Source organism: Oryctolagus cuniculus, chromosome 17, assembly GCF_051225735.1.
Source record: "Oryctolagus cuniculus isolate XC-2025 breed Fujian yellow rabbit chromosome 17, ASM5122573v1, whole genome shotgun sequence".
Taxonomy (NCBI): domain Eukaryota; kingdom Metazoa; phylum Chordata; class Mammalia; order Lagomorpha; family Leporidae; genus Oryctolagus; species Oryctolagus cuniculus.
Window position 1 is genome coordinate 51863147 of NC_142883.1, and position 228195 is coordinate 52091341.

At 57.6% G+C, this 228195-nt stretch overlaps 23 protein-coding genes and 4 long non-coding RNA genes across 64 annotated transcripts; 17 read left to right on the forward strand and 10 right to left on the reverse strand.

Annotated features, from left to right (window-relative positions):
- Nucleotides 1-4741: 4741 nt before the first annotated feature.
- On the reverse strand, nucleotides 4742-9956 carry LOC138846199 (uncharacterized). Its single transcript, XR_011383645.2, has 2 exons — nucleotides 9662-9956; nucleotides 4742-4942 (listed from the first exon to the last, which is right to left on the reverse strand). It is a non-coding gene; the product is annotated as an uncharacterized LOC138846199 (long non-coding RNA).
- On the forward strand, nucleotides 8643-13942 carry SLC2A4 (solute carrier family 2 member 4). Its single transcript, NM_001089313.1, is given in 11 exon segments — nucleotides 8643-8675; nucleotides 9972-10088; nucleotides 10200-10372; nucleotides 10462-10586; nucleotides 10693-10808; nucleotides 10885-11047; nucleotides 11145-11332; nucleotides 11446-11550; nucleotides 11660-11761; nucleotides 12260-12463; nucleotides 12931-13942. Coding segments are annotated over 11 exon segments (1530 nt in total). The 3' UTR covers nucleotides 13135-13942.
- A 266-nt stretch (nucleotides 13943-14208) lies between these two features.
- Nucleotides 14209-19645, reverse strand: YBX2 (Y-box binding protein 2). Of its 3 annotated transcripts, XM_051825261.3 has the most exons (9): nucleotides 19321-19645; nucleotides 18652-18715; nucleotides 17434-17467; nucleotides 16557-16646; nucleotides 15748-16032; nucleotides 15500-15603; nucleotides 15086-15263; nucleotides 14678-14758; nucleotides 14209-14576 (listed from the first exon to the last, which is right to left on the reverse strand). In XM_051825261.3, exons 1-8 carry the CDS (start codon nucleotides 19595-19597, stop codon nucleotides 14708-14710), a joined length of 1083 nt encoding a protein of 360 aa, XP_051681221.1. In that variant the 5' UTR covers nucleotides 19598-19645; the 3' UTR covers nucleotides 14209-14576; nucleotides 14678-14707. The 3 variants fall into 3 exon arrangements, with proteins under 3 accessions (XP_051681221.1, XP_089174440.1, XP_089174441.1); XM_089318314.1 differs by lacking the exons at nucleotides 17434-17467; nucleotides 18652-18715; nucleotides 19321-19645 and adding an exon at nucleotides 18978-19215; XM_089318315.1 differs by lacking the exons at nucleotides 17434-17467; nucleotides 18652-18715; nucleotides 19321-19645 and adding an exon at nucleotides 16853-17409.
- A 2986-nt stretch (nucleotides 19646-22631) lies between these two features.
- Nucleotides 22632-25172, reverse strand: LOC149121234 (uncharacterized). Its single transcript, XR_016224274.1, has 3 exons — nucleotides 25079-25172; nucleotides 23794-23859; nucleotides 22632-22890 (listed from the first exon to the last, which is right to left on the reverse strand). It is a non-coding gene; the product is annotated as an uncharacterized LOC149121234 (long non-coding RNA).
- Nucleotides 25173-35582: 10410 nt separating this feature from the next.
- Nucleotides 35583-36463, reverse strand: LOC149121235 (uncharacterized). The gene is made up of 3 exons (XR_016224275.1): nucleotides 36325-36463; nucleotides 35982-36230; nucleotides 35583-35857 (listed from the first exon to the last, which is right to left on the reverse strand). It is a non-coding gene; the product is annotated as an uncharacterized LOC149121235 (long non-coding RNA).
- A 186-nt stretch (nucleotides 36464-36649) lies between these two features.
- On the forward strand, nucleotides 36650-41619 carry EIF5A (eukaryotic translation initiation factor 5A). 5 transcript variants are annotated; one of them, XM_070061327.2, is made up of 6 exons: nucleotides 36650-36790; nucleotides 39033-39218; nucleotides 40316-40420; nucleotides 40612-40743; nucleotides 40834-40907; nucleotides 41003-41619. In XM_070061327.2, the coding sequence occupies exons 2-5, from the start codon at nucleotides 39054-39056 to the stop codon at nucleotides 40894-40896; spliced, it is 465 nt and encodes a 154-aa protein (XP_069917428.1). In that variant the 5' UTR covers nucleotides 36650-36790; nucleotides 39033-39053; the 3' UTR covers nucleotides 40897-40907; nucleotides 41003-41619. The 5 variants fall into 5 exon arrangements, with proteins under 5 accessions (XP_069917428.1, XP_051681219.1, XP_089174449.1 ...); XM_051825259.3 differs by lacking the exon at nucleotides 36650-36790 and adding an exon at nucleotides 37069-37199; XM_089318322.1 differs by lacking the exon at nucleotides 36650-36790 and adding an exon at nucleotides 37250-37335.
- GPS2 (G protein pathway suppressor 2) lies at nucleotides 41000-44495 on the reverse strand. Of its 9 annotated transcripts, none has more exons than XM_008270804.5 (11): nucleotides 44360-44495; nucleotides 43946-44109; nucleotides 43549-43658; nucleotides 43365-43477; nucleotides 43164-43243; nucleotides 43005-43087; nucleotides 42690-42843; nucleotides 42522-42611; nucleotides 42354-42433; nucleotides 42136-42231; nucleotides 41000-41995 (listed from the first exon to the last, which is right to left on the reverse strand). In XM_008270804.5, exons 2-11 carry the CDS (start codon nucleotides 44037-44039, stop codon nucleotides 41654-41656), a joined length of 1242 nt encoding a protein of 413 aa, XP_008269026.1. In that variant the 5' UTR covers nucleotides 44040-44109; nucleotides 44360-44495; the 3' UTR covers nucleotides 41000-41653. The 9 variants fall into 9 exon arrangements, with proteins under 9 accessions (XP_008269026.1, XP_008269025.1, XP_008269024.1 ...); XM_008270803.5 differs by having other exon boundaries at nucleotides 44327-44411; XM_008270802.5 differs by having other exon boundaries at nucleotides 44231-44369.
- Nucleotides 44496-44527: 32 nt separating this feature from the next.
- Nucleotides 44528-56393, reverse strand: NEURL4 (neuralized E3 ubiquitin protein ligase 4). 6 transcript variants are annotated; one of them, XR_007911407.3, is made up of 29 exons: nucleotides 56013-56393; nucleotides 54804-55248; nucleotides 54532-54597; nucleotides 54088-54386; nucleotides 53791-53902; nucleotides 53609-53697; nucleotides 53095-53167; nucleotides 52688-52952; nucleotides 52273-52454; nucleotides 51992-52077; nucleotides 51707-51869; nucleotides 51414-51612; nucleotides 51253-51329; nucleotides 51089-51167; nucleotides 50296-50471; nucleotides 50077-50208; nucleotides 49625-49770; nucleotides 49327-49551; nucleotides 49135-49233; nucleotides 48881-49042; nucleotides 48531-48695; nucleotides 47973-48131; nucleotides 47460-47653; nucleotides 47270-47357; nucleotides 47065-47172; nucleotides 46791-46935; nucleotides 46518-46630; nucleotides 46285-46450; nucleotides 44528-45229 (listed from the first exon to the last, which is right to left on the reverse strand). XR_007911407.3 is itself a non-coding variant. In XM_002718810.6 (29 exons), exons 1-29 carry the CDS (start codon nucleotides 56283-56285, stop codon nucleotides 45025-45027), a joined length of 4671 nt encoding a protein of 1556 aa, XP_002718856.2. In that variant the 5' UTR covers nucleotides 56286-56379; the 3' UTR covers nucleotides 44528-45024. The 6 variants fall into 6 exon arrangements, 5 of the variants coding, with proteins under 5 accessions (XP_002718856.2, XP_008269013.2, XP_008269015.2 ...); XM_002718810.6 differs by having other exon boundaries at nucleotides 47460-47639; nucleotides 50302-50471; nucleotides 56013-56379; XM_008270791.5 differs by having other exon boundaries at nucleotides 47460-47639; nucleotides 56013-56378.
- A 426-nt stretch (nucleotides 56394-56819) lies between these two features.
- Nucleotides 56820-60383, forward strand: LOC103351473 (uncharacterized). 6 transcript variants are annotated; one of them, XM_017348869.4, is made up of 9 exons: nucleotides 56823-57088; nucleotides 58103-58207; nucleotides 58313-58381; nucleotides 58582-58670; nucleotides 58770-58970; nucleotides 59327-59482; nucleotides 59581-59715; nucleotides 59951-60100; nucleotides 60249-60383. In XM_017348869.4, the coding sequence occupies exons 2-9, from the start codon at nucleotides 58125-58127 to the stop codon at nucleotides 60290-60292; spliced, it is 927 nt and encodes a 308-aa protein (XP_017204358.1). In that variant the 5' UTR covers nucleotides 56823-57088; nucleotides 58103-58124; the 3' UTR covers nucleotides 60293-60383. The 6 variants fall into 6 exon arrangements, 5 of the variants coding, with proteins under 5 accessions (XP_089174446.1, XP_017204358.1, XP_008269016.1 ...); XM_008270794.5 differs by lacking the exon at nucleotides 56823-57088 and adding an exon at nucleotides 57201-57791; XR_011383646.2 differs by lacking the exon at nucleotides 56823-57088 and adding an exon at nucleotides 57266-57791 and having other exon boundaries at nucleotides 59581-59789.
- On the reverse strand, nucleotides 58820-61292 carry LOC149121236 (uncharacterized). Its single transcript, XR_016224276.1, has 2 exons — nucleotides 60949-61292; nucleotides 58820-59489 (listed from the first exon to the last, which is right to left on the reverse strand). It is a non-coding gene; the product is annotated as an uncharacterized LOC149121236 (long non-coding RNA).
- On the forward strand, nucleotides 60377-73195 carry ACAP1 (ArfGAP with coiled-coil, ankyrin repeat and PH domains 1). Of its 2 annotated transcripts, XM_002718809.6 has the most exons (22): nucleotides 60377-61036; nucleotides 61554-61611; nucleotides 65251-65370; nucleotides 65558-65611; nucleotides 65722-65780; nucleotides 66057-66240; nucleotides 66362-66406; nucleotides 66501-66596; nucleotides 66709-66783; nucleotides 66866-66975; nucleotides 68295-68346; nucleotides 68437-68537; nucleotides 69516-69639; nucleotides 69738-69949; nucleotides 70460-70529; nucleotides 70654-70748; nucleotides 70835-71004; nucleotides 71527-71699; nucleotides 72021-72130; nucleotides 72209-72319; nucleotides 72645-72694; nucleotides 73011-73195. In XM_002718809.6, the coding sequence occupies exons 1-22, from the start codon at nucleotides 60984-60986 to the stop codon at nucleotides 73109-73111; spliced, it is 2223 nt and encodes a 740-aa protein (XP_002718855.1). In that variant the 5' UTR covers nucleotides 60377-60983; the 3' UTR covers nucleotides 73112-73195. The 2 variants fall into 2 exon arrangements, with proteins under 2 accessions (XP_002718855.1, XP_089174444.1); XM_089318318.1 differs by lacking the exon at nucleotides 61554-61611 and having other exon boundaries at nucleotides 60795-61036.
- A 573-nt stretch (nucleotides 73196-73768) lies between these two features.
- KCTD11 (potassium channel tetramerization domain containing 11) lies at nucleotides 73769-76432 on the forward strand. The gene has a single exon (XM_008270790.5). The coding sequence runs from the start codon at nucleotides 74573-74575 to the stop codon at nucleotides 75269-75271; it is 699 nt and encodes a 232-aa protein (XP_008269012.2). The 5' UTR covers nucleotides 73769-74572; the 3' UTR covers nucleotides 75272-76432.
- A 114-nt stretch (nucleotides 76433-76546) lies between these two features.
- Nucleotides 76547-77981, forward strand: TMEM95 (transmembrane protein 95). The gene is made up of 6 exons (XM_089318324.1): nucleotides 76547-76842; nucleotides 77035-77091; nucleotides 77240-77320; nucleotides 77408-77428; nucleotides 77538-77642; nucleotides 77756-77981. Exons 1-6 carry the CDS (start codon nucleotides 76677-76679, stop codon nucleotides 77845-77847), a joined length of 522 nt encoding a protein of 173 aa, XP_089174450.1. The 5' UTR covers nucleotides 76547-76676; the 3' UTR covers nucleotides 77848-77981.
- A 10686-nt stretch (nucleotides 77982-88667) lies between these two features.
- TNK1 (tyrosine kinase non receptor 1) lies at nucleotides 88668-97130 on the forward strand. 3 transcript variants are annotated; one of them, XM_008270785.5, is made up of 13 exons: nucleotides 88668-89086; nucleotides 91420-91598; nucleotides 91704-91774; nucleotides 91907-92098; nucleotides 92214-92369; nucleotides 92447-92730; nucleotides 92900-93173; nucleotides 94099-94193; nucleotides 94494-94658; nucleotides 94858-94937; nucleotides 95339-95637; nucleotides 95719-95814; nucleotides 95904-97130. In XM_008270785.5, the coding sequence occupies exons 2-13, from the start codon at nucleotides 91436-91438 to the stop codon at nucleotides 96015-96017; spliced, it is 1989 nt and encodes a 662-aa protein (XP_008269007.1). In that variant the 5' UTR covers nucleotides 88668-89086; nucleotides 91420-91435; the 3' UTR covers nucleotides 96018-97130. The 3 variants fall into 3 exon arrangements, with proteins under 3 accessions (XP_008269007.1, XP_069917433.1, XP_051681208.1); XM_070061332.2 differs by lacking the exon at nucleotides 88668-89086 and adding an exon at nucleotides 89133-89213; XM_051825248.3 differs by lacking the exon at nucleotides 88668-89086 and adding an exon at nucleotides 89512-89628.
- On the reverse strand, nucleotides 96618-104998 carry PLSCR3 (phospholipid scramblase 3). Of its 4 annotated transcripts, none has more exons than XM_051825250.3 (8): nucleotides 100722-101074; nucleotides 100333-100509; nucleotides 99847-100082; nucleotides 99730-99772; nucleotides 99408-99628; nucleotides 99043-99204; nucleotides 97488-97649; nucleotides 96618-97307 (listed from the first exon to the last, which is right to left on the reverse strand). In XM_051825250.3, exons 2-8 carry the CDS (start codon nucleotides 100337-100339, stop codon nucleotides 97251-97253), a joined length of 888 nt encoding a protein of 295 aa, XP_051681210.1. In that variant the 5' UTR covers nucleotides 100340-100509; nucleotides 100722-101074; the 3' UTR covers nucleotides 96618-97250. The 4 variants fall into 4 exon arrangements, with proteins under 4 accessions (XP_051681210.1, XP_051681209.1, XP_017204355.3 ...); XM_051825249.3 differs by having other exon boundaries at nucleotides 100333-100513; nucleotides 100722-101073; XM_017348866.4 differs by lacking the exon at nucleotides 100333-100509 and having other exon boundaries at nucleotides 100722-104998.
- Nucleotides 104999-106958: 1960 nt separating this feature from the next.
- On the reverse strand, nucleotides 106959-108044 carry TMEM256 (transmembrane protein 256). Its single transcript, XM_002718806.6, has 4 exons — nucleotides 107901-108044; nucleotides 107606-107637; nucleotides 107297-107377; nucleotides 106959-107199 (listed from the first exon to the last, which is right to left on the reverse strand). Exons 1-4 carry the CDS (start codon nucleotides 107983-107985, stop codon nucleotides 107056-107058), a joined length of 342 nt encoding a protein of 113 aa, XP_002718852.3. The 5' UTR covers nucleotides 107986-108044; the 3' UTR covers nucleotides 106959-107055.
- A 616-nt stretch (nucleotides 108045-108660) lies between these two features.
- Nucleotides 108661-123151, forward strand: NLGN2 (neuroligin 2). 2 transcript variants are annotated; one of them, XM_070061333.2, is made up of 8 exons: nucleotides 108663-109498; nucleotides 111807-112507; nucleotides 115664-115714; nucleotides 117750-117899; nucleotides 118052-118237; nucleotides 118356-118548; nucleotides 118917-119513; nucleotides 120341-123151. In XM_070061333.2, the coding sequence occupies exons 2-8, from the start codon at nucleotides 112051-112053 to the stop codon at nucleotides 121212-121214; spliced, it is 2508 nt and encodes an 835-aa protein (XP_069917434.1). In that variant the 5' UTR covers nucleotides 108663-109498; nucleotides 111807-112050; the 3' UTR covers nucleotides 121215-123151. The 2 variants fall into 2 exon arrangements, with proteins under 2 accessions (XP_069917435.1, XP_069917434.1); XM_070061334.2 differs by lacking the exon at nucleotides 115664-115714 and having other exon boundaries at nucleotides 108661-109498.
- A 120-nt stretch (nucleotides 123152-123271) lies between these two features.
- Nucleotides 123272-126064, forward strand: SPEM1 (spermatid maturation 1). Its single transcript, XM_002718990.6, has 3 exons — nucleotides 123272-123652; nucleotides 123745-123802; nucleotides 123963-126064. The coding sequence occupies exons 1-3, from the start codon at nucleotides 123512-123514 to the stop codon at nucleotides 124700-124702; spliced, it is 939 nt and encodes a 312-aa protein (XP_002719036.1). The 5' UTR covers nucleotides 123272-123511; the 3' UTR covers nucleotides 124703-126064.
- A 341-nt stretch (nucleotides 126065-126405) lies between these two features.
- Nucleotides 126406-128204, forward strand: SPEM2 (SPEM family member 2). 2 transcript variants are annotated; one of them, XM_089318325.1, is made up of 3 exons: nucleotides 126406-126543; nucleotides 126698-126764; nucleotides 126901-128204. In XM_089318325.1, exons 1-3 carry the CDS (start codon nucleotides 126406-126408, stop codon nucleotides 128202-128204), a joined length of 1509 nt encoding a protein of 502 aa, XP_089174451.1. The 2 variants fall into 2 exon arrangements, with proteins under 2 accessions (XP_089174451.1, XP_002718851.1); XM_002718805.6 differs by having other exon boundaries at nucleotides 126698-126755; nucleotides 126895-128204.
- A 792-nt stretch (nucleotides 128205-128996) lies between these two features.
- LOC103351472 (uncharacterized protein SPEM3) lies at nucleotides 128997-131283 on the forward strand. Its single transcript, XM_089317013.1, has 5 exons — nucleotides 128997-129134; nucleotides 129265-129322; nucleotides 129442-129850; nucleotides 130553-130648; nucleotides 131148-131283. Exons 1-5 carry the CDS (start codon nucleotides 128997-128999, stop codon nucleotides 131281-131283), a joined length of 837 nt encoding a protein of 278 aa, XP_089173139.1.
- A 234-nt stretch (nucleotides 131284-131517) lies between these two features.
- Nucleotides 131518-132845, forward strand: LOC149121237 (uncharacterized protein SPEM3-like). Its single transcript, XM_089317014.1, has 2 exons — nucleotides 131518-131604; nucleotides 132204-132845. Exons 1-2 carry the CDS (start codon nucleotides 131518-131520, stop codon nucleotides 132843-132845), a joined length of 729 nt encoding a protein of 242 aa, XP_089173140.1.
- Nucleotides 132846-138316: 5471 nt separating this feature from the next.
- On the forward strand, nucleotides 138317-140517 carry TMEM102 (transmembrane protein 102). 2 transcript variants are annotated; one of them, XM_002718804.6, is made up of 3 exons: nucleotides 138317-138452; nucleotides 138649-139003; nucleotides 139101-140515. In XM_002718804.6, the coding sequence occupies exons 2-3, from the start codon at nucleotides 138790-138792 to the stop codon at nucleotides 140417-140419; spliced, it is 1533 nt and encodes a 510-aa protein (XP_002718850.1). In that variant the 5' UTR covers nucleotides 138317-138452; nucleotides 138649-138789; the 3' UTR covers nucleotides 140420-140515. The 2 variants fall into 2 exon arrangements, with proteins under 2 accessions (XP_002718850.1, XP_017204379.1); XM_017348890.4 differs by having other exon boundaries at nucleotides 138334-138452; nucleotides 138744-139003; nucleotides 139101-140517.
- A 593-nt stretch (nucleotides 140518-141110) lies between these two features.
- On the forward strand, nucleotides 141111-147918 carry FGF11 (fibroblast growth factor 11). The gene is made up of 5 exons (XM_002718803.6): nucleotides 141111-142568; nucleotides 144218-144328; nucleotides 144513-144616; nucleotides 145917-146115; nucleotides 146348-147918. The coding sequence occupies exons 1-5, from the start codon at nucleotides 142376-142378 to the stop codon at nucleotides 146416-146418; spliced, it is 678 nt and encodes a 225-aa protein (XP_002718849.1). The 5' UTR covers nucleotides 141111-142375; the 3' UTR covers nucleotides 146419-147918.
- A 415-nt stretch (nucleotides 147919-148333) lies between these two features.
- Nucleotides 148334-157705, forward strand: CHRNB1 (cholinergic receptor nicotinic beta 1 subunit). 3 transcript variants are annotated; one of them, XM_002718802.6, is made up of 11 exons: nucleotides 148334-148489; nucleotides 148579-148718; nucleotides 149270-149314; nucleotides 151009-151118; nucleotides 151208-151316; nucleotides 151669-151816; nucleotides 152101-152310; nucleotides 155409-155632; nucleotides 155827-155999; nucleotides 156350-156500; nucleotides 156790-157705. In XM_002718802.6, exons 1-11 carry the CDS (start codon nucleotides 148426-148428, stop codon nucleotides 156928-156930), a joined length of 1515 nt encoding a protein of 504 aa, XP_002718848.3. In that variant the 5' UTR covers nucleotides 148334-148425; the 3' UTR covers nucleotides 156931-157705. The 3 variants fall into 3 exon arrangements, with proteins under 3 accessions (XP_002718848.3, XP_051681207.3, XP_089174453.1); XM_051825247.3 differs by lacking the exons at nucleotides 148334-148489; nucleotides 148579-148718 and adding an exon at nucleotides 148896-149072; XM_089318327.1 differs by lacking the exons at nucleotides 148334-148489; nucleotides 148579-148718 and adding an exon at nucleotides 148903-148965.
- Nucleotides 157706-158848: 1143 nt separating this feature from the next.
- On the reverse strand, nucleotides 158849-174027 carry ZBTB4 (zinc finger and BTB domain containing 4). 3 transcript variants are annotated; one of them, XM_089318326.1, is made up of 4 exons: nucleotides 173882-174027; nucleotides 165366-165435; nucleotides 163962-164084; nucleotides 158849-163350 (listed from the first exon to the last, which is right to left on the reverse strand). In XM_089318326.1, the coding sequence occupies exon 4, from the start codon at nucleotides 163182-163184 to the stop codon at nucleotides 161424-161426; it is 1761 nt and encodes a 586-aa protein (XP_089174452.1). In that variant the 5' UTR covers nucleotides 163185-163350; nucleotides 163962-164084; nucleotides 165366-165435; nucleotides 173882-174027; the 3' UTR covers nucleotides 158849-161423. The 3 variants fall into 3 exon arrangements, with proteins under 3 accessions (XP_089174452.1, XP_051681206.3, XP_008269003.4); XM_051825246.3 differs by having other exon boundaries at nucleotides 163962-165016; nucleotides 173882-174021; XM_008270781.5 differs by lacking the exon at nucleotides 173882-174027 and adding an exon at nucleotides 173315-173450 and having other exon boundaries at nucleotides 163962-165016.
- Nucleotides 174028-174106: 79 nt separating this feature from the next.
- Nucleotides 174107-176569, forward strand: SLC35G6 (solute carrier family 35 member G6). The gene is made up of 2 exons (XM_008270780.5): nucleotides 174107-175126; nucleotides 175550-176569. Exons 1-2 carry the CDS (start codon nucleotides 175124-175126, stop codon nucleotides 176567-176569), a joined length of 1023 nt encoding a protein of 340 aa, XP_008269002.1. The 5' UTR covers nucleotides 174107-175123.
- A 1450-nt stretch (nucleotides 176570-178019) lies between these two features.
- On the forward strand, nucleotides 178020-202673 carry POLR2A (RNA polymerase II subunit A). The gene is made up of 29 exons (XM_051825245.3): nucleotides 178020-178522; nucleotides 190197-190329; nucleotides 190472-190608; nucleotides 190701-190874; nucleotides 190991-191272; nucleotides 191899-192060; nucleotides 192161-192381; nucleotides 192556-192688; nucleotides 193149-193273; nucleotides 193379-193589; nucleotides 194042-194251; nucleotides 194341-194509; nucleotides 194664-194758; nucleotides 194901-195104; nucleotides 195250-195472; nucleotides 195849-196032; nucleotides 196361-196532; nucleotides 196627-196732; nucleotides 196813-197018; nucleotides 197668-197892; nucleotides 198030-198276; nucleotides 198557-198657; nucleotides 199474-199578; nucleotides 199658-199840; nucleotides 199970-200173; nucleotides 200297-200483; nucleotides 200590-200703; nucleotides 200867-201016; nucleotides 201125-202673. The coding sequence occupies exons 1-29, from the start codon at nucleotides 178430-178432 to the stop codon at nucleotides 202279-202281; spliced, it is 5913 nt and encodes a 1970-aa protein (XP_051681205.1). The 5' UTR covers nucleotides 178020-178429; the 3' UTR covers nucleotides 202282-202673.
- Nucleotides 202674-228195: the final 25522 nt, after the last annotated feature.

The following is a 228195-nucleotide window of genomic DNA, read 5'->3' on the forward strand; positions in this document are numbered from 1 at the left end:
TTCTGAGAGTTATCTGATAATGGCCTGGGAAAAGAAGTTGAAGATGGCCCATGTGCTTGGGCCTGTGTATCCATGTGGGAGATTCGAATGAAGCTGCTGTCTCCGGGCTTCGGCCTGGCCCAGCCCCAGCCCCAGCCCCAGCCCCAGCCCCAGCTGCTACAGACATCTGGAGAGTGAACCAGCAGATGGAAGACTGCCCTCTCTCTCTGCCTCTCCCTGTCTCTATTAACTCTGCCTTTCAAACACATAAAATAAATATTTTTTAAAATAGGGGAGTAGAGTGTGAAATATCACTATGTTCCTGAATCTGCACATATGAAATATACATGAAATTTGTGTCCTTTAAATAAAAAAAAGCAAGAGGTTGAGTGAGGTGATCTCCTGTGGTTCATTTTGGAGTGAATATTTGAGATATAGATTTGGAAAAGCAGTGGGAAAAGTGACTACTCACTTATTCATTCATTCATTTATTCATTAACAGAAAGAAGGAGAAACAGAGAGAGAGAAATATTCCATCTGCTGCTTCTCTCCCCAAATGGTGACAATGGTCATGGCTGGGCCAGACTGAAGCCAGGACCCAGGAACTCCATCCGGGTCTCTCCTGTGAGTAGCAGAGGCCCATCTTCTGCTGCTTTCCCAGGCACATTAGCAGGGAGCTGGATTGTAAGCAAAACTGCCAGGACTTGGACCAATGCCCCAATATGTGACGCTAGTGTCACAAGCAGTGGCTTAACCCACGGGTCCGCAAAGCCAGCCCCAACCAGCTCATTTTATGAAGCTAGAAGAACCTTACCTCTGAAACTTGTTGAGGAAAATTCAAGAAAAGTATTGTAAGCCCACTTCATCTATAAATAGAGATGCAAAAATCCTTAAAATATTCCTTAACCAAATGTAAAAGTATATTTAAAGAGTAACGCATCACAAACTCGCAGTTTATCCCAGAAATGCAAGTTTTTTAGCATTACAAAATCCACCAGTGTGATTCATCACACCAATAGACTAAAGAAAAAAAATCATATGGCCACCTCAATCATTCATTTTACACAGTGCTTGATAAGGTTTAATACCTGCTTCTGATAAGACCTCTTAGCAAACAAAGATTAGAAATTCTCATACTTAATGAAGAAACATTAGGTTTGTCTCTCTTACCATAGTGAGAAGGACAAAGATATCCCCTGTTACACCTTGTTTGACAAGGTCCTGGAGGACTTTACACGGAAGTAAAATAAATAGAGTGCGTGTTTAGCCTAACAAGTAAGCTGCCAGTTAAAGGACAGGTGTTGTGGCTGAGTGGGTTAAACTGGAGACGCCGACATCTTGCATCAGAGAGCAGGTTCAAGTCCCAGCTACTCCACTTCCAGTTCCCTGCTAGTGCTCCTGGGTTGAGGCAGATGATAGCTCAGCACTTGAGTCCCTGCCACTCATGTGGAAAACCTGGCTGCAGTTCCTGGCTCCTGACTCCTGGTTTCGGCTTCACCCAGCCCCGGCTGTTGCGGCTATTTGGGATTTGGGGAGTGAACCAGCAAAAATCTCTCTCTCTCTCTCCCCCCATCTCAGCCTTTCAAATCAATCGATCATTTTTGTTGTTGTTGTTTTAAGATTTGTTTATTTATTTGAAAGGCAGATACAAAGAGAAAGATATCATCATCTGCTGGTTCTCTTCCCAAATGGCCGCAATGGCCAAGGTTGGGCCAAGCCAAAGCCAGGAGACAAAAGATTCTTCTGAGTCTCCCATGTGGGTGGCAGGGGCCCAAGCACTTGGTCAGACCTCTGCTGCTTTTCCAGGCACATTAGCAGGGACCTGGATCAGAAGTGGAGCAGCCGGGACTTGAACTGGCGCCCATATGGGATGCCGGCGCTGTAGGCAGAGGCTTAACCCACTATGCCACAGCCCTGGGCCCAATGAATTGTTTTTTAAAAGATGTCATTTTGGGGCGACCTACAGTGCCGGCACCCCATATGGGGGCCAGTTCGAGTCCCGGTTGCTCCACTTCCAATCCAGTTCTCTGTTATGGCCTGGGAAAGCAGTAGAAGATGGCCCAAGTCCTTGGGCCCCTGCACCCACATGGGAGACCTGGAAGAAGCTCCTGGCTCCTGGCTTCGGATCAGCACAGCTCCAGCAGTTGCAGCCAACTGGGGAGTGAACCAGTGGATGGAAGACCTCTCTCTCTCTCTCTCTCTCTCTGTCTCTCTGCCTCTCCTTCTCTCTGTGTAACTCTGAATTTGAAATAAATAAATAAATCTTAAAAAAGAAAGATGTCAATTTAGACAGCTGTGTCCTACATTCAGAGCACCTGGATCCAATACCTGACTCCAACTCCTAATGCAGTGGTTATGGCTCAGGTAGTTGGATGTGGTGGAATGAGAAGGCCATGCCAAGATGGCCACTGGCAGCAGAGCCTGCCTGGCAACAGGCTGTGATTGGATGGCTTCGGAAACTGCCTGGCAACAGGGTGTGATTGGTTAGGGCATAGACCGCCCCTTGACCAGATTGGCTGCCTTGGCTATATAAGCTGCTGTAGCAACTGAAATAAATGAGTCTGTAGGCTGCTTGCCTCTGGCCTGCTTTCACCCGACTCCCGGGGTCTATGTGGTAACTCCGCACCTCTTGCCCCCACCATGCTTTTCCTCTCAGAAAGAATCCACTGCAACAGTTGGATTCCTGCCACCCACATGAGAGACCTGAATTGAGTTCCTGACATCGAGGATCAACCCAGCCCAGCTCCAACACTCACGGGCATGTGCGAACTGAACCAGCAAACAGGAGTTCTGTCTCTCTCTTTCTCTGCCTCTTAAATAAAATAAATAAATAATTTTTAAAAAGAAAGAAAGAAACACAGTCATGCACTGTCTCATGACCTTTTGGTCAACCACGGAGTGTACTAAGTGGCAGTGGTCCCATAAAACCATCATAGAGCTCACAAATTCCTATCATGGGTGTGAGCATTGTGGCATAGAAGATGAAGCCATCATCAAAATGCCCACTTCCCATACCAGAGCCAGTTTAAGTCCTGACTTCTTCACTTCCTATCCAGCTCCCTGCTAATGCTCTTGGGAAGCAGCAGCAGACGGCTTCTTCCCCAGCCAGAGCTCCCAGATCACCCCTGGGTGCTTACCGCTGTGACTTCTAGGGCAATCCCACGTGGGGACCAGCCAACCAGTTCCTTCTCCCCTCTGGGCGGGAGGCTTTCTCAGCCTTTCAGTAAATGCAACCAGCTAGGTTAATGTTTCCTGTTCAGGAGACGAATCCCGTGGGAGTGGAGGAGATGCAACTCCCAAACTGGAAACCCAAATGTCCATCAACAGGCAGATGGACAGACCGTGATACATTCATACAGCAGAATATTATTCATCAATACAAAGTGAACTCTTGATACAAGTGACATCGCAAGTGAACCTCAAGATCCTTTAGTTCAGTGAAAAGAGCCAGACAAATGAGCACATTCTGTATGATTCTTGTTCCATAAAATTCTAGAAAATGAAAATTAGCCTATAATGACAGAAAGCAGATCAGTGCTTACCCAGAGGGCAGGAAAGGACCAGAAGGAGAGAAGATGAAGTAGTACAAGGGGACTTGGGGGGAGTGGAAGCTTTCACAGGTACATACCCGTCAAAACTTAAAGATAGTACACTTCCAATCCCTGCTGTTTATTATATGTCAATTATCCCTCAATTGAGCAGTCTCATGCAATCCAATCTATTGTAAGCATTCCATGAGCATTATATTATTCACCTTCATGAAAAACCCTAAGGTGTAGGTACTATTATTATCTCCCTTCTCATGTTACGGATGATGTAAGTAAAGCACAAAGAGCTTAGGGCACAGAGTTGGTAAGACACAGAGCTGGGCTCAGAGTCAGGCCGTGTGGGCCCGGAATCCGCACCCTGCACTCTGCTGCCTCTGGGTGCATGCTGCTGAGGATGAGGGGGTGGGAAGCAGAGACGGGGACAGCCATTCCGAAGAGCAAGCTGGCAGAACCCCGTCACATTAGGTCTTGGAACGCCCTATGACTCAGCAATTCTGCTCCCGCAGATGGCTATAAATATAGCCAGAGACATATCTTCCGAAGATGTTCGCCTAGGAGTCTGTCAGGACCCTTGTGTGGAAAGATTTGTATGTCTGATGTGCGCTGGGTGGGAACTGGAGAGGACCACTGCGCAGCCCTGGGATGGTGCACCGGGAAAGTGCAGCATGACGCACTCTGCGGAGGCCCGTGCAGCTGTGGCTGCCCCAGCCGCTGAGCAAGGGTGGATTTCAAAAACAGTGCTGCAGTGAGCATTGTGGCGTAGCAGGTTAGGCCTCCACCTGGGATGCCTTATCCACATTGGAGTGCCAGCTCAAGTCCTGGCTGCTCTGCTTTGGATTCGGCTTCCTGCAAATGTGCCTGGGAGGCAGCAGCAGATGGGCACTCGAGTACTTGAATCCCTGCCATCCAAGCAGGAGACCCGGATAGAGTTCCTGGCTCCTGGCTTTGGCCTGGCCCAGTCCTGGCTGTTGCAGCCATTTGGGGAGTGAACCAGCAGATGGACGGTGGTCTCCCCTGCCTTCTCTGTCACTTTGCCTTTTAAACAAGTAAATCTTAAAACACACACACACACACACACACACACACCATATTGCTTACTTAACTAAGACCAGAATGGAATATATAACAAGATGCTATTACATAAACCAACAGTATGCACTAAATGACTCACATTTTGCCAGAGCACAAATTTTAAAATGAACATCAACCACATTGGAATAGTCATGCTCTTTAAATTGTTTATTCATTTGACAGGCAGAGAGACAGAGACAGCTAGAGAGCTTCCATCAGCTGGTTCACTCCCCCAGCGCCCGGGATGGTCAGGGCTGGGCCAGGCTGAGGCCGGGAGAACTCAGTCCAGGTCTCCCACGTGGGTGCCTGGAATCCAATCACTTCAGCCAGCACCATAGTAACTTCTGAAGGAAGAAAAATCAGAAATGGGCATGGAAGTAATTTTCAAAGTAAGACATACAGTAAGAAAGACGATGTGTTAAGAACGGTACTATCATCTCAAACTTCTGAATCTAAGACCCAAATCCACAAACAAAATCTGGGAAGGGACAAAGGCAGGGGGTAGGGCTTCTGGAGCTCGGGGTCGAGGCTTCGCCCCCCCAGAAGCTGGACACAGAGCGGACCTGTGGAGCAGGTGCTGGAGGCAGGGGGAGTGTCCCGGCTTCCTCCTGCCTCCACTCATTTCCTTACCAGACACAGGAGCTTAGGAAACAAAAGCCTGGCTGGCACTGCGGCTCACTAGGCTAATCCTCCACCTTGCGGCGCCGGCACACCAGGTTCTAGTCCGGTTGGGGCGCCGGATTCTGTCCCGGTTGCCCCTCTTCCAGGCCAGCTCTCTGCTGTGGCCAGGGAAGTGCAGAGGAGGATGGCCCAAGTGCTTGGGCCCTGCACCCCATGGGAGACCAGGAGAAGTACCTGGCTCCTGCCTTCGGATCGGCGCAGCGCGCCAGCCGTGGCGGCCATTGGAGGGTGAACCAACGGCAAAGGAAGACCTTTCTCTCTGTCTCTCTCTCTCACTGTCCACTCTGCCTGTCAAAAAAAAAAAAAAAAAAAAGAAACAAAAGCCTGCAGAAATCAGCTCCCCAAGATACAGGGAGAGTTTAGGAAAGGCCAAGGATCACTACACAAGATCAACACAAACACAAGGAGAGAGGGGGAGAGAGAAAGCTCCAGCACAAGGCTTCCCCTCTCATGTCTCTGTACTTCCTTTTCAATCCTCTATTAATCAGTCTTTCACCTTGCCTGTTCCTTTGTCTTTCTCTCCCACCTCTCTCCTTACTCCTCCTGTTCACGTGCCCATCACCGTCTTTACACCATTCACCCTGTCTCCCACACCCACTCCTGACCTAGGAGGGTCCCTGAGAAGCATTTAACCTTGAGAACAATAGCAGGAATGCACTTGGCCCCCCAGGTAGGACAGAACCGAGGGATCTGGGTGCCAGCCCTGCACCCCACCTGCTACACTCCCCTTTTTTTCTCTTCTGGCTCATTTCTTTCTTTATTTTTTAATATTGATTTTATTTATTTGAAAGGCAGAGTTAGACAGAGAGAGAGACAGATCTTCCATCTGCTGGTTCACTCCCTAATGGTCACAGTGGTCAGGACTGGGCCAGGCTGAAGCCAGGAGCCAGGAGCCAGGAACTTCATTTGGGTCTTGAACTGGCATCCAAATGGGATATAGATGGCAGCTTAACCCACCACACCACAGCACCGGCCCCAGAGCACCACTTTTTTTTTTTTTTTTTTTTTTTTGACAGGCAGAGTGGACAGTGAGAGAGAGAGAGAGAAAGGTCTTCCTTTGCTGTTGGTTCACCCTCCAATGGCCACCGCGGCCAGTGTGCTGCGGCCGGCGCACCGCGCTGATCCAATGGCAGGAGCCAGGTACTTATCCTGGTCTCCCATGGGGTGCAGGCCCCAAGCACTTGAGCCATCCTCCACTGCACTCCCGGGCCACAGCAGAGAGCTGGCCTGGAAGGGGGGCAACCGGGACAGAATCCGGCGCCCCGACCGGGACTAGAACCTGGTGTGCCGGCGCCGCAAGGCGGAGGATTAGTGTAGTGAGCCACGGCGCCAGCCGAGCACCACTTTAACACTGGCATCCCCTTTGGGTGCCCGGGTTGGAATCCTGGCTGCTCTGCCCCCAGCCCAGCTTCCGACTAAGGCGCCCAGGAAAGCAGCGGAGGACGACCCAAGTACTTGGTCCCTGCCATCCACGTAGTAGGCCTGGATAGAAATTCTGACAGTTCACTTCAGCCTGGTCCTGACCTGGCTGCTATAGCCATCTATCGGAGTGAATCAGTGGATGGAAGATCTCTCTCTCCCTCTCTCTTTGTAACTGCTTTCAAATAAATAAATCTTTTTTAAAAATCACTGATGTTGGAGCCGGCGCTGTGGTGCAGTGGGTTAATGCCCTGGCCTGAAGTGCTGGCATCCCATATGGGGGCCACTGCTCCACATCTGATCCAGCTCTCTGCTATGGCCTGGGAAAGCAGTAGAAGATGGCCCAAGTCCTTGGGCCCCTGCACCCGCATGGGAGACCTGGAAGAAACCCCTGGCTCCTGGCTTCAGATCGGCACAGCTCTGGCCGTTGAGGCCAATTGGGGATTGAACCATCGGATGGGAGACCTCTCTCTCTCTCTCTCTCTCTCTCTCTCTCTCTCTGTAACTCTGAATTTCAAATAAATCTTAAAACACACACACACTGATGTTAACTATCTGGCAGAAGGGGAAGTGGTGCGCCCTAGGAGTGACAGGGTGGCCAATTCACTGTTACAGGGACGTTAGGAAGAGGGGCAGGCTTGGAGATGCTACTCCTGTGCGTGCCCATCCCGGCAGTAGGTGGACACCGGCATCCGGAGCGCCTCGGACAGCGGGGGCCACAGCCCTGCTCCAATCCGCTGTGGCTCCTCGATCTCCCTCCAGGTGGCACTGCAGGCCCGCACTTCGGAGGCGGACTCTCCGAGCCGGGCGCCCTCGGCACTCCGGCCGTCCGGCGGGCTTCTCGCGCTCTCCACTCGGCAACTTAGGTCGTGCCCTCTCCGCTGACGTCCACTGCGGACCCAAACCCGGGGCAGCCTTCGCAGAGCGTGTCGCCCACGCGGTCAGCACGTGGGTGGTGGCTGAGGGACCTCGGGGCTAGCGACGTGGTCGGCGTGACCACTGGCCCGTCGGGTCGCCTGCGGGAACCCACCGCGGGGGACGTGCGAAGGGGGACGACCGGAGATGCGCTGTCCGGAGCCGGCACGTGTGGAAAGACGCGCCACCGGACCGGACCCGCCGGCACAGGCGTCTCCTTGTCCCCAGGGCAACCCTCGCGTGGGAAGCGGACGCTTTAAGGCTCCATCTCCTGCCCTCCCCCGCCCGGGACGTGCTGGGACACCCGGGACCTGACATTTGGCGGCTCCCAACGTGGGAGCTAAAAATAGCCGCTCCGGGTTACTTGGGGGCGTTGCTCTTAACCAACCCCGCGCCGGGGCTCACGCACTTCGTCTTCTGCCTCTGGAGTATCCCCAGGCAGGTACACCTGGCCGTTCCCCGTCTAGACCCCGCCGGCCCGCCCACCGAGCTAGACTCCTAGATAAATTTCCTCGGCCTGGGATTTTTGGCTGGTGGGCGGGTCCTAACACGTGGGTGGGCGGGGTCTTTTGTTCCGAGGGCCGGGTTCTCAAATCTTCCCAGCCAGCGGCTGGCGGGAACCTGAGGGGCGCGTCCTGCCCTCACGCTGAGGGGCGCGGCCTCGCCCGCCAGCCCGACTAATGCCCGACTCTACCTCCCGGGCTTAGCGAGGGGGCGTGGCCTCCCGGGGTGTGTGGGCTGCTGGCCAATGGGCGTCGTGAAGGGCGTGGCCCGTGGGAGGAGGGTGCGGGGGTGAAGTGGCGGGGGCTCCTCGCGTCTTTTCCCGCAGCCGGGCTCTGCCAGATCCCTGGGAGCCCCGCAGGTCTCTGGCTCTTTGGCGTCTGGCTGGGGGGCTCCCCAAGCCTCGCCCTCCACATACCGCTCCGGGACCCCCGTGGTCCCCGAGCCTTGCGCCCGTCAGGCCGGGACCACAGACCGCCAGTCGCCTCTTTCATCACCGCAGCCCCTGTGGCCTCCAGCTCTTCTAAGATGCCGTCGGGTTTCCAACAGATCGGCTCCGAAGTAGGGACCATCATGCTGGGGCGGGGCGGGGGCACCGGTTTCGCTTGTCCTGGGCTGGGGTCGCGACTGGGGTCAGCTAGGGGGCGGTCCCTGCGCAGGCGCAGGGAGTGGAGGTGGGGGGCTGGCTATTTATACCCGGTCTGTGCATCCCGTGACTGTCAGATTCCAGTCCCGCCAAGAGGCGGAGTAGGTCCGGAGGACCTTCTGGGGGCTCTGGCCACAGCTGGATTCCGCGAGTTCAGGGTTCACCCGCTCCCCCCAGCACGGGGCGCGCTGCGCCCGCATCGGGGACGCCCTGCCCTGCATCTGACTGAGCAGAGCAGATCCAGGCGGGTCTTGCCCCCAAGGAGCTGTCCGGCGGTCCCTGCTCGCGGGCGGTGTTTCGAGGACTGAGGCTCTCCGTGGGCCTCCACCCCCATCCTTGGCCGCCGTCCAGCACGTTGAACTTTCCCTTGGCCCTACGGTTGGTGGAGGGGCAGGGGAGTGTCAGCCCCCCTTCCCCCGGCTCAGGTTTCCGCTTGGAGACAGTCTGTGCCGCCAGCGAGCAGCCACCACCACCGCCACCGCCCCTCACACCACCATCCTGCCCTCCTCCCCGGGGAGGGCTCTCCGGGCAAAACCGGGGCATGGCCCCCCGCCCTTGATGGGCGCTCAGAGCTGGAGGGAAGGCCAGGCAGAGACAAGAGGGGGCTGCCCCCAGAGCGACGACCTGGACTTGCCCTTCCTGGGCTGGTCGGTCGGGTCCTCCTGGAGTTGGCCTTGAGAGCCCCCAGAGGGCAGGGAGGGGGACAGTGGCCCCTGACAATAAAGTGCTTATCAATTTATAAAACCAGCGACTCAGGACTACCGATAACACTGGCCTTTGATTTTCACAACACTTTCACCAACAGGTGGGCAAGGCAGGTGACATCCCCCTCCCCCCCCAACAACAGAAGAGGAAGCCTAGGTCCAGAATGGGGAAGTGACTCTCCCAAGGTCACACAAACCTGAGCTCTCAAGGCCAAGCCTGTCCCAAGGTCACGGGGGGAATTCTGAGGCTTAGGTCCTCCGACATTTCTCTGCCTTGTGGACTCAAACCTTCAGCCTCTCCTCCACGCCCCCAGTTGCCTTTGAGTTCTGTGTGCCGCTGTTTATATTGAGATCTTTGTGCAATTCCTAATATGGCCCAGTTTCCCTCACCCAGCTTGCTGGATGGGACCCAGCGTTGTCCGGCTGCAGCTGGGCGCCGGGCGCGGGAGGAAGGGAGGCAAGCGGGTTGCCCTGTGACGGCCGTGCCCTCTGCCTCTGCCTGTGCAGGATGGGGAACCCCCCCAGCAGCGGGTCACCGGAACCCTGGTCCTCGCCGTGTTCTCAGCCGTGCTTGGGTCCCTGCAGTTTGGCTACAACATTGGGGTCATCAATGCCCCGCAGAAGGTGAGTCCCTGTGGATGGCCAGGTGGAGAGGCCCAGGCGGGGGTGGGGACTGACTAAAAGGTGGCAGGAAGGGCCAGGTCTGCAGGAGTCACTCCTGTGCTGTCCCCCTAGGTGATCGAACAGAGCTACAATGAGACGTGGCTCGGGAGGCAGGGGCCCGAGGGACCCGGCTCCATCCCGCCCGGCACCCTCACCACACTCTGGGCCCTCTCTGTGGCCATCTTCTCCGTGGGCGGCATGATTTCCTCCTTCCTCATCGGCATCATCTCCCAGTGGCTGGGAAGGTATGGGGCGGGAGGGCAGGGGCAGGGGAACAGGAACGGGTCTCCTGCACGGGCGACCTGTAGCTCACAGACCCCACTCTGCCTGCCAGGAAGAGGGCGATGCTGGCCAACAACGTCCTGGCCGTGCTGGGGGGCACCCTCATGGGCCTGGCCAACGCCGCTGCCTCCTATGAGATGCTCATCCTTGGACGGTTCCTCATTGGCGCCTACTCAGGTACCCACGGGCACCACAGCCCAGCCAAGCACCTGCTCCCCCTCACCACGCCTGGGCTTCTGCTGGAGCGAGCGGCTGCCCTCAGCCTTCTCTTCCCTCCGTGCAGGGCTGACATCAGGGCTTGTGCCCATGTACGTGGGGGAGATTGCCCCCACTCACCTGCGAGGTGCCTTGGGGACGCTCAACCAGCTGGCCATCGTCATTGGCATTCTGATCGCCCAGGTGAGTGGACGGTGGCATCGGAGGGGGCTTCCTGGGTAAGGTAGGGGAGCTGGCTGACCTGCCTCCCTTCCTGCAGGTGCTGGGCTTGGAATCCATGCTGGGCACCGCCACCCTGTGGCCGCTGCTCCTGGGCATCACGGTGCTCCCTGCCCTCCTGCAGCTGATCCTGCTGCCCTTCTGCCCCGAGAGCCCCCGCTATCTCTACATCATCCGGAACCTGGAGGGGCCGGCCAGAAAGAGTGAGCTCTGGCCCTTGCCTTCGCCCCGCCTTGCTAGCAAGTGCCTGGCCTGTTCTCAGCGCCCCTCAAGCACGGCCCTCCCCCTCCCCCACCCCAGGTCTGAAGCGCCTGACAGGCTGGGCCGACGTGTCTGGAGCCCTGGCAGAGCTGAAAGATGAGAAGCGGAAGCTGGAGCGCGAGCGGCCACTGTCCCTGCCCCAACTCCTGGGCAGCCGCACCCACCGGCAGCCCCTCATCATTGCCGTGGTGCTGCAGCTGAGCCAGCAGCTCTCAGGCATCAATGCTGTATGTAGGGGGCAGCCCCCCAGCAGGCAGGAGTCAGGGCCGGGCCAGCTTGGTGTGGTTAGAGGGGACAGCGGGACGCCCCTGCCATCACTTTGCTTCTCTCTCACCTCTAGGTTTTCTATTATTCGACCAGCATCTTCGAGACAGCAGGGGTAGGGCAGCCCGCCTATGCCACCATAGGAGCTGGAGTGGTCAACACAGTGTTCACCCTGGTCTCGGTAACTGGCCTCACACGCCTGGCTGTCCCCCGAGTCCTACTCTGGGATGTCCTGACCTGCCCACTTCCTGTGTCCAAAGGCCGCCTACTGAGCCTGACTCTCCCCACAGGTGTTCTTGGTGGAGCGGGCTGGGCGCCGGACACTCCACCTCCTGGGTCTGGCGGGCATGTGTGGCTGCGCCATCTTGATGACCGTGGCTCTGCTTCTGCTGGTGAGGCCTGGGGCCTGGGAGGAGGTTGGCAGCCCAACCCCTGGGAACCACCCAAGAGGCGCGAGGCCAGCCGGTGCCATTCCTCCACATTTCCACCTTCGATTCTGGGGCCCGGCTGGGGCAGAACCAAGGGCCAGCCCCATGGGTTCTTGTCCCAAGCCCGCTGGCCTGGGGGATCCTGGCTGTACTGGAGCCTGTCTAGGAAGCGGCTGTAGCACAACTCCATGGCAGCCAGGATTGAGAACCCGTTAAGTCTCAGGAATGATAATTCTGAACACCCAGCTTCAGAGGCTGGGGAATCAAAGGCGATGAGAACCGCAGGACATCAAAGTTCCCTCCAGCTGGGGCCCCTGGGGTAGCCCCAACAGCAGCGCTCAGAGCTAGGGCCGCAGCCACCCAGACCCAAGCAGCTGCGAGGCAGATTTCATTTCTCCTCTGGGTCGAGGGCAAGAGAACACCCAGCCAAGCCTGAACTGGGTTCCCTGCCCGGCCCCCCAGGAGCGGGTTCCAGCCATGAGCTACGTTTCCATCGTGGCCATCTTCGGCTTTGTGGCGTTCTTTGAGATCGGCCCTGGCCCCATCCCCTGGTTCATCGTGGCCGAGCTCTTCAGCCAGGGGCCCCGCCCTGCAGCCATGGCTGTGGCTGGGTTCTCCAACTGGACGTGCAACTTCATCATCGGCATGGGATTCCAGTACGTTGCGGTAGGTGCCCCTCCCGCCCCCGTCTCCCGCGGTGTCGGCTGCAGCAGGCAGCACACAGCCAGCGACTTCCCCGGCCCCAGCCGCTTGTCTTTGGATCGATCTGGTGAACACCTGCTCCACCAGAATCAAAGGAGAGGGGACGGGAGGAGATGGGGCAGAGGGCGGCAGCGCAGGTGTCTAGGAAACAAACAAGGGGGTATAACTCGGACCAGAGGAACATTATAAACTTCCTTTGACTACTGCCAATGCCTGGGGGATCTACTGAGTGCAGTGACCCAGGAGGGCAAGGAGGGGAAAACTGAAGCTGAGCAGGGTTCAGAGAATCCTTTTTCCACGGAAATTCTCCTTTGGGATCCACAGAGGAGCCGCCTGCTTTCTGCAGCGTCCTCAGCTCCCTGGCTTGCCTGAGCCCACCCCTGCCCGCCCCTCCCCTACTCTGTCAACTCCTCTTTCTCCACCTGTCCCAGGATGCAATGGGGCCCTACGTCTTCCTCCTCTTTGCCGTCCTCCTGCTGGGCTTCTTCATCTTCACCTTCTTAAGAGTACCTGAAACCCGAGGCCGGACCTTCGACCAGATCTCAGCCGCCTTCCGCCGGACGCCGTCTCTCTTAGAGCAGGAGGTGAAGCCCAGCACGGAACTTGAGTACTTGGGGCCAGATGAGAATGACTGAGCCAGGCAGGGGTGGGGGAGCCCGCCCTCCCCGCCCACCGGGACCCTCCTTTCCTCCGCAGCACTTTAACCCCCTCCTCCCGGTTCCTGCCAGGGCGGACAGACTTCCCCTGCAGCCTGGTGGACCTGGGAGGCAGGAGGGAAGGGGCAGTCTGAGCGCCCCTCATTCCCCTCGCGTGACTCTTGGGTTATTTATGTGTGTGGTTAGGCTGTGGCCAGCAGCGTGGCCCACTCTCCCCTCCTGTCTTCCTCCCTAGCCCAGCCCCTTCCTGCCCACCCCCTACCCCTCCCCGACCCTGCCTCTGGCTAGAGAAGAGGGATTGGAGGGAGTGGGACAAACTGAGGCGGAGAGCAGCTGGGAGAGCAGAAGTCACGGTCCCCACCGGCCGCCAGCCGGCACTTTCACTGGATTCTTGCCACATGGACTCCGGGTGAAGGGAGCTCTGTCTCAGCCCTCCAGGGCAAAGGATGCACCCTTGCCTCTCACTGCAGGCTCAGCCTCGCGGGGCGAGAGGGAATGCGAAAGCACATGCCCATATGTGGCGAGAGGAAGGGGCCCTACCCCGGCTGCTCGCCAAGGCTGCCAAGTGGGGGCTCCGGCGCTGTCCTCTGCTCCCCTCCTGGAAGGGTGCTGCACCCACAGGCTCTTGACCAACTAGGGAAAGGGGTTGGAAAGGCTGCCCGTGAACACTGGGCTAGGAGGAGCCGTCAGATATTTTTGTATATATTTGAAGAAGGGGTAGGGAGGAGCAGCCAAGGTCTGCTGTACTAAATGTGTCTATAGAGCTGCTTCTATAAAGTGACTGTATGAAGACAAGTGTCCTGTCGTGGAGGCGCTCCCTGCCTCCCCCACCCCCCACCCTGCCTCAGCATCCTCGGGGTGCCGCAGAGCGGGGCCCTGCTCTGTACATGCCCCAGCCTGCCGGACGCTCACTCTGCAGGTGAGGAGACAGGAGGTCCTGTGATGCCGGCACTTGTCCCCAGCAGGGACCCTGACCAGGCCCTGCCCCCCTGCCCCCACCTCCTCCCCGCGCACAGGCCCCAGCCAGGATGCAGAGGCCAGGACACCAGGAGAGCCTGTTTTTGTTTTTACTGGAGGCTCAGGTGGCACATGACAGTTCATAGAATGGCTTCCGAGGTAGGGGGTCGAGGGAAACAAAAAATAAACTGGGGTGGGAAAGAAAAACAACCCGGAGAAGGTAAGAGCTGGCTGGTTCCTTCTCAGCCCGATTTAGGGGAGGGAGTCGACGCCTCTGAAAATAAGGATGGATCCCTTCCTTCAACCCTTGGTAGGGGAGAGGGGAAGAACGCAAAAGGCTGTAGCTTTGGCTCTCCTGAGTCTCAGGGAAAAGGGAAAAGCCGATGTTTTCATGTCATGAATTATGGGAAATGGGGGAGGGGTGCTGGGTAGGGTACAAGTCAGTTGGAAAAACTGGCAGATACCTGAGAGAGAGAGAGAGAGAGAAATCATGAATGGCAGCCACTTATCATCTCGCCCCAGTCCCCCGCCTTGGCCACCTTCCCTGAGTGGAGCAGCCACTCACCAGATGGTGGCTGGGTGTCCTGAGTTGGAATCACTCCAGCATGGTGGGGGGGGGATCCCCACTGTTGATGGGGGCTGAGGTCTAGAGAGAACAGCAGTGGCCAGTTGAGACCGTCTTGTTCTTTAGAGCCCCCAACTCCAACCTTCTCATTCCTCCCCCCAGCCCCTTCCCCTAAATCACATCCACAAGCTGGTGGTGGCCCCAGGGAGGTCTGCAGGGGGTGACAGGAGCCTGAGGAGAGCACCAGGCAGGGTGGGCCCAGCAGGCTCCCTACACAGGGTGAGAGCAGAGTGGGGGAGGGGAGGCACCAAGGGATAGAGAAGGAGGGGAAGGAGAGGAAGAAGGGGACAGGGGTTGGTCCCAGCCTTTTTGCATCCCACCCCCTGGATCAGGTCTCCCAGTCCTCACCTCTGGGGCTGAGGGCTGCCGGGGGCCAGGGGGCTGCTGCCGTCGCCGCTGGAAGTAGGGGCGGTTTCGTGGGCGCTGGGGCTCAGGCCGGGAGCCGTCAGTGGGGCCTTGGCTGGGCTTGGTCTCACCATCCCCACCTTCTGTGGTAGGCTGCTGGGGTGGCCTCGGGCGGAAGGGCCTAGGAGAGAAACAGGGAGCCTGAGATGCCAGGGACCCCAGGGCAGACCACCCCCCTTCTCCCCCCACCAGAACTGCTAGGCTTCCTCTTCCCACGTCCAGCCCCGTGGGCAACTGCCTCTCTGGGGAACACCTCAGCCACAAAGAGATTTAACTCTTCCCTCCCCATCCCCCTGCCCCTTGCCTGTGGGCTGCAGGCTAGGTAGAGAAGACAGAGGCCCAGACAGGAACTCTTACCTGCGATATCTTGGCCGGAATCTGGGTGGGGGCACCCGCTCGTCTCCCTGTTGTTGGTCTCCCTCCAACGGGGCTGTGTCTTTGGGCTCCACCCCATTAGTGCCCTGAGAGCAGAAAGGCATGGGTGGGCTGTGGGAGCCAGAGCCAGGTTCTCTCTCCACTGCCCTCCCAAGCCACCCTCACCAACTCCCACTCCTTTTCCAGAATGTGGCAACTGCCCGCACCCCCGCGCTCCTGCCTCCCCTCACCTCTATCGGCTGCTGCTGGTTGGGGGGCCGCGGGCCTCGCACAAACCGCCGTCGGTAGAAGAAGGGTGGTGGGCGCCGCCGCCTGGGCCGCTGCCCGGAGTCTTCGGCCCGCTCTCCTTCACTGCCGGGCTCTGTCCCGCCGGAGGGCACCTCTGCCACCATGGGTGGCGGGGCAGCTGGGCGAGGCCGGGGGATGAAGCGGCGGAACCTGCGTCGATTGGGGGCGTAGCGGCTGCCCTTCACCGGCACCCCCCCGGGCCCAGTTACATTAGCAGCTTCTGCACCCTGGGAAGGCAGAGAGGGGACAGTCAGGGCTCTGCCAGCAGCAGAGGCACCGCACCCGCGGCTCCAGCTTCCTCAGCCCCCCAGCTTCTGCTTCTCCCTGCTCTCCCTGGGGAGGAGCACCTTGTGCCTCTGAAGCACCTGCCACGTCCCCGGGTGGTCGGCCTGGGGCTAGGGGAGGACAAAGAGCCGGCGGCAAGTGGCCACCTTTTACTCCTCGAGGAACAGGGCCCCTTGCGGAGAGCAGACACAGAAGCGCTCAGTGGTCCAGAGAGAAGCAGCCTGGACGCTGCTGCCTAGTGACAGGGACACGTCCCTCGCAGCAGCCCCAGGGTTAAGGAAGACGACATCTGGGTGCCGGGACGCAGTCCCATTCCCGCAGTCAGAGGCCAGAGGCAGAGCTGGCCCCAGGAGAGCCAGAGCCTGGGCTGACCCCCAGCTCACCCTGCCCCAAGCCTGGCCTGGGCTGACCCCCAGCTCACCCTGCCCCAAGCCTGGCCAACTCTACCCCCCAGCAGCCCCCAAACCTTCTCTCCTTCCACGACATCGAACTCCACAGTCTCCCCATCTCCAACGCTGCGCAGAAACTTCCTGGGGTTGTTTCTTTTAATAGCTGTCTGATGGGGGAAAGGCCACGAGAAAGGTGAGGGTGACGGGACCACGCCTCTCACCCCCGCTGCTCCGCCAGCCCACTTGTTTCTCTTCCGCATTTTACTTGGGGGGCTGCGGCTAGAAGTCTGAGCAAGAAGGTGGTCGTCAAAGTGGGGGGGGGGAGAGTCCTACACTAGGGGCCTCAAAGCCAGAGCAGTGAAGGTGAAGTTACCATGGTCCTGGGACAGGGACCACTCCCGCCCCGCCTCTTCCCCCTCAAGGGACTTCAACAGGGAGGGGAGCAGAGGGAGCGGAGACAGCGTGGATTGCGGAGTGGGTGAAAGGCGCTGTGCTTCTTACCTCAGTCCCACTGAGTGCGCTTGGTTCTCAAACGGCAGCGTGCATCAGAATCACCTGCAGAGCTCCTTAGGACAGGCTGCGGGGCCCAGCCCCGGAGCGGCTGATTCAGGGGGCCTGGGCCGGGCGCCAGGTGATGCTGCTGCCGCTGCCGGCGCAGGGAGCACACTTTGAGAACCACTGCACCCAGGGGTCGCTAGCCTGAGTCCTTCATGTGCTCCCAGGTCCCAGTAGGTGGTGAGTGTGCCAAGCCCAGAGGGCAAGCACAACCCCGCACAAGTGGGGCTAATGACCGTTGATACAGGCACCTGAGGCAGAGGGGAGGGGAGCTAGTTCCTGGTGGCCAGGCTGTGGTGAGCTCAGAGCCAGAGAAACGTGCTAGCGTGTGCTGCCCCGAACCGCAGCCGGGCCTTCAGAGAGAGCAGGTGCCGCTCAGAAAGGCGAGCTAGCTCTTACCTGGTGAACAAAGACATCCTCCTTGGTGTCATTCCTGCAGAACAGGATGGGCGGTTAAGGGGTGGCTTTGGCTCAGCCCCACGGGGGCTCCCTAGCGGCCCGCTCCTCCCAGCATTCCACTGGGTCCCCAGAGCTGGCATAGAGAAGTACCCGGAAAGCCCAGCAATAGCGTGAACTTGAGGAGAGGCAAAGGCACCTTGAAGGAGCCGGGACAGCTCCTTTTCCCTGGGCCACCTTAGAACCTGCTAGTGCTGGGTCTAACTGTCCCTGGCCAACACCCCTGTGTGTGTGTGGGGGGGGGGAATTCCGCTGTCTCCTTCCTTCCACACTCCAGGAGGCAGAGAGTGGGGACAGGACCAGAGGTGCAGGACAAGTCAGAAGGGGACAGAGCGTCAGGAGCTTGCTCTCCGCAGCCACAGAACCTCACTCTTCCCCTCAGCCTGGAGGTGCAGCTCAGGGTCGGGCTCCTCCACACAGAAGAGCCAGTGGGGAAGACACTGGGAAAGTCACCCCTCGCTTATTCATCACCCTGCTTTACCCTAGAGCCGCTGTGGGTGCAGGAGGGGCTCCAGCCCAGGGGCGGCCATTCCACAGTTAGAGACCCCTCCCCAGAACAAATGTCCTCGCCCTAAAGCACTTGGATCTACACAAAGGTCAGCCTGCTATCCCAGGAGGACTGGGCCAGGCAGGGAGCCCGGGCTCCGCTCAGAATCCACCACCACAGCCTCTCCCCGTCCTGGGAGGGGTGGGGCCTCGCCTTCCTACCCCTACCCTCCTCCGGGCCTCAGGCAGTCCCAGCAGGTGGGGGATTCAAATGAGCCACAGCCTTTAAAGGAGAGGAGTGGAGTGTGGCCCTAGACCGGAAGTCAGTGAGGAGGAGTCCTGGATGTGTAGCCGGGAGGCACAGAGAGCCCTGAACATTCTGCCCCGGCACACTACAAGTCATGAGGCAATTCCAGAAGACAGAAAAGCTGGGAGGGCAGAGCCAGGTTTGCCAAGTTCCCGGATCATTAATCATCCGCTGCCCTCCAAGACGTGGAGGCGGCTTCCTCTCGCCACTGAGCGCTAACCGCATCTGTGCTGCGGCTCAACCAGCGGCAGCTGGACACCGCGACCGCGTGCCTTGGCAGGGACAGGGAGGAGGCTGGGAGGGTGTCCTGTCCCACAGGCCACTTCGGAAGGCACCCATGCCACCCCCTCCCTGGGTTCCTTGGATACCTGTTGATGAATCCGTAACCATTCCGGACGTTGAACCATTTGACAGTGCCCAGGACCTGAATTGCTGCCAGGCAGAGATGCAGTGGGGACAGTGAGATGGGGGAAGAGACGGGGCCGGTCTCAACTTTGAGACACTCCAAAGTCTAGCCTTCCTTATTATTATTGCCTGTCAAGCTAACTCGCAAGCCAACCGGGTTTCACGGTGTCTGTCATGCCGGTTCCACCAAATGGACTCACACCAGGGGCCTCAGACCCCTTGCAACTCCGAGGCATGTTCTCTCCACACGCTACAAATCCAGGTCCTTCGTCTGGAACCGGGTACTCACCTGGTCCACCAAGTGTCGGCCTGGGGACATACCCGAGTGTTTCTAGCCCTCCCAGCGTAAGGGTCCCCAGTCACCTGCTTCCCAGGCTCAGAGGTCCACCTAGCACTAACCACAGCCAACTAGGAACCCTGAGGCTTGATTGCCCACCTTAAGGGCTTTGGCTGGACCCGCCGACCCCGCCCTCCCGCCCAGTAGGCGGGGCAGGATTTCCCACCAGGGGAATCCACTTTGGTAGGCAGCTCCCCTCCCAGGGGGTCTTTGGGCCTCCGGGCCCCCCCTCGCCCCCCTCCCCCAGCCCGCCGATTCCTTAGAGCCGCCCTAGCGCGCGCGCCCCCCCCCTCACCCAGCACCGGCTTGTCCGCCTGACTCCGGGCCGGGGGCGCGGGGGTCCCCGAGGCTGCCGTCGCCGGGTTGCCAGGGGTGCGAGGGCCTGGCGCCGAGGGGGTCCCAGCAGCGGGGCCCGAGGCGGCTCCGCCCCCGCCGCCGCCCGCCCCGCCGCCTGCTTTCTGCGGCTCCCCCGCGGGCACCGGTACCACCACCGCTACCACCCCTGCTGCCGTCGCGGGCACTGTCGCCGCGGGGGCCGCTGTCGCCACCGCTGCCGCCTCCGCCTCGCTCATCCCGCCGGGTCCAGTACCGGCCCCCGCCGCCACCACCTCCACCTCCACCTCCGCCGCCGCCACCGCCCCGGCCCCTCCCCCTGGCTCGCGAACCCGCCGCCCCGCTCGGTCCTCGCGCCCCGAGCCTCGCCCGCACGCCGGCAGCGGGCCCCGAACCGAGGCCAATCGCAGCCCGCTGCAGCGGCGCGCGCAGGCCCCGCCTCCTGGCCACCAGCCAATCCTAGCCCAGCAGCCCCCTGGCGCGCACGCCGGCCCCGCCTCCCGGACTTCGCACCGAGGCCGAGGCCTCCGCCCGCCGCCCCGTAAGTACACCTGGGCCCCGCCCCGGCGCCGTCACGTGACAGACCCCGGCCCACCCCATTGGCCGACTGCTCCTTTCCCCTCCCCCCTCCACCCCTTTCCACCGGCCGCGGGAAATCAAACGGGCTGGTGGTGCCCCAACTGCCACCTGGCCTCTGCGCGGAGGGCGGGGCGGGGGGCGCGGCTCCGAGGTTGCCCTGACGACGCGAGGGCAGGCGTCAGTCAGCTGCTTCGGTTCTGTCAGGGAGCCGCGCGGCTCCCCTCCACCCTCAGCACCGACCTTGCCTGCACCCAGGCGGGTGTAGACGCTTTCTCCAGAGAGGATGCACCTGTACACCCCAGGAGCCGCGGAGCCGCGGCCTTTCTCTTTGATTTCGAGACAAAGTTTCCGTGGACGGCACGGCTCTTTGCTGGCTTGTGATACGCGTGTCCATCCGTGCAGCCCAGCGCCCTAACCTGGGTGTTTTCCCCTCCCCGCACACAGTTCCCACGAGCTTCTTCCAGGCAGCCCCAGGTCTGCTGTCCACCGGTTTCAGAGACCTCTGTTGCCCAGTGTCGGCTCCGGGGTCTCGGGCCTTTTCCCTCGTGGCGTGTCCCTTAGGGCGGATCTCTCCAGCTTACACATTACTGCGCATTCTCACATCGTCCCTTGTGTTTCTCGTGGGACTTTTGGGAAAAGGAAATGATCTTGACCGTTTGCGTCGATCTATTCCCTGCACACACACAGTAGGCTGTAAGAACCTCGAAGTGATGCTTGAAGCCCAGGACAATGCCTGGCACAACGCAGGCTCTCACTGGTTAACCCAACTGGGTAGCCCCACTCCACTCGGGCGTGGCCGACGGCTCCCAGGTTTCTGGGCAGCCCAGCAGTCGGCCCGGGAGCCGGGATCTTCCAGAATGACAAGGCTGTGGAAGTCACTCCTCCTGCCGCTGGGACTAGGACAGCCACGGACAGCATGTGTCTCCCCTCCCGACAGCACACGTGCCCCCTCGCGCCGCTCGGATCACCCCACGTGCGTCTCCCCAGGGCCGGAGTCCCCGCCGGGCGCCTGGCGCTCTGCGCAGCCCGCGGCCGTCGCCTCTGCCGGTCCCGGCGCGCCCTCTGCAGGCCGCTCCCGGAGGCCGCGGGTCCCGCTTCGCCTGCAGTCCTGGCGCCGGCTCTTTGGGCCCTTTCAGAGTTGCGGGTTCTGATTTCCAGGGTGCTGGCACAATTCACAGCAAAAGAAAAAAAAATAGGAGAACCAAATGGCAAGGCACGGCGGTAAGGGATGCAGAAACCACACACGTGTGCACTGTGATGGACCCTTTTACCTGGGCCCAACTCTGAGCTCACAGAATTTGGAGAAGTCTGGGGGAAGACGAGGAAAAAACCTCCCAAGTGTGCTGGTGACCGCAACAGGTCACGTGGTAGGTGACCACACACACACACACACACACACACACACACCCGAGCTCAGGGGGGACTGGATAGCTACAGGTTAGAGATGATAAGAAGTTCACAGGAAGGGAGGGGTGAGCCTTTTTGTAATTGGCATTGTGGCTCAGCGTGTTAAACCACTGCTCAGGACAAGGCTTCCCATATGAGCACTGGTTCAAGTCCCGGCTGTACCACTTCTGATCCAGCTCCCTGCTAATGCACCTGGGAAAGCAGCAGATGATGGCCCAAGTGCTTGGGTCCCTGCACCCACGTGGGAGACCCGGATGGAGTTCTAGGCCCCTGGCTTCTGTTGACATTTGGGGAGTGAACCAGCAGATGGGAGATCTGTCTCTCCTCTCTCTTTCTCTGTAACTCTGCCTTTCAAATAAAAAGATAAATCTTTTTTAAAAAAGAAAAAAATTGTTAGGAGCTGACAATTCCTGTATACAACAATTACACACACTCTGATTTTGGGAGAAGAATTCACAGATGCCACCAAGAGATGCAATTGATCACTCTATTCAGTCAAAGGGCTTGTGCATGTAGTTTTCTGCTTGTTCAAATATTTTCAAGTACCATAGATAACAAGGGCTCCAGGGACTCTAGCAAAACATCAGCTTTCTTTCACACTTACTCCCTTTCCATTTAATTCTCTCACCTGTCTGACTTGTTCATTACTGAAAAACTTAAACAGAAGCCCTATTTGCTATTTTTTAAACATATTTATTTATTTATTTATTTGAAAGGCAGAGTGACCAAGAGAGGGAGGGAGAGTCCCTGGTTCACTCCCCAAACGGCTGCAACAGCTGGGGCTGAGCCAGGCCAAAGCCAGGAGCCAGGTATTCTATACGGATCTCCCACGTGGGTGGCAGGGACCCAAGCACTTGAGCCATTGTCCTCTGCTTGCCAGGCACATTAGTTAGCAAGGAGCTGGATTAGAAACACAGCGGCCCAGTCTCAAACTGGCACTCCAATATGAGATGAAGGTATTGCAGGCTGTGGTTTAACCTGCTGCATCCCAACACCTGCTCCATCCATCGGCTGGTTCACTTCCCCAAATGCCTGCAATCGCCAGACTTGGGCCAGGCCAAAGCAGGGAGCCAGCTACTCACTCCAGGTCTCCCACGTGGCTGGAAGGGACTCACCACTTAAGCTATCACTGCCAGCACCTGGAGTCTGGGGGAAGCTGGACTCAGGAGGGGGAGCTGGGCATTGAACCTAGGTACTCAGATGTGGTGTGTGGACCTCCCAGCCACTAAAGCCAGTGCCTCCCCTCCCCCCGCCGTGATTTTAACACAGACTTTCCTGAAAGTAGTCTTTTTTTTAATATTTACTTATTTATTTTAAGATTTATTTTATTTATTTGAAAGAGTTACAGAGAGGGGTAGAGACAGAGAGAGAGGAGAGGCAGAGAGAGATCTTCCATCTGCTGGTTCACTCCCCAGATGGCCATAACGGTCAGAGCTGTGCCGATATAAAGCCAGGAGCCAGGGGCTTTTTCCAGGTCTCCCACACAGATGCAGGGGCCCAAGGACTTGGGCCATCTTCTACTGCTTTCCCAGGCTATAGCAGAGAACTGGATCGGAAGAGGAGCAGCCAGGACTAGAACTGGCACCCATATGGGATGCTGGTGCTTCAGGCCAGGGCATTAACCGGCTGTGCCACAGCACCGGCCCCTGAAAGCACTCTTATGTGATCTTTACCGCCTCACTTTTCTTTCACACCCCACCAGCCCTATCTGGTTCCTGTCTCTGCTGCATTTCCACTACAGACTCTCCCAGTAGTGGCCACGGCCTGTCTCAATGGCTTCAGGCTCTCTCGTGACACTCAGGGAAGTGCTGTGGCCACAGCTTCCATGGCCCGGCCTCCCCTCTCCACTCCTACTGCTCCTTTGGTGGTTTTTCTCTTCCACCACCCCCAGTATTTGCAAGGTCATGTTCTCCTGCCGCTGCTTTCTGTAGTTCAATTTTATCCATTCCCCTGGCTTCAGTGACCACTTTCTATTTTTAATTTTTTATTTATCTAAAAAGCAGAGAGAAAGAGAGAGAGAGAGAGAGAGAGATCTCCCACCTGCTGGCTCACTCCCCAAATGCCTGGTACAGCCAGCCAGGGCTGAGCCAAACAGAAGCCAGAAGCCTGGAACTCAATCCGGATCTCTTACGTGGGTGGCAGGGACCCAAATTCTTGACCCACCACCTGCTGCCTCCCAGGGTGTACATTAGCAGGAAGCTGGAATCAGGAGCAGAGCCAAGGCTAACCTAGGCACTGAGCATGAGATGCGGGTGTCCCAAGGAGTGTCTGAATTGCCTGTCCGGTGACCACTCCCTGATGGCTCCCAATCCTGTATCTCCAGACCTTCGTCCCTCCCATCTTCTTCCAACCAGACTCTAACCAAGCGCCCCACTGGTTTCTGAACCTTCACAAACCCAAGACCTCCCTCCCATGCCTCTCTGCACTGCACGACATCATCGCCGCTCACCCGCCTTCATCCGTGAGTACCCACTCCTCGTTGTGGACCAGCCTCCCCAGATGTCCAGGCCTGGCACTGCAAGACTCAAGATTTGTGGTGTTACCTTGAGGTAATATTTGAAAGACTTAAAAGATGATGTCGCCTCTGGCTGCTGGTATGAGGGCACTTCAAAAAGCTCACGGGAAATGAAATGTAAAGGTAGTTTTTTTTTTTTTTAATGTATTCATTTTGAAAGCCAGAGTTACAGAGAGAGAGGACCAGAGTCTTCCATGCACTGGTTTGTTCCTCAAATGGCCACAGCAGCCACAGCAGGGTCAGGCTGAAGCCAAGAGCCAGGATTTATCTGCGTCTACCATGCTGGTGGCAGAGGCCCAAACACTTGGGTCATCTTTCACTGCTTTTCCCAGGCCTTTAAGCAGGGAGCTGAATGGGAAGTGGAGCAGCCAAGACGTGGACCAGTGCCCATGTGCCATGCTGGCATGGCAGCTCAACCCATGAGCTATGAGCTATGCCTATGAGGGGGTCTTCAAAAGTTCATGGGAAATACTTTTAGGAAAAAAATATGCATAAATTTTTAAGTATTTATCTATTTATTTACTTATAAAAATTTATTTGAAAGAGTTACAGAGAGAGGTAGAGACAGAGAATGACAGAGGTCTTCCATCTGCTGGTTCACTCCCCAAATGGCTGCAATGGCTGGAGCCGAGCCAATCTGATCTGAAGTCAGGAGCCAGGAGCTGGATCAGAAGAGGAGCAGCCGAGACTTGAACCGGCACCCATATGGGATGCCAGCACTTCAGGCCAAGGCTTTAACCCACTGCACCATAGTGCCGGCTCTGTATTTATCTTATAGACAGAGAAATGGGGAGAGACAGAGAGACAAAGACAGAATTTCCAACTGCTGGTTCACTCCCCAAAAGCTTTTGACAGCTAGGACTGGGTCAAGTTGAAGCCAGGATCCAGGAGCTCCAGGCAGGTCTCCCACACGGGTGCAGCTGTGTGGGAGTACCTAAGTACTTGGGTGCTTGGGCCATCCTCCGCTGCTTCCCCAGGCGCCTTAACAGGGAGCTGAGTGGAAGCTGAGCAGCCAGGACTGGAACCAGCACTGCGACACGGGATACTGACTCAGGTTAACCTGCTGTGCCACAACGCCGGGCCGCTCGAAAACACTCGGCACAGAAGTAAACTTACCTTTAAGTACCTCCCACTTCCAGCACCCTTTCCCTCCAGCTTTCTTGTTGCGGCTCAAATCAGTTACCTCTTCTCACTTCTAACAACTGCTCTTAGTTCTCACCTGCCACGACAGCGCCACACCTGCAGCCCCGTCTCCTGCTCTCCGCCCAGTCCTCTGCCGCTCTGACCTCTGTCGGCTCTTGGCAGCCTCGGCCAGCACTCGGCCAAATCCCTGACCTTTCGCCACCCCACCTCCCGGCCCCTCTGCTGTATCTGGTGTCATCACTGGCCGCCTCCTTCTCGTCTCATCCTTCTCCCCGGTAGTCATCGCAAGAACCAACATTTGCTGGGCACTCACTGTGTGCCACATGCCATGCTAAGTCCTCGAGATGCGGCAGGCCCTTTCGTCCCCACAACAACCCCATGAGGTAGATTCTATTAAAATCACCCCCATTTTACAGAGAAGGAAACTGAGGTATAATGGAAGTAACCTACAAGGCCTCAAGTCACACAGTTGGGACCAAGTCAAGCTGGGATTCACAGAGAGAGAGAGAGAGAGAGAGAGAGAGAGAGATCTTTTATCTGTTGGTTCACCCCCGAAATGGCCACAACAGTCAGGGCCGGACTAGGCTGATGCCAGAAGCCAGAAACTCCATCTGAGTTTTCAGTGTGAGAGTCAGGGACCCAGGTACATGAGCCATCACCTGCTGCCTCCCAGGGTGTGCATTAGCAGGAAGCTGAACGCAGAGGCGGGAACCAGAAATCAAACAGAGGTACTGCAATGTGGGTGCTGGCACCTACACTCATCTTACTCTCTGGGCCAATTGCCCACGCTGGCACCTAAGGTTTTAGCTTGAAGCACTGTTGGTGGATGATGGTGATGATGTGATTTATTCCAGTGAGAAAACCCTAGAAGAGGATTGCAGTCAGGAGCTTGGTTTGGGGCTTGCTTGAAATATCCAAGAGAGCTCCAGCCGACATGGAGCTGTGAGCCTGCAGCTCAGGAGAAAAGCTGGGGCAGGAGGCAGAACGCAGACGGTGTTTGGAAGCCCTAGGACGGGCTGAGAGGAGGAGCTGGGTCCCCGAGAGGCTGAGTGACCGCATGGAGGAAGCAGTGGCCCAGGAGGAACAGGACAGCACGTGTATTGGGGGAGCACAGGTGGCCCACAGAACAACTAGGAGAGCTGGGTGGGAGCCAAGCTCCAGCAGGCCTTGAACCAGGTGGAAGCTGCCCTGGGTGGCCCCTACATGGGAGTGTCTCGGTGGAATCGAATCGTCCCAGAGTACTGAAACCACAGGCTGGATCCAGCGGGCAGGGAGGGTGGACAGGCAGCTCTTCGGGGCCTCTCAGATTGAGCTCTGCTCTGCACAGCTCAGTCTGGGCGCCCTGGGATGGACGGCTCAGAGGACCCGTGCAGCTGACTTGGAGGAATGCCTCTTCCTTCGGGCTTGGCAAGAGGATAGATGCCCTCTTCTCTAAGGAACTCTGGGCCGCCCGCAGGAGGAATCCTCCATCTAGTCCGAGTTCTCTCTGAGGCTGTGGGAGTGAGGATTCAGTGAGTCCTGCAGGCGCAGAGCTGTCCGTCCCCATTTCTTTCTTTTTACAGGCAGAGTGGACAGTGAGGGAGAGAGAGACAGAGAGAAAGGTCTTCCTTTACCATTGGTTCACCCTCCAATGGCCGCTGTGGCCAGCGCACCGCACTGATCCGATGGCAGGAGCCAGGTGCTTCTCCTGGTCTCCCACGCGGGTGCAGGGCCCAAGGACCTGGGCCATCCTCCACTGCACTCCCGGGCCACAGCAGAGAGCTGGCCTGGAAGAGGAGCAATCCGGCGCCCTGACCGGGACTAGAACCCGGTGTGCCAGCGCCCCAGGCAGAGGATTAGCCTATTGAGCCGAGGTGCTGGTCTCATCCCCATTTCTCTTTAAAGGCCACATTTAAGGCGACAGTGCCAGGAAGACTGGGAGGCAAGCATGGGGGCGGGTCGCAGGCCTTCCTCCCGGCTGGCCAGTCAGGGCAGGCTGGCATCGGAAGTGTGCCCAGTGGAATGTCAAACTCACACCTTGCTGTTTCACAACCCCCCTCCTCCTTGATTCCTTCCCAGCACCTGGTAGTTCCTTCTCTCTGATTGTTTCTGCCCGCCCCTCCCCCCCCCCGCCTCCATTCTATAGACAGAGCCAATACTTGCCAGACTGGGAGGAAGGTACTAGGATGCAAAACCCGCCGTCCAGGGGCTGCGACCTGGTGGGGGAGGCAGCAGGCGTGTCTAGAGGACAGAGGCTGGGAGGGACGGGCGTGGGGGCCGCGAGGCAGCCTGGGTGTACAAGGGGTGGCATCAGTGGCAGGCAAAGCCAGACCTTGGTTCTGAAAGGCCCCTGAGAGTGAGCCGAAGAGGGAGTAGGCAAGAATGGCACTATGAGCAAGCACGTGACTTGGGCAGGTGCAAGGGCCTGGGGCTCAGGACGCAATACCCAGTGCGTGGATCCTCCGGCTCCCCTGGAGCTGGAGATGAGAGCGGTCAGATCCTGACTCTGGCTCATTCACCCAAAGCCTGTCCTGCCCTTTGGCTCTTTCCTCTCTGAATGTGGACCTTATCTGCCTTTCCATGGATGCAGACCAGCCCACAGGGGTCGAGCAGCTAGTGCTTCAGTAACCCTCATCAGTCCCAGACCCTGCTGTCCCGAGTCCTCCCTCACTGGAGAGCTGCCAGCCTTCAAGCCTGGGTGTGGTCTGCTGGTGCTAACAGCCACTCCTCTGCAGTTGCCTGGCTGCCTCTTAATCTCCCCTGCGGGGCTGCAGGGCTTGGCCGGGTGCAAACCCCAGTCACCAGTGAGGAGCGAATGAGTGAGCAAAGGAGCAGGGGCCCAGCACAGCCCTTTGTCCACTGGCTCATTGTGCTGCTTTCCTCTGTGACCCGGGGCCCCCATCTGTTCCCAGGCCTGTGCCCTACTAACTTGGTCTAGTTTCTAAGGAACCTTCTGAGTTCCCAGGTCCAGCAAGGCCTCTGGGAGTGAAGGAAGAACTTTCTGGAAGCTTTCTCTGCTGATCTCATGTTTCCCCACCTCCACCCTCTTTCCCTTCCTTTCCTGGAAGGGAGGTCAAAATCACAAAAGATCTCTCAGGCATCTGGGCGTGCCTCCTCCTCTGATACCAGCCACCACACATAAGCTTATCACTATCACTCACTAAGGGTAGACCCCTGATAGCAGCATAGGGACCAAAATTATACATTTGTTTCGTGTTTGCCTATCCACACCCCCAGCCTTGCTGAACGCCTCACACAATGAATGAATGAATGAATGAATGCATTCAAGATGTCTGCCATCATCCGAGCCCTGAGACGAGGTCCAGGAGCTGCCTGACTGCCTTTCCTCAAGTCCATTTGCTGTGTTTCATGTTTATGAAAGCCCTTGCACATGGAAGGAACAGTCTCCCTAATGAGAATACATTTGTTTTTAATTTTTAAAAATTTACTTATTTGAATGGCGGAGTTACAGAGAGGCAGAGACAGAGAGAGAGAGAGAGATTGATCCTTCGTCTGCTAATTCACTCCCCAAATGGCCGCAATAGCCAGAGCTGGGCTGATCCGAAGCCAGGAGCTTCTTCCTGGTCTCCCACGTGGGCGTGGGGGCCTAAGGACTTGGGCCATCTTCCACTGCTTTCCCAGGCCACAGCAGAGCTGGATTGGAAGTGGAGCAGCCGGGACTCAAACTGGCACCCATACGGGATGCTGGAGCCGCAGACGGAGGCTTAACTTACACCACAGTGCCAGCCCCCAGAATTCTTTTACTGGTATAAAAATGCTCCTTTTTAATTTTTTAAAGATTTATTTATTTATTTGAAAGTCAGAGTTACACAGAGAGAGGAGAGGCAGAGAGAGAGAGAGAGAGAGAGAGAGAGAGAGAGAGAGGTGTTCCATCCGATGGTTCACTCCCCAGATGGCCGCAACAATCAGGGTTACACCGATCCAAAGTCAGGAGCCAGGAATTTCTTCTGGGTCTCCTACACGGGTGCAGGGGCCCAAGGACTTGGGCCATCTTCTACTGCTTTCTCAGGCCATAGCAGAGAGCTGGATTGGAAGAGGAACAGCCGGAACTAGAACCAGGGCCCATATGGGATGCCGGCACTTCAGACCAGGGTGTTAACCCGCTGTGCCATAGCGCTGGTCCCCCTTTTTAATTTTTTTAAAGATTTATTTATTTATTTGAAAGTCAGAGTTACACAGAGAGAGAAGAGGCAGAGCGAGAGAGAGGTCTTCCATCCTCTGGTTCACTCCCCAGATGGCTGCAACAGCTGGAGCTGTGCCGATCCGAAGCCAGGAGCCAGGAGCTTCCTCCAGGTCTCCCACATGGGTGCAGGAGCCCAAGGACTTGGGCCATCTTCTACTGCTTTCCCAGGCCACAGCAGAGAGCTGGATGGGAAGTGGAGCAGCCAGGACTAGAACCAGCACCCATATGGGATGCCGGTGCTTCAGGCCAGGGCTTTAATCTGCTGCACCACAGTTCCGGCCCCAATGCTCCTGTTTTTAAAAACTGGAGTCCTTCCCTTCCAGGTGAGAGAAGAGGTCCTGGCTGCTCCCCCAGGCCTGCCCCTCCTTCCCAAGCCCAGCTTCGCTGTGGGACTGAAGGTGCGTGCCCACCAACCCTGAGCAGGCGTCCCGAGGATCCAGGAATCCCAGAATCTTAGGAGAATTTCTCCATTCCTGAGTGACTGCATGTGTCTGCAGGGATGGCGGGATTAGGCCACTGTGTGCTCCAGCCACACTGACTGACTGAAGGCACCTTGGACCTGCCCTTTGCATCTTCCTCCTCTGTTAACCACTGAGTTCCATGAAGCAGATCTCCAAAATGCCTCTACTTGTCCCCCTCCCCGCCTCACCCACCACTGCTCTGATCCAGGCCTTCACTCTGGCTCACAGCGGCTGCCACCAGACAGCCCTTGCTGCTCTTCTGCTTCCAGTCTGGTTCTTTATTTATTTATTTTTTTTAGATTTGTATTATTTATTTGAAAGGCAGAGCAAAGAAGAGAGAGAAAAAGGTCTTCCATCTGCTGGTTCACTCCCAAATGGCCACCACAGTCAGGGGTAGGCCAGGCTGAAGCCCAGAGCCCAGAACTCCATCCAGGTCTCCCATGTAGACAGCAGGGGCCCAGGGACTTGGGCTATCTTCAGTGTGTTCCCAGGTGCATTAGCGGGGAGCTAGATCAAGTGGAGCAGCTGAGACTTGAACCGGTGCTCCTGGATGGGATGCCAGCTGTCAGCATCAGATGCAGTGGCTTAACCCTCCTGCGCCACAGCGCTGACCCTTTGGATTCTATTTTTTTTTAAAGATTTATTTTATTTATTTGTAATACAGAGTTACAGAAATAGGTAGAGACAGAGGTTTAATAATATTTATTATTAAATAAATATTTTAAAAATACATACAACTGATTTTTAAGTAAATTTATTAATTCCATTTTCTGCAAATATTTATATTTTTATCTTTTTTAAATATTTATTTTATTTATTTGAAATACAGAATTACAGAAATAGGTAGAGACAGAGAGGTCTTCCATCCAATGGTTCACTCCCCAGATGGCCACAATGGCCGGAGCTGTGCCAATCGAGAGCCAGGAGCCAGGGGCTTCTTCCAGATCTCCCATGTGGGTGCAGGGACCTAAGGATTTGGGCCATCTTCCACTGCATTCCCAGGTCATAGCAGAGAGCTGGATTGGAAGAGGAGCAGCCAGGACTAGAACCAGCACCCACATGGGATGTCAGGCGCTTCAGGCCAGGGCTTTAACCTACTGCACCATGGGGTCGGCCCCACAAATATTTATTTCTTTAACAGGCAGAAAGACAGAGATAGATCTCCCTTGACTGTTTCATGCCTCAGTGTCTACAACATTCAGGGTTGGGCTGGGCTGAACCAGGAGCCAGGAACTCAATCTGTGTCTCCCACATCAGTGGCAGGGACCCAAGTACCTGAGCCATCACCTACTGCCTCCCATGGCACACATTAGCAGGAAGCCGAGTAAGAAATGGAGCCAGGACTCAAACTAGTTGCAAAGTATCCGGTGCATAACAAATCTTCCCAGGCAGACGAATCAATTAATTCACAGGCTTTTATTGGAGTTCCACTCGTGGGCGAGGTTCCCCGGTCCCAACAGAGCAACAGAGCAACAGAGCGGGGGTGGGGTGGGGGGAAGGGGAGTCGCGCGTCAGAGGTTGGGAGGGCTCCTTTTATAGACTCAGGGCATGGGGGTTAAAGGTTGAGGCGGGTCTGATCCTCATTGGTTGACCTTCAGGCACCCGCGGGGACCTGGACAAGGACTTTTCTTCCCTGCAAGTACAGGTAGGAACTTTCCATTCCCGGAAGTGCAGGCCTTCCTTCCGTGCGGATCCCAAAGCTACCACTAGCTGCTTATCTATGGGCTGTAGGTGTCCCAAGGGCATCTTAACTGATCTTGTTAGAGCTTGTCAGGAGCTTGTCAGTCCCTTCCACATCACTGCTTTCCATCCACAACCTTTCACTGGTACCTCCCAAAGAACTGTACTATTATTGCAATTCTTCCATAAATCTAAAATGATTTCAAAATAAAATGTTTCTTAAAATCTACCAAAACAAAACTAGACTCAACTGTCAAACCTCCTTCTCATGTGAATATGGATGTCCGGTGAATGTTACCCTGTCAGAAGAAATGAGGAAGTCATGAATGAAATGAATTAAGCCTGCCAGTACAAATACATCATCGAAAGCCATTGAGAAACTACTGAAGGGCAGCTGACGTTTTTTTCAAGAATGATCCAGCTCTCTGCTACAGCCTGGGAAAGCAGCAGAAGATGGCGCGTGGGAGACCAGGTAGAAGCTCCTGGCTTCGGATTAGCGCAGCTCCAGCTGTTTGCAGCCAATTGGGGAGTGAACCAGAGATGGAAGACCTCTTTCTCTGCCTCTCCTTCTCTGTGTAACTCAAACAAATCTAAAAAAAAAAAAAAAAAAAAAAAAAAGACATCCTAAATATGAAAAAGGAAGGATATATTCCTTAAGAAAAAAAAAAAAAGAAAAAGAAAAGGCGGCCAAAGAATGGGTCTCAGTAGCTTTTTAGTCTTGAACTAATATTCTAGGATTATTAATTCAGGATCTTGATTTATTAATATCTTTGAATTTTTCTTGAAGGGAAGACAGGCTGTTTTCCCACTGAATACAACTGTATCATGCTCTTTTTTGTTGCTGTTAAAGATTTATTTGTTTATTTGAAAGTCAGAGTTACACAGGGAAAAGAAAAGGCAGAGAGAGAGAGAGAGAGAGAGAGAGAGATCTTTCATCCACTGGTTCACTCCAAATTGGCTGCAAACAGCTGGAGCTGTGCCTATCTGAAGCCAGGAGCCAGGAGCCTCTTCCGGGTCTCTCATTTGGGTGCAGGGGCCCTAGGACTTGGGCCACCTTCTACTGCTTTCCCAGGCGCTAGCAGAGAGCTGGATCAGAAGTGGAGCAGCCGGGACATGAACTGACGCCCATATCGATGACAGCGCTACACCACAGCACCGGCCTCTATGGAGCTAGTCATGAAGATGGTGCAGCTAATTCCCATGCCTTACTCCAGACTCCTAGACTGGGTTTGTCTTTCCATTTAGCCAACAATTGCCCTTGGTCATTCCAATTCACTTATAAATGAGCTGACATTACCATTTATTTGTCATTCCTATATCTATTGTGAGTCTGATTATTTAAAAGCAGGCATACATTTTTTCAATATTAAACCAGGGGCCAGCACTGTGTGTGGCATAGCAGGTAAAGCCACTGCCTGCAGTGCAGGCATCCTATACAGGCACTGGTTTGAGTCCCAGCTGCTCCACTTCCGATCCAGCTCTCTCCTATGGCCTGGGAAAGCAGTAAAAGATGATTCAAGTTCATGGGCCCCTGCACCCGCGTGGGAGACCTGGCAGTGGCATTCAGCGCATTCACAACCTCCATCTAGTTCCAAAACGTTTTGACTTGAGTCTAATATAAAACCTCATACCCGGGCTGGCACTGTGGTGGGTTAAGTCTGCTTGCAGTGCTGGCATCCCATGTGGGAGCAGGTTCAAATCCCAGCTGCTCCACTTCCAATCTAGCTTTCTGCTAATGTGCTTGGTAAAAAAAACATTAAGTTGATACTCATGGCATACCAAGCATTTGCTAGTCACAGTTCTAGGAGCTGGGGACAAAGTGATGAACAAAACAGATAGATTCATTCGAATGGAGAAGACCAGACATAAATAAAACAATTACTCAAATAAATATCAACAAGCTGTGGTAAATGCTACAGTGTTTGCTATGTGAGCGAATAACCTGAGAAACTGACTTAATCTGCCGGGTCAGGAGAGGCTCCCCTGGGAGGGGCATCTGGCTCAACTGTTGAGACACTGCTTGTTGGCGCCCACACCCCATACTGGAGTTCTGTCCCAGCTCGGCTTTCAGTTCTAGCTTCCTGCTACCGTGCACCCTGCCAGGCATAGTGACAGCTCCAAGAAAGTGGGTCTAAGCCACCCACACGGGAAACCCAAATTATGTTCCAGGCTGTTGGCTTCAGCTTGGCCCCGCCCTGGCTGTTGCAGGCATTTGGAGAGTGAACCAGCAGATTGAAGATCGATTTCTCTCTCTCCCTCTCTGCCTTTCAAGTAGAATGAAAATAAATGAGGGAAAAAAGGTCAAGCTGCCCTGAACTGAGTTGAGCTGGCAGAATGCAATGTTGGGCTTCCAAGCTAAGGCTCTCTCCTGACTGTGGCCGCCTGGTACATGCAATGCCATTGAGACACTTCCTGCGCACTGACCGTCTCAGCACTCTCCAGGGCTAGGTGATGTTTTGCCTTTGCCTTTCCCTGACAGCACCCGCTTAGTCTTCTGTCGGAATTATCTGTATCTCTTCTAGGTTGAATGGAAGCTTTGGATGGTGTGGTCGCTCAACCTCATTTTGATATCATAGAACTTGTGCCTTCGGCTTGGCTCAGTCAAGACACTTTGCCAGTGCCTCTTAAGCCTCTCATACTATGCATGGTATATACTGTCATACAAAGATGAAAAAAAAAAAAAAACCCATGAAGTAACAGCTTGATCAAGACATAACGCACATGCTGTATAATTCACCTAAAGGGTACAATTCAATGGTTCATAATATCTGAAGAGTTGGGCAACCCTCACTTCAATTTGAAAACAATTTAAAGATCCCATACCCATTACCGTCACTCCCCTTCTCCCCAAATTCCTCAGCATTAGGCAACCCCTAATATACTTTTTGTCTCCATGAATTTGTCTATTCTGGTCATTTCATATGTCTGGACTCATACCCTGTGTGGTCTTTTGTGACTGACTTCCACCTAGCATATTGTTCTCAAAGTTTATATACATTGTAGCATGCACCCAATAAATCACTCTTTGTGTTGCCCTATTGCATACATACTTTATTGTATGGATACACACCACATCTTATTTATCCCTTCAGCAGTTGATGGACATTTCGGTTGTTTTCAACTTCTATTACAAATAATTCTGATTTGAACATCTGTAACAAGGTTTTTTTTCACATAACACAAAATTAACCATTTTAAAGTGGGCGATTCAGGGCTGGCGCTATGGCGCAGTAGGTTAATCCATTTCCGATCCAGCTCTCTGCTATGGCCTGAGAAAGCAGAAGATGGCCCAAGTCCTTGGGCCCCCGCACCCGCTTGGGAGGCCCAGAAGGAGCTCCTGGCTTCAGATCGGCGCAGCTCCGGCCATTGCAGCCATTTGGGGAGTGAACCAGCAGAAGGAAGACCTTTCTCTCTGTCTCCCTCCTCACTGTCTGTAACTCTACCTCTCAAATAAAAATTTAAAAAAAATAAATAAATAAAGTGGGCGATTCAGTGGCATTCAGCGCATTCACAACCTCCATCTAGTTCCAAAACGTTTTGACTTGAGTCTAATACAAAACCTCATACCTGGGCTGGCACTGTGGTGCAGTGGGTTAAGTCTGCTTGCAGTGCTGGCATCCCATGTGGGAGCAGGTTCAAATCCCAGCTGCTCCACTTCCAATCTAGCTTTCTGCTAATGTGCTTGGGAAAGCAATGGAGGATGGCCCAAGTGTTTAGACCCCGGTACCCTCATGAGAGACACAAGAAGCTCCTGGCTCCTGGCTTCAGTCTGGCCCAGCCTGGCTGTTGTAGCCATTTGGGGAGTGAGCCGGCAGATGAAAGACCTGCTCTCTGTCTCTCCCTTTCTCTGTAACTCCTTCAAATAAATAAATGCTTAGAACAACAACAGCAACAAAAAGAAAACCTCTCATATCCATCCAGAAGTTACTTCCTATCGTGTCTTCCCTCTTCCTCAGAACCTGGTAATCACCCACTGGTTTGTTGGTTTTGTTTCTATGGATTTACCTGTTCTGGGCATTTTTGTGAGTCAGTGGAATCAGAATATGTGATCCTTTGGGTCTGGCTTCTTCCACGTTTTTGAGGCTCACACAGCTGGAGTGTGCACTCATGGTTCACTCCTTTTTTGGACTGAATAATATTTCATTGTTATGTCTATGCCACATTTTGTTCATTGACTCATCTGTTGAAGGACATTTGGGTTGTTTACACCTTGGGCTACTGGGAATAACGCTCCTGTGAGCAAACACACGCAGGGCTGGTTGGGTACCTGTTTTTATTGGTATCTGTGAATACCTAGGGGTAGAATTCCTGGGTCATGGGAACATCTTTGAGAACAGGAACTGGACAACGCCAAGAAGTTGTGGGGCTTATTAATTTTTTTGGTGAAAGCTGTGCTGCTGTTAACCAAGGAAAGGGCGAGACACTCAGAAGAGGAAGGGAAGGCGCAGGCTCTGCCAGCGAGACGCACTGCACAAACGCGGACTCCGGCTCTTGTTCGGCAGTGGACCTGCCACAGGAGTCTTTCTTGGTCCTGGTGAGTTGGGAAGCAAAATTATGGGAATGAAGTTAAGGCAAAGCGATGACTACTGACCACTCAGACACACAGCAACCAGGTTCACGGTTCTGGGGTCCGAGCCCCACAGCCGTCCACCCACCTCGCTTCCTGCAAGGTGGTCACGAAGGAGGTGCTGGAGACTTAGGACCTGCAGGCAGAGGACTATGAAGTCTCAGGCGCAGCAGGGGCTTCTTCCCTAAGGCCAGGAACAGGGGAGAGACAGCTTGCTTGTGGCTCCACGGTCACCCACGGTTTGGAGAATGTCGGGGTAATTTAACAAACCACTCTTTATACAGAATTGTCTCCTAAGGAGCTTGCACACAATTATCTTGGCAACTGCCGAGCACAGCTGGGGAAAACACACAAAAATATAAATCTTTCCAGTGAGGATTCAAGAGTAGAAGGGCCCCTATGGAAGCCACAGGACCACTACGGGCCCAGACCTTAAACAAGATGGTGGCCGGCACGGGGCCGCTCTATCTCGCCTGGCGGAACTCTATGGCGGGGCAGAGACGCAGAGTGGAGAGCGGCGAAGCCGAGGTGGGCGGACACCCGACCACACTAGTGCGCTAGGAAGAGCGGAGCGGAAAGGGAGCGCTCGCGCATGTGTGGAACTGGAGGGAAGCATTCCCAGACAAGGGGCCCACCCCACGGTGCGAGTTTTCAGAAACGTGTGAGCCGCCTAGGTCCAGTTAAAGCGAGGTGGGGCGTTTCCCCAGGCGCATGCGTCCTAGGCAAGACCAGCGATACTGTGGCGGCGTGGTCTTTTCAACGCCCGGCGTACAGACGACGTCTGAGGTGGAAGGGGCGTTTAGGATTCACAACACGCATGCGTCCTAAGACCGAGGCGTTTCCTTCAGAGGGTGTGGAGTGCAGAGCTCCTTTCTGCGCAGGCGCAGGGGCTGTCCGGTAGGGCGAGTGGTCTGTTCAGGGGAGGGAAGAGGGGGTTGAAGGGATTAAAAAACCGGGTGCGCCTGCGCGTTGCGGAAGGGTTGGAGGAGCCCAGGGTTTGCGAGGGGCGGGGTCACGTATGCGCGTCATGGGATGGGTAGGTGGGAGAGAGGGTGGAGATCGGGGAGGGCCTATGCGCTTGCGCAGTGCGGGGGTGGAGGGCGGAGGAGATAGATAGCACGCTTGCGCGGCTGTCACAGGGCTGCTTGGTTGGTCAGTGGGGAGTCGGCGCCTGCGTACTAAGACCCGTGTGCTGCAGCGGCGGCGGCGGTAGAGGCGGCGGCGGCGGCGGCAGCGGCAGCGGGCTCGGAGGCAGCGGTTGGGCTCGCGGCGAGCGGACCGGGTCGAGTCAGTGCGTTCGCGCGAGGTGAGAGCGGGCAGGGCGCGCCTGCGCGGAACCTCGGCTTGGGCCTGGGAGGAGAGATGGAACTGCGCGGGGGTCTGGGAGGGGGCAGAGGGGAGCGGCGGTCCGCCGCACGGGTTCCGGCGGAGAGCGGCGCGAGGTGCGGAGGGGCGCGGGCGCGCGCCCCGGTTGGCGCGCAGGGTGACGGTTGGGGCCGGCCCGGTGACGTTGGAGCGACGCAGGGCGGGGGACGGCGAGCCGCGAGGCCGCCACGCGGGAGAGGCCGCCAGGCGGCCACGCCGGGGCGAGGGCCCGGGGCCAGATCGGCCCGCCGGGACGGGCGTACCTGGGCGGTTGAGGACCGGACGCCGCGCGGCCACGTGAGGTGGGGGAGGGGGGCTATCCGGTGAGGGCATGTGGAGGGGCCCGGCGGCCGGCGGGGGGAGGGGAGGCGGCGTGGCTCCGGCCGGGCGCAGCCTTTGGGGAGGGGGGGTGGCCGCGGCACCGGAAGTGCCCCCCACAGAAGGCTGCCCTCGGGGTCGGAGGCCGCATGGCCGAACGTGGACCGGGGCCGCATGGCAGCGCGGGGACCCCTCCCCCCAGGTCCCGGCCACCGGAAGCCCCGGGCGGCCACATGGTGGGAGGGAGTCGGCAACCCGCGGCGCGGGGCGCTTGGTCCGCGCGGGCGTCCGAGCGAGCCTGGAGTTCGGAGGAGCCGGAGGAGCGCGAGGCCCGGGGCCTCATCACCGCTGCGGGCCCGCTGCGGACATATGTTAGCGCTCCCTGGCCTCAGGAGCCCTTCCTTGGAGCCTTTGCCCCAATCCTCCTGGGAGTGAGGCGGCCGGCCAGGTGTAAGAGGCCTGAGGAACGGGGAGAGCGAGGGCGATTGGCCAGCAGCCCAACTCTTGTCGGCCCGCGCCGACGGTGCCTTGAAGTCCCGGCAGAGGAGTTCCCCGGCGTGATACGTGCTCTTCACCTTGTCGCTGTCTTCCCCGCTGTGTCTGGTTTGGGAGCCCCTCCGTTTTAGCGTCCTTAACTCTGTACCAGTCTAGTGTAATTACTACTCACTACTACCAGCCTTTTGCTTTTCTTTTTATTGTCATTCACCACCCCCCACTCTCCTACTTTCTACTGACTGTACAGGCCTGGCCTGAAAAGCCGACAGGACCGAGGCATCCTGGGAAAAGTGGGAGGGCCCTCGAGGCGAGGCTGGTTCCTGGGTTCCCTTTGGGAACCGAGATCGAAGTGTTTGGCAGGGGATCGGTTAGGAGACAACTTTACTTTCTCTCCCTTGACTGCTTCTGCAAGTGCATGTTGGAGAGGTGGGAATCCCCCAAAGAGGCCTTGTGGTTTCCTGTACCAGTGACTGGCTTGTGTGTGGATAGGGGTGGGGGTGTAACAGAGACGGGTGGGGCCTTGTCCGATCTCCACCCCCCCATTAGCCCCGCCCTTAGCTGGCTCATGGCTGCTCACCTAATTATAGCCCTGGCTGCCTGTGAGGGGAAGAGGGGTGGCTGGTTTCAGTGGCAAGTAACACCTGAGTCCTCTGGGTCCCAGGAAGTAGGCCTTTCCTCCTCTGAGATGGGGTATCCCAGTTCCCTAGAGCCTTCCTTGCTCAAGCCTCCACTTTAGCTTTTATTTGTGGGGAGGGTTCAGCTATTCCCTCCTGACGGCACAGCAGTTCTGAAGTATATTTGGTCCCGGTTGGGATTTAATGCAGGAACTGTGACTTTATTTTAGGTGGGTTATGGAATAAAGGGTTGGGGGAAATGAAGCAATGCTTCCAGGCTGATGGGCTAGCTTGGAGGTCCTGTTAATCGCCATCCTTACTGACCCCAGTTCTCTTCTTGGCTCTAGTTGGACTCGAAACTTCTTAAAATGGCAGATGATTTGGACTTCGAGACAGGAGATGCAGGGGCCTCAGCCACCTTCCCAATGCAGTGCTCAGCATTACGTAAGAATGGCTTTGTGGTGCTCAAAGGCCGGCCATGTAAGATCGTCGAGATGTCTACTTCGAAGACTGGCAAGCATGGCCATGCCAAGGTTAGAATTTCACCTCTGCCCATCTTGCCTTCCCCACACACCACCTCCCTGGTTCCATGGGGCTCCTGGCAGCAGGCTGCCATTTCTCCTCGCCCTCTACTTCTAGTTCTTACTGTTTCATTCCTTTCGTGTAGTACTCAGCCCCTATACCAATACACATGCTTCTCCGTCCGCAGCCTCTTCGTGGGTACCCTCCTGTGCCCCGTCGCAGTTCCTCTCTTTCTTCATTTTTGGGCCAGTCTCGTCTCTTACTGTTCTTTATGCTCTGGCTGTTCAGCCTCTCCTTCCTTCCTTCCTGCATTTGTCTGTCTCTGGGCGCCCATAGGTGCTCATGGTTTCTCCCTGTGTACTTCGGAGCCTTGAAATCACCTTGCTACGCGGCGCCTTGGTCCTGCCGTTCCCTTTGGAACTCTGCAGAACTGAACTCCTCTACCTGCCGTGCCCACTCAGTTCCTTCGGCCTGGTTGCTTTCTTGGGTCTCAACATTCTTAACGCCTTACCTCAGACTTGCCCTCCTTTTCCTCTCATAAATTCAACCTGGTCCATCCTTGCTGAATTTCTTGCCGTTTTCTTCACTAGCAGGTTTTTCCATCTTCCTTGACTCTGTTGATCCTGGTTATCCCCTAACGTCTCGATGCTTCTCTATGCTCTTTTGATTTCCTTATGTCCTAACTCAATTCTTTTTGTTGATCCCCAAGTCCTTTTTTTCTTTTCACATTCTCTTCTGTTTTCTCAGCCTTTTTCTTTTTACCTTTTCTTTGCAAATTCTCAGCTCCTCATTTGGGGGTCCGGAAAACTCAAACTTTTCACTGGGTCACTTCCATTTCCCTAGACTGAGCGTCCTGTTTCTGTCAGTGCTTTATGGTAACTCCCGTCTGCCCTCGGGCTGTCTACCCCAACCTCAGGGGTAGGGTGGTCTTTAGCCTCGGGATTGTTTTTAGAGGCTTTGGTGTTTCTTTCCTGGGTGGACTGGTTCAATCCCAACTCCCCTAAACTTTGCCCTAACAATGCAGTCTCAGAAGCCAGGGACAGCTTGAGCTTTTATCTCCTCCATTGTAGAGTTTGGTTGGGTTTCTCTTTGTGATGCATACACACAGGTCCACCTGGTCGGTATTGACATCTTTACTGGGAAGAAATATGAAGATATCTGCCCGTCAACTCATAATATGGATGTCCCCAACATTAAAAGGAATGACTTCCAGGTATGTGGATGGTCAAGGGGAGTATAGGTCATAGGTTAGTGGGGGGTGGGGGTGGGGGTGCGATTGACCAGAGGAGCTTGTGCCAGGAGAGGAAGGAAGAACAGGAGGGTGTTGTCATCCCGGTTTGTCCCAGATCCTTTGATTTCAACCTACCTGGGCCTACCTCAGCTTCCTTTCCTATCTGCCCCCAGCTGATTGGCATCCAGGATGGGTACCTATCCCTGCTCCAGGACAGTGGGGAGGTGCGAGAGGACCTCCGTCTGCCTGAGGGAGACCTCGGCAAGGAGATCGAGCAGAAGTACGACTGTGGAGAAGAGATCCTGGTATGGGCACCCCCGCCCCTTGTGCTCAGCTCGCTCTCAGTGCTTCTCTCTCTGAGCACAGACACCTGACCGACCCCCTTGCTCCTCCAGATCACGGTGCTGTCTGCCATGACAGAGGAGGCAGCTGTTGCAATCAAGGCCATGGCAAAATAACTGGCTCCCAGGTGAGTGACAGACCCAGCTCCGGGTTGCCGCCCAGCCCTGCCCCAGCCCTTCTCCTGTTCTGTCTTATGTGGTTTCTCTCCTGTCTCCCACACAGGGTGGCGGTGGTGGCAGCAGCGATCCTTGAGCCTGCAGAGGCCCCTCCCCCAGCCTGGCCCAACTCTGGCCTGGCCCTCGGCTGGACTCCTACACAATTTATTTGACGTTTTATTTTGGTTTTCCTCCGCCCCTTCAATCTGTCGGGGAGCCCCTGCCCTTCCCCCAGCTCCCTTGGCCAAGAGCTAGTGAGCAGTGGCCTTGGTGAAGCTGCCCTCCTCTTCTCCCCTCGCACTACAGCCCTGGTGGGGGAGAGGGGGTGGGTGCTGCTTGTGGTTTAGTTTTTTTTTTTTTTTTAATTCAATCTGGAATCAGAAAGCTGTGGATTCTGGCAAATGGTCCTTGTGCCCAGCCCCTCCTCATCCCTGGTCTGGTCTCCTGTTCCTCAGCCTTTACCCTAAGCACCTTCCCCACAGACTGGGGACCAGCCCCTCCCCCGCCTGGGTCTCTCCTCAAACCCCTTCAGATGGGGAGGGAAGGGGAGGGGAGGGGACCTGCCCCCTCTTCAGGCATCTGGGAGGCCCTGCCCCCATGGGCTTCACCCTTTTCCTGCGGGCTCTCTTCCCCGACACATTTGTTAAAAATCAAACCTGAATAAAACTACAAGTTTAATATGAAGCACCCAACTCAGCTGCTTACTTGAATTGAATGGCTACTTGCTGACTGGAAAGTGTACCTGGAAGCCAGAAATAAACTGAACTCTGCTTCTGGGTTCATTGTCACCAACTGTCATCACTTGGACTTGCTGTGGACCTGCCAGCCTCCCCCTCCCCCCAGGCAGCCGTGGAATGCCCCACAGCTGGGTGGGGGCAACACAAACAGCAGCAGCAGGGCCATGGCAGGTAGAGTTTATTGGCCTGGGACACACAAGGGGGACCCTCACCCGTGGTGGGGTTGAAGAGACTCTCTGGTGGTCACTTGTGGTAGAAGCGTGGGTTCTGGCTGTGTTGGATGAAGGGGAGCCGAGGGCCGGGCTGGCTGGTAGCTGTAAAGCCTGACTGGTGGAGTGACAGGAGGGGTCTGTCAGTGGCCCCTTCTCCCTCCCACTCAGACCCTGACAAGCATCCCAGGGCAGAGCAGGGCGGGGGTCGTGGCCACTTGTCCTGACCTTTCCCTGCTGATCACCACCCTTACCTTTCCTGCTGGCTGCATCTGGACTGGGAGCTGGGGGGAGGCAAGGAGTCCAGGAGCTGGATGCAGAGCCTGGGGGTGCATGGGGCGCAGGGAAGACTGCAGAGAACAGAGTCAGGACCTGAGGTGTGCAGGGCTAACCTTGCACAGTCCTAACGCCACACCCCCTGCCCCAAGGGCTCCTCACAGTCCTGACCCACACCCCAGGACCCAGTACTCACAGAGTCTGAGAAGCCAGTCTGCTGGTTAGCATGTTCCATCTGCTTTTGCAAGGACAGGGCACCAGCAGGCTGTAGAAACCCTAAGTGGGGGACAGGGGCGTGTGAAATGACGTGAGAGTGAGGACGGGAGGGGCTGGAGCTAGGGCTCCCAGTGGGTGTCCTGGTCACCTGACTGGGTGGGCTGGAAGTGGCCATGCACGGCATAGGGCTGTGGCTGAGGCTGAGAGAGGTACTGCACTGCAGGAAACGCTGACGGTGCTGAGAAAGGCAAGAGGCACCGGCATCAGAACTCCAGCATTCCTTCCCGGTTCCCAGGAGGGGCCCCCTAGCACTCACCTCGGAGCTGCTGGCTGGGACTATAGGCTGGCTGGGTGGGCCCGTAGTGAGGCGGGGGCTGGGCAGTCCCGTAGGCACCGCCAGGACTGCCTTGGAATTGCCCGTGCTCTGGTGTCCCTGCAAAAGCTGCTGCGGAGCCCACGTAGTGCCGGGTCTAGGGAGGGGGGACGAGAGCTCCATGGAAACTGGAACACAAACTCCGGACTCGCGAGCTCTGCAGACGCGAGGTGTGCTTGGGATGCTTCTCACATCAAGTACGCCAGGGTGGGTGTAGCAGGGCAATGGGCCTGGGCCCACTCGCCCTGCTTTTCTCACCGTAAGCACTTGGGGTCCAAACATCTGTTTGGCTCTGTCAGCTGCCATGAGGGTGCCTGGGCGGCTGTGTCCTCCGGGGCTCCCTAGGAAGGAAGAGCAGCTTTGTGACGCTGGAGTGGGGGGCTGCCCTGCCCGGCAGGTGGGCCCCTCAGCCCTCACCCTGCATGCTGAGCAGGTGAGTTCCCGTGTGCACCGTCAGGCTCTGCTGGTAGGCAGCCGAGGTCAGCGTGGTCAGGTCGCTGGAGGGAAAGGAAAGCAGGTCAGAGCCAAGCACAGGAGCCCCTCGCCATCGAGCACCAGTGCCCTGTCCCCGCCCCGGTGCAGCCGGCCCCGTTCCCACTCTCGGCTCCCCGATCCCACCTCTGCTCCTTTCGCCTCCGTTTTTCTTCCTCGTGCAAAACCTTCTTGAGCTGCAGGAAGAGCTGGTGCTTCTCCTCCTGCAAGGCCAGAAGCTTCTCCTGCAGCTTCAGGATCTGGGGGGGAAGGAGAGGATGGAGGCGCGGCTGCCGCGGGAGGAGCCGGGCAGGGAGGTGGCGGTGCGTACTTGCTCCTTGGTCTCCTCCAGGGACATCCTCTCTTCCATTTCCTTCTTCTTCCTCCTCTCCTGCTCCTCCCTCATCTTCTGTTCCATCATCTTGTCCACCTCCTCTTCCTCTGCAGAAGGGGGGGGGGGAGCCCAACGTTAGCCACGCCAGTTACCCCGAGGCTCCTGCACGCTCCCTCCACCGCCACGGGACAGCCAGAGGGCGGCTTGATCAGGTGCTCTCCAAGGTCCTTCCCTGGAGCTTGGGAGCAGGTCTCTAACTCCCCGCACGACGTGGGGGTGTTCCTTCCCTCCTCTAACTCGGCCTCGCGCGCAGGGGTCGGCCCGTGGGCGGGGGCCGACCCTGGGCCAGCGCAGACACCCCGGGCGTGCGTCCTCCCACTGCGGCCCGGCTCACCCTGGCGCTTGCGCTCCCGCTCCATCATGATGTGCCGGTGGAGCGCCCTGGCCATGGCGTTGGAAAGCTTGGGGCGCTCCAGGAGCGCGGGCATGGTGCCGGTGGGGACGCTCGGGCCGTGGGCGCCCGGCTATGTCAGTGACTGCCAGACTTCGGGATGAGGCCTGCGGGGAGGCGGGAGCTCAGTGGGGGCCGTGGCCAGCCGCGGCGGAAGCCCGTCCGCCCGGCCCGCTCGCCGTCCGGGTCACGTGCGGCGGGAGCCCCTCGCTCGGTCTGGCCACAGACCCCGCTCCGCGGCGCGCCCCGGCGGCACCAAGGTCCCGGCTGGACGCTCCGGCCGCTCTCCTCCGCGGCCCGGGCCGCCCGCCCCTCCCTACCCGCCTTCTCGGCGCTCTCTCCGCGGCCCCGGCGCACCTCGGCCCCCGCTACGTCACATCCGGCGGCCGGGCCGAGTGCTTCCGGAGTCACGGCGGAGGCCGGCCTCGCGGGTTGGCCGAGGGAGAGGCGGAAGTGCACTGGGACGGGTGCCCGCGACGCCCAAACCTCGGCGCGGGGCGGCGGGGACAGAGAGGCTGAAGCGGATGCTAGGAGAGGGCGTTTATTGGCTCTTTAGAAATCAGTCAGTAACAACTGTACAGAGGGCCCCGTCGTCCTCGTGCCCGCCCGGCCCACGCCCGCCCGCCGGCCCCCGGAAAAGCAGCTTCATGTGGACACAGGGGGACTCCTGGGATTCACAGTAACCAGAAACAAAAACGGAAATAAATTAAGTGATATGGGGGAGGGGAGTAGTAGGGAGTCGTGTTCCCCAAATCAGTGCATGAAGAGGGGTCCCCTGGGCCCGGAGCTGGGCTCCCCGCAAGCTCCCCGCCATCAGAGGGAGTGTTCTGGGCCCCTGGACACGGAGGTGTGCTCCACTTCCCATCTGAATCTGAGAGCCTGTCTACACTGCAGTTCCTGCGCATCTGCCAACACTGAGCACCTGTGCATGCCATGAGTCACTGGAATGAGGTGGAGGCAGGCGTCACTCGGAGTCCGCGGGCCGAGACCCAGCTGTGCTTGTAGTAGTGGGGTCTCGCCCCTCATTCCACCCGTACCAGCAGGGCATAGAGGAGTATGGCCCCCTTCTCCTTAGTGACCCACTCAAGTTCGGCCGCGCCGAAGTGGGGGTCCGGAGGTTCTCTGTGTGCAGCGGAAGGGGGGCCCGGGGTGTAGGAGCCAGGGCGCACACACACCTGGAACGCCACCTGAGCCCGGTGTGTCCGCTGAGACTTGGGGTCCCGGAATCTGTCGGGCAAGAAGCAGAAACGGGAGTGAGGCCTCCGCCCCAGCCACACTTAGGGTTTGCTCCAAGGAAAAGGCCTTAGCTCCAGCTGTTCTGTCTACCCCAAAGGCTCTGCCTCCCACAGCCTGTCCGGCCACAACCCTCACTTCCCCTTCCTGTGACGCCTACCCTGCCCGCCCGATTTGAGAGGCAGAGACAGCGAGACAGACAGACAGAGCTCCCATGTGCTGGTCAGTCCTCAAATGCCCACAACAGCCAGGGCTGGGCCAGGACTGAAGCCAGGAGCTTAGGTCAATCCAGGTCTGCCCCAGGGGTGGCAGGAGCCCAGTCACTGGAGCCATCACTGCTGCCTCCCACGGTCTGCATCGGCAGGAGGCTGGGGCCAGGAGCGAGCCTGGAACTGACCCCAGGCACCGTGAGCCCCGAGATGACCCCTTGTAATGTGGCTGCTGCATCAGCATTTCCCATCCGCCTCACCCCACTCTCCTTCCTCTGTTTCCACAGTATTGACTCAGCACCTTTAAAAATACCAAAGGCTGGCCAGTGCCGCAGCTCACTAGGCTAATCCTCCGCCTGTGGCACTGGCACCCCAGGTTCTAGTCCCGGCCAGGGCGCCGGATTCTATCCCGGTTGCCCCTTTTCCAGGCCAGCTCTCTGCTGTGGCCCGGGAGTGCAGTGGAGGATGGCCCAGGTGCTTGGGCCCTGCACCCCATGGGAGACCAGGAGAAGCACCTGGCTCCTGGCTTCGGATCGGCATAGCGCGCCGGCCGTAGCAGCCATTGGGTGGGTGAACCAACAGAAAAGGAAGACCTTTCTCTCTGTCTCTCTCTCTCACTGTCTAACTCTGCCTGTCAAAAACCAAACAAACAAAAACTAAAGGCTTATTTTGTCAGCATCCTGCAGAGACGATTTAGGCTCCACAGAGCAAGGTTCCCTTCGTCCATTTATGATCACCAAATGCAGAAAGGACCGAGGTGCAGCCCAAGCAACTGACAAGACGCAGCGAGGGAAGGGGCCCTGGGGCCCTGCAGTCTCCACACCCCGCCCGTGTACTCACTGCACTTTGGAGGCCAGGGTCTCGGCCCCGGCGTACTGAAGGGAAGGGGAAAGCATCACTGGAGGGGGCTGCTCTTCCCGGGGAGGGGCACAATTCTCGCCGGGCTCCTCAAACCCTACCCCGGGCTCTCCCTTCAAGGGCCGGCAGCTCAGGATGGAGGCAGTGCCTGCGAGGAGAGCTGGGTCAGGACAGCCCCTTCTCCCCTCTCCCTGCCTTCCCCCACTCCACAGTACCTGCTCCCAGCTCCCCTCGGTCCAGCACTCTCCGCACCGCTGCCACGTTGCTCCCGTGATACGCCATGTGCCACTTCTTAGTTAGCGTCCCAGCCTCCAGGCGGGGATTCACCCTGGGAGGTGGACAGACATGGCAGACAGGACCAAGGTCATAGCTCTCCAAGGTCATCCCCTGGACAGGAAGCTCTAGCACTATTCCATGTACCCTCCTGGGACTCTCTCAAGGGTGACACAGCACAGTAGGGGAAAGGCACGACCGTGTCCCGTTTGTACCTGAGGTTGAACCTGCACCAGCCAAAGGGCAGGGCGTACTCCCTGGGGGGCTCCCCTCTGCGCCTGTGGGCCTCGTCTCCTCGAAGCTTCCGGCAAGACTCACAGTAGCACAGGCTACGCTTAGGTGGAGGCATGAAGTAGTCCTCTGTGGGGAGTGAGTGGCAGGCTTGGTGCTGTGGCAGCCGACCGTGCTGTAGCCCTGCAGCCGGTCTCCAGGCTCGGCACGGCCCCGGCCCGGCTCTGGGGATGAGAGTTCTGGGGGACTGGGACTCACCAGGAAGCAGCAGCAGTTCTTGGAAGCGGGAGCAAAGGGCGTGGTACTCGCAGCTCTTTAGGGGGTTGGCAGTGGGCGGTGGACCCCAGCATACGCTCTCTTTGATACCTGAGGGGGCAGAGGGGGCACGGGTCACAGGAGCTGGGGCTGGAAGGTGGGGGAAGGGAAGTGAGCGGAGGATCCTGGTCCCTTCAGGCTGGCGCACCGTCCACCATGTCAGCTTTCTCCATGTCCCCTTGGGTTCCGGCACTCTTCCCACTGGTGGCCCCTGGTTCAGGGCTCACGATTGTCACCTGCAGGGAAGAAGGGTGGTCAGCCAAGGCTCCATCAGCCCCCGGGGCCTGGCGATCCCCTCTGTGACCCCCCTCCAGTCTCCCGCCTGCACTGCCACTCACCTGCTCGCACTGCCCGTAGAGGTCCACGAGCGCATGGCAGGGCTGGGGCACGTCTGGCACGGCCACGCCGTGGTCCACCCCATTGACGTGGAGATGCAGCCCCCCAGAGCTGTCCAGCCGCAGTCCCAGTACGGTGCCTTCGGGACATGTGTCCAGGTTTGGCCCAAACTTCTCACAGATCTGGGAGGAGAGACCTGCTGTCTTCCAGAGATCAGACTCCCACCTGCAGCAGCCACCCCGCCCTGCAGCCTGCCACTGGTCGCCCCTCCCTGGGATGGCTCCCAACCCTCCCCGCTCTCTGAGCTCTGCTCCCACGGTGGTTACCTAGAGGCCCCTCCCTGCTCCCCACTGCAGCTGCTCAGTGGCAGGGTACAGGCCTGAAACTGAGCTGACGGCACTCACACCCTTGCCCACCCCCTGCCATCCCACTTCAGACCTGCACTCCTTCCTCCAGGGCCACCCCTCCCTCCTTGGAGACCTGGCCGCCTTCACTCTCCCTGGCTCCCTGCTCACCTTGAGACCGTTGTGGAAGACGCCGCGGCCCCGCAGCAGCCAGGCTGCCCGTTTGAGGGCACAGGCAGAAGCAGGGAAGTTGAGCCTCTCGGGTGGGCAGGTGATGACGCCCAGGACGAGAGAAGACGTCCACTGTCTGTTCAGGAAGTCTATCCGCACCTGGGGGAGACAGGACTACTCGAAACCCCTCCTCCCACCTAGCAGGATGGGGCGGGCATTCTGCACCTGCCAGGGCGTGGCCTGGGAAGCCACCCTTTCTGATGCAGGGGCCAGAAGCTGCTTTCTCCTGGAAGCCATGGTCTGGCTGTGTCTCTCAGGGGCTTCCTCCACTTTCCACTTGCAGCAGAAAGCCCTCCTCCCAGGTATCTCCCTCGGACGCCCAGCCCCGCCCTGCATTTGGTGGGAACTAATTTTCAGCCCCATTACAGACAGGAACAAAAGCCCAGGCAGCTCATCCAGGGGCTTGCCTTTCACTTTTCTCCTGGAAAGGCCTCTCTCCAGGAGGGCTGGCCCTGGGTTGCCCTGGACTGGGAGGAGCTGGCAGGAGGCAGGGCCCACCTGGACCAGCAGCTGGGGAATGAGGGGCTGGCTGATGACCACAATGCCCTGATTATAGCTGGCCACCCGCGTGGCTGTCCGATTCCCGTTGGACAGGAGGATATTCTTCCCATGGTTCTCCAGGAACTCGAGTGCTGTGGGCACAACATCCACTTGATCCTGACCCTGGGGCAGAGGAAGAGACTGAACTGCATGGGTTGCTGAAGTCACGACCAACCCACTGTGGGGGTTTACCCAGAGCTCAAGGACAAGGCCTCTGCCGGACCATCAGAGGAGCCAAGAAAGGCCAGGCATCCAATGGCTGCCCACTGCCCGTCCGCATGCCCAGTAGGCCCCACACAGCCTCTTACTCCCAGGCCATGCTCCTCGCCTTCGTCATCTTCCTCGACCTCACTGCCGGTATCCGAGCTGGGGGAAGGAGGCTGGGTGCCTTCTGACTCCTCCAGCCGGGTAGAACTGACAATGGAGACACAGCGCACTGGCCCATAGAGATCCAACACAGCCCACACGTTCTGCAGGCACACAGGACCCAGAAAACCAGAGATCAGAGGAAGGCCCCAACTCAGGAGCCCATCCTGGAACCCGAGGACGCTCTCCGGTCTACCTTGGCGATGCCAGTCGCTGCAGGCCCCATATCCTCTCCATCTACCAGGATGTGCATTGTGTCGTCGGCCCCCCGGCGAATACCCACACGGCTGCCCACCTAGGACCGATGTGGGACAGGGCAGATGCTCAGCCCACCTCCCTGCCACCCCCACTCCCAAGCCCTCCCAGTCCCCGGAGCCAGCTGCTTCACCCCCAGCCTCTCTAGGTTCCGGCCATAGTTCATCCTCTGCAGCTGCCCGTCACGCCTCACTTCACAGCTGGACACCATCCAGGTGGTCTTCGTCCGGAGCTCTGGCAGGGAGGGAGGCAGCCCGGGGCCACCGCCTGCCCCAGGCCCCATCTCCCCTGGGGCTAGTGTGGTCAGTCCCAGCCGGAGGGACCCCGCCCACTTTTCATCCAGCTCTTCCACTTTGACCTGCGTGAGAGACAGCATCAGCTGGCCCTGCCGTGCTGCCCGCGGCGCCCACTGTCCCACCTGCACAGCCCACCTCAAAGACTTCCTCAGCCTTGAGCTCCTTGGTGCTGAAGACGAGGCCGTGAGCATAGCCAGCCGCCCGCACGGCCCTCGTGCCGTCCTCCTCCAGGGTGACGTTCTTGCCACAGGTACTATGGAATCGGTGAGCCACACCAGCCACTGTGAAAGACGGCACCAGGGAAGGGGTAGGACTGGGGCTGCAGGCTTCACGCGAGACACAGGGCAGAGCCTTCAGATGAAGTGGGAAGTGGACACAAAGGGCCCCCTCTGCCACTACTCCTTAGAGCCCCAACACCTTTACACCACCCGTGCCCACACCTGGCACGCCCAGGCCACGGTGTCAGGCTCTGTGTACCAGGCATAACCTCCCCCACTTGACAGCGTGCCACTGTGGGCTGTGCCTGCGGCACCCCCAGGGCCCACAGCAGGAAAGCAGAGCCTGCAGCCCCCTCCCTGCCACTGCACCTGGGGAATGCAGGGGGAAGGACTTCTCGGTGGCGCTGTTGCTGGTCGCCAGGCTGTTGTCCATGGGGCCGGTGGCGTTAGTGATGGACACTTGCACACACTGGCCATAGAGATCCACGACTGCATACACCTCTGGACGGCAGAGGAAGCCACGGTCAGACGCCCGAGGTCTGGGATGCACGGCCTGAGGGTGCAGGCCCAAAGCCACAGAGTAGTCACCTTTACCCGGAGGCAAGCCTGAGCAGGCGGCGCCTTGATCCTGGCCGTTGATGAAGTAGTGCAGGTCGCCCTTGGCGGTGCGCATCATGCCGATGCGCGCCCCCGTGCCCAGCGCGTCCAGGTCACACCCGTAGTTGTTGCGCATCGTGTTGCCGTCTTGCATGATGGCGGTGCCGCTGCAGGGACGGCAGGAGTGTGTTCAGCCTCCCAGCCTCATCCCCACACTGGCCCCCGCTCAGTCCCTGCTGGTCAGACCCAGACTGGGGTCTTGGTCTGGGCCAGAAGCCCCATCCTGAGGTCCCCCAGGGCAAAGCAGAAACCATCCTACAAGGAAGAAAGATCGAGTTCCTGTAGGGCTAGGCAGGGCTTCTGTGACAGAAGGGACCGCCAGTCCCCTGGCTCTGCCCCTCCCAGCCGGCTCCATTCAGCCTCCCCTCAGCTGCTCTTAAAAGTAGGAAGCCTGGGGTTGGTGCTACAGCATCAAAGGCTAAGCCTCAGCCTGCAGTACTGGCAGGCTGCTCCTCTTCCAATCCAGCTCCCTGCTAAGACCTGGGAAAGCAGCGAAGGATGGCCCAAGTGCTTGGGACCCTGTACCTGCATGGGCGACCCGGAGGAAGCTCCTGGCTTCTGGCTTCAGCCTGGCCCAGCCCCAGCCGTTGCGACCATTTAGGGACTGAACCAGCGGATGGAAGACCTCTCTCACTTTCTCTCCCCCTCTCTCTGTAACTCTGCCTCTCACATAAATAAATATATAAATAAATCTTTAAAAAAAAAAAAAGGCAGGAAGCCCAACCTCAGCATCCACGTATCATAGTCAATGTCGGTCATCGTGTTGGGGAACTCCAGGTCTTCAGGCCGAATAGCAGTCACTCCTGGGGAGGAGGCAGGAACTGGTCAGCACTGACCCCGAGGCCACAGGCCCCAGGACCCCCCAGCACTCACACAGATGTCCCTCACCTGCCTCAATGGAGCCTGACCAGCGGTCCACCATCTTCTGAATGACAATTTCAAAAAGCTCTCCGTCGCGCAGGGCCCTGCCGAGGAGGCGGCAGTGAGAGAGGCCCTGGGGAGGCTGAGGCGGGGCCGCGGGAAGCAGGAGCGCCAGCGCGCAGACTGACCGGTTGGAGATGACGATGGCGTCGTTGAACTCGCTGCGGCAGTTGTGGCGCAGCGCGGTGCGGCCGCCGTTGGTGATGACGGCGTTACTGCCGTGCAGCTGGTGGAAGCGCAGGTCAGAGCCCCCGGCCCCTGACGACGGAGAGCTCGGGGACACCTGGTTGTTCCCCTCAGGGAGGGGCTCAGGAACCGGGGGCACCTCTGCAAGAGTGGACGTCACCCGTCGGGTTGCCAGGTGTCTCTAAGGCCTCCCAAGGCCACCCCAAGCCCCTGCCCAGCGCTGCCCGGCCCTCACCCACGTCATCCACGATGGTGGCCTGGGCTGCCTGGCCGTAGAGATCAACGACGGCATAGACGCCGGGAGGCACGTTCCAGGCGGCGGGGCCCTGAGTCATCCCGTTGACGAAGAAGTGGAGCGTCCCGTCCTCCCGCCGCACCACGCCCACCGTGTCCCCTGCCTTGGAAGAAGGGGGGCTAGAGTGAGGAGTCAGGCGGAGTTCCTGCCTGGGCTGGTCCTGCATCGGCCCCCCTCGCCTGCCTCCCCTGCTGCTGTGCCCAGATAGGACCCTCACTCTCCCACCTTGAGGCGGTCCAGGTTGTGCCCATACTCGTCCAGGATGGTCGTCCCGTTGTGCATCACCCCGTTCCCGGTCATCATCCAGGTCCCTAGGGGGATGAGGAGTGGCAGAGGACACGAGAGGGAAGGCGGGGCCTCTCTCCTCTGCATGGCAGCCCCCGCAGAACAGCTCTGCCCTGCCCACTGGGTGCTCCCCAGCCACTAGATGAGGATGAGGGTCAGGGCTTCGGGGACAGCTTCCTCCCTGGGACCCCACCTTGGCCCTGGCCTTCTCGGGAGCTCACCAGAGCGCAGGTTGGTCATGGTGGAGGGCAACTGGAGATAGGCAGGGTTGTGAGTGGTGACGCCAATCTCAATGGAGCCAGCCCATTTGTCCACCATCTTGTCAATGCGCACCTGGAACACCTCTCCATCCCGCAGGGCTCTGCTGCTGAGTACCACGCCATGATTGAAGTCGTCGGTGGCACTGAGGGCACAGCACATGGGGAGTCAGATCCCAACACTCGGTGTCAAGGCTTCCCCCAGTGACGCCCGCCAGCCCCAGCCAACCAACTGAACCTCCCACTGCGGGAGGCGCCCCACTCTCCTGTCCAAAACGCCCCAGACCCGACTCCCTCTGCCTCTCACTTGTCCAGCCACCCCCTCTCCAGTCCCATTAGAGCCCCTTCTGCAGGCTTCTCCCCACCCCGTGGGCCATACTGGGGCCTCAGGGCAGTGCGTCCCTCGTGGGTGATGGCTGCCTTCTGTCCACAGTTAGGGTGGAAGAGCAGGCGCTCGGGTTCCGCCTGGGCGGCAGGAGCGGTTCGGCGGAGGGCGCCCTCGGGGGACAGTGCCCGCAGGATGGCATTGTTGCGGCGGAGACGGTCGCTGTGGTTATTATTGTGGACAATGGTCACCTTCACTGCCATCCCGTACAAATCCACCACACCGTACACCACTGGGGGCGTCAGCGGGGTGGCCACACCTGTGCAGTGGAGAACGGGGGGAGGGGAGTCAACCACGGGGAAACCGAGCACCCACAAGAGGCAGGAGGCTGAGGTCCTGACCCTATGCTCCCCGTCCGGCTGAAAGCTCTGGCCCAACAGCACCTGCGAGCAGCCCCTCACCCTGGTCGATGCCATTGATGAAGAAGTGCAGGGCAGAGTTGGACTTCCTCGTGAGGCCGATGTGGTCTCCCTCCTATTCAAAGCAGAAAAGCCGTGAGCCTGGAATCTACCCACCGTCAGGCCCCAGAACAGCGCTGGGCCTTGCTGCCACCCCCTCCACAGGACAGCAGCTCCCAGAGATGTCCACGCTAGCCTCAGATCACCCTGGGGCACAGGAGGACAGGTGCCCGGGCCCTGTTCTCCACACATGGCCACGTCTGCAGTTCCTGAACACTCAGTGCAAGTCAGGCGCTGAGTTAAACCGTCTTACGGGCGTCAACTCCCTCAAACCTCAACCTATAAAATACGTGCTGCGCTGTGAACAGCCTCATTTTAGAGGCTGCCGGGCAACCCCACCTCCTCAGAAGGAACCTCAGTTCTGGGTCAGAGACCACTGAATGCATGGCGGCCAGCCAGGGACACAGAATCCCCGCGTCGCCCAGGAGGGCGGCCGGAGGCTCTGGGCCCCGCGCACCTGCAGCTCATCCAGACTGAACTCGCAGTACTCGCGGCGGGTGCCTTTGCCGTTGGTGAGGATCCCACAGCCGCTCATCATGATGGTGCCTGGTGCGGGAGGTGGACGCCCTGGTTAGGACACAGGCTTCTTCCCCTCAGGAAACCCCAGGCCTGCGCCTCCACCCCTGCCAGTGCGGGCACCTGACTGCAGGTTGGTCATGGTGGCTGGGTACTCCAGACTGTTGGGGTTGTGCGTGGTGACACCGATCTCGATGGATCCCGACCACTTATCTACAAGCTTGTCGATGCGGATCTGGGGTCCAGTGACAGCGGAAGGGAAGACCAGGGAATGTAAATACAGAGGAGGGGCCCCAGGCCTTGGTTCTTCCCAGAGCACGCCCTCCTTCCCCACCCCTCTGCCAGCACCTCCCTCCCTATCCAGCCCCATCTTCAGCTCCCAGAGGGTGAGGCGCTGGCCAAACCCCAGGGTTTGCACACCTCAAACATTTCATTGTCCCGCAGCGGGCGGTTCGTCATGACGACCCCGTTGTTGAACTCATCCAGGGGCCGCCGCCGCTCAGCTGTCTTGTTGTTGTTGCTGAGTTTGATGAGGGTCCCACACTTCTCGTGAAAGAGCAGGGCGTCATTGGAAGTGAGGATGGGCGAGGTGGCAGCGCCGCTGGATGCCAGCCCTTCCCCTGCCGGGGGAGAGCTCAGGTTCACGTTCAGGAGCCCCCCGTTGTAGGCAGACAGGATGGTGTTGCTCACCACCTCCGACAGCTCCATGCTGGCAAAGTCTACAGCAGCAGGACGGAGGAAGGACAGCGCGATGAGACCGCGCCCTTGGGCTTGGCGCCCTCTCTCCCTGGCCCTGTCCTGCGGCCCCTCCCCTGTCCACCTCACTGCCCACTTCCCCTCCCAGGGCTTCCCCGAAGCCCTCACCATTATGCGAGTCAAGGCTGTTAGGAAACGTCTCCGGCCGGGCCTGCGCTGGGGACACCATGAAGGCTGGGGACCAGGTGGGAGGGGAGGGGAATAAGGGTTCAGTCCCTGCACCAGGGCCCACAGACAGGAGACCCCCTCCTTGAGCCCCTGCTCTCTGCAGGGATCTGAAGGGCCCTGCCCACACCCGGCCTCACCTGTCACTACAAGTCTCCCACCTGAGCTACTCCCGCAGCCCCACCCCTCCGCCGCGGCCCTGGCTGCGTTCTTACCTTCATCCCCGGAGGTTCCCTGTTCAGCCAAGGCGGGATCTTCAGAGGGGGCTGAGGGCTCGAGGGGAGGGGTGGGGAGGGGAGCAGGGGGACAGAAGCCTGGCTCAGGGGGCAGCACAGTGATCTGGGTGCACTTGCCATAAAGGTCCACGACAGCCCAGACCCGAGCGGGCAGGCCTGTGGCAGCCACGCCACAATCCCGCCCGTTCACCCAGAGCCGCAGCTCCCCCGCAGCCGTGCGTTCCACGCCCACACGGTCCCCTTCGCCAAGCTGGTCCAGGTCCTGGCCGTACTCCTCCAGCACGGAGCGTCCGTCCCTCAGCACCGAGCAGCCTGACACTACCCACGAACCCCCCTTCAGTCCCGTGGCGCTGCTTGGGAAGTCCAGCACGCTGGGGTCCAGCGCCGTCACCCCGATCTCAATGGAGCCGCTCCAGGAGTTGACCTGTGTGTGTGACAAAGGCAGCGGATAGAGGCCCAGGGTGGGCCATCAGTGGGTCCCCAATGGCTGGAAAACCACACCCCACAGGCCTTTGTATCCCCTTCTTCCTATCCTTCGGCTCACTGGCTTTCCCTCTCTGAGATGCTGATCCAGACACGCAAACCCATGAGGCATTTCCCACTCTGCCTCAGTCATCGTTAGGGTCTGCTCTCCTCCAGACCCTGCGTGTCCTAGGGTGCTCGGGGTCTACCCCACTCTTCCCCGCCCCCTCCCGCGTAGGCTCAAGTTCCCAGCCAGCCTCCTAGCTGGCCCAGGTCACCCTCCTCCCTCGGGCCTCCTTCTCTCCAGGCTCCGCCCAGAATCTCCTCCCAGATTTTCTCACACACACCTGCCTCGCCCGGGTCCTCTTCACCCATCTCTCTGGCCCTACCTGTGAGTTCCCCCCTCCGATGCTTAGTCCTTGTCTTGGGATCTCTCTTCTCTTCCCAGCACATCTCTGCATCCCCCACCCCCAAAAAGCTGCTCCAAGGAGGCTGCTCCCTAGTCATTCTACCGGCGAGCCCCCGTGCCCCCCTCCACTTCTGCTCCTGTTTCTTCCTTCGGACTGGACGTCCCTGCTCGCTCCCTGTGCATCGCCCGGTGCTCTACGGCCTGTCGCTTCCCTGTCAGTACCCAGCGACGTGGGCTGCCCTGGCTACCCCGCCCCGTTCTCCCTCTGGTCCCCTCCCACTCCTTCACATCTCGGTTCCGCCGCCCCGGCTCTGCACCTTGCGGTCGATGCGGACGGTGAAGACGCGTCCATCGCGCAAGGGTTCTCGGCTCAACACCAGGCCGTGGTTAAACTCCTGGCCCGGCTGCTGCCGCCGCGCTGTACGCCCACAGGCCGACAGGCTCACCAAGCGCCCAGTGCGCGGGTGCAGCTCCGCGCCGCTGCCGAGACCCCCGCTGGACCCCGGTCCCGGGCCGCTCCCGCCGGGGCCCGCCCCGCCCCCGCCCGGCCCCGGCCCGGGGCCCCCACTCCCACCCGACCCCGCCGCCATCGCCGCTGACACCGGGGCCGCGCGACAGTCGCGCTTGGCGGCACCGTGGCAACCGCGGTAGACGGACACCCTGAGGGAATACGACCCGGGGCTGGGGCCAGAAACGCTTTACGGCACAGCCGGGCAACGAAGCACCTCCGGCTAAGGAACTAAGGACTACAACGGTGGGAACAGAAAGGACGACGGGGTCGGGGCGGGCTGCTTTACGGCAAGGCGCGATGACAGTGTCTCTGAGAGGAGTGAGGACTTGGGGAGGGCGCTTTTGCGACAGTGAAAGGAGGATACGCCTGTCGCAGGCATCTTTACGACGGAGGGCATGCTGGCGCCCAGCTTCAGCTTTGCGACGACCGCATTGTCGGCCCCACCCCCCTGGGAGAGGCAACACCTCCAAGTATTCGCTTTACGGCAGCAGAGGGCCGATTCGCTTCACGTTACTTCCTGCAAGGCGCTATGAGCTGAGTCTAGGGGAGCCAGAAAAGCCGTAGCTTTATAAATGAAAGTGCCTGCCCTCCACGTCACTGAGATCGGAAATGCGTTACGACAGCGTCGCAATCTCCTCACGCAACGCCTCGCTCCTCTCCTGAGGAGCAGAGAGCCGACTATTTAGGGAAGAACAAAAAAATTCCTATATATTTCAGGTCAAGTCTAGCTTGATCTCCAACCAAAGAAGCGCCCAGTTTCAAGCAATGGCACCGATGGTCCCAAAAGATTCCTTCAGAACTATATGCCCCCGGCGCAACTCCTGTCCTCGCGCTGTTGGCGGACTGTGATGTCACAATCGAGGCTTCTCGCCCCCTAGCCAGGTCCTCTGGCTTTGATTGGCTGGTTCGGATGAGGGCGGTGATGGAGGAGGGCGGGAACAAATCGCAGAGACAAAGAAAGTCTCTGGGTTGGACAGAAAGGGAACGGTGACTGGAGGGTGCCCCGGCCGGAGGCCTCAGGATGGTCTAGAAGCCGCCCACCGCCCACCGCGGCGGCAGAGAACGGAGGGGGAGGGGGCCCGGGCCTGAACCCTCGCGTTCCCCGCCCCCCCCGCGCTGGGGGCGGGGCCTGGGCGGGGCTTGCGGAGCAGGGAGGCGGGGCGGGTGGCGGACAGTGGCCCCCTGGTGGGGCCATGGAGAAGCAGGAGCCTTGGGGAGCTGCCAGCCGCTTCGACGGGGGATCTCCTGGCCGGGCAACCAAGGCCGGGCCAGAAGGGGTCAGAGGAGCCGAGGCAGGCCCTCGGCACCCTCAGTTCCCCGGGAGCTCCGCCATTCACAGCCCTGATTCGCGGCGGGCCCCTGCGGGAGTGGGCCTCGGTACCCCTGGCCGCAAGTGCGGCACGTGTGTTGCTGGATACAGCACCCCGTACCCTGGAAGCAGTGTACCCCACTCCGGGGCGCACGGTTCAGAATGCGGTTCGTGCCACGGGGCAACCTGCTTGCAATCCAAAGACTCCGGTGTGGACCAACCCCGGGGCATCCTAAAAACCGGCCCCGAATTGTCGCGATCCCCCAGTGCGGAGAAGTAAGGAGCCCAGCCCTGCCGGCAGGGGGCCAGCGCCGGGCAGGAGTGTTGCCGGGACACCGAAGGGGCGGACCCAGGAGGGGGCGGGGTGGAGTCCTGAGAACCACCCCTAATTGGGAGAGGAACGCTGAGGTTCCCGGCCTCTGGGGAGAGCAGCAAGCGCCCCAGGAATCCGAGCCGCCTAAGTGCCTTGCCCCATCTACCAGGGTATAAGAGGAGTTTTTTGAACCCCCTGGAAGGAAAAGGGAGGCTGTGAGGAAGCAGTCACTAGAAAGTCTCCTCCCCCTTTTCTGTGCCCACCCCCCCCAAAGAAAGGCTCAGCGCTGGGATGAGATGAATATCTTGGCCACCTACCACCCTACCGACAAGGACTACGGCTTTATGAAGGTGGACGAGCCCAGCACTCCCTACCACAGGTGCTGGGGCTCGGCTGCAGCCCTCAGGGCCAACACCCTCCCCCCACGGGGCGGGGGGGGGGGTGGGCTGCCGGTCTCCTGACAGTGCTTCCCCCTCCTCTGCAGAAAGGACAGTGACGAGGAACTGGCTGCAGGGTCCTCCCCCAAGGTATCTCCCGAATTGCTGCAGGAGAGGTGAGAGTCCTGGCAGAGGTCACCCCTCACCTCCACGGGGCTCTGTCTGAGGCAGTCCTTTTGGGTCCACAAAATGGGAGGTCCGACCCGTGCTCTCGGGGCCCAGCCAGGAACCAGCCTGGGGAGGGAAGGATCAGGCAGCGTGGCCCCATCTACCAACTGCCCCTATGGTTGCCCCAACTAGTCTCCCTCCCCTTCAGGTTTGCAACAATGGACAATTTCCTCCCCAAGGTCCTCCAGTATGGTGATAACAGAAGCTCAGAGCCTGCAGACAGCTTTGCCAAGACGTGTAAGATCCGGGGCCAGGGACTGGGTGGGAAGGGCAGGCAGGATGTACCTTCCACCAGAGAGGGCCTGGTGGGACAGCCAAGCTCGCGCCGACCCACAGACTCCAGCGATTTTGGCAAGCAGCGCAAGACACACTATGATGAAGGGAAGTTTTTCAAGTCTCAAAAAACCGTCTTGGAGGACAAGGATGGCCGTGGACGTGGTGCCAATATCAGCAGTGGCGGTCAGCATGTACTGCGGGACCCGGAGCCCAGGCCTGTGGAGAGAGACTGGGAAGGCGGACTGAGCAGCGGAGTCAAAAGTGAGACTGGGCGCAGTGACCGGGAGCCGGGGGCAGCGATGCTGGGGCTCCAAGCTCAGGGGTGCTGTAGTCCAGAACTTGTCCTTCACTTCTCCACCGTGCTCAGCCCAGACCCCACCGCCTGGGAGGTGATGCCAAGGGGAGAAAGGAGGCAGCGGGAGTGGGGTCCCCACTCAGGATGCCCCCCAGAGATGGGTAACTGGTGAGGAACAGAGAGGCCACTGAAGGGGAGGGTAAGAGAGGTACACGGGACGAGAACCTGCGACTCGGGTTTCTGCCCCCTGGCGGGGGCCCGCAATGGACACCTGGGAGGCAGGGACACAGCAGCTGACCCCGAGGCTTCGGCAATTCCTCAGATTACTCTTCCTGTGGCAATCGGTCTGTCCCGGCCTCCGGCCCCGTCACCATGGAGCAGGGCATGGGTCCAAGACGTAAGGAGTATTTCAGCAAAGGAAGATACTTGAGGTCGGACTCCCATCCAGAGCTGGACACAGAGGACACGCGGCAGCACAGTGAGAGCTGGGGGGGGGGGGATCGGTCTTGGGGGCTGGAGGGCTGAGAACCAACACACCCACCCTGGGTGCCCGACCCTCATCCTGTGACGTTCCAGGCTCCACGGGCCTGACCTGGGTGATGGAGAGTCCCATAAGCACTGAGGTCCGTTGCCTGGATCCCAAAAGAGGCTCTTTGAGGGATCACAACAAGCCCAGTGAGGACTCCCTGACAATGACATCATCACAGCCTGGTGAGGGCACCGGGCCACCATCTCCGGGGTGACAAGCTCCTGTCTCCCAGCCCCCAACCCAGCAATAGCAGGTGGTAAGGGAGGCTCTGCAACCCGGAGGCCAGGACCCAAATCGTCCAGGAGGGAGCCAGGGAGGCCTGGGGGGTGGGTCAAGACCCTTTCCAGCTTGGCCCCGTCTGTCAGCTCTGCACCGCCTCCTTGACTCCCCTCTACCGCTTCATCCGCCCCACTGCAGGAACCACCGTGTCCTCCCAGGACAGTGGGTCTCAAGTGTCCAGCTGGTATCAGTGGCCCGTGGCCAAGGAGCTGGACCCTCAAGGCCCAGGGAGTTCAAAGAAAGAACACGGAGGCAAACCAAATGCCCCAGGCCAGAGCGGGCACAAATGTGAGCCTAGGCAGAGGCAAGGGGGCGCTGGCCCGGGAGAGAAGGGGGCACAGTGGGTGGGTTCCAGGGAGCTGGGAGAGGGGGTCAAATGGATGAGATCGTGTGCCTGCTGCGGGAAAGCTACTGAGCCCACCTGTTCCCTCTCCAGATGAAGCCTTACACGTTCACTGGACTCAGGAAGACCAAATCTGACCATGGAAAGTACAGCCATCTGGGGGTGGGGTGAGGACCACCTTCCCCTGCCCTCGCCGCCCCAGGGTGCACAATAAAGAGACGAGCAGGAGTCTGAGTGCTGTGGATTGGGTGCCCAGTCCTCAAGGAGAGGGGAGGAAGGAAGGGGGTCTATGCACAGGACACCATGTACTGGACCCCGGCAGGGTGGCCGTGACCGAGGCAGTCAGCTTGGGCGCCATGCGTTTGCCAGCATCCCCCTCCTCAATTCTTTGAGCAACCCGGAAGGCAGAGGTTATTGCTTCCAGCTTCCAGCTGGGGAGACTAAGGAATCGAAGCGCTAGCCCAGGGCCGCACAACTTCTAAGTCACGGAGCCAGCTGCTGAACCTAGACCGTCCCCAGAGACTCGGGCCCCAGGAGGAAGATGACAGCCCATAGTCTCTGGGGGCGGGGCTGTGGCTTCTCTGATCTCAGGCCCCCTCCCCCCACGCAGGCCCCACCCTACCCCTCCTAGCACAGCCTGGAAGTGTGGGGTGAGAGCTCCTCCTAGGACGCCCCCTTCCCTCGGGCACAGAAGTGCACCCCCAGGCCCTGTCAGCAGAGGACCCTCTCTGCTTCCCCCTCCCACGACGCCCCTGCTGGGGCCGCGAGTGCCTCCCCCTGCATCCTCACCCACCTGCCTCCAAGGACCCTGGGGCAAGTTGGACCAAGATGACGGTCAAGCTGGACTTTGAGGAGTGTCTCAAGGATTCGCCTCGCTTCCGGTAAGTGTGTGCGGGTCTGCGGGGCCCGAGGAGGGGGAAGGTCCAAGGCCCCCCAACGGACACGGCTTTCCCCAGCACAGATCTCCCTCCAGGGAGTAGGCCCCAAAGGGATAAGAGTTGTGGACCCGAATGGTATCTAACCGTGGGCCTCCAAAGTTCCCCACCTACTGCCTGCATCTTCTGGCCTCTCCAGCCTCTCTCATCCCCCAGAGCTGGCATTGCCGCCTCCCTCCCACCAGGACTCCTGCCCCTCCCCCGCACCTGCTCTGGGGCGGTTAGCGACTTCCTGTCCTGGCCACATCCACCTTCCTTCTACCCTTCCTGCTCTGGCCCCCAGCTGCAGTTGCTCCTAGAGTGATCAAGCAAGGGGCTGGGGGTGGGGGGAGGGGGCTCCTGAACCCAGCAGCTTTCTCAGTCTGTACCCAGCACTCTGCGCCCCTCACCCCAACACGGGCGCAGCAGAGAGACCCCTACAGATCCAAGCTCTGTTTCCGTGACCGCGGCCCTCCTCTCCCAGAGCCTCTATCGAGCTGGTGGAAGCCGAAGTGTCAGAATTGGAGACCCGTCTGGAAAAGGTGACCCAGGAGCCCAGTAGCACGAGAGGGCCAGGGAGAAAGCTGGAGAGTGAGACGGGGTTCCAGGGTGACTAAGTGCTGATTGTGTAGGGTGGATATTTGGGGGAGTGCAGAGAAGCACACCGGTGGTCTGAGCCTTCAAGGAGCTCAGGATCTTAGAAGACAAGAGTCGCTGTGAGCCCCCTGCATCGAGCAGTCCCCAGGCGGAGTAGGAGCCTTCCTGGGCGCTTAGAGCCTGCAGACTGGCCCTGGAAGTCACAGCAGTGAAGTGGTTACACACCAGGACAGGGAGGCCTCCACTCTGCTTTGTTGCTATGTTAACTAAAACAAAAGCTTTTGTTGTTGACTATGCAATGCTTGTAGGTTTTTAGGGGATAGAGTACAGTATTTCAACACATGAACTAGTCAGGTAACTGGCATGTCCATTTCCTTGTCTTTCTCTCTGTGTGGAGCCCACCAAGCGCTCCCTCCTCGTCCTCCACGCGATGTGCAGTACGTGACTGCAAACAGCTTGCCCGCTGTGCTGCACAGCCCTAGAACGTATGCCTGCTCTCTGTGTGCAGACCTGTTATCCTCTCTGCCCCCGCAAGCACCCTTTAAAAAAACTTTATTTTAAAGGAAGGCAAGAGACAGAGAGAGAGGCCTTGCATCTGCTGGTTCACTCCCCAAATGCCCGCAACAGCCAGGGCTTAGCCAGGCCAGGCTGAAGTCAGAAGCCTGGAACTCCATCTGGGTCTCCCACCTGGGTGGTAGGAACCCAACTACTTGGGACATCCCCTGCTGCCTCCCATTAGCAGGAGGCTGGATTTGAAGTGGAGGAGGTGGGACTTGAACCAGGCAGTCTGATATGGGAAGGGGTGTCCTGAGTGGCTTAACCACTGTGCCAAATGCCCACTGCACCAGTTTGTTTTTGTACACTTTTCTCCACTAGGATGGAAGTACCAGGAGGGCCTTCTATGTTTTATTTTTGTTCAGTCTCCAGTGCTTGAGAGAGTCTGCGAGCTAATAGCTGACCAATGCATATCTATCTTTAAATACACTTTTTTATAATTTGAGTTAATTATAGACTTTCACGTGCCTGTCACCCAGCTCCCCCAGTGGTGACATCTTTGCATACGTCTAGGGCCTTATCAGAACCAGGAAATTAATATTTGCTCAGTACAGCTCGCCATAAAGTCTGCATACTTAACTCTGATCTTGTGTTTTGGGCATACTGTTTTTTCTTGATAATAATTCTATGGCACTTTAGCACATGTAAGATGCATATAACCATTACTCCTCAGGATCCAAAACTTATCACCACAGAGGAATTCCTTTGTGCTGTCCCTTTGTAGAGAGAGCCTCCCCAACCCCTTCTCTAAGCTGTGGTGAACACTGATTTGTTCTTCATAGTTTTATCACTTCTAGAATATTGCATAAGTGGAATCATATAATATATGACCTTTTTAGAAATTGTATTTATTTATTTTCACTTCATTTGAAAGGCAGAGAGACAGACAGAGATCTTCCATCCACTGGTTCACTTCCCAAATATCCATGGCAACCAGTTCTGTGCCAGGCTGAAGCCAGGAGCCCAGGACTCCATCCAGGTCTCCCACGTGGGTGGCAGGCACCCAAGTACTTGAGTCACCATCTGCTGCCTCCCAGGGTGCACATGAGCAGGAAGCTAGGTCAGAAGTGAACCAGGCAGTGCCGTATTTGGTATGGTCGTCCACAGCCCACAGCATCTTAACTGCTCACCAAACACCTGACCTTTAAGACTGGCCTTTGATCGGCACCGCAGCTCACTAGGCTAATCCTCCGCCTGCGGCACCGGCACCCCGGGTTCTAGTCCCAGTCGGGCGTGCTGGATTCTGTCCCGGTTGCTCCTCTTCCAGGCCAGCTCTCTGCTGTGGCCAGGGAGTGCAGTGGAGGATGGCCCAAGTGCTTGGGCCCTGCACCCGCAGGGGAGACCAGGAGGAAGCACCTGGCTCCTGGCTTTGGATTAGCGCAGCGTGCCGCCCGTAGTGGCCATTTGGGGGGTGAACCAACAGAAGGAAGACCTTTCTCTCTGTCTCTCTCTCACTGTCTAACTCTGCCTGTCAAAAAAAAAAAAAAAAAAAAGATTGGCCTTTTAGCCCGATGTTGTGACACGGTGGGTTAAACCACAACTTGTGATGCCAGGTGGATTCCTGCCACCCGTGTGGGAGACCTGAGTGGCATTCCAAGCTCCTGGCTTTGGCCTGGCCCAGCTCCAGCCATGGAGGCCATTTGGGGAGTGAACCAGCAGATGGAAGTTTCTCTCTCTCTCTCTGTCTTTTCCCCATCCCCTGCCCCATCCCTGTAACCCTACCTTTCAAATAAATAATACATCTTTTCTAAAATGATTGGCTCTTTCCCCCACTCAGAGTGATGCTCTCCAGTTGTGGCATGTGGCAGTAGTTTGTTCCTTTGTCTTGCTGGGGACTATTCTACGTCATGTAGTGTCCGTGCTCAGATACAGCGGGGCCTGGTGTGGGTGAGGGACAGGGTAGACACTTAGTGCCCTGAATCCACACAGTGCATTGTGGGCATCCTTCATCACACACTGCTACGCTTTAGTCCTGCTCAGCTTCCTGACTGCCAACGCTCCTGTCTGCCAGCCGCCTCCAAGCTGTAGTCCCTGAAGCATCCCCAAGTCCCAGAAAGCGCTGTTCAGTTCACAGAAGTGCACTGAACACCTCCGCAGCCCCGGCTTTCTGAACTCCTGCTGCCCTGGATTGCCCCGGAGCTGCCCTGGTGGTCTCTTGCCTCCTGGGCTGAGCTGAAGGGCTCCACAGACAGTGGCCCCATCCCTGACAGGATGATACGGGCCAGAGGGCCCTGTGGTGTGACTTTAGGGGCAATGTGTCATAGCCCTGCAGGCAGTAAGGTCTTGGGGTCAGGGACTGGACTCTGGCTCAGCCACCTGTGCTCCCAGAGGGCCCCTTCACAGGCCAGCCTCTTGCCCCTTGGTTGATCAAGTGTCTCTGTCGGTTGAAGAGGCCACATAGGATGGATTCCAGGAACACCTTAGGCTCCCATCTTGGCCCTGACCCTGGGGCTTAGAGGACCAATGACTGTAAGGGAACCTTGAATGAGCACAGAATGGATGACCCCATTTTAATCTTTTTCAATTTTTCTGCTGGTCAATAATCATTTATTTGACATTTATCATGCCAGTGGCAATTAGACTTGAGACAGATTTTCTGATGTGATGGACTAATTTTAATGTAGTGTTTACTGAGAGAAAATAAATATTTCATATTAAAAACAAAAAAAGAATGACAACCCCCAGCAGTAAAGCTAGGGCACTGAACGCCCACCTGTGAGCCAGACAGTACAGAAAGAGGGTGTTTCTGGGTCTCCCAGGCAGGCCAGGGAGAGACACAGCAGAGTGAGTCAGGAGACGCTTTGGGAGATGGACCTGACAGTGGTCTTGGAAACAGGCTGGGAGGAGCTGACAGCGGGAGCCGAGCAGAGATGAGAACAGACAAGGTTGAGTGAGGAATGGGGAGAGCTGGGCCAGGCTTGCAAGGCAGGTAGGCAAGGTGGGAAGGAGAGTGCGCCCTGGGCAGGGGGGCGGGGGGTGTCACCTGGTGCTGCAGCTCCTGGCACACCCACCGTTGCCCTCTTTCCCAGCTCCTCAAGCTGGGCACCGGTCTCCTGGAAAGTGGGCGCCAGTACCTCGCCTCCAGCCGGGCCTTCATTGCTGGCATCTGTGACTTGGCCCGTCTGGGTCCACCAGAGCCCATGATGGCGGTATGTGGAGGGGCCAAAGCAGGGCGGGCCAGGGGCTGGGATGAGGAAACTGCCATGGAACGGGACGGCTGGCCTGGGGGCTGCAGGCCTGGGGCTACCATCCTGGCAGCCGTAGCAGGAGGGGTCCGAGAATGAAGGGCTCTGCCACCCCGCGCCTGGTACTTTGTCTGTCTGTCTTCTTGCCCAGGAGTGCCTGGAGAAGTTCACCGTGAGCCTGAGCCACAAGCTGGACAGCCACGCAGTGAGTTGGGGGGCGGGGAGGGGGGGCTTGGGACTGGGTTACGTGGTGTGGGGGCGGGGCAGGGTTGTCTGTGATCCTGACCCTCACCTGCCAATTTCTGCTTCCCCCAGGAGTTTCTCGATGCCACCCAACACACACTGCAGCAGCAAATCCAGACCCTGGTCAAGGAGTGAGCAGGGAGGGGCTTATTTCCCAGGAAGCAGCCCTCCCGGCCTCTTGCTGTCACTGCGGGGAGGGGAGGGGAGGGAGGTTGAGAGTTGTGAGCGATAGAGGAGAGGGGAGGTGGGGGGCGAGGGGTCTGGTGTCTTGTTTTCTACCCTTCCTTCCCAAGGGTTGCCACTAGAGAGAGTCCAACTCTAGAATATGGGCCAGCCTCCCCACCCCCGCCCGGGGCATTCCCTGCCGGCACCTCTGTGACTCCGTGTCTTCTCCCCACCCACCCCAGAGGTCTCCGGGGTTTCCGGGAGGCCCGCCGGGACTTCTGGCGAGGGGCCGAGAGCCTGGAGGCCGCTCTGACCCACAACGCAGAGGTCCCCAGGCGCCGGGTTCAGGATGCCGAGGAGGCTGGAGCGGCTCTGAGGACTGCTCGGGCTGGGTACCAGGGACGAGCATTGGATTATGCCCTGCAGGTGCCTGTCCTTCTGGGGTAGCAGCGCCTCAGGGGTCACCTGGAGGCTGGGACTTACCTGTGTGCAGCGGGAGAGGGTGGCATGCATTCAAGACTGACCCGAGGTCTTCTTGGGCCCTCAGATCAATGTGATTGAGGACAAGAGGAAGTTTGACATCATGGAGTTTGTGAGTTGTGGCAGTGGCGAGGGCGAGGTGGAGAGGAGCCTGCTGTCGGAGGGCCTGCGGGAAGCTCTGCCCCCCTGCCCACCTTGTCCTCCAGGTGCTGCGTTTGGTGGAAGCCCAGGCCGCCCATTTCCAGCAGGGCCACGAGGAGCTGAGCCGGCTGGCCCAATATCGCAAGGAGCTGGGCGCCCAGGTGGGACCCCAGGAGCAGGCAGCTGGTAGAGGGGGAGGTGGGGAGCTCAGGTAACTCTTGGGGCCCCGTTGGAGGATATGTGTGGCATCTGAGGTGCCCCTTCTCTACCCAGTTGCACCAGCTGGTGTTGAATTCAGCACGGGAAAGGCGGGACATGGAGCAGAGGCACGTAGTGCTGAAACAGAAGGTGAGCGGGCCGGGAAGGGCCGGGGCCCAGTGGCTGCGTTCTCTGCCCACTCCGGTTGTCCTTTGACCCTCTGTGTCCCCAGGAATTGGGTGGGGACGAGCCAGAGCCAACTCTGAGGCAGGGGCCCAGTGGCCTGGTCATGGAAGGGCACCTCTTCAAACGTGCCAGCAACGCCTTCAAGACCTGGAGCAGGTGAGGAGGGGGCGTCTGCATGGGACAGGAGCACCCAGGCGAACGCTTTTCCAGTAGTGACAGTGTGCTCGGCCAGGCAAAACAGGCAAAGCCTCTGCCTTCACATTTCCTCAGTGCAGACAGACAATAGCCCTGGCGACGAAGCTGGTGACTGTGTGTTGTGTTAGAAGGTAATAGTGCCACAGGACAAAAATAAGCCAGCAAGGGACTGGCAGGCTTGGAGGAGGGTTGCTATCTGAAACTGTGGGTCATGAGAAGCTGACTTTGAGCAAAGGCCTGAAGGATAACTGGGGGAAGAAAGTTCTAGGCAGAGGGAAGGGCCAGCGCCACTTGGACAGAGAGGGAGGAGGAAGTCACTGGAGCTGCAGTTGGAGGTGATGGGACTCCGAATCGTTATAGGACCTTGTTGGCTTTTGTAGGGACCTTGGGTCTACTCAGAGCCCCTAAGGTTTGGAGCCAGACTCCTTCCCCTTCCATGGCCATTACCAGCCCAGAGGGGATCTTTATGCAAATTGCAAAATGGAGCCCCTTCCCCAAGACCCTTCCACTTGTCAAAATCGTGGCAGCAGCTCTGATTCAAAAGCTGATCTCTTCTGCAAACATCCGCCTCTGAGACACGCTCCAAAATCATTCTTCCACTCGCTGGGTATCCCTCGGCCCAGTGGGGCTGATGCAAAACTTCACTTTATAGCCACATAGCACTGTTATTCCCTTAAACACTGGCTACATAAGGGGAAAATTGCAGCAATAGACTCTTTTAAAAAATGTATTTATTTATTTGAAAGGCAGAGTTAGAGAGGGAGGGACACAGTGAGAGATCTTCCATCTGCTGGTTCACTCCCCAGATGGCTGCAATGGCCAGAGCTGAGCCAGGCCAAAGTCACAAGCCAAAAGCTTAATGCAGGTTCCCCACCCGGATGGGAGGGACCCAAACACTGGGGCCATCTTCCACTGCTTGGCCAGGCCAATACAGGGAGCTGGATGGGAAGTGGAGTAACCGGGGACTTGAACCGGGCGCCCAAATGGGATGCTGGCGCTGCAGGTGGTGGCTTGACCCTTTGCACCACATTGGGCCCCAACAGATTGCTGTTGTTAGAGAAGGCATTTTACTGCCATCTGCCGGAGGATTATCTCATAAATGTATCAGAGCTGAGCTGTCCCAGGCTGCACCGCTGCCCCACTGTCTCTGGAATGTCTCTTGGGACAGGCAGCCCAGGTCTCTCCCCTCTCAGGGTGATCCCTGATGGGGCAAAGGCACAGCCTCCCTTCTGCCCCATCCCGATGCTGTCTGTGTCCTTAATTATTTCCACCTCCTCCAGACGCTGGTTCACCATTCAGAGCAACCAGCTGGTTTATCAGAAGAAGTACAAGGTGGGTAGACCGGGTCCTGGATGACTGCCCCCGGGGAGACTCAGCCCTCGCCCGTGGCTGGGCACTTGTGCCCCCATCTCCTCTCCGCAGGACCCTGTGACCGTGGTGGTGGACGACCTTCGGCTCTGCACGGTGAAGCTCTGCCCAGACTCAGAAAGGCGGTTCTGCTTTGAAGTGGTGTCTACCAGCAAGTGAGTGCAGTCCTGGGCTGAGACTCTGTTATATCTACATGTTTGCCAGTCGTCACGGGGCGGCCTGCCTGCAGCTTCAGGCCCTCAACCATTAGCGGCTGGAGATCGCTAGGAGGAGGGAATGGGAGGTGAGGGGTATCACGGAGGATATTACCAATCTGTACAGACCTACAGGAGCGTGTTTGTGATGGGGTTCTACCTCCATAAGCCCACCGTCAGCTGGAAATATCCCAAGTCAAAAATACATTCAGGCCAGCGCCGCGGCTCACTAGGCTAATCCTCCACCTTGCGGCGCTGGCACACCAGGTTCTAGTCCCGGTCGGGGCGCCGGATTCTGTCCCGGTTGCCCCTCTTCCAGGCCAGCTCTCTGCTGTGGCCCGGGAGTGCAGTGGAGGATGGCCCAAGTGCTTGGGCCCTGCACCCCATGGGAGACCAGGAGAAGTACCTGGCTCCTGCCATCGGATCAGCGCGGTGCGCTGGCCGCAGCGCGCCAGCCATGGCGGTCATTGGAGGGTGAACCAACGGCAAAAAGGAAGACCTTTCTCTCTATCTCTCTCTCTCACTATCCACTCTGCCTGTCAAAAAAAAAAAAAAAAAAAAAAAAAAAAAAAAAAATTCAGTACACCGATTGGGAGCATCACAGCTTGGCGAGACCACCTTAACCGTGCTCAGAGCACTTACTTTCACCTCAGCCTACAGCCGGGCAAGATCGTCTGCCTCAAAGCATGCTAAAGCCAAGTGCGGAATGCCTCGTGTAACTTAGTAAATACTGCACTGCAGGTGGATCGGAGAGTGGTTGGATGGGTGTGTATCTGCACCTTCGCAAAGCCAAAAACTCCCGAGCCACGGCCCAGTGAGGCAGGGACCGTCTGCACTGCAGGGCGACCGAGGCCAGCTCAGCACCGGCTGACTGCCCACCTGCCCTTCCTGCCACATCGCTCCACAGGCCCTCCTCATCCTCTTGCCCCTCCTCCCCAGGTCCTGCCTCCTCCAGGCTGACTCCGAGCGCCTCCTGCAGCTGTGGGTCAGCGCTGTGCAGAGCAGCATTGCCTCGGCCTTCAGCCAGGCGCGCCTTGAAGACAGCCCGAGGGGTCCAGGCCAGGTACCTCCATGTGGGGATGCAGGGCCAGGCTGCCCTGGGAGATGGGGCACCCCCAACCCTAGGCCCACTGCGTGTCCTTTCTTCCTGTCTCCCCCCAGGGCTCAGGACACCTGGCCATGGGCTCTGCTGCCACCCTGGGCTGTGGCGGCATGGCCAGGGGGAGGGAGCCTGGGGGAGTCGGACATGTGGCAGCCCAGGTGCAGAGCGTGGACGGCAACGCCCAGTGCTGCGACTGCCGAGAGCCAGCCCCAGAATGGGCCAGCATCAACCTCGGTGTCACCCTGTGCATTCAGTGCTCCGGCATCCACAGGTCACTCCCCAAGACCCCACACATGAGCCCGGCTCCTTCGGGCTGCAGTGTTGCCCCCTGAGGCAGAGCCTGTCACACAGGCTCCTCTCCTGTCCTGTCCATCTTCCTCTCTCATCCGGGTCACTGAGCAATGGGGGCTGGGGCACAAGGTAGACACAGTTGGGCCCAGTCCCTCGGAATCCTGGTCTGGCCCTGGTTGGGGGACACTCAGAGGAGTTTATTGGACACTCAGAAGGAGGCATGGCAAGCGCTGTCCAGGCCAAAGTGTACTGGGGAAAGGGGGGTGGATGAGGGCCTTAAAACGAAACACAAGGAAGACGGAAGAAGGATAGGGACCAGGCAGAATCCTGCCAGAACCAGGTCAAGGCTCCAGGGCCTCCTTGCCCTGCCCTGGCCCGGCACCCCTACATGCAGGCCTCGCCTCGAGTCTCTTCAGCCACAGCCATAGCCGCAGACTCCCCAGGCCGCGGCCCCACAGAAGCTCTGACCCCGTCCCCTCTCGCCCTGCAGGAGCCTTGGGGTTCATTTCTCCAAAGTCCGCTCCCTGACTCTCGACTCATGGGAACCGGAACTAGTGAAGGTAGCTTGGGATGCCGTGAAGACTGGGGGTGAGGACACTTGGGAATGCAGGACCCCGAGGGCTGAGACACTCACCTCCGCCCCTGTCCCCCACCTGCGTGTGCCTCTGCCCCTGCCTCTCGAAGCTCATGTGCGAGCTGGGAAATGTGGTCATCAACCAGATCTATGAGGCCCGCGTGGAGGCCATGGCAGTGAAGAAGCCAGGGCCCAGCTGCTCCCGGTGAGGATGGGCTGGGTGCCGGGGGGGAAGAGGGAGAGGACCTGGGATGGGGAGAAGGGAGCCTGTCCCTTTCTCCCCTCCACCAGGCAGGAGAAGGAGGCCTGGATTCATGCCAAGTATGTGGAGAAGAAATTCCTGACCAAGCTCCCTGAGATTCGAGGGCGAAGAAGTGGCCGGGGGGCCCCTCGGGGACACCCTCCTATACCTCCAAAGCCTTCCATCAGGCCCCAGCAGGGGAGTTTCAGATCCAAGCCAGGTACGGGGTGGGATGGGCCAACATCGAGCACCTGCTGTGTGCTCCACACCACGCCAGGCCCTGCAGGGAGGCACAGGGTACGAGGCCCAGGTCTTCCCATTGAGAACGTTGGGGGGACCAGACTACAGTTTCAGGGGTTACCAGGGAGAGTGTTCTGTTCTTAAAGAAAAAAGTGTGGGGCAGGGAGCAGGCAGGAAGGGCGACAAATAACCAGTGCCAACAGCCTGAGAAAAGGCAGGGACGGAGCCTGGGATCTGCAGGGGAGGAGGAGGGCGTGAGTTTGGCCGCAGAGTACTCTGGCTGGCGCAGTCAGCTCACCTGTGTCATCCAGACCAGTCTGGGTGGTTGGACAGGATGCAGTGAGTCACGACAGGGGCCTGCACACATGCACGCTGCCACTTCCACAGGCCCACACCCAGGCGTGGCATCTGCCTCCACCATCCCGACCACCCCACTGCAGCATCGGGGGCTGTGCGGGGGGAGGGTTTTCTTCCCAGTCTCAGAGCTCGTTCCCCCTAACAGAGCCCCCGTCTGAGGACCTGGGAAACCTGCACCCTGGGGCCCTGCTGTTTCGAGCTGCTGGGCACCCACCATCCCTCCCCACCATGGCCGATGCCCTTGCGCACGGAGCTGACGTCAACTGGGTCAACGGGGGTCAGGAGAATGCGACGCCACTGATCCAGGCCACAGCTGCTGTGAGACCCGTGCAGCCCTCCCTGTCTCCCTCACCCCTCCCCCAGCCTGCTCCCTGAAGCCCCCACGCTGTAGGGAGAGATGAGCAAACTAGATCAGGTGTTAGGAATGTGTGATTGGAGGCAGAGAACCTGAGTTGGAATCCAGGAGAGGCTGAACTAGTTACACTAGTTACTAACCTCTCTCTAGTGCACTCTCTTTGTTATACTTTGGATTTAACAAATGCCTGTGATGAGTTAGACACTCAGCTGTAACCCCCCATTACCATACCCACCTCTAAAGATGCCACACCCCCGACCTGTCCCCTCCCCTTCTTGATGCAGAATTCTCTTCTGGCCTGTGAGTTTCTCCTGCAGAACGGGGCGAACGTGAACCAGGCAGACAGTGCGGGCCGAGGGCCCCTGCACCACGCTACCATTCTTGGCCACACTGGGTAGGGATGACGACCCTGGGGAGGAAGGCTCTGGGGCGGGGGAGGGGAGGGCCTTCTGAACGTGGCCATTGTTTCCAGGCTTGCCTGCCTGTTCCTGAAACGGGGGGCCGACCTGGGGGCCCGGGACTCTGAAGGCAGGGACCCTCTGACCATCGCCATGGAAACAGCCAACGCTGACATCGTCACCTTGTGAGACGGCGCGAGGGGCGGGGCTAGTGCTTGGACTATCCATTCGGGGCGGGGCTAGCGCGGAGACTGGAGCGTGAAAGGTGGGGCCCGGGAAGGGGCGGGGCCAGCGAGAGAGAGGGTGCACTCAGGATTAGGAAGGGGGGTGCTGGCAAGGTCTGGGAATGAGTTCAGCCAGCCAGCCAGCACTCAGGGACCCACACGCAGACGGGCATCTCTGAGACGCTAGACCCGACCCTAGGGAGACGGGAATGAGACACCCAGCTCAAAGGTTGGGGAAGGGGGAACAAGGGGACCGCCATTCATCCCTTAATTCCCTCTCCTCCAGGCTACGCTTGGCAAAGATGAGGGAGGCCGAGGCCGCCCAGGGCCAGGCAGGTAGAGTATCCACTCACCCCACGCCCCATGCCTGAGCCCTGGGCTTCCGCCTGGTCACCTGTCCCTCCCCCCTTATACCCAACAGCATTGGTTAATACGATCAGTTATTCAACAAATATGTATGGGTGCATCTGACGTGCCAGGCCCGCGGCACAAAACACAGGCGCGGGTGCTGGGTGCAGGATGCACGAGGTCCCTCCACCCACGGCCGGCGGAAGCGCGTGCTCGGACCCGACCCGCCCCAGCTGCCCCGCAGCGCCCTTCCGCGCTCGGGCAGGGCTGTGCGGCCTCCCCAGCCTTTCCGCATCCCCTCCAGGAGATGAGACGTATCTCGACATCTTCCGGGACTTCTCCCTAATGGCGTCAGACGACCCGGAGAAGCTGAGCCGGCGGAGTCACGACCTCCACACGCTCTGATCCCCGCCTTCCGGGCCGCGCACCCCTGGCTGCCGCTCCCCACCGCCAGCCCCTTCCCATTAAAGCCTCAGTTCTTTGCTCTGCCTTCGTGGTTCGCTTCCTGGGCTTCACCCTCGGGGCGCCGCAGGGTGCAGGGGTCGGCTGGGAGCTCGTGACCCTCCCCGGGGAGGGAGGGGGCAGCTTCAGCCTCAGCTGGGGGCCCCGGGCTCTCGGTCCCGGCGCGAGGGGCCGCCCGTGCGGGGTGGGGGCCGGCCTTCCCTTAGCGGGAGCTGGCACGGCGCCGGGACGGAGAGAGCAGGCTCCAGCCACCCCGGCCCGGAGGCATCCCCGGAATTCGGCTGCTCAGCACCCGCCCCCTCGGGAGTTCCCCACGGGAGCCACTGGGAGGAAACTGGGCGCTGGCCCGGGGGATGGCCGGGCCTCGCTCGTGTTAGCGAGCAGGAATGGCGAACTCCGGCCCCCGCCAGGTTTCCAGACGTGAGGCCGAGCACACCTGCGGGGCTGTCGCGGCCGCATCCGGGGCGACGCGCCTGAGTCACCCCACCCCCGCCCGAGGCCGCCCGCCCGGCGCGTCCGCCCCGTCCCTCCGGCCACTCTGGGCCCCCGCCTCCACCCCAGCGGCGCGAGCCGGGCGGGGGCGGGGGGCGGGGCGGGGGCGGGGCCGTCTCTTAAAGGGCCCTGGCCGCTGCCCTTAGGCCACTTCCTGGGGGCGGAGAGGACCTCGGCGGCCGCGGCGACAACCGGGAAAGGCAGCGGCGTCCGGGTCCTGAGGCTCGCGCCAGCCTCCATCAGCGCCCTCGGACACTCCCAGCTCAGACGGAGGATTGTCGCTTCCCAGCCGGTATAGGGCGGCTCGGCCATCCGCTCCCATCAGCGCCTCCGCCTCCATCCCCTGGGACCCGTGCCCTGAGCCAAGCCAGGCCTTCGACCGACCGGCCCCGGGGCCCTGCGTCGACTCGTCTACGGCGACATTGATCTGCCCAGGAACTCGGAAGCTGAACCCTCCGAAGAGTTGGCCCTGAGCTCGCCACTGTCACCTGCTGAGTGGGATTCCTGAAACCCATTGTCGGCATATCTCCCAAAACCGGATAAGCCTGCACTGAGAACTCCTTCCCCTCTCTGACTGCTCTCTGCTGTTAGCTGCTCTCCCAGCCTTTCAGGAATCTCTGTGCCTGAAGCCAGCCCTCCCTCAGGCCCCCACCCCATCTCACACAAGGTAGCCGGGGTGAACTCCTTGCCTTGCCTCCCGGGCCTCCAACCTAGCCTGAACCTCACCACCCAATTCTGCACACACCCAGGGAATTCGATCTTTCCTTCTCCTTCGGTGCCTCCTGTACCCCCAAAATTTCCCCTCCTCCTGTGCCCTCCCCGCCCCCCTCCTTTGGGGGCCCTGTGACCCTGAATGTGGGGGGAACGCTATACTCCACCACCCTGGAGACCCTGACCCGCTTCCCAGACTCCATGCTGGGGGCCATGTTTAGGGCGGACACGCCCATGCCCGCCAGCCTCAGCCCCCAAGGAGGGGGCCACTACTTCATCGACAGGGACGGCAAGGCCTTCCGACACATCCTCAACTTCCTGCGCCTGGGCCGCCTGGACCTGCCCCGTGGCTACGGAGAGACAGCTCTTCTCAGGGCAGAAGCCGACTTCTACCAGATCCGGCCCCTCTTGGATGCCCTGCGGGAGCTGGAGGCCTCTCGGGGGACCGCTGCGCCCACAGCCGCCCTGCTCCACGCAGACGTGGACGTCAGCCCGCGCCTGGTGCACTTCTCGGCCCGCAGGGGCCCGCACCACTACGAGCTGAGCTCCGTCCAGGTGGACACCTTCCGAGCCAACCTCTTCTGCACTGACCCCGAGTGTCTGGGGGCCTTGCGGGCCCGATTTGGCGTGGCTGCTGGGGACAGGGCAGAGGGGGGCCCTCATTTCCGTCTGGAGTGGGCCCCCCGCCCTGCGGAGCTCCCCGAAGCGGAGTATGGGAGACTGGGGCTACAGCCGCTGTGGACTGGGGGGCCGGGAGAGCGGCGGGAGGTGGTGGGCACGCCGAGCTTCCTGGAGGAGGTGCTGCGGGTGGCCCTGGAGCACAGCTTCCGCCTCGACTCCGTCTTCCCTGACCCCGAGGACCTGCTGAACTCGCGGTCCCTGCGCTTTGTCCGGCACTGAAGATGCTGCCATCAGCTTGATCGTGGGAAGGGAGGGAACGGGGCGGCCAAGGAGGTAACGGGGCTCCTGCACCTCGGGAGCTGGGAGAGTCGGGGTCCCGCTGCACCTGATGTGGGCGGGAATCGCGCCCACGGAGCATTCGCAGGGAGCACCGAGGCTATGGGCCAATGCTGATCTTGGGAGCACTCTCTTGGCTTCTTCTCGCCTGAGGCCTGGGGACTCCCAGCGTCTCCTGGGTGGAGCTCAGTACTCCTGGATCTGCCAAGGCGAGGCCTAGGGCTCCCTGCAGGAAGCTTAGGGCTGAGGCATAAGGTGGCACTTGGGATGGCCCTAACGTGGTCCCCTGGACCGTGGCTTCTCCTCCTGGGGCCAGGTAGGCCTGATCTGACCAATGAGAGGCCAGAACATTCTGGAATGTGGGAAGGGAGGTTCTTTGCTGTATCCCAGTCTGCCTACTGAGGGCGGCAGGAAGGGCATGCCCCACCCTCACTGGCGGAAGGGAGCTAGGAGAAGCCCCATTAGCGCTGGGGCTGGAGCCCCCTCTGGAATTCTGTTTCCAAGGATCCCACATTGATGGTGGGGCCGGCCGGGGGAAGAGGGCGGTGTCCTAGCCTGCCTCCGTGTGTGTTCGTGTCAGCCAGTGCGTGTCTGGCGTGTGGGTACCTGGCAGCTGATTCTGGTCTGTGTGATGGCCCGACCCACCTGTGGTCTCTGCAGGTCCAGGCCTGCCAGGGTTGCCCAGCCACTGCAGGGGCACAGGTGTGTCTGTGAGTAGACGGCGACTCCGTGGTTTAATCATAGGGTGTGTGTTTGTGTGTGTGTGTTTATGTGCCCACATCCCCACGTAGGCAGGAGGGGCCTGCTGGGGTTTGAGTCACTGGGATCTTCCTGGTGAGAGCTAGGAGAAGTCTCTGGGCTCGCTGGGCCTCTGAGGCCTGTGTGGAACTCCTGGTTGCTGAGGCAACCATGAGCCTGTTGCTAGGAGATAGCTGGGGAAGGCCCAAGGCTGCCCAGGGCAGGGAGGGAGAGTGGGGGAGGATATGGGGCTTGGGGGTCCTTGTGGACGGATGGGATACACATGCACAGCTTTGCTGGAGAAGTCACTCGTGATTTATCACCGGCCTTGATTTCAAAGAACAATAAATAAAATTGCTTTGTGAAGACTGCTGAAGCCAGGCTGAGGCTCTGGCTCCCCACTTCTGTCTCTGGCCATCTCCATGTCTTCTGGATTGCAGTTCCTTGTACCCAGCTTTATGCCAGCCAAGGATGGAGCACTAGCATTGCTCTGGAACATTCTAGAACCAGCAAGTGTGCTGAAACACTCCAGGCGAAGGGCTGGAACCCTGCATTCTGAGGCCTTCCCAGCCCAGGGGTGCCTGCCCCCACCCCCCACCCGGCAGGCGTCATGAGGAGCCTGGCACTAGCTGGGGTATTCCTGGCTGCCACCCAGGCCTGTATCTTCTGCCGCCTCCCGGACAGAGACTTGTCAGGCCGCCTGGCACGGCTCTGCAGCCAGATGGAGGCCCAGTGGAAGGAATGGGCCTCCCCAGATTTCTCCGCCTTTGCCCTGGGTAAGGCCTGACCCCAGAGCCAGCAACAGTCAGCCCCAACCCAAGGCGGGTAGCATGTGGCTTCTCAGCTGTGCCTCTCAGCCCTCTCTGGCTACCCCAGCCTCTCCCTCTGCGATCCCAGGGAAGTAGGAGGGGCTCCAGAACCCCCCCAGTGCCAGTGAGGGAGTCACTGGCCCTTGCCCACCTCCACAGATGAGGTGACCATGAACAAGGTCACAGAGAAGACTCACAGAGTCCTCAGGGTCATCGGTGAGGTCAAGGGGCTTGGGCTGAAACCCAGGAGGGGAAGGGGGGCTGGGGCTGGAGAGGTAGAGGAGGGGGGCTTGGGCAGGGAGGAGGGGCTGGGAGCTGGCAGGGTTGAGGCCCAGGGCAATATCGCTGCTCTCTGCCTCCTCAGAGATCAAAAGGTCTCTCTCTTCACTCCCACCCTATTGGCAATGGCTGCAGAAGACCCTGATCCCCCAGTACACCAGGGAAGGTACGGATGCCCACGGCTGGGCTGGGCGGCAAAGGGGTGCGCGGCTAGGCGGCTCATCCAGGCCACCCCTGCCTTATCTCATTGCAGCTCTCTGTGCTCCGGCCTGCCGTGAGTAGAAAGGGAGAGGGCTCTCCCGGGTAGCAGAGGAGAGACCGGTTGCTGGGGAGGAAGTCGGTAGGCAGCTGGAAGGGGAGAGGCCTGGGCCTCCCCTTCCCAGTGCTGCGCCCGCTGTCTCCTGCAGGGGGCAGCACCATCCTGTACAACTGCTCCACCTGCAGGAGTGCCGAGGTGTCCTGTTGGCCCCGAAAGCGCTGCTCTCCAGGTCTTTACTCCCCAGCCCCGCCCACCCTGCCCAGATCCCTGCGCCCCGGGGCTCCCCCTGCATCAGCGGGCATGGTCCCCAGGATCCGTGACGGGCTCCTGGGTTCTCTTTAGGAAGTCACGATCTTTGGGAAGCCAGGATTCTGCTCCTCTGCGTCTCCGGAGCTGCCCTGCTCCTGGGCGTTCTGAGCCTCCTGGTGGAGTGAGTTGTGGGGACGGGAGACGGCCTCCTGGCCTCCTACACTGCCCACTGCCTCCCATCGCCCATCCTCCTCACTGCCCCTCCCCCATCCTCTGCCCTCAGGTCCCGACACCTCCGAGCCGGCAGGTGACTGGTGAGATGCTGACAGCTGCCTCTAAGAGGGGCATACCCCACACCTCGACCAGCAGCCCTCCCTGGTCCCAGCCTTCCTGACCCCAAAATCTAGATGTCCCCACCATCCCGGCATCAGATGGCCTCCAGGAACCCAGACACCCGCAGCTGGAAAGTTCCATCCCCCCCTGGCCCTCCACCAATCAGACAGGGCAGCCAACCCTGCCAGGAAATTATCTACAGAAGGAAAGAATCCCCTGCACGCCACCACCACCCCTCCCACAGCCCTCGCTCTGTTCCCGGAAAGCGGGGGCTGGCCGCCCCAGAAGCGTCTCTGGGCCCTCTTGTGACTGACTGGGGATCTGGGAACGAGCGTTCTGGAAAACTCCCTCCCCCTGCAGCCAGACCACATCAGTGAGGCCGCTGGCATGCGCTCCCTCCATTGTGTCCCAGCGAGAAGCCTGGGCCTTCCTCCCGCTGGGCCCAACTAAACCTGCTGCTCCACCCCCTCCGTCATCTCCCGTCTGTCTGCGGCCAGCGAGGGCAGGGGGACACAGCGACAGCGACAGCGGCCTCTCGAAGCCCCTGGTTCTCAACAGGGGTGATGTTGCACTGCAGGGGATGGGGACAGTTCTGATGGGTTCAGCTGGGCGCAGGGGCTGTGCCACTGGCACCTAATGGGTAGAGACCAAGCATGCACCTCAGCGCCCCACTGTGCGCCGGCAAAGAGTGATCCTGTGCAAAATGCCGGTAGTGTGTGGTTCCTTCGCATTCAGGGGGTTTTGGTTTAGGGATGGGAGATGGGACGTGAAAAGTGAGATCTGTCGCCTGGGCCAAGTCCCAGCCCAAGCCCCTGGGTCAGAGAGGACCCCCGGTTCTCACCTAGCCCCGTGATTTTCAAACTAGGTCGCCGGCAGCTCCAGGGTGCATTGGAGGCTGCATGAGCCCCACCTGGAGATGTTCTGGAACCAGTGGCGACCTGGGGCCTTGGTTCCTGTAACCTGAAGAGAGGCTTAGAGCCGCTGCTCTGGGCAGGCATTCGGGGGACAGTGATTAAGCTGTTGCTTGGGACGCTTGCATCTCCCGGTCCGGCATCTTGGGAGGCAACAGAAGATGTGCTACCCCCACTGCCCCCCCACCCCGCCACGTGGGAGACCAGGTGGAGCTCCTGGCTCCCGCCTTCAGCCTGGCCCAGCCCTGCATGTTGTAGGCATTTGGGGAGTGAACCAGCGGATGGAAGATGTCTCCCTCTCTCCTTTCTCTCTCTCTCCCCCTCTCCCTTCCTCTTCCTCTCCCTCTCTCTCTGCCTTTCAAATAGATGAAAATAAATAAACATTTATAAAAGGAAGCAGAGTTCTAGGGGTGCTCCTGGGGCCCCAGGGAGGGGAGAGGAATCCCTACCCCTTTCACAAGAGGAAGAGGACCTTCCATCTAGTGTTATACATTCTAGTCCAATCCCTTCGTTTTACATACACACAATGAGACCCAGCGATCACAGGAGACCAGGAACTTGGAGTTGGCTTTGACAGGTGGTGAAGACACTGGTGTGGTGCCCACACTCACATTGCAGTGCCCGAGGTTGAGCCCAGCACCATTCCCCATTCCAGCCTCCTGCTAATGAACACCCTGGGAGGTGGAGGCCGCAGGCAATGGCTTCAATATGTGGGTCCCTGCCCCCAACACAGGAAACCTGGAGTGTGTTCCCAGCTCCCAGCTTTAGCCCAGCCCTGGCCATTACAGGCATTTGAGGAGGGAGCCATGGATAGAAGCTCCATTTGTCTGTATTTATCTCTGCCTCATAAATAATTTTTTTAAGAAAAAGATTTTGTTTGTTTGAAAGGTCGAGTTACAGAGGAAGGGAGAGGGGAATCTTCCATCTGCTGGGTCACTCCCCGAATATCGGCAACCATTGTCACTGGGCCAGGCTGAAGCCAGGACCCAGGAACTTCATCCTGGTCTCCCACGTGGATGGCATTGGCCCAAGCACCTGGGCCATCTTCTGCCGCTTTCCTAGGTGCATTAGCAGGGAATTGGATCAGAAGTGGAGCAGCCAGGACTGGAACCAGCACTCACATCACATGCTGGCTTCACAGGTGGAGGCTGAACCTGCCGTGCCACATGCTGGCCTCATTTTCCTAAAAAAGAAAAAAATGTACAATTTGTCCAAGGTCAAACAACTCCTTCATTCATTCACTTGACAATTACTTAGGGCATAGTTACCAGGTGCTAGGCAGCATGACTGCACAAGACAGGATGAGAGGGGCCGGCGTTGTGGTGCGATGGTTAAGTTACTGCTTGCAACGCCACATCTCACATCAGAGCTCTAGATCCCATCCCAGTTACTCCACTTCCAGTCCAGCTCCCTGCTAATGCACCTGGGAGAGCAGAAGTGGGAGACCCAGAGAGCTCCAGGCTCCTGGCTTTGGCCTGAACCAGCCCCTGCCATTGTGGCCATCTGGGGAATAAACCAGCAGGTGGAAGATTTCTCTGTGTGTGTATGTGTGTGTGTGTCTCATCTCTATAACTCTGCCTTTCAAATAAAATAAATATTTTGTAAAGATTGATTCATTTATCTGAGGTAGAGGGAGAGGGGGGAGGCAGAGAGAAAGAGAGGGAGCTCCTATCCACTAATTCACTCCCCAAATATCTGCTTGTCCAGGCCAAAGCCAGAAGTCTGGAACTCCACCCAGATCTCCCACGTGGGTGGCAGGAACTCAAATATCTTGACCATAATCTGCTGCCTTCCAGGCAGGAACCTGGATCAGAAGCATGGAACAGCAGGGCCTTAACCCAGGCACTCCCAATAGGAGACGTGGGGGTTTGGAGCAACAGCTGCATCCCCTGCACCTAACACCTGCCCACAGTCCCTCCATTCCCGGAGGGCCTCTGTGCTGCCTGTGGCCCTCCCAGGTGGGCCCTCAGGGACCACACTGGCCCTCCTAAAACTCCACACAGCTTGCGTCTTCTGTCCAGCATCACATGATGGTTAAGAATGTATAGGCTGAGGGGCTGGTGCTCTGGAATAGTGGGTAAAGCCGCCACCTGCAGTGCCGGCATCCCATATGGGTGCCAGTTCTAGTCCCGGCTGCTCCACTTCAGATCCAGCTCTCTGCTGTGGCCTGGGAAAGCAGTAGAAGATGGCCCAAGTCCTTGGGCCCCTGCACCTGCGTGGGAGACCTGGAAGAAGCTCCTGGCTCCTGTGCAGCTCCGGCCGTGTGGCCATCTGGGGAGTGAACCAGCAGATGGAAGACCTCTCTCTCTCTCCCTCCCTCTCTCTCTCCCTCCCTCCCCCCTTCTGCCTCTGTATCTCTGTAACTCTGCCTGTCAAATAAATAAATACATATTAAAAAAAAAAAAAAAAAGATGGCCAGCGCCATGGCTCACTTGGCTAATTCTCTGCCTGTGGTGCCAGCACCCCAGGTTCTAGTCCCGGATGGGGTGCTGGGTACTAGTCCTGGTTGCTCCTCTTCCAGTCCAGCTCTCTGCTGTGGCCCAGGAGGGCAGTGGAGGATGGCCCAAGTGCTTGGGTCCTTGTGTGGGCAGCCGCAGGCAGTCTCCCTTTTTCTTTACACTTAAACATATGGATGGGCCAGCACCGCGGCTCAATAGGTAATCCTCCGCCTGTGGCGCCGGCACACCGGGTTCTAGTCCGGGTCGGGGCGACGGATTCTGTCCCGGTTGCCCCTCTTCCAGGCCAGCTCTCTGCTGTGGCCAGGGAGTGCAGTGGAGGATGGCCCAAGTGCTTGGGCCCTGCATCCCATGGGCCCTGCACCCCATGGTCTCCCATGGGAGACCAGGAGAAGCACCTGGCTCCTGCCTTCAGATCAGCACGATGCGCTGGCCGCAGCACGCCAGCCACGGCGGCCATTGGAGGGTGAATCAATGGCAAAGGAAGACCTTTCTCTCTGTCTCTCTCTCACTGTCCACTCTGCCTGTTAAAAAAAAAAAATGAAGAACAGCCTCCTATATCTTATTACAGCACAGACAAAAGGCTAAGGAGGTTCCAGGAAGAGGCAGGACCTTCCTTATCTCACTGTTAGACTTCTCACAAGAGATGATGTAGATAATCAGTCACACCTGAAACCTGCATTTATCACCTAGGTGTTTTATTATACCCTTGTAATCAATGATTGATAACATTTTGCGATCTGTTAAGTGGAAGACCCTTTGTAACCCCAAAAGTCTTTTGGATATGTAAATCTTCTGTATACAACTGGTCATGTTTAAATACTACTGGACTTGTTGAATAAACAGCCTTGATCAGGATTTGTCTTGGCTCCATTCTTTGTGTCCTTGTCCCCGCATTCCCACTTGCTGTTTCAGGAAACCCCGTTCATTGTGCTGCAGGCAGGCACATCCCTGCACCCTCATGGGAGACCAGGAGGAAGCACCTGGCTCCTGGCTTCAGACCAGCACAGCGCCAGCTGTAGCAACCATTAGGTGAGTGAACCAACAGAAGGAAGACCTTTCTCTCTGTCTCTCTCACTGTCTATAACTCTCTGTCTCTCTCTCACACTGTCTAACTCTGCCTGTAAAAAAAAAAAAAAAAAAAAAAAAAAAGTGGGCTGACTGATTTTAGACCCTGTCTTTTTCTCCCCCTGGATCCTGGGCGAGATAATTAACCTCTCTGTACCTGTACCTGTTTCTTCATCTGTTTTTGTTTTGTAAAATTTATTTATTTGAGAGGTAGAGTTACAGAGAGAAGGAGAGACAAAGAGAGGGAGAGAGATCTTCCATCCACTGACTCACTCCACAAATGGCCACAATAGCCAGGGCTGGGCCAGGCCAAAGCCAGTTGCTAGGAGCTTCCTCGAGGTCTTCCACGTGGGTGCAGGGCCCCAAGCACTTGAGCCATCATCCTCTGCCTTCCCAGGTGCACAAGCAGGAAGCTGGATCAGAAGCGGAGCAGCTAGATGGGATGTGGATGTGTCAAGGGGCAGTTTAACCTGCTGCACACCACCCCTCCACCCCTCCTTATCTTTTTTTTTTTTCTTTTTTTTTTTTTTTTTTTTTTTTGACAGGCAGAGTGGACAGTGAGAGAGAGACAGAGAGAGAAAGGTCTTCCTTTGCCGTTGGTTCACCCTCCAATGGCCGCCGCTGCAGCCGGCGCACCGCGCTGATCCTGGCAGGAGCCAGGAGCCAGGTGCTTTTCCTGGTCTCCCATGGGGTGCAGGGCCCAAGCACCTGGGCCATCCTCCACTGCACTCCCTGGCCATAGCAGAGAGCTGGCCTGGAAGAGGGGCGACCGGGACAGAATCCGGCGCCCCAACCGGGACTAGAACCCGGTGTGCCGGCGCCGCAAGGTGGAGGATTAGCCTATTGAGCCACGGCGCCGGCTCCCTCCTTATCTTTTAAAAATTATTGTTTTTAAATATTTATTTATTTGAAAGAGCAATAGGAAGAGAGGGAGAGAGAGAGAGAGAGAGAGAGATGTTCCATCTGCTGGTTCACTCCCCAGGTGGCCATCACAGCCAGGTCTGAGGCAGGGTGGAGCCAGGAGCACCATCCTGGACTCTCCTGTGGGTGGCAGGGGCCCAAGTATTTGGACCATCCTCTGCGGCCTTCCCAGGCACATTAGCCAGAAGCGGAGCAGCCGGGATGCAAACCAGCACTGTGATGTGGGATGCTGGCATCACAAGCAGTGGCTTAACCTGCTAGGCCACAATGCCAGCCCCCCTGTTATTTTATCTGAGAGGCAGAGAGACACAGAAAGACAGACAGAGCTCCCCAGATATCTGCAGTGGCTAAGGTTGGGCCAGGGCTGGGCCAGGATCACAGGCCAGGTCTCCCACATGGGTGGCAACGGACTCAACTACTTAAAGATCAGGCTGTCCCCCAAGATCTGCATCAGCAAGAAGCTGGAGTTAGGCCGGCGCCGTGGCTCACTAGGCTAATCCTCCACCTAGCGGCGCCGGCACACCGGGTTCTAGTCCCGGTCGGGGCACTGGATTCTGTCCCGGTTGCCCCTCTTCCAGGCCAGCTCTCTGCTGTGGCCAGGGAGTGCAGTGGAGGATGGCCCAGGTGCTTGGGTCCTGCACCCCATGGGAGACCAGGAGAAGTACCTGGCTCCTGCCTTCGGATCAGCGCGGTGCGCTGGCTGCAGCGCGCCGGCCGTGGTGGCCATTGGAGGGTGAACCAACAGAAAAGGAAGACCTTTCTCTCTCTCTCTCTCTCTCTCTCACTGTCCACTCTGCCTGTCAAAAAAAAAAAAAAAAAAAAAAAAAAAAAGCTGGAGTTAGGAGCCAGAGCTGGGAACAGAACCCAGGTGCTCTGGTGTGGGTTGCGGGCCTCAGCCCCTGAGATAAACCCCGGTCCTGGACTGCCTTGTCACTCAGGGCGAGCTCAGACGCTAGCTCTTTCATGAATTCTTCCCTCCTCATGGTTCTGTTCAGTCCAGGAACAATATTCCCTCGTTTCTCCGCATCCCCACAGCCCTCTTACTTCTTCCTGTTGTGAGAGCTACTGCTTTTCATTCATTCGCCACGCGTGCGCTGAGAACCTGTGCTTCTGCCGGTGCTGGTATTGCAGGCAACTATGAGCCCATCGCAAGGAGCAGAGGCTACCTGGAGGTTCCTGCACTAACCCGGAAGTCCTGAACGACGCCAAGGCCGGCTCAGGTTGTGACAACCTCTGGCTCCGGGCAGAAACAGCTGACATTTTTGCTCTGGAGCAAAATATCTCAAATGTAGGCCTTTGGGAGCCTTAAAAATTGAGATCAATAAAATACAATCTCACAATCACAGGCCACTAGACACCCAGGGAATAATGCACCGTGAATGATTTAGATTTAGGTCTGTAAGGATACTACAAATTGGAATCTAAAAAGCAAAATAAAACTATGAATGAAATATTTAACAAAAAATGTAGAAAAAAAACCAGAAAGCAACAGGAGACTATAAAAAAAATGACAAGGAAAATTTGAGGAAAGGACCAAAAATATCCTTGGTTGAAAATATGAACTGAAAAATGTAATAGTTAGGGGTGAGCGCTATGCTGCTGGCATCACATATGGGCACGGGTTTGAGTCCCAGCTGCTCCACTTCCAATCCAGCTCTCTGCTGTGGCCTGGGAAAGCAGTGGAAGATGGCCCAAGTCCTTGGTCCCCTGCACCCATGTGGGAGACCTTGAAGAAGCTCCTGGCTTTGGCCCAGCTCCAGCTGTTGTGGTCAATTGGGGAGTGAACCAGCAGATGGAAGACCTCTCTATCTGTGTAACTCTGACTTTCAAATAAATAAATAAGTCTTTTATAACAAAAATTAAAAAAGAAAATCAATCAAGGGGCAAGCGCTGTGATGTAGTGTTCTAGTCCAGTCCAGCTCCCTGGTAGTACACCTGGGAAAGCAGCAGAAGATGGCCTGAGTGCTTGGGCCCTAGCACCCACGTGGGAGACCCAGAAGATGCTCCTGTCTGCTGGTTTCAGATCCGCTCAGTTCCAGCTGAGTGAATTAGCTGATGGAAGACCTCTCTCTCTCTCTCTCTCTCTCTCTCTCTCCCCCCCTCTCTCTGTAACTCTGTCTTTAATAAAATAAATAAATAAAAAGAAAGAAAAGCAGTCAAAAGAATAAAACAGTTCACAAAAAAAAGATGTGGATGGTAAATACGCACATGGAAAGATACTCGATATCATCAATCACTAAGTAATTTAATTAATGTAAGCTAAAAACACAATGAAATGTAACTACATACCTGCTATAAAAAAGTCTTGGGGCTGGCACTGTGGCACAGCAGGCTAAGCTGCCACCTTTGATGCTTACATCCCATATGGGCACCCATTCATGTCCTGGCTGCTCCACTTCTGACCCAGCTCCCTGCTAAAGGCCTAGGGAAAGCAGGAAAAGATGCCCAAGTACATGGGCCCTGCAGCCAGGTCGAGACACAGGAGTAGCTCCTGACTCCTGGCTTCAGCCTGGCCCAGCCCCAACTGTTGTGGCCATTTGGGGAGTGAACTAGTAGAAGGAAGAGCTCGTTCTCTCTCTCTCTCTCTCTCTCTCTCTCTCTCTCTCTCTCCCCCATCACTTTACCTTTCAAAAAAATTCTTAAAGCATTATGTTGAGTGAAAGAAACTGAAAAAGTAATAAGAATTACTTGAATCCATTTACAAGAAGGTCAAGAAAAGAGAAAAATGGTCTGAGGGTTTTAGAACTCAGAATTATAGGGGCTGGCTTCGTGGCACAGTGGGTTCAGCTGCCTGCTGCATGGGCTCCAGTCCCAGCTGCCCCACTTCAATCCAAGTATGTGGGCCCCTGCCACCCACACGGGAGACCCAGCCTCCTGTCTTCATCCTGGCCATGTGGGCATCGAACCAGCAGGTGCAAGACCTCTGTCTCTACCTCTCTACGTCATTCTTTCTTGCAAAGAAATACATCTTTTTTTAAAAACCAGAATTATAGTTGCCTCTGGGAGATACAACCGACTGCAAATGGGGCCGAAGGAACTTTCTGAGATCATGTGAATGTTCCGGATCTACCTGCCTTAAAGGATGTACGCTTTTGTTGCAATTCATTGAGCTGTGCGGCTAAGTGTGTGCCTGTCAGTGAATACAAAAGTTATCAGCCTAGAAATCTCTGTAATGTTCATCCAACAAGAAAACACAAAACAAAAACACTTCAGTGAATGGCTTCACCAGCACACTGGACCACCCAGGGGAGAACTGGGGAGCTGGAAGACAGATCTGCAGGGATGACCTGGACGGTAGCGCCGACACACAGAGAAGGGAAGACATGGAGAGAAGCTGGAAGACATGGAAGACAAAGTGAAAGGGCCTCGCACACTTCTGATCGGAGTCCACAAGGCAAGAACAGAAGAAGGAGAATAGAGAGAAGCTGACTGAACAAATTTAAAGCTGACGGAAGTTGTGAATTTAGATACCAGGAACAGAACACACTGAACCAAAAAAAACGGAAGGAATCTGTATGCAGATAGTTGTAACAAAATCACAAAACACCAATAATCATCTTAAAGCAGGGTATGGGGCCGACGCTGGGCAGGCGCTGTGGCGTAGCGGGTAAAGCCACCGCCTGCAGTGCAGGTATTCCCATATGGGCTCTAGTTCGTGTCCTGGCTGCCCACTTCCAATCCAGCTCCCTGCTGTGGCCTGGGAAAGCAGTGGAAGATGGCCCAAGTCCTTGGGCCCCTGCACCCACGTGGGAGACCTGGAAGAAGCTCCTGGCTCTCAACTGCTGGCTTCAGATCAGCACAGCTCTGGCTGTTGCAGCCATCTTGGGAGTGAACTAGCAGATGGAAGACTTTCTCTCTCTCTCTCTTGTCTCTCTGAAACTCTGCCTTTCAAAAAAATAAATAAATCTTAAAAAAAAAAAAAAAAAAAAAAAGGCCGGCGCCGCGGCTCAATAGGCTAATCCTCCACCTTGTGGCGCCGGCACACCGGGTTCTAGTCCCAGTCGGGGCGCCGGATTCTGTCCCGGTTGCCCCTCTTCCAGGCCAGCTCTCTGCTGTGGCCCGGGAGTGCAGTGGAGGATGGCCCGAGTGCTTGGGCCCTACATCCCATGGGAGACCAGGAGAAGCACCTGGCTCCTGCCATCGGATCAGCGCGGTGCGCCGGCCACAGCACGCCGGCCGAGGCGGCCATTGGAGGGTGAACCAATGTCTCTCTCTCTCACTGTCCACTCTCCCTGTCAAAAAAAGAAAAAAAAAAAAAAAAGCAGAGCTTAAAGGCAGATCATCTACAAAGGAATGACCATTAGACTCAGCAGTCTTTTTTTTTTACTTATTTGACAGGTAGAGTTATAGACAGTGAGAGAGACAGAGAGAAAGGTCTTCCTTCCATTGGTTCACCCCCCAAATGGCCACTAAGCCTGGCGTTGCTCCGATCCGAAGCCAGGTGCTTCGTCCTTGTCTCCCATGCAGGTGCAGGGGCCCAAGCACTTGGGCCATCCTCCACTGCACTCCTGGGCCACAGCAGAGAGCTGGACTGGAAGAGGAGCAACCGGGACTAGAACCTGGCGCCCATATGGGATGCTGGCACTGCAGGCAGAGGGTTAACCAAGTGAGCCACGGCACCGGCCCCCAGCAGTCTTCTTTTAAAAATTATTTATTGTTGTTTATTTGAAAGGCAGAGAGAGAGAGAGAGAGAGAGAGAGATCTTATCTGCTGCTTCACTCTGCAAAAGCCTGCAAAAGCCTGCAACAGCCAGGGCTGGGCCAGGCCTAGGCCAGCGGCCTGCAGCTCTGTCCAGATCGGCCAGGTGAGTGGCAGGGACTCAGGTACTTGAGCCATCCCTGCTGCCTCCCAGGGTGCGCATTAGCAGGAAGCTGGAATCAGAAGCAGAGCAGAGACTAAAACTGAGACATTCGGTATGGGATGTGTGCATCCCAACCAGGTCTTAACCACCATCCCAAAACCTGCCCGAGCAGACGTCCTCACAGCCAGCACCGTGTCTATCCTGAGCCGACCCTGTCCTCAGTGGGTAGAACCCGAGGCAGCAGTCACCACCCTTGGCGCGCACAGTGTCACCCGGGGCAGATGTGGAGCGCGCAATTACAGCGTGTTGAGCCAGTGGCAAGAGAGTTGGCAAGAAAACAATGTAACAGAACTGCATTATGAAGATTTTCCTATCAATGCTGGAACATTCTTGTGTGTGTTTACCAAGAGGGGAGAGCTTTTCCCTCCAAGAGGCCCGGGGGGGGGGGGGGGCAGCAGCTGCTGGGGCCAGGAGGCAGCCAGAAGTCTGAGGGGCAGAGGGGTCCCCTGAGGCATGCAGTGGTAGTAGTTCCATTTGAGGTTCTCTGGGCCCGGGGCTGCCTTCCTGTACAGACATCAGCATCTCTGGGCGCTGGCTCTACTGCAAACCCCCAACCCCACCCCGGGGCCCTACCCTGGCTTTCCTGAGGGTGGGGTCCTGGTGGAGAGAATTAGGGATTTCAGGAGTGGGCCAGGACGCCAGAAGCCACTTCTGGGAAAAGCTGAAAAGCGGGTGTGGGGTGCGGGGTTCGCCCGGCCTGGAGAAGGCAGGGGCCGCCGGGCGCCCGCCCTCGCTTCTTCCAGGGAACTGGGGTGCGGCCCGGCCCGCTGCGGGCCACGGCAGGGGCCCGCCCTCCACGCCTCCGATCCCGCCCTTCATGATTTAACCCTGGCAGCCTGGGCGGTTCCGCAGCCGCTGCTTCCGCCTTCGGCAGGTGAGGGTCAGGGGCCCCCGCAGGTGCGCCCCGGGCTGGGGCCGGCGGGCGGGGCAGCTGCCGCGGGGTGCGGGGTGCGGGCCTTCCCTCCGGGGCCAGGTTTCTTCCGGTCTCCCTGCTCATTCAGGTTCCTGTTCCTATCCTACCTGCCGCGTCGGGGGTCCGGGGTTCTGGCTTTCTCCTTCCCCACATTCCGAGTCCACCTCTGCTTTCTCCTCGCTTACTTGAATTTGGGGGCGGGAGGAGAGGGCCAGGTGTGTGTAGGGGAGAGTGAGTGTGCCGGTCTCCGGGCCCGCGGCCCCTAGAGCCATGTTTAACGCGGGTTGGTGGAGTTGTCTGGAAGCCAAGGTAGACTGAGTGAGTCAGGTGTGCCGGTGGGCTCGGTGCCTGGAGGGGCGCCCAGGTGGGCGTGGAGTTCCCGCAGGCCCCTGGCCGCCTCTGTATGGGCTCTATTAGGCAGTCCCTAGCTTAGCTGGCAGCGCCGGCATTTAACAAATGCCTGAGTGGATTCCTGGGAGGCGGCGACCCTGGGCCTCTCTGGGGTGAGTGTACCTGCGTGGCTCAGACGCGTGTGGATGCTGCCCTTGTGTGCTGTGTGTATTCATGTGGCCAAGGTGGGGCTGTGGATCTAGGTATCTCCAGTGTCTCTGAATATTTCAAATAAGGATATTTCAACAAAGTTCATGGAAAATTTACATTAGGAGAAAATTAGGCATGGTTTTTGAAATTTTTGCACCAAAACAAAGTTGTCTTTTCATTCCGTTTTCCCACAAATTTTATTTATTTATTTATTTATTTATTTTTACAAAAGACCTAGTTTATTTGAAAGAGAAAGAGAAAGATCTTTCAGCTGCTGGTTCACTCTCCAAATGCTACAGTAGCTGGGGCTGGCCTGGGGCTGGCCTGGGGCTGGCCTGGGGCTGGCGGCAGGAGCCTGAAACTCCATCCAGGTCTCCCACATGGGTGCAGAGGCCCAAACACTAGGGCCTTCTTGCACTGACTCTCCAGGTGCATTGGCAGGAAGCTGGATCAGAAATAGAGCTGGGGGGGGGGGGGCGGGGAGGCCAGCACTGTGGCATAGCAGGTACCAGATGGGTGCCTGTTCCAGTCCTGGCTGCTCCACTTCCAGTTCAGCTCTCTGCTATGGCCTGGGATAGCAGTAGAAGATGGCCCAAGTCCTTGGGCCCCTGCACCCACATGGGAGACCCAGAAGAAACTCCTGACTTCAGATTGGCCCAGCTTCAGCTGTTGTGGTCATTTAGGGAGGGAACCAGTGGGTGGAAGACCTCCCTCCCTCCCTCCCTCCCTCCCTCCCTCTTTATAACTCTACCTTTCAAATAAATAAATAGGTCTTAAAGAATAAATAAATAAAAAGAAACAGAGCCATGGGGACTCGAACCTGTGTCCCAAGATGGGATACCAGCATTGCAGGTGGCGGTTTAAGCCTCTGCACCCGCCCAACTCTTTCAAGTACCCTGGTAGGTGAGAGGGTGTGTGGGCACTGTGAGGCCACCACAAAACACACCAAACACTGGACTTAAGGGAAAGGTTTATTGTTGGGTGAGGGAGAGGAGAGACAGACAGACAGACAGACACGTGTGAGGGAAGCAGGTCCTGTTATACTCACGGAGGGTAGGGAAGTGGGAACGGCAAATCCCGTTAGGGTGGGGGTGGAGCTGACGCTTGTGGTTGGGCCATCTGGTTACCTGACTCTTAGCAAGTCAGTCTGGGCTTAGGACCCATGCTTACTATGCAAGATGGTGATGGGGGCCAGAGCCTAAGACGGTGCCTGGGGCTTAAGATGGCACCAGAGATAAGACGTCACCATTTTACTAACCGGAACTTTGAGATAGCATGCCGGAACGTGCCAGATGTGAGAGGATGTGTGTCTGTGTGTGTGTCTATCTACACGTATGCAGGATGGTGTGGTCAGTGTGGCATCAAAGATATGTCACGTGTGGGGAAGGAGGTGTCTTGGGTGTACGTGGGGTACAGTGGTGTAGCTCGGGTCTAAAGGGGCAGTGTGTGTGGCTGTCCAGGGGCAGCGTGCCACAGTGTCTCAGCATTCATGCAGTCTGTCCCGTGAGCAGGCTGTAGACTACAATCTCAGGTGGCAGGTGGGCATGTTTGTCTGAGGTGAGCGCTGTGGGGTACCTAGAGGCCTTGGGGAGGGACAAGTTCTGCCCGGAGACCGTATGTGTGAGTGGCAGGGTGCCTGGCTGTCTGGGGCGCGTCCCTCCCTCTGTACCTGTGTTTCTTACTTGAGGGTGAGCGTGCATTCTGGGTGCCTGCCGTGGGCTTAGACAAGTAAAGGAAGGTGCCTCCATCCCCAGGGCTCCTCCTGCGGACATGCTGCCCGATGCCGGCTCCCCCTGGCTGCTGCGGCTGCTCCGGGACATCCAACTGGCCCAGTTCTACAGGCCCATCCTGGAGGAACTTAATGTCACTCGCCCAGAGCACTTCGACTTCGTAAGGCCCGAGGATCTGGATGGCATTGGCATGGGCCGGCCTGGTAAGGGACCCCTGCACCTAGGCCCTGGGCCCCTCCCGCCCTCTGAGCTGTCAATCTCCCCGTGCCCTGCCCCTTCCGTAGCCCTCTGATGCCGGCCTCTCTCAGCCCAGCGCAGATTGGCTGAAGCTCTCAAGAGGCACCGCTCAGGGCTGAAGTCCAAGAACTGGGTCTACAAGGTGTGTGCTGGTCGTGGTGGGCGTGGGAGGAGGCTTACAGGGCCAATTTATGCCTGGGAATCGGGTGGGCTGAGCAGCAAGGGGAGGTGGGCAGGCTTGAGCACACCCGCTGTCCGATCCTCCTCGTTTCAGATCCTTGGGGGCTTTAACCCTGAGCACAAGGAGACCACCCCAGCGGCTGACAGCCCAGTCCGCCTCCCCGAGGCCGAAGCAGGACTCAAGTGTCTGATCCCAGAGGGGGCTGTGTGCAGAGGGGAGCTGCTGGGCTCCGGCTGCTTCGGCGTGGTGCACCGGGGGGTGTGGACGCTGCCCAGCGGCCAGAGTGTGAGTGTCCAGGGAGCCCACGTCATCTGGGGTACCTGGGGCAGCTGCCGCCTGTGTTCCCCTGGCTCTCTCTGCGGCGGCAGCCTGATGGTGCCTCTCCCTCCTCTCCCCCCAGGTCTCAGTGGCTATCAAGTCCCTCCGGGTGGGTCCTGAAGGTCCCGTGGGCACCGAGCTGGGGGACTTCCTGCGAGAGGTGTCCGTCATGATGAACCTGGAGCACCCACACGTGCTGCGACTGCACGGCCTGGTCCTGGGCCAGCCCCTGCAGATGGTGAGCAGATCCCAGGCTGCTGGGCAGCAGGAGGGTGGGGCGTGGGCCACAGCTCACGCGGCGCCGTGCCCCTGCAGGTGATGGAGCTGGCGCCCCTGGGCTCCCTGCACGCGCGCCTGACGGCCCCGGCCCCGACCCCCTTGCTGCCCGTGGCCCTGCTCTGCCTCTTCCTGCGGCAGCTGGCAGCGGCCATGACGTACTTGGGGGCCTGCGGGCTGGTGCACCGGGACCTCGCCACGCGCAACCTGCTTCTGGCTTCGCCGCGTACCATCAAGGTGGCCGACTTCGGGCTGGTGCGGCCGCTGCGCGGTCCCCGGGGCCGCTACGTCATGGGCGGGCCCCGCCCCATCCCCTATGCCTGGTGAGGACCGCCCCGTGGTGGGCGGGCTGCAGGCGGCGATTCGGAGGGCCCCGGGCTGGGATCCGAAGGGTGGCTGGGTCTGGGAAAGGCCTTCTAGGGACAAGGGGAGTGTTTGGGGTCTGTGAGGGGCCCATACCGGCCCGGCCCCATTCAGCTTCCGCTTTCACAGGTGTGCCCCAGAGAGCCTGCGCCAGGGAGCCTTCTCGTCCGCCTCGGACGTGTGGATGTTTGGGGTGACGCTGTGGGAGATGTTCTCCGGCGGCGAGGAGCCCTGGGCGGGGGTGCCGCCATATCTCATCCTGCAGCGGCTGGAGAAGGAACGCGCCCGGCTGCCCAGGCCTCCGCTCTGCTCCAGGGCGCTCTATGCCCTGGCCTTGCGCTGCTGGGCCCCCCACCCAGCTGACCGGCCCAGCTTTTCCCATCTGGAGGGGCTGCTCCAAGAGGTGGGGCCCTTACCCTCCCCAGCCATGCACAAGGCTGACGCACAGGGACGCCTGTGCTGTGCCCCGGGACCCAGCTCTGAACAGAAAGCCCCCGGGGGAGGCAGCTTTGGCGCTGCACAGGTGCAGGCTGAAAAGCTGGGGTCTGTGTCCCAGAGAAGAGCAGCAGCTGGCTGTGGGTGTTTGACCAGGAAGAAGGAGGTTCAGTGAGGGAGGGAGACATTTGTGATGAAGCTGCCGTAAGGTGGTTAGCCAAGGTTAGCTCCCTCACAGAGCGCGGGCCCGTGTGAGCTGCTGTGGCTAAGTGTTTGATGGACATTCGCTCAGTGGTGGGACCAGCGTGATTATCCCCATTTCACAGAAGGGGCAGTTGAGGCACTAACAGCTTTCGTGACTTAAGTCCCACAGCCGGGATGTGAACAGTGGATCTGACTTCAAAGCGGTTCCCTATTTCCTGTGCTCGGCTGTTTGAGTTCCCTCTTCCTTCCCAGGGCACCTGGAGTGTGGGGAGGGGAGTGACAGGCTGACTTTACGTGTCATTTTGCTTTGGCCTGGTGGTAGAAGGGCATAGACATAGGATCCCAATGAAGGCCGAGAGATGAGGAGGGGGGGGGCGGCTCAGACGGGCCCCCAGTTAGAGTGGTGAACACGGTGGCTCTCCTCTTAGTCCCTATTGGGAGAGATGGGGCCTTTCTCTGTTACTCCCTGAACCCTGGGCCGTGTCCAGCTTGGCGTGGGATGCAGGTGTACCATCCGCCCTGGGTGACAACTAGGGGACAGGGACGATCTGACCCCGGGCCCAGCACAGAGGACACACCTTGTATGGGCTTGACTGGGGGGCACAGGGGGCGTCTCCTTCCCTCCCTATTCCAATCACACCTCTGACCCAGGCCGCTTGCTCAGCCCCCCTTTCTTCCTGTCTCCACAGGCCTGGCCTTCTGAGGGACACTGTATAAGGGATGTCACAGAGCCAGGTGCCCTGCGGATGGAGCCGGGTGACCCCATCACGATCATCGAGGGCAGGTGACAGCCCTGTGTCTCCTGAGCATCCCCAGAGGGCAGCTCACTTCCTGCCAGTCTCCCTGACTCCTGGTCCTCTCTTGACTTCTTCCAAATCCTGACCTTGTCTTTTCCTCTCTCTCCACTGGTCCCCACGAGCGCCACTGGCGGCCCATAGAGCCCTTTTGTGCTAGAGAAAAAAGGCCTCCCTTCCTCCAGGCAGACACGGCTCCAAGGCCCACGGCTGGGGGAGCTGAGCGGGGCTGGACCCAGGCGGCACTTTCTCCCTGGGTCCCATCTGTTCACCAGGTCCTCTTCCCACAGCCCGGACTCTGCCACCTGGAAGGGCCAGAACGGCCGCACCTTCAAAGTGGGCAGCTTCCCAGCCTCGGCAGTGGCGCTGGCAGATGTGGGGGGCCAGCCAGCCCCCTACCCAGTCCACAGAGGCCCCCCTGCCCGGGGAGAGCGCCGCCGGGGAGTCACAGACGGGTGAGGAGCTGAAAGGGTGGGCAGCGGAGCTGGGCTGGGGGCACCGAGTTCATCAGCTGCTCTGGAGTGGAAGCTGGAGGTGAGGCGGCACTTGCCTCCCAGCCGCAGCGCCAACCCCGTGCCTGGGAGCCTGAGTTTCTTCGGGAGGGGACATTACCACGTGGGGGTGGGGATGAACTGGTGGATCCCTCTCCAACAGGGACAGAGAGAAAGCAAAGCTCCGGGATGTGCCCCCAGCCCGGGGCCAGAGAAAGAACGTGCCCCTGCAGAGGATGAAAGGTGGGTGTGGAGGGGCTCCGGGTCTCGGGGCAGGAACACCCCTCTGTTCTGTCCTCCTGCCCTGCAGCCATGCCTCGGCTGGGACTTCCTTCCCCTGGTTCTGCCTGTTACCACTGTACTTTACAATCTTGAGGAATATGGAGCGCCCCCTGTCTTCCCTGCTGACCAGCATCCCCCTACTCTGGCTCGAGATTTTGTCCTTTGGGCCCTCAGCAGCCTGGGTCTTGAAGTTCATTTGCAGTCCTGTCTTATTGCCTCACCTAATACATGCAGCACCCCACGGGCAGGGTGGACTAGCTCAGCCGCCAGCGCTGGCTAACCCCCCCAGCCAGCCAGAGCAGGCAGAGGCAGGGCCTAGCACCTGGGCCGCCTCTCAAGTTGTTTCTTTCTTAATTGTGCAGGCATCTCCAAGAGTCTGGAGTCGGTTCTGTCCCTGGGTCCTTGCCCTACAGGGGGTGGTTCAAGCCCCCCTGAACTTCGACATGCCAGAGCTGTGCCCCAGGGACTCCCAGTCCTGCCTCCACGCCCACTCATCCCCTCCGGCTCTTCTCAGCCTAGCCAACCCCCCAGGGAACGGCCTCCCTGGCCCAAAAGAGACCCTCCTCACAATCATCGCACAGGGGGGCCTGGAGCCGGCAAAGCTGCTGTCCCCCCTGGAGGCCTCTTGCCCGACCAGGAGTTTCAGAGGAAGATTTCAGAGGTGAGGACTCACTGAACTGACCTGCTGTCCAGAAGGGGCCGCAGGCTGGGGCGGGGCTGAGTGAGCCTTTGTCCCCCGCAGGTGGAGCTGGGCGTTCATGGGGTCACCTACCAGGAGTGCCAGGCGGCTCTAAGAGCCACCGGCGGAGATGTGGCTTCTGCCATCCAGAACCTCAAGGTAAAGCCAGACCCCTCTCTATAGAAGTTCCTTTCTCTCCTGCCGCTGCTCCCTGGCACTCAGCTGCTCTCCCTCTGGTCCTCCCGCAGGTGGACCAGCTGTTCCACATGAGCAGCCGGTCGAGAGCTGACTGCCGGCGCATCCTGGAGCACTACCAGTGGGACCTGTCAGCTGCCAGCCGCTACGTCCTGGCCCGGTCCTGAGCTCTGCTTCCTGGGGCAGGCATGGGAGACCTGGGCCCTCGGGGTTGGCCGTGCAGGAGGAGCCAGCAGAACCGAACGAGGTCCTCACAGGGGCAGAGTTCCCCACCTGCGGAAAGCAGGTGCAGGAGGTGCCCAAGGGAGCCCAGGGTTGGGCACGGAGGGGGCGTCTCTTCCCTACCCTGCCCATGGCCTCTGAAGGCTCAGGGTCCCTTGGCGGGGCCAAGGAAGTGTGCTCTGCTCGCCACATTCCCAGAGAGGAGGAGGACCTGAAGGAAAAGAACTGCACATCAGACCCAGGGGAGACCGTTCCCCTTCAGAGAACAACCAAGTGGCTGTCCGGAGCCACCCTGAGCTACCTCACTGACTCTGGGGGCGGCCACCTGGGAGGTGGAAGCAGCCGTCGGGACTTGGGGCCCCAGTTGCCCAGGTTTGGTCCAGCGCCATTGTGGGTGATGGGAACTGCTCTCTTGGACGCAAGGGCATTCGATCCTGGCAGCAGGGACCACGAGAGGGGCCAGCCCCTGCCCCAGCCCAGTAGTTCCCTTTGCTCTACCTCCCATCAACTCTTCGCCCCTCCCCCATCACATACATCTTCCAATGTCCAAAAAGTTACAAAGTGTTTATGAATATAACATACAAAGATGCAGCCTCCTTCCTAGGGCAAGGCAAGGAAGGGGTGGTTAAATAAGGCACAGGAAGCTGCAGGAAGCACCGCTCTGGGCAGGGCCCAAGGGGGAAAGGAAGTTGGCGCTGGGGCCCAGCCCTGACACCTGCCGGCGGGGGAGGTGGAGATCCCCTCCAAGTGCCAGGGTCCGAGGCTGAGCTAATTGGCAAAGCTGACGAAGGAGAGGGGTGGCCGCGTCGGCTGTCTGCTGCTGCTTGCCCTTACTCGGCCATGCCCTGTCGTAAAACCCCAGAGTCTCAGGTGCCAAAGGCCTTCGGAGGGCTTGGAGTGGGTGGGAAGTTTGAAAGCCAGTAAGCTTGTGTGCTGAGGGGCTGCTGGGAGACCGGGGCGGGGGTGGCAGGGACGGGTTCTCATACACACCCTGCTGTGGGGGCCCCAGGCGGAGGAGGCCAGGGAGCAGGGGCGGGGTGGGGCACCGTGACCCCAGCCTCTCCGTCCCCTGCAGTATACTTGGAAGAAAGGGGGCTGCTGCTCGGGAGGGCGGGGCCGGGCCCGCAACCGGCTTCAGTTCTGGTAGAGGTGGTACTTCCCTCACCCTAGGGTAGCCTCTAGCTGGTGATGGCAGAGGGCCCCGCGCCTCCTCGCTTCTCGAAGAACATGTAGTCCTGCAGGGAAGCCGCCATGAACGGGGGGCTGGGCCAGGTCTGGAACCACCCCCTCCCCTATACATGACATCCGTCCCTAACCCACCCCTAGTGAGAAGCCAGCGGGTGCACAGAGATTCAATAAGGGATGGCAAAGGACTGGCAGGAGGAGAGGGGCAGGGGCAGGGGCAGCCAACTCACGATGAGAAACGTGGCTCCCAGCAGCACAGCCTTTAGCTTCACGTCCAGATCCAGTGGGAACTGCAGACCGAAGTCGTCTGCGTCCGTGAGCGCCTCTCGGAGCAGCCCCCCCCACTGCTTGCTGATGCGGCCCACGCTGCGGGACTCGTCCTTGGTCTTCACCTGTTGGGGGAGAGGGGAGGACCCTACTGGGAGCATGCACCCCATCCCAGTGGCCTGCGGACACCCATCCTGGCCAACACGGATGAATCATGGGAGCTCTACACTCAGTGAATCCCCTCAACCGTCTGTGGGACAGCTGGGGAGACCGGGCACCCTGGGTCTCACTGTGAGTCTGGATTCAGACCCAGTCCCTTCCTTCTAAGGACCCTGCATGACAACATGTGCGGTGCGAGAAATGGGAGGTGACACAGTCTCATCCCCTTAGCGTGAGGCTGGTTGCTGTCTGCTTTGGTTGTCAGTGTCTCTGCTGCCTCCCTCCAGGTGGTGCAGTTGGCGCCCCACACGCAGTAGCCTGGCGGGGAAGACAGAGGAGGCTGCCGAAATGCTGCCTCGTTTACCAGCCACGTGGGCCCTGGAAGCCTGCATCTGCCTGGACGGCTACTTTTTCCCTAAGGTGGGCCCTGCCCAGCACTGACCGCAAGCCTCATGTAGAGGGGAGCCAGGCCCTGCTACAATAGGTGGTGACTCACAGCGACTTCCTGGTCCTTTTCCTGTGCCCATTATCCAGTAACTAGAACCAGAGCGACTTCCCTGTGTGTCTGCTACCCCCCGGCCCCACTTTCCTACAGCTCTGGGACCCTTCCTGCAGCCCCGTCCCAGCCGGCGCTGCAGTCCCGAGCAGGCAGCCCATTCATAATTATGTAAAAGAGACACTAGGCTTGTGAGAACCCCACGATCTGCCCATTCCCATCCAGAGAACACCCAGTGCTCGCTCTCCCAGCTGGTTCCCATCATGGAGCCTCCCTCTGGCTATTAACATGACTCATTTTAAAGAGCAACCCTAGGTGAAGCGCCTCACCAGACGCGCTGGCAAGTCTGCTGGATCACGCCCGTTGTCTGCTTTATCTGCACAGGGACTTAGGCCTGGGGAGTCTCTGCAGTGCCTCTGCCTTCCAGAAACCAAGGCGCTTCCCATGCCTGACTCTGAGACCCTCACCACGTAGGCTCTCAAAACTGGGGCTAAGGGCATCGCGTGGGCTCCAGGCTGCAGGGAGCGTTTGGACCTCCCGATCGGCAGGGCAAGTCAGGATGTTAAATGCAGGCATGCTTCAGGTGTTAGGCTCACAAACTCAAGCCCAGCCCATGGCCAACGCCCCCGCCCCCGCCCCACCCCACCCCCCAACGGGTCTGGCTTTAGAGTTCCACTCCCACCCCTAATGCAGGGCTGTCAGTAGCCATCAGCACCCACACTATGCTCTCCTAACACCACAGGACATCCCATTTCTAAATGGAAGTGTGGCAGGTCAGGGTCTTGAGCTTACTAAACCCATCCTGCCTCCTGGAAGCTGCCACCTTGGTCTGTGCAGGTCCCAGCTCCCCTTACGGCTGATACCTCAAAGTTGGTGTCTGTGCCACAGCCACAGGTCCAGCAGGGTCCCACTACTCGCAAGACTGTCTGGCGATCCGCATCCTGGATGGAGAACTTGGGGAGGAAGGGATGCCAGGTCTGTAGCACGTGGCCGATGGTTGTGCCTGGTGGAGCCTGTACCTCCATCTGGAGTGGGAGGCAGACAGCGTCACCGCCAAACCGGGGCGCCCTATCCCAAGCTCCCACGGGTCCCAGCTCTGTCTACTTATCTGCCTCCCAAACCGTCCAGCTCCCGCGGGAGCCAGGCCTCCCCATCCCCTACTGCCCACCGGCCCCTACTGCCCACCGCCCTTCAGAACCTATCCCCAGGCCTGTTCCTCCCCGCCCACCTCCTGGAGGCCGCAGGGGCAGCAGCTGCAGCCACAGTGGAGCGGACGGATCAGGCGCAGCACCTCCCTGTCCCCAGGGTCTGCCAAGCGGACACGCAGCGGCCGGCGGGCGCCACAGCACAGACGGGCGCAACAGTTGCTCTCCTCAGCTGCCTGACCCAGAGGCTGCCCAGCCCCTGAGCGCAGCTCGTACCGGTTACAGGTCTCCCAGCCTAGGAACGCTGTCAGGGGTGACACACTAAGGCCTGGGCACCTCGGCCACCCAGGAGCCCGCCAGCCCTGCCAGGGTGGGGAGGACCAACCTACTCCTCCTCCCACTTACTTTCCACTCGTTCAGCCTTCTGGTGAATCAAGATCTGATCGATCTGGAAAGAGCAGGGGCAGCGCTGACATCAGCTGGCCGGCCTCCATCCCGGTCCCCTCCCTCCTTCCCCCTTACCTGTACCAGGAATTCGAGGCCAGCAGGCACCCCGGGCAATGGCAAGAAGGGGGCAGCAGGCCCCGGGGCCACCGGGCCCGGCGAAGGGAACACAGCGAAGCCGGGTGCAGGGGCGGGCACCTGTGCGGGCACTGGTGCCGGCCCGGGCCCAGGGTGCAGCGCCGGCTCCGGGTATCCAGCCGTCACAGGGTAGGGAGGTGGGGGCGAAGGCGCATAGCCCGTGGGGGGCAGGTAGCCTGTGGGGGGCAAGGGTAGATGAGGAAAGTATCCGCGGCACCGTCCCCCTTATCCCTCAGCCCCCTGCGCGGCGCGGCAGAGCAGAGACGGGGTGGGCAGGGGCAGGGGCAGGGGAGCAGGGCGGCGGCTCCCCAGGAGGAAGGGAGAGGCCCACGCGGCCAGTCCGGGCACATTCCTGGTGGATGCGCTCCACACCCGACACCCAAGTCCGGGGGGGATAACGGAGACCCCAGCCTCGCGCCCCCTTACCTGCCATGGAAAGGGACGGGAGCTCGCGGGGTAAAGGTGTCCCGGCGGATTAGTTCTGGAAGCGGAGGCAAGCTCGGAGACAGCCAGACAGACACAGAGACAGACACAGAGACGGACAGGCAAACGCGAGGACGCAGCTGTGCCTGACGCCGGCCCAGGGTCTCTAGGGCGGCGCCTCTGACTCGGGGAGAAACCGAAAGTGTCAGCGGGCGGGGCAGGGTACCTGGGACCCTGGATTCCCTCAGGGGCCCCAGAACCGCCCCCTCCCTTTGTTCTCCCATTCTCCGCGGGGGCGGCTGTTGGCGGACGGCAGCACGGACGGAGCCGCGGTCGGGCCGACGGCGCGATCTCGGCCGAGGTCTCCCTGACCCCTCTGTGCCCCCGCTCACCTGGAGCCCCCAGAATCGTCGGGGTGCCGCGCGCTCCGCGGCTCCCAGGAGCTGATGGAGGCGGGCCCAGGACCCGACCCCGCCCCTCGACCCGGCCGGGCCCCGCCCCCCGGCCCGCGCGGCGCGGCTGCGCGGAGAAGGCCCCTTGCCTGCCCCGGGCCGCGGACCTTGCACCCAGAGCTCTGCCCCGCGGCCCCGGCGTCCCCGCCCCTTCCGTCCCGGTTACAGATGCCGGGGAACAGCGGCCAGGGACCGCGACCAGCCGGAACGCGGCCCCGCCGTGCCCTGGAGGCCCGCGGGCGCGCGGTGCTCGGCGCCCCTGGCCGGGAGCGAGGCCGCGTGCGCTCCCGCCGTCCCGCCGCGCTGGAGCCTGGGCTCCTCCTCCCAAGGGCGGCTCGGGCCTCGCTGACGCAGCGGAACGAACACCCTTCGCTCTCATTCCTTGGCTTCCAGCGCTGGTGCCTGGCTCCCTTTTCTCCCTCCCCGGGGCGACTTGTCTCCCTGACACAGCGGAGACCCCCACGGGCGCCCCCGGCCACAGTGTCAGTAGGAGTGAGGGGAGCTCGGGGTTCCGAGAAGGCCTCCCCCGCGGAGAGCAGTTCTTTGTTTGGGTCCTGCGGCTATGGGGTCTGCGTAGACCGAGAGGAGCCAGAGAGGAGTTTGGAGAGGGAGGGCCAAACACACGCGCAAGGGCAGCAAGGAGGCAGCCGAGAGATTTTAAACTGCAGCAAGAGAATCGGATTTGTTCTGTAGAAAGAGGATTCTCTGGATACTGTGGGGCAGCGCTTGGTGTAGGGCTTAAGACACCTGGGTTCGAGTCCCGGCCGCTACTTCTGGTTCCAGCTTCCTGCTAATGCAGACCCTGGGAGGCCGCGGTGATGGCTCAATTAATTAGTTGGGTTCCTGACACCCACGTGAGAGATCTGGGTTGAATTCCCAGCTCCTGGCTTCTGCCTCCGTGGCCATTGCAGATATTTGGAGAGTGAGTCAGAGAATGGGAGCTCGATGGAAAAAATAAACAATTGACCCCCCCACACACACACTGTGGAGAGAAATGGGGGTGCCCAGGGTGGGCTCTTGGCAGTAAACTGGGGAAAGAATGGCTGTGCTAGTGGTGTGCAGAGGCTCCTGGCAAACTTTAGAGATATTTAGATCCTAACATAGAGCTTGGTTGGAGATGAGCAGTTGAGGACCCCAAGTGGCTGCCTAGTGACCAGGCAGTAGAAGTGTCACCCCCAAGATGAGCAGATCTGGGGGCCTCCACCTGCCCCTATGTCCATGTCCATGTCCATGTCCATCTGGATTGGCCCTGGCTTCCCTGTCCCCAGGCTGTCCAGCTCCTCCCACAACTTCAGTCATCAGCGACTCCAGACCCAAATGCCTGTCCTTTCCGCCAGCATGCACTGAGACTCTGCATGGCCCAAACCATGAGTCAGCCTCCAACAAAATACACACACACATGCACACATACGTGTGCACATGCGCGCACACACACACACACACACGAACACGCACGCAGAAATCGAGTCACCCGGGGAAAGATTTAGTGAACGACTACTAGATGGCAGATATTTGAAGCAGCAGGCGTGCAGAACAACCAAATTCCTGACCTCCTGGGGCTTCCATTCTATTGGAGAAGGGACAGAAAAATAAGGAAAAAATAGGTGGGAAATCAGTTGAGTGCCATGAAGACAGAGCAGGACAAGGGAATTAAGGAGTGGTGGGCACGGGGTGCACACTAGGAAGGTGTCTCCGAGGTGACAAACGAAAATCTAAAGGGCATGTGTGGGCGTCCAGTCTGCATGGCTGAAAGCATTTATCGCTAGAATCAGCTGCCCCTGTGCCACATCAGAGTGCTGGGTTCCGTGCCTGCCTCGGACTACGCACTCCAGCTTCCTGCTAATGCACACCCTGGGAAACCACAGCGTGGCTCAAGTGACTAGGTTCCTGCCACCCACAGCAACACCTGGACTAGTTCCCAGGTCTTGCTTTGGCCCTGGCCTAGGCTTGGCTATGGGGGCATTTTGGGGAATCAACCAATGGATGGGAGCCTCTCAAATAAACACATGAATAACTTTTTATAAGATTTGTTTATTTGAAAAGCAGAGTGATGGGAAGAAAAGGAAGAGAGATCATACATCCGCTGACTCACTCCCCAAATGGCTGAAATGGCCGGGGCTGGGCCAGGCTGAAAGCAGGAGCCTGAAGTACCATCTGGGTCTCCCACATGGATGGCAGGGGCCCGGGCACATTAGTGGGGAGCTGGATCAGAAATGAAGCCGCCAGGACTCACACTGGCACTGATATGGGATGCTGGTGTTGCAGGAAGCAGCTCAGCTCAGCTGCCACTATGCTGCGGTCAAAATAATGTTTTTAATTTAAAAAATAAAAGGGTCGGCTGTGGCATGGTAGGCTAAGCACCTACTTGTGGCACTAGAAGAGGCTGATCCTCCTCCAATCTGCTGTGGCCTGGGAAAGCAGAGCAGGATGGCCCAAGTGTTTGGGCCCCTGAACCCACATGGGAGACCCAGAAGAAGCTCTAGGCTCCTGGCTTCGGCCTGGCGCCATCCCCAGTCACTGTGGCCATCTGGGGAGTGAACTAGCAGATAGAAGCTCTCTCTCTCCCCCCAACTCGTAAATGCCTGGATCCTACTTCACATCAACCAAATCTGAATGATCTTGGGTGAGGTGCAGACTTAGGAACTTTTTGCAAATACCTTGAGTCCTGGGTCCACTCCTGATTTCAAACCCTCCTGCTAATTTGCACCGCGGGAGGCAGTGAATGGCAGCTCCAGTAGCAGGGCCCCTGCCCCCAACCTGGGAGACCCGGATTGAGTGCCTGGCTCCTGGTTTTCAGTTTGACCCGGTCTCAGACATTGTAGGCATTTGAGAAGTCAGCCAGAAGATGAGAGATTGTTTTGTGTCTCTCTGCCTTTGAAAAAATAATAACTAAAAATTTAAAAATAAAAGACAAATCCTCTTTCAGGCTGCCTCGTCAAGAGTAGGCTATAGGGGCCAGTGCTGTGGCATGGAAGGTTTAGCCTCTGCCTGCAGCACCGGCATCCTATATGGGCACTGGTTCAGGTCCTGGCTGCTCCAGTTAAGATCCAGCTCCCTGCTAATGCACTTGGGAAAGCAGCGGAAGATGTTTCAAGTGCTTGGACCCCTGCACCTGCGTGGGAGACCCGGAAGAGGCTCCTGGCTCCTGGCTTCAGCCTGGCCCAGGCCTGGCAAGTGTGGCCATTTAGGGAGTGAACAAATGGCTGGAAGATTTCTCTTTCTCTCCCTCTTTCTCTGTATTTCTGCCTTTCAAATAAATAAACATTTTTTAAAAAAAAAGATTTATTTGGGACTGGTGCTATGGCATAGCTGGTAAAGCCACCACCTGCAGTGCCGGCATCCCATATAGGTGCCGATTCAAGTCCCAGCTGCTCCACTTCCAATCCAGCTCTCTGGTATGGCCTGGGAAAGCAGTGGAAGATGGCCCAAGAGCATCTCCTTCTCTCTCTGTGTAACTCTGCCTTTCAAATAAATAAATCTTTTTAAGAAAGATATATTTATTTATTTGAAAGGCAGAGTTACAGAGCCACTGGCACAGAAATAGAAATCTTCTATCCGCTGGTTCACTCCCCAAATGGCCCCAGTGGCCAGAGCTGGGCCAATCGGAAGCCAGGAGCCCGGAGCTTCTTCCGAGTCTCCCACATGGGTGCAGGGGCCCAAGAATTTGGGCCATCTTCCATTGCTTCCCCAGGCCACAGCAGAAAACTGGATTGGAAGTGGAACAGGCAGGACTCAAACCAGCACCCTGGATCAGAAGTGGAGCATCTGGGACTTGAACCAGCACCCATATGGATGATGGAATTGCAGGCAGCAGCTTTACCCACTACAGCACAGTGCCGGCCCCTAAATAAATCATTTTTAAAAAATTGGCCGGCGCCACGGCTCACTAGGCTAATCCTCTGCCTTGCGGCGCCGGCACCCCGGGTTCTAGTCCCGGTTGGGGTGCCGGATTCTGTCCCAGTTGCCTCTCTTCCAGGCCAGCTCTCTGCTGTGGCCAGGGAGTGCAGTGGAGGATGGCCCAAGTACTTGGGCCCTGCACCCCATGGGAGACCAGGATAAGTACCTGGCTCCTGCCTTCAGATCAGCGCGGTGCGCCGGCCGCAGTGCGCCAGCCAAGGCGGCCATTGGAGGGTGAACCAAGGGCAAAGGAAGACCTTTCTCTCTGTCTCTCTCTCTCTCACTATCCACTCTGCCTGTAAAAAAAAAAAAAAAAAAAAAAAAATGTAGGCTGTAGATAGGCAAGGGTGGGAGGCAGTCCCTACAGAACTCTAGGTGCGGTATGATGGTGGCTTGAATCAGAGGCCGGGGCAGCGATGATGGAGGTGTAAGAAGCAGATTCTGGGTATGTATTTGAGCCGACGGGACTAGATGACATTTGCAGGTCTGATGTAAGGAAGACAATTCAACAGTGACTCAGGCTTAGTCCAGGAGACCCTCTCTACAGTATGGTTGCCACCCTTACTCTGTTCGGTCATTTCCTGCTTGCCCTCCCAGTCCTGGGTTCCAGGCACTCCTGTTCTCACTCTGGACTTGTCCCCACAACATAGTCCTGTCCCTTTTGTCCCTGGCAAATACCTATTCATGCTGAAAACCCAGCGAATGGACCGAAGTCTTATGGGTACCCAAAGGCAAAACAAGCTCACTTCAGTATCTACTGGTACCACTGAACACGTGGCATCCAATTATCTTTTTCAAGGGTCTGTCTGCATGCTCAAATCTGAATTCCTTGATTAGCAGAAAGAAAGAACTCAGCTGTGAGAGCTGGACAGAAGAGACTGAGTCCCAGATTCCCCCTGCAAGACATGGAACGAGTTACTTCCCTCCCATAGCTCCCCTTTCCACGAAACCGCAGGGCTGTTGAGAGGACCTGACCCACTGCTCAGGAACTGCCACAACTCTCACCCCTATGAATGCTGCCTTCACATCTGTCTTGTCCTTGTCACCCTTGAGGCCTTCTCCACCCGGTCTTGTTCTTGATTCTAGCGGGCTAAGGCCCCCACCCTGAATGGCTTTTGCTTGAAGGCTTATGAACCCAGTAATGCAACCTGGAGCTCCCACACTTGGCCTTATGCTCCTTTCACGTTAACTAATCTAAGCCGGCCCTGGAAACACACGCAGGTAAGGTGAAGGCGTCAGCTCGCAGGCTCCTCCCCCTGCCTTGTGCTGCTCACCTGCTGGCTGAGCACGTGTGTCCTGGCTCTGGGAGGCGTGCTGACCTTTTCTCTCATCTACGAGCAATAAACACAGTCTGCTCACCATTCTGGTATGAGTGTCCCTTGGTGTGCCGCACCTGACAACGCCAAATCTTATTGCAAATCACAGCAGTAACCATAGGGGCCAGTTATCAAGCAGGCCTTATTTTTCTGGGTTCCCCAAGAGTCCAGCCCACTGGCAAGATCAAAGCTAAGGCAACTGGGGATCCCATTACCTGCAGGGTGGCCATTTCAGAGGCTTGGGGTCTCCTCCACCTGGAGGTTCCCTTTGGGCCCTAGAAGCCACCTGAGATTAAGGATAAAGATTCAGCAAGAGCTCCAGCCAGGGAGGTGGGGGCCTGGGGATCCCGCTGTGGTTCTGCCACTGAACTTTTGGGCCATTCTTGAGGTCCCCTTGGAAGCTTCTTCTTGTGAATATTTATTTATTACACACAACACAGAGATCTCATCCACTGGTTCACTCTCCGAATGCCCACAAATGTCAGGGTTGGGCCAGGCCAGGCAAAAGTCAAGAACTGGAAGGCCAGTGTTGTAGTGTAGCAGGTTAAGCCACACCTGTGAGGCCAGCATCCCATATGGGTACTGGTCCTGGCTGCCCCACTTCCAATCCAGCTCCCTGCTACGGCCTGGGAAGGCAGCGGAAAGTGGCTCAAGTACTTAGGTCCCAACACCCCAACATCCCCAATTGGCCACAACAGCCAGAGCTGTGCTGATCCAAAGCCAGGAGCCAGGAGTTTCTTCCAGGTCTCCCATGCGGGTGCAGGGGCCCAAGGACTTGGGGCATCTTCTACTGCTTTCCCAGGCCATAGCAGAGAGCTAGATTGGAAGTGGAGCAGCCAGGACTCGAACCGGCATCCATATGGGATGCTGGCACTGCAGCCACAGTGCCAGGCCCTCTCTCTCTTAAAATGTTGAATCCTTACCCTTCCTCCTCCAAAAGTTTGGATGAACAAAGACTCCAAAGTTTTTCATTTGCCTTTCTCTTTTAATTCCCTTCCTGTTCCAGTTGCCACCCTCTCCCCCCAATTACTCGGAAAGGCCAGAAATTCCACAAAGGGAGCTCAAAGAGCCAAGGCAAGCCAGCCCAAGAGTAGCAGGCTCCCTCCCACAGGGCCCAAATTCTGGATGCTGGGGTCTCCGCTCAGAGCCTGGTAGTAAAAGCTGGTGCAGAACAGGGTGGTTCCGGAAGCCAGCAGCAACCCGGCCTGAGGAGACACAGGGCAGATGCCCACTTGTAAGGTCGGGGCTGGGGGAGGGCAAGAGGGTGGCGCTGGGGCAGGGTTGGGCCGGGGGACACATTACCCAGAGTGGCTTTCTGCAATGGGGCACACCTAACAGGGCCAGGCTGTGTATGAAGTGGTGTTTGTTGGCTTTGTCAAAGAGCTGTAGCAAAAAGAAACAAGGGGGCACGTCCTAAGGAGTCACACACACACACACACACACACACACACGGGGTCAAAGGCCAGTCCCGCCATCTCACCCTCCCTCGGGCACCCACACCTCAGATTTCCCGAGCCTGGAGCATTCCACACCCTCCTCCCTACATCCCGTGGACACCCCAGCCTTTATGCCTTCGTAGGCGTGCGAATCGGGGAGCCCCGGCTACTTCACCTCCTTCCCGTAGGCATCGGGGAATTGGGCGCCTGTGGAGAGAAGCAAAGGTTACCGGTCCCGGTGTCAGCCCCGACCGTCCTCCATTCCGGGGCCGGTGAAGGACTCCCCTCGCCCCTCGGGGAGCCGCCAATGGGTGGAAACGCGCATTGGGCATGCTGAGAATCAACTGAACCCGGCCGAGGGGCTTTTCAAGGGTTTAGGGTCCACCTCTGTCTCATAGGCTCTTCCCCTCCACCAGACCCCAGAGGTCGCCCCCAGTACTGTCCCAAGCTGCGTCCCTCAGCCCCCTGACCGTGGGCCCCGTAGGTGGCCAAGCCTAAGGCCCCAGCTCCGGACAAGGCGCCCAGGCGGCGAAAAGCAGCCCCGAGCCGGGCCATGGCTGTGGGTGGTCACGCGCCTGAGGAACACCGCCCAGGCCACCCAAGAGGCCAGCCAATCCCGATCGCCCATGCAAATAAAGTCCACAGGTGCCCAATCCGGACCGTGTTCATTTTAGCGTTCAGGTCCTCACCCGGGTATTTTCGCCTTTGTAAAACCGCTGCTGAATGGAGCAGACGTCTGGCGGGCGGAGAAACCAGAACCAATTAGGAGCGGAGGAGCGGAGCAGTAGGGGGCAGGCTTGCGGAGGGCGGGACCAGAGGATTTGCGTCACGGATTGGCCCACTTTCCAAGTTGATCGCCTCTTTGAGCCACCCCTCCCAACTCCGGCCAGTTTCCAAAGATCCCGGTCCCCACGCAAAGTTCCGCCCCTTTCCCCACAGGCTCCTCCTGTTCAGCTTCAAGCCAGACCCACTCCCAAAAAGAGGCAGCCCCACGGATACCCAAACCCCACCCATCGCCGTTAAATCCCGCCCACCATGCGATGGCTCCTCCTTCATGCCCCAAAGGCTCCGCCTCCTTCAGATGATGCCCCACCCCCTATGGTTCAGCACCCCCCCCCCACAGCTACTGCCCAGAGGGTGGGAGATCGGGGGCGGGGGTGTCTCCACCCTGCCTCGGCCGGCTACGTCCATCCGTCCGTCTGTCCACTCCCGCCCCCTTCCACCGTTTGCAATCCCCCCACACTCCGGAGGGCGGGCGGGCAGGCGGGCGCGAGCGAGGGGTGTGCGCCGCTCTCTCGGCAGGGGGCGGGGGAGGCGGCCGCGCGGTGACGCGCGGGGCTGCTGCGGCTGCTCCGCCGGCGGATCATCACTCTCGGGCTGGGATGGACGCGGGGCGGGCGGGCCCTGGCGCGCGGAGCCAGGAGTCCGGGCCTCCTGGCTGCTGAGCGTCCCCCGGAGCCTCCCCCAACCCCCCGCCTGGCCTTCCAGGAGCCGTGCCGACCCCTGCCTCGGGGCTCCGGACTCGGCTCCCCGCCCTCCTCCGACTCCCCGGACCTCCCCCTCCCGCCCGCCCTCGGGATCGACTAGATCCCTCCCCCTCCCCGAGGATTCCGGCTGGATCCCTGCCCCTGCACCGCGGATCCTGCGCTCCGGGGCCCTGGGGCCCTGGGGATTGCCGTGGACTCCTCCTCCAGCACCCGATCCCTTAGGATCTTCCTTCTGGACCGCCTTCTGGTCCCTCGAAGCCAGCCCACGGAGCCAGTGGATCCCCAATCCAATCCTGTCCCGTTGCTTCCTCCCTGCTCTGCCGTCCCCACTGCGGGGTTCCCTGTTCTCGGGCTCTCCCTGACCCCATCCCCTAGCTCTCCTTTTCCCAGGGATCGACTGGATCCCGGCCCCGCCCCCCGGGGCTGGGGCGATCCCCCTCCCCCGCCGGGTGAGGCGCTGCGGGCGGGGGCTGGGCCTGCGGGGCCGCGGGGGCTTGGAGGCCGCCGCCCCCCTCCCCAAGCCTGTCCGCCCCCCACTCGGAGCCCTGGATGGAGGCACCACGGCCCCAGGGCTGAGCCAGGTAGGAGCTATGCTGGGCCGGGTGGCGGGGGCTGCGTGGGGGTCCGCTGGGGTCTCCTTCTCCCCATCTCCCTCCCTGCGCCTGGTTTCCCCCAGCCTGCTCTGTCTGCGTGTCTCCGCCTAGGGATGCTCTCGCGGTGTCTCTACGTCTTGGTCTCTTTGTCTCTGCCTCTCTCCAGCCCATGAATGATCCTTTGAATGGGCCCACAGACCCCGTGTGTTCCCATCTCCCCCTCCCCCTCCTTCTCCTCTTCCCGGCCAAGCCATTTTCCCCACTGCAGGAAAGGGGGGGCCTGCGGCCTGAGCCCCCGTCCCTCAACTCTCCCGGGCTGGGGGGGAGTCAGGCCTGGGCAGGATCGGAGAGAGCAAGGCAAAGGCATGGAGAGAAGGAGGGGGGAGCAAGATGTGGCAGACAGAGATGGGGAGAGAAAATGGGGGAGACAGAGCTGGGGAAAGACTGGAGGGAAGAGGGGGCTTGAGGGAGAAATCTGGGGAAGATATTTGGAAGGGGGGGGTTGAGAAACACCAAGGAGAGAGATGTAGAAGAGGGAGATGGAAAAAGACCAAGGGGCGAGAGCCTGGAGCAAGCTGGAGCTGGAGCAAGCTGCAAGAGGCCGAGGCAGAGAGGAGAGAGATGGGGGGGGGGGTGTGCTGCGGGGGCTCCAGGGGGAGGGCTGGAGGGACAGGCGCTGGCTGGAGGGGTGGAGGCCAGGGGCCCAAAGTACCTTAAGGGAGAGGGGGTGACAGTCTGACCGTGCTGGTGGGAGGGGGAGGGGGCAGTAAGGCCATGGTGGCTGAGCCTGGCCTGGCATAGGAAGAGGAGATGGGGGGGGGGGAGCCAACCCCGAGCCCCCTCCAGGTGATGGAGGAGCAGGAGCTTAGGAGGGCCTGAAGAGGGGAGGGCATGACTGGGTATGAGTGGTAAGGATTCCTGTGTCCTCATCTCTGGAATAAATTGACACCTGCAGAGAGCCACCCGCGGGCTGGCGCCTGGCTCCGAAAACCCCGCGTCAGCAAACAGCTCCGGCGGCTGGTGGGGGCGCGGGGTTGGGGGGGGGCTTGCTGAAATGACCTGGGTACCTGCCCCTTCAGCCTGATCTCTTGCCCCATCCTGCCTCTGTTGCCCTGAGCACCCAGGGATCAGAGCAGCAACTGTGGGGGGCTGGCAAGGGGAAGGGGAGGTGAATGGATGGGATGCAAGGAGAAGAAAACTGAGGTTTGCCCCCCAGGACTTGGGTCAAAATGCTGTGCAAAAAAATGAGAGGTGTCTGGGGTCCAATGCCGTTCAATATTGTGGGAGGGGGCAGTCGGTAGGCTCGTGGGACCCCTCCCCAAGCCTGCCTCAGCATCCCTTCTCCAGAGGCTGGTCACTAGGGCTAGGTTCTGCTTGGCCAACAAGGAGGGCAGGAAGCAGATCTTTTAGGGTGGTGGATGCCCCCAGTCTCCCCCCCCCTCGGTATTTATACTTTTTCCTCGGTGCTAAGGCTGGGGAAACTAGCATTCTGACTCACGCCTCTGCCCTCCCCCTCACGCCCTGAATGGACCCCACAACCAAGCCAGTCCCTTCCCCTGTTCCTCCAGACCCCCCCTCCAGGGTTAAAGCTGCAACCCGTTGCCGAGGCAACATTGCGGGGCAGCATCCCGTCGCCCGGCAACCGGCTGCAGGATCACGCATCTGTCCCCGGATTTGCCCCTCCAGCATCCCCTCCCTACTCTAACCCCTGCCTCAAGGCACCCCAACTTCTGAGGGAGGGAATGGAGGAGAAAGAGGTGTTGGGGCTGCACAAGGCCTTAGGGGAATGGTGTGTGAAGAGGGGAGAAGGTGCCGGGCTCCAGCAGTCCCAAGAAAGGCTCCAGTCTGGCCTGGGGTGGGGGTTCAGTGCCACAAAATTACAGCTCAGGAGTAATTAACACGTATAAACAAACCCGCCACTTCCTGCTAATTAATGACTTGGTATTTTTTATTTTCTCTTCCCTGTCTATCTCATTCCCTCCCAGGGAGGTGGGAAGTGGGGCTCCTGGGTCCCTGAAGAGATCCTGCTCGGGAGGGGCGTGCTGGGGCTGGGTCCACACCACACCCGGCCCCCAGCCCAGGAGAGGGGGGAGGTGCGGGGGTGGGGGTGGGGGGCTGTGGGTGGAAGAAGGGGGCAACTTGGTCTGAAGTCCAAGTCACTAACCACTTGTCTCTTCTTTTCCCCATTCCTTTCCGCTGCCCCTGCCACTTCCCTCTCCCCTCCTTCCCCTTCTCCTCTGTATTTTTCTGTCTGTCTGTCTGTCTGTCCGTCCGTCCCTCGCTCTGCCTCCCGCAGGTCGGGCCTGTCATCATCCTCTCCCACCTCCTTCCCCTTCCCCACCCCTTGCCCCCTCCATGGAGAGGAACAGAACTCTTCTCTGTCCCGTCTAACCCAGGTCCCTCCCCGCCCCCCTCCTCCCTCCTTTCCCCCGCCCCCTCCTCCCCCCTGGGGCGAGGGGGGCCTCCCTCCCTCTCCCCCCCCTTCTCTCTCTCTCCGAGGGGGGGGGTCCCGGGGAGGGAGGGGGGGTCCCCCGATCAGCATGTGGCTCCTGGCGCTGTGTCTGGTGGGGCTGGCGGGGGCTCAACGGGGGGGCGGGGGTCCCGGCGGCGGCGCCCCGGGCGGCCCGGGCCTGGGCCTCGGCAGCCTCGGGGAGGAGCGCTTCCCTGTGGTGAACACGGCCTACGGGCGAGTGCGCGGCGTCCGGCGCGAGCTCAACAACGAGATCCTGGGCCCCGTCGTGCAGTTCTTGGGCGTGCCCTACGCCACTCCGCCCCTGGGCGCCCGCCGCTTCCAGCCGCCTGAGGCCCCCGCCTCGTGGCCCGGCGTGCGCAACGCCACCACCCTGCCGCCCGCCTGCCCGCAGAACCTGCACGGGGCGCTGCCCGCCATCATGCTGCCTGTGTGGTTCACCGACAACCTGGAGGCGGCCGCCACCTATGTGCAGAACCAGAGCGAGGACTGCTTGTACCTCAACCTCTACGTGCCCACCGAGGACGGTAAGGGCGCGGGCACGAGGCCGGGCACCCCGTGGACACAGCCCACAAACGCACACGCAGACCCGCCGGCACCGGGCTGGGAGCCGGGCCCTTGTGGCTCCCTGCAGCCTCTGCGTTGCCTCCAAGCGTGGTGAGGGTGCCTGCCGGGCGGCCCCAGGAGCAGCCGGCGCACAGCCGCCCCGCAAGTTCTTTGCACCCCTAGACAGCCATGACTGAGGGTGGCCGGCACGAGGCCAGGCCTCCTCACCCGCTCCCAAAGAGGCGCACAGAATCCGCTGCCTTATCTCAGCGCCGACGCTGAGGGTGATCGGGTGAGGGAGATCACCATCACCTGCCCAGATGTGCACCCCGCCCTTGCCGGGTCTCCCACCCCCCAGGCGTGGGCCACTTCAGGGACAACCACACCCCGGGACGTGAAGACTCCCGCTCTCTCCTAGGCCAGCAGGGCGGACTTCCGTCTTGTAACACATCACAGGCAGCTCTGTGCCCTTGACAGAGCGGCTCACACGCCCTCCTCTTCTGGAAGATATTCTGTTCCCCAACCCCTATACGCCCCTGCAGGACCCCGGAAGCTCCAACCACAGTCTCCCCATCCCCGGCTGGATATCTCTGTGGCCCTCCAGCTGCTGCCCGGGATAATGAACTCCTGGCTGCTGCAGCACAGCTCCTAACCCCAGCACACACTCTCCCAGCCTTCGGCACACCAGCATTAACCAGAGTGCCTTCCAGGGCAGCTTCCGGCCACCCCAACACACCATACCAGCGCCACTACAGCACCCCCTTCTGGCCATGCTTCCAACAACCTTCTGCACAGGCCCAATGTGCCCTGGACCCAACCAACTCCCCACACGATGTACACCAGTCCCGCAACAGACTCTGAATCTCACCTACTCCATGCTCAGATCCTGCACCCAGCCGACCTCCGCGCTGGCTGTGTGCCCCACCATGCCACGTATTCCCAGCCTCTTTTCACGCGTACCCCAACACTTCTTGTATTGTGTACCCATTACCCACGCAGAGCTGCACCTCTCCCCATATCCCTGGATATAGATTGCGTGTCCTAGTAACACCCACACACACACCTTATCCTCCCCTAAGCTGGAACTGTGCGCCCCAGCAAGCCACTCAAACCTCGGTCCCCAGCACTCTCAACCCTCCTCAAACGCCATCCACCGATTCCCACCCAGAAGTCATCCGCACCACACCTCGGGTGGCAACAACACACCTGACAACCCTCTGCACCCTACCACAGATCAAGTGCCACAGCCTTTTGCACCCTGCACCCAGAATCCTCTCGAACCAATCGCAGAATAACCCCTGCACCTCAGTGCACCCGCATCCATCCCCACACTTCCCAAGGGGCCACCCACCCTGAGCCCCTAGCACCAGCAGTGCACCCTAACATCCTAACTGCCCTTTTTGAGATCAACCACACCTCCTAACCACCCATCCCCACAATGCACAGAAACATCATCTCCTCTAATCCTGTCCAAATCCCGAGAGCCGTAGCCTCCCCGCCGTGGACCACTCACCCCTGCACATCCTCCCCCGTACCGCCACACCCTCTGTGTGAAAAGTCCGCTCCACGTCCCTCTGTCCTCTGAGGACCTAGCTCTGCCAGCACCCTTCCTCCTTCCTGTGGACCCCTCACCCAGGCCCTCCTCACAGGGGCTTCTCTCACCTCCCCACCCCCACCCCATGTATCACACAGGTGGCCCACCCCTCCCCCCCAGGCCCCACCTGCGGGCTGTGTGAAGCAGCCACTCAACACTTCCCACCAGTGGACCGTCCACCCCAACACTCCCACACGGGGCCCCCTGCCCCCTCACCACCATTGCCCACACCTGCTGTATTTTTAACCGCCGCTTTTGCAGACCCGCCTGGGGCCTGACACATTCAGGTGATCTCACCGAGTCTTCACACTGGCCCTGGAAGAGGCTGACTCAGGCGCGTGCACACACACACACACACACTTCATGCTCTCACGTGCACACATGCCCTGCTGACTTCATCCCCATCCCTACCCTCTCACAAAGAGGTCCTGTGCAGTGGGGCCCTAGGGGGCCACCATCCACTAGCAGAAACCTGAAGCCTCTGGGTTCCAACTCTTCCCTGACCCCTTAATTTGAAAGACACCAGGAGCCAATCCCTGGGCCCCATCTGGGGCCTTTCCCTGATGCTGGGCAGCCTGTGTGCCTCCTCGCACTTCCTGGCACCTTATGTGTCAGGCTGGCCCACGGTGATGCGTGTCCTGTCCCCTCTTGGTGGACTGGACGCCCAAGGGGGAGGGGGGCTTTCTGGCAGTGGAGCAGGGGCGGGGCTGGGGGCCATTCTGGGGGGATGAGAGGAGGCCTGGGTAAGGGTCAAGGCGGGGAGGTGGGGTATGGAGGGATGAGCTGGAGTGGAGGGCAAGACCTGATGACCCCTTTCCCTGCTTTGCCCACACTGGGGAGACAGGGTGTGAAGCCAGGCCTGGGTGTGCGGATGGGACAGAAATGCTGGCGGGTGAGGCTGGGTAGGTAGGTGGGCAACCCTCGTGGACCTACCCACAGCCCTCCAGTGGGGCGTGGAGGGCTTCCAGGGGCTGCGCACAGCGGGGCAGGCTGCCCCCCAACCCCACCCTGCCCTCTGCCCTCCCGAGTGATCCAAAGGGAGGCAGAGTCCCCTGTGCCGCAGCCTGGGTGGGGCAGCAGGCAGGGGCTTGGCTGGCCCTCGAGGGGGTCTTCAGGAGAGGCGGCCTGCGTGGCCTTGGTCTCCCAGGCTCCCCCCCACCCCCTCCCACCTTTCCCTTTTCCAGCCATTTCCAGCCATTAACAACCTCACGGACAATCCACGTCCTTCCCAGCAAAGTCAATTTGTCTTAAGACAGGCCTCGGCCCACTCAGGCACCCCACCCCACCCCCAAAACCCGCATTTTCTTTGGGGCATGACTTTTTCCGGGGAGGGGAACACATTTGGGTTGTAGAAAACGTTTTTCTCTTTTCTTGGTTTCTTTTTCTTGCAAACAAATTTTGCTTTTTTTGGCTTATTTTTTCTGCCTCCCCACCCTCCCCTTTTCTGCTTTCTCTCCCCCCCTCCCCATCCACCACCTCCTCCGACCCCCATCTCTCCCCACAAAATTGTCCTTTTTTCTCTGTTTTGTGTTCCCGGTCTTAGGTCCGCTCACAAAAAAACGTGACGAGGCGACGCTCAATCCGCCAGACACAGGTAGATTTAAAAATCCCGCGGCTGCATGTGGTTGCTTTTACAAAAGGACGTCCAAGGCCCCGCCCTCACTAAATGCCCCACAGCCCTCTAGGCCCCCCAGTCGTTCTCCCGACTAAAAATGAAAAAGAAAAGAAAAGAAAAATTTGTAACAATTGGAAAAAAAAAGTATTATGAAAACTTCAAAAAAAAAATCTGAACAATGTTGGACCCAGTAGGGAGCCTGCAAGAAAAGCTAATCATGGTCAAAATCAGGTGGAAAAAGAAAAAAAAATTTGGAATGCCAGAAAAAAAATTGTCAGAGTTTGAGAGAAATTCGGACGCTTTCGAAACTTGCAAATTGTAACATTTGAAAAATAATTTCAATTTGGAACAAATCAACACTCAAAAGAGAATTTTCAAGTTGGCCAATTGACACAATCGATATATCCAAAACCTGCTACAATTTCCAAAGCCTGTCAGACAGAAAAACTCCAACATTCGAAGCCAGTGAAAGAATTTGGAAAATTTTTGAAAACAGGGCCCACTATCTTGAAGTTTCACCACAAAATTTTGAAAAACAAAATTGCAAAGAATTTTTTCTTTTTTTTCTTTTTTTCCAAAATGGATCTTTTTTTGTTTTTTCTTTTCTTGTTGAAACTGCCCCGAGAGCTTCTTGCTTTTTGGTTGTTGTTTTTTCTTTCTTTCTTCTTTCTTGATCCTGGTTTTTGTTGTTGGTTTTGAATTCTTGTTGCCCCAGCCCCTCTTCCTGCTCCTTCCCTTTCTGACCCCCTCCCCCCAGCTCTGGGAGAGGGGTGGGGGGAGGGAGGGAGGGAGAACCCAGGACCTTAGGGAAAGAGTTCAGCCTGAGATTGAGGGAGCTGCGTGGGCTCAGGCAGGGAGGAGCCGGACTGGGGGAGGGGAGGGGAGCCCAGGCCAAGGAAGTCAGAGGGGCGGAGGCCGCAGAGAAGGTCCAAGAGACAGGGGGCAGGACCTGGCTGGGGAAGGTCAAGGGCAATGTCTTGGTGACCTGCCCGGTGACCTTCTGGCAGGAGGACGAGGGGGATGGGCAGAGGTGCCAGGGCCCAGTGTCAGAGGCCCAGGCCTGGCTCTTGCTGCCAGTCAGGGATGGATGGCAGGTGCCAAGAAAGGAGAGAGCCTGTGGGGTCCTGTGACCCCAGCCCCGGCCTGTAATTTAATCATGGGAAGGGATGAGAGCCTCACGGGGCCCTGGCAGGTCCCCTCCGACTCCCACCCTTATTGCGAATTAGTCGCTCCTCAGTCCCATCTGGAGTGTCTCAGGGGCTGTCACGTGTGCAGTGATTAAGGGAGCCTCCGGGACCTGGCCGGGGTGGGGGAAGGGGTGGGGGGTTGTCCCTTGCAGGGCCAGAGCTCAGGCCAGGTCCTGGGGTCCCAGCCTGGAGAGCCGCACCCTGGCTTCATTAAGCAGGCTGTTCCCACCCTGCCTCCTCCTGCCACAGTAATTAGGCTGGGGTTGCCATGGGAACTGGGGAGGTGACCTAGAAAGGAATTAGGGCGGGGAGGAGACCAAGCCCCCAGGGACCCTAGGGCCTGGCACCCCCTCACCCACAGACCAGGGTGCCATGTGGCGCTCAGGCCTAAGGCCTGAGTCCGAGACCACGCCAGGGCCCTCCCAGCATCCCTAGCTATAGCTGCAGCCCAGGGAACTGGCTTTCCCTTGGAGCAGGAAGGAGAATTGCGTGTGTGTGGGAAGGAGGGGTCCCTGGATCCAGCAGATACCTTGAGGAGGGCTACCTCCTGTCCTGGCCTCCAAGTGGGCTTCTTGGGAGATCTGCCCAGCACCTGGAGTGGTGCTGTGGGACGGACCATGGGGCTGGAAAGAGCCTTCCACCAGGGCTAGCTGGGGAGGGTGGGAGGGGAATCCGGTCTTGCCCCCCAGGGACGGGAGTGACACGTCCCCTGAGCTCCAGGCCGGTCCTCTGCAGGCCTAGGAGCTGGGCAGTGGCAGTGCTGCTTCTGGTCTGACTGTGTCCTTGTCCCCCACCCCCTGGCCCGTCCGCTGCCTCCCACCCCGCAGATATCCGGGACTCCGGGAAGAAGCCGGTGATGCTGTTCCTCCATGGCGGCTCCTACATGGAGGGCACTGGGAACATGTTCGACGGCTCTGTCCTGGCCGCCTACGGCAATGTCATCGTCGCCACACTCAACTACCGACTCGGGGTGCTCGGTGAGGGGGGCCGGCCAACCCTGGGGGGGGTGGGGGTGGGAAGAGTTCCTCCAAACCCAGCAGAAAGGCTTCTGGGCCGGGCTGAGCTGCCCCAGAGAGGGGCAGGGGCCCCATGACACCTCCAGAAAGTCTTGTTTTTCTTCCACCCCCAGGTTTTCTCAGCACTGGGGACCAGGCTGCAAAAGGCAACTATGGGCTCCTGGACCAGATCCAGGCCCTGCGCTGGCTCAGTGAAAACATCGCGCATTTTGGGGGCGACCCTGAGCGCATCACCATCTTTGGGTCCGGGGCAGGGGCCTCCTGTGTCAACCTTCTGATCCTCTCCCACCATTCGGAAGGTATCGGCAGGCGCCCCGCCCCAGCCTGCGCCCCTCCCCACACCCTGGCCCTGCCAGGCCCCCCTTCTCCCGTTGGCTGATGCCCACGGCCCAGCCTGAGGTCCGCCTGTCCCTCTAGGGTTGTTCCAGAAGGCCATCGCCCAGAGTGGTACCGCCATTTCCAGCTGGTCTGTCAACTACCAGCCGCTGAAGTACACGCGGCTGCTGGCAGCCAAGGTGGGCTGCGACCGGGAGGACAGCGCCGAAGCCGTGGAGTGCCTGCGCCGGAAGCCCTCCCGGGAACTGGTGGACCAGGATGTGCAGCCTGCCCGGTATGGGGGCGGGAGAGGGCTGGGTCCAGGCCGTCACTCTCCTTGCTGGTTCCAAGGGGGTCGAGGTGAGAGGGTCCTGCAGGCATTCCACCTGGCAAGGAGAGGTGGGCTCCAGGCGCCCCTGGCGGCCCCCGGCCCGCCTTCCCTCAGTCCAGGTACTTGAAAGACAGCGGGTGAGCACAGGGGGCCATGCAGTGCTAGAAAGACTTCCCGAGAGGCCCAGTGCCCCAGTGGGCTCACACTGGGGGTCTTCAAGGAGGGAGAGGGTCTGCCAGGCAGAAGGAAGCACCTGCCCGTGGGCTGAGGCGGCTGTGGGAGGAGAGGCGGCCAGTGAGCAGGTGGTGAGACCCCGCGCCCCCTCTTCCCAGCTACCACATCGCCTTCGGGCCCGTGGTGGACGGCGACGTCGTCCCGGATGACCCCGAGATCCTCATGCAGCAGGGAGAATTCCTTAACTACGACATGCTCATCGGCGTCAACCAGGGCGAGGGCCTCAAGTTCGTGGAGGACTCTGCGGAGAGCGAGGACGGGGTGTCCGCCAGCGCCTTCGACTTCACCGTCTCCAACTTCGTGGACAACCTGTACGGCTACCCGGAGGGCAAGGATGTGCTGCGGGAGACCATCAAGTTCATGTACACGGACTGGGCCGACCGGGACAACGGCGAGATGCGGCGGAAGACCCTGCTGGCGCTCTTCACCGATCACCAATGGGTGGCGCCGGCTGTGGCCACCGCCAAGCTGCACGCGGACTACCAGTCCCCTGTCTACTTTTACACCTTCTACCACCACTGCCAGGCCGAGGGCCGGCCTGAGTGGGCGGACGCGGCGCATGGGGATGAGCTGCCCTACGTCTTTGGTGTGCCCATGGTGGGCGCCACCGACCTCTTCCCGTGCAACTTCTCCAAGAATGACGTCATGCTCAGCGCCGTGGTCATGACCTACTGGACCAACTTCGCCAAGACTGGGTGAGGGGCGGAGGGGCTGGGCGGGGCTGAGCAGGGCACCCTCTCTGGCCTTGGCGGTCCCCTCCCCCACCCCCCCTCCGCTTGGCCATCAGTCCTCGTCCTGACGCCACTCGCTCTTGGCTGCGCTTCTTGCTCAGGTGACCCACTTAGACACCTGCTGAGCGCCTTCTCCAGGGCAGGCACTAAGTTGAGAGTGGGGGTTTTGGCAGTTAGACAGGAGACCCTCTTCTGGCTGGGGCCGGGCTCCCCTAGGGGTTTTGGCTTGGTTTCCGTCATCTGCTCCCACTTGCCTCCCCCGTCCCGGTGCTCTACGCCCCTGCCTGACTGCTCCTGCGTGTGCGTGCACATGTGTGTCTGTGCACGTGTGTGTGCATCTAAGTATGTGCAGGGTTTGTGTCTGTTTCTTTCTGGCTGTCTCTGTCTCTCTTGAAATCTCTCCCTTTCCCTCTGCTCCTACACCTGTTTGCATTCTGTTTTCCCTGGCTGCTGGCTGGGTTTGGCCCGGCTGCCTCGGGCTGTCTCTCGTGTGTCTCTGTTTCACTGCATCTCAGTTTCCGGCTCTCACTGTCTCTGCCTGTATCTGTCTTGGTGTCTTCCTCTCTGGCTGGCCCAGCAGTCTGCCTCCTTCCCTGTGTGGTTCTCTGTCCCTGTCTCGGGCCGTTTCTCTGTTTTCACATCCATCTCCAGACTCTGCCTCTGTATTTCTCTCTGGCTTTCTTGCTGCCTCCTTGTCTCTGTCTCTCGGCCTTCTCCCTCCCCACAGCTGCCCCACCCTCCCTCCCAGCCTGGCCCTCACTCCCTCTTATCCTGCCATCCTGTGCCCACAGCGACCCCAACCAGCCGGTGCCCCAGGACACCAAGTTCATCCACACCAAGCCCAACCGCTTTGAGGAGGTGGTGTGGAGCAAGTTCAACAGCAAGGAGAAGCAGTACCTGCACATCGGCTTGAAGCCACGCGTGCGTGACAACTACCGTGCCAACAAGGTGGCCTTCTGGCTGGAGCTTGTGCCCCACCTGCACAACCTGCACACCGAGCTGTTCACCACCACCACGCGCCTGCCGCCCTACGCCACTCGCTGGCCGCCTCGTCCGCCCAACGGTGCCCCAGGCACGCGCCGGCCCCCACCGCCTGCCACCCTGCCGCCCGAGCCCGAGCCCGAGCCAGGCCCCAGGGCCTACGACCGCTTCCCTGGGGACTCCCGGGACTACTCCACCGAGCTGAGCGTCACCGTGGCCGTGGGTGCCTCGCTCCTCTTCCTCAACATCCTCGCCTTTGCCGCCCTCTACTACAAGCGGGACCGGCGGCAGGAGCTGCGGTGCAGGCGGCTCAGCCCGCCTGGGGGCTCAGGATCCGGAGTGCCTGGTGGGGGCCCCCTGCTCCCCGCCGCGGGCCGGGAGCTGCCACCAGAGGAGGAGCTGGTGTCCCTGCAGCTGAAGCGGGGTGGTGGCGTCGGGGCGGACCCTGCTGAGGCCCTGCGCCCCGCCTGCCCGCCCGACTACACCCTGGCCCTGCGCAGGGCACCGGACGACGTGCCTCTCTTGGCCCCCGGGGCCCTGACCCTGCTGCCCAGTGGCCTGGGGCCACCCCCACCCCCACCGCCCCCCTCTCTGCATCCCTTTGGGCCCTTCCCCCCGCCTCCCCCCACTGCTACCAGCCACAACAACACGCTACCCCACCCCCACTCCACTACTCGGGTATAGGGGGCGGCTTGGGGAGGCCCCCTCCCCAGCCCTCCCCAGCCCAGGCCGCTCCACAAGCAGGGAGGAGGACTTGGCGACAGGCCCGTCTCCTGCGGAGCCGTCCATCACAGAGGTGACGGTGGACGCGTCTTTTTCCCGTTCTCGTCTCTGGACCTGGGCCTTTGAACACCTGGGGGGCGTTTTTCCTCCCCCCCTCCAAAGGGACGCCAGTCTTGGATGTATGGGAATGTGGACGTATTTCCCACGTGGAGACGCGCTCTCCTCGCGAGGTGGGCGTTTTCCCATGTGCAGGGTGAGGTTTTTTTTCGCCGCCCTGGACACATGTTGGCCCCCTCAAGGAACTTCTGCGGGGATTTGTACCCCAAAATCCCATCCCCTCATGCCTTCTCCCACCTCCTCCCCCTCCCAGCCCCTGGAGACCCTGGAAGTAATGTGTTCACACACAGTGACCTTGGGCCACCAGACGACACAGGGTGGTGCCTGGGAAGCATCGCGGAAGTCGCGGGTCCCCCGCCCCCACGCCCCGCCCCGCCGCCCCAGCAAAGCATGCTTTCTCCCCTGTGGCACAAGTCAGAAGCGGCCCGCTCTCCCGGAAGTCACAGGACAGACAGACCTCCAGGCAGGTTGGAGGGGAGGGAGGAGCCCTGTGCAGCCCAGCCTGGTACTTCCTGGAGACTCCGGCCTGGGACGCACTTCTCAGCGTGGACACATGGGCTTGCATGCGGATGTGTGTTTTCCCAGGCAGAGGGTCCCTCTCCCCCCAGCACTGCCCTGGACCCCTCCCCCCCCCCAGCAGGCCTCGGGCCTGGCACGCGATTCTTCCTCACACCGCAGGTGGAACAGACTTCAGACTGGGGTAGAGGGTGGCGGACAAACCCTGAGGGGAGCCTCAGAACCCCCTCTCTCCAGAGATGCTGAGCTGGAGGCCCTGGGCATGGCGTGGGCCACACACTGAGGCCATGCGTGTTTGACCAAAGCCCTCACAGGGGCATGAGGGCAGCCTTTCCCTCAGGGCTCGGATGCTCACTCATCTGTGCCAAGCTAGGTAGGTGGGTTGAAAGGAGAAGGCCCGAGCCCCCCCACCCCCGAGATGTGCCAAGGATCCCCCAGTCCTGGGCTGGAGCAGGGGGTATAGCAGCTAAGGGAGCCCTCACCTGTGTCTGTCCGCCCGCCCTGCTCCACCTGTGTCTCCCCGTCTCGGCATCACCTGGCCTTCTCCCCTCAGCCGACCACCCCCTTCTCTGCCCTGCCCCCTTCGCCTGGCTGCCTGGCTGAAGGAAACGAGCCGCGAGAGGCCGCCCTGGACAGGTTGGGGCGAGAATGAGGTCAGCTGTGTGGAGGCACAGATGGAGGGGCAGTGGGGGACGGGGCTCGGGCAGACACCAGCAGGAAGAGTTTGAGAGGTGATGTGTGAGGAGGTGCTTGCTCGAGTTTGCGCCTCTGGGGAGAGGAAGGAAGTGGGGTGGGGTTTAAGGGATGCCGGACAATCTTCCTCCGCTGCCGTCGGTGAGATGTGAGTGCCAAACCGGGGGAGGGGGCGGGCGCCGTCTTCCATACTCTTCCCGCTCCAGAGTCCCTGGTCTTGAGTCCCCAGAATTTTGCCTTTGACCGTCTCTTCTCCATCCTCCACCCGTGGAAACCTGGTTCTTTTATGTCCCCTTCCCCTGCCTGGTCCAGCTCCTCTCCAAGCAGCCATGCCCGCCAAATGCTAGAGACCCAGGCCCTGAACCCTGTAGACGGATGCCTCAGAAGCGGGGCATGGGAGGGGGGCTGGGGGACCCCACGATTCAGCCACGGACTCCAATACCCAGCCCCTCTCCCTGGAACAATCCCCCTCGACGACCCCGTGCCCCCACCCCAACCTTTGCGGCTCTGTACACATTTTTAAACCTGGCAAAAGATGAAGAGAATATTGTAAATATAAAAGTTTAACTGTTGGTTACGCCTGCTGTGATGTTGGGTGGGGGTAGGGGGTGCTCTGAAGAGACAGCCTTGGGGGAGCGACTGGGGACAGATCCCCAGCCCTTGCTATGGGTGAGCAGTTCTGAGGTCTGGGAGGGAGGGATGAGGTGGTCATGGAACTGGGATCGTCTGGAGGGTAAGAGCAGGACCTGGGTCAGTGCGGAGATTGAAGCCATGGTGCAGTGCTAAGAGGAGGGGCCCTTAGCACATTGTGAGGGACAGCCCCAGCGTGATTGTGACCCGCTTTCTCCCGGCCAGGACCCTCTAGCTCTGTGGACACTGTGGGCACAGTGGGCTGGGGGGGCCTAAGGGCCCTGGTGGCCCTGGGGACGGCCATGGCCATGGCTGAGCGGCCACGGCCTTGCTGGGCCTATCACAGCCCCAACCACAACAATTGCCAGGACGTGGGCAACTCCATCCTGTTGCTCTTGGGCCTCATCATCTGCATTAACATTGGCATCAACATGGTGACCCTGGTCAGGGCAGGGCCAGGCGGGAGGAGGGTGCTGGTGGGGCGACTGGGAGAGGTGGGATGGGCCTCGGGTCACTGTGTCCCTCCCCTACCTAGCTCTGGAGCCGACTCCGCGTCATCTTATACCGAGTGTTCTGTGCCATCTGTGAGAAAGGTAAGCAGAGGCGGGCAGGTAGTGTTGTTGCAGCCCCAGCCTGAGGTCGCGGTCCTAGGCCGGCCCCTTCCCTTGCACCTCTCTGCTCCCAGCTGCTCCCATTGAGCCCTCCTCCCTTCCCCAGCCCCCGTCCAGTCTCTCACCTCTTTTTAATCTGCAGAAGCCCCTAAACCGCCCCCCCCACCTGAGAAGCCAGCTCAGCCCTCGAAGCAAGGTGTCCCGGAAGTCCACCTCCGATGCACCATGGACCCTGTGAAAATGACCGTGACCCCTCCACCGGTTCGCCGCCATCGCCGCCGAGGCTCTCCCTCACGCCGTGCCCACCGCCCCGTGGTTTGGGCACCTGACACGGATGACGAGAAGGTCTCACCTCAGCACCCAGCAATCTGCTCCCACCACTGTGACGGCCCCAAGAACTGGGAAGGCTTCCAGTCCATCCAGGGCGTCTGGGCTCCCTGGACTCCAGACGCTCTGGAGCCGGCTCCCCACACCATCCGCTTCCAGTCAAACATAGAGGAGAGGCCCCACAAAATGGACTTACGATCGGAGCTGGGCCTGGAGGCCTACGTGTACCCTGTCAACCCCCCGCCTCCCAGCCCTGAGGCCCCGTGCCACAGGAACAGCGGGGCGGGGGCAGAGGCGGGCGCGGAGGCCGAGGCCGCCCAGTGCCAGGCTCAGCCCGCCCCTCCGCCCATCCTGGGCCCCGCAATCGTTCCCGAAATTCCCCGGCGCCGCTCCTCAGTCCGAATAGTGTATGATGCCCGGGACGTGAGGCGGCGGCTTCGGGAGCTGACGCGGGAGGTGGAGGCCCTGGCCCGCTGTTACCCTGTAGCCTCTGGGTCCAGCACTGCTGAGGCAGCAAGTAAAGACTGGGTGTATCGTTTCCTGACTGCAAGGTGAATCGGAGCGGGGTCGGGAGCAGGGGGGGCGGGAATAAAAAGGAGAGAGGCCATTTATTTTATGGTGGGGTGGGGCGGGGGGTGGGTAGGGCCCACAGAGCGCCTGGAAGCCCTGGTTGCTAAGGGAATGTCCTCCCTTGCAATGGGACCCACAAGGCTCTGAGGACTCTCACCAACCTGTCATCCTTGCAAACCCTGTCATCAGTTTTCTCCCAAGCCCTTCTTTGTTCCTGCCTCTACCCTTTGATTGATGGGTGTTTTTCAAAGAGGCTCCCCAATCTGGCCCTGGGATCCCTGGGCAGGAGAGCAGAGACACCCCCCACCCACCATGGCCCGGGCTCTTCAGAACTCAGGTTCAGCATGCAGCCACGGCTGAAGTGCTGCTCCCTCTCCGGCCCTGGTTTCTTGGGGGAGGGATGCCTGAGGGTAAGGGTACCCAGGCAGGCTCAGAGCACCAGAGGAAACGTTAGGGACACTCAAGGACTGGCTCATGACAACATCACTCTGTGACCTCACTCTGATTAGCCCACCCTGTCACCAATGTGGCTCAGGGAGATCACATGACTCGCTCATGGCTGTAAAGACATCCAGGATCAAGTTCAAGGCTGCAGACACTCCATGCCCCTGCTCCTTCAGGGAGATGCCCCTTGCTACCACGTCAGCCGGGCCCACCAGACTCTCCCACCTTCCTCAGTTTGCCACAGGAACTCAGAATAATCCACCCACTGGGCAGCAGGGAACTCGGGCCCTGCCCTGCTCCTAGCTGGCTGGGATCCCGTGTGTGCACACACAACTCAGGAACAAGGGGCCTCGAGTGCTGTACCCCACCTTCCATACTAGCTGTATTCCTGGAGTCTGAGCAGGCAGACTCGGTGTGACTCTCCCTCTCTGTTCATTTACATTCGGCTAGGGTTATTGATCGCTCGTTCTAAGCTCAGTGGGAATGGGAGGGATCTTCCAAAAGTTCATGGGAATACAGAGGCTGGCACTGTGCACAGTGGGCTAAGCTACCACCTGCAACCCCAGCACCCTGTATGGGTGCCGATTCAAGTCCCAGCTGCTCCACTTCCAATCCAGCTCCTTGCTAATGTGCCCAGGAAAGCTGTGGAAGATGGCCCAAGTCTCTGGGCCCCTGCCACCCACATGGGACACCAGGAAGAAGCTCCTGGCTTCAGCCTGGCCCAGCCCTGGTCATTGTGGCCATTTGGCGCATAAACCAGTAGATGGAAGATCTGTCTCTCCTTCTCTCTCTCTGTAAATCTGCCTTTCAAATAAATAATTTAAAAAAAAAGATTCGTGGAAATACATATTATGAAAAAAAAACTGTGTAGATATCAAAAATATTTTTCAGCAAAATAAACTTTTAATTCCATTTCCCATATCCATTTTGAAGCTCCCTCAAATACTGAGCCTCTGCTGGGTGTTGGAAGGCATGGTGGGAACTGCTCACTGGCTTCTACTCTATTTCTACTGAGGAGTCCACTGTGCAAACCACTGACTGGTGGTCCCCAGTGTGCTGCTGCCACCCAAGCCCAGTGAGCAGAGCTGCCCTCTGCATTGTGACTCCCGGTCACCGGCCTCATTATGACCTGACGCCCTCCCCAGCTGGGAGGTGACCCCAGGTACCAGCATGAGTGCAGTGTGGGTCGGGGCCGGCGGGGGGGGACTGGCCCCGGTGGCCCTAGGATCCCCCCCACCACCACCATGGAAAACCAGCTCTGGCATGACAACCTGGGGTGCTACAGTGAATGCCAAGCAAGCCCGCAGGACGCCGAGGAAATCCTGTTCGTGCTCCTAGGCCTCATCATCCTTGTCAACATCAGCATCAATGTTACCACTGCGGTCAGTGATGGCTGGGGATCTCCACTAGGGAGGAAGGGGGCTGAGAGCAGAGTGGCTGCAGCCTGCATCTGCAGGAACGGTCTTTATTGGGCGGGGTGAGGGGGAGTGTCGAGGTGGCCCACCGGCCTTCACTCCCACCCCACTCCACCCCCAGATGTGGCAAGGGCTCCAGAATATCTTGGACAGGATGATCTCCTGCATTATTCCGAAAGGTAAGGATGGCAGCTAGACAGACAGGGACCTGCACACACACACCCCGCCCCGCCCAAGACCCTGAAACCCCAGCCCCGTTCCCAGGCCCGTGTCTTCTGACGATTGCCCTGACCTCGAGAACTCCGGTCTTTCCCCCAGATGAAGTTCAGCCAAGCGAAAGTCCACCCAAAGATCCCCCGGCCAAGCCCCAGGACGTCCACATCCACTGCACCCTGGACCCTGTAAAGGTGAAGATGACCCAACCCATACACTATTCCTCGTCCTCCTGCCACCGCTTCCACAACCGTCGCAACAGCCGCAACCGCACCAACAGCCGCGGCCGCCGCCGCAGCCGCCGCCAGGGCATGCCCCTCTGCAGCCACCAGCAGAGGCCGCAGAACCCCAGAAGATTCCCCCGGGGCCGCCCAGTCTTCCGCAACCAACACCACGGCTACAAAGTGCCGAAGCTGCGGCCAAAGCCCTTTTTTGACCTGGAGGACCGGGACTCCTGCCTGGAGGAGGAGGAGGACCTGTCCTTCCCACACTCCAAGTACCCACGGAGGGGCTGGGGCGGGTTCTATCCGCGAATGGCCCTGCCGCCCTCCAGTGTGGGGCTGTGGGGCCGCCAGGGTGGAATCTTGGCCAGCCTGCCTCCACCGTCCCTCTACCTGTCTCCTGAGCTGCGCCGCTTGCCCAAACGTGTGGAGGCCAAGTCTGAGCTGAGGCTGCAGTCCTACGGGCCCCACTGCTCACAGTCCCGACAGTGGGGTAACGTGGAGGCCGAGCAGTGGGCCCCATCTCCACCACCGCCCCGCCGGTTGCCTCCCAACCCCTCCTGGGTCCCCGGGGGGCACAGCCCTTACTCCTCGGGGGGACAGATACTGTATGACTCCTGGGACCAGCGCCGGCGTAATGCGGAGAGCTCCGAGCCCCCACCTGCCTTGGTGTCACGAAGCTCGAGGCCCGAGGCTCAGGGCCACCGGGAGCACTACTCCCCCCAGTCCCATGGGCGGAGCCTCCCTGGCCACACCCACAGCCAGCCCAACCACAGCCCCCACCCCTCCACGGGCCACTTGGGCTACCTCTCCCGGGATTCCCACGAGATGCGCCGCCGGGCAGCTGACTGGGCTGAGGCTCTGCCTGCCCGGCACCCTCTCACCACCTCCACCTCCCTCACGGTTCTGGGCGAGGCCTCATACCAGCGAGCCCCAGCTGCCAGCTCAGTCCTGCTCCCCCACTCCTCCCAGCCCATGTCTGAACTCCAGGCAGTTGATCCAATCCCACCCCCAACCACATTCGTCCCACTCAGCCGGACCCCGGGGGGCAATGCCAGCTACCAGGTGTACGACAGCCTGGAGCTAAAACGGCAGGTGCAGGAGAGCAGGGCGCGGGCCAGCTCCCTGCCACCACCTTCCACCTCGACCTCCAGGCCCTCTTTGCACAGGAGCCGTGCAGGGAAACTGAACTGACCGGCAGGTGGGACGGGCGGTAGGGCAGGGCGTGCAGAGAGGAATAAAGAGACAGAGTCCAGGACACGCCGTGGTGGTCTGTGGTTTTGGAAGCGCCATTCCTTCCCCGAGCCTGAGTCCCTGCACTCGGATTCCTGAAGCCAGGGTCCCGTTCTCCGCCTGAGACTGCCCTTGGCTTCACGGCCACACTTCTGCCAGGAGAGCCCCTCCCGGTCCCATAGCACGCACTACGTGGATCTGCAGCAGCAGACTCCAAAGCCGCTGTCCTCTGGACACCCACCCTGTCTCTCTGCTCTCCAAAAGGGGGCTCAGAAGTTCAGGCTCCTTCAAAGACACCAAAGTCAGAATCAGACCTGGGGGCTTCCACATCTGGGCAGACCCAGGCCCAAGGCCCAGGGTAGGGCAGGAAGAAGGCCGACAAGAGATTCTAGCCTCGCCTCCCCACAGCTCCAGGCTCAGCCCCGGTCTCAGGAGGGCTCAAAGGGTGACAGGTACAGGATTCACCACGGAATGATGGAGCTAGGGCGTGCCTGACTACCTATGCCGCAGGGAGGGAACGACTCAGGGCCAGGGGATGGGGTGCCCTGGCCCCCAGGCCCTGTTTGCCAATCAGGGCTCAGGTTACACTCAAAGCTGATTACCAGCCGTCCTCTTCCGCCACCTCCCTCATTGTGACCCCAACCACCTGCCCCATTATGACTCAGTCCTTCTGCCCCTCCCCCACCAGGGGAGTCTGGCTCCTAGTGAGTATGTGGGGGCCAGGGGGCCCAGGTAGTCCTGGGACCCCAGGCCATGGGTGAGCGAGCCCACCACGGAGCCCAGGTGTGTTCTGGCACCAACCCCAGAAAATGCCAGGACTTAGGAGACTCAATTCTTCTGATTCTCGGCAGCTTCATCTTGCTCAACGTGGGGATCAATGTGGTGACTCTGGTCAGGGCGGGGTCTGGGCAGAGCGGGGGGGGGAGCTCTGGAGTTTGGACAGGGCTGAGGTGGGAGGGCTGCTGGGATGTGGGCGGCAAAGGGCTGGACTTCAGGGCTCACCCTGCCCTGCTCCCCTCAGCTCTGGAAGCATCTGAAGAACTCCTTGCGGATTCTTTTCCATCATTTTTTTCCCAAAGGTGAGTGGACCCCAGCACGGGCTCTCGGAGAAGCAGGCCTGTCCCCTTTCTTCTCTCCCCATCCTCGCCCTCAGTTTCTCAGGGAGCCCGGCTTTGTCCCGTCTCACCCCTCCCCGCAGACAAGCAACCCAGCGGGACCGGCAGCCACCCGGTGTGCATGCGCTGCGCCACAGATCCCAAGACCCTGTGCTCCAGAATCTCCTCCCGCTTCCACGGGCGCACGAGCTTCCTGCTGGGGCACCACGAGCACCCTGACTCCTGGACGCCAGACACGAACGAGGAGAAGGTTCCCAGGCTCTGGATGCCGCCTCCCTGTGCACATGTTGGGGCTCCAGAGGTTCCATGGGCACCGTGGAAGGAGGGGATGGCGGGGGCTGGGGAGGCCCCCCAGGCCTCAGCCTTGAAGGCCCAAGCCGCCTCGCTCTCCAGGCCAGTGTCATCGTCCCTGTTCCTGAAGATGAGCAAAGTGGACATGGTTCCGCTCCGCTTGCCTCAAGAGAGCAAGACAAAGGCCCATGCGCCAACCCAGTCCCATTCCCATTTCACAACGAACACCCCCAGCCACACTCAGACTCACTCTCCAGCCCACATCCCTGAGCAAACCCACTCCCAGACCCAGGGCCTTGAGCCCACTGCGGCCCCCACCCCTGCCGAAGCCCCACCCCCGCCCCCAACCCCTAACCCAGCAAAGGCCACAGCCCCTACCTCAGCCCAGGCCCCGGGCCACACCTCAGCCTCTACTCTGGTCCAGGACCCAGGCCACAACACTGCAGACCCTATCCCAGCCCAGGCCCCAGCCTCGGACCAGAGTCCTAAGCGTAGCCACTCCCAGGCCCACAGCCCCGAGCACACCTCAGTCCAGTCCTCCTTCAGGGTCCCTGCGAAAGCCTTGGCTCACTCTCAGGGCCACGACCCAGCCCACACCTCAGCCCAGGCTTGGACTGACTCCCAGGCTCCTGGCCCTGAGCACACATCAGCCCAGGCCCCAGAAGGCACCACAGCCCATTCTCAACAAGTCCACACTTACAGCCACACCCCACTCGCTGCCCCAGCCTCGGCTTCAGCCCTTCCCCCAAAGCTTGCCCCAGCCACGATGCCCGTCCTCACTCCTCCACAACCAGTCCCTGTCCCCGTCTGTGGCCCAGCCTCTGCTCCATCACTGGTCATGGCCCTGACTACCACTTCAGTGCCTTCTCCTATCCCTGCCACCGCCCACACTCCTGTCCTAAGTCCTGTTCCCTCTGCCCTGCCTGCCTTCAACCACGGCCTCTCCACTGGCCACGTGGTCTACGATGCCCGCAGAGTGAAGCAGAACATCTTCCATATGTACACCCCCCAGAACTCTGGGTGTCCCAGAAAGGACTTGAGTGTCTTCTCCAGGTCCCAAGACGGGCAGGGCCTGGTGAGTCCGGGGGTATCCGAGCAAACATTAAAGCCACGCAGTGGGGATTGTGCCAAGCCTCCTTCAGCACCTATCCTGGGCTACCTGGAGTTGGGGAATATGGAATGGAAGGTCTCCGACGATGCCAAAGACAAGTTCTCCCAGCCCAAGAAATTCTCTTACTGCAGCTTCCAACCTTGCAGTTCGGAGAGGAAGAGCTCCCAGGCTCCAGTCTACCCCAAGTTCCTGGTCTACTCTCAGGATGCTGCATCCTCTAAACCTTGCTTCCACTCTCCCACTGCTACACAGAACTCACTGTCTGCCCTTCCTCCGCCATGCACGCTCTCCTTGCCGCTCGTTCCTCCCAGAACCTACGTGGTCGCAACCAACCATCAGAAGCCCTCCACCTTAATTCAAACCCACACCCTTTTCTCGGCCTCCAAGCTGCCTCAGTCTATCCCACCTTGCCAATTCCCCATCCCTCCTCTGTTCTCCACCACTTCTCAACCCCTCGTCCAACCCCAACAACCTGAGCTTCATGAGGGTCTCGGCCTCATCCAAGACCCTGGCCACCAATTGACCTCAAGCCCTTCCAAGGACTCCAGAGTTCCCAGGAAGCCAAGCCTTACCCAAAATCCAGGCCTCCACAAGAGTCTGAGTCTTGCTCCAGATCCAGGCCTCCCCAAGTTCCCAGGCCTTTCTCAAGACCCTTACCTCTGCAATAATCCAAGCCCTTCCCAAGACACGAGACTACATAAGAATCCAGGAACTGTCCAATATCCTGGCCCCCAGAACAACGTAGGTCCTACTCAAGATGCCGGTGTCTTTAGGAACCCGTGTCTCACCCAACCCTCTGGCCTCCATAAGAATCAACCATTTACCCAAACTTCTGACCTTCAGAGTGCAGGCTTTGTGCAAGACGCCGGCCTCTATAGGAATCATGAACTAAACCGAGACGTGATAGTCTGCAAAAGTCAAGATCTCTCCCAAGCAACTGACCTCCAGAAGGTCCCAGACACTTCTCAAGTTTCTGGAGGTTATCAGAATACAGGCAACGTCCAAAATCCAGAAGTCTACAGGAGCCTGGGCCTCACTCAAGAGTCTGGACCACAGAAGAGTCCATATCTTGCCCAAGACCCTGAAGTCAACAAATCCTCGGGCCTTCCCCAGGAATCTGGTCTCCTCAAGAGTCCAGGCCTTGTCCAAACCTCTGGCCTCCCAAAGGGCCCAGACTCGGGAGACTATAAGAATCCAGGTGTTACCCAAGATCCTGGAGTCCGAAGGGACCCAGGCCTTTCGGAAGATTCAGGACTCCGTCAGAATCCGGGTCTTACACAAGTCACTGAAGTTGACAGAAGATTTAACCTTGCCCAAGATCCCGGAATTTACAGGAGCCCAGAACACAGCCAAGACCCTAACCTCCACAAGTACCCAGGAATTAATCAAGAGCCTGGTCCCCAGAAGGCCCCAGCCCTTACCCAAGACCCTGTAATCTCCCAGATTCCAGACTTTACCCAGAATTCTGGCCTCCACAAGGATTTGAGCCTTAACCCAGATCCTTGCCTCCACAAGAACCCAAGAGTTGCTCTAGGTGCTGAGTCTGTCCAAGTCTTGGATGCACATCTGACCCCAAAGCCAACACTCCCAACGAGGAAGTCATGTAGACCCGAGAAGGTGCCCCAGGAGAATGCAGAGCAACACATATCCTGGACGTCTGTTCCCATCAACCAAACCCCTTGTCCTTCCAAAGCCCAGCTGGTCTCTACTGACATGCAAACCTTCTCAGAAGTGCCCGTACTAATTGAACTTCAGCCATCCTCCCGGCGGGTAGGCAGCCAAGACTGGGTATACCGCCCTGTGGACACAGTTCCTTCAGCCTGCCAGAACTACCGCCAGATGTCTATGCCTCCCAAAATCAACTGGAAGTCCCACTGCCCTGGACCAGGTCCCCGGGCAGGACATGTGGTCTTTGATGCCCGCCAGAGACAGTTAGCAGTGGGCAGGGACAAGTGTGAAGCTCTGTCTCCCAGGCGCCTTCGCCAAGAGGCACCCAGCAACTCAGGGGAGACCATCAGGGAGTGGGGATATCAGAATGTGATGAGGACCTTGGACAAAGAGGGGTCCAAAGTGCATCAGGAATAAAGATGCGAGAGAAGTGTTCTTTGTTTGGTTGATGACACCTGCCCCAGCCCCAGCCGTCACACTGGCGACCCACAGTGCCTGAGGAGGGCGGTCCCTCCTCCAGGCTTCCTAGCTAAGCCCATCATCCTCAAGGTCCTAGAGCTGCACTGTCCAACTCAGTGACCACCAGCCATATGTGCTTATTGAAAAATAAATTCAAATAAAATAACATTTAAAACTCAAGGGGTAATGTTTGGTGCAGCAATAAAACCGTCGCTCGGGATGCCTGCCTCCCTTACCAGACTTTCTGGGTTTGAGTCCCAGCTCTGCCGTCCATTCCAGTTTCCTGCTAATGTGGACCCTGGGAGGCACAGGGGATGGCTCCAGTGGTGAGTCCCTGCCACCCTTGCGGAAGGCCTGACCGGGTTCTGGGTCCTGGCTTTGGCCTGGTCAAGCCCTTGGCTGCTGCTGGCATTTGGGAAGTGAACCAGCAGATGGGAGCTCTGTGTGCCTACCTTTCAATGATAAGAAAACTAAGTTAAAATTTTAATTTTAAAAAATAAATCTCTGTGCCTCAGTCTCAGGATCTGCATTTCAAGTGCTTGTGTCTATTGTGTTGGACACCACTGTTTCATTCAGGACAGTCCTATCATCACAGAAAACTCTGGTCTGTTGGAGAGGACTGCTTTAGAGAATTTTCTCTTGCCACCCATCTTTAACATTTTTAAGTTCCCACAGAGCCCAAGGATCATAGTTCTTGTTAGGGTGGTTCCCTGGGGAGGACGGGAGGTGTGGGGGGGGAGCTGATGCCTGGTGACCCCATACTGTGAGCAAGAACCCGGACTCCAGTTCTGACCTTGGCCTCTCTGTACAACCAGATGTATAGAAAGCTGCCTTCCCATTCTTGGCCGTTGTGGTGCACCCAGTCCTCTGGTTGTTGAGGGTACTGAGCTCTCTTTGTTAGAGTGGAACCCCTGAGGTCTGGGTTTCCCATACAGAGCTTCGGATTTCGGGAGACTCCTTGACCGCCCTCTAATTGCTCTCGGCATCCCTGTGTGATTCTCTTGTCCATAGTCTTAGGCCTCTTCCACCCTGGAGACAGAACATGGGCAGAAGGAGCATACGCAATCCTGGCCCGGGCTGGATGGGGCTGTGAGTCTGCTCCTGGCTTCCTATCTTTTTTTCCTGTGCTCCTGGCTCCTGGCTCCACCATCAAACACCCCCAAAACTGATTGGAGAAGTGGCTATAGGGTCGTAAAACTGGGTTTGCTCTCCCGATGGTCAGCAAACCAATCGCTGACACTGAGGTAGTGGTGAAAACAGTGTTATTGCAAAGCACAGGGCAAGGAGTCAGGCAGCTAATGCGTAATCCCTGGACTCCCCAAGGGAGTAAAATAGTAGGGTTCAAGATTAGGCATGAGCACTGCATGATCACCTCGTGCGCAGGCCTCTGGTTGGTCCACAGGGCACATAGTCTTCCTCTGATTGGTCAGTGATGGGGCCAGCATGCTTCCTTTGGTGGGCTCAAGTCTGTCCAGGCAAAAGGGTGGATTAGGTGCTAGAGTCTTTGATCAGGGTCTGTGAGTTCCTGCAAAAGTTCTCAAAATAGAGGCTAGGGGTTGGCGCTGTGGCATAGTGGGTAAGGCTGATGCCTGCAGTGCTGGCATCCCACATAGATGCCAGTTTGAGTCCCAGCTGCTCCACTTCCAATCCAGCCCTCTGCTATGACCTGGGAAAGCAGTGGAAGATGGCCCAAGTCCTTGGGCCCCTGCACCTGCATGGGAGACCCAGAGGAAGCTCCTGGCTCCTGGCTTTGGATTGGTCCAGTTCCAGCCATTGTGGTCATTCAGCAGATGGAAGATTCTCTCTCTCTCTCTCTCTCTCTCTCTCTCTCCCCCTCTGCCTCTCTGTAACTCTGCCTTTCACATAATTAAATCTCAAAAAAAAAAAAAAAAATAGAAGCTAGTGAGGTTCGTGTTGTGGTACAGCAGATTAAGCTGCTGCCTGCAATGCCAGCATCCACATGGGTGCCTGTTCAAGTTCCAACTGCTCCACTTCCAATCCTGCTCCATGTGAAAGCAGCGGAAGTGCCCAGGCCCCTGCCACCCATGTGGGAAATTCAGATGAAGTTCTAGACTCCTGGCTTCTGCTTGGCCTAGCCTGGGCCATTGCAACATTTGAAGAGTGAACCAGTGGCCGGCGCCGTGGCTCACTGGGCTAATCCTCCGCCTTGCGGCGCCGGCACACCGGGTTCTAGTCCCGGTCCAGGTGCCGGATTCTGTCCCGGTTGCCCCTCTTCCAGGCCAGCTCTCTGCTGTGGCCAGGGAGTGCAGTGGAGGATGGCCCAAGTGCTTGGGCCCTGCACCCCATGGGAGACCAGGAGAAGCACCTGGCTCCTGCCATCGGATCAGCGCTGTGCGTTGGCCGCAGCGCTCCGGCAGCGGCGGCCATTGGAGGGTGAACCAACAGCAAAGGAAGACCTTTCTCTCTGTCTCTCTCTCACTGTCCACTCTGCCTGTCAAAAAAAAAAAAAAAAAAAAAAAAAAGGAGTGAACCAGTAAATGGAAGATATCTCTCTCTCTCTCTGCCTTCAAATAAATTATTATTATTTTTGAGAGTGGACAGTGAGAGAGAGAGACAGAGAGAAAGGTCTTCCTTTGCCGTTGGTTCACCCTCCAATGGCCGCCGCGGCCAGCACACCACGCTGATCCGATGGCAGGAGCCAGGTGCTTCTCCTGGTCTCCCATGGGGTGCAGGGCCCAAGCACTTGGGCCATCCTCCACTGCACTCCCTGGCCACAGCAGAGAGCTGGCCTGAAAGAGGGGCAACCGGGACAGAATCCGGCGCTCTGACCGGGACTAGAACCCGGTGTGCCGGCGCCGCTAGGTGGAGGATTAGCCTAGCGAGCTGCGGCGCCGGCCTGCCTTCAAATAAATTAACTAAGGGGCTAGCATTGTGGTGTAGCTTGTAAAGGCGCTGCCTGAGACACCAGCATCCTATATGGTGCCAGTTGAGGCCCAGCTGCTCTGCTTCCCATCCAGCTCCCTGCTAATGCACTCAGGTCCCTGCAACCATGTGGGAGACCCAGAAGAAGCTCCTGGCTTCATCCTGGCCTAGCCCTAGCTGTTGTGGGCATTTGGAGAGTAAACTGAATGGAAGATCTCTCTCTCTCTCTCTGTAACGCTGCCTTTCAAATACATTAATGGAAAAAAAAAAAGGAATAGAGATTAGCATTGAGAAGATAGCTATGTTAAGTGATTTTTTTTTTTTTTTTGACAGGCAGAGTGGACAGTGAGAGAGAGAGAGACAGAGAGAAAGGTCTTCCTTTGCCGTTGGTTCACCCCTCAATGGCCACCGCGGTCGGCGCGCTGCGGCCGGCGCACTGCGCCGATCCAAAGCCAGGAGCCAGGTGCTTCCTCCTGGTCTCCCATGTGGGTGCAGGGCCCAAGCACTTGGGCCATCCTCCACTGCACTCCCGGGCCACAGCAGAGAGCTGGCCTGGAAGTGATTCAAGGTCGCTTACCCCTGTTTCACCCCCTTAATGAGTTCATCTTTACAGAGGAACCCCAACAAAGAGATATGAACAGCAAAGGCACCAGGGGTGAGGGGCTTGGGATCGGTTCCAGCCTGAGTTTAAGCTGCACTGTGGCTCTTTATTCCCGACCCTAATAACTGGGGTTTTGCCATGAAAAGGAATTTCAGTAACTTCCTGCCCTGGATCATTTTCCTTTGCTCAGCCAGGAGTTTGCTCTGAACTTGATCTTCAGTCCAGGTGACTCTTGCACGTTCACATCTGTGCTGCAAAATCCTAAAGTGTCAGAACCAGTGCTGTGGCGTAGCAGGTAAAGCCGCCGCCTGCAGTGCCAGCATTTCATTTGGGCACTGGTTCGAGTCCTGGCTGCTCCACTTCCGGTCCAGCTCTCTGCTATGGCCTGCGAAAGCAGTAGAAGTTGGCCCAAGTCCTTGGGCTCCTGCACCCACGTGGGAGACCCAGAAGAAACTCCTGGCTCCAGCCGTTGCAGCCAGTTGGGGAGTGAACCAGCAGATAGAAGATCTCTCTCTTCTCTCTCTGTCTCTGTGTAACTTTGAATTTCAAATAAATAAATAAACTTTTTTTTAAAATCCTAAAGTATTATCCCTGCCACAAATCATGCATCTGAGGTGGGCATCATTCATTTGTGTCTTCCAAGACCCAGATGTCCATTCTTGCATCACCATCTGTGTGTCCTTGCCTCAAACTACCACCAATGATTCCAAGAAGAAGCCCCCCAGGGGTCAGTGTTGTGGCGTAGTGGGTAAAGCCGCTGCCCTGCACACCGGCATCCCATATGGGCGCTGGTTCACATCCTGGCTGCTCCACTTCCGATCCAGCTCCCTGCTATTGGCTTGGGAAAAGCAGCTGAAGATGGCCCAAGTGCTTGGGCTCCTGCCGCCCACGTGGGAGACTGGGAAGAAGCTCCTGGCTCCTGGCTTCAGCCTGGCCCAGCCCCGGCCCTTGTGACCATCTGGGGGAGTGAACCAGTGGATGGAAGATCTCTCTCTCTCTCTCTCTCTCTCTCTCTCTCTCTATGTCTCCCTCCCTCTCTGTAACTCTTTCAAATAAATAAATAAATCCTTTTTAAAAAGATGCCGTGTGGCCAACACTGTGGTATAGTGGGCTAAGCTCTGCCTGCAGCACCAGCATCCTATATGGGCGCTGGCCCTAGTCCCAGCTGCTCCTCTTCCTATGCAACTCTCTGCTTATGGCCTGGGAAAGAAGTAGAAGATGGTTCAAGTGCTTGGGCTCCTGCACCCACATGGGAGACCAAGAGGAAACTCCTGGCTCCTGGCTTTGGATCGGCGTAGCTCCGGCTGTTGTGGCCACTTGGGGAGTGAACCAGTGGATGGAAGACCTTTCTCTCTGTCTCTCTCTCTCTCTGCCTGTCAAATAAATAAATATCTTTAAAAATAAATAAAAAATAAATTAACGCCTCCCTGCCCAGCCAGGCAGCCCCTTTCCAACATTTCCTTGGTTCATCTCTGATCTTGAAAAGTCGATGTGACCCTTCTAGGTTTCAGCCTCCTCCTTTGCAAAGTGAAATTATAATCGCATGGAAGAACCCTCTTGGATCCAAGTGACCATGGGCTCAGCCGCTCATACAAGGGAGCCAAGCGCCCCTACGTATCCCCAGGCCCTAGGGTATTTTCATTAACATCCAGCTTTTTATCCCTGGACTCCAACCCCAAGGCATGTTCGTGTGGGTTCGATCCGGGCTTGGAAAAAAAAAAAAAAAAAGCTAGTTTATCGCCACAGAAACTACAACTTCCATCCGGCACCACTTCAGCGGAACGGGAAAGGAAGTGGGGGCGTGGCTCCAACGCCCGGGTAGCGCGGGAAACAAACTACAACTCCCAGGGTAACGCGAGATCTCAGCGGAGCGAAAGAAGTGGCTGGACTCTGACTGGAGGCGGGGCCCAGCCGGAACAACCTCAACACCCTCCAGAAGGGGCGTGGCCTAACTGGAGGGGCGTGGCTACGTGGGCATCAGGAAGAAGTCACCTGTTGACTCGTTCTACCCTTTCTCTTGCCTACCCTTGTGGCTACCGCTGAGGGGGAATCTGCAGACCAATAAGCCTCTTCCGAAAGAGGTAAGGGGAGGTGGACAAGGGGCGGCGGCGGCGATGGGCGGCTGCCTTCCGTAGGAGGGGCCCCCAGCTACTTTTCACCTGCTGAGTCAGGTGAACTGGTTCACGGGGGTGGGGACCTGTCTATGAGAAAAGGGCACGGACGGAGGAGGTATTTGTTTATTTGGAAGACTAAATCTTAAGAAACCATCGTCTGCAGATCCATTCGTGGACTGTGGGACCCTCGGTGGGCTCCGGGAAGAGGGAGGAGGAACGGAGGCCACTTTCTGGCAGCAAAGGAAAACACCCGTGTAGGCTCTCGGCTGCCCGTGTTTCCTCCAACCCGAGACGGCAGAGCTGCATGGCTTCCACGGTCTGGGCAAGTGCCCCCTGGTGGGGCCCGCCGCCCCCCGCCCCAGCCCGGCCGCTCACGGACATCGACTTCTGCTCTGGGGCGCAGCTGCAGGAGCTGACCCAGCTGATCCAGGAGCTAGGTGTGCAGGAGAGCTGGAACAACGGGCCCAAGCCGGGAGCCGACCTCCTCCGGGCCAGGGATTTTGTCTTCTCTTTGCTTGGTGAGTAACCCTTGCCTATGGGACTCGCAGCTCCCACCCTTTCCACTCGCAGCCCCAGCTTTGGGCCAGGTCCTCACGATTCCTTCTCTTCTCTTAGGTCTCGTCCACCGCAGAGACCCCCGCTTTCCTCCCCAGGTAGAGCTCCTGCTGCTACGTGGTGGAATTCGCGAGGGTTCCCTGGATCTAGGGCATGCACCCCTGGGCCCCTACGCCCGGGGGCCTCACTACGACGCTGGCTTCACACTCCTGGTGCCGGTGTTTTCGCTGGATGGCACCGGGCAGGAGCTGCAAATGGACCTGGAATCCTCTTCCGCTTGGCTCCGCCTGCCAGAGCTGGTGTGCGGGACCTCAGTCCGGGAGGCCTGGCACGATTGCCTGGGACCCCCAGTGCCAGGAGGGCAGGATTCCGTCCACCAAACCGAGGACAAAGGAAGTCCCACGGACTGGCAAAGCCCGCTGTACCAGCCGCAAGGTTACCTCACTGAGCCTGAGGCACACGTGTCTTTGGGAGATTCACCAAGTGACGTCTTAGGGCCCGAGTCACCTCAGCCTGACGTCACTGATACTGGCTCTCCCGCACCGTTGAAAAACCTAAATAGTGATGTCACCAAGGCAGCCGTCCAGAGCGGAGTCCCAAAGCCATTGGAGGCTCAGGAGGCGTGGCCCACTCTGTGCCCCACGCAGGTGGCCGCCTGGTTCTTTGCTACACTGGCCGCGGTCGCCGAGTCCCTAATCCCGGTGCCAGGAGCGCCACGCCTGGTGCACGCAGCTCGCCACGCCGGTTTCACCACGGTCCTCCTGGCTACGCCCGGGCCCCCGCGCCGCCTCCTGCTCTTCGACCTGATCCCCGTGGTGTCCGTGGCCGGCTGGCCCTCTGGAGCTCGGAGCCACTCGTGGGCTGGTCCACTGGGCTGCGAGTCGGCCTCCTTCTACCTAGTGCCGGGTGGCGGCACCGAGCGACGGGGCGCCTCCGAATGGCAGCTCTGTTTCGCCCGCCAGGAGCTGGCGCTCAAAGCGCGCGTACCGGCGCCGCTGCTGCAGGCGCACGCGGCGGCCCAGGCGCTGCTGCGCCCGCTGGTGGCGGGGACTCGGGCCGCGGCGCCCTACCTCCTGCGGACGCTGCTGTACTGGGCGTGCGAGCGGCTGCCCGCGCTCTACCTGGCGCGGCCGGAAAATGCGGGCGCCTGCTGCCTCGGGCTGCTGGACGAGCTGGGCCGTGCGCTCGAGGCCGGAAAGCTGCCTCACTATTTTCTGAGCCGCCGACAGCTCAGCGCTGGGGATGGCTCCCCTGCGCTGCTGGGGGCATTGGTCCAGCTCCGTGGGGACCCTGTCCAGGCCCTGCGAGCGGCGGTGGAAGAAGCCAAGGTTGCCCGCAAGGGGGGCGGCTTGGCGGGCGTGGGGGGCGGGGCGCATTAAAGACGCTGCTCCTACCGGCGTGGAAAACGCTTCTTTCCACTGGCGATCGCGACGTAGAAGGCACTGGTCACCCCTCGCCCAGGAGACAGACTGCGCCCCGTGCCCACCGTCCAGTTCGCAGTAGGCTTCCCTTCAGGTCCTCATGCCCCCGCCGGCCCTGCGGCTCCAGCCACTCTCCAGATCTGCCGACAGCACCTCTCCCTCCCGGATGCAGCCTCCCGCAACCAGCCCTCCCCACTTCTTTTAGTCTTTTATCTTCGGAGCCCGTACAGATGGGAGGAATGTATTTGCTGACAAAATGCGGAAGGCATTGGGGTATGGAGACCAAGGACTGATCAGTTGGATTAAAGAGGCCAGGTTTCGCCCCGGGCTGGGTCTCATCCCTACCCCCATGTCTCCAGTTCTGCCCTCGCTTCCAGACCGGGCATTAGTGTCCCTCTCTTCATTCTCCCCGTGGCCGCCATTCCATCTCTGCGAAGCCCAGCCTCTCCCCCAATCCACAGCTCCGCTAATGAGGCCTCCTTGTCCCTCTCCCTCTGAACCCCGAGGCAGGAGGCCTGGCCTCGCCTTGCCTGCCTGCGGGACAGTCCCCACTCCCTGCCGCCAAGGAACCCCTGGGTTCCTCCCGCCCGGCTTCGCCCCCCTCTTTCCCGGCGTCTCCGCCCCCTGCCCCGCCCCCGGGCTGGCTCTCGGAGGAGGGGGAGCTGCTCTCGCCGCCGCCGCCGCCTCAGCTTCCCACAGCCGCTGCCGCCGCTGCCGCCGCTGCGCCTGGTCCAGCCTCCAGGCCCAGCGCTGTGACTTCGCCGGACCGGGACGCTTTGAGGAGACACCCTCACTCCTTCCCAGGGGTCCCGGACGCCTAGCCGGGCGTGGGGGGAAGCTCTGCTTGCGGGGGACAGGGAGGGAGGAGCCTGAAGCCGGAGCCCGCACCGCCCGCCGCCCGGATCAACGGGACAGGACAGGTTGAGGGGCGTCGGGGAAAGGAAGAGGGGGTGCTGTAGGCAGTCCCTGGGAGGACGAGCAAGCGCGGTCGCAGGAAGCTCTAATGAGCTCTGACTTGTAGGGGGCCTCTTCACATTTGGGGACTGGTGGCAACGTGGGTGCACTTCTCTCTGGGGGGCTGACTGGATGGGAGGGCGTGGGATCTAGACAGCGCAAGCTGTCATAAGGGGCAGTCCAGGAAAAAAGAAAGTGCTCATTCGGAGGTGACGGGGGCCCTCCAAACTACCACACCTGGGGTATCCATTAGGAAGGGCGGATTTGGAGGTGACTTGGAGAGGAGTGGAGGGTGACAAGGTGAGGAGAGGGTCTGTGGGCAGCTGGAGCCCTGTGCTATTAGAAATGGGAGTGATGGAGAAGAAAGGCAGTGTCCACCCAGGGGATCTGGGACCTGCTCCTCGCTGAATCCGGACAGCCTGTGTTCTCCCAGATATATTTTGGGGGGGGGATTTCAGTGGGAAAAAAAAAGTAGGAAATCATCTCCATTGAGAAGGTAGCAAAGGAGGGAGCACCAGCGTTGGGTTCCTCTCTGACATTGAGAGTTGTCCTGTGGGGCTGGGACGAGTTGATGGCCCCGAAGCTGGGACCCACACCTTTCAGATTATCAGAGTAGATCTGGCAGGAGTGTGGGCTCCAAAGCAGGGGGGAGAGGGAAAACTGGAGCCTCCTCTTGGGAGATCTTGGCTTTGGAACCCAGGGCGTGGAGACACACACCAGAGAGGAGTGAAGAGGAGGATTTTCAGTTAGGGGCAACATTCCAGGTGAGGGAAACCAAGGAGTGCATAGGCGGCGGGATCAGGTGGAGCCAGGATAGGGCCCAAGGGTGGGTGCTGGCGGCCACAGCGAGGACTGGGGCTTGCCTCAGGTCCTGTGGGTGGGGCGGTGAGCTGGGGCCAGGGAGTGGAGAGCATGCCCTGGTGAGCGCGCTGGTTTGGGGGTGTCTCCTCCTGGGGCGCCATGGCGGCGCTGGCCAGTAGCCTGATCAGGCAGAAGCGGGAGGTCCGTGAGCCCGGGGGCAGCCGGCCGGTGTCGGCGCAGCGGCGTGTGTGTCCCCGCGGCACCAAGTCCCTCTGCCAGAAGCAGCTCCTCATCCTGCTGTCCAAGGTGCGACTGTGCGGAGGGCGGCCCACGCGGCCGGACCGCGGCCCGGGTGAGTGCGGCTGGGGCGGGGGTCTCCGAGCCTGGGAGGTTGAGGCCAGGGACTCCTTAGAATGGGGCCCGGCGAGGGGGCGGGGAGTCCCAGAGTGGGTCAGGACCACAGAGTCCCTGCTAGACCGTGCCTCAGTTTCCCTTCTCTTTTGTCCATCACCCCGAGTCTGTGCTTTCGAGGGCAAGGGGCTAAGTCTGGCGCCCCGATGCCTTGCAGCTCCGGCCCACCCCACCCCCCAGCACCGGAGTCCCCACCCCCACCGTCCTCCGCCTACGTGCCGGTTCTCGCGATTCTTTCCGTCCAGAGCGGAGGGGCCGGGGCGCGGTGGGGGGGGGGGGTTCCGGACGCCTGGGTCACCCCGAGGGTTTCTGCGGTTCCGGCCGCCCCGCCCCCGCCCCGGTTCTCCCGCTTCAGCACGCCCTGGCTCGGTTCCTCCTGGTCTAGCTCGCCTGGCTCGAAGCCAATCTCCCCGGCTCTCCCCCGGTGTCCTTGCGGCCACCACGCCAGCAAGCCCCTCTGTGGGCCCTCCTCCCGCGAACTGAGCTTCAGGAGGGGAACCGGGCATCCCTCCGCATTCCCCCCGCGCGACTCCAAAACCGGGTCCCACTGGCTCGGGGGACCTTGCCAGGAGGAACTGAGGCACAGTTCTCCACCGGAGACTGGCGCGGAGACTTTGTGGGGGGGGGGGTCGTACCACCTACAAGGGGAACAGGGAAGTCGGCAGAGAGCAAGCAAGGGAGGAGGAGAGTTGTGAGGGTTAGTGTGTGGTCCCCGTCCGGGTGTGACAGCCAGGGAGTCCTTCTAGTCCCGCTACAGCCGGCTTCCAGCTCCCCTGGGAGTAGCCCCCTCACTCCCTCCTCACCCCGCCACCTGCCGTCCACAGTGGTACGGTCCGCAGCCCACCCTGGGAGAGGGACACGGTCCACACGTGACTCATCCTGCCACTCCATCTCCGCGGCCCCCTTCCCCCATTTCTTTGATATGGCATGGAATGTTCCCCACCCCATGCGGGTTACTTGAATGTAGGGGAGAGGCTGAGCCTCAGGGAGAGCTGGGCTCCTGTGGGTGCCAGCAGATTGACAGACTGACAGACAGACAGATTGGTCAGTGTCAGACAGGCGGGAGCCTGGCCAAGGGGAGGCCCGCGCCAATCCAGCAGCAGCCGCAGCAGCAGGTGCTGAGTCAGCGTCAGGCCTGGCCCCACCCCCACCCCTAAGGGGGAGCCCCTACCCTGTGGTCACCGGCCCCCTTCCCCCCACATTGGCAAACACTGCCCCTCCAGTAGCTGCCTGCCTCCCTCTGTCCCCTGCCTTTGGATGCTTCTCTTCCCCTCCTCCTCCATCTCCCCTCCCCCTCCGGTTGAGCTGTACAGTAGGAATTAAGCCATTTAAATAAATTTCAATAAATTAAACGGAAAGTGCGAGGTTAGAGGAAACAGAGGGGCCCACACCCCGGCTTCCCCAGCAGTCAAGGAGAGGTGGGCTAGAGTTGGCTGGCAGGATAAGAAAGCTGGGGCCGCGGGACCCCCTTCCTCTGCTCCCTTGCGTTTCCTTCTCCTGACCCTGCCAAGTGTAGCAGTGTTTCTGGGAACAGAGATGTCGTTTCCAAAGATGAATGTCTCTCTCTCTCTCCTCTCTCTCTCTCTCCAGAGCCTCAGCTCAAAGGCATCGTCACCAAGCTGTTCTGCCGCCAGGGTTTCTACCTCCAGGCGAATCCCGACGGAAGCATCCAGGGTGCCCCAGAGGACACCAGCTCCTTCAGTGAGGGGGGAGCCAGCTGGGGGCGGGGGGGGGAGCATGCGGGCAGGAGGTGGCAGTTGTGGCCCCTCTTCAGCTTCTGTGGCTTGCAGGCTCTCTGCCATGGATTGGGGGAGGGGGTGTGTGCTGGGGCAGCTCAGGTGCAGTGAGAGGCCTGGGTATTCATGTCTCCTCTCTCCACTCCCAGCCCACTTCAACCTGATCCCCGTGGGGCTCCGCGTGGTCACCATCCAGAGTGCCAAGCTGGGTCACTACATGGCCATGAACGCCGAGGGGCTGCTCTACAGCTCGGTGAGACACTGAGGCTGAGGGGCCTGGGGTACCAGGCACTCCCCCACCTGTCATCATACTCAACTACAGACATGGTCTGGTGGGGTTTTTGCAGCGCGAGTCCCTCGCCCTCCAACTTTGGCTGCTGTCACCACTGTCCATCCCAGAGCACCTCCTGTAGGGGCTGTCCGAACCCCCGCTGTTCACACAGCCCCCCCAAATACTCCCCGGCTCGTGAGTGTCTCATGTGTTCCGTCCTTTAGGGCCCCCACTTCTCATCATTCCTCCTCCAGACTTTGTTATTACTCACTTCCCCAGAGGCTTTCAGGACCGGGTATGGGGAGGAGATTGGGGATGGCATTGTGGTACAGCAGGTTAGGACACCCGCATCCCCAGCAGGTGCCACTTTGAATCCCCACAGCTCTACCTCCAATTCAGCTCCCCGCTGGTGTACCTGGGAAGACAGCAAGAGAATGACCCAGGTACTTGGGCCCCTGCTACCTATGTGGGAGAGCTGCATGGAGTTCCAGGCTCCTGACTTCAGCTTGGCCCAGGCTCAGCTTTTGGGGCCAGTTAGGGGGTGAACCAGTGGATGGAAGAGCTTTCTCTCTGTGTCTCTCCCTCTCTGTCACTCTGTCTATCAAATAAATAAATAAATCTTTTTAAAAAAGGGGGGGAGGATATTATTGCATGACCTCCAGAAGTCTAGTTCTTTCAAATTTTTTATTAAATTATTTATTTTAAATGATTTATTTTCACTTTTTTTTTTTTTAAGAGATGGAGTGGGGTGGGGGAGAGAGAGAGACAGACAAGACAGACACAGAAAGATCTTCCATCTGCTAGTTCATTCATTCTCCAAATGCCTACAGCAGCCAGGGCTGGGCCAGGCTGAAGTCAGAAACCTGGAACTCAATCCGGGTCTCCCACAGGGTGGCAAGGACCTGAGTATGTGAACCATCATCTGCTGTCTCTCAGGGCGTGAATTGGCAGGAAGCTGGATCGGAAACAGAAGAGCCAGGACCTGAACCAGGCACATCAATGCCTGTGTGAGATGCCGATGTCCCGAGTGGCATTTTGAGCACCAGGCCAAATGCCGGCCCCCTAAGTCTAGTTTTCTTTCTTTCTTTTTTAACTCCCAGGGGCCTACCAGGCTATTCCTTAGCCTCCCTATAGCAGTTTCTGCATGGACCCAGGAGTTGCCCTTCCTTTCCCTGGAATGCACTGGATTATATCTTGGACTCTTCTATTCAAGGGCTTCCTTCTGCCCAGTGATGTGTCGTTTTGTTTCTCTGTGTGTGCCTCTCTGGGCCTGTCTCCACAGCCGCATTTCACAGCCGAGTGTCGCTTTAAGGAGTGTGTCTTTGAGAACTACTACGTCCTGTATGCCTCTGCTCTCTACCGCCAGCGGCGTTCTGGCCGGGCCTGGTACCTAGGCCTGGACAAGGAGGGCCGGGTCATGAAGGGAAACCGAGTGAAGAAGACGAAGGCCGCTGCCCACTTTGTGCCCAAGCTCCTGGAGGGTGGGTATGCACCCGAGACAAGGTGGGCCACGTGGGAGGGTGTGGGTACCTAGGGAGGGCTTCGGCTGCAAGCGTTAAGGGGGCCTTTAGCCTTTGATGGTTTGGGGGACTCTCCTCCTTTGGGCTGGGTCTAAGGGAGCAGGTAGGGGTAGGAAGCCCTGTCAGAGCACTGGTCCTGCTGGGTCTCTCTGTGCCTAACTCCCCTTCTCTGCTCCTCTCTGTCCCCTTTCAGTGGCCATGTACCGGGAGCCTTCTCTCCACAGTGTCCCTGAGACGTCCCCATCCAGTCCCCCTGCACCCTGAAGGTAGTTCCTGGATTCCAGACTCCCTGCACTCTCAGGGAGCCAGCCACCGCCAAGCCTGTCTCCCAGCCCTGCTCCCCACCCAGCCCTGCCGCCACACATATGCCCTAGGCAGCCAGGTCCCACCAGGTGCTCTACCCTGAGGGAGCCCTAGGGGCTGGCTGGGACTTCCGGGGCTGCTGGGACCCTTAGACCCGAGGGGCCCGGGAGGGGGTCGGAGAGAGGGGATGCCTGAATATGGGCCTGGCTGATTGCTACTTTCTTTCCACACTCCCTCCTCCCCCCACCAAAGCCTTTTCCTGAGATGGCACTGGGGCTTCCGAAGCTGACAGAGCCCTGGCTCAGCCGGTGCCTGGAGCCCCGTGTCCCTTTCATTGCCACTGAGCCATAGATGTATAGGTCCACTGGAGTCAGGATTCGTTTCCTTCTGTCCCTTCGCTACCTTCTGCCTTGGTCTGGACAGACTCTGGAGCATCGGACACCCCCAGCCAGGGCCACTTCTGCACCAGGGCTTTGTGCTGGAACCCAGGCGTGCCGCCAGGCTCCGTTCTGGTTCCCTCAGGCTTCTATCCTTGACCCAGATGGACCCTGACTTCCAAGGACAGAGAGGCCGGAATGGAGCCCTGTGTCGCTGTTGGCCTTGGCCCCAACCAGGACCAACCTCAGATCTCCACAGGTTTAACCTTCTTATCCCAGAGATACCCAATTCTAGAGCATGGTGTTCTAGACCTTTATGGAGCCATACTTTCTCCTGACTCTCAGCTCTAGGACATGGACCCTGACTCAGCCCTTCTCTCCGGCATGGAACTGGGGCCTATATAGCCATACTATTGCTCTAGCCTAGAGTAAGTTCCAGACCCCCACCCCCACCCCCTAGTGATACATATTAGAGATGAGCCCTGGAAAGGACCCAGCTATGATTCATAAAGAATTAAGTTCTGGATGAATCGAGAGCCACTGCTTCTTTTCCCTGGACAATTTTCTAAAAAGCTTGTTCTTCCATATAGGATGCTAACCTTATTTTTACATGCAGTTTCTAGTCCCTGCAATGCAGCTGGGGGTCCTGCCACAGAAACAGAGGATTGTGGAAGGGTTCCTGGCTCCTAGTAGGGAAACGGGGGTGGAGAAGGGACCAAAACCCTGGCACGACTGAACCTGGGTCTGCGCCGGGGGGGCCACGAACACTTAGCTACCTCAGCAGGAATTCCTTCTAGGTCCCCTTTAAAGCTGAGGTCTTTACGGTAATGGGTCCAGGAAGAGAGGACAAAAGTAAGTTTGTTCTAGAAAGAAAGGACAGAAGCCTTGAGTGTCCCCCCTCAGTGAGGAGACCCCAATTCAGCAATAAGTCCCTTCCCTTCCCCCTACAGGTCAGACAGGCCAAGGAGGGGAGGGCTTCTTGGGCTAAGACCATGTACACCCCAGAGCTTCTAACTGAATAGACTTGCTTTACTTTATAGCTTATAGCCTCAGCTGGGGTTCAGGTACCCCCCCCAAAAAAAAAGCCTGCCTGGATTTTTTTGGAAAAACGTGGAGAGTGAAGCATGGACCTGGGAAAGGTCGGAAGACCACTAGTGCTCTAGGGAGACTCCACGTGGAACTGAACAGGAGAGACGGGGCTCTGAGAGAGGGGCTTGTGCTCAAGGGCAGGCCACTTTTCCTCAGGAGCCTGTACTTCCGGCTTGTTGCAGGAGGGATAGATGCCCCCCCCACACACACACACAAACCCCTGCTCAGGCTCCACCCAGCCCCTGGCTCCGCTCCCAGGGGACCGGGTCTCCATCCACTCCATGCTTTCTCAATTAAAGACGATTTATACAACCCAAGTGTTGTCTGTCTTCTGTGGATAATGGCAGTTGGTCGGGGCGGGACCAAGTCCCAGGGGCGGGACGGGTGGGCTGGCTGCTGCCCCCTGACAACAGGTGCACATTCCGGGGCGCCTCGTCACTTCCCCTGCGCTTGGCAGTCCCGGCGGCTCTCCGAACGAACTCACTGAGAGACAGGCCAGGCTATGACCCCAGGGGCGCTGCCGCTGCTGCTGCTGCTGGGGGTGCTAGAGGCACCCCTCGCGCCAGGTAAGTCTGGGTCCCGAGGACGCAGCGAACCAGGGCAGCAGAGGTAGTGGTCGGGCACCAGAGCTTCACTTAGTGCTCTCCTCTCCCAGGCGTCGGCGGCTCAGAGGCCGAGGGCAGACTCCGCGAGAAACTTTTCTCGGGCTATGACAGCTCGGTGCGGCCGGCGCTGGAGGTGGGAGACCGCGTCGGGGTCAGCGTCGGTCTCGTTCTGGCGCAGCTCATCAGCCTGGTGAGGGCGCTCGCGGGGGATCGAGGTCAGGCCCGCAGACAGGCTGGGGGCGTGGCCTTGCGCAAGGCAGGCCCGATGGACAGGCTGGGGGCGGGGCCAGACGAAATTGGACCAATGGACGGCCGCGGGTGTGGCTGGGCGGCTCGAGGGTGGAGCTGGGCAGGGTGATGAACAGGCATGTGGGTGGGCCTTGGGGGAGGGCTGGGAGCCGCTGGACTGGCCGCGGGGCCATTAAAGTTAGGACAAGGTGGGAAGGAGCCCTTCGCTCACCTCAGTCAATCAAGCAGCGGGCGGAGACCCAGGACTGGATGAATTAGGAACTGAGGGCGGAGCTGGAAACCGCCACCGGCAGAGGTCGGGGCCGGGCGGGGGGCTGCTTGAGAGCGCTTTGGGCGTAGAGACAACGCCAGGAGTGTGTCCAGGTGGAGGCGAGGCTTAAACGAACGCACCTACCAGGAGAAGGGGGCGGAGCATCCTGGGAGAGGTTCTCCCCGGAGTCCTCGTTTCTCTGTGCACGCTACATCGCTGCCCTTTGAATTTCTCCCACCTAGAACGAGAAGGATGAAGAGATGAGCACAAAGGTGTACTTGGACCTGGTACGGAAACCCCGCGGGGTGGGAAATGGCGTCCTTCTGCCTTTACAACTCCCTCGAACGTCCCGCCAGTAAGAATGTTTTTTGCAAGTCGACCTCAGAAAATATATGTAGGGGGGCCGGCGCCATGGCTCACTTGGCTAATCCTCCGCCTGCGGCGCCGGCATCCCGTATGGGCACCGGGCTCTAGTCCCGGCTGCTCCTCTTCCAGTCCAGCTCTCTGCTGTGGCCCCGGGAAGGCAGTGAAGGATGGCCCAAGTCCTTGGGCCCCTGCACCCACATGGGAAACACATGGGAGACGAGGAGGAAGCACCTGGCTCCTGGCTTCGGGTCGGCGCAGCGCCAGCCGTGGCGGCCATTTAGGGGGTGAATCAACGGAAGAAAGACCTTTCTCTCACTGTCTGTCTATAACTCTACCTGTCTAATAAAAAAAGAAGAAGAAAAGAAAATACATGTAGGGGCAGATGTCTGGCCTCCCGGTTAAGATGCCGCGGCCCTTATCCAATTACCTGGGCTCCGGCTCCGGCTTCCTGCCGTCCTCTGGACGCTGGGAGGCAGCGGTGACAGCTCAAGCAATTGGGTTCCTGCCACCCACGTGGAAGACCTGGATGAGCTTTCCAGTCCTGGCTTCTGCCTGGCCCAGAGGGGGCAGTTGTGGACATATGTGGGCAATCTCTCTGCCTAATAAATAAATAATTTTAAAAAGATTTATTTGTTTGAAAGGCAGAGTTAGAGAGAGAGACAGAGGTCTTCCATTTGCTGGTTCACTCCCCAAATGGCCACAACTGCTGGAGCCGGACTGATCCGAAGCCAGGAGCTTCTTCTGGATCTCCCACGTTGGTGCAGGGGCCCAAGGACTAACCTACTTTCCCAGGCCATTAGCAGGAAGCTGGATAGGAAGTGGAGCAGCCGGGACTCGAACTGGTGCCCATAGGGGATGCCGGCACTTCAGGCAACGGCTTCACCCGCTATGCCACAGAGCCAGCCCAAAGTGAATAATTTTTAAAATGCATTTATAACTGAAACAGAAGCTTCATAAAACAATACCTATGCTTACTTTGAGAGTTGCATTTCCTGCATTTTTCAGTCTATCTTTCTTCTTTTTAAGATTTATGTGATTCAAAGGCAGAGTGACGGGGGGGGGGGGGGGGGAGATCTGCTGGTTCACTCCTCAGATGGCTGCAACAGCCAGGGCTGAGCCAGGCTGAAGCCAGAAGCAGGAACTCTGCACAGTTCTCCCATGTGAGGTGACAGGGACCCACGTATGTGGGCCATCATCTGTTTCCCGGGTGCATTGGCAGGGAGCTGGATTGGAAGCAGAGCAGCTAAACCAGCACTCGTGTATATTCTGTTGCCCCGAGCTGGGGCTTAACCTCTTGTGCCACAACGCCCGCGTCTTGCTAGTTTTTGCTTTTTGTTTTAGCACTGGTTCCGGTCCACTAATTAAATTCTCCAAGAGTCTGAAAAGCAGTTTTAGAGGCTAGCTAGTGCGACCGCCTCATTTTTACGAACTGAGAGATCGGGACCCGATGTGGGGAAGAGAAGTTTGCTTACTGGGTCGGCGCTGAGCCGCGACCCCGGCCATCCCCCGCGGCCCAGGCCCCCGCCGCTCCCTTCCCGGGCTCCCTCCTGGGACATCCCAAGTCCCCTCCTGGCTCCCAGCTGCGCGTGGTCCCCTCAGCCCTCTGCTTCCCCAGGAGTGGACGGACTACAGGCTGAGCTGGGACCCCGTGGAGCACGACGGGATCGACCTGCTGCGCGTCACCGCGGCGTCCGTGTGGCTGCCGGACTTGGTGCTGCTGAACAAGTAGGGCTAGCCCGGGCCTCGGGCAGGGGGCGGGCCCGGGGGGCGTCGGAGACGGGGCCTGGCCCAGACAGCCAATGCCGTCCCTGCAGCAACGACGGCAACTTCGATGTCGCTCTGGACATTGACGTCGTGGTGTCGCCCGACGGCTCCGTGCGCTGGCAGCCCCCGGGCATCTACCGCAGCAGCTGCAGCATCCAGGTCTCCAGCTCGGCCTGGGGGGCTCCGGGAGCCCTGGGAAACCCTCTCTCTCCTTCGATACCCCGATTCCTCTGCGACTCCCGGCCCTCCCTCCTCGTCTGCACGACCCTCATTTCTCCTTTGCTCTTCTGCTTTTCCGTTGACTGTCGTGTCTGTGCACTTTGACTTCCAGACTTCTTTGATAACCGCCCCCACCCGCCCCATTTCCCCAATGGGCTCCCTTAGTAACCCCGCGACTTTCTGCAGCCCCCCTTCCCTCTGCCCTCTGCTGGTGATCCCCATCTGCCCGGTCCCCCAGACCCTGTGGCCTCCCCGACTCCCCCAGCCCTGACTAATTCCGCCCCGCATGCAGGTCACCTACTTCCCCTTCGACTGGCAGAACTGCACCATGGTGTTCAGTTCCTACGGCTACGACAGCTCCGAGGTCAGCCTGCACACGGGCCTGGGCCCTGACGGGCAGGAGCGGCAGGAAATCTACATTCATGAAGGGACCTTCATTGGTGAGTGGGCATGGCTGCCACATGCCTGGGCTTTTGTGAGTTCCAGCTTCCAGAATGCATTCTGTCAGCGATGCCCAAGGCAGCCCTGGGGAGGCAGCAAAATGACCATCTCCCTGCTTCACGAATACAGAAATGGAGACTCGTCCAAGGTTATTAGAGACGGGCTGCTGCCCAATCCGGTGTCCGCAGCCGGTCCCTGTCCCATCAGCCCCCTCAGGCCTAGGCTGTGGCCACACCTGACTCCCCTGTCTCTAACCCTTCTTCTGCTTCTCCCCCTCCCCCAGAGAATGGCCAGTGGGAGATCATCCACAAGCCCTCCCGGCTGATTCAGCCTCCGGGGGACCCCAAGGGAGGGAGGGAAGGCCAGCGCCAGGAAGTCGTCTTCTACCTCATCATCCGCCGGAAGCCTCTCTTCTACCTGGTCAACGTCATTGCCCCGTGCATCCTCATCACGGTCCTGGCCATCTTTGTCTTCTACCTCCCGCCAGACGCAGGTAAGGGGGCAGGGGCCCCAGCCCTCCTCATTGTTAACCCACTCCCTCGTCTTCACCTTCATCCTGCCAACCCAAACCACCAGGGATTGGGCTTCAGGAACCTCTTCCAGGTTTTCCCTCCCATCAAGTGGCCCCAACCTCAGGCTCTGCTACCTGTTCCCCTGCAGCCAGTGGCCTAGCCCGCCATCCCGGGAGCCCTCACTCCTCTGCCCAGCACACTGCCAGCCTGGGACCACACTCCTCTTCCCTTTCGCCATAGCTGGCATCCCTCTCCCCATTCCTCAGACACCCATAGCATCCTATCTTCCTGGAAAATAACAGACCCACTTTCTTTAGGAGGCCTCATGGGATAGTAATCTGGGCAAACTGCTTCATCTCCATGTGTCTCGGTTTCCTGATCTGGAAATGGGGATAATCATTGTTCCAGCTGCATAAGATTATTTTAAGGATTGACCCGGGGCCTGGTACCTAAGCAGCTCTGGTTGGGTAAAGTGTTGGTTTGCTTTCTTTCTTTGATTTGAGAGAGTGAGACAGAGACAGTGACGGAGAGACAGACAGAGCTCTCCCATCTGCTGGCTCACACCCTCACCAGCCCTCTGTGAACTCAATCTACATCTCCCACTTGGGTGGCAGGAACGCAACCCCTTGAGCTATCACCCAGGGAGATCCAGGGCCCACATCAGCAGGCAGCTGGAATCAGGAGCCAGAGCCCAGTGTGGAGCCCAGGTACCCCGCAATGGGATGTGGACATCTTAACTTCTCTGCTAAATGCCTGCCCCAGTTATTCGCTTTTTTACTACAGTTGGGCACTTGCTGTAAGGTAATACAAACCAGCAAGTGACATGTATGAATTCCAGTCTTTACAACAACGCTGTGAGGTAGGCACTGGACTGGCATTCTCACTGCACAGAGAAGTGTAAGGAGGCTGCGAGAGTTCCAGTCATCTGCTTGACGTGACGTAGAAAGAAGCAGTGTTGCCGGCCAGAGCCAGTCTGATTCAGAGACCCAACATTCTTAATTCCGGTATTCAGAACCGGCTTTCCTCCTCTCTGGCATCAGTCGTCTATCTAGAGGAGACTGATGAAGCTCCAGAAGAGACTTCCAAATGTAACCCATACCTCCTTCCGGGAGCAGGGCGAATCTTGGAACCTGATATAATTGGACTGAAGTGGAGTGGACTGTAGGGGTTATTTCCGTCTGCTCCATGAAGCTTGTGACTACTGTGGTATGCCGCAGGAATAATCAGCCACCTGGCCTGTCCCTGTATACTTTGTTTCATTTTTAGATGCTTCCAATGGCTGTGTCGTTCCCTGAAAATGGCCATTCATTCATACAACACTATTTGTTGAGTGTCTACACGCTAGGCAGTGGGACACATCAGTGAATAGAAGAAATAAAAAGTCCCTACCTTCCTGGCGTTTGCATCCTAAGGGAGGAGTCGGCCAATAAACAAAATAGATAAGTGCACTACCTGACATATTAGAAGAGGGTAAGTCCGGAGAAGGAAAGTAAGGCAAAGGCAATTGTTGAGGATGAGAATTAGGGTAGAAGTTGCAATGTAATAACGGGATCCAGCGAATGCCTCATTGAAAAGGGACTACCACATAAAGTTGAAATTTTACTAATGAAAAAGAAAAAGAAAAGGGACGATTTGAGCAAAGGCTTGGAGGAGAATGATGCCGGGAAGTGTCTGGAAGAATCCTGTGCTCAGCCAGGGGCCGGCGTTGTGGCACAGCGGATTAAGCAGCCATCGGTGATGCTGGCATCCCGTATGAGCGGTTTGCGTCCCGGCTGCTCTACATCCAGTCCCTGGGGAAGCAATGGAAGATGACCCAATACCTGGGCCCCTGCCACCCAGGTGGGAGACCTAGATGGAGTTCCTGGCTTCAGCCTAGCTCAGCCCCAGCCATTGCGGCCATTTGGGGAGTGAACCAGCGGATGGAAGATCTCTTTCTGTCTGTCCCTCCTTCTCCCCCTGTAACTCTCTGCTTATCAAATAAATAAATAAGCCGGCGCCGTGGCTCAATAGGCTAATCCTCCACCTTGCGGCGCCGGCACACCGGGTTCTAGTCCCGGTTGGGGCGCCGGATTCTGTCCCGGTTGCCCCTCTTCCAGGCCAGCTCTCTGCTATGGCCAGGGAGTGCAGTGGAGGATGGCCCAGGTGCTTGGGCCCTGCACCCCATGGGAGACCAGGAAAAGCACCTGGCTCCTGGCTCCTGCCAGGATCAGCGCGGTGCGCCGGCTGCAGCGGCGGCCATTGGAGGGTGAACCAACGGCAAAAGGAAGACCTTTCTCTCTCTGTCTCTCTCTCTCACTGTCCACTCTGCCTGTCAAAAAAAAAAGAAAAAAAAGAAAAAAAAAAAGAAAAAAAAATAAATAAATAAAAATGTGCCAGGCAAAGGAACCAGTAGAAACAAACAACACAAAACAGCAGCAATGCAGTAAGGGAGTTACTGGGAAACGCTTGCAGGTATTAGTAAGCACTCTGCTTTATGCTGAAGGAGCTGGACAACCTCAGGTTTTATAGGGGAAGGTTGTGCTCCGATTATATTTCAGCAAAGTCAGTCGACCTCCTCGTTGAGAACAGGCAGCAGGGGATGAAGCAGAGAGACTAGTTGCGAGACCTTTATATAAATCAGACCCGAGGTGATGGTGGTAGATAAGCCGTCATCAGTCTCAGGATATATTTTTAATGGAGAGCCAATAGGGTTTGCTATTGGCTTGGATATGGTAGGAGAGAGAGAGACAGAGAGATCAGAAGAGTTTGTCCTCATCCACAAGAAAGGTGGTGTTGTCACTGATGAGCTGATGAGATGGGTGAGACTACGGGAGGAGAAGCTCTGGTGGTGTGGTGGTGACAGAAGTGGGTTTGGGACATGTTAAGGCCCACATGTCCAGCGGCAGGGTTGAGTTGGCAGGTGGCTGTGAGGCTGGAGTTCTGGGAAGAAGTCCAGGTGGGGGTGCAAGTGTGCGAGTGGTGTGCAGGCAGTCAGCCCTTTCAAACGCCTGTCCTTTGGTAGGCTGGGAACATGGTTACTATGCTGCAGATTCCCTTCTGGCAAAAGCCAATCTTTCTGCCTTCCCCTCTGCCCTCCAAGGAGAGAAGATGGGGCTGTCGATCTTTGCCCTGCTGACCCTTACCGTGTTCCTGCTGCTGCTGGCCGACAAAGTGCCTGAGACGTCCCTCTCGGTCCCCATCATTATCAAGTACCTCATGTTCACCATGATCCTCGTCACCTTCTCCGTCATCCTTAGTGTCGTGGTCCTCAACCTGCACCACCGTTCACCTCACACCCACCAAATGCCCCTCTGGGTCCGTCAGGTGAGAGAGATCGCCTCCTCCAACCTGTGGTAGCTCCTGCGGCCGTGAGGCTGCGTTTCTTTGTCTGTGTGGCTCTGTGGGATCATGGCAGGCTTGCCCACGAGTGGACGTGTGGAGTGGGGTGGCTGGCTGCTTGCTTTCTGCTCTGAAAGCGTGAGAGTTCCTTTTACTATGCCTCTCTTTCTGCTCTGCAGATCTTCATCCACAAACTCCCTCTCTGTCTGGGTCTGAAGAGGCCCAAACCTGAGAGAGACCAGATGCCGGAGCCCCCTCATTCTTCTCCTCCAGGAATTGGCTGGGGTCGGGGAACAGATGAATATTTCATCCGGAAGCCACCGAATGATTTTCTCTTCCCTAAACCCAACAGGTAGGAGCTACAGCCATCCCCAACATGGACAGGAGAGGGAGAACTACAGTTCCCATAAGACTTTGCGGGGAAGCAGGCAACCCGTGCTTCCGGAAGACGTTTAGCTGAGCATCATGGGAGCTGTAGTCCTCCTGTTCACTGAGGAAAAGTGGGAACTAAAGCTTGGAGGGGTGGGAGAAGTTGCCTAAGGCTGGAGAAGCCGCCGCTGGCAGGGAGAGTCTGAAGAGCCCTCTCATGTTTTAAGTGCTAGCAGGTTATTGCAGGAGGCGGTTGGCGCAGGGCCTAGGTCACTGGCTCTGCTCGTGGGTCTTTGCGCCCGGAGCGTGGCCAAGCAGTCACGCCTCTTCCAGGTTCCAGCCTGAACAGATAGCTGCCTTGGACCTACGGCGATTTATCGACGGTCCAAACCGGACTGTGGGCCTGCCTCCCGAGCTGCGGGACGTGGTTTCCTCGATCAGCTACATCGCTCGCCAGCTGCAGGAACAGGAGGACCACGATGCGGTAAGTCCCGAGAGGGTGGAGGGAGGCAGGGCCTCGCTGACCCTGGCTCCTCCCTGAAGCCCGCGGCTCCGCCCCCCCGCACTCACTCTCGTTTCCGATTGGAAAGTTTGCCCCCTGTGGTCCCGCCCCCTGCAGGCCGACTGTCCGTCGCCGTGGGGGGGGGGGGGGGTCTCGCTCGCCTACTTGGGACGCGGGGTAGGGGAGCCCGAGCGAGGTCCGTCTCTGCAAGGGCGGGCTTCTCTGGGCGCCTGGGCCTGGAGTTCACACAGGTCCCCCTGCCTGCCCCCAGCTGAAGGAGGACTGGCAGTTTGTGGCCATGGTAGTGGACCGCCTCTTCCTGTGGACCTTCATCATCTTCACAAGCGTGGGGACCCTGGTCATCTTCCTGGACGCCACCTACCACTTGCCCCCAGACGACCCCTTTCCTTGAGGACGGCTGAGCCGAGTTCGGTGGTTCTCTCCAGCGCCGTCATCTTCTGCCTCCCGGTTCCCCTGCTTCGGAGGGAGCTGGGGTAGGGCTGGGGGCTGGGCAGTGGGCTGCTTTAGTCTTTGGGTTCTTCTTTGGGAAATCAACAAGTAGAACAAAGAACAAGAACTAGATTGTAAGCCTCGTGAGGGCAAGAAATGTGCCTTGTTCACCACAAGATGCCCAGCATCAGGTCCTGACCTAGAGTAAGTGCTTACAACTTGTTGAATGAATAGGAGGGAAAATTCTAGAAGGAAATACACCCGTCAGTATTTTTTACGTTTGCATGTTGGGACTGTTGGTCATTTTGTTGTTGTTGTTTTAGCCTTTCTGTAATGTATTTTGTTTTGTAATGAATATTGTCTTTAGGATGAAAAAAATTATTTTTAAAAGGGTGTATTTGTAATGAGAAGGGGTGGGGGGGACATTTAAAAGACCTCCATTAAAGTTCCAGCTTTGATGCAAGACCCTGGGCAACCCACTAAACTTCGTACCTGTAAAACGAGCTAAATAACAGTGTATGCTTCGGGGGGCTGCCCGAGGCTCGTGTGAGAAGGTGAAAACAAGCAGATTCAGTGTATAGCAGCGGTTGCAAACTGGTGTGTTTTGTTTGGTCCATGTTGTTGGCCTGCACATTTTAAAAATCTGGATTATTTCACAAAGAAATTAAGATTTCTGGCTTCTCTTGAAAAGATTTGTTTTAAAACTATAATAAAATCGGCATGGGCATTGTGCTAAAGAGGTTAAGTTGCTGCTTGGGGTGCCTGCATCCCATATCAGAGTGCCTGGGATCGAGTCCTGCCTTTGCTTCCAATCCAGCTCCCTGCTAATGCACACCTTGGGAGGCAGCAGATGATGGTTCAAGTACTTGGGCCCCTGACACCCACATGGGAGACCCAGATGGAATTTCTGGCTCCTGGCTTCCGGCCTGGCCCAGCGTTGGCTCTTGTATTTGGGCAGTGAACCACCACTTGGAAGATTTTTGTCTTTCTTGTAGTTCTACCTTTCAAAAGAAAAAAAAAGATATATAGTATCGCTCAGCCTGGGTCCCCTGTTGGAAGCCACTTACTAGAGCTGACTAATGGGTGCTCACTCTGGTCAAGGCCACCGCTTGCAATGCCCGCATCCCATATCAGAGTGCTGGTTTGAGTCCCATATGCTCTGCTTCCGCTCCAGCTTCCTGCTAATGCGCCCTGGGAGGCAGTGGATGATGGCTCAAGTGCTTGGGTCCCTGCCACCCCTGTGGAAGACCTGGGAAGAGTCTGGGCTCCTGGCTTTGACCTGATCCAGCCCTGGCTATTGCAGACATTTGTGGAGTGAACCAGGGATAGAAGTTTCTCTGTCTCTCGCATTCTGCCTTTTAAGTAGATAGAACATAAAAATATAAAACCAGCATTAAAACAAAGATTACTTGTGCTACAATTTCTCAAAGCCTCCACTCACCTGACCTGCTGATCCCTCCCTTAACATTAGAAAAGTACAGGGGAGGAGAAGCAGAAAGGAGTGGAAAAAGAAAGTGTGGGTCTCTTATGCTGCAGTCTCCTTTCATCTTGGAAAAGGCTTGGACCTGCTTTCAGGACACTCTGGGGAAGCACAGATCTTGCTCTGAGCAGCCGGGCACAGCAGGCAGGGCGAGCTGGACTGAGCTGATGTTTCTGCCTGGTGTTGGGCCACAGTCAGCTTGTGTTCCCTGCCTGCAGCAGATGACAGGGAAGCGCCTGGAGTTAGCAAGCCCTCACACCCTCGGTTGCCGGAAGTTGCTGTCCTAGGAGGGGAGATAGGGTTTCGACTTCCGGGGATCCCCGTGGGACAAGGTCAGCATTTCCCCCAGACCCGCCAGCCACACAAATAACTGCACCTGGTATCCCACTGTAGAGCACAGTTTGTTTGTCCTGTTGGTTTATTGGCCTAGAGAGTTGGACACACACACAAATGCGGAGATAAATATTGGTCAGTTTTTCTAAATCTGGGTCCTCACTACAAATAGAGCTAGAGTCTGTAGAATTCTAAATCTTGCGTGCTGTGGCACAGAACCGGCGGTCCTCGCACCCTCCCCCCCACCGCCCTTCCTCCCAGGGAGCACGGGGAAGACCTGATCATTTTCAAAAGACAAAATTGTAAGATTCCCCAATTTCCAACATCTGAAACTCACAGTAGTCAAATTCCCCAGCTCAGATACATATATTGTATTTTCCACGTCGCCACGGTTCTCGTTTGCTGCCCAGACCCACCGAATTCCGGAAGCTATTCTCCTTAGTCGTATTTTCAAAAACAGAAATGAAAAAGAAATATCTACGATCTCGATTCTCCCAAAATGTGCATGGTGTTGAGTTTTGACCTATTCTGAAATTCAAATTCCCGATCCATCCTCAGCCCCCTCCCTGGCCCTGTGCCCCAGAGGAGTGAGGCAGGGTGAGGACACGGGGGCGGGGCTCTCATGGCTTCGGCCCCTGCCTCCAGGCCCTCAGTCTCTCTTGTGGTTCCGCTGTATATATAGATATATATAATTTGTGTGTAGATATATATATGTATTCTTTATTATGTATTTTTCCGCAGTTTTTCTAAAGTGCCAGAAACAAGACTTGTGGGAATTTTTAGTGATTTTTTTCTTTTCTTTTTTTCTTTTTTTGCGTTCTTTTTCCCTGTTTGAAACTCCCCTCCCCCTCCCTTAAAAATTGGAACTTGGTACATTCAGTAGGAAATTCTTCACTCAGGTTGTGGCCAACACCAAGAAAGTGCAAAGAGACAGAGGAGGAATGAAGGAGTGACTCCTCCGTGGTCAACATTCAGGGAAATGTCGCAAACCTCCCCCTTCCTCTACGCTGGGGGGCGGGAGGACGCTCCTGGCCCTCCCCCAGGACCACTGCCCTCCAAAAGCCACCGTCTTGCCCTCTGAGCATCTGCTGAGAGGGCAGCCATCTTGGCCCCCCTTCCCACAAAAAAAAAAAAAAAACAAAAAAACAAAAAAACAAAACAGTAGCTGGGTCAAAGGCGGCCACTTTGGTGGCAGCAACTTTTCCCCTTTTGAAACTGCACTCCTCTAATCCCCGTGTGTTAAATTTGCTCCCCTAAACTGGCTCTCCCCTTTGTGAGCTGTTTTTTATTTATTTTTTTGTCTTTTGCAGGGTGGGAGGTGGTGGGTAGGATGGGAAATGTCCATCCCATCACAGAGCGGGAGGCCCAGTTTTCAGAGAATCAGGAGCAAGGGTTTCCTCATCTCCCCCACTGGAAGGAAGTACAGGGACCCTGACCAGGGTTAACTAGTGCAAATTAGGGGTCAGGGACTACTGCAGGTCCCTGCACCCCATCCCTAAGCTGGGATCTTTGGGTGTGGGGAACTGAGTCAAAGATGGGGTGTAAGGTGCTATTTTGGAGGGAAAAACCGGTGGGGATACCCCAAAGCCCACCGGGAGGATAGGATGGTTCCCCCAAAACCATCTGGAGTGATCGGTGAGGGCAGCGACACTGGGAAAGACGGGGATAACGGTGAGGATGGAAGGTCATGTGCAAATCTTGGGCGTAACCCACCCATCCAACCCCCCATCATTTTTCTGGCTATTTGGTCTAGTCTGGGAGAAACCAGCAGGAAAAAAACAGGAAGTAGCTTCCCTTCTCCAACCCATGTGGATTTCTTCCCTTCTGGCCCCCAAATCTGGTTTAGCCCAGAAGAGGCTCTACGTAGAGGCAGGAAGAGGTGTGATCTATTCACCTCCTTTGCCTTGGAAGTATCTGGGGTTCACTGGATTTGGAGGTCAAGATAGGGCCATGATTTCCCTGCCCCAGGTAACAGGAACAGAAAGGTAGCCCTTCCCTCAACACCTCCCTGACCTGGACTGGGAGAGGCTGTCTCCGAAGTCTAGGAGGGTGGGGAGGAGTATGGAAGCTCCGAAGGCATGGAAGCCAAGGAAGGCGTGACCTCTCCAAGCTACGGAGGAAACCCCTGCTCCCACGGGAGGGGGTCGGGCATCACAATGGTCTGGTCCAGGCTCTGGGCCACAAAGAATGGAATGTGCTAGGAAGCATCTGGGGCGGGGCTTAGAGAAGGCTTCGGAGAACTAGGGGCGCTCCTTAGGTGAGAGAGATGGTTTCCCCCTAAATTTGCGAATCAGGGGAGCAGGTTAGACATTCAGAGCTGGTGGGGGCTGTGAGTAGAGATTCAGATAAGTATATTGCTCAGTGCCCCGAGGGCTGAGAAGGATGGGAGCTGGCCCTTGCCCCTCTTGGGGGCCATTCCCTGGAGGAAGATCGAGAGGGGGAACCACCAAAGATCCCTTCCTAGGAGATGGGAAAACTACAATCTCACACAAAGCAGCCTGGCCCCTGAGCTCCAGGGGCCCCCCGAGTCCCTGCACAAGAGTGTGGAGGGGCTCCCAAGGGCCAGGGAGGCCAGGAAGCTGGTAGTGGTGGGGGGTGCAGGGAGGGTGGCATCTGGTGAAAGGGGGGTCTGGCCCCAGAGCTCACCCCACATCTCCCTTCTGGGTTCTCTCAACCCCTGCCCTTTCTCCTTCTCCCTTAGGGGGGATTGGTGGGGGAAGAGTTAGGGGAGGTGGAGTCGGGGGAGTAGGGGGTGCTGCTTGAGGATTCACTGCGTAGCCAAAGACCCCCGGTAGGAAGGGAAGGGCCCCTCCACCCTTCTCATCAGGTAGGACCATGTTGAGAGCGACTGGGAGAGCAGCCAGGTTGCTGAAGTTGTACGGGTAGGCGGCAAGGAGCTGGGGGCCATAGACCAGTGGATAGGGCTCAGGGTAGAAGGTGACTTTGGCAGCCCCCATCCCTTCCATCCGGTCCCCCTCTGGGGCTCCCATTGGCCCCTCACTCCCAGGTTTCTCCCGGCCGCTCCCAATCAGAGCCAGTGGAAATTCCTGCACGGGCTGGTACGCGTAGCTGCCCGCCCCTGCCGCCACCGGGGGCTCCTCACCCCCCGAGATGACCGGGTCCTGGAGCGAAGCGGTTTCGGAAGCTTCCTCCGCAGCCGCGCTCCCGCCGCCCGCCTCGCCGCTGGAGGAGGAGACTTGCATCTCCTGCGGGGCCTCCTCCTTGACCTCGCCGGGCCTGGGGCCAGCGCTGCCCTTGGAATAGGCGATGACGGGGGTGGGCGCGCCCCCAGGCCGCTCGGCCGCGTGCCTCTGCCCGTGGCGGCTCAGGGCGGCTGCCGTCTTGCACACCTTGGCGCACTGCGGGCAGGCGAAGCGGGTGGAGGGCCTCCTGCCGGCCCGGGAGCCGTGCGAGCCCCCGCTGTGGGCCTCCTGGTGCTTGCGCAGCTTCCTCAAGGTGGCGAAGGTCTGGGCGCAGTCCCCGCAGCGGTGCCTCCGCTCGCCGCGGGCCCGCCCTGCCGGGCCCTCCGCCGCCGCCGCCGGGGTCTCCTCCCAGCTCCTCCGTTCCAGCTTCTGCCTCCAGCGCGGGAGCCGGCGGCTCCGGGGCACCCCGCCGCCGCTGCCGCCAGCGGCTCCGGCCTTGCGCTTAGGCTTATAGGAGTAGTAGGGCCTCCAGAGCTGGTCCTCCCCACCAGCCTTCGATTCCTCCTCGTCCTCCTCCTCCTCGTCCTCCTCCTCCTCGTCCTCCTCCTCCTCACTCTCCTCCACCTCCTCTCCGCTCAGCTCCCCAGGACGCAGGTCAGTTTCTGAGATGCGGCGCTTGACAATGGCCTCCTCCCCAATTCGCACAGTGATCTGACACAGTGGAGGCGGAGCCTGTAGCTGAGAGGGGACCCGGCCAGGGCCTGTGGGGGGACCCCCGCCCCCACCAACCCCGCCCACGGGCTTGGCTGTGTATGTCAGGGTCCTCCCTGCCCGGGGATTCCGGCCCTTGGCCTCCTCCGCAGAGGCCGAGGCTGGCCCTGCCGGGGTGGCTGGGCAAACAGCAGTGGCAGGGCCCGTGGGTGTGGCTGCAGGCTCAGGGGGTGGGGGTGGGTATTCCCGCTTCTTGGGGGGTCTTGGGGGAGCAGTGTAAGTGATGACGGAGGCGGCCTGGGACCCTCCAGTGCTTGCTGGCCCACCTCCTGCTCCACCACTGCTACTGCTCCCGTGGACAATGACAGAGGGGGCCGGGTGAGCGAACGTGATGACAGAGGGCGGGGGGCCGGGCTCGGGGGCAGGTGGGGGTCTGGGAGGGGAGCTGGCTGGCATTGCCACGGGGGCCGGAGTACGGAGGCTTGGAGAGAGCTGGGCCTCAGGGGCCCCCTGGCTGTAGGTCTTGTAGGGCCGCTTGGCTGCCCGCATGGGGAGCAGGCGGTACAGCTTGAGGGTATTGAGCTTGGGCTTGTAGCCTCCATTGGGTGTCTTCTCACTGGCCAGGAGGCCCGGGCTAATGCCATGGAAGGCTCGCTGGTGGGTCTTCAGGTTATAATAAGTGACAAAAGTCTCCCAGCAGAAGATGCACTGGTACCTGGGCCAGGACAGCAGGGAACAGGGCAGGAACAGAGCCACTTAAGTCAGGAGCCCGGAAGCCAGGGCCTCAGCTTCCTGTGCCCTCCACTCCAGTCTGCGACACCCCCCAGCCTCGAGGAGGGGCACCAGTCCTAGCTCAGTGGCCCCCACAGGCTGTGGGGCGCTGCGCCCCAGCTGTCCCATCCGTGACCAGGAAATACTTGCATCCTGCCTAAGTCACGAACCCTCTTTGGAAGCACGGGTGACAGCAGGAGGAAGCGCCGTGGGCACAGGGCACACTGCGGACACGGCAGGCGCTGTTCTGAACGCTATGGGGACTGGTGGTCACGCCTGTGCGCCCAGCGTCCTCTCCCGGGAGGGCAACTTTCTCTGTCCTTCTCAGCCTTCCTCACAGCACCAGGCCAGGCCCGGGCCAGGCCCGCGTGCTGACAGACAGCAGCTGAAGGAACTGGGGCTGGAGGGAGGCAGAGGGTGAGTGGCAGTGAGCAGGAGGGTGAGTGGCACGTGAGCTGCCTAGGCTCAGGGTGAGTTGCAGGCCCCATGCTGTACCCACCCCCTCCCCCATCCCGGGGGTCTCTGAGCGCTGACCCTTGGGCCCAGGCCACTCACCTGCGCTCCCCGGTGTGCCACACCTCGTGCTTGGTGCGGTACTCAGCCAGGGCGAACACCTTCTCGCAGTAGCGGCAGGGGTACTTCCTCCGCCATGAGTGGACGTTGCTGTGCCGCTTCAGGCTGGACAGGGTCACGTAGGAACGCTCGCAGGCCGCGCACACGTACAGCACATGGCCACCCACCACCTTCACCACGTGCTCAGGGCCACCTCGGAAGCCCACCGGCGGGGGCAGCGCTGAGGCGTCCACTCCTGCGGGACCACCGGGGCCAGAACTCCCGGGGCCCAGCCCTGCAGCCCCCCGCGTGCTGGCCCCCCGGCGGCACTGGGCCTCGTGGGTCTGCAGCCGCTTGGGATGGATGAAGCTTTTTCCGCATCGGGGGCAGGGCAGGGACCTCCGGGACAGAGAGGGCTGGGAGTCAGGGGCCTGGGCCTCGGCCCCGTCACCCTCCCACTCTCCAGCTGGTCTAGGCCCGAAGCCGCCCTCTTCAGGCTGCGACGGGGCCACAGGGGCTGGGGCAGGAGGTATCCAGGCATCGCCTCCCTCCCCCAGGCCCTGCAAGCGGGAGATGCCCAGACGCCGCCCCAGAGCTCCGATCTCGGCCACGGCGGCTCCGTCCCCGCCACCAGCAGGGAGTGCCAGCCGGGCACTGTAGATGAAGTTGAGGACATCAGAGAAGGCCGCTGCTGGGACCCCTGGCAGCTCCAGGACCCGGGGTGGGGGGGAAGCAGGGGGAGAGGCTGGAGGGGGAGAGGAGGAGGAGGAGGAAGAGGAGGTGGAGGAGGAGGAGGAGGCAGCTGTGGTGGTAGCAGGGTTGGGAGCTGAGCCCCCAGTAAGTGGTGGGAGGGGCAGTGGCGCCGAAGCGAGCAGGGCCTCTCTGAAGAAGGGACTAGAAGCAGCCAGGACGCTGCGGTGAGCAGGGAACTTGGTGTCTCCGGCTATGAGGGTGACGTCACAGAAAAGGCCACGGAGCCGCTGCTCATTGAGCTGGCGCAGGACGGCGGGGGCATGGGACGGGTCCGTCACCTCTGCAGGGGGGGGCATGGCGCCAGCCTAGACAGTGGGAGAAGAGGCCAGGGAGAGTCTCAGAGGCTGGGCAGCGGGGAGACTGCTGGTCAGAAACTACCGGGAGAGACCGAGTAATTTTAGCTCGCAGAGGTCAGGGGTTAACCCTTAGCCACCCAAGTCTGGCCAGGGTTACCTCAGGTCACAGTGAAGGGCAAGGAATCGCGGCCTCCCAAGTCTCGGACTAGAGAAGGGGCAAAGGGAAAGTCCCTCTCATTGGCAGGGGGCGGAGGCCCCCGCGAGGGCTGCTGCCCACTCCCCTGAGCTCCCAGGCCGGCTGCGGCGGCCCTCGCTGGCCCGCGGCCTGAGCTCTGACTTCTTGTCAGCACCCTCTCACCTGACAGCGCAGCCAGCATGGAGCGGAGCAGCCGTGGCTCAGCAGGTCCCCTGTGCCAGGCCTCTTCCCCCTGTGGAGAAAGGGAAACCTCGTCAGGGGGCCAAGAGGAGGCGGCGGGATGGGACCCCGGGGGGGCTCAGAGAGGACGCTCGGCCCCTCTCCTGAGAGCCTCTGTCCGGCTGTGTGTTCAGCCGCGTCCACTCCGACCTGGGAGGTCACGTGGACTATCGCAGGGCCTCGCTCTGCAGGCCCCGAGAAGTACAGCAACATGATCATTTGCATATTCCCAGGACACCCCCAAACAAGGCGGCAGCACAGTCCTATCCCAGGCTCCGGGAGGCCTGTCACATCCCTCTCAAGTCCCTGTGGCCCCATTTCAGGGCTCAAAGGCAATCAAAGATTTGCATGTTGTCTTTTATCACAATGAGATTATTTAGATATCAAAATAGATTTCCCTGAGCTTTTTTTTTTTTCTTGAACCAAGCTGCTGGATACTCAGATTAGGAAAGGACCTCGTCCTGTTACTCCCAGCCCCATAAACCTTAAAAGAGGTTTCTGGCCCAAGGGCCAGGTGACCACTAAAGACCCCTGCAGACCAGGGCTCACACATGTGCACTAGCTCGCTCCAGTTTCCAGAGCCCTGGAAAGACCAGCCAACTGGGAGTGAGGAGGCTTGGTCCCACTCCTGACTTGTTCCTGGTGGCGGAGGGAAGACACGCAGCCCCTGCCTCACCTCGTGCTGGGAGGCCCACCCAGGAGCGGCACAGAACGCAGCTCAGAAAGCACTTTCCCCCATGGGCACCAGCAGGGCCGAGGGTTCCCCTGCTAGGGTTGAAGATCTGGGTTCCAGAGTCCCTCAGCGACTTATCCAAGGGTACACAGAGCTGGTAGTGACAGTGACAGGTGGGCCTGTTTGCAGAGCTCTCGGGCCCTCCCATCTGCCTTCTGCAAAGCCGGGGCCCTCTCTCCTCTTCCCAGTGCCCTGGGTAGCAGAGGTGTGTGTTCCGCACCAGGGGTCCCTCATACAACTCCCAGCCCTGGAACGATGTTCTTTCCCCTTATTACTCCTGCCACCTGGATGGACAGGCCTTCCCCCGCCCGACACAGACCCTCTTTTCAAGTTCCCCGAAAGACTGCCCGATGCCTCTCCTGGACATGAAGAAAGAAGGGGATAAACAGGGTTGATGTTTGGAATTTTAACAACACGACTGCCAGGCACAGACAAGATACTAATTACAGGTCAGCCCCGTTAGACGCTGGATTGCGGAGCGCTCGGGAACCCTGGAGAAGGGGCCTCGCCTCAGTCGCGGGCTCCCACTCTCCTCCATGATGGCCATCAGCTCACCGGGACCCCAGAAGTCAGCACTTCATTTGCATTATCTCACCTGCTCCTTATCACTGCTCTGGAAGGTAGCAGTGGTCTCCCCTCTCCCCTTTAACTGTTTGTTTTTTTTTTTTTTTTCCAAATTCCAGAGACAGAGAAACAGAAAGAGAGGGCTCCTGTCCACCTTCTCACTCCCTGAATGTCCACAACCCGTGTGGGCAGCAGGAACCCAACTAACTGAGCCATCAACACTGCCTCCTAGGGTCCTGGAATTGTGCCGGACCCAGGAACTGAACACAGGTCTTCTGATGTGGAATGCAGGCATCCCAACCGGCGCTTAAGCTGCCCTTGCTGCCTTTTTTTTTTTTTTTTTTTTTTTTTTTGACAGGCAGAGTGGACAGTGAGAGAGAGAGACAGAGAGAAAGGTCTTCCTTTGCCGTTGGTTCACCCCCCAATGGCCACCACAGCCGGCGCACCGCGCTGATCCGATGGCAGGAGCCAGGTGCTTCTCCTGGTCTCCCATAAGGTGCAGGGCCCAAGCACTTGGGCCATCTTCCACTGCCTTCCTGGGCCACAGCAGAGAGCTGGCCTGGAAGAGGGGCAACCGGGACAGAATCCGGCGCCCCGACCGGGACTAGAACCCAGTGTGCCAGCGCCGCAAGGCGGAAGATTAGCCTCGTGAGCTGCGGCGCCGGCCTGCTGCCTCACTTTAAAATGACGGAGTGACCGTCAGCCGCTAGGAAGCTCGCCCAAGGAGCTACGACCAGGTGGCAGCACGGCTGGGATCTGATCCCAGCAAGCCTGTGTTCCTGGTGACGTCACACACCGAGACGAAGGATATGTTTAGAGTCCGTGCTAGGGCACCACCAGCCCACCTGTGCCTTCGTGAAAGTTAGAAAGCCATTCCTCCGGAGGTAGCAGCCCCGTGCAGGTGTGCAACGTCCAGGTTCAATTCCAGTCCCCACCCGCCTTGGCCAGGCCTGTGCGCCGGCACAACCACACGTGGCTGGCCTTGGACCTATACAGCAGCTGTGTGCTGACTGCCATGATGCTTAGACAAGGCCTGCCAGGGCACTTAGAACAGCACAGAGACCCAGAGTCAGTGTGGCCCTTCAGAGGCCACCCAGAATCACCACCAGCATCCTCCTCCTCATCAGTCTTTGGAGCTGCCATGTATGAAATATTTATTATGTGCAAAGTGCATTGCCAAGCATCTTATCTGCATAATCTCATTTCAACACTCAGAAAGGCCACAGTGAGGAAACAGGCTTAGAGAAATGAAATGCTCTAAACTCCTCACTTTCGGGTTGACAGCAAGTAAGTGATGGGGTGGTTTCCCCCTGGTCCCACTGCTATCCAAGCTAGGATTTGGACCCAGCCTCCCAAGTTCACTGGCTACTGCCCGGCGAGGGCTTATGGATAGCGGAGAACACACCAGCGATGGGACCCTGCGCAGGTTACTTAACCTCTCTGCATCTCAGTTTCCTTGTCTCTAAGGTGGGAATGATAGTAGCAGTTCCCACTTCCTGGAGTTGTCATAAAGACTAAAGAGGGGCCGGCGCTGTGGTGTAGCGGTAAAGCCACCACCTGTAGTGCCGGCATCCCGTATGTGGGTTCGAGTTTTGGCTGCCCCTCTTCTGATCCAGCTCTCTGCTATGGCCTGGGAAAGCAGTGGAAGATGGCCCAGGTCCTTGGGCCCCTGCACTCGCATGGGAGACCTGGAAGAAGCTCCTGGCTTCGGATTGGCCCAGCTCCGGCCACTGCGGCCATCTGGGGAGTGAACCAGCAGATGGAAGACCTCTCTCTCTCTCTCTGCCTCTCTCCAACTCTGCCTTTCAAATAAATAAATACAATACTTTTTTTTTTTTTGACAGGCAGAGTGGACAGTGAGAGAGAGAAAGGTCTTCCTTTGCCGTTGGTTCACCCTCCAATGGCCGCTGCGGCCGGCACACTGCGGCCGGCGCACCGCGCTGATCCAATGGCAGGAGCCAGGAGCCAGGTGCTTTTCCTGGTCTCCCATGGGGTGCAGGGCCCAAGCACCTGGGCCATCCTCCACTGCACTCCCGGGCCACAACAGAGAGCTGGCCTGGAAGAGGGGCAACCGGGACAGAATCCGGCACCCCAACCGGGACTAGAACCCGGTGTGCCGGTGCCACTAGGCGGAGGATTAGCCTAGTGAGCCGCGGCGCCGGCCAAAATAAAATACTTTTTAAAAAAGAGAGACTAAAAGAGCCAGTAAGTGGCAGTACAGTAGCCCCCTGTATCCTGTGGGTTCTGCCTCTTCAGATTCAAACATTCGGGGGAAAAAGTTGCATTTGTACTGAACATGCATATTTTTTCCTTGTCATTTCCTAACAATATCTAGTATTTACAGTAACATTTACATTGTATTAAGTATTATAAGGAACCTAGAGATGAATTAAAATATATGGAGGGTGGGCATTTGGTCTAGTGAATATGAGCCCACGTGGGACACCCACATCCTACACAGGAGCACAGGTTCAAGTCCTGGCTCCGGCTCATCATTCCAGCTCCCCACTAATATACCCTGGGAGGCGGCAGTCACATGGGAGGCCTGGATTGAGTTTCTGGCGCCCACTTTCAGCCCAGTGCAGCTCCAGCTGTTGCAGACACTGGGATTTGGAATGGGAGCTGTCTGTCTCCCTCTGCCTCTTACACAGAATTAGTGAGAGTGAAGCCTGTGGGAGGACAGTAGGTTATACTACGCACATCCTATGCCGATGTATATAAGGCACTCGAGTGGCATTGGATTCAGGTGTCTGCAGGTGCTGGAACCAACCCCCCATGGATACCGAGGGACACCTGTTCCTAGACCTTGGCACTCAGCTCCGGAAAACGGTAGGGGAAAAGTGGTGAAAAACATAAAAAGAGGCAGAAATCAGACTTCATGACAAGTCTGGTGGTGCTGAGATTTGAAGTTTGTTTTATTTGTTTGCGCTTACTGTTCCTTTCCTCTTGAGTGCCTGTGACCTCGCAGGTGCCTCTGAGCACAGCCAGCAGACGCGCTCTAACTCTTGCTGCTCCCCCTGCCTGCAAAGCCCTTTCCTCCAGAGAGCCTCACACCTGGCTGCCCCACCTCCACGAAGTCCTGAGTCACCTGCCCCGGAGGCCTCCTCTGGACAACCCCACCCCTCCCCGGCCCCCCCTCCCCAAACTTCCTATCCCCTACCCTGCTTTATTTTTCTCCTTGGTACTTGGTAGAACATTTTGTTCATTTCTCTCCAGAGTGTACGCTCTGGGGGTGGGGGAGGCAGGGATTTTTGTCTGCTTCCTTCTCTGTATCATCTCAGTACTTAAAACGGTGCCTAGCACATAATGAGAGGTTTTATGTATTTATTTTTTTTTTAAGATTTTAAAAAAATCTGGTAAATACACGAACCTGCCTCCAAGTCTGTCCGCCCTTGGGGGGAAAAGGAAGCCAGTCTCAGTGCTGGACGGAGGCGGCCAGGGGCTGGGGGTGGTGATTATAATGTGACTCTTTCTGGGGTACTCACAGCTTGCTTGACACTTCCAGGGGCTCACCGAGCATCGCCTCCTCCGCACAGCCACCCACGGGAGGTGTTTATATTTTCCCCATTTGACAGGAAACAGAGGCTCAGCCAGGGATGTGCCTTGCTGAAGGACACTCGGCCCTAAGTAGCAGAGTCAAGATTCGAATCCAGGCCCGGCTGACCCCCAGATGCCGAATCCTCCTCTGGCGTACTGCTGGCGCCTGCCCAGAAGGGGCCTATGGCGGCCAGCTGATTACATAAATCACCACACAAGGTCTCACGTGCTAAGTGCTAAGTGTGTCATGTCTGACTCCACCCTTCCCTCGCTCCCAGACCCACAGTCACCAAGTCTGGCTGAAGCTGCAGCTGAGCTTGGGATGGCTCTCGAAGCCTTCCCTCCAACCTGCCGCTGGCCCCTAAGCTGGTTCAGATCCTTGTCAACACTCACACCGGCCACGGCCACGGCCACGGCCGGCCAGCTCTCCCCCTGCTTCCAGGCTACCTGCTTCCGTCCAACTGAGAGTCGACATCCCCGATGCAGATATAGCGGGTTCAGAACCCTTCACTGGTTCCTAATGACTCAGGAATACAGCTCAAATCCCTCCACCAGGCACTCAAAGGCTCTCTGGTCTAGTTCCAATCTCCCGTTAACCTCTCAGACACCCGGAGCGCCCTCCCAGCTCCACACGCCCCACACCTCCATGCCTTCGCCTACTGGCTCCCCTGCCAGAAACGTCCTTTCCCCCATCTCTTCCCAACATCTCTTCAAAATGTTAAGATCTGAGTCAAATGTCATCTCCTTCTTGGCCGTCCCCGACCCACAGGGCAAGGACAATCTCTCCCTCCTCTGACTCATCAACATTTTGTGCGCCACAGCCAGCACCCACTCGGACAGCAGCAGGGATGTATGTAGGTTCTCACGCCCCGGGCAGGGATACGGCCTTAGCATCCGGGTCTCTGCCATGGACTGCTGCAGACGCGGAAACCGATGTGTATGTCTGTGAGTATGTGTGTGGCAGGTGCACAGGGAGACCCAGCGCCTGTTCCAGGAGGGCAGCAGAACAGAGTAATTCAGAGCACAGGACCTGGGTTGTGTTCAAATACCCAGGTTCAAATCCCTTGCCTGGGTTCAAATACCCAGACAGCTTTCCCCCTTACCGGCTAAGTCACTGAGGGCAAATTAACGCTCAGGACCTGGGTCCACCTCCCCTGAAGATGGGAATTGATGACGGCGCCCGTTTCCATGGTGGCGTGGTGAGGACTAGGTGAGGGATCGTACCCGACAGCAGTGCTGGGGAGGGCGCCAGTGCTAACCAAGCGCTTACTGCTGTGGCTGCTAACAAAGCAGTGGATTCTCATGGCTGGCAGAGAGCTGACAGGGGCTGGTACAGGCACGGTCCCGACACCGTCACTTGGAAGATGCGTAGGCCATGTCGCTGCTGCCCCTTTACGGATGAGGAACTGAGGCTCACGCAGGGAAAGTGCCTGTGAGGAAGTGGTGGGGCCGCCAGGACTCTTAGGTTCTGGTCTAGGGTTCCGTCTCCTGCACCTGTCGTGCAGGGCTCAGGCAGCAGCCGGCCCCCTCCCCGCCCCCATGGCCCAGGGGCCCAGCCATAGTGCCCTCCCACTCCTCCCTGAGTGCACACTGCTCCTCTAGGCCAGGGTGGGTGGTTCACAGTGGTATGCACACTGAGAGTGCGCGCACACACATGCAGGCACCCCCCCGGCCCCCCCGCTGAAGGGCCGGGGCCCCAAAGGTGAGGAAAACCTGTTCTGAGGAATCTGCCTAGTGAGCGAATTCCGCTGCGAGGCCCTTCACAGTGGCAGCAGCAGTGGGGCCCAGTGTGCGTCAGAGATACCCGAGAGGGGGCAGAGAGAGGGAGACAGCGGCGGAGCGGAGGAGGAGGCTGCAAACTTCATGTTTCTTTTTTCCATTTTAGTGACAAAAGTCACACCCGGCCTTTACATAAACACAGCCAAGGAGCCATTCTGTCTAAGCTCACTTCCCTTGCAGACACCCTGGCCTCCCCCCCTCCTCCCCGGGTGACCCTGACACTGCAGGCGGCCGCAGAGGGGCGAGCACACGGACCCTGCAGGAGACGGGCTGGGCCACCCCGCCAGCACCCAGGCCTCCGCCTGCTGCCCTTGCTGTGCCCTGTATTCATCCCCCCCCTTCCTTGTAACATATCCCCTGGGCAGCCCCACACCCCCTGGGCAGCCCCACAGGGCTCCCGAGCACACAGAAGGCAGCCTCGCACGCACGCACGCACAGCTGGTGGCTGGTCTCTAGGCTCTGAGGCCCACATTGCCCTTGTCACGCCACCTCCCTCCCCACAAGTGTTTTCTGACCAGCTCGCCTCCCAGCCCAACAGCCCGGACAGGCTCCCACAAACAGGCTCCCACAAACGACGTCACAAAAGAATCCCGTGGAGAATGTTGCAAACACACAACCTTCCCCGCGCCTGGCTACCCACGATCCCATAAACACAGCTTGCACACTGCCCACCCCCCCACCCCGGCCCCAGCGCCCCTCACACGGTGCCAGACGACCCACAGGCACGCGAGACACACCCTGGCGTTTCTCACCCCCTTCCTGATCCCTGGGATCTGAGTTCTAGACGTGCAGCCCCCCCATGCCCTTGGCTTATCACAGACACAAACCCATCCTTCCGCCCGTCCTCGCCGTGACCAGACCACACCTGGGCAGGGCCCCAGCCGTGGGCCCCACACCTGACACCTCCGGACTCAAAGGTCTACAGCTGCCCCCTCCCAGCAGGCACACACAGCCTGCGTCCTGGTGCCCCCCACAGCACATACTCCACACCAGCTATGCAGAACACAGCAGTTTCGAGACAGCGTTCTTTCCTGTGGTGCAAGAACATACATGCAAGCAAATACACGCTGGTAGAAAACATATGTAGAACCCCACATTGAACAAACTCCACACTCAGCGCATTGTGCCCTGCTTAAAATGCTCAGCTGTCACCCAAAGCCACAGGGCCCCACAGCACCGGACACCCCTTCTGGCTTCCCATCTCCACGGCCCAGGGAGGGCCCCCGCCAGGACCCCTGGCTGCCAAAGCCGCAGGCGATGGTGCCCAGGAAAGGTTTACCTTGCCTCACAACACAGCAGGAAACACACAATCTCCAAGACTCACAACCACAACCCTGCCCCGACGGCGCGGCTGTTCCGGGGCCCCTGTTCGTCTTGCGCACCCTGCACACCCCAACTCTGGGGCGCTCGGCGGCCCACCCCTCCCCCTCTCTGCCTGGCTCCTACGCCATCGCCCTCCCAGCAGCTTGCAGCGCCTGCCCGGGCTCACACCCGCCCCACCCCACCCCCAACCTGCCCCACGGGGGGAGGGGGGCAGCGGGCTGCAGAATTAACCCTTCAAAGGGGCGTGAGCGCGGCCCCTTCCACGGCCCCAGGCGATCGCGCCCCCCGCCACAGCTCCCTCGGACGCCATACCGGGGCCCCCTTAGTCGCCCCCCGGCGCCGTGCGCGCCTGGGGGCGGGGCTAGGCTCAGCCCTCGACCCCTGAGCCCCCAGGTCAACCCCAAAGGGGAGCGGTCTGGGCGCGGGGCGCGGCCCGGGCCCCCGCGGCGCCGGGCAGCGGGGAGGGGGCCCGGCAGTTGGCTCCGGTCCTCCCTGGCCCTGCCCGGTTTGCCCCGGGGCCCACCTGACTGCGATGGCGCCGCGTCCGCCAGGCCCGGCTCATCACCGTGGCCGCCCCCGGCCGCTCCGGTTTCGCCCGCCTCCAGCTCCGGCTCCGGCTCCGGCTCCGGCCCCGGCCCCCCCAGCGCCCGGCCCCGGCCCGGCCCCGCCGCCGCCGCCGCCGCTGACATCATCGGCTCCCCCCCGCCCCGGTCCTACCCCCACCCCCACCCCCGGAAACAGTCCCCCCCCAGCGCCGCCGCCGCCTCGAGGAGGCCGGCGCAGCGCAGCCGACACCGACACTAGGCTCAGAGCGCCCGACGGCTTTCGGCCGAACCGATACGGAGGCGGCGCGGGGAACCGCACAGAGTAGAGAGGGCCACCAAGGCTGTGGACACCCAACAGGACGCCGGCAGGGTTGCAGCACCCCTGCAGGGGCGCACGACCACCCACTTCTTAGAAAGACACCCACCCTCCTCAGTCTTTCCCCTGCACGCCCTTCACTGGGTGCACAACACCCCAAAACACCCAAGAGCAGACGTGTGTGTGCACACATAACACATACACACACAACGGGTGCACGCTCTCAGGGCACACACACAACATAGCGGACTTATAGTTGGGCCCAGTGGGAGCCTTAGAGCAGGGTCAACATGCTCGCAGGACAGCCCTGGACACACATAAACCCTTTTCAGGAATGCACAGGGACCCCACAAGAGCCCAGGCAAGGAGGGCCCAGCCCTATGGAACCCCCACATGGCTTGGTACTGGGTCTCCCCTGGCCCGAGTATCCATGTCTATATACTTGGGCCTAAATGCAGAGGCCTTGGTGTGACCCCCGGGTGACAGAACGGACAAAACCCCAGGTAGAAGCATACACAGAAGAAACTCATTCCTGAAAAAATATTCCTAAGGATGCCTCTCTGCTGTTGGAGGCGGAGGAACTGCTCTCACAGCCCCTTCCTGAAAACCTTGCTGAAATGAGACAGTAAACAAATGAACATCAAGCCCAGGGAGACTTATCACAAGGAGAAAAAAGAATCAAATTTTAAGTCACCAGACATAGACACGAAACAAGTAGAGAAACGAACAGACACAGTGAGAGAATAGCCCCCCTCCCCCAGGGAGGCTCCAGAGAAAAGTCCCCCACCTCTCCAGGAAGGTTCCAGGGAAGAACCCCACCCCCACTCCAACCAGGTCACAATGGCTGGAGCTCTGAGGGGTCCAGGCCCCGGAACCAGGAGGCGAGGAGGAAGTCCAAGGAAAGATGGTGAGTATGGGGGCCGGGGGGCATAGCAGGACATCCCTCCCTGTCACCGCTGCCTGCTCCTCTTCTCCCCCTCCCTTAAGGCTCCCAAGCTGACCTAGAAAGACCCCCAAATGAAATTTTTACCGTATAGCCTAACGTCCCTGGAGCCTGTGACGTCATGTAGACACACGGTCTGAGGCTGTCTCCTCTCTCTCACCAACAGCACCCTGACCCTTTCCTCCTCCCAGAGAAATAGTGCTCAGGGATGGCTCACGCCCCGCTTCCTGCTTTGGATGCTCAAGGCCCACAGTTCACATCCGTCTTTCAGGCCCCTTCTAGCTCCCAAGAGAGGCTGGCCTCGTGGTGTCCCATGGGGCCTTCCCCTGCCCCAAGTCTCCCAGGCTGTGGTAGCCCTCATGCCTCAGCTCCTTTCTCCATAAACAGGCTGGCACTCACCCCTATTTCAACCTGCCCGACTTCACCCAGCCATCGCCGCCCTCCACTCCGCCCAGCCTCCACTCACACCACCGCTGCCGGCCCTCCGACGCCACCAAGGGCCTGCTTGTGGCCCTGCTGGGCGGGGGCCTGCCCGCTGGCTTCGTGGGCCCCTTCTCCCGGATGGTTTACCAGGCTTCCCGCTTGCCCTCGATGGAGCTGCTCATCTGTCGATGTCTCTTCCACCTCCCCATCGCCCTGCTACTTAAGCTGCGAGGCGACCCACTCTTGGGACCCCCGGATGTCCGGGGCCGGGCCTTCCTCCACGCCTTGCTCAACGTGCTCAGTATCGGATGTGCCTACAGTGCGGTTCAGGTGGTGCCTGCTGGCAATGCTGCCACCGTTCGCAAAGGTTCTTCCACCGTCTGCTCCGCTCTTCTCGCCCTCTGCCTCGAGAGCCAGGGTCTCAGTGGCTACGACTGGTGTGGCCTGTTGGGCAGCACCCTGGGACTAATCATCATTGTGGGACCTGGACTGGGGACGCTGCAGGAGGGGACCACAGGCCTCTACACTGCCCTGGGCTATGTGCTGGCTTTCCTGGGAGGGTTGGCATTGTCACTGGGGCTTCTGGTCTACCGCTCCCTGCACTTCCCCTCCTGCCTACCGACAGTGGCCTTCCTGTTTGGTTTGGTGGGGCTGCTGGGCTCCGTGCCGGGCCTCTTTGTGCTGCAGACCCCCGTGCTGCCCAGTGACCCTCTGAGCTGGAGCTGTGTCGGGGCAGTGGGGATCCTCGCCTTGGTCTCCTTTGTGTGTGTGAGCTACGCGGTCACCAAGGCCCACCCTGCCCTGGTGTGTGCGGTCCTGCACTCTGAGGTGGTGGTGGCCCTGATGTTGCAGTACTACGTGCTCTATGAGACCGTGGCACCCTCCGACATCATGGGGGCAGGGGTCGTGTTGGGTAGCATTGCCATCATCACCGCCCAGAACCTCAGCTGTGAGAGGGAAGGGCAGGTAGAGGGGTGTGATTGAACTGGAGAGTCGGGGGTTGGGGGGGCAGGGGTAAATAGGACAGACTGGAATACAAACGTGGGACAGCAAGTGACAGGAGGAGAACTGGTGTGGGGCAGGGACACCCCTCGGAGCCCAGGGCGGCCTGGGGACTTGGTAGAGAGAGCGACCACCTGGAAGACCCACAGCAGCAAGCCAGGGTGTCTAGGCTGGGTCCCAGCAATCAGTATAGCTACGGGGTAGGGTCTGAGGAGCCTGTCCCACGAGGCTGAGGCAAGGGGCTGTGGGCCATGGGGAGGATTCCCTCGGTAGCAGAGAGAGGAGCACTGAGGGTGGAGGGCGCAGTGTGCTCAGGCAGATGGAACAAGCAGCTGCACTGGGGGAGGGGAGCGTGCTTTTCCTCCTCCCTGGGCGACAAGAAAGATGATTTCCTCTCCTTGTGGTTGTGCCCCCACCACTTGGGGTGATGACGTGACACTGACATCAAACAAGGATCACGCTGAACGCGGCTGTGCAGCCGGTGTCATCTTGGCTTTGGAGGGAGAGTGGAAATCCTCCACGGCTCTCAGTGGAGTCTCTCCGGGGATGTTCTCACCCCCACCCTCCCCTCCGGTTATTGCGGAACTCTTCTAGAAGGTGGAGGACTTCCCAATGCTCAGATTCCTTGATTCCCCCCCCCCCCGGCCCCCGCCACGGACAACACAACCGACCCCCAATTCCCCAGGACTTTCGTGTGCCGCCCCGTGGCTAATCTGCTTTTCCCGGATTGTCCCGGTCTCGTGATCTCTGCTGGACAGTGAGTGGCCACTCCTTCCGGAGCAAGCCTCTTGAAGCGGCTCAGGCCGGGAATCTGGGACTAAGGCTCGGTACAGCCCTTCTCCCCCGCACCCTCTTCCCGGTTAGAGGCCAGGAGATACCCCACTCGTCCCAGGAGGCTACTTCCGGAGGCGCAACTGGCCTCGCCATCTTGGTCTATTCATGCATATTCACAGCGAAACTGCATATTCAAGAGCGAGGACAGCCCCAGCACCGCCCCTCCCTCCGGAACCCGCTCAGGAGGAGCCGGCCGGCCCCGCCTCCATCACGGATTCGCAGAACACACCATTTCCCAGCTGGGGGAGGGGGGCGGGCGTCAAGGAGAGTCTTTTGCTGAAGACGAAACCATACTCCAAGCTGAAATAAAAGCGGCCTGATTTTACCCTCGATCCTTCACACCTTCAACCTTAATGCCAGAGCGGGCAGCGAAGCGAGGCGGCGCGCTTTTACGAAAAAAAAAATATATATATATCCCCCCTTCCCCGTCACTTCAAAAGGTCGCCAGATCGGGGAGCCGCGGAGGAGGCTCAACGGCGGGAGCGCGCGCGTCCCGTGCGGCCCGTCGCGGGCGGCCCCGTAGCGCAAGGGAGGGCGGGAAAGGAAGGGGCGGGGACTCAGGGGCGAAGCTATAAAGGCCGTCATTCGGCCGGTTCGCTTCTCAGAAGCGCCGAGAGCGCGGCCGGGGCGGTTGAGAAGAAGGCGGCTCCCGGAAGGGGGAGAGACAAACTGCCGTGCCCTCCGCCGTTCAGGAGCCCGGTTACTTATTTATTCGTTAACCTTTTTCTTCTTCCTCCTCCCCGAAACCTTTTCCTTTTCCCCTCTTTTTATTTTTTCCTTTTTGGGAGCCGAAAAAAATCTCCGGAAAGGGGGAGAAGGGCTTTTTTCGCTCCTTTTTTCACTTCCCCGCCTCTTTCCCTCCCCCACCTCTCCCTCCTCCGGCTTTTTCCTCCCAACTCGGGGAGGTCCTTCCCGGCGGCCGCCCCGACGGGGTCTGAGCGCCTAGGCGGAGGCGGCGCAGGCTTTTTGTAGCGAGGTTTGCGCCTGCGCAGCGCGCCCGCCGCGGCCATGCACGGGGGTGGCCCACCCTCCGGGGACAGCGCATGCCCGCTGCGCACCATCAAGAGAGTGCAGTTCGGAGTCCTCAGTCCGGATGAGCTGGTAAGCTGCTCGGTCCTCCCTCGCCGGCGGGCGGGGCTGGAAGGTGGCTGCGGAAACTTGGCGTTCTCCCTGCCCGCGGGGAAGCCGAGTTACCGGCGCCAAGGCTGGCGGTGTGCGGGCCAGCCTCGGGACCCCCGCACCCCCCGCGACTCCCCGAACAGAGCTACATTTTGCAAGGATTTGAACAAGTGTAGGGCTGTGTCGGAGTCGGGGTGACTGGCTCCACACCGCGGAGTTAACCCTGGTTCAGCGAGATCAGACACATCCGAGGGGATCTGTGCTAGTTTGCGTGGCAAAGCCAAGCCCCAGGTTTCCCTCTTCCCCCTCCACAAATACTGATTGAGCTCCTGGCTCGTGGTAGGACAGACGCTGGGGAGACGGCGTTGGACTGGCCAGTCTCCTGGGGGAAAGGGCAGATGAGCATTGTGAATAAAGGAGTGAATGAGATAATTTGGAGTGCTTTGAATAAAAGCGAAACGGGATAATGCTATGGAGAGTCCCTGAGGCTGGGCGACTTTAATTGGGGTGGTGTCAGGGTCTGGGAAGGAGGTGACATGACCCGATTGAGAAGCAGCCATTTCAACTCGGATTCTGAGGCAAGAAGACACAGCAAGTGCAAAAGGCCTGAGAGAGGAATGGATTGACCGTGTCCCAGGCTCACAGGCCAGTATGGGTGGGCTTCAGTGGGTGAGGAGAGGATATTATGGAAATGGGCTGGAGAAGTGTGGGATATCACGGTTAAGAACTCAAGGTATAATCCTATTTTCAGTGGAAGCCGGTGGACAGTTAGAAGCAGGAGAGTGACTTCAAGTTTACATTTAAAAACATGCTGCTGTGGTTGCTCTGTCAAGAACCGATTGGGGGAGGGGGGAGAGTAGGGTTAGTCCCAGGGGAGAGCGGTTGGGACTTGGACACCTTCCTTAGCGGAGCTCACAGGAGGGAGCCAGTTGGGCGGGGAGAGTGTAGTTTAATGGCTGTGTGTGGACGGATTTGATTTTGGTAGGGGACAGCTCAGCTGTGTCCTGAGTCGGAACGTCCTGACCTCACACCATACCACAGAACAAATTCCAGTTGGAGTTTACAAAAGCCCTAAGTCACGGGTGCAAAAATACAGAAGGCTGTGGGAGGGCTGATACCAGGGGCAGCAGTCCTTAATGGTAGTAAAATTACATGTACATCTTACGGAGTTTCTAAAATGAGCTAAGCATTATGCAAGAGCAGGGCAGATTTCCTACATAAAAATAAGAGCCATTTCTTTTATCAGAAACCAGGAACAGAACTAACTAAAGAAAACATCAGGAAACAGTATTTGTAGTGCGGTAGGCACGGTTAGACTTCTTAATGCATATACAAAGGAACATTTAGAAATTAGGAAAATACACGTCTATAAAGGGAATAAAGGAAATAAACAGGCAGTTCACAGAAATTGCGCAAATGCAGGCGTTTGGTGTAGTGGTTAAGTTGCCGCTTAGGGCACCTGCACCAGTTGTCAGCGTCTAGTTGGAGGCCTGGCTCCTCTGCTTCCATTCTAGCTTCCTGCTAATGCACACTCTGGGAAGCAGCAAGGGGAGGCCCACGTGTGGGTCTCTGGCACCACTAAGAGACCTGGATTGAGTTCTGCGTTTGTCTTGGCCCAACCCTGGTTGTTGCAGACTGTTAGGAAGGGAACCAGCAGATGGAAGATCACTCTGTCTTTACGTTTCAACTTAAAGGAAAACTAAAAAGTAGATTTTAAAATGTTCAGCTTGCTAATTAAATATAATTTAAAATAAAGTTTTTAAAAAAGATTTATTTATTTGAAAAAGTTACACGGAGAAAGAGGCAGAGAGAGAGGGAGGTCTTCCATCCGCTGGTTCACTCACCAGTTGGTCACAGCAGTTGGAGCTGCGCTGATCCGAAGCCAGGAGCCAGGGGTTTCTTCCAGGTCTCCCACACAAGTGCAGAGGTGGAAGGACTTGGGCCATCTTTCCATTGGTTTCCCAGGCCATAGCAGAGAGCTGGATCGAAAGTGGAGCAACTGGGTCTCGAACTGGTGCCCATATAGGATGCTGGCACTGCAGGTGGCGGCTTTACCCACTACGCCACAGCACTGGCCCCAAAATAAAAATGTTATAAACTGATCCTTCCCTGCTGGCAAAACTATTGGGAAGTAGGTATGCTTATGTATTTTTGGTAGAATAGGCTGATAGAACCGTTTTGGAGGACAGTCTGACAGTTTTGTCAAACTTTTTGACAATTGTCAGCCTTTTTATTTTTTTATTTGACAGGTAGTTATAGACAGTGAGAGAGAGACAGAGAGAAAGGTCTTCCTTCCATTGGTTCACTTCCTTAATGGCTGCTATGGCCGGCGCTGCGCCGATCCGAAGCCAGGAGCCAGGTGCTTCCTCCTGGTCTCTCCCATGCGGGTGCAGGGACCCAAGCACTTGGGCCATCCTCCACTGCACTCCCGGGCCACAGCAGAGAGCTGGACTGGAAGAGGAGCTACCTGGACTAGAACCCGGGGTGCTGGCACCACAGGGGGAGGATTGGCCAAGTGAGCCACGGCGCTGGCCGGCCTTTTAATATGTGTCTCCTTTGATCCCAACATTACCACTTACAAGTTTATTTTTATTTATTTTTCAGATTTACTTATTTATTTGAAAGGCAGAGTTCAAGAGAGGGAAAAACAGAAATCTTTGATCTGCTGGCTCACTCCCCAAGTGGCCAGAATGGCCAGGGCTGGGCCAGGTTGAGGCCAGATATTTCATCTGGGTCTCCCACGTGGATGGCAGGGCCCCAAACACTTGAGCCATATTCTGCTGCTTTCCTAGGCGCATTAGCAGGGAGCTGGATGAGAAATGGAGCCGCTGGAACTTGAATCAGTGATCCTATGGGATGCTGATGTCAGCAGGCAACTTAACCTGTCATAATGCCGGCGCCTAAAAATTTATTATTTTTTTAATGTTATATGGGATTTTCCTTTTTTTTTTTTTTTCCAAGATTTATTTTATTTATTTGAAAGACAGAGTTAGAGAGGTAGAGACAGAGGTCTTCCATCCGATGGTTCACTCCCCAGATGGCCACAATGGCCGGAGCTGTGCCTATCAGGGGCCAGGAGCTTCTTCTGGGTCTCCCTCGTGGGTGCAGGGGCCCAAGGACTTGGGTCATCTGCTACTTTCCCAGGCCATAGCAGAGAGCTGGATTGGAAGAGGAGCAGCTGGGACTAGAACCGGCGCCTGTATGGAATACCAGTGCTTCAGGCCAGGGCTTTAATCCACTGTACCACAGTGCCGGCCCCTTAAAAATTTATTCTTAAAACACTGGAGCAGGCCGGCGCGCGGCTCACTAGGCTAATCCTCCGCCTTGCGGTGCCGGCACCCCGGGTTCTAGTCCTGGTTGGGGTGCCGGATCCTGTCCCGGTTGCTCCTCTTCCAGGCCAGCTCTCTGCTGTGGCCCGGGAGTGCAGTGGAGGATGGCCCAAGTGCTTGGGTCCTGCACCCCATGGGAGACCAGGAGAAGCACCTGGCTCCTACCATCGGATCAGCGCGGTGCGCCAGCCGCAGCGCACTGGCCGCGGCGACCATTGGAGGGTGAACCAACGGCAAAGGAAGACCTTTCTCTCTGTCTCTCTCTCTCACTGTCCACTCTGCCTGTCTAAATAAATAAATTAATAATAATAAAAAAAAAAAAACACTGGAGCAGGCATTAAGACACCCACTTATTGGTATGCCTGGGTTCGATTCCTGGCTCAGGTTCCTGATTTCAGCTGCCTGCTGTTGTAAACCTTGAGAGGCAGTGGTGATGACTCAAGTAATTGTAGTTCCTCCTCCCATGTGGTGGTCTGGATTGTGTTCCTGGCTGTGGACTTCGATCCTGGCTGTTTCAGATATTTGGGGGAGTGAACTAGTCGATGGGAGCTTGCTCTTCCTCTCAAATGAGTGAAAATAAAGAACCCTTAATTTCTCTCCGCTAGCATACCCTCCCTGCCTTTGCTGGTTCTGTAAGTTCTTTTCCATTCATCCAGTTGCTGAGGTCAAAACCCAAGCCAGCTTTGGTTCTTCCCTTTCTTAAAATCTCTACTGCATCTCTTCTGCCTTTGCAAGTCTGTCTGGAAGCCAGCCGTCTGTGACCATCTCCACCACTGTGTCCCACCTTCGTCTTTCCCACGTGGTCCCGTGGCTACTGCAGGAGCCGTAGCCCCTTATCTTCCTGAGTTTACAGAACAAGCTAGAGGCATCTTTTCATCGTGTGTTTCCTGCATGAAGCCTCTTCAGATGTGAACTCCTTATTCGTCTAGGAGGTCCTATAGCATTTGGCCCGTTTGCCTCTGCATCTCGCAACAGTCCCCTCTTGGCCTTTCTTGACCGCTCTGACGTGCTTGTTCTCCAGTATTGCTGGCTTATTCCTGCCTCGAGGGTTTTCTTCTTCACTGTTCCTGCTGCTTGGAACAGCGTTGCTGAGGCCTCATGCGTCGGTGTGTTCCCTGTTCGCGTGTCACGTCGTAGGAGCCTTTGCCTGGCCCTATTTAAACAGCACCGCCTTGCATTCTCTAACCCATCCTCAACTTTGTTTTCCTTCATGGCCTGTCACTGCAGAAAGGATTAGTGATCCTGTCTCTCACTGCTCCATTGATAACAAATTTCATGAGGACTTTACGTTACTCACTGTTGCCACAGCATCTCAAATAGTGCCTTGGCACTTGACAGGCATGTAATAAAAATTTTATTTGAATAAATAAGCAAATGAAATAATGGAGCAAGTATGCAGAGATGTTTTGAAGCATTTTTATTGCAATGTTTGAAAATGAATTATAAATCACCTAAATATTGACTAGTGGGAACCTCACTGAAGAACTCAGGGGCTGTCTCTATAATGGAACAAGAACTTCCCAATAGGGTAAATCCAGTGCCCCAGAGTGCACTGATGTGACTGGGGTACCAGAAGAGACAGGGAGGTAGAGGCAGCCTGGGTGCGTTTGTTAGGTGCCCTGGGAAGTCCTAGTTCCAGGTGCTTTTTTGAACATTAGATGGCGCTAGATCCCTTTCAGTGACGTCATATCACCGTGAAGCTGTTTTTCCACAGTTGCTGAGTACCTGCAAAAGTCAACTGGACTGAAATAGGGTGGTGCACCCAATCTGAGTTGGAACTTGGGAAATTGTGCAGTACCTGACAGGTGCCGTAGTGAGTAATTGTGGTTATTTGGAAAGGAAGTAAAATATTTTTAATAAATTTTAAACAATAAAATTATCTCAATATATTAAAATATTTTTTAGTTCATATATATGGTTTTTCAAATAGTTGATAATTTGCTAGGACAATACTTACTAAATTGTTTGAATCTAGGTACTTAATATCAGTGGTTCTCTTTAGGCCTAGGAAACGCTGTGAAAGTGACTAAGATTTAGGGCACTGTGGACCGATATTGTTCAGGAATCTCTGGATAAGTGGGCATGTTACTGAAAAGTGTGCAGAATGAGGCCCCATTTGTGTTAAAATAGGAGCACACTTACATTTATTTTTAAATGTATGCAACAGTGCAGGTTAAGTGGCAGACTTGGGGACTCCTGCTAGTTTGAATCCTGGCTACTTCGCTGCTCCAGCTCCCTGCTAATGGCATCTGGGAGGGATCAGAGGATGGCCCAAGTAGCTGAGTTCCTGCTGCCCACATGGGAGATTCAGATAGTTCTAGCTCTCAGCCCTGGCTGTGCGGCCATTTGGGGAGTGAACGAGCAGATGGAAGATTTTTTTTCTGTCTGTCTGAGCCTTGCGAATTAACAAATAAAAATATATGGAACAGTGTTCACAAAACCTCACAGGGATCGTTTCCAGGATGTAGGATTACGGGGAGCTGTTGATACTGCTCTGCCTCGCCTGTGGTCTATAGAGTGCATCTGTGTTTTGAGGGGATTACAGATGATTCTGCTTTGGATGGGAGGAAGGGGGAGTGGGGAGCAGGGAGCCTCTTGTGAACAGGGGATGTCTAAGGCTCGGTGTTTTCCAGTCTTGGGGGTAGGATGCCCCCAAGGATGTACAGAAGGCCCCTTGCATTGGCTTTGAGGGAGCTGTTGTCTTTGTGGTAATAAGATGGATTTGAAGCTCACACAAAATTGGGGAAGTGGGGTGCTTGGTGACGTCTGCAGGAGTCGAAGGATTTCAAGCAGGAATCTGCTCTTTCAGGTAGAGTGTGGGCCAGCTGATGAGTCAGAAGATTATGCTTCTCTTCAGATTTTTATATCTGATGAGGGATTTCCTATATACCCAGTGAGTAGCTGCCGAGCCCCTGCCATGTGCCGGTGATTGTGCTGGGCGCTGGGAATAAAGATAAATAAAACCTGATCCTTGCCCTCCAGGATTACAGTCCAGTGGGAGAGAGAGAGTGAGCGAGAACCTTGCTGGGGTGTGGATGAAGTGAGAGATAAGGCCAGATAAGAGTTAGCAAAGACTCCTTTTTACAAGGAGGTAACAGTGAGCTGGGTCTTAGAGAATGAGTGGACATTTGCTTGAAAGAAGGTATGAGAAGCAAAAGGAATTTCAAGCAGTCTTTTGTAGTCGGAGCACAGACCAGGGGAATGAGCGATGTGGTGCCAGATAGAGCTGTGAAGCCAACTTGAGTGGTAAGGACCTTAAGTGCTGAGGAAAGCGACCCGGTATTTACTGAGATCCCAGGCAGGCCTGTGACCTCAGGGGCCTATGACTGGCCACTCCCTCAGGAGCCTGACCTTTATCCTGTAGGCTGAACCCGTGTGCGCTTGGAGGCTGAAGTAGTTTGTGCAAAATGCACAGTGCCAGTTGTTAACCTCTGCTCTAGGGAGAGTCCTCTAACCAGGATGGTCCTGCCCGCTGTCAAGGACACCCATGGCCTAGTTGCATTTGCCTGGAACCAGAGTCACTAGAAGGGTGGTTTGCCCTGTGCACGTGGACTTTGAGCAGAGGGAGGTGAAGGGTTTTGAGTGTGATTTCCTGGTCCCCTCACCAGTACCTGCCAGATTCATGCCAGCTTTTGCCTTTCTGTGTGTATTCAAGGCGAGCAGATCCCTCTTATGCTTCTCAGTGCAGCTGAGAGGCGTCAGCATCGCGGGTCTGTCTGCCTGACGTGTTAGCCCAGCTTGCTGAGAACTTCGGGCTAATCAGATCCATCGTTAGCAGATCACTGGTTCACTGTTGGGTAACTTCCCTTCCCTTCCTACTGCAGAGTCCTAAGCAGGACAGCTGAGCTTGGTAGATACTTGTTGGGACACTGCTGTGTGCCAGGCAGGCACATGGGAGTGTGGATGACTGAAGGATGCTGCCTGCCTGGGAGCCGTTTGTAGTCTGTAGGGGAAGCAGACTGCAGCGCAGAACCTCACTGTGTCTAGAAGGGCTGTGGAAGCACAGAGCAGGGTCTCCTGTCTGTACAGGAGGCTGCGCAAAGGCTGCCTGGCGAAAGCAGGCCTGTGGGGGAGAGGGCACGCACACTGAGCAAGGCCCAGCACGGGCATGGCCCAGAGTGCCCAGTGCGCCACATGTGCAGGGAAGAGTACACAGGAACGGTTGGAGCTTGGGGAAGCGAAGGTGGGGACGTTATGAAATCCTTTGCGTAAGGCATCCCTCTAGGTTTGGATGTCGTCCTGAGGACAAGAGGGTGTGATTGAGTGGAGTTCCACTTTAGAAGGAGTGTCCGATCATGTGGATGGATTGGAGAGAGGCAAGCTGGTGACCTGTGAGAACGCCCTTCAAAGGAAAGGCCTATCTATACTAGGGCAGAGGTTGAAGGGACGGAGAAGAGGGACAAGACTCGAGAGATTTAAGACCCTGGGAGGTGGGGGAATGGGATCCTTTTTCTGCCAAGGGCCATTTAGATATTTATAACATGTCCATGGGCCATACCAAGGATCAACTTAAAAATTAGCCTGCTACAGATTTGTTGAACTTCTAGTCCCTCTTTCAGTTGCTTTGGCAGGGTCAGACCAAATGATTTTGTGGGCCTTATAGGGCCGAATGTTCCCCACTCCCAATTTAAGAGGTAAAAATGGGGCAGTGTTGTGGTTAAGCCACCACCTACAGTGCTGGCATCCCATATGGGCTCCAGTTCGAATCCTGACTGCTTCACTTCCAGTTCAGCTCTCTGCTATGGCCTGGAAAGCAGTGGAAGATGGCCCAAGTGCTTGGGCCCCTGCACCCATGTGGGAGACCTGGATGAAGCTCCTGGCTCCTGGCTTTGGCCTGGCCCAGCCCTGGCCGTTGCAGCCATCTGGGGAGTGAAGCAGTAGATGGAAGACCTCTCTGTTTCTGCTTCTGCCTTTCTGCAACTCTGCCTTTCAAATAAATCTTTAAAAAATAAATAAATAAAACTGACCAGGACCTGGTGAATAGAATAGCAGTAGTGGTCACTTACCTGAACACCTACTACACGCTGGGCATTGAGCAGGCTAATTAAGTCTCATGAATGACAGAGCCAGAATTCCAGCCCGGGGCTCTGACTACAGAGGAGCCATGTGCTTTGCTGTTTGAAGCCCGAGGGTTAGGAAGGTTTTGCAGACTGACTTGTGCCATCCATGAGGTAGGGACTAAAGGAACAGGAGAGATTTTTGTGGAGAGGAGTTTGCTTTTAGACTTGTTGAATGTGATTTTATCAGTGGGATGTGTGCAGGAGGTGAGAGATCAGTAGACAGTTACCATGTGAATCCCCACTCCAGAAGGTGAGGCCTGGAGGTAGGAATTTAGCAATCATCAGTATACAGGGACAATCACAGGACAGCACATAGTTATGAAAAGTGCGGATGAACTAAAACCCTGGGGAGTAGGAGGGAGATGAAGCAGTAACCAGGGAGGTCAGGAAGGATGGGGGTGCGGAAGCAGAGGGAAAGCCTCTAGGAGGTGGCCCGTCTGCCTATCACAGGTCAACAGCCAAGGACCGAGATGATCTGTTGGATTTGGCAGAGTGGAGCTCACTGGCTTGGCAGGAATGGCTTTGTAATATGTAGGAAGATAGCTGTGCACAAACACTTGTAGACCCTGCTGTTTGCTGGTAGAGTGGAAAGAATGCACAGGAGAAATCCCTGGGCCCAGGTTCAAGGCCTAGATCCACCACTTCCTAGTTGTATGACCTTGGCCCACTCAGGTTTTGTGATCTGCACAATTTAAGCAGTGAAGCTTATTTTATGGAACAGCGGTGACGGTGTCAGCACTGTGCCTGACCCCAAGTCCCCCTGTTACCCAGCTAAGAAAAATGTATTCTAGAGTTTATTCTTTCTAAGGGAGAGAAACAGTTGTTTTTTAAAAATAAGTTTATTTATTTATTGAAAGGCAGCGATATCTTCCATCTGCTGGTTCACTCCCTAAATGCCTGCAGTTGCCAGGGCTGGGCAGGCCGAAGCCAGGGGCCTGGGAGCTCCATCTGGGCCTCCCATGTGGGTAGTGGGGACCCATATACTCGAGCCATCACCTGCTACTTTCCAGAACATGTGTTAGCAGGAAGTTGAGATGGGAATGAAGCCGAGACCCCGACCCAGGGAATCGGATGTGGGATGTGGGTAGCCCAAGTGGTGGCTTAACCCGGGGCGCTGGACTCTGTAGTTGAGGTATTTATCTGCTGGAGCCTTGGAGGCTGGCATCAGCATGTGTTTGCGTCCAGAGACGCTTGAATTTGAATTCTGCTAGCTCCTTGGGATTGAGGCCTGGGATGAGTTGCTTCAAGCAGCATCTGTGGGCTGGAGGGTAGGATTAGAGGAATAGTACTTCACTTGAAGTTGACATTCGGATAGTGGCATAGCAGTAAACATAGCAGTAACAACAGCAACCCATATGGGCACTGGTTCACGTCCTGGCTGCTGAACTTCCAATCTGGCTCCCTGTTAATTGCCTGGAAGAAGAGTTCTTAAATTGTTAATTCCTTCCCCTGGAAGTGTTTCTGTTTTTGTTTTTTAAAGTTTTTTTATTTGAAAGGCAGAATGAGAGAGTGAGCTTCCATCTGCTGGTTTACTGCTCTAATGTCTGCAAAAGCTATGGCTAGGCCAAGCTGAAGCCAGGAGCCAGGAACTTCATCTAGGTCTCCTACATGGGTGGCAAGGATTCAACTACTTGGGCAGTTACCTGTTTATCCCACGCATATTAGCAGGAAGCTGGTTCAGAATTGGAGTGGAGTAGCCGGGATTTGAACCAGGGGCTCTAGTATAGGATGCAGATATCCCAGACGCCACAATACTTGCCGCCCTGCCCCGTCTCCCCCCTCCCCCCAGTGTAATGGTCTAAAACCTAGCTAACTTTAAAGTCTGGTTTTCATTGTGGTCACTTGGATCAATTCTAGCCCAGGCAGAAATCTCTTCTACGCACACCTGCTTCTGAGTTCTTCTGTTTGCTGCTTTCCTTCCTTCTCCAAATTGGCCTCGCTGAGTCCAGGCTCCTCTTTTCTTTTTCTTTTTTCTTTCTTCCTCTCCTTCTTTCTTTTCCTTCCTTCCGTCCGTCCGTCCATCCATTTATTTCTTTGGAAGTCAGAGAGAGGGAGAGACAAAGGGAGGAGGAGAGATCGTCCAACTGCTAGTTCATTCTTCAGACAGCCACAACAGCCAGGGCTGAGCCAGGCCAGAGCCAAGAGCTTCATATAGGTCTCCACAAAGGTAGCAGGGGCTCAAACACTTGGGCCATCTGCTGCTGTTTTTCCTAGGCCACTAGCAGGGAGCTGGATCAGAAGTGGAGCAGCCGGGACATGAACTGGTGCCCCATACAGGTGCTGTTGCACAGACAGGGGCTTTACCTGCTACTCCCCAATGCTGCCCCCTCCCCCACTCCACTTCTTAAGATTCCAGCCATTTACTCTGCTCCAGATTTCCCACCAACCTCTCCTCCTAGCACCCGGTTCTCATGTCTTGTAATAAAATATCCATTTGGATGGGGAGGGGTCCAGGCAGGTCAAGCCCTTGAGAAGGACGGGGGGGGGGGGGGGCAGGACTGCATCTCTGAAGGCCTCACTCCTTCAGAAGCTGAGGGTAGAATTGGAGGAGCATCGGCGGGTCGCCTGGGCGCTCGCTGCGGGATGCGGTACAGAGGTCTCAAATTCATAGGTCTGACTTCAGCTTAGAGAAAGAAGTGCAGCACTGGCTTTCTGTTTGTTTTTTCCTTGAAACAACTTACTTCTTTTTGTGATTAAATCCTATGGATGTTAGCCGGCGCCACGGCTCAGTAGGCTAATCCTCTGCCTGCGGCGCCGGCACACCAGGTTCTAGTCCCGGTTGCCCCTCTTCCAGGCCAGCTCTCTGCTGTGGCCCGGGAGTGCAGTGGAGGATGGCCCAAGTGCTTGGGCCCTGCACCCCACGGGAGACCAGGAGAAGCACCTGGCTCTTGCCTTCGGATCAGCGTGGTGCGCCGGCCGCGGCGACCATTGAAGGGTGAACCAATGGCAAAGGAAGACCTTTCTCTCTCTCTCTCTCTCTTACTGTCCACTCTGCCTGTCAAAAAAAAAAAAAAAAAAAAAAAAAAAAAAATCCTATGGATGTCAATCTTCTAAAATTTTGTACTGTGAGCGCCCAGCAAGTTTGACTAGTGATGCTCACTTCTGGTATTCCCAGAGGTGTTGACGTTGAATCCTTAGTGCCCCTCGCCCAGGCTAAGTAGGATCAGTTCTGTAAGTATCTGGGGTTGTCAGTCCTTACACAGAGCACCCTAACCACAGAAGCTGGAAACTAGGAGTCATGTTGTTATCGGCTTTTCTTTTCTGCAGAAGCGAATGTCTGTGACAGAGGGTGGAATCAAATACCCAGAGACGACAGAGGGAGGCCGCCCCAAGCTTGGGGGGCTGATGGATCCAAGGCAGGGGGTGATTGAACGGACTGGCCGCTGTCAGACATGTGCAGGTGAGTGCTGGGGTTGGGTGGGATCCCCAAGGGATGAGAGAGCTTTGGAGCTTTAGAGGGAGCCGGGGCGAGGGAGGCCACCGGTGACGTAGTCTCTAAGGTGAGGGGCTGAGAGGAAAGTGTCAAGTGCCTGTTCCTACAGGAAATATGACGGAGTGTCCTGGCCACTTTGGCCACATCGAGCTGGCCAAGCCTGTGTTTCACGTGGGCTTTCTGGTCAAGACGATGAAGGTTTTGCGCTGTGTCTGCTTCTTCTGCTCCAAACTGCTTGTGGACTCTGTGAGTGCGGGCAGGGCCTGGCCTGGAAGGGGCTGCTGGGTGGGGGAAGGGGACAGGACAGTCTCAACTGACCCTCCTTGCCCTGTCCCCAGAACAACCCGAAGATCAAGGACATCCTGGCCAAGTCCAAGGGGCAGCCTAAGAAGCGGCTCACACACGTCTATGACCTTTGTAAAGGCAAAAACATCTGCGAGGGCGGGGAGGAGATGGACAACAAGTTTGGAGTGGAGCAGCCTGAGGGCGATGAGGATCTGACCAAGGAAAAGGTGGCTGGGCTGGCGGAGCCCGGGAGAGCAGCGGGGGCTGCGGGGTGGTGGGGGAGCTGGGGTGTTGTGGGAACAGGCGCGGCCTCTGCCCCTGACGGTCCTTCTCCCCTGCGAAGGGCCATGGCGGCTGTGGGCGCTACCAGCCCCGGATCCGGCGCTCGGGCCTGGAGTTGTATGCCGAGTGGAAGCACGTGAACGAGGACTCACAGGAGAAGAAGATCCTGCTGAGTCCCGAGCGGGTGCATGAGATCTTCAAGCGCATCTCGGATGAGGAGTGCTTCGTGCTGGGCATGGAGCCCCGCTACGCCCGGCCCGAGTGGATGATCGTCACGGTGCTGCCCGTGCCGCCTCTCTCCGTGCGGCCTGCTGTGGTGATGCAGGGCTCTGCCCGCAACCAGGTCAGTGGCCCTCACTCTCCCTCTCCCTGGATGGCTGCGAGGCAGTTGGCACAGGCCTGCAGTGAAGGGCGTGTGCGTGAGGGACAGATAGGTTTAGGGTTAAAAATACTTGGCGGCCGGCGCTGCGGCTCACTAGGCTAATCCTCAGCCTTGCGGCGCCAGCACACCAGGTTCTAGTCCCGGTCAGGGCGCCGGATTCTGTCCCGGTTGCCCCTCTTCCAGGCCAGCTCTCTGCTGTGGCCAGGGAGTGCAGTGGAGGATGGCCCAAGTGCTTGGGCCCTGCACCCCATGGGAGACGAGGAAAAGCACCTGGCTCCTGCCATCGGATCAGCGCGGTGCACTGGCCGCGCTGGCCATTGGAGGGTGAACCAACGGCAAAAGGAAGACCTTTCTCTCTGTCTCTCTCACTGTCTTCTCTGCCTGTCAAAAAAAAAAAAAAAACAAACTTGGCCACTTGCTGGCTGTGTGACATTTAAGGAGGACCTCACCGCAGTTAAAGGGCGTGAAGGTGCTTCCGCAGCTGTGACATGGGTGACAGAGCTGTCCCCAGGGTGTGTGCGGAGGAGGGCCGCACCGTGCGCCCGCCCGTGTGGCTGTGCTGATGGCACTGCCCCCCCCCCCCCCAGGATGACCTGACTCACAAGCTGGCTGACATCGTGAAGATCAACAACCAGCTGCGGCGGAACGAGCAGAATGGCGCGGCCGCCCACGTCATTGCGGAAGACGTGAAGCTCCTGCAGTTCCACGTGGCCACCATGGTGGACAACGAGCTGCCCGGCCTGCCCCGTGTGAGTCCGTGCGGACCTGAGTCCAGCGCGTGGCCTCAGAGCTCTGGACGAAGGCCCCGTGCCACCAGCTGAGTTGTCCACACCCCATGTTTCCTCGCAGGCCATGCAGAAGTCTGGGCGTCCACTCAAGTCTTTGAAGCAGCGGTTGAAGGGCAAGGAAGGCCGTGTGCGAGGGAACCTTATGGGCAAACGAGTAGACTTCTCGGCCCGCACTGTCATCACCCCCGACCCCAACCTCTCCATCGACCAGGTTGGCGTGCCCCGCTCCATCGCCGCCAACATGACCTTTGCAGAGATCGTCACCCCCTTCAACATTGACAGGTGTGCCTTAGCCGGGGGTAGTGGGGGAGACAGTGCACTCTCCCCTCTCGGGAGTGGGCTGGAGCAAGGTGTTGAAGTTTAGAATTCTGACTTGCACTCAGGGCTTTGGGTTGAGGGTGGCTGCCAGGGTCTTTTTGGGAGGCATTTCGTTTATTCCACCTCTTTTCTTCCTAGACTTCAGGAACTAGTTCGCAGGGGCAACAGCCAGTACCCAGGCGCCAAGTACATCATCCGAGACAACGGCGATCGCATTGACTTGCGTTTCCACCCCAAGCCCAGTGACCTCCACCTGCAGACAGGCTATAAGGCACGTAACCGACCAGGGCTTTTGCTGCCCACCTGAGCAGGAAGCTTGCTGGAGTTAGGGGCCGCAGTGGGCCATCTGCGGCTGTCCGTACTTCAGGAGTCAAACTGTGTGACGTTTTCTTAAATGCTGCTCTGTCCCAGGTGTGCTTGTAGCTGCCGGCTGCTAGCAGCCGGGAAGGGGGTGGCAGGGAAGAGGGAGCCATGAAGGAACAGTGCAGGGGCTTTGTGGCCAGAGACTCTGGTTTCGCTCCCCAGACCGAGTTCCCTGGGATGGGTGGATGCCATGTTTTATTCATCCCCGACACCTGATGTCTGGCTGCAAAGAGGGTGTTGAATAAATGTTTCAAGTGAGATAACCCCAGGGATTCGTCTGTTTCAGTTGAGGACTTTTTCAGTCCATTGTCATTTCGCTCTTGGCTTGCCTTCTCTACTGAGACTTTTTCCATACATCACCTCCCCAGGTGGAACGGCACATGTGTGACGGGGACATTGTCATCTTCAACCGGCAGCCAACTCTGCACAAGATGTCCATGATGGGGCATCGGGTCCGCATCCTCCCCTGGTCTACTTTCCGCTTGAATCTTAGGTCCGTCCCTGGCTGAGGGGAGCAGGCTGGGGTCAGGAGCAGGGGCGACCGGGCTGCTTGATCTCACTGTGTGACTTGCCGATTCTGACTCCTCTCTGACTGCAGTGTGACGACTCCATACAATGCGGACTTTGATGGGGATGAGATGAACCTGCACCTGCCACAATCCCTGGAGACGCGGGCGGAGATCCAGGAGCTGGCCATGGTGCCTCGCATGATTGTCACGCCCCAGAGCAATCGGCCTGTCATGGGTATCGTGCAGGACACGCTCACAGCAGTGCGCAAGTTCACCAAGAGAGACGTCTTCCTGGAGCGGGTGCGTGGGCCACGTGGAGTGCGCGTCCTGGCGCATGGGCAGAGGGCTCCGGGCTGGGGAGGAGGAGCTGTGATGTGTTCCTGACTTGTCTGGATGTGAGATTTTGCCTTCTGGTGAGGAGGAAGGAGAGGGGCTTAGGAAGGATCACAGCCAAAAAAGGCGTTTGTATGATCCCGGGTGTCGTCTATAGGGTTGAGGAAAAGGGAAAAAATAAGTAAGACCTTACTAAGATCTTGCTGATCTCCGTATATGCACTTTCACTTATTTCCTAGTCATTAAAAGAAATTTGTGTTTATTATTGAACCAAATGTGAGTATGTCACTGTTGGAGTGACTTTTATTGGGACATCTCTGCCGTCAGAACCTGACTGCCCTGGGCAGGGCGGCTTGCCTGGCGTGGCTGAGGGGTGAGGCCTGGTCTGACTGCCTGCCTGCCGTGCTCTGTGTCCGCAGGGTGAAGTGATGAACCTCCTCATGTTCCTGTCTACATGGGATGGGAAGGTGCCCCAGCCGGCCATCCTGAAGCCCCGGCCCCTGTGGACAGGCAAGCAGATCTTCTCCCTCATCATCCCTGGCCACATCAACTGTGTCCGCACCCACAGCACCCATCCTGACGATGAGGACAGCGGCCCTTACAAGCACATCTCTCCTGGGGACACCAAGGTAGGCCCTGGCATGTGGGTGTGTGAGGGTGGGATTTGGGCTTGGGAGCCAGAACCAGAAGAGGTGTTGAGCGTGTGCTTTGGCCGCAGGTGGTGGTGGAGAATGGGGAGCTGATCATGGGCATCCTGTGTAAGAAGTCTCTGGGGACCTCGGCCGGCTCCCTGGTCCACATCTCCTACCTGGAGATGGGCCACGACATCACTCGCCTCTTCTACTCCAACATCCAGACTGTCATCAACAACTGGCTGCTCATCGAGGGTAAGAGGGCCCCCAGCACCTGTGTGTGCTTCCCCTGCCTCTAACAGAGCTTCCTGCCCCGGATCTGGTGTCTGCATCTGCTCCGGTGCCCACTTCCATCCCGTGTTTCTTGGAAGTCCAAGGATGGTGTTGCTCATGCTTCCCTTGTCTCCAGGCCATACCATCGGCATTGGGGACTCCATTGCTGACTCTAAGACTTACCAGGACATTCAGAACACTATTAAGAAGGCCAAACAGGATGTAATCGAGGTGAGAGAGAAGGCTGGGCCGGGACTGAATAAGAGGCTCCCGCCATTTTGAGCTTCACATTGGCAAGAGCAGAGGGCGTGTAAGGGTTTAAGGGAAGTGGACGGGGTTAGGATTCGTGCCTCACTGAGGACGCTGTCTCCAGGTCATTGAGAAGGCCCATAACAACGAGCTGGAGCCCACCCCGGGCAACACTCTGCGGCAGACGTTTGAGAATCAGGTGAATCGCATTCTCAACGATGCCCGAGACAAGACCGGCTCCTCTGCCCAGAAGTCCCTGTCTGAATATAACAACTTCAAGTCGATGGTCGTGTCTGGAGCCAAAGGTTCCAAGATCAACATCTCCCAGGTGAGGAGTCTTGTCTCGCAGTTTGGGAGGAGGAAGGGATGGCTGTGTGTCGGGGTTGTGGGTGTGGGGGGCCCTGGGGAAGCAGTGGGAACTTTGATTCCTAGGGCAGAAGGAGTTAGACGCCGCTGCCGTTTCTGTTGCCTAGGTCATTGCCGTCGTCGGGCAGCAGAACGTAGAGGGCAAGCGGATCCCGTTCGGATTCAAGCACCGGACTCTGCCTCACTTCATCAAGGATGACTACGGGCCTGAGAGCCGTGGCTTTGTGGAGAACTCCTACCTGGCTGGCCTCACACCCACCGAGTTCTTCTTCCACGCCATGGGAGGCCGGGAGGGGCTCATCGACACAGCTGTCAAGACTGCTGAGACTGGTGAGGCCTTCTGTGAGGCTCTTCCTGGGCGGTGGTGGTCCAGGCTAAAGGCCTGTGGTCCCAGAGGTGTAATTTTGGCCTTTGTGGAAGGAGCAGAGTGAAGTTCAAGAGCTAGCCAGTGCCCTGGTTCTGGTCGCTTCCCAGCCCCAGGTGCAGGGATGGAGCTGTGGGCCGTGTTGCCGGCCTGCCACATGGGACGGTTCCCAGGCACCTCCCCCAGTGCCCCTAGCCCATCCAGTGTGGCCTAAAAGGCCTCAGGTCTGAGGCGGCTGCCAGTTGCTGCTTCTGGGAATCGGGCAGGTCAGGGCCCTGGGCTGGGCCTTTGGGCTTTGTCATCCTCTTCCTGCCTTTCGTCTTAATGGCTTCCCTCGCCCAGGATACATCCAGCGGCGGCTGATCAAGTCCATGGAGTCGGTGATGGTGAAGTACGATGCGACCGTGCGGAACTCCATCAACCAGGTGGTGCAGCTGCGCTACGGCGAGGACGGCCTGGCCGGCGAGAGTGTGGAGTTTCAGAACCTGGCCACGCTCAAGCCTTCCAACAAGGCTTTCGAGAAGAAGTGAGGAGGCGGGCAGGCGGGTGGTTCAGGGCTGAGCTGTAGGATTCCAAGACGCTTCCCCAGAGACATGGCTCCAGAGAGTAGCCTTACAGTGGAACTGGCCTCTCAGCACCCTTTCCTCACCCATCAAACTACCGCTTCACCAAGGGGGAGGGTAGATGCCCGGTCCCTGGTGACAGCACAAAGCAGACAGAGCGGGGCAGCCTGGCACCTGAGTCTTAGGTCTCTGCTTCCGAAGCTCTCTTCCTGTGGGAGCCTCCCCGCGCTCCTGTGGGGCCTGAGGCCCCAGGGCCCGCCCATCCCTGACTTTCTCCCTTGCCTTGTGCAGGTTCCGCTTTGATTACACCAACGAGCGGGCCCTGCGGCGCACTCTGCAGGAGGACCTGGTGAAGGATGTGCTGAGCAACGCACACATACAGAATGAACTGGAGCGCGAATTTGAGCGCATGCGTGAGGACCGGGAGGTGCTCAGGGTCATCTTCCCGACTGGGGACAGCAAGGTGAGCCTGGGCGGGAGGAGCTGGCGTGGAGACGTGCTGCCGCAGGAGGCGGTCTCCCAGCGTGCTGTCCTCCCTGCGTTCCGCCCGCCCCCAGGTTGTCCTTCCCTGTAACCTGCTGCGCATGATCTGGAACGCTCAGAAAATCTTCCACATCAACCCTCGCCTTCCGTCTGACCTGCACCCCATCAAGGTGGTGGAGGGTGAGTGCCAGGCCAGGCCGGGGACACCTGCCTGCCTAGCCCTCATCTGAAGGTGTCTCTGCCCCCCGTTTGGTTCCTAGGAGTGAAGGAATTGAGCAAGAAGCTGGTGATTGTGAATGGGGACGACCCGCTGAGCCGGCAGGCGCAGGAGAACGCCACGCTGCTCTTCAACATCCACCTGCGCTCCACGCTCTGCTCCCGCCGCATGGCCGAGGAGTTTCGGCTCAGCGGAGAGGCCTTCGACTGGCTGCTGGGGGAGATCGAGTCCAAGTTCAACCAAGCCATTGTGAGTGCTGTGCTGTGCTGCTTCGCTTACCTACTGACTTGTGGCATCCAACATCGCCCGCCCACAGTCACCCAATACACGAGTACTTAGAAAGCTCATGGAAAAGCAGAATTAACGGAAAGGTGTATTTGGTGCAAAACAAAATCCATGGGTAGTTTTTCCCTATTAGGCATTTTGCATGGACTTTTTGAAGACCCCTCATGATAGCTCTCATTCATTGAGAGCCTGCTGTGTACCAAGTCCTGAGTTCTCTGTGTTATGCCCTTTAGCAGTCTTAAAGTGACCCTAACAAGGGAGACGTTGTTAGTCCCGTGTTGCAGCAACAAAAACTGAGAGACTTGGAGAGTGATTATCCTAAAATAATGATTTAGACAGGTGGGAAATTGGAGTAAGTGGAGAAGAGATTTACAGGTACTGGGACATGTTTTCACTGTCTAAGGGTTTTACAGGGCAGAGGACGGGGGAAAGCATAATTACAGGGGTACCTCTGAATCTGATGTAAATCCAGTTTCATAAATTCATCATTTAAAATATAGTAGGAAATACTACAAAACACTACTGAAAAGATTGGGGGCCAGCGCTGTGGCATGGTGGGAAAGCTGCCACCAGAAGAGAGGGACTGGCTTCGTCTGATGCTGGCTTTCCTTAGGCCCATCCTGGGGAAATGGTGGGAGCTCTGGCTGCACAGTCCCTCGGAGAGCCTGCCACCCAGATGACCTTGAACACCTTCCACTACGCTGGTGTGTCCGCCAAGAACGTGACGCTGGGTGTGCCTCGACTTAAGGAGCTCATCAACATTTCCAAGAAGCCGAAGACCCCCTCGCTTACTGTCTTTCTGCTGGGCCAGTCTGCTCGAGATGCTGAGAGAGCTAAGGTAGGGGTCAGGGTCGTGACCTGCTCGGCCCAGGAAAAGCAGATGAGCTCCTTCCCTTAAGTAGGGACTTGGATTCCCGGATGAGGAGGCCTTTGAAGCTTCCCCAGTGCCTGTGTCATGAGCCACTCTCTTCCCAGGACATTCTGTGCCGCCTGGAGCATACAACTTTGAGGAAGGTGACTGCCAACACAGCCATCTACTATGACCCCAACCCCCAAAGCACAGTGGTGGCAGAGGATCAGGAGTGGGTGAACGTCTACTATGAGATGCCGGACTTTGATGTGGCGCGAATCTCCCCCTGGCTGCTGCGAGTAGAGCTGGACCGGAAGCACATGACTGACCGAAAACTAACCATGGAACAGATTGCCGAAAAGATCAACGCTGGTAAGGCCGGGGGCGCAGAGCCTGCTCGGAGTCCTGCCTGGGCTCCCGCCTCTGGGGCGTGCGCTGCGCCTGAGTCCGAGGCGTCTGTCCCCAAGGTCACTGTCCTGGTGTCGGGACCGCCAGATCTCCCCGCCCCTCCCGTCCCGTGTCTCCTCTTCCTAGCGGGCTTCCACAGGGAAGGAAGGTTCTGTGCAGGCGAGCAGGGGCTGCAACTGGAGCGCGAGTGGGCAGTGAGCCCTGGGTGGCGCAGCCCTTCTCACAGCTCACCGTGCCCCACCAGGCTTTGGCGATGACTTGAATTGCATCTTCAACGATGACAATGCCGAGAAGCTGGTGCTGCGCATCCGCATCATGAACAGTGATGAAAACAAGATGCAGGAGGTAAAGGGAGCCGTGAAGAAAGCGACTTGTCGGACACAGACGGCGCCTCAGATGCGGGCAACACCGAGGGGCTCGCGCGGCTCAGGGCTGTCATCTCAGCAGCAGGGATCCTTCAAGTCCAGCACAGCAGCCAAACAGAGCAGAGGGCATGGGAGTGGAGGCTCTCCCTCCTAGCCCTGGCTTGGCCTTCTGCCCAGGCTCCTACAGCTTGTTCTCCTTGGGCAGCGCAAGCCTCAGACAGAGCAGGGTTGGGGCAGGTTGGACAGTGGAATAAGGATTGCCCGGTTCCAGGAATGTGATGGAACCATGGGTGCAGTGAGACTCAGGAAAACGTTTGGCTGTTGACTTCGTCCTTCGACGTGGGTCCTAAGAGACTGTTGGACGTGTGTGGGTGCCTGGTGCTTGAAAATCCTCTAAGTGCTGAACTGTCAGGATAGTTAAGACAGTATTGGTAGATCTTGATCAATCCATTGAGCGAGCTCATGGGTAAGTCAGTAGCAGCCTGGGCAGATGCTGGGTGATGCGCAGAGATAACTTATACAGGGAGTGCTGTGGTTGCAGTCGCTCCGTGAACAGGCAACCTGTGCAAGGGCCCAAGCACTAGGCAGGGCCGTGTGAAAGCAGTCCTGTTAAGGTGCTGGCGTGTGGGTGCCTCTGCTTAGGATCCTCTTAATATTATTGTAAAGTCACAATGAGAGATAGCGTCACCCGAGCTGAGGCGGCAGGCTGGTGGCTGACTCTTGGTCCTTGGGGAGGCTGGAGTGGGAGGTGGGAAGTAGGCGAGAAGAGATTCCAGGAGTGCTGGCCTCTCTGCAGGAGGAGGAGGTGGTGGACAAGATGGACGACGATGTTTTCCTGCGCTGCATCGAGTCCAACATGCTGACAGACATGACGCTGCAGGGGATCGAGCAGATCAGCAAGGTGAGCCGCTCCCCCGGAACCAGCCCCGCCCCGCCCCGCCCCGCCCTGCCGCCGGCCTGAGCGCCTGTGTCTCCTCCAGGTGTACATGCACTTGCCGCAGACAGACAACAAGAAGAAGATCATCATCACCGAGGACGGGGAGTTCAAGGCCCTGCAGGAGTGGATCCTGGAGACGGACGGCGTGAGCCTGATGCGGGTGCTGAGCGAGAAAGACGTGGACCCTGTGCGCACCACGTCCAATGACATCGTGGAGATCTTCACGGTGAGCGCTCTGCCCCTGGCCTCCCGGAGCTCGCTGGCTCCCTCACCCCGTGCTCTTCCCTCGTCCGGATTGCCTTTCTGCTCGACCCCAGAGCACCGAGGTCCTGACCCTTCTTCAACCCCCTGCCAGGTGCTGGGCATCGAGGCCGTGCGGAAGGCGCTGGAGCGGGAGCTGTACCACGTCATCTCCTTCGACGGTTCCTACGTCAACTACCGGCACTTGGCGCTCCTGTGTGACACCATGACCTGCCGTGGCCACCTGATGGCCATCACCCGACACGGAGTCAACCGCCAGGACACCGGGCCTCTCATGAAATGTTCCTTTGAGGAAACGGTAACGGCGGGGCCTGTGCGGGGCAGGGCGGGCGGAGGCGCCGTGGCGGAGGCGTATGGACTGGGGCTGGGCCGTGGTGCGGGGCGGTGGGCTCTAAGGGCCCGTCCTCTCTCGGTGGTTCAGGTGGATGTGCTTATGGAAGCAGCTGCCCATGGGGAGAGCGACCCCATGAAGGGCGTCTCGGAGAACATCATGCTGGGCCAGCTGGCACCAGCTGGCACCGGCTGCTTCGACCTCCTGCTTGATGCTGAGAAGTGCAAGTACGGCATGGAGATCCCCACCAACATCCCCGGCCTGGGCGCTGCCGGACGTGAGTACCCCGGTGGGGTCGGCGCGGGGTGGTGCAGGCCACGGCTAGGGGGTGTCGCCAGTCCCACAGTGCTGCTCCTCCTGAGTCCCCTTGTTCCTCCTTGCAGCCACCGGCATGTTCTTTGGCTCAGCACCCAGTCCCATGGGAGGAATCTCTCCAGCCATGACACCCTGGAACCAGGGTGCAACCCCCGCCTACGGCGCCTGGTCCCCCAGCGTGGGTGAGTACACTGGCCCGGGAAGAGGGCCCTGAGGCGGTCTACGGTGGGTGCGCTGAGGTGGTGAACGAAGGCCTTTGTTGGAGGCCAGAGGCCTAGAGAGCTGGGAAAGGGGGGAGGCAGTGTGGGCTCCAGCTCTGGTGTGAACCTGCTGTTTTCACTTCAGGGAGTGGAATGACCCCCGGAGCAGCTGGCTTCTCTCCCAGTGCTGCTTCGGATGCCAGCGGCTTCAGCCCAGGTTACTCCCCTGCCTGGTCTCCTACACCCGGCTCCCCCGGCTCCCCGGGCCCCTCGAGCCCGTACATCCCCTCGCCAGGTGAGTTGTTGCCATCTGTCGAGAAAGTTCACTTCCTCCTCCTTGGTCTTTCCTCCCAGACCAGGCTTTCCACCACTTACACCTCCCTCGTTGGCTTCTGTCCCACAGGTGGTGCCATGTCCCCCAGCTACTCGCCGACGTCACCTGCCTACGAGCCCCGCTCCCCCGGAGGCTACACACCCCAGAGTCCTTCCTATTCACCCACATCACCCTCCTACTCCCCCACCTCTCCATCCTATTCTCCAACCAGCCCCAATTATAGCCCCACGTCACCCAGCTACTCCCCAACCTCACCCAGCTACTCCCCGACCTCTCCTAGCTACTCCCCGACCTCGCCCAGCTACTCCCCGACCTCGCCCAGCTACTCGCCAACTTCCCCAAGCTACTCTCCAACATCACCCAGCTACTCGCCCACCTCTCCCAGCTACTCGCCCACATCTCCCAGCTACTCGCCCACATCTCCCAGCTACTCGCCAACTTCACCCAGCTACTCTCCCACCTCTCCCAGCTACTCACCAACGTCGCCCAGCTACTCACCTACATCTCCAAGCTACTCACCAACTTCTCCAAGTTACTCACCCACGAGTCCTAACTATTCTCCAACCAGTCCCAATTACACCCCAACATCACCCAGTTACAGCCCCACATCACCCAGCTACTCGCCCACAAGTCCCAACTACACGCCTACCAGCCCGAACTACAGCCCAACTTCTCCAAGTTACTCTCCGACCTCACCCAGCTACTCTCCGACCTCACCCAGCTACTCCCCTTCCAGCCCACGATACACACCACAGTCTCCAACCTATACCCCGAGCTCACCCAGCTACAGCCCCAGCTCACCCAGCTACAGCCCCACCTCACCCAAGTATACCCCAACCAGTCCTTCCTACAGCCCCAGCTCACCAGAGTACACCCCAACCTCCCCCAAGTACTCGCCCACCAGCCCCAAGTACTCACCCACCTCCCCCAAGTACTCACCTACCAGCCCCACCTACTCACCCACCACCCCCAAGTACTCCCCGACGTCTCCCACTTACTCACCAACCTCTCCTGTCTACACCCCAACCTCCCCCAAGTACTCGCCCACCAGCCCCACCTACTCGCCCACTTCCCCCAAGTACTCGCCCACTAGCCCCACCTACTCCCCCACCTCCCCCAAAGGCTCCACCTACTCGCCTACTTCACCGGGCTACTCACCCACCAGCCCCACCTACAGCCTCACCAGCCCAGCCATCAGCCCGGATGACAGCGACGAGGAGAACTGAGGGTGAGCAGGGTGCGGTAGCAGCCGGCTAGTGCCTGCTGCCCTCTCACCTCCTCCTGGGCCGCGAGCCTCCTGCCGGCTCCTCTGTACATAGTTCCTTGTGACGAGTTTGCCGTTGAAGTCTGGACCCCGTTTCCGAGGGATGTTTTCGTCTTGTTCTCTGCTCGTTGTCTCAGCCCCCCGCCCTAGCTGTGATTCTCCTCCTCTGACCCCACATGAAGATCCTTCCTGGCCTGTGGCTTGATTAGGGGCCAGGGGAACTTTCACTTCTTAGGGTGATTCCGGCTCTGGTTTGGTAACATCCGATCTCGGGAAAGAACAAATCTAAAGCTGCCTTTTGTCTGTTATTTTATTTTTTTGAAGTTTAAATAAAGTTTACTAATTTTGACCAAATGTGCGTGCGTTGAGTGCCTGATTGGGGTCTGAGGAAGCTGGAATACCCAGGCCCCTGCCCCTGCCCGGGCTGGGCTGAGCTTGTCAGTCAGCCTCAGAGCTGACCCCAGCGGAGCCGGGGCACGAGTGTGGCCCACATGGCTGTCACGGAGGCTCTCGGACACGGTGGCAGCCCCTGCTCTGCAGGGAGCCTGGGCAGATGCTCACACACACCCCCTCCCCCAGCATTACGGGGTTGTGGGGCAGAACAGCTTTGTAACCTGTGTTCCTAATCACCAAAAGTAATTTGGAAAAGCACAGAAATAATGGAGAGGACAGAAACAGGATAATGAGCACCCTAGGATGATCACCACTAGGAGGCATGTTTTAGTTGCTTTTTTTTTTGGAGGTATGTTTTGTTTTGATATCTTGTCCCATATGGTTCTTGAGTCACTTAATAGCAGATAAAAATGTAGGTTTGTTTTTGGCCTCAAACCAACTAGCAGAGGCTTATGGATAGTGTAACATTTTAAAGCTTAAGTTAAAGGGTGTGGGAATAATTTGCTGTTTATAGTTGGCCATTCCTTATTTTCTTCCATTAGTATCTATTATAAAAAGATGATTTTTAAAAATACTTGATTTGAAAGACAGTGTTAGAAAGAGAGACCTTCCATCTGCTTGTTCACTCCTTAAATGGTCACAGTGCCCTTGCTGGCTGGGCCAGGCCAGAGCCAGGAGCCAGGAGCTGCTTCTGAGTCTCGGACGTGGGTGTGGGGCCCAGGGACGCAGGCCATCCCCCACTGCTTTCCCAGGTGCATCAGCAGGGAGCTGGATCGCAGGTGAAGCTGGGAGGACTCAAGTTGGCACCTGTAGAGGGTGTCTGCGTTACAGGCAGCAGCTTAACCTGCTATGCCTCAACACTGGCCCCAAGATGATGTTTGTTAAAGGAACTTTTTTAAATTTGAGAAGCAGAAACAGCTCCCATCCCGTGGTTCAGTCTGCTGCTGCCCACTAGGGAGTTGGGACTCGACCTGGGTCTCCCAGCGGTTGCATTAGCAGGAAGCCGGCTCGGAAGTGGAAGCGAGCGTTCTGACGAGGAACGTGGGCACCTCGTGTAGTGAGTGCTGTGCTAATGTGCACGCGTCTTATGGGAGTGTCCCACCCACTGGAGACACAAGATGGACGTCCTTGTGTGCCCACCCATGGCATGACCTTCCCTCTCCCCTAGAGGTGATCTTCTCCCTCTCCACTTTTGTGATGGTCTTTGTTTTTCTTGATAGAGGACTGTATGTCCTTAAGAATCTGATGATACAGTGTTTTCACTTCAGGTAAGTGAACTCACTGTGCATCCCTGCCATGGGTGTCTTAGAAGTTGGAGTGATTCTAGCCCCGGTCGGGCCACCGGTTCTGTCCTGGTTGCTCCTCTTCCAGGCCAGCTCTCTGCTGTGGCCCAGGAGTGCAGTGGAGGATGGCCCAAGTGCTTGGGCCCTGCACCCTCACGGGAGACCAGGAGGAAGCACCTGGCTCCTGGCTTTGGATTGGCACAGCGCGCCAGCTGTGGCGGCCATTTGGGGGGATGAACCAACGGAAGGAAGACCTTTCTCTCTCTCTCTTACTAACTGCCTGTCCAAAAAAAAAAAAAAAAAAAAGAAAAAGAAAACCCAGAAGTTGGAGTGATTCACCCAAGCTGAATGCCATTCCTTTTTGCTACAGAATAGACTTTTTAAAGATTCACTTATTTATTTGAAAGTCAGGGTTACAGAGAAAGAAAACAGATCTTCCACCCACTGGTTCACTCCCCAAATGGCCACAATGGCCAGAGCCGGCCCAGGCCAAAGCCAGGAGCTTCTTCGGGGTCTCCCATGTATATGGCAGGGGCCTAAGCACTTGGACCATCTGCTGCTGCTTTCCCGGGAGCATTAGCGGGGAGCTGGATCCAAAGTGGAGCAGCCATGACATGAACTGGTGCCCACATGGGATACCAACATCGCAGGCAGCGGCTTAAGCTGCTTAACCACAGCGCCAGCCCCAGAATAGACTTTTTTTTTTACATTGTTTTAATATATGCTTCATTTATGCCACAGGTGCCGGATGTTTATTAGAACATTTCCACTGGGGCCGGCACTGTGGCACAGCAGGTTAAAGCTCTGGCCTGAAGCGTTGGCATCCCATATGGGCGCCAGTTCTAGTCCCGGCTGCTCCACTTCCAATCCAGCTCTCTGCTGTGGCCTGGGATAGCAGTAGAAGATGGCCCAAGTCCTTGGGCCCCTGCACCCACTTGGGAGACCTGGCCCCTGGCTTCAGATCTGCACAGCTCTGGCCATTGCGGCCATCTGGGGAGTGAACCAGTGGATGGAAGACCTCTCTGTCTCTACCTCTCTCTCTAACTCTAACTCTGTCTTTCAAATAAATAAAAAATAAATTTAAAAAAAAAATTTCCACCATGGGTGTGGGCAGGATGCTATGGTTTGAGTTTATCCCTCCCCAAGTCACCCTGAAATGTAATCCCTATTACGGTGTTAACAGATTGGGCTTTTGGGAAGTGGTGAAGCCATAAACCCTAACAAATGCAGTAATGCCCTGTGAAAGAGGCTTCAGGGGTGGTGTTGCACAGCAGGTTAAGCTGCCACTCACAGCGTGAGCCCCGGATAGCGGAGTGCCAGAGCTTCATCCTGATCCGGCTTCCTGCTGATGCACCTGTGAAGGGAGCAGATGGTGGCCCAAGCGGCCACCACAGGGGACGCCCAGACTGAGTTCCAGCCTCCTGGCTTCAGCTTGGCTCAACCCCAGCCATTGTGACCACTTGGGGATGAACCAGTGGATAGAAGATCTCTCTTTTTCTTTGTTGTACTGCCTTGCAAGCAGATGAAAATAAACTTTTTTTTTTTAAAAGAACCCTGTGTTAATAATCTACTTTGCAAATAACCTTCCAATTTTTTTTTTTTTTTCAAATGAATGTTAAAGTTGCTGACTTTGAGAGAGAGATCTTCTGTCTGCTAACTCACACCCCAATTGGTCTGGGCCAGGCTGCAGCCAGCAGTCTGGACTTCCATCCAGGTCTCCCATGTGGGTTGCAGGGGTCCAAGTACTTGGGCCATCATCCACTGCCTTCCCAGGTGCATCAACAGGAAGCTGGATCAGAAGTGGGGCAGCCGGGACTCGAACTGGCTCTCTGATAAGGGATGCCAGTGACGTGAGCGCTGGCTTAACCTGGGCGCCTCAGCGCTGGCGCCTGGGCTTTTGTTTATGTGGCAGTCAGTTTGGTCAGAGCCAGACTGCAAATGCTGTCTCGCTTGTGGAAGACAGCTCCAGTCTGAGTCCAGGTCCTTCCATTTTAGCTGTTAGCTGTTTTGAGTCTGTGGTCGGGGGTCAGCCAGGTGTTTGGACGGAAGTTGGGGTCCCCTTCTTTGGCACCCTTTTCCAGGACAGCTCACTCACTTCCTGGTGGCCACGGCTACCCTAGGCTCTGTCTCCTGGTTCTTCAGAAGGATTATTTTTAGCCACTCATGGTGGCTTGACTTCAGGCTAAAGCCATAGAAATGGAAAATGTGCGCTATTCTGGTCATTTCTCCTAATTTTTTTTTAAAGATTTATTTATTTGAAAGGCAGAGGGAGAGAGGTCTTCCAGCCAAAGCCAGGAGCCAGGAGCTTCTTCTGGGTCTCCCACAAGGATGCAGGGGCCCAAGCACTTGGGCCATGTTCTACTGCTTTCCCAGGCACATTATCAGGGAGCTGGATCGGAAGTGGAGCAGCCAGGACGCAAACCGGCACCCATATGGGAAGCCGGCACTGTGGGCGGCAGATTTACCCGCTACACCACAGCGCCAGCCCTCTCTCCTAAATTTTTACTCCCTCCCCCCGGAAAATCCACCTGCTCTTTTTACTCCATCCCCCTCCAAAAAAATCCACCTGCTCTTGTTTCCAGAGCCTTCCAGCAGTTTTCTGTCACTTTGTTCACAGTCAACACTTACTTACTGTCTGTGGGAGTTGGAACTGCCAGGCACGCTTTTCCTGATGAGAGCGTTTTAAAAGCAGTCCATTGTCGGAGACCGCGTGCTGGCGCAGCAGTTTAAACCGCAGCTTGGGAAGCCGGCATCCCATGTCTGAGAGAGCCTGTTCAAGTCCCAGCTGCTCCCTGTCAGCACCTGGGAAGGCAGTGGATGTTGGCCCAAGTGTGGGCCCCTGCCACCCAAGTGAGAGACCCGGATGGAGTTCTGGAGACTTCAACCTTGACCAGCCCCGGCCATTGTGGCCATCTGGGGGAGTGAACCAGTAGATGGGAGATCTCTCTCTGCTACTCTGTCTTTTGAATAGATCTTTTTTTAAAAGGCTATATATATGTATATGTATATATATATATTTAAAGATTTATTTTATTTATTTGAAAGGCAGTTACAGACAGAAAGAGGGAGACACAGAGAGAGAGGTCTTCCATCCACTGGTTCACTACCCAGATGGCCGCAACGGCCAGAGCTGGGCGGATCTGAAGCCAGGAGCCAGGAGCTTCTTCCAGTCTCTCACATGGGTGCAGGGGTCTAAGCACTCAGGCCATCTTCTGCTGCTTTCCCAGGTGCATTAGCAGAGAGCTGGATTGGAAGTGGAGCAGCCAGCACTGCAGGCGGCGGCCTTACCCACTACGCCACAGCACAAGCCCCCGTTCTATACTTCAGGCAAAGTCCAGTGGCTGGCCGGCCTGATGGTATCTCTCAGAGCATTTGCACTGCCTTTGTTCAGACTGTTCTGCCCACCACCTCCGTTCATCCTCCCTCTCTCCCCTGACAACCGCTGGTGTTCCTGCTGTCCGCATGGTTCTGTCAGAAAGTGGAATCGTGCTACAGATTGGCTTCTTTGACTCAGTAACATGCACTTAAATTTCCTCCGTGTCTTCTCTATGGAGTGGCGTCATAGTTCATTTCTTTTTGCCACCGAGTAACTACATTCCACTGTCTGAATGTACCAAGTTTATCCACTCACCTATTACAAAGCGTCTTGTTTCTGGCCGGCGCTGCGGCTCACTGGGCTAATCCTCCACCTGCGGCGCTGGCACCCCGGATTCTAGTCCCGGTTGGGGTGCCGGATTCTGTCCCGGTTGCTCCTCTTCCAGTCCAGCTCTCTGCTGTGGCCAGGGAGTGCAGTGGAGGATGGCCAAGGTGCTTGGGCCCTGCACCCGCATGGGAGACCAGGAGGAAGTGCCTGGCTCCTGGCTTCAGATTGGCACAGTGTGCCGGCTGTAGCGGCCATTTGGGGGATAACCAACAGAAGGAAGACCTTTCTCTCTGTCTCTCTCTCACTGTCTAACTCTGCCTGTCAAAAAAAAAAAAAAGTGTCTTGTTTTGGGTGAGCTTGGTGGTATGATGGGTAAAACCACACTGCCCAGGGTACCTGTAGCCCGTATCGTATTTCTGGTTGGAGTCCAGTCTAGCTCCCTGCCTGCCAATATGCCTGGGAAAGCAGCAGGAGATGGCCCGACTACTGAGGTCTCTGCCATCCATGTGGGAGACCCGAATGGAGCTCCTGGCTCCTTGCTTCGGTCTGGCCCGGCCCCAGGTGTGGACACTTGGAGAATGAACCAGCAGATGGAAGATTTCTCTGTCTCTCCCTCTCTCTGTTACTCTGTGTTTCAAATAAGTAAATAAGTGCTAGAAAAAAAAAAGTTTTAAAAAACCCTGTAAAAATATCTTGTTTGCCTCCAAATGTTAGCAATATGAACGAAGCTGCCGGGGCTGGCGCTGTGGTGTAGCGTGGGTAAAGCCGCTGCCTGTAGCACCAGCGTCCCACAGGGGCACCAGCTCCTGTCCTGGCTGCTCCACTTCAATCCAGCTCCCTGCTAATGCTCCTGGGAAAGCCCAAGTGCTTGGTCCCCCGCACCCACGGCAGGGGGGTTAGAGGAAGCTCCTGGCTCCTGGCTTCCGATCAGTGCAGCTCCAGCCATTGCAGCTATTTGGAGAGTGAACCAGCGAATGGAAGACCTCTCTCTCTCTCTCTCTCTCTCTCTCTCTCTCTGTAAGTCTGCCTTTCAAATAAATCTTTTTTTTTTTTTAAATAAAGCTGCTATAAACTCTGAGTGTGATTCTTACACAAATGGACGTTTTCATTCTTTTGGGTAAATACAGCCGGGCGACTACTGGATCTTGTGGCGTGTTGTAAGAAACACTCCAACTGTCCCCCAGTTCAGCTCCGCTAATGCGCACCTCAAAGTGACTGGGTTCCTGTCACTGACGATGCGCGGGTTGGTTTCCAAGCTCCTGGCTTCAGCCTGGCCCAGCCCCAGCTGGTGTGGGCAGCAGATGGAAGATCTCTCTCTCAGTCTTCCTCTCTGTCTCTCTGCTTTTCAAATAATGTGAAGAAAATAATAAAAACATTTTTAAATGCTGCTGTTGCCAGAATTTTAATTCTGTTCTCTTGTAATTTTCATAAGTTTTATATATATATTATAGCTTTACTATGAAAGCTTATTTAAATTAATTTATTGACATTCATCAGTGGAAGTGTCCAGTATTCCTCTTGTATCTCAAATCTTCTTTCATCTGGTATCTTTTTTTTTTCTGACTGAAATGTGTCCATCAATTTCCTTTAATGAGACATGTTGTTAAACTTCCTGAGCTTTTATTTAATGATATATTTATTTTACTCTCATTCTTGGTTTATAAAAATAACCTCAAAGAATATTTTGTCTTTTTTCCTCTGTGTTCTCTGGATTGCACAATCTCATCTGCTTAACCCGCTGCCCACAATGCCTGCCCCTCTCATTCTACCAGTTGGCATCCATTGTTGAGCTTATGTAGTAGATTTTGGTCATCGTTTTTTCTTTTTATTTCTTTCTTTCTTTTTTTTTTTTTTTTTAGATTTATTTATTTTGAAAGTCAGAGTTACAGAGAGAGATAACTATCTTCCATCCTCTAGTTCACTCCCCAGAAGGCCACAGCAGCCAGCGCTGAGCCAAGCTGAAGCCAGGGCCAGGAGCTTCATCTGGGTCTCCTATGTGGGTTACAGGGTCAACACCCTTGGGCCACCCCCTGCTGCTTCTCCCAGGCCATAGCAGAGAGCTGGGTCGGAAGTGGAGCAGCCGGGACACAAACTGGCACCCATACGGGATGCCGGTGTTGCAGGCCATGGCTTTGCCCGCTAGGCCCCCATCACTATATTTTGCACCTTCAGAATTTCCATCTGGTTCTTTTTTATAGTTTCTGTCTCTGTATGTCCGTCCTTGATGAGACTTCATCCTCAAGCGTGGCTTCCTTGGTTCTTTGAACGCATTTACAGCGGCTGGGGGCGCAGGCATCTTCCAGCTAACATCCGCGCCTTCTTGCCTGCCTTCCCCCCATCCCTTGTGTATAGACCACGCGTCCCTGTTGCTTTGCAAATCTTCTAATTTTTTTAAATTGAAAACTTGGTCTTTTTATTTATTTGAAAGGCAGGGTTACAGAGAGAGAGAGTGATCTTCCATCACTGGTTCACTCTCCAAATCGTCCCAATGCTTGGAGATGGGCTGATCTGCAGCCAGGAGCCAGGAGCGCTTGGCCCGTCTTCCTCTGCTTTCCCAGCCACATCAGCAGGGAGCAGCCAGGACTCCCATATGGGACGCAGGCATGGCAGGCCGCAGCTTAGCCTGCTGTGCCACAGCGCCGGCCCCTCCCAGGTGCATTGGCAGGGAGCTGGATCGGAAGCAGAGCAGCGGGGACTGGAGCTGGCACTTACATGGCTTAACACGCTGCGGCAGGACGCAGGTCCTGAAAACTGGACGTTGTAGATACTGGTCTAGCCGCTCTGGTCCCCTTGTGTTACGGATTCGGCAAGACACGGCTCTCTAAATTCATGCCGATATTTAAACCCCAAAGTCATGTGAATACATTAAAATAAAATAAACCAGCTAATGGATTAATGCTGATGGTTGAGGGATGAGGGTGGAGACTTTATCTAATTATGGCGGCTGGGGGTGGGCCCAGTGGGAGGTCTTTAGGTCCCTGGGGCTTCTCTCCATGTGATTCTTCTCTGCACCTGCTCCCCTAACCCCCGACCGGAGGGGCCGCCTGAACCTCCCGGCTGTAAGCCAAAACCAACCTCCTCCTCTCAAGAAGCTCTTCTGGGTATTTTAGTTAATGGAACAAAAATGCTGACCAGTAACACGCCCTCCCTTCCCGGTGGGCCCTGTTGGTATTGTTGCTTTGCTAGATTCTCTTGGGGCTGTGCGTTTCTCCACAGTGTCGAGCATTGGGTGTCATTTCTCAGAGGGTGCAGCCTTGAGTGTGCGAGGAGTCGCAGTCCAGGGACGGTGGAATTAACAGGGCGTTCTTGGGCGCGCCCCACCTTCCACTTCAGCTGGCTGCTGTTACGCTCCGCTAATTGTTGGCTGATTGCTCTCTGGTTTTGACAACATCCTGGGGCATAATCCACAGTCTGATCCAATTAAATCCTGGCAGAGGTAGTATGATTTTTTCTTTTAGATACATCAGATAGATGTGAAGTATTTAGTACTGCTCCCCGGTGTTAGTCTGCGGAGCTGTGCGATCGTCGTGTGCGTAGAGGGTTAATTTTTGCAGCCAGACTTTGAGCTTTGCTCTGACCTGGATTTTGCTCTGCGCTTCCCCCTGCCCGCTGTTCTCTGGTGAACAAGCTGGCTGTGGGTTAACGCGCTGCCCTTAAGAGGCACCAGCAGCTCCCGCAGGTGCATTTCCTGCAGAGAGCACCCTTAGACTTGAACTTTCCTGTGCTCTGTGTTACCGGTCAGCAGTGGGGAGGATGGTTGCCGGAGTGCATCTCGTGGGTTCTTTTCCTCAGTTTAGTATAGAAATAAAAAGCCAGGAAACAATTTTCAAAGAGGCAGAAACTTTTATTTTTTGACAGGCAGAGTGGACAGTGAGAGAGAGAGAGAGAAAGGTCTTCCTTTGCCGTTGGTTCACCCTCCAATGGCCACTGCAGCCCGCGCATACGCGCTGATCCAAGCCAGGAGCCAGGTACTTATCCTGGTCTCCAGTGCAGGTGCAGGGCCCAAGCACTTGGGCCATCCTCCACTGCACTCCCTGGCCACAGCAGAGAGATGGCCTGGAAGAGGGGCAACCGAGACAGGATCCGGCGCCCCGACCAGGACTAGAAACCGGGGTGCCGGTGTCACAGGCGGAGGATTAGCCTAGTGAGCTGGGGCGCCGGCCTAGAAACTTTTATTTAATTGGCAAGCAACAGAGAAAGCGTGTGGTCTGAGAGGAGAGCAGGAGTGCCCGAGCGAGTCGGGTTTTAAGGCATTGCTATCTGTTCATTGGGTTATCTTACTGGGGGCGCCCACTGGACAGGGGGGTTTCACATAGGTATATTGGTTGGTTTGGGGCTCCTAGAGATAGTGGGGGTCTCCTGGAGACTCTCCGTCTCCTTAGGGGCCCAGCCCCCCTCCCCTGTTAGCTCTGGGTGAAAGATTGCAGCCACCCTGGAGGCGTGATTTAAAGCTGTAGGCCACACAGCATCACCTGGATCTCCTGGAGCCAGTCTGACTCCCCAGGGCCCAGCCCCTTCCCCTGCCAGCTCTGGGTGAGACTGCACCCACCCTGAAGGTGTGATTCAGGCTGCAGGGTCACAGGGGCAGCACGAGAAGCTGTTAGTGGGGGAGTCGCCGGATGGTCTGGAAACAGGCCTTCCAGCCACAGCGGGCTTGTGAAAGACATACTACCTATATCTAAAGGGGCTCATGGACCCCAGCCCCACTGGATGGCCTCACTCTGTTTGTTTGTTTATTTTTTAAAGATTTATTTATTTGAAAGAGTTACAGAGAGAAAGAATGATCCCCCGGTGGTTGCAATGGCCAGGGCTTGGCCAGGCCAAAGCCAGGAGCCAAGAGCTTCTTCCAAATCTCCCCCATGGGTGGCAGGGGCCCAAGCACTTGGGACATCTCCCACTGCTTTTCCCAGGCAATTAGCAGAGAGCTGGATTGGAAGTGGAGCAGCCGGGACACAGACAGGTGCCCATATGGGACGCCGGCACTGCAGGCAGAGGCCTTACCCGCTACGCCACAGCGCCGGCCCCTCTGTGTTTTTTTTTTTTTTTCTTTGAGATTTATTTATTTGAAAGGCAATATTACACCTAAAGAAGCAGAGACAGAGATCTTTCACCTGCTGGTTCACTCCCCAAATGCTCACAAAGTCCGGGACTGGGCCATGTTGAAGTCAGGAGCCCATAACTGCATCTGCACAGCGGGTGGCAGGGGCCTGTGCACTTGGGCTGTCTTCCATGCCTGCCTTCCCAGGTGCTTTAGCAGGGAGCTGGGTAAGTGGAGCAGCCAGGACTCAGACCAGCGCACATATGGGATGCTTGAGCTGTCTCAGTGTAGACTCTTCCTCATGCTTTGGTGCATTTTTTTCTTTTTAAAACATATCAGTTTAGGTGATGTTGTCATAAACAACATGAAAATCTTAGGGGGTTAGGGGCTGGCAAGGTGGTGTAGCAGGTAAAGCTGCTACCTGCAGCGCCGGCATCCCATATGGGCACCAGTTCTAGTCCCAGCTTCTCTTCCGATCCAGCTCTCTGCTATGGCCTGGGAAAGCAGTAGAAGATGGCCCAAGTCCTTAGGCCCCTGCACCCGTGTAGGAGACCCAGAAGAAGCTCCTGGCTTCTGGCTTTGGATCGGCTCTGGCTGTTGTGGCCAACTGGGGAGTCAACCAGTGGTTGGAAGACCTTTCTCTCTCTGCCTCTCCTTCTCTCTGTGTAACTCCAACTTTCAAATGAATAAATAAATCTCTTAAAAAATCTTAGGGGATTAAAACAAAGATTTTGTTCTCTTTGTGGGTTGGCTGGACCTGTGTTTCAGGTCACGACCTCACTCTGGGGCCCTGGCTGGTGGGACAGGTGATCTGGGGCTCTGTGGGTTGGGGTAGAGACAACAAGAACCTGGTGACAGACTGGAGTTTGAAGATTCTCTTGTCCAGAGAGTGCTGGGTCCAGCTTCTTGTCTGCAACACAAGAAGGGATTCAAGGATGGGACGTGGGTGAAAGTGAACAGAGAGGCAAGATCTGTTTGCAGGCCAGCTGAGAATCCACCTTCCGGAAGGAACAGGCGCAAGTTCAGGGAGGTGCTGGTCCAACCTTAAATAAGATCTGGAGGCAGAGGGCGTGGTGAAGGCTAGGGATTACTGAATATTCATAAGGGGTGGGGCTTGGGTGGGGCTTGATTACCATCCATTTTCTTAGCCCGCCCCCTTTAAAGATTTTTTTAATTTATTTGAGAGGTAGAGTTAGAGGGAGAGAGAGACAGAGAGGTCTTCCATCTGCTGATTCAGTCTCCAAATGGCTGCAGCGGTTGGAGCTGGTCCAATCCGAAGCCAGGAGCCAGGAGCTTCCTCCAGGTCTCCCGTGTGGATGTAAGGGCCCAAGGACTTGGGTCACCTTCCACAGCCTTCCCAGACCATGGAAGAGAACTGGATGGGAAGTAGAGCAGCTGGGACTCAAACTGACACCCATATGGGATGCCAGTGCCATGGGCGGAGGCTTAGCACAGCGCCAGCCCCTCGCCCTTTTCTCTGAAATCTCAGGGGTGTCTGTGGGGCATCAGGTGCATGATGGCAGTGGCATGTTGGCCGTGATAACTGTAAAGATCGCCGTGGGGATGAAGCTGGCAGCCATGTTGGCTGTATTTGGCCCGCGTGGTCCTGAGCAGTTTTGTGGAAGCTTCCATTTCCCGCAGTGGAGAGGGGGAAGAGTGTAGGGCAGTGCGTTGGGACTGTAGATCAGGCAGAGTTCAGGCAGGACTAGTGGCCTTGCTCTTTGCCAGCTACCTTTTTTTTTTTTTTTAAGATTTTTTTTTTTTAAGATTTATTTATTTTGAAAGTCAGAGTTACATAAACAGAGAAGGAGAGGGAGGTCTTCCATCCGATGGTTTACTCCCAATTGGCCGCAACGGCCAGAGCTGGGCTGATCCGAAGCCAGGAGCTTCTTGTGGGTCTCCCACGCGGGTGCAGGGACCTGAGCACTTGGGCCATCTTCCACTGCTTTCCCAGGCTACAGCAGAGAGCTGGATTGGAAGTGGAGCAGCAGGAATTCAAACCAGTGCTCAAATGGGATGCTGGCACTGCAGGCTGCAGCTTTACCCGCTACGCCACAGCGCCGGCCCCCAGCTACCCTTTCTTACTGTCACCACCCTCTCTTCCAGTCACATCTTGTTACAGTGAAGCCTGAACACTAGCTATGGCAAAGTGCAGGAGAGGAATGGAGATTAGTGAGTGAGAAACACTCCACTCCACTCATCTTAAGCAGAGTTAATTTTTTTAAGATTTATTTATTTATTTGAAAATCAGAGTTTCAGAGAGAGAAGAGAGATCTTCCATCTGCTGGTTCACTTCCCAGATGGCTGTAATGTCCAGGGCTGAGACAGGCCGAAGCCAGAAGCTTCATCCTGGCTCCCCATGTGGGCGGCATTGGGCCATCAGCAGGGAGCTGGATCAGAAGTGAGCAGCCGAGACTCAAACTGGTGCCCATATGGGATGCCAGCATCGCAGGCGAAGGCTTTACCTGCTACGCCACAGTGCCGGCTCCTGAGCCCTGGTTTCTGACAGTAATAATCTATGACGTGTTTCCCAGGCTGGGACTAGGGTAGGCCCAAAACTTCAGGGAATGAAAAAGCTCATTTTTAAGATAACTTTTTTTAAAGATTTATTTATTTGAAAGGCAGAGTTAGAGAGAGAGAATCTTCCATCCACTGGTTCATTCACCAAATAGTAGCAATGGAAGGGGCTGGGCCAGGCCCAAACCAGGAGCCTAGAACTCCATCCAGGTCTCGCAGGGGTGGCAGGGGCCCAGGCACTCAGGCTGTCCTCTGCTGCTTTCCCAGGTGCATTAGCAGGGGACTGGATTGCAAGTGGAGCAGCTGGGACTGAACTGGCACTCATATGGGATGCCAGCACTGCAGGTGATGACAGCTTAGCCCACTGTGCCACAGTGCTGGCACACAAGGTAAATATTTTAATGCTGTATTTTAAAAAGAGCTAATACAGCCGGCGCTGCAGCTCACTAGGCTAATCCTCCGCCTGCGGCACCGCACCCCGGGTTCTAGTCCCGGTCAGGGTGCCGGATTCCGTCCCGGTTGCCCCTCTTCCAGGCCAGCTCTCTGCTGTGGCCCGGGAGTGCAGTGGAGGATGGCCCAAGTGCTTGGGCCCTGCACCCCATGGGAGACCAGGAGGAAGCACCTGGCTCCTGGCTTCGGATCAGCGCGGTGCACCGGCCGCAGCGCACCAGCCGTGGCGGCCATTGGAGGGTGAACCAACAGCAAAAAGGAAGACCTTTCTCTCTGTCTCTCTCTCTCACTGTCCACTCTGCCTGTAAAAAAAAAAAAAAAAAAAAAAAAAAAAGCTAATACAAAAATCTATGTATGATGAAAAAGATATGGGCTGGCACTGTGGCATAGTGGGTAAAGCTGCTGCCTGCAGTGCTGGCATCCCATATGGGCAGCTGATTTAAGCCCCACCTGCTCCACTTCTGATCCAGCTCTCTGCTATGGCCTGGGAAAACAACAGAAGATGGCCCACATCCTTGGGCCCTTGCACCCACGTGGGAGACCCGGAAGAAGCTCCTGACCCCTGGCTTCAAATTGGCACAGCTCTGGCTGTTGTGGCCATCTAGGGAGTGAACTAGCAGATAGAACACCTCTCTCTCTCTCTGCCTTTCTCCCTCTCTCTCTTGCTCTCTGCCTCTGCTATCTGTAACTCTCCCTTTCAAAAAATAAATGAATAATCTTAAAAAAAAGAGAAAAAGATACAAAAATTTTAAATAAAACCAGGAACCATCGGGAGCCTTTAGCTTAGTGATTAGGACAGCCATGTCCCATAGCTGAGTGCCTGGGTTCAAGCCCCAGTGCCAGCTCCCAACTCCAGCCTCCTACCAGTGCGGACCATAGGAGCCCACAGGTGACGACTCAAGTGGTTGGTTTCCTGCCACCCGAGTGGGACAACTGGGTTGAGTTCCCGGCTTCTGACTGACCCCAGCCAGTCCTGGCCGTTGTGGGCATTTGAGGAGTAAACCAGAGGATGGGTACTCTCCTCCCTACCCCTCAATCTCCTCCTCTCTCTTTTTCTGTCTCTGCCTCTCAGATAAATGAAACAAAAACAGTATCACTGCTAGTGATTTTTATTTTTCCTGTTCCCTCATCCCTAGCAAGGCTGGGCCCAGCACAGTCCCTGTAGGCATTTATATATATATATATATATATATATATATATATATATATATATTTGACAGGCAGAGTTAGTGAGAGAGAAAGACAGAGAGAAAGGTCTTCCTTCCATTGGTTCACCCCCCAGGTTCTTCTCCTGGTCTCCCATGGGTGCAGGGCCCAAGCACTTGGGCCATCCTCCACTGCACTCCCGGGCCACAGCAGAGAGCTGGACTGGAAGAGGAGCAACTGGGACTAGAACCAGCACCCATATGGGATGCCAGCGCCGCAGGCGGATTAACCAAGTGAGCCACGGCGTCGCACCCCCACCCCCACCCCGTGGACTGCGGCCTCCCCTGCCTCTCCCAGCTCTTTCCCAGAACCTCATTTGCTTGCTAACTTTACAGCTTCGAGGGTGAACTGCTCTCTTTCTCCTCGGAACTCCATCTGTGGGAGAACTCGGAGGGCTTGGCTGCGTTGGGGTTGCTGTAGAATCTGCGTTTGCCTCTGCCTTGCACCCCGACCGTCCGGACTCTGGCTGGGCTCTGGTTGGGCTACACAGGCAGTGCAGGATCCAGCATGGTCCCTGGGGGCTCCCGGCTGCCTCCAAGGTCAAGGCCGGCGACTGACTTGGCTGCCTCCTCTTGAATAGATTTTTGTGTTCTCTGCCTTATGCTGATTGAAGGAGGGCCTGGCCCGTGGGAGAGGGGCTCAGCGCTTGCTTTTCCTCCTGCCCCTCCGCGTCCCAGGGAACAATCTGCCCCAAACTCAAGGTGTCCTGTGCTGCCCGGGAGCTGACTTGGGCGCTCACTTATCTCCCTGGCTTCCTGACCGGACTTCACCCTGCTCTCTCCAGGCCTCCTATTTGTGCCAGCTCAGCAGAGCTTTTAAAAGTTCTCCTTGTTCGCTTGTGTACACAAAATTTTTTCTCTAGGATTTTTATCTTTTCAATTAGAGTTATTCAGAGTATCCTACAAGGTTGTCATTCCACCCAGTGGAGGCTTTTATGCTTTTTATTTTGTCAGGGTTTATATTTACTTTTAAGATTTATTTATTTATTTGAAAGGCAGAGTTGCAGAGAGAGGCGGGGCGGTGGAGGGGGAGACAAAGAGGCCTTCCATCCATAGTTCACTCCCCAAATGGCTGCAATGGCCTGGATTGGGCCAGTCTGAAGCCAGGAGCCAGGAGCTTCTTCTGGGTCTCCCATGTGAGTGCAGGGACCCGAGCACTTGGGTCATCTTCCACTGCTTTCCCAGGCACATCAGCCGGGAGCTGGATTAGAAGCAGAGCAGCCAGGACTCAACCGGGCTCCCGTATGGGATGCCGGGTGTCGCAGGCAGTGGCTTTACCTGCTATGCCACAACACCAGTCCCCACCCCTCCCCCCTGTTTTTTTTCTGAGTTTCTAGTTTTATCATGAGACTAGAGAGAAGAAATTACTTATCCACCCTTCTAATGGCTTGCTTTGCCAGCCTGGTCAGGATTACAGCTCCGGCCTCCTGATGGCTTTTGTCCCTGTCCTTTGATTCATTGTTCCCCGAATTGTGCTTAAAAGACCCCACTCCCACCCCTGACTCCATCAGCCTCTCTGGGAGCCTTCTGATTTGAATATGTCTTGTTTTGTTCACTGCCTGTCCAAGTGGAAATTCTTCTCCATGAGACAAGAAGCAAGGTCGTCATTTTCCCGGTAACAGCCGCAGGCAATGGCTCCCTACCACCTACATGGGGGATCTGGACTGAGTTTTCATGTCCTGTCCTTAGCCTGGCTCAGTCCAGCTGTTTGCACGCGTTTGCGGGAGGAACTGATGGGTGGGGGAAATCTGTTCACCTCCCTTTCCAACAAATAAAATAATTCTGAAAAAAATAGTAAATTTCACCTGTTTCTTTTGACATTTTAAAAATGTGCAACTAGGGGGCTGGCGCTATGGTATAGTAGGTTAAGCCTCTGTCTGCAGCGCCAGCATCCCATTTGAGCACCGGTTCAAGTCCTCACTGCTCCTCTTCTGATCCAGCTCTCTGCTGTGGCCTGGGAAAGCAGTGGAAGATGGCCCAAGTCCTTGGGCCCCTGCACCCACGTGGGAGACCTGGAAGAAGCTCCTGGCTCCTGGCTTCTGAGCAGCTCAGCTCCAGCCATTGTGGCCATTTGGGGAGCCAATTAGCAGATGAAAGACCACCCTTCTCTGTCTGTAACTCTGCCACTGAAATAAATAAGTAAATCTTAAAAAAAAAAAGATAACAAAAAAATGTGGCAACTAGAAGAATGGTGTTTTTTACCTTACATGAGATTTCTTTTTTTTTTTCTTTTTTTCTTTTTTTGACAGGCAGAGTGGATAGTGAGAGAGACAGAGAGAAAGGTCTTCCTTTGCCGTTGGTTCACCCTCCAATGGCCGCCACGGCTGGCACGCTGCAGCTAGCGCACCGCGCTGATCCGATGGCAGGAACCAGGTGCTTCTCCTGGTCTCCCATGGGGTGCAGGGCCCAAGCACTTGGGCCATCCTCCACTGCACTCCCTGGCCACAGCAGAGAGCTGGCCTGGAAGAGGGGCAACCGGGACAGAATCCGGCGCCCCGACCGGGACTAGAACCCGGTGTGCCGGCGCTGCTAGGTGGAGGATTAGCCTAGTGAGCCGCGACACCGGCCATGAGATTTCTATTAGGCACCAGGATGTAGATGTAGCCGCTGCTATATTTTGTAATCTTTATTTTGTCTGTCTCTGGGGACTTGTTTGTTTTCGCTGAACCGTGTTTGCACAGGGAATGCTACTTCCGTGCTACATGCACCAGTGGACTCTGGGAGATAACGTGTTCTCTTCCATATGCACAATACCATTGTCACACTGGAGAACAGTCTAATACACATCAAATATGTAACATCCAGAAGACTTCCAACATGTCTTCTGTAGTACAATCTCAAATCAGATCACAGTCAACGTTCACATATGACTCCTATTTGTTTGAAAGAGACAGAGAGAGAGAGACAGCTCTTGGCTCCACGACTCCCCAGATGCACCCCTGTGAAGAGGCAGATGAACTAAAAGGCAGATCAGGTCCCTGTGGGAGTAAAAAAGGAGGAGTCTTGCTCCTCCCCGGAAGCCGTCTTTAGCAAAACAAAATACCAATCGCACTCCTCTGAGCTTCTAGAAAGTTACCTACCCCACCTTTTTTTTTTTTTTTTTTTTTTTTTGACAGGCAGAGTTAGAGAGAGAGACAGAGAGAAAGGCCTTCCTTTCCGTTGGTTCACCCCCCAAATGGCCGCTATGGTCATCCTCTGCTGCCTCCCAGGGTGCACATTAGCAGGAAGCTGGGTTGATAGTGGTGTGGAGACTTGAACTTGGCCACAGCACTGTAGGCTGTGGGTATCCCAAGTGGGATCTTAACCCCTGCACCAAACTCCCCCCAGGCCTTTGGTTTACTTGTTTTAGTCTTTCTTGTTTGTTTCTCAAACAAATCTCTAACAATCCACTCCTGTCCCCCTTTCTTTGTTTGTTTTATTTATTTATGTATTTATTTATTTATTTATTTTGACAGGCAGAGTGACAGTGGGAGAGAGAGACAGAGAGAAAGGTTTTCCTTTGACGTTGGTTCACCCTCCAATGGCCGCCGCGGCCGGTGCACCACGCTGATCCGATGGCAGGAGCCAGGTACTTATCCTGGTCTCCCATGGGGTGCAGGGCCCAAGCACTTGGGCCATCCTCCACTGCACTCCCTGGCCACAGCAGAGAGCTGGCCTGGAAGAGGGGCAACCAGGACAGAATCTGGCGCCCCAACCGGGACTAGAACCCGGTGTGCCGGCGCCGCAAGGCAGAGGATTAGCCTAGTGAGCTGCGGCGCCGGCTTCTTTCTTTCCTTTTTTAAGGGTTTATTAATTTATTTGAAAGTCAGAGTTACACAGAGAGAGGAGAGGCAGAGAGAGAGAGAGAGAGAGAGAGAGAGAGAGGTCTTCCACCTGCTGGTTTACTCCCCAGTTGGCTGCAACAGCCGAAGCTGAGAAGATCCGAAGCCTTGGGCTCCTGCATCCACATGGGAGACCCGGAAGAAGCTCCTGGTTCTTGGCTTCTGGCTTCTGGCTTTGGATTGGCTCGCTCCAGCCATTGCAGCCATTCAGGAAGTGAATCAGCAGATGGAAGACCTCTCTTTTTCTCTCCCTCTGCCTCTGCCTCTCTGTAACTCTGCTTTTCAAATAAATAAATCAATCTTTAAAAAAAAGTCCCCTCACCCTACTCCCTGTGGGCATCAGGGCTGTGTGCACCTGCTCCCCTCTCCACCCCACCCCCACACTCTCTCCCTCCCGCTCGCCACCACGACACAGCCACACTGGCGCCTTGCAGTTCCTCAAGGGCATGTGGCTCCCAGTGCCTGCTTCGAGCCTTCCAGAATGCTCTTATCTGTCAGTCTGCTGTAGTCAGACAGAAACCTGCGGGCACTTGCAGAGTGCGTATGCCGCGGTGGAAACACAGAGGGAGACCTGCAGACGGTAGTTTGAGCTGTAAGCAGAAAGGGATTTATTTGCATTGGCCATGCCAAGAACGAGACGCTCTCATGATGAGAAACCAGGCTTGCTGATCAGCCAGGAGTTGAACGGTTTACAGGGCTTGTTTCTACAGCAGTTACACGTGTTCCTTAAGGTCTGGGGACATTACCAGCCGGGCTGTTATATTCAAAAGGGTGCAGACACACATCACAGCGCATGCGTTCCATGTTCAGTTGAAGGCGGAGACGCTTGGTTTTGTATGGCGGAAAGGTGACGCTAAGACGCGGCTGCTGCTTCTGCAACAGAATCTTCGGCCCTACTTCAGCTGGTTTAGGGCCAGGGGTTTCTTTCCTGCTCGCTTTGTTGTTGTTGTTGTTATTTATTTATTTGAAAGGCAGAGTGACAGAGGGAGAGACTGACAAGGAAAGAGATCTTCCATTTGCTAGTAGTCCACTCCCCCAAATGACCACAATGGCCAGGGCTGGGCCAGGCTGAAGCCAGGAGCCTGAACTCCGTCTGGGTCTCCCTGTGCCCCCTGTTCTGAGTCTCTCTAGACTCGGGTCTCACCCCTGCCTGGCTTGAGCCCAGGTCAGTGTCTTCCTTGACTCAGAGGTGGCCCCGCGGGCACCTTCCCACCCTGGGCCTTTACCTGCCCCTGGGAACACTCTCCCCGCCCCCAGTAGATTTTCTACTTTTTTTTTTTTTGACAGGCAGAGTCAGGCAGTGAGAGAGAGAGACAGAGATAAAGGTCTTCCTTTGCCGTTGGTTCACCCTCCAATGGCCGCCGCGGCCGGCGCACCGTGCTGATCTGAAGCCAGGAGCCAGGTGCTTCTCCTGGTCTCCCATGGGGTGCAGGGCCCAAGCACTTGGGCCATCCTCCACTGCACTCCCTGGCCACAGCAGAAAGCTGGCCTGGCAGAGGGGCAACCGGGACAGAATCCGGTGCCCCGACCGGGACTAGAACCCGAGTGCCGGTGCCGCAGGTGGAGGATTAGCCTAGTGAGCCACGGCACCGGCCTATTTGTCCTTTTTTTAAATTTTTTAAAATAATTTTTACTTATTTATTTTAATTCTGTTACCGGAGAAATTACAGGATTCTTGTCTTTGCGCAAGAAAGAATTCAGGCATGAGACAGAGAGTAGTGGGAGGTAAAATAGCAAGGCTTATTAGGGAAGGGACATCTGTAAGGATGGATGGGCACCTCTCCAGACAGGACCTGGGAAAGAGTGCAGTCGCTCGGACTGGGTTGGGGGGTGGGGGGAGGAAGGACCGAGGTTACATGGTTGAGTGCAGAGATTACACCTGGCCAGACCAGGCGGGCGGCTCAGCAGAGAGGCAGAGGGCTGAGCACGAAGTCCGGTTGGGGGGGGGGGTGTTGGTTGGTTAAGGAGATGGGTCTTGCTTCCCCACCTCTGCTCCTCTTGGAACAAAGGGCTGAGTTTTCCCCTGAAGGTATCAGACAGGAGGAAGCCTAGCTGGCGCCATCCTGGGTTCAGAGGAAGGGAGAGCAGGACCCCCTAGAGAATGGGGATCCGGAGCAGGGTGTTTGAAGTGCAGATACTAGGCTGCACCTGGGAGATTGTGGAAGATCTGTCAGGCAGAAGGGGCGGGGACCCCCACCTGGCAGGTTATCAGGTAGAAGGGGGCAGGGCAGGATGCGAAGGCCGGGCTGCCCCTGAAACATTGTCAGGATGACTTTGAGATGCAGATGCATATGCTGGACATAGATGTCTTCTCTTTAGGCCTTTATGTCACACACACACACATAAGCTCATAACTGACTTCCTACCTAACAATTCTATTTGAAAGACAGATGAGGCAAGCACTGCAGGTTAATCCTCTGCCTGTGGCACCAGCATCCCATATGGGCTCCGGGTTCTAGTCCTGGTTGCTCCTCTTCCAGGCCAGTTCTCTGCTGTGGCCCGGGAAGGCAGTGGAGGATGGCCCAAGTGCTTGGGCCCTGCACCCACATGGGAGACCAGGAGGAGGCACCTGGCTCCTGGCTTCAGATCGGCGCAGCGCCAGCTGTTGCGGCCACTTGAGGAAGTGAACCAGCAAAGGGAGGACCTTTCTCTCTGTCTCTCCCTCTCACTGCCTGTCAAATAAATAAATAAAATCTTTAAAAAAAGGAAAGAAAAGAAGGAGAGAAAGGAAGGAAGGAAGGAAGGAAGGAAGAAAGAGGCAGAAAGTGATCTTCCATCATAGGTTCATCCCCAAATGCCTGCAACAGCCACAGGTGGGATGGGCTGAAGACAGGAACCTGGAATTCCAAGCAGGTCTCCCAGGTGGGTGGCAGGGACCCAGCTACCTGAGCCATCACTTGCTGCCTCCCAGGTGATGCAGGTGCACTAGCAGGAAGCTGGATCAGAAACAGAGCAGCCGGGATTCGAACCAGGCACTCCCATGTGGGATGAAGGCATCCAAAGCAACAACTTCACCCATTATGCCATAACACCTGCCCAGTTTGTCTATTTTCTAGTTAGGTTTTCTGTGCGTGTGAACTGTAGGTGTTCTTTATACCAGCCACTGCTAAGTAAAAATCATAGGAGCCCACTGTTTGGGGCGGAACTGCACCCGGCCCCAGCAAAAAGGAGTAAAAATCAAAATGGAGTCACCTGTGCCCATACTCAGGTTCCACATCACCAAAAGGAAACTCACTCATTCTCTGGCTTCCAAGATGGGAGGGAACGGGGGAACCACATTCCCCACGTATGATGCCAATGACATGGCTCCTGCTTGAATCCTTGAAACCTCGCACAAAGGTAGCCTGCGGAGGCTTATGGTTCCCAACCATTTCCTGCCACCCTGGCTCCATCCTTGCCTCACGAGGAAAGCAGCTTGGAATGGCCCATCTGCTGTATGGCTTTTCTTTCTCCAGCTCTTCTCTGCCTATAAAGCCAGGCTCCTCTGCTCAGCCACTGGAACACTCGTTCCATTTTATGGAGCGTTGCTCAATCCCAGAATTAAAACAGAAAGCAGTTACGGTCTTTAAGTTGTCATAATTTTGTCCCTTGTCACCACTTATCAAATATGACTTTCAACTATTTTCTTTTTTGTCCCCCGTCCCATTTCCCCCAAGTATTCTCCCCCATTCCATGGGCTGCCCTCCCTGTGCACTGATTGCGTCCTTGGAGCCACAGACGTTCTTGACTCGTCTATTTTTGGTTTTTCGTCTGTGTCTTTGGGGTTAGATCCAAGAAGTCACTGCCAAATCCAACGTGATGAAGATTTTCCCTCCTTGTTTTTCTCTTGAAGGTTTGTAGTTGTAGCTGGGCTGACTCTTTTAAAAAGCCAGTGTTTATGTCCTTTAAATTTTTTTTTTTAAAGGCAGAGGGAGAGAGAAATCTTCCATCCACTGGTTCACTCCCCAGATACCAGAGAGAGATCTTCCATTCACTGTTTTCACTCCCCAGATGGCCACAACAGCTGGAGCTGGGCCAGGCGGAAGCCAGGAGCTTAGAACTCCATCTGGGTCTCCCATGTGGCTGCAGGGGCCCAAGCACTTGGGCCATCTGCCACTGCCTTCCTAGAGGCATTACAGGGAGCTGGATCAAAAGCGGAACAACCAGACCTGGAACTGGTGCTCCCAGTGGGACTCCGGTGTCGCCAGCAGCAGCCTAACCTGCTGTGCCCCAGGGTTGGCCTCTTGGAATGTTTCTTTCATCAGACGTCGTGGGGGGAGATGCTGAAGACACAGGCGCCAGCTTGGAAAAATGCTGCTGGTTGTACGTCGTCTGCGCTGTCTAAAGAACCCAGCTCTTTGCTTAAGTGCTATAGTCTTTTGCTAACAGCCTCCCGGTGTGCACCTGCTGGACTGTGCTGGCCACGTCTGGGGGTTTCGTGGCGCTCACACAGTGGCTTTGTCCTCATCAGCCAGGATCTCCAGAGCGCACAGCCGGACACACAGCAGCCCTGATGACAGCTCAGATGAAAGGAGAGGCTCCTCTCTCCCTGCCAGTGGTGCCCGCCTCTCCGCTGCTGGTTTAAGGGGAAACCTGATCTGTCTCAGAACAATGCCCTGTCAAGGGCAGGCATTTGACACAGCAGCTAGGACGCTGCTTCAGACGCCCGCATTCCAGACTGGAGTGTGTGAGTCCCAGCTCTGTTTCGGAGCCAGCTTCCTACGGATTCGAACCCTGGGAGGCGGGACATGAAGGCTCAAGTACTAGGGCACCTGCCACCCAGGTGGGAGGCCTGGACTGAGCCTGGCTTCAGCCTGGCCCAGCCCTGGCTGTTACAAACATTTGGGGATTGAATCAGGAGATGAAGCATCCTCTCTCTTCCTCTCTGCCTTTCAAATGAATAAGGGAAAAAAGGCTCTTTAGACAGAATACAGAACTCAATCTTTGTAGCCAGCTTTTTTTTTTTTTTTAATTTTTTTTTTGACAGGCAGAGTGGACAGTGAGAGAGAGAGAGAGACAGAGAGAAAGGTCTTCCTTTTTTGCTGTTGGTTCACCCATGGCCGCCGCGGCCGGTGTGCTGCGACCGGCGCACTGCGCTGATCCAATGGCAGGAGCCAGGTGCTTCTCCTGGTCTCCCATGGGGTGCAGGGCCCAAGCACCTGGGCCATCCTCCACTGCACTCCCTGGCCATAGCAGAGAGCTGGCCTGGAAGAGGGGCAACCGGGACAGAATCCAGCGCCCCGACCGGGACTAGAACCCGGTGTGCCGGCGCTGCAAGGCGGAGGATTAGCCCAGTGAGCCGCGGCACCGGCCTGCAGCCAGCTTTGTAAGATAGGATTGCCTCCCACCCCACAAGTGAGGGCTCCACACCTGTTAGCCATGATCGGAAGCAATGGCGCTATCGCTGTTGACTGACTGTCCCAAACGTGACTTAAGAACAAACAACAGGGGCCAGCATTGTAGCCCGGCAACTAAAGCCACCGTCTGGATGCCGATTCCTGTCCCAGCTGCTCCACTTCTGATCCAGCTCCCTGCTGATGCACCTGAAAAAGCAGTGAAGCATGGCCCAAGTGCTTGGGCCTCTGCACCCACATGGGAAAACCGGATGAAGCTCCCAACCTGTGGCTTAGGTCTGGCCCAGCCCTCCATTGTGGTCATTTGGGAAGTGAACTAGCAAAGGGAAGATCTCTCTCTGTCTCTCCCTCTCTCTGTAACTCTAAATAAAATAAATCTTAAAATAATAATAATAATAACAAGCAACCCGCAACCCAGCCTCAGTGTCCACTGAAAGCCCAAGGACAAAGCTGCCCCCCAGGGTGGGCCTGGGTGTCACTGGCTGCCCAGGACCACATGTTGCATGTGTTGGTAGAAGTCGAAGCTCTCCAGCCTGGACGGCCCCAAAGTAGAGGCTCGCTTTCCCAGAATCCCTTGCAGTGGGATGGGGGCACATGGCCCAGATTGAGTCAAGGGGGCTACCACCCATTCTGACTTAGGTTTGAGAGCAAGGGAGGCAAGCAGCAAAGCATGGAAAAGCACGCCCGTCCCCGGGGCAGTAGCGGCCTCCAGCGTCCGGGCCCAGCGGTGCTGGCTGGGAGTGTGTGCTCTGCAGGGCCTGAGGCGGCCTGTCCTTACCACACCAGCTCTGCAGTGAGCGTTGGCCTCTGTCCATGCTGCAGTTTCCCTGACCCAACTTGTTTCCTGAGCCTGCTCGTGCAGCCTCCCCAGTGGTTCTGGGAGCTGCCCACGTCTTCCAATAAACCCTGTTACCACTTATGTGCACCAGGGATGGCTTCTGCCACTTTTAGCTAAAAACCCTATCGAGTCAGCCACAGACAAGGGCTGGAGGGGTGGGTGGGCTTGCGTCCTGCTCATCTGATGCCTGGTGTCAGCTTCAGGGCTGGAGCCGGGACTGTGGACCGGGTGACCAGAAACCGGGGCTGCCCGAGCAGGAGCCTGCACCCGCAGCAGGTTATCACCCAAGGGAAATTCTCTGCCCCAAACCAATCAGGCCAGAGACCCCGGGGCTGGGTCTCACCTCCGGATGATTGAGCTGTACCCTAACGTTTGCCCCAGAGTGCCAAGGAAGAAAAACACTTGTAGCAGAAAAAGCAATGCCCCGAAATCAAGAGACCCAGGCTCCCCGCCTCAGACTAAGGAGCTACGCATGCCCCATCCGAGTCTAGGGGCTTTTGTCTATGAAGTGGGGATCCTATCACCCCCTAAGGTTTGCTGTGAGCATTGGGTTAAAGCGTGCTGCAGGGGAGGCCCGGTGGGCAGCAGCCATCCCAGTTATACTGGGTGGTGACACAGGTGCCCTAGTCTCTATTTGTCCTCTGTTCCATGCAGATAACAGCCCGCATCTCCCAGGCTTCTTTGCAGAATCAAGAAAAATAAAACAGAATATTTTATCTGGAGGAAAACATGCAACTAAGAAGACATGACCTTTTCTCACAAAAGTTCAGAATGGTTGGCCCTAAAGACTGCAGGTTGGGCTTGAGTCCTCGGGCCCCTGCTACTCGTGTGGGAGACCGATGGCGCTCCTGGCTCCCGGCTTCAGCCAGGCCCAGCCCTGCATGCTGTCCTATCTGGGGAGTGAACCAATGGATGGAAGATGTCTCCCTCTCCCCTTCTCTCTCTTTCTGTCACTCTGTTTTTCAAATAAATAAACTTAAAAAAAAAAAACTGTTGGGCCTGCACCCCATACCAGGGCAGATGAGGCTCACGTCTGGGCTTCTCATTCAGCAGACCCCGGGCTCCCGGGTGGGCCAGGAACTGCACAAAGCAGCAGGGACCCAGCTGTGACCCAGGCAGACACCCTGACCATGAAGTTGCTGGGGAGAGAAACTTTTTTTAAGATTTATTTATTTATTCGAGAGGCAGAGTTACAGAGGCTGGCACCGTGGCACAGTAGGTTAATCCTCCGCCTGCGGCGCCAGCATCCCATATGAGCACCTGTTAGAGTCCCAGCTGCTCCTCTTCTGATCCAGCTCTTTGCTGTGGCCTGGGAGAGCAGTGGAGGATAGCCCAAGTCCCTGGGCCCCTGTACC

Coding starts and splice junctions, on each gene's coding strand:
- LOC103351473 (XM_008270794.5), top strand. CDS start 57,400: ATGGAGAAGCAGGAGCCTTGGGGAGCTGCCAGCCGCTTCGACGGGGGA. Junction 57,792..58,102: donor CGATCCCCCAGTGCGGAGAA/GTAAGGAGCCCA, acceptor CCCCCCCCAAAG/AAAGGCTCAGCGCTGGGATG. Junction 58,971..59,326: donor ACTGAGCAGCGGAGTCAAAA/GTGAGACTGGGC, acceptor GCAATTCCTCAG/ATTACTCTTCCTGTGGCAAT.
- GPS2 (XM_008270804.5), bottom strand. CDS start 44,039: ATGCCCGCGCTCCTGGAGCGCCCCAAGCTTTCCAACGCCATGGCCAGG. Junction 42,434..42,521: donor CTTCCAGCCCACCCAGTCAG/GTGACCAGGACA, acceptor TCCCCCACTTAG/GGTTTCTACAGCCTGCTGGT. Junction 42,232..42,353: donor AGACTGGCTTCTCAGACTCT/GTGAGTACTGGG, acceptor TGTTCTCTGCAG/TCTTCCCTGCGCCCCATGCA.
- SPEM1 (XM_002718990.6), top strand. CDS start 123,512: ATGGCCATGGCTGAGCGGCCACGGCCTTGCTGGGCCTATCACAGCCCC. Junction 123,653..123,744: donor GCATCAACATGGTGACCCTG/GTCAGGGCAGGG, acceptor TCCCCTACCTAG/CTCTGGAGCCGACTCCGCGT. Junction 123,803..123,962: donor CTGTGCCATCTGTGAGAAAG/GTAAGCAGAGGC, acceptor TTTAATCTGCAG/AAGCCCCTAAACCGCCCCCC.
- NLGN2 (XM_070061333.2), top strand. CDS start 112,051: ATGTGGCTCCTGGCGCTGTGTCTGGTGGGGCTGGCGGGGGCTCAACGG. Junction 115,715..117,749: donor GCTCAATCCGCCAGACACAG/GTAGATTTAAAA, acceptor CCCACCCCGCAG/ATATCCGGGACTCCGGGAAG. Junction 118,238..118,355: donor CCTCTCCCACCATTCGGAAG/GTATCGGCAGGC, acceptor CTGTCCCTCTAG/GGTTGTTCCAGAAGGCCATC.
- TMEM95 (XM_089318324.1), top strand. CDS start 76,677: ATGAGGAGCCTGGCACTAGCTGGGGTATTCCTGGCTGCCACCCAGGCC. Junction 76,843..77,034: donor TTTCTCCGCCTTTGCCCTGG/GTAAGGCCTGAC, acceptor CCACCTCCACAG/ATGAGGTGACCATGAACAAG. Junction 77,092..77,239: donor CAGAGTCCTCAGGGTCATCG/GTGAGGTCAAGG, acceptor CTGCCTCCTCAG/AGATCAAAAGGTCTCTCTCT.
- TMEM256 (XM_002718806.6), bottom strand. CDS start 107,985: ATGGCCCGGCTCGGGGCTGCTTTTCGCCGCCTGGGCGCCTTGTCCGGA. Junction 107,638..107,900: donor GGCCACCTACGGGGCCCACG/GTCAGGGGGCTG, acceptor TTCTCTCCACAG/GCGCCCAATTCCCCGATGCC. Junction 107,378..107,605: donor CCGATGCCTACGGGAAGGAG/GTGAAGTAGCCG, acceptor TTTTTGCTACAG/CTCTTTGACAAAGCCAACAA.
- POLR2A (XM_051825245.3), top strand. CDS start 178,430: ATGCACGGGGGTGGCCCACCCTCCGGGGACAGCGCATGCCCGCTGCGC. Junction 193,590..194,041: donor GAGACGTCTTCCTGGAGCGG/GTGCGTGGGCCA, acceptor CTGTGTCCGCAG/GGTGAAGTGATGAACCTCCT. Junction 194,252..194,340: donor TCTCTCCTGGGGACACCAAG/GTAGGCCCTGGC, acceptor CTTTGGCCGCAG/GTGGTGGTGGAGAATGGGGA.
- EIF5A (XM_070061327.2), top strand. CDS start 39,054: ATGGCAGATGATTTGGACTTCGAGACAGGAGATGCAGGGGCCTCAGCC. Junction 40,421..40,611: donor TTAAAAGGAATGACTTCCAG/GTATGTGGATGG, acceptor ATCTGCCCCCAG/CTGATTGGCATCCAGGATGG. Junction 40,744..40,833: donor ACTGTGGAGAAGAGATCCTG/GTATGGGCACCC, acceptor TTGCTCCTCCAG/ATCACGGTGCTGTCTGCCAT.
- LOC103351472 (XM_089317013.1), top strand. CDS start 128,997: ATGGGTGAGCGAGCCCACCACGGAGCCCAGGTGTGTTCTGGCACCAAC. Junction 129,851..130,552: donor AAGGCCCATGCGCCAACCCA/GTCCCATTCCCA, acceptor TCCTGTCCTAAG/TCCTGTTCCCTCTGCCCTGC. Junction 130,649..131,147: donor AAGCAGAACATCTTCCATAT/GTACACCCCCCA, acceptor TCGGCCTCCAAG/CTGCCTCAGTCTATCCCACC.
- TMEM102 (XM_002718804.6), top strand. CDS start 138,790: ATGGCTTCCACGGTCTGGGCAAGTGCCCCCTGGTGGGGCCCGCCGCCC. Junction 139,004..139,100: donor TTTTGTCTTCTCTTTGCTTG/GTGAGTAACCCT, acceptor CTCTTCTCTTAG/GTCTCGTCCACCGCAGAGAC.
- CHRNB1 (XM_002718802.6), top strand. CDS start 148,426: ATGACCCCAGGGGCGCTGCCGCTGCTGCTGCTGCTGGGGGTGCTAGAG. Junction 148,490..148,578: donor AGAGGCACCCCTCGCGCCAG/GTAAGTCTGGGT, acceptor CTCCTCTCCCAG/GCGTCGGCGGCTCAGAGGCC. Junction 151,817..152,100: donor TCATGAAGGGACCTTCATTG/GTGAGTGGGCAT, acceptor CCCCTCCCCCAG/AGAATGGCCAGTGGGAGATC.
- FGF11 (XM_002718803.6), top strand. CDS start 142,376: ATGGCGGCGCTGGCCAGTAGCCTGATCAGGCAGAAGCGGGAGGTCCGT. Junction 144,617..145,916: donor AGGGGCTGCTCTACAGCTCG/GTGAGACACTGA, acceptor CTGTCTCCACAG/CCGCATTTCACAGCCGAGTG. Junction 146,116..146,347: donor TGTGCCCAAGCTCCTGGAGG/GTGGGTATGCAC, acceptor GTCCCCTTTCAG/TGGCCATGTACCGGGAGCCT.
- NEURL4 (XM_008270791.5), bottom strand. CDS start 56,285: ATGGCGGCGGGGTCGGGTGGGAGTGGGGGCCCCGGGCCGGGGCCGGGC. Junction 49,552..49,624: donor AGGCTGAGGAAGTCTTTGAG/GTGGGCTGTGCA, acceptor TCTCTCACGCAG/GTCAAAGTGGAAGAGCTGGA. Junction 48,132..48,530: donor TTCCCCAGCTGCTGGTCCAG/GTGGGCCCTGCC, acceptor TGTCTCCCCCAG/GTGCGGATAGACTTCCTGAA.
- SPEM2 (XM_089318325.1), top strand. CDS start 126,406: ATGGAAAACCAGCTCTGGCATGACAACCTGGGGTGCTACAGTGAATGC. Junction 126,544..126,697: donor GCATCAATGTTACCACTGCG/GTCAGTGATGGC, acceptor CTCCACCCCCAG/ATGTGGCAAGGGCTCCAGAA. Junction 126,765..126,900: donor TATTCCGAAAGGTAAGGATG/GCAGCTAGACAG, acceptor CCCCAGATGAAG/TTCAGCCAAGCGAAAGTCCA.
- YBX2 (XM_051825261.3), bottom strand. CDS start 19,597: ATGAGCGAGGCGGAGGCGGCAGCGGTGGCGACAGCGGCCCCCGCGGCG. Junction 16,647..17,433: donor AGGATGTCTTTGTTCACCAG/GTAAGAGCTAGC, acceptor TTCCCCCATCAG/ACAGCTATTAAAAGAAACAA. Junction 16,033..16,556: donor ATGTCGTGGAAGGAGAGAAG/GTTTGGGGGCTG, acceptor CTGCCTTCCCAG/GGTGCAGAAGCTGCTAATGT.
- PLSCR3 (XM_017348866.4), bottom strand. CDS start 101,160: ATGAGAGCGAAGGGTGTTCGTTCCGCTGCGTCAGCGAGGCCCGAGCCG. Junction 99,629..99,729: donor GAAGGCTGAACGAGTGGAAA/GTAAGTGGGAGG, acceptor CACCCCTGACAG/CGTTCCTAGGCTGGGAGACC. Junction 97,650..99,042: donor GCACAGACACCAACTTTGAG/GTATCAGCCGTA, acceptor CTCCCCCAACAG/GTGAAGACCAAGGACGAGTC.
- TNK1 (XM_051825248.3), top strand. CDS start 89,582: ATGCCTGAGTGGATTCCTGGGAGGCGGCGACCCTGGGCCTCTCTGGG. Junction 93,174..94,098: donor TGGAGGGGCTGCTCCAAGAG/GTGGGGCCCTTA, acceptor CTGTCTCCACAG/GCCTGGCCTTCTGAGGGACA. Junction 94,194..94,493: donor ATCACGATCATCGAGGGCAG/GTGACAGCCCTG, acceptor CTCTTCCCACAG/CCCGGACTCTGCCACCTGGA.
- ZBTB4 (XM_051825246.3), bottom strand. CDS start 165,007: ATGCCCCCCCCTGCAGAGGTGACGGACCCGTCCCATGCCCCCGCCGTC. Junction 163,351..163,961: donor TGGCACACCGGGGAGCGCAG/GTGAGTGGCCTG, acceptor GTCCTGGCCCAG/GTACCAGTGCATCTTCTGCT.
- ACAP1 (XM_002718809.6), top strand. CDS start 60,984: ATGACGGTCAAGCTGGACTTTGAGGAGTGTCTCAAGGATTCGCCTCGC. Junction 66,784..66,865: donor ACGTAGTGCTGAAACAGAAG/GTGAGCGGGCCG, acceptor CTGTGTCCCCAG/GAATTGGGTGGGGACGAGCC. Junction 66,976..68,294: donor GCCTTCAAGACCTGGAGCAG/GTGAGGAGGGGG, acceptor CACCTCCTCCAG/ACGCTGGTTCACCATTCAGA.
- KCTD11 (XM_008270790.5), top strand. CDS start 74,573: ATGCTGGGGGCCATGTTTAGGGCGGACACGCCCATGCCCGCCAGCCTC.
- LOC149121237 (XM_089317014.1), top strand. CDS start 131,518: ATGCCGGTGTCTTTAGGAACCCGTGTCTCACCCAACCCTCTGGCCTCC. Junction 131,605..132,203: donor CCAAACTTCTGACCTTCAGA/GTGCAGGCTTTG, acceptor GTAATCTCCCAG/ATTCCAGACTTTACCCAGAA.